The sequence below is a fragment of the Hemicordylus capensis genome, chromosome 4 (genome assembly GCF_027244095.1).
Source record: "Hemicordylus capensis ecotype Gifberg chromosome 4, rHemCap1.1.pri, whole genome shotgun sequence".
Taxonomy (NCBI): domain Eukaryota; kingdom Metazoa; phylum Chordata; class Lepidosauria; order Squamata; family Cordylidae; genus Hemicordylus; species Hemicordylus capensis.
The window spans coordinates 255,435,892-255,724,249 of NC_069660.1; the positions used below are offsets into that span (position 1 = coordinate 255,435,892).

At 43.2% G+C, this 288,358-nt stretch overlaps 2 protein-coding genes, 3 long non-coding RNA genes and 1 other non-coding gene across 16 annotated transcripts; 2 read left to right on the forward strand and 4 right to left on the reverse strand.

The window, feature by feature from the left end:
• Positions 1-15,961: 15,961 nt before the first annotated feature.
• On the reverse strand, positions 15,962-16,065 carry LOC128325530 (U6 spliceosomal RNA). Its single transcript, XR_008307512.1, has one exon. It is a non-coding gene; the product is annotated as a U6 spliceosomal RNA (small nuclear RNA).
• Positions 16,066-48,689: 32,624 nt separating this feature from the next.
• Positions 48,690-60,976, reverse strand: LOC128324794 (uncharacterized). The gene is made up of 2 exons (XR_008307097.1): positions 60,888-60,976; positions 48,690-49,809 (listed from the first exon to the last, which is right to left on the reverse strand). It is a non-coding gene; the product is annotated as an uncharacterized LOC128324794 (long non-coding RNA).
• Positions 60,977-61,021: 45 nt separating this feature from the next.
• Positions 61,022-65,031, forward strand: PPDPFL (pancreatic progenitor cell differentiation and proliferation factor like). 2 transcript variants are annotated; one of them, XM_053249807.1, is made up of 5 exons: positions 61,022-61,223; positions 62,023-62,128; positions 62,579-62,665; positions 62,904-63,003; positions 63,583-65,031. In XM_053249807.1, exons 2-5 carry the CDS (start codon positions 62,074-62,076, stop codon positions 63,593-63,595), a joined length of 255 nt encoding a protein of 84 aa, XP_053105782.1. In that variant the 5' UTR covers positions 61,022-61,223; positions 62,023-62,073; the 3' UTR covers positions 63,596-65,031. The 2 variants fall into 2 exon arrangements, with proteins under 2 accessions (XP_053105782.1, XP_053105783.1); XM_053249808.1 differs by having other exon boundaries at positions 62,063-62,128.
• An 18,624-nt stretch (positions 65,032-83,655) lies between these two features.
• LOC128325000 (uncharacterized) lies at positions 83,656-179,459 on the reverse strand. 10 transcript variants are annotated; one of them, XR_008307216.1, is made up of 6 exons: positions 179,283-179,459; positions 146,284-146,414; positions 135,846-136,011; positions 124,559-124,810; positions 88,251-88,426; positions 83,656-84,711 (listed from the first exon to the last, which is right to left on the reverse strand). XR_008307216.1 is itself a non-coding variant. In XM_053250303.1 (6 exons), the coding sequence occupies exon 6, from the start codon at positions 87,088-87,090 to the stop codon at positions 86,122-86,124; it is 969 nt and encodes a 322-aa protein (XP_053106278.1). In that variant the 5' UTR covers positions 87,091-87,124; positions 88,251-88,426; positions 124,559-124,810; positions 135,846-136,011; positions 146,284-146,414; positions 179,283-179,459; the 3' UTR covers positions 85,610-86,121. The 10 variants fall into 10 exon arrangements, 5 of the variants coding, with proteins under 5 accessions (XP_053106278.1, XP_053106280.1, XP_053106282.1 ...); XM_053250303.1 differs by lacking the exon at positions 83,656-84,711 and adding an exon at positions 85,610-87,124; XM_053250305.1 differs by lacking the exons at positions 83,656-84,711; positions 124,559-124,810 and adding an exon at positions 85,610-87,124.
• Positions 177,778-214,586, forward strand: LOC128325001 (uncharacterized). Its single transcript, XR_008307218.1, has 6 exons — positions 177,778-177,808; positions 210,802-210,864; positions 211,817-211,930; positions 212,269-212,427; positions 212,678-212,831; positions 214,048-214,586. It is a non-coding gene; the product is annotated as an uncharacterized LOC128325001 (long non-coding RNA).
• On the reverse strand, positions 194,678-227,122 carry LOC128325002 (uncharacterized). Its single transcript, XR_008307219.1, has 4 exons — positions 227,028-227,122; positions 223,552-223,651; positions 196,631-196,724; positions 194,678-195,630 (listed from the first exon to the last, which is right to left on the reverse strand). It is a non-coding gene; the product is annotated as an uncharacterized LOC128325002 (long non-coding RNA).
• Positions 227,123-288,358: the final 61,236 nt, after the last annotated feature.

The window sequence follows — 288,358 nt, forward strand, 5'->3', positions numbered from 1 at the left end:
GCTGTGGGGTGTAATGGATAGCATTTTGGACTAGTGATAGAATGACCGGTCTAAATCTCTGCTTGACCATGAAACTAAATATAGGTGTTTGTAAGTCGGCAAGTGCAAACATCCAGATGGTCTCAGTTTCAATCCTTGGTATCTCTAGGTAGGACTGAGAAATACCCCTGTCTGAAACCTGAAGAGTTGCTGCCAGTCAGAGTAGGCAATATTGAGCTAAATGGACCAATGGTCTGACTCAGCCGAAGGCAGCTTCTTATGGCAGCTTCAGTTGGTCATATTGGACTCTGTTAACCAGCAATCTGCTTCATAAAGGAATGGTTGGCCAGCAGTCCTAGCACACATGCTTCCTAGGGAATACATCCCACAGAGTTCAGTGGGATTTACTCCCAAGTACACTAAAGCAGGATTGCACTCTTAGGATGGAGTGTATCACTTGCTGCACAGCCAGAACATCGCAGCATGTGATATAACACTAACAGAATGTGTATGACTGAATTTCAGTTAGATGCGCATTATTTCCTGTGCATATGTTCACTCTGGTTGGAGAAGCAGCTCGGGTGAAATCATTTTTTGCCGCACACGATGTTTTCACAGATTAAAAAGATTAATGGTTCACTTGCCACTTGGATTGCATGTAGGCCTAAGTAAATAAGAAGGTCAGCACCACCCCTTGACTTGCTTTCTCTGGGCTTTAACGTGCTCTGTTCTGCTGGTAGCTGGCTACTCAAAGAGACTTTGCAGGTATTATATGACTTGGCAGAACCCCGTTGGGGGAAGCGGCATTTATAAAATGAGCAGACAGATTAATTTCAATTTCATTCAGGTAAAATAGATATCTTCCAAAGCCACGTGTCTGAAATGGATCTCCTGGCCAAATGCGTCTTTGGTGAATCTCTGCAGGCTCCAGCTTAATTTCAGCATAATTAAAATTAATTTATTCACCAAGAGTTCTCTTTGGGATTGCTACATGTAAATGCACGGTAACACTTCCCACTTTACAAAGCGGGTCACAGAGTTAATGAGAATCAATGGGTCTAAGACAGCAGAAATAGTTTGGAGTTCTGTCAATTGTAGCTCTTCATGAGGCTGTTCTCACAACCTGCCAAGACTGGGCTAGGGCAGCTCAGTCCGGGCTTGGCTGCCTGTGGGGACCTCCGGAAGCCAATCAGCTGCCAGTGGCACCTTGGCAGCAAACCCGCCTAGGGAGACCACCTCTTAAATGAGGTTAAAGGAGCAAGTGCCATTGACTGTGTCTCAACGCTGGCTGCTTTCAGCTGGCACTGAGCCACTGATAGGCACCCGCCTGTCACTGGGGCGATCCCTACAATGCACTGTGTCCTGGAGAAGTGCATTGTGGGATTTCTGGGGGCCAGGATGACACATCCTGGCCCCCCACGCCCAGCACCAACAGGATGATCATCTGCAGGGGAGGTAAGCTTTCCAAGACTTTCTCCTTGCCCATCCTCACACTTGATCATGGGAAAGGCCCCCATATAATGTACGATGGGACTTCTTTAAGCAGTGACAGTGCCATTCACCCATTTATTTTTATTTATTAATAATTGCATCCTACCTTTCAGTCCCAAAAATGGGCTCTCCAAGGAAGCAAACAACCGGATAATGCGCTAACAATAAAACAATACAAAACAATATTAAGAGGTGGCAACAAAGACAACACTAAATTCCATGGCTGACATCCAGACAAATGCTGCACTAGTGCAATGAACAAAGATGCACACATGCAAGAAAGTTATGTATTTGAGCAGATATTCAAAGCACCTCAGTCTCTTGCACTCTTGCACTGGTTTGCTTGCACTCAAAGATAGCAGATTGCTTTCCTCATTCTCTGCATTTTATATTTGTTGAGGTAGAAGTTACAGAGCGGGAAGTGTGTCACAGATTGTGCAAGTGTGCCCTGTTGCACTGGTATAATATTAGCCTGGAGTCATGGAATCTGAAATACCATTGCCTGGGACAATGACAGTATGGATTTTGTGGGGGCGGGGGAGCATGCTGAGTGAGTTGGAAGGTTGACAATAATTATCGTGAATAAGAAAAGCAGGATTTATATGAAAAATTATCATGAATAAGAAAAACAGGTGGACCTCATTATCTGTGAGGGTTCTGTTCTGTCCTACAACTGTGGATAACAAAACTGTGGATAATGAGTCATTGAGTGAAAATTGGAATTGGGAGTTAGGTTCCTAGAGAGCAGTCAGAAATAGAAGCAAAAAAGCAATGTACTACACTCTCTAGGTTTCCAGACATCCGGCAATGCCCCTCAAAACCCCCAATTTGGCCAATTTTCTGTGAAAAATCACTGATTTTTTTCCCTAACAGAAGAGCCACAAAATGGTTCCTTTAAGCAAAATGGTGGCTGGAAATGACCTCGGAGGTAATCATTTTCGGCTACCTAGGATACGTGTATCTGAACCCTTTGTTTTACTGCATATACCGAAGTCGGGTCTCCATTGCCTGTCCGCAGATATGCAAAACTGTGGGTGTCAGGACCGCGTGTAATGAGGTCCACTTGTATATGATTGATGGTTGTCCTCTCATGATATTAAACTATTACTATTTCTAGTTTAAAGAGTAGTTGTTTCTTATCTTGACGGGTACACACTGTATCCTCACAGCTGTGTTCCAATGCTTGTAATGGCTTGCACTATAATAGGTTAGAACTATTAGGAAGTCTAGTAATTGGACAGGATGGATCACTCCAAGAGTATAAAAAGCCCCTGGAGATTTATATGGCTTTTAGCAAAGCTATCTTGTGGGGCTGTCTTTGCTAGAAAGATAGTGACAGTAGGAGTGCAGTAGTCTGATGTGTGGTATGTCTCTTTAGTACTGCTATTTTGGGGAAGACCAGGGAAGACTAATTTAAAATTCCAGTACAAATCCAGTAAAAAGGTATGTGATATGCTAATATTTCCCCACAGTGGTGGCATATTTCTTCAGAAGCACATCCTCAGAGATGAGCCTATCTTGCGTTTGTATGATATTCATCTTTTGAAACCAGATGGGTGCTCTTAACCCCCCAAATGTGAGGTCTGAATAAATCTCTTTAGCATAGTTCTTGTAGTTTATAGTGAACTACATATTCTGCCTATTCCTTCTTCAACAGCGAGTTTAGCCCTCTGTAACATTACTCAATGGATGGAAAGTCCGGAGACATTATCTTATTTTGATGAATTAGTTCTTTAGAGTACATTGTCTATGTAGGGGAAACGTTATAAGTTGTGCAAAATGGGTCAGTTAAGGTAAAGGAAAGTCAAAAAGAGAAAAGGAAAGGAGACTAGGGGGATTAATCTTGAGCATATCTTGGCAGCTGAAAACTGGAACAAGCTGCTTAGGAAACAGACCTCTGTATATTCTGTTCCATGGCTTCTGTAGCTCTTCTCAGCCAACAGTCTGGAAATATAATCACTATGGCCTTAACCATATCCACACTATTGTTGTACCCTGGACAATCCCAATGAAGCCAGTGATGTAGTATTATACTTCGCCAAGAGCAAAGAGCAACTGGGTATTTAAAATCTATAATTTTTGATTTAGAATTATTAAAATCCAACAAGAAAAATAAAGGATTTAGATGAAACAAAACCTGTGCTTTTGTTTACCAGCATTACTCCTGAACATGTTAGATCTGTCCCTGCAATAGAAAGAAGGGTGGGGGCGGAAACTGAAACAGTACCCTGGGTCAGGCTGAAAATAATACTACAGCATCATGAACATCATCAGCATACAATTAACAGCATTATAATGCTGCCCAGAGATGTACATATCAGGCAGTAGAGAAATAAGATAGATAGATAGATAGATAGATAGATAGATAGATAGATAGATAGATAGATAGATAGATAGATAGATAGATAAAATAGTGAGAAGGTGAACCATTGCTTAGACAACGTGCTACGTGATCATAAAGCAGAGATCAACATATATCCTGCTGCCCTCCCCTGGAGAAGCAGGAGTTAGTCTTCCCCTGTCCCAGGACCAGTTGAAGCAGGGTTTCTTAACCTTGGTTCCCCAGATGTGGTTGGACTACAACTCCCATCATCTCCAGCAATGGCCTTATTATTTATTATTTATTATAATCTATATAATTAATTCTCCAAGACGGGCCGGTCTTGGATGAGTGGGGATGCGTGGAGATGCGTGGCAACCTCTCGTGAGAGTGGCGGCACCACTCGTGAGAGTTCCTGACTTTGGCCAGCGGGCGAAGCCGCACTGGCCTGAGGAGGTGGCCAGCTGGCGGGTGAAGCCGTGCCGGCCTGAGGAGGTGGCCGGCCAGTGAGCGGAGCCATGCTGGCCTGAGGAGATGGCCGGCCTGAGGAGGCAGCTGGCGGGAGGAGGTGGCGGTGATGGGCCCAGCTGGGCCACCAGGAAGCGGAGGCAGCAGCAGGAGGGACAGGCCGGCTTGAAAGCCGGCCAGAAACTGCAGGTAGGGAGGGGAGGAGAAGTCAGCTGGGTGGGCGTCAGAGACACCTGGAGGAAGAGTCAGGGAGAAGTGGCTGAAGTGGGGGGGAGAGTCAGGGAGAACTGGGGTGCAGACGCTCTGCGCCTGGTCAGCTAGTTGTTGTTGTTGTTGTTATTTCTTTTATTTTCATTGATTGTTGTTGCTATTACTTTATTATTTATTTACCTTAGCTTTCTATAATACATTCAAGGTGGGTCTAAACACAATCAATTAAAAGTACAATATATATCACAAATTCATTAGCATAATTACACATATAAACATGGAAGCAAAATACACACAAATATTGATGATGAGTGGGTGAATACTATATTTATGCCAGGGGACAAATAATGATGGTTGTCACTTCAGAACACAAAATTATAGGTTTTATGGATTACAGATTTATTTGTGAAGCAGTATCTGATTTATGATGTGGCTGTCACTCATGACCCACCTTGGACAGACAAGATGATAGTACTGAAACTGATGCTGCCACAACAGTAGCTCTTTTATATATATATATATATTCATACATAAATAGCTGACATAAGATCTCGACCTGCAGTGTGAAAAGCAGGTTGAAATGTGGAGATATCATTTAACTATAGAGATATCATTTTAATTTCAAAAATGTCCTTTTTCAAAAAATGGAATGAGAGTTTTCCCCCCCAGCAAAACTGTAATTATTTCATGTTCTAATAATTGAAAATACTTTTTCATCTAAGCTTGTATGATGACCAGAGCAGTAACTGTTAACGTTTACTAAATGCACCATATTTACATGTAAATGGAACTTTGTTTATGAGGTTGTCAGCATGTCTTAGGGAGCTATAAAGGTGTGAAAATTCCATTTCCTACTGTGTATATCTAGGCAATATTTAAATATGAAAACCAGAAGACTGTTTTATTCTTTTTACGTGAAGGCACAGAAAGAAAACTGAATAACAGAGAAATGTGTGTCTTTATGAGAGAGAAAAACAGAATAATTGTTTTGTTTGTTTTAATAATTGTTGAATAATTGAATAATTGTTTATTGGTATTCTATCCAGTAAACAATTATATTTTGTTGTTTAGAAGTTTGACCCAGTGGGGATCCTTTAGAGCAGTGGTTCTTAACGTGGGTCCCCAGATGTTGCCGAACTACAACTCCCAGCACCCCCAGCCACAATAAGCAACATCTGGTGTACTCCATGTTAAGAACCTCTGCTGTAGAGTGTGTGTGGGGGTGGGGGTGGGGGGTGGAGTTGGAAAGGGAGGGAAAGGAGAATGAGAAAATAGAATTGTTTTTGAACAAACTCCTAGTTAAATCTATACAAGATTACTTTGTGTTTGTGAGGGAAGTAGCTATAAAACATTTGGTGATGAGATTTTGAACCAGCTAAGTGTGTGAGCCTGCAAAGTCTGTGAATGTTCCTGCAACCTCATTTCCTTGCATTACTGAGCTAACATTCTGGAACTGCTTTCTACTGTCATTGCTGCTGATTGTTTCTCCAGCTTCCTGACCGGCACAACCCCCGAAGGTACTTTTCCCTTATCAGTTCTGGACTCTGTTGTTCTCTCTGAATTACCACTACAGCATGGCTCAGATCCCACAACCATCTTTTTTCTTGCCCACCCCAGGAAAACCTGCTCTTCCCTGGAAACAGAAGGTGCAGAAGAGGGCAACCAAGATGATCAGGAGCCTAGAGCACCTTCCTTACAAGGTAAGGCTACAGCATCTGGGGCTTTTTAGTTTAGAAAAAAGATTACTGAGAGGCAAAATGATAGAGGTCCTTAAAATTATGCATAGTGTGGAGAGACTAACAGTAGAACTTAACAGTAGAACCAGGGCTCATCCTGCCAAGACATTTAGTATTGACAAAAGGAAGTAATTTTTCACACAGTGCTTAATTAGTAGGATTGTGCAAATTCAGTTTCAAAAATTAGGATTTTATCAAAAATTGTCCAAAATTGGTAAAATCCAAATCAAATTTTTAAAATTGGATAGTAAAATTTGAAGTACGCTGATGACACCCAGATCTACGTCTCCATGTCAACTTCTTCAGGAGCTGGCATATCCTCCCTAAATACCTGCCAGGAAGCAGTAATGGACTGGATGAGAGAGAATAAACTGAAGCTGAATCTAGATAAAACGGAGGTACTTATTGTGTGGGGTCAGAACTCTAGAGATGATTTTGATCTACCTGTTCTAGATGGGGACACACTTCCCCAAAAGGAACAGGTTTGCAGTCTGGGAGTACTTCTGGATTCACACCTCTCCCTGGTTTCTCAGGTTGAGGTGATGGCCAGGGGTGCTTTCTATCAGCTCTGGCTGATATGCCAGCTGCACCCATTTCTCGAGATCAATGACCTCAAAACAGTTGTACATCTGTTGGTAACCTCCAGACTCGACTTCTGTAATGCGCTCTATGTGGGGCTGCCTTTGTACGTAGTCTGGAAACTTCAGTTGGTTCAGAATGTGGCAGCCAGGTTGGTCTCTGGGTCATCTCGGAGAACACATTACTCTTATTCTGATGGAGCTACACTGGCTGCCAATAGTTTTCTGGACAAAATACAAAGTGCTAGTTATAATTTATAAAGCCCTAAATGGCTTAGGCCCTGGGTATTTAATAGAGCGTCTTCTTCACTATGAGCCCCACCGCCCATTGAGGTCATCTGAGGAGGTCCGTCTCCAGTTACCGCCAACTCATTTGATGGCTACACAGAGATGGGCCTTCTCAGTCGCTGCCCCGAGATTGTGGAATGCGCTCCCTGCTGAGATACGATCCTCCCCATCTCTGGCAATTTTCAAAAAACACCTGAAAACCCATCTTTTCACCCAAGCTTTCTCAGCTTTTTAAATTTTTTAGGTTCTAATCTCTCGTTTATTTGTAAATTTTTAAATTGCTTTAAGTTTTTGTATGTGTTTTTAACTTGTTTTATGCTATTGTTAACCACCCAGAGACGAAAGTTTGGGGCAGTGTACAAATTTGATAGATAGACAGATAGATCGATAATGTGGACTTTATGTGTGCCAGATTTCATAATTGTATGCCCATCCACTAAGGAGATATTAAAGGGAGGAGGGCAAAAGAAGCATGCTGTTACTCCTTTTCATGAAGGCAAAGGGCAAATTCTATTTCTTCAATTATTTCCTCACTACCGTATTTTACGGACTATAAGACGCTACGGACTATAAGACGCACCTTAATTTTAATCCAGTTTTTCAGAGTTTTAACATATTAAACTGTTAAAACATATAAGACGCTCCTGAATTTTGGCAGATATTTTTCGAGGAAAAAAGTGAGTCTTATAGTCCATAAAATACGGTATACGAGATCCCTGATTTTACTTCAGCAAAGCAGAAGGCTATATTGCTTCACTGTCTGGATCCTGAAGGCCAAAGGATATATAATCATTTGCCCTTTCCTGCCAGCTTGGAAGGGGATGCTTACGAAGCTGCTCTTCAAGCCTTAGCTGAGCATTTGAACCTTACTTTGCATATGATTGCTGAATGTTATAAGTTCTATTTTAGAAGTTCCCCTGGAGAATCTATCAATCAGTATGTCATATTGTGTGTCTCAAGTATAACCTGTGAGTTTGCCAACTTCACTGATGAAATGATCAAAGATCAGATTGTTATGAAAACATACTTCTCCGAACTTCATGAAAAACTGCTATTGGACTGGAAACTTACCTTGTATAGAAATAGATAGGAGGGTTGAAAATGCCCTTCACTGTGTCAAATCGCTCGCTTTGGTACCCCAAAATTCCAACCTCCCCCAAACTCCAAACTCCTTGAAATCCAGGCTGTTTAGTTTAAATCCTTCCAAACCCAATTTTCATATGGCACCACCCCAGAAAGTGGCAGCACAAGAAAGGAGGAGCTACCAATGCTACAGATGTGGTGACTCTGCCCACAAAGCCAATTGTGTTCACTGTCCTGCATGGAAGGTCACTTGCAACAAGTGCAAGGAAAACTTTGCTAAGGTTTGCTGTCCACTCTGCTGCTGTCTGCTGTCCACACCATTACAGATTCATTGAGGCTATTCACATGCATGTGCAAAACCAGGCTAAGGGAGTCCAGCCTGGTTTTGCACATGCATGTGAACTACCAGGATCGGGCCATATCCCGGTGGCACCACGGCTGCAAACCCTCCTACAGAGCCACCCTTTAAAACAAGGTTAAGGGAGCAAGTGGTTCCTTAAACTCATTTTTAAAGTCTCATGTCAGCCGTGGCTGCAAGCAGCCATGGTGGGCAGACTTGGGGAGGGGAGGGGGATCCCCATTGAAGCAACATTATTGGAGCTCTGGGGGACAGGGCAATGCGGGGAGGCACATCCCGGCACCCCAACCCTCAGTGCTGCCGGCAGCAGATGGTGCTTGTGTGGGTGGGTGATCCGCCGATCCAGGAACAGTGGGATGCTTGTCTGCAGGGAGGTAAGCTCTTTAGGGCTTCCTCCCCCACAAACCCAGTAACCCTTTCTCACTGCTCACGAGAAAGGGCTCCCTATATGATGAAGAGGCAGATGAACCAATTCTTGCCAGTGTTTTAAGTGTGACAGAATCAGACCCTGCTTTTCCACATTGTCAAGTTAAACATAAAGGCCATGAAGTGCAGATGATGGCTGATTCTGGTTCTCTGTACACTATCATTTCCCATATGCTTTACAAGAAACTCCTTACTACACCAGATCTGCAACAGCAGCCTTCAGACATCCACCAATGGGGATATAGAGGTTTCCCTATTGCCATAAATGGATACTTCACTGCTGCCCTGGAATACAAAGGATCAAATGCAGAAGGGAACGTGCACGCACCACAGAAAGCGGTCTCAATATTGGGCTGGAAACACCAGAAAGATCTACGGATAGTGTTAGACCCCAATAGCATGGAACTCATATTATGGATAATCGAGTATCTGTATGCTGATATGATTGCTGATTTCTCAGACATTTTTGCTGATACTCCTGGCACTGCCATACAATTCAAACCTAAAATTCAGATGAAGGCAAATGCAATGCCTGTGAGGAATGTATGCATAGCTTTGCACCAACCACTTAAAGAGGGGCTCTTAAGACTACAGAATACTGACATCATAGAGCCTTTTGATTAATCAGAATGGGTCTCTCCCATCATTCTTGTGTGGAAATCAAATGGTACACTTTGAATGTGGATTGTCATCTACATTCATTTCCCAATATCAATGAAAAACTGCTTACTCTGAAAGATCCTGTGTTCACAACTTTGGATGCCTTCAGCCCATCATCAAATTCCCCTGCTCAAAAGTTCTCACAAATATGCAGACTTCATGATCAGGTAAGGGAGAAGGAACAAAAATACTAATTGTATGTGGATCAGAAATGGGGTGTGAAAGAGTGAACATTTCAGGTGGGGGACTTTGTTCGAGTACAGCTGCCTTATTATGAAAGGGATGTTCCCAATATTCTGGACCAAAACAAATAATTGAATTCTGAGGAGATTTTGTGATATTGGATGATGGAAAGAAATGGAACAAGACTTTCCAGCATGCATATATGAGAAAAGAGGGACGGGAGTCTGTCTCAGGAGAGGAACTGGAGAGGACTTTGATCTTGCCTCCAGTTTTGACCTCCTGGATGAGGCTGATGAAAGTGATAAACAATCCTCAGTACCAGAAAAAACATGACTAACAGGTCCTGTGCCAGAGACCCCAAGAATTAGGCGAACTGTGCTTGGCAGTAGACCACTTCTAGACTTTGTTACTGAATATTAAATTAATTCAATTCTGATTGTTATAAAGGGGAGGGATGTGTTGTATTCTATCCAGTAATGTTTATGTTTTGTTGTTTAGAAGTTTGTCCCAGTGGGAATCCTGTAAAGAGTGTGGGGGTGGAGTCAGAAAGGAAAAGGGAAGGGAAGGAGAAGGAGAAAATGGAGTTTTCCCCCCTGAATAAACTCTTAGTTTAAATCTACATCTACAAGATTACTTTGTGTTTGTGAGGGAAGCAGCAATAAAACAGGTTTATTATTAGCCACAATGCTTACTTTAAGAGACCTTGTTATTCCATTATGTTTGTTTTCCATATGTATCAACCATAGTTTCCCCTGTGTATATATTTAGAATCTGCTATACGTTCATTGAATCTGGTGATCAGATATCTTCCTGTTTCCCCTATGTAATTTTCACCACATTCTACCCAAGTGATATGTAGACAACCCCTTTCTGCTTACAATTGCCTTCCCCATTTTTTTTTAAATCTTTAAAAAAATTTGACTCACAAACCTCTTGATTGGCCGGGATGTGTGTGTTCAATCTGGGGTTGGACTGAATAGGGAGCGTTTCGGTTCAACCCTGAACTGTCAAAATGAACCTGTTCAATGTTGAACTTGTTCAATGTTGAACCTGTTTGCACATCCCTAACTACAGCTGGAGGTGAGCTGCTTTTTGAAGGTTGCTCAAATATTTAGCTGCAAATCTCTACTCTGAGTGCATTGAAATCAATAGGATTTATTTCCAAGTAAATGTAGTTGCAGGATGCCACCATCCACAAGAATATCAAAATGATTACTCTGAAAGCAATAGGGGAAAGGATATGTTGAAATGGCAATTGCTTTAAGATAAAGTCACATTTAGGGTTAAGGAAGAATTTTGCTCCAGGTTAGATTGGCTAGTTACTTTGGAGGGCTGGGCTTGGAGTGCTTTCCTGAGCGTATGTGGTTTGAAGCATTTGCTTAAATAATCTGGCTCCTTTTGCTTGATTGACTTCCATGATATACGGTTTATCTGCTCTTTGCTTTTTGACTCTCTATGCAATCTGGTTTGCTTATTGGCATCCCAGTTCTAAAGCTGATCTTTTTATATGGCAGAATGTTGTACTCAGATATACATTCCTGAGTAATCCTCACTGGCTTCCCATTAGTTTGATGATACAGTGATCCTGCATATCTGTGGCCTTGGTCACACTGCACAGACCACTTAGACCAGGGATTCTCAACGTGTGGGTCCCCAGATGTTCTTGGACTTCAACTCCCATAATCCCTACCCCCAGTGGCCTTTGATTGGGAATTATGGGAGTTGAAGTCCAATTACATCTGGGGACCCACACGTTGAGAATCCCTGACTTAGACTGTTTCCACAATCACATCTAGTCTGATGAAAGAGATAACCCAGATCACTGAGCCTTGTGAAACTGATTGTGAGAACTCAGAATTTATGGACAATCCTGGTTATCTATCTTGGTTACCACAGTGGCTTAACCAGGATTATCCAGGGTTCTCACAATCAGCTCCACAGGGCTCAGTGATCCTAGGATTGCCATGACTGTGTGAAAACAGCCTTAGAAAGCCAGATGTGGAAGCCTAGATGAGGTCATGAAAGCTCTATGGACCAGGATATTTTAAAGCTTTGCCCCATAAGAAAAGGGATACCCATCTTTTCACCCAAGCGTTCCCAGCTTTTAAAAACTGTCTGTTTTTATTTTTTATGGCTGATTTTAAATTGTTGCTTTTAAAAAACTTTTCATATGTGTTTTAATTGTTTTATGTTAATCACCTAGAGATGAAAGTTTGGGCAGTATAGAAGTTTAATAAATAAATAAATAAGCAGGAAATATCACTGTATGATGACATCTTTCTTTCTCTAGATAGAGGGATGCCCTATGATCCATTCAGAAATGTTAAATGTGCCCACCAACTTCTGTGGATGATGTGGACACAGCTTTGTATTTCACAAGCCATGAGGCAGGAAAGAAGTTGCGCTTTTATTTTTGCTGAGTTCATGGTGGTAAAACAGAGAATAGAATTAGTCATTGGGCACAAATCAGTGTCAATCTGCTCCTTTTTTCAGAAATAATTTTACAAACATGGCTTTTCAGCTGCATTGGGTCAAGCCACTTTGTTGTGATCATTGTGGGGCAAAACACTGGTCTCAAGCTCAATATAAACAAGAAGGAACAGAGAAAAAGAATTGATAGTGCAGACCTCTGCCAATTGCAGAGCCATGATTCACAGTACAATTGATATTCATAGAGCTGCCCATTTAAAGAGCACCCTTATGCTTTTAATCTTAACCAGTTTAATATGTATTAAGAAGAGTGCAATGAAAGCACATATGGAACTATTAGAACATAACATTTCTATGTGGCAAAGACAATAGAGTCTATAATAGGAAAATCACTTTATTATAGAATGTAATTATGTTAATGAAACACATTCATAATATAAATAGATAATTTATGTTTACATATTGTGATGAAATGCTTGCAAAATCTAATTTTTATCACTTTACTACTCTAACTGTGGATAGCATAGAATATATGAAGTGCTCTAGGTAAGTGAAGTGGCAAATGCCACCCAGGAAGCCAAAACAAAACACACACACAAACAGCCGCCTAGGAGACAGACAAATCAATATATTACTGTGAAAACGTGTGATGCATTTAGGATAATGCAATAATCCTGTTGAATGCATCAGAATTAATCTCTGCTAAATGATACCATGAGCTGTGAAATTACACTATGTAAATTTCTGAAATTGTGTTTATTTTGTAATACTCCACTGGCCACACAAGTTGATGCTGTTTGAAATACTGTGTTGATTAAGACCTCACAGGTATAAAGCAGCGCAGGCCAGCAGGCATGGCAAAAGAACATGTCCAGCCACGTGTGGAGTGGCATTTGACATTTATTTGCCAAATATCTGAAAAAGATAATATGAACATATGAAGCTGCCTTATATAATCAGAACACTGGCCCAGCATCTACTCGGACAGGTAGCGAAGGTCTCAGGCAAAGGTCTCTCCTATCACCTGCTACCTACCTGATCCTTTTAACTAGAGATGCTCAGGAGTGAACCTGGGATCTTCTCAGTGCTCCATCACTGAACCATGCCCCCCCACCAATGTTAGTACTGTACATGGGAATTCTGTGACTCAGCATTGCAAGCAATAACTGGAGATGCATTTTCTCTGTTTCCTCTATAATCTAAATCCCCAGCTACAGTTTATTATGGCTGGAAATGATGGGAGTTGTGGTTCAGCAACATCTGGAGTACCACAGGTTGGCATCCCTGATCTAAACTATGAATATGGTGTGCATGTTGCATTTAGCCAGTCAATTCCCTCTGAAGGAAAGATGGGTCCAGCAAGGGGCCAATATCAAGGACTCTGAGAAGTAAAATAAATGATTTGCAGACTGTAGACCTGACATTCTACTCTCTGCTCCAGCTCACATTAAAAAAAGACAAACAGAGAAGAGAGCAAAGATAGGGATTTTGAGACAGTTCTCACACCCCTCAAAAGAATGTTTCATTCCAAAAATGGTCATGGAGCAAATTCAGGATAGCTATAGACACCTTCCCCTCAATATGATCCTATATTTACTACTACTGCATTTATGCCCTGCTCTTTCTCCAAGGAGCCCAGACTGGGTTATCCCCACAACAACTCTGTGAGGCTGAGAGAGATGTGTCCATAGTCACCCTGTGAGTTTCATGGCTGAATCGGGATTTGAACTCTGGTCTCCCCGGTCCTAGTCCAACACTCTAACCACTACACTATATTTGCACTACTGTGATCCAATGCAGGTAGCAAAATATGTTCCTGCATGGTGATTGCCCTGTTTCAGTGGATAGTTGTATTCAAGTATGCTGCTTCTCTGCCCCCCCCCCGCCCGCCCATAATAAGACAGGTGTATTTCACTGTGGGAGAGGAGGGTTGCAGGTCTTTAAAATAAAATTAAAAAGTCATGTGATTCATCTAATAGTGGGCTTTGGTTGAGTTATCTGAAATTCATCACTGGATGGATTTTGTATTTGAATGGTAGAGCAAATGAGTGCTTGCTTGGCTCAGTCTATGAAGAATTTAAAAAACAACAAAACAACAATTTTAAAAACTTTATAAAATGGGGTGGGCATGTGAGCGGATGTTTTCAGCCATCACTAGTGATGTTACAGTTACTATCCAATAGATGCTTGAGACACCGATTCAGCCATCACATACTACCTGATGCACTAGTTGGTGGGATTCTTTCCAAATAACAAAATTCTGACTGTAGTCCAACCCAAATTGAGCATTTTAAAATTCCACTGACAGCAGTGGGAGAAACTTCAACCACCTGTGCTTAATTTGCGTATCAATGGGACCCAAAAATGCTTGATTATGTCTTGATTCTACCAATGCATGTGCAATGTAATAGAATGTGCTAGAAGAAACAATATGTGGAAAAAGTTTAAAAATTTTTTTCAAGGTGATGTAGCTAGACAGCATTAGATGCGAATCTGGCAGAGTTTGTATCAGTCTTGAGCATTTTTTCTATTTCCAACTGAAACATGGAAGCTTTATTACACTCTGTTCTAAACCATGGCATGTCTGTATGGTTGGTAGTGCATACTCCATGTATCTGCTCTGAAGAATGAAGTATAATCACAGTTTACAGTAGAAATGTCATAGTGTTCCTGTGGTATTTTCTTCCTGATTTGAAGGATGTGTATGACGTGCCTGGCGCTTACCATCTATTCACAGAATAAATGTCATTCTAAGTGAAAACAGAACAAAACAGGCACAAAAATGGGATTGGAAAATGAACCATGGTGAAGATAGATAGCGAAAGCAAAAATGGACTTTGACCCCAGCTGCAAAGAGTACGAGAACAAACAAACAGGATGTTAGGGATTTCTTCTCCTTCTCCTGGAAATGACATTGCAGGCCCCAGGGACTCTGACCCTTACTTTCGTCACTGCCATGTTGTACTGTGTACTAAAAATCAAGAGCAGGGGATTTACATGGGAGGAAATGTGCTTAACATCCAGACCGAGATGTTTTAAGGGCATTGGCAGAAGAGTATTATTGCCAGTGAAACATCAACCATTTGTTTAGTTGAAGTTAACCCAGAGATTCACAGCCACCATCTTTAGCAAGCATAGGAGTCAAAACATAACACTTATAAAAGATTCTCAGGTATGTTTATTAGAATTTTAAAAAGTTATTTGTTTTGACTCCAAATTCCTTTTGTATTTGGGGCGGGGGGGGATTACTGAAATGGCAATACAGGAAGCTACAACAACAACAACTACTACTACTAATAATAATAATAATCATATTTATATAATACTTTTCAATAAAAGTTTCCAAAGAGGTGTACATACAGAAATAATACATACTGTAGATAAGATAGCTCCCTGTCCCCAAAGGGCTCACAATCTAAAAAGAAACATAAGTTAGACACCAGCAACAGTCACTGGAGGTATTGTGCTGGGGGTGGATAGGGCCAATTACTCTCCCCCTGCTAAATAAAGAGAATCACCACAACAATGTGCTGCCTCTTTGCCCAGTTAGCAAGGGTTGCTTATACTTACCGTACACTTAACAGTATACCTTATACTTTAACACTAGTCAGACCACTGGTCCATCTTGTTCAATATTGTTTACTCTGATTTGTAATAGCTCTCCAGAGCCTGGAGGCACCTGGGATTGAACCTGGGCAGATACTTTATCGCTGAGCTACAATGTCACACACACACACACACCCGCCCGCCCGCCAATATGCCACACATGAAATTTCATGTCATCCTTGCACAGGGTCCATGCTAATCTTCTCTGTATTATTCCAATTTTAGTAGATGTGCTGCTGAAGCAAGCACGAATAGACAGAATGTGCTACTTCGCATATTACTACTGTTTTTGTTGTACAATGATGAACGTGTGTGTGTGTGTGTGTGTATGTGTGAAAAGAGTGTTATATTTTGCTGCTTGTGTTTATTATGCGAGATAGTTTATCGGTTAACAGATGTAAGTAAGTTAATGTACGTGAGAACATTCACATAACATTGAATCAATCATGCAGTTCCGGTATGACCAAGGCAGCAGCAGCAAGGCATAAATTGGTCTGCCCCAATTGGCTGCTACAGTGTATCAATTTCACTAGTGTAGGCCATTCCAATTATGTATATTTAAATATACATACCGGCTGACATATTGCGCAGCATCCTGCAGGTACTGTCAGCACTGCAGCAGTTGCTATGTGCTTGTAACAGCATCATTCACATGTCTATACAAAAGCACTGTTGTTTGAACAGCAGAATTTCACAAATGCAGTTACACAATGGCAGAGGCATTCTTACCCCTGGACCTCCGGGTCGAAGTCCAGCGCCTCCACAGCCCCTGGGAGCCCCCAAATCATCTTTAGTGTGTCCCGGGCACTGTGGTCGCCCGGCTAAGCATGATAATGCTTAATTTGGCAGGGGCGGGGGGTCCAAAGGCCTTTAGGTCCAGGCTCCAAAATTACCTAGGTGCATTTCTGCACAATGGTACAGCCACTGGAAATTATTATTTCTTGTTTACACAGTCAGACAGGTGTTATTGACTGGTTTGTTTTATCCAGACATCTAGTCCTTTCCAAGGACCTGGGATGGCTGAATTTTATTGTCAATGTTGTTGCTGTTGTTATAGATGTCGTCGCAGAATATAGGCTGTTGTTGTTGTTGTTATTATTATTTTATCATTTATCTATCAAATTTGTATACCGCCCCATACTTTCACCTCTGGGAGGTTTACAACAACATAAAACAAGCTAAAACACCGAAAATAAAAACCTTAGAACAATTTAAAACCACAGCCAGATTAAAAGGTTTGGGTGAAGAGATAAGTCTTTAACTACTTTTTAAAAAGTTGTCAGAGATGGGGAGGCTCTTATTTCAACAGGGAGCACATTTCAGAGTCTCGGGGCAGCAATAGAGAAGGCCTGTCCCTGTGTGGCCACCAGATGAGCCGGTGGCAACTGCAGACAAACCTCTCCTCTCCACTAATAACAGTGTTCTGTCAGCTGTTGTTTATACTGAAGTCAAGCAAGTGGAAAACAGCACATAGGCAACAGAAAATGTCTCTCTGCCTTAGCACTAAAGAGTGAGTGTAGCCTAGTGGCTAAGAAACTGAGCGGTGAGTCAAGAAATCCAAATTGCCCCCTCAGCCATTATCTTGCTAGGTGTCCTTAGGCAAGATGCTATAATTCAGCCTCACTCAGTATTGCCAAACTGGAAATAAAAATAGTGACCTACCTTTAAGGAGTACTGTGACAACATCTGTGAAATCCTTGACTGCTCAAAGAGGGACAAGAATTACTACTAAATACATGGAGCTAACTTGACATGCTAGTTGTCTTTTGTTCTTTTGTCAGAACTCTGACATCACTGTTGATGATCTGTCTTCCTGCAGAATTTTGTTTCAACATGGCAGGCATTTACCCTTACCCTTTGCTGGGATCTTTCACAGCATTTCAGAACCTCTGAATGACAGGCAATGGGAATGCTGGGAGCATGACGTCAGTATTCTAAGATAATCGACTAGCATTGTAAGAAAAAATGTACCATGTGGATAGTGCAAGTAACAAACAATGGGATGTCATTATAGCAGCAAAGTTTCAAGCCAAAGAGCAAGTGTGGTTTATGTTTTTGCTTGAATCTTTTAAACAATTTAAAAACTGTTATCCCACGGGAAATTCAGTAATTAGAAATCACTTCCTTCTGTTGCAAAGGGAGACTATATTCTTGCACTGGCAGAAAGAGAACATAATTTAATCCCAGATAACTGTTTAAAGAGGCAGCCTTTAAAATGGTGGCTCTCTTATATTTAGCAGAAGGATAGTGACCTTTCCAGTGGCTGTTGCTGGTAGTGGTTTTTAGTTTGTGAGTCCTGTGGTGTTTTTGGTCAATCCATTCCTTGATCCAGGCCAGCTCTTGAATGGTGCTTTAGTTACTTTATTCCAGTCTTGGAGTAGTGTTGTGGCTAAAAACAGTCAGCAGCAAGAGCACTGAAAGCAGACTGCACTTACCTCTTTGTGAATAAAATATATTTTTTAAAAACATCAATGTTCCTATTCTACTTCACTGCCTTGTCCTTGGATACCACAAACTCTTTCCTCTGGATTTCACAATAATCTATTGTGATAGATCTGTAAACTGCTTTGTGAAAGTTTTGTTGCAAAGTGGCATATAAAATATTGTTACTAATAGTGGCTGACACACTGCACAAGAATACGTAAACCTGATGGATTGATTAAGTGCTATCAAGTCGGTGTTGACTCCAGAGGCGTAGCAAGGTTGGAGTTGGCCCAGAGACAAGATTTTAAAATGCCTCCCGTTCTGGTAGCTCCAGGTCTTAACACTCACATCAGTTTCGGAGGATGAATACAACTGAAGGAAGCCTGGGCAGGTGCGTGGCTGGGGGAGTCAGTCATGTGACTTGCCTCTGGGGGGCCCCCCAAGGCAGTGGGCCAGGTCTTAACGCTCACATCAATTTCGGAGGACGAATACAACTGAAGGAAGTCTGGGCAGGTGCGCAGCTGGGGGAGTCAGTCATGTGACTTGGCAGCTGGGGGAGTCAGTCATGTGACTTGACAAGGGGAGACAACTATCTCTCCTTGCCCTATTATAGTTACGCCCCTGGTCGACTCTTAGCAACCACATAGATGGATTCTCTCCAGAATGATCTTTCTTCAACTTGGCCTTTAAGGTCTCTCAGTGGTGCATTCATTGCTGTTGTAATCAGGTCCATCCACCTTGCTGCTGGTCATCCTCTTTCCTTCAACTTTTCTTGCTTCTGGTCTTCTCTTTCCTTCAACTTTTCTCAGCATTATGGACTTCTCAAGGGACCTGGATCTTCGCATAATGTGTCCAAAGTATAATAGTTTGAGCCTGGTCATTTGTGCCTCAAGTGAAAATTCTGGATTGATTTGTTCTATGATCCATTTGTTTGTTTTCCTGGCTGTCCATGGTATTCTCAAAAGTCTTCGCTGGCACCAAAGGTCAAAAGCATCAATGCTTTTTGTATCTTGCTTCTTCAAAGTCAACCTTTCACATCCCTAGAGTGTCATGGGAAAAACCATTGTCCGAATGATTCTAATCTTTGTAGGTATAGACACGTCACGGCATCTAAATATCCTTTCCAAGGCCTTCATTGCTACCCTACCAAGTGCTAGTCTGTGGTGTATTTCTTGACTGCTGGATACATTACTGTTGACGGTGGATCCAAAAAGGCAGAAGCTATCCACCACTTCAGTGTCTTCATTGTCAATTCTGAGACTGGTTGCTGTACCCATTGTCATTAGTTTCGTTGACTTTACATTTAGTTGTAGTCCCATTTTTCCACTGTGCTCCTTGACTTTTATTACTAGAGCTTGCAGATCATGCACATTCTCAGCTATCAGAGTGGTGTCATCAGCATAGCGCAGGTTATTGATGTTTCTCCCTCCAACTTTCAAACCACGCTCATCTTCTTCCAATTTAGAATCATCCAACGCAGAATGATGCTCAGAATAATCCAATGCAGATTAGAACCTTGGTGAAAATGGAAATGCTGGATGTTCAAGCTGGTTTCAGAAAAGGCCAAGGAACAAGAGACATCATTCCTGATGCACGCTGGATAATTGAGAAAGCCAAAGAATACTAGAAAGAAGTCAATATGTGCTTTATTGACTACAGAAAAACCTTCGATTGTGTTGACCATGTCAAGTTGTGGAATAACCTTAGGAAAATGGGCATCCCAGCACACCTCATTGTTCTCATGAGAAATCTATACACATGACAGGAAGCCACAGTCCAGACTGAACATGGTGAAATAGACTGGTTTCCAGATTGGCAAAGGAGTCAGACAAGGCTGTATACTTTCTCCTTATTTATCCAGTTTATATGCGCTGAACATATAATGAGAGAAGCTAGATTGGAAGAACATGAGCATGGTTTTAAAGTTGGAGGGAGGAACATCAATAACCTGCACTACGCTGATGACACAACTCTGATAGCTGAGAATGTGGATGATCTGCAAGCTCTAGTAATGAAAGTCAAGGAGCACAATAAGACTAAACTAATGACAACAGGTACAGCAACCAGCCTCAGAATTGAAAATGGTGGAAGTGGTGGATAAGAGTCAACACCGACTTGACAGCATTTAACAATCAATCAAATCACTAAAGGTAAAGTTGTGCCAGCGAGTCAGTGTTGATTCCTGGTGACCACAGAGCCATGTGGTTTTCTTTGCTAGAATACAGGAGGGGTTTACCATTTCCATCTCCTGCACAGTATGAGATGATGCCTTTCAGCATCTTCCTATATTGCTGCTGCCCGTTAAAAGTTTTTCCCATAATCTGGGAAACATACCAGGGGGGATTCAAACCAGCAACCTCTTGCTCCCTAGGCAAGTTACTTCCCCGCTGTACCATTAGGTGGCTACACTACTACTACTACTACTACAACAAAATTTATGTACCACTTTTCAACAAAAGTTATCAAAGCAATTTACATGGAAAGATAATAAGGGTTCTCTCTTCCCAAAGGGCTCCCAGAGAAGCACAGGATAGACACCAGCAATAGCAATTGGAAGGATGCTGTGCTGGGGTTGGAGAGGAACAGTTCTTGCTCTTCTCCTGCTGAATATAAGAGAATCATCACTTTATAATGTGACTCTTTCCTCAGTCAGCAGGTAAATTCGCACTAGCCTAGGATGCAAGCTAGTGTGTATTTGCCTGATGGTCTATTAAGCAAGAATTATTCCCTGTCAAAACCTGCCATTGAGACTCTATGTGGTTGAGAGATCTTGAGACAACAGGGCCATTCGTAGGGAGGTGCAACCATGAGTTCTTACTTCTACCATCAGCTTCTTTCTCTTTTAGTAATATCTGGTGATGAGTGCATGCTCCAGGTAGTGTTGTATGACTCGAGGGTATAACTACAATTGTGTGGATGTGTTTAAAGAGCATGAGTTGCCTGCTCCCAGGGGCTACTGAGGGCCCAACTCTCTCCACCACCACTGCCCTACTAGCCCCCGCCCCCGCTCCCCTTCATTGTTATGTGGTGACTGGCACTAGCCCCTATGCACCACCCCTTGCTTTGCTGCTGCCTTGCCACTGTCTTGCTTCCACTTCCTCCTGCTGCTTCCACTGCTGCTTCCTCTTCCATTTCCTACCTCCTGCTACCACTCAACATCATTTCCCGGCCAGATATTGCATTAGTGAGCAGGTAGATGGACCATTTACCCATTTGTGAGTGGAAGAGGAAACAATCCATCTACACACTCAGTAGAACACTAGCTGGGGAATGATGGTGGGCACACATGCACCCTGTTTTAGGCATCAGGGTACATAGGTGCCTGCTAGGGATGTAGAAATTGATTTGGGTACAAATTGATTTTGTACCCGAATCTAGCTGATTCGGGTGATTTGGAGACAAAACAAATCACCCCTGTGGTCCATTGGCTAGATTTGGGTACAAACTGAATTCCGCCGGCTTCGATTCAAATCAATTCAAGATTTGGATCCCTCCTGTTAATTCCCCCAGATCCCAAGCTTTCATTTTTTAAAAAGCAAAGCTCTAGCCCTTGTAGAAGTGGAGTTATGGAACAAAATGTGTGGTCACTATTTTTCAAGTGTTTGGATTCTTTGGTGTATAATAACTTTCCCTCAATGAATCCCTATGAGGATTCATTACACACCTTCATTTCCTCTATTCATTATGATTGTCTTTTCGACAGTGCCAACTGTCAACTGCCATGTGCCAATGATACCCCACTCCCACCCGCAAGGCAGTGGGGTACTACTCAGTTTATGTTCTAGGATTCCCCCCCCCAAAATGTTTAGGCTCCTTGATGTCTAATAACCTTTCCTCATAATGAATCCCTATGAGGATTCATTACACACCAAAGCATCTAAACACTTCAAAAATTCCGAAAATCTAAACTGAGTACCCAGCAGCTTGTGGGGTAGTTGGAACATGGGATGTCACTAATTCCCCACCCCCACCTGCAAAGCAGTGGGGTGAAAATGAACAGAAGAAATTAAGGTGTGTGATGAAGACACCAAATAATCTAAACACTTCAAAAACACTTAAAAATAAACTGAGTACCCCAATGTGTGTGTGGGGGGCAAGGATGTAGTTGAAACATGGGAGCTGACAGTTGCACTGTCCAATGATAGTCAAAATGAACAGAAGAAATGAAGGCGTATAATGAATCCTCATAGGGATTCATTATGAGGAAAAGTTATTAGACACTAAAGTATCTAAACATTTCAATATTACTAAAAATTAAAATGAGTACCCTGCTGCCTTGTGGGGGGTGGGGGGGGTGTAGTTGTCACATGGCAATTGACAGTTGGCACTGTCAAAAAGACAGTCAAAATGAATAGAAGAAATAAAGGTGTGCACTGAATCCTCATAGGGATTGATTATGAGGAAAAGTTATTATACACCAAAGACAAACACTTGAAAAATAATGACTGAACATTTTGCTCCATAACTCCACTTCTACAAGGGCTAGAGCTTAGCTTTTTTTTTTTTTTTTTTTAAATGAAAGCTGGGGAGCCGTTTTAGGGTTAGGATATGGCAATTTTGAATCCCCATTGTTTCATATGTGTTCAAAATGTTCAAAATTAGTGAACACTAAAAAAAAATCATTACAAATCATCCAAGTGTCCCACTGCTTTGAAATTCGGTTGGTAGGTGGCACTCATGGGGACCTACCCACCACCCATATTTGGTGCCCATAGGACCTTGTTAAGTGGTCCAAATCCATCCAAATACAAATTGAATAAAAGGAAATACAAATTGAATCTGGGGTGATTTGGAGGGGGTAGATTTGGATGCAAAACAAATCAGGGGTGATTTGTTTTGGGGACAAATTGAATTTAAAAAAAATTGATTTGTGCACATCTCTAATGCCTGCCACCATTTCCAGGACAGCCCCGGCAGTGATGGTAAGCAAGTGAATGGGCCATTTCCCCTCTCACTCCCATGAGAGAGGAAACAGTCCATTCACCCACTTGTTGCCACCACAAGGGCTGGCCTGGAGATGTCAGCAGGCGGCAGCATGCAATGGAGGAGGCGTTTGGGGAGGAGGTAGCAGCTGCAGAAGGCAGCAGAGGTAAGGCAGGGGGTGGTACCAAGGAGCTACCACTGGCTGCCACATAACAATGGAAGAGAGCATGGGGCTTGGCCTCTGCAGGAGAGCGCCCCCCCCCACGGCTCTGAACATGAGTCATAGAGGGCCTCACTGGTGTGATCGCTGTTATTCTGCATTGCCATGGGAACATTTCAGACTGAATGTATGCAAGCATACAAAATGAAGCAAAATGGGTATGTTTGTTTCATTTCTCTCCTATCTTCCTCCTAATGCAGAGGACCCAAGGTGTGCCTTGTGGACAAATGATCTGCACAACTCATCTTCTGAACCACAGGGAGTGGATCAAGTGTAGTCCTGGTACCATACACTGCAGTCAATACACTGCTTGATTCCATGATCTGTGCCATCTATAATGGCAGGCCAACATTAAATCTTGCATGTGAGGCTCATGATAGGTTCATCTGATGGCTAAATGTCATGACCTTTCTAGTAGTTTTCTCATGGCTATCACACTCCTAGTTCTCATATGAATAGGAATGCAGTATCACTCTGATTAATGAATGTCACATTCAAAGAGCCAGAGGACTCACATTACGCATGGTGAACTGCCTGTCTAAGCAACTGGTGAACTTGCTGCTTCCAAGCCCCTTTAAACCCCACCTGTGCAGCTTGTTAAGGTGGGGAGGCTCCATGGCTCCTAAGGAGTGCATCCTCACACTGCCATTGTTACTCCCATTGTGCCCAATGGGCATAGCAGCAGGAGTGCAATCACACAGTAGCCACGGAGTCTCCCTGCCTTTGCAAGCTGCACTGCTGGAATTTAAAGGAGCTCAGAAGCAGCATCAAGCTCACCAGCCACTTAGTAGGCAGCTTACTGCTCAGTATGTGCTCCAGAGATGCCCAGTCCTAAAACATAACCATCATGCAATGTGAAAGAGGGAGGCGAGAACAAAATTGGTTAAAGAATCAGAAAGTAGAGGACTTACTGCTTTCTGCATTTCTTTCTCTCTCCTGACACTTCCCAGACCTCTTTATTCTGTCTGTTTGAAAAGAATGAATACTGTGCATAAACTTTTGTGGCTTTCACGGTGGCAAAGGCACAAAATGACTTCAAACTAGCAAGGTACATTAGCAACCATTAGAGGGTGAACTAGACAGAAGAACACAAAGGGAAGTTTAAGCTTTTTGCACAGCAAGGCAGCACTTTAAAAAGGCACTATAAAGAAGACTGCATAGCTCTATGCCACTATTTGCTTCCACTTTAACAGGGATGGAAAAGCACTCTGTGCCACATATCTTGCTGATGATGAATAAATGGTAAATTGTAGGAGTGGTAGGAATAATAGTCATAATAAAATGGCAGTATAATCAAAATATAAAGCATGAAAGAAGGGACGTAGGTCAGCATATGAACTGAACCGGTCAAATGATATTTTATAAAACTGCAAGCTCACAAACCTTGACAAGATACAACCTGCAGTGGGCTGGTTTGGACAATCCAGGCTCTGCCATGTGCAATTAGGAAGGAGATGCACCAAGACTGTACCTATCATGATGATCTCCAAAATGTCCTAATGCCCTCCTGGCACATCTCGTTGTTGCATGTGAAGGCTCTTCATCCAAATGGTTCCTCTACATATGCTCCAGATGCTTGTTTAATGTCTGTAATGTTGGGTGTGCCCTCGGCACATTCCCTTCCTATTGGCATCTACCAGGGACTATATCATCTGAACTGACCCAGTGTTGAAGAATGAAGAATGAAGTCTGAAAAATCAGACTTCATGCAGACTAGCATTATATGAAGATTAGAGGTCAGGTCCCAGAGTATTGAGGAAGAGAAAACATGTCTTGAAATGAAAGTGAGCATCCATGTGGTGTGGGAAGCATCTAATGAACAGCAGTCTAATGTTACTATAACATGTTAAAGGATCATTAATTAAGCATTTAGAGGATATTGATGTAGGAGATGGCATGGAATTTTCAAGATAAGATCTTGCCAGTTCAACACAGTTTCTTGTTTTAATACAGGAAACAATGCTGAAATATTGGGTGTTGGGTCAGCGAAGTGAAACTCTTGGTGGCACTAGTTCATATCTTCACTTACCCCAGCTCCACCATTTCTAGTTTTTCTGGAAATGCATAATAATGTTTTGTTTTAACTTATCCTTATTACGGGCAGGTTCATGCCTAACAGTGGTCCCTGAGGTTCATGCGAGCACCTTTGACCAAGAGCTCACACCCCCCCCCCGCAATCCCCAAGCAAGCCTCTATGTCTTTCCCAGGTTCTGGTATGCCAAGATTGGTTGTGATTAGGGATCTGCACCAACTGTGTGTGGTTCATGCACTGGTTCAAGGTTCGGTGGGTCGAATGTGGCGTGGGGGAGGGTGGTGAATGTCACCGTTACAAGTGAGGACAGCAGGTCCTTACCTGTGCCGTCACCACTCCATGCAGCTTCCTTCTGCGGTTTTACACCCCCTAACAGCCTGCACATGGCAGTGGCACAGCACCAGCATGCACATGGCCACTGCACATGTATGGAAGCCACCATGCATGGTCAGCATGGTGTTGCTGACCACGCAACACTACGAACTAGTGCACGAACTGAGGTTCATGTATATCCCTAGTTGTGATGGCCAAATTTATTAGTCCTGGCATATTCTGCCCTTCTTCTATAAGGGAACCAATTTACATCTGCAAATTTCAGGTTCAGATGTTGGATTACCTGACAGAAGTAGGTCAGGATATGCCAAGATTGAAGGGTTTGGATATCACTACCACCTTGGCATAGAAAGGAAATAGAAGCTCTCATGGCAATGGGAGAAGTGAGTGCCCCTGCCCTATTTGAAACTGTCCTATGAATTTATGCAGCATCTACTTTTTTTACTGCTTGTTTATTCTCAAAATAGATATTAGGAAGCAACACAACCTACAAAAGCAGTAGTCCTATTTTGCTGTTGACCCTTAGCCATGAGAATTCAGTACCTGAAGGTGCCAGAAAGTCATCCTGACTAGCAGGCACTGATAGAACATCTTCTCCATGAATTCATGTAGACTTATTCTCCATGAATTTGTCTAAAAACAATTTAAGATAGTGGCATCCACACATCCTGAAACTGTGAATTCCACAAATTGAGGCTATTCTCACAAGCAGCCTAACCCAGGCTAGGGTAGCTCAGCCTGAGTTAGGCTGCTCATGTGGAGCGCTGGGATCGAGGCCAATTCCAGTGCTTCTGCCCCACCAAACCCACCTTTTTATCCCAGCCTTTAGCCAGGATTAAGGGTGCACCTTTAATCCAGGTGTCAGGGTCGGGGGCCTAGAGTGCCGGACTCCTCGGGGAATCCCATGCACCATGCTCATCAGGCAGTGCATTAAATGATTCCTGGAGGCCGGGTCTTATTTTCCAGGCCTCCAGTGATCTGCAGTGCCAGGAGCAGCACGGATCATGTGGGCATGTGGTGGCACACTGAAGAAGAACACAGTGATGATTGTCTGGGGGAAGGTAGGGCCAACCCTGCTTTCCTCCCCGCCCACCCTAGCCATCAGGTATTTTTATCATGTGAAGAGCCTTAATGTGTTGTTTGAAGTACTTTCTTTTGTTTGTCCAGAATCTTCTGCCAGTCACTTTCATTGGATGACCTTGAGTTCTTCAGCAAGTCTTTTTATATGACATTGTGATGAGCAAAACTTGGCTTCCATCACTTTGAGAAGAAATGCTGAACATGAACCGGGTTCTTGTGTTGTCATGGTTGGGGTTTGGGATTATTTAGCAAAGTGCCAAAAGAAGCTTTCCACTCCAGTTACAGAGTAGAGTGCTGAGTTTAGTTGTTGCAGTTATTTAAAGAACATGCATGGAGATTGTTGTGCAATCTAAACTAAATAGATTTATTGGTGAAGTACATTTGAGATAGGAAAGACCTAGTCCTATCTATCAGCTACATAATGGATAGATGGACAGCTAGGAAAACAAACAAATGGATCCTAGAACAAATCAATCCAGAATTTCCATTTGAGGCACAAATGACCAGGCTCAAACTATTATACTTCAGGCACATTATGCCAAAACCCAACTCCCTTGAGAAGTCCATAATGCTGGGGAAAGTTGAAGGAAAGAGAAGAGGACAACCAGCAGCAAGATGGATGGACCCGATTATGACAGCAATGAATGCGCCACTGAGAGACCTTGAAGGCCAAGTTGAAGACAGATAATCCTGGAGAGAATCTTTCTATGTGGTCACTAAGAGTCAACATCAACTTGATGGCACAATCAGTCAAGGGAGAGGGAGATGTTTCCATCTGCCCTCTAAGAGGAAAGGAAGAGGACTGACTCACTACAGGAAGTACCTGAGGAGTCAAAGCAGGGGTCATAGAGCAAAGGAAAGCATGGACAGGTAAGGAGACCCTCACTATCTACCTCTGCTCCCAATACTGCTAGTGGTCATTAAGATAGGAACATAGGAAGCTGCCATATACTGAGTCAGACCATTGGTCTATCTAGCTTAGTATTGTCTTCAGAGACTGGCAGCGGCTTCTCCAAGGTTGCAGGCAGGAATCTCTCTCAGCCCTATCTTGGAGAAGCCAGAGAGGGAACTTGAAACTTTCTGCTCTTCCCAGAGCAGCTTCATCCCCTGAGGGGAATATCTTATAGCGCTCACACTTCTAGTCTCCCATTCATGTGCAACCAGGGTGGACCCTGCTTAGCTAAGGGGACAAGTCATGCTTGCTACCACAAGACCAGCTCTCCTCTGCTTTGGTTGGTGCAAAAGGTCGATGCACTGGAACTCCAACAGTCATGGTATGGGAATGGTGGTGACCTTAGTAGCCAGCAGCATGGCAGAGTGTTTCAACTTGGCCTCTCTCTCCCTGCCCTGGATTTTCAATAGCATATGTGGTAGAAAAGCTGCAGGGAAATACCTCCATATCACCAAGGGAATTCTGGATTTATCTGTTAAAAAGAATGAAAGTGCAGAGATGGCTGGGGGAAATGTGGGTCACTTTGAGGGTTGCTACCTCCCGCCAAAGGCTGTAGGACCAAACAATATAATGCTGTAGACCCATTATCGGATCTCTCAACTTCTTTAAGATTAAAAAGCAGCTGAATGGAGGTGGCATTGGATAGGACCACATTGCTTTCCTCCACATTGTTTCTCTGATTTAAACCCCCCATGAAACTACTATTGAGTGCAGAGCTGGGGAAAGATGAGTACAATAGGGATACCCCTCTCTCTCCCCCTTGCACCCCAGTGTAGTCAATAGAAGCTTCAGGGGGGTGGTGATGACGACGATGATGATGATGATAAACTAATAATTAACAACTTTATTTTTTCTCTGAACGGCTTGCAACACACATTAAAACATGAGATAAAAATACACAACATACCAAATCACAAAAGACCGGGGGAGAAAGGGTGGGGGAGAATTCTAGGCCAGTCACATATCTCTCAGCCTAATCTACCTCACAGGGTTGTTGTGAGGATAAAATAAGCACATACACTGCTCTGAGCTCCTCGGAGGAAGAGCGGGATATAAATGTAATAAATAAATAAATAAATAAATAAATAATAAAATACCAAATACAATACAAAACAATATTTTAAAAAGCATTCCTTCAGAATCAGTTAAAATCAGATCAAAATTTAAAATGGAAAAGGAAATGGTGGGAGGGAAAGGATTCATCTGGGGTCATCGTAAGATTTCAATGGGTCCTGGGACAAGAAATGAGGGTGGGCCCTACCTGCCCGGGCTTCCAGCCTTCTTCTGTTCCCTTCCCATGTCTTTGTTGCAGAAAAACTGTAAAGACATGGTGAAAAACACAATTTTCTCAGCATGCCCTTTCAAGTTCCTTCTATGCAAATAATATCACCCACACCCCATGCCCAAGAGCAAAGGGGGCTTCCCTCAGAAGCCCAGAGACCTTTGTACCACCTTGTGACCTGGTCAATTCACTCCAGCAGCTACTTGTAAACTAACTAACTAACTAACAAATCCATCAGGAGATCTACTCATGTATCTCTTGTGTCACATCTAGTTTGGCTCTATGAGAGTAGGGAGAATCAGAGATAAATTATAAATACATGGGGTTTCAGTGTCAAAAGAGAAGGAGAATATATTTTGAGTATACTTCTCGTAAGCATCATATAACCTAAATCTTAAAATATAACTGTACATACAGTACATGTAGGTGCATTAGGAAATAAATGATAGTTTTCGGTAGCTTTTGCTTGTATAGGGCATCTGTCACATTAAAAGCTAATCATTATGAAAGATGATGTAGCATCAGATCCATAGGGGTCTGATATTTTCAGAGCCAGAACCCCAACAGTTAGCATATTTTTAATTCAGAATGGCAAGATCCTGGGAGTGGGGGTGGGGAAAGACGTTGTTTTCAAACTATTCTGACATCGCTCAAAAGAAAATTGGTTTTCAGTTTACATTTTGCCATTAAAACAGACACTGGAGGGATAAAGTCAGTTCTTGGTGTGCTTCCAACAAACCCTTTCCCTTCTTCACATTTTTTTTTTTAAGTGTCTCTTTTGATGGAGCTCGGAATACTTTCAGCAAACGATCTCCTAGGCAATCAAATCTAGCATTTTGTTCACAAATCCTTTTAGACTCATTGCAATGAGAACTGGGTTCTGGTAGCACATTTTAATAATAAGAGTAATGCTGAGCTGGATTGAAGCTTTAACCACAAGATGAAGAGCACAGTAGATAGATGGGGAGGGAGGTTAAAGAATACTGCACAACAGAGGCACCAAGATAAGAGACTATAAGTATAAACCCTTTCTAATTGACAGGGTCAGTGTCAGGGCTCGGCAGAGTTAGGCAGCTGCTGAGGGGGCTGGGCTTTCCAAAGGCGACAGTGGTGATCCCTGAAACCACCTCTGTGCCCATAGCATTTGTATGGTGGCAGTGGAGTGACTTTCTCAGGGCCCACACAGGCAGGAGGAGCCTATGGAGGGCAATTTGTGAAGAACGGGACCATCCCTGCTAACTGATCCACAGCAGTTGTAGCAGGGGAGCTGTGCAGAGCGGGTCACAGCAAGGAATATAATACAGTCAGGACTGGCCTGAGAACTCATAGACAGATGGCTGGGTGGCAAGAGCCCCACCATGACCACCTGACAAGCCCCAAGACTTTAGTTTACATAAAAAAGATACTCTTGGTTCCAGGACTCAAGCTATTACAAACAGTTGAACATCTGCAGGTGGATATTTTTCATGGAGGAAATAGAAATAGAGAGTAGCCAATAGGGATGTGCAAATCAATTTGGGTACAATTTGGGTACCCAAATCTACCTGTTTGAGGTGATCTGTGGACAAAACAAATTGCCCCTGTGCTAGCTGGCCAGATTTGGGTCCAAAACAAATCACCCAGATTTTGGACCTGAAAAAATTGTAGATACAGACTTCCATTTTGTGGCAATCTCTCTTGCGGTCCCCATTTTGTGTCAGGAATTTTTTTTAAAAATCCCTCCCTCCCAGGCGATTGGTGACTTAAATTGTGCAACGATTGGCTGGCGATTCCCCCCTGGTTCCAGATTGGCTCATTTCCATTCAAATCTTGTGTTGCCAGGGGTGACTGACCCCGTGTTGGCTAGGGGAAGGATCAAAGAAGGGACAATAGTAGGAGGAGTTCAAAGGAGGGATTCTCAAATGCACTTAAGGAGGCAGCCAGCCACCATTCTGCCTTTCTGCCTCACGGGAGAAGAGAGAGAGGGAGAGCCAGAGGAGCTTTGCTTTGCCTTGCCTGCCAGCTGCCTGGAGTGGATTCTCTGCTTTTTGTTCCTGTTTTCCTGGTTGAGGAAAAGAGAAGAGAATTTTTTTTCACTCCGTTCCTGCTACGGAGAGAATAACTGCCTGTGCTTGCAGTCTGAGTGAATCAATTTGGGTACAAAATGATTTGTACCCAAATCTACCTGTTTCGGGAGATTTGTGGACATAACAAATCACCCCTGTGCAAGCTGGCCAGATTCAGACCCAAAACAAATCGGGGGTGATTCAATTCAGGTATGAATCAAATAGAAAAAACCAATTTGTGCGCATCTCTAGAAGCTAACTGTATGAAGCCAGTTGGAAAATATATACCATTCTTGATTGATTGATTGATTGATTGATTATGTACTGTCAAGTCGGTGTCAACTCTTTGCAACCCCATAGATAGATTCTCTCCAGGATTATTTGTCTTCAACTTGGCCTTGAAGGTCTCTCAGTGGTGCATTCATTGCTGTTGCGATCGAGTGCATCCACTTTGCTGCTGGTCATCCTCTTCTTCTCTTTCCTTCAACTTTTCCCAGCATTATGGACTTCCCAAGGGAGCTGGGTTTTCACATAATGTGTCTGAAGTATGATAGTTTGAGCATGGTCATTAGTGCCTTGAGTGAAAATTCTGGATTGACTTGTTCTGTCCCAAGACTTGATTGTTTGTTTTCCTGGTTGTCCATGTTATCCTCAAAAGTCATTTCTAGTCAATGTTCATTCTTAGGAGCTCCAAAACCCACCACCAGGATTTGGTCAGGGGCATTGTTTGAATATTTCATCTAGTGTGTAAAAATGCCTAGAGTTTGGCAAGCTTTTGAAGACATTGACTGAATATTTCCAAACATGAATGTATAAATGTGAGAGTTAGGGGGGAAATCAAAGGAGAACTAAGGCATTTACATTCTGCGTTCTGTTCAAGATTCCACAGACAATTCAGCATATGAGGAAGCACATAATCGTGATAACAGCGCTTACTGTTATTTTAGTAATACTTGCAGTAGCAATGTGAGGTAAACAAGTATTATTATAACTTTGGACTCACTGGCTCAAACTCATACTCTTCACTACTACACTATGATAGTTGTTGTAGAAGAGCTGTGACACAAGGGTGTACATGAACAAGGTGGGGCAAATGTCCCTGTGTGCTGAGGGAGGGAATGGCTCACTGGCACATAGTTGGCTCCGGATCCAACTGCCCTGGCTTCAAGTGACACGAGTTCTCCCCAGGAGGGGAGAAGAAGGAGTGTCTGATAGAGTCCCTCCCTCCCTCCTCTCCTCTCCTCCTGACTGGCTGTCCAGTGCTCAGGTTCAGCCCAGCCTTCTCTCTCATCACCTAGCCAGTCAGGAGAAGAGGAGGAGGGAGGGATGTTGCCCGATACTCCTTCCCCTACTTCCTTCTGAAGTTGTTACAGTCCTGAAAAGGTCTTCAATTAAAGGAGCTTGAGGGCTCTTTTTGAATCCTGTCCTTGTTAAAAAGAGCAGGATAAAACCATAATACTCCTTTTCTCTGTCCCCCCACCACCTAATTATTCCTAGCAGTTGGGTTCAGTTTACCTTTAAATCTTGGGACAGAATCTGCATGTGAAAATGTCAGTGTGCATGGGAAGTATGTTATTTCATTTCATTTCATTTCATTTCATTTCATATTTATTTATTTATTTATTTGATTTCTATACCGCCCTTCCAAAAATGGCTTGGGGCGGTTTACACGGAGAAATAACAAACAAATAAGATGGATCCCTGTCCCTGAAGGGCTCACAATCTAAAAAGAAACAGTAAATAGACACCAGCAACAGTAACTGGAAGTAGTGTGCTGGGAGTGGATAGGGCCAGTTACTCTCCCCCTGCTAAATAAAGAGCATCACCACATTAAAAGGTGCCTCTTTGCCAAGTTAGCAGGGGTTGCATAGGAGCAAGAGAAAGGTCAGTGTTGGACTAGGACCAGGGAGACCAGAGTTCAAATCCCCATTCAGTCACGAAACTCACTGAGTGGCTCTCAGCCTAACCTACCTCACAGGCTTGTTGTGAGGATAAACATAACCATGTACACCACTCTGGGCTCTTTGGAGAAAGAGTGGAATATAAATGTAATAAATAACAATAAAAATTTTGTTTTTCACCATGCCTTTACTGTTCTGCAGCAAAGACATTGGAGGAGGAGAGAAGAAGGTGGTGGGTCAGGAACACAGGAACACAAGAAGCTGCCCTATACTGAGTCAGACCATTGGTCTATCTAGCTCAGTATTGTCTTCACAGACTGGCAGAGGCTTCTCAAAGGTCGCAGGCAGGAATCTCTCTCAGCCCTATCTTGGAGATGCTGCTAGGGAGGAAACTTGGAACCTAGATGCTCTTCCCAGAGTGGCTCCACCCACCCACCCCGGGAATATCTTACAGTGCTCACACTTCTAGTCTCCTATTCATATGCAGCCAGGGCGGACCCTGCTTAGCTAGGGGGACAAGTCATGCTAGCTACCACAAGACCAGCTCTCCTCTCCTTCACTTCTCGTCTTCACTTCTTCACTTCCTGTCCCAGGGCCCGCCCCTTCCGTGACTATTAAGCTGTGCCCTGTGTGGTTCAAATCCTTGCACATTTTACACAACTAAAATTAGCCTAGTAAAAAGCTGTTATTGTGTACTGATCTCTCCCTTTGTACGGTCAGAGCTACAGTCTGTCTTGGAAAATGTTTAATGCACAGTGTGGTGCTTTTGGTTAACCCATTCTTTGATCCAGGCAGCTTTTTAATGGAGTTTTAGTTACTTGTATTCCAGTCCTGGCCTGGAGTAGAGGCGGGACTAACAAACAGCCAGCAGCAAGAGCACTGAAAAGCAGCCTGAACTTACATGATATATAATGCATTAAACTATTAATATTCCTGATTCCACTCCACTGCATATCACAATATTCTTGCATATCACAACTCTTTCCTTTGGATTCTACATACAAGAACATAAAATCTGGTATATGGATTATTGGACTATTCACTTTTGCATGCAAGTGTTTGGCACCGAAGACTGTCCAGATGTGATCCAGTTTTTTTAAAGCTAACTTTTATTAGGCACCTTGATCTTACATTGAGTCAAACAAGATTAGTTAGAATTTGTAAAATGTCAAACATTTTTCTATAGATAAAGCTGAGCCACAAGGTCGTTTTAATGCCAGATGGGTGTTTATCTTGACCTTTGTTCTCTGATGTTCTCTTGACCCTTGCCCGACTTGGCTCTTTTCATCTGCCAATAGTACTATCAGAGAGGATCTGGTACATATTATAAATGCTTCTCTGAGGAAGAGTAGGATGTCTCCTTGCCTTAAGGAGGCTATTATTAGACCTTACTTGAAGAAACCTGCACTGGATCCTTCAGAGTTAGCCAGTTATAGACCTGTCTCCAATCTTTCATCATTGGGCAAGGTGATTGAGAGGGTTGTGGCCTCTCAGTCTTGGAGGAAACAGATTATCTAGAACCATTTCAAACTGGCTTTTGGGCAGGCTATGGAACTGAGATTGGCTTGGTTGCCCTGATGGATGATTGCCCTGATGGTATTGATAGAGGGAGTGCGACTCTGTTGATCCTTTTTGATCTATCGGAGGCTTTCAATACCATTGAAGATGGTATCCTCCTGGGTCACCTGTGGGAGTTGGGATTGGGTGGCATTGTTATACAGTGGTTCAGTTCCTAATGCTCTGGTACATTCCAGATGGTGTTTCTTGGGGATTGTTGCTCTGCAAAGTGGGACTATGGAGTTCCACAAGGGTCCATAATGTTTCCAATGCTTTTTAACATCCATATGAAACCACTGGTGCAGGGTGTTATCAATGTGCTGATGTCACCCAAATCTATTTCTCTATATCAACTTCATCAGGTAATGGCATAATTTCCCTAAACTCTTGCCTGGAGATAGTAATGGGCTGGATGCGAGATAACAAACTGAAACTGATTCCAAATAAGCTGGAGGTACTGACTGAGGAGGGGACAACATGAGAGATGGTTTAGATCTGCTTGTTTGGGTGGGGTTACACTATCCCAGGAAGAACAAGTGTCTAGCTTGAGAGTGCTCCTGGATTTATTTATTTATTTATTTATTTATTTATTTATTTATTTATTTGATTTCTTTATTTATTCGATTAAAAAAAAACTCTCTCTGGTCTCTCAAGCTGAGGCAATGTCCAGAGGTGCTTTTTAAATCAGTTTTGGCTGATATGTCAGCTACAACCATTTCTGGAGGGAAATGACCTTAAAATAGTGGTATGTATGCAAGTAAGCTCCAGGCTTGACTACTGTAATGCATTCTACGTGGGGCTGCCTTTGTATGTAGTCCAGAAACTACAGTTAGTACAGAACATGGCAGCCAGACTAGTCTCTGGAGAACATATAACACTGATCTTATAACCTGGAGATCATATAACATAGGGGTGTGCACGGAACCGCCACACTGCGGTCCGGCACTGGGGTGGGGGGTCGCTTTAAGAGCGGCGGGAGGGTTTACTTACCCCTCCTGCCACTTTCCCGGTGTGGCGCCGTAAAGGACTCTTGGGAAGTTTGCAGAGGAGCAGCGGGGAAGGGGCAGCAGGGAGGTATCCTGCCGCCCCAATTACTCGGAACTTTACGGCGCCACATCGGGAAAGTGGCGGGAGGGGTAAGTAAACCCTCCCGCCGCTCTTAAAGCGACCCCCCACCCCCGAACTGAACCACCAGGGTCCGGACCGGTCCAGGCCCATCTCTAATATAACACTGATCTTATAAGAACTGCACTGCTGAAATATTTCAGAGCTAAATAAAAGTGCTGGTTATTACCTATGAAGCCCTTAATGGCTTGGGTACAGGGTTTTTATGAGAGTGCCTCCTTTGTCATGAACCCTCGTGCCTATTAAGATAACCTGGGGAGGACCGGTTACGGCTACCACTGGCTTGTTTGATGGCTACTCAGGACTGGGCCTTCTCTGTGGCTACCCCAGGGTTCTGAAATGCATTCCCTGTTACAATCCAAGTTTCTCCATCTTTGGCTGTTTTTTAAAAGACCCTTAAGACACACCTGTTTTCTCAGGCTTTTAATTAATTTTGATTGGTTTTTATATCATAATTGTTTTACTCATTGTATCCTGTTTTTATATTTGTTGTATTTTGACTTATGTACATCACCTAGGGGTGCACATGTCAGGCAGTATAGAAATATGATAGATAGAGAGATAGAGAGAGAGAGATATCAGTAGGATTAAACCTACAACTAGTTTTCTGGGTTGTTGTTTTTAATTTCAGCCCACAAGCTACCTTTGCCCCACAAAAAAGCAATTGGTTACGAGAGGCTGCAGTACACATGAATGGCACACTCTAAGGAGAAAAACACATCGCAACAGCCTATTTTGAGAGGCTGCTGAAAACTGTGTCAAAGGTCAGTGCTAGTTAGCAAACAGCTTGGTGGTGCATGGAGAACATTGAAATGGAAACCCTCAGTGCTGAGCTCAGCATTATCAGAAACTACTCAAAACATATTAATTTTTAAACACCCTAAAACGCTTTGCCCCAGTTGTACCGGCATAAAACAGCATCCTTAATGTGGATAATAGATAACGCAAGGAGCTGCTGACACAGATTTTATTTATTTCTTTATTGAAAGGCAGCTGCAGTACAGCAATTCATTTAAAGAAATGACCTTCTGAAGTGCAGGTATTAGGGGAAACGAGCAATTCCAGCCGGGAAATCTCAGCTTGCATAAACAACTAGGCTTGAGCACTGCAGGGCTTGACTTTCTAAAGGCTGCCCCATCAAATGAATACTAATTCTTCTTTGGAGACACTGGGCAGCATCTTGACTGGTTAATCATGATTGAGCACCACTGAGACCAGGTGAGAGCACAATTAGGAGGCCATCTTGAGTGGCTGACCATCAAGATTACATTTACAGACGGGCAGTGGCAGGCACGTGGCAAGGCTGGAGTAGGCACTGGGACAAAAAGTGAAGATGGGCCTCCTCAGGGCAGAACCTGATCATTAGCCAGCCAGTCAGGAGAAGAAGAGGAAGGGATAGGAGGGATGGTGCCTGACACTCCTCTCCCTCCCCTCCAGGAAAGAACTCATCTTGCTTGAAGCCATGAGGAGTCAATGCTGTGCCAATGAAACAAGGAAGCAGAAGGGGTGATGATGAGCTGTTGCTCAGCTGGTGGATCCCTCTCCCTCAGAAGCCCAGGGACATTTTCTCCTGTTCAGTTACAGCTATGCTCTTGGGCAGTTGCTCTCCTGGGTTTTAGATAGGGGCCTTTCCCCCCCCACCCAGAGATGTCAAGAATTGAACTTGGGACCTTCTGCATTCAAAGCATGTGCATTAGCATGGATCTATAGCACCTCTCTAACTATGTCCAATTTAATTTAATTTAATTTAATTTAATCATTCATTCATTCATTTATTTAACACATTTGTATACCGCCCAAAACGCAAGTCTCTGGGCAATTTACAACAAAACAGAAAAAACAGATAAAAAGATTAAAACATCACAACAATTAAAATTTAAAACATTAAAACTATTAAAAACACAGTTAAAACAATATCTAATTAAAAGCCTGGGTGAACAAATGCATCTTGACTGCCTTTTTAGAAGCTGAAAGAGATGGGGAGGCTCTTATTTCAGCAGGAAGTGTGTTCCAAAGCCTTGGGGCAGCAATGGAGAAGGCCCTTTCATCTTATTGGAACTAGGCATGACTAACTTAGTCTGGATGTTGCCCATAGTCCCTAAGGAGAATGGATTATTTGACCTGACACAGGAATGGACGTGGTTGTGCACACTTGGATGTTTGGACATTGGCACTAAGTGGAGGAAAGCACTATCTTTAGCCATCTGCATCCAGCATGATTTAAATGCTCTGGTGTTCAGAGTCAGGGCATGAATTAATCATGGTGGCTCTGTGAAACTACGTGTTCAGAGCCAGTATATCACTGAATACTATTTGCAGGGGAGCAACTATAGGAGAGAGAGGGTTGTTGCATTCATATCCTTCTTGTGAGCTTCCCAAAAGCACCTGATTGGCCACTGTGGGAAGCAGGATGCTGGAAAAGATGAAACTTTAGTCTGATCCAGCCAAACTCTTATGTTCTACATTAAGAATGAAGTGTCAGAATTGATCCCTGGTCTCCTAAGAGACTTTTTCATCTTGTGGGAAACATCCCTATAACAACTTCAAATATTTTAAGAGCTGGCTGTCAGTTGATTTCCTGAACTGCTGGGCCAGATCAAAACTTCTTTCACCCTAGGTTGTTCATTCTTCTAGAAAGATACCACCTTGTTTCAGCCTCTTTTCTCCACTCCCAGGATTTGGAATTCTAGTTTAGTTCAACAACATAACATTAAAATAAAGCGTGAGTGGATAAATATGAGTGCCATACCATCACTGGAAGTATTCTTATATTCATCTATCCAGTACTGGTATGCAATATATTATTAGAATGATTAAGTTTATTGTGCATATATTGCTTTTCAATGACAATGTTCTCAACGTGGTTTACACAAGAAAAATAAGGTAATTCACAGGGCTCACAATCTAAAAAGGAACACTAGGGAGACACCAGCAACTCCCACTAGGAGGGATGCTGTACTGGGGTTGAATAGGGCCAGTTGCTAGGTGTGTGCAGAATTGGTTCGAATCAAACCCAGTTCAATATGAACTGGCATGGTTTGACTGGTTTGAGCTAGAACTGGACTGGCCCCCCAAAAGGGGGCTGGTCTGGGTTTTAACCAAACCAGTTTGGCCTGGTTTGGCTATGCTTTTAAAGGAGAATTCGGTAAGGATTCCCCTCTACAATCAAAGGTGATCTGTAACTCTAAAGGGGTTTGAGGGGCAGGCGGGGGGAAGGCAAGAGGGCGCCTTACTGCTGTGGCCGTGGCAGTTCCTCAGCATCGGAGGTGGCTCAGTGGTGTCAGTGGCTCCATGGCAGTGGCAGAGACCCCTCTCGGACTCATGTAAGGATTCCCCTCTACAAGCAAAGGGGATATCTAACTCTAAATGTGTTTGAGGGGTGGACTGGGGGCTAGTTGAGAGGGCACCTTACTGGCAGTGCTATTGTGGCAGCGGGGGCTCTATGGTGCTGGTGGGGGCTCTGCAGAGGCAGCGGCAGCCCCTCTAGGCTCCACCAATGCTTCCCCCCACTGGTGGGTAGCCTGGTTCCGGTCTCCGCACATGTGTGGAGGCCCGTGTCAGCAGTGCGTGTTTCCCTCCTAGGATCGCCAGTCCATAAATCGTAAGTCAATGCCAAGTCCAATCAGGGTCATCACCAGAAGGGTCATGTCTAAGCGTTCCAGAGAAAGTCACACGTCGATATCCAGGCCAAGGTCAGGGGTCCAGGAGCAAACAGCACAAGGGGGTCTGGCAGCTGGAAATTGAATCTGCACGCCAGAGTGATCAGCTGAAACCAGCATGATGCAGAGGGAGTGGTCTAGTTTTATACCTCTTCAAGGTCCCATACCAGGTGAAGCCAATTAAGGCCCCCACCTGCCTTCGGGCTGCAAGTTCACTTCAGATGCCATCCTGTCAGACTTTGCAGCCAACCGGCTGCTTCTGCCTTGCCCAACACATTGCTCCTTTCTGCGTTCTCTTCGGTGTTCCATGTGGCTCACCAGTCTGCTGCTTGGTCCTGGCTCCTCCCCATCTGAAGAAAGCAACGACTACCTGGCAACCTCTTGCTGTTCTACAGCAGGTAAGTACTCCGTCCGAGGGGCTTCTTCCTCAGCATCCTGCAGGAGGGTCCACTCAGGGGGCTGTGAAACAGACAGTTCTTCCTCTGAGTCTTCTGAGTCAGACCACTGCTTGACCGCTGAAACCAGGCCACCTGCCAGCCCACAATGCTGGGGAGAGCACTGGCAAGGCCTGGAGGAGCTGCTGCTGCCACCAGGGAGCTGCCACCATTGCTGTGGAGCTGCCACCACCATGCCACTGCCAGTAAGGTACCCTCTTACCTGGCCTCCCGCCCACCCTAGAAGTCCTTTAGAGTTAGGGATCCTCTTTGCTTGTAATGGGGGATCCTTACTGGATTCCCCTTTACAAGCAACGGCACTCAAACCCGGCTGAACTAGGCCAAACCAGGGTGAACTGAACTCCCAGCCGGTTCTAATGAACCAATATTATATTATATTATATTATATTATATTATATTATATTATATTATATTATATTATATTATATTATATTAATATAATAATATTTCCTCTTTTCAACAAAAAAGTTTTCAAAGCTGTTTATGTAGAAAAAGAATTAGAAGAAGATGATTTCCTGTCCTCAAAGGGTTCACAGTCTAGAAACACAAAGGAGAAACATAACAGTCAGTGGAGGGATGGGATGCTGTGATGGAATTGAACAGGGATAGTTGTTATTCCCCTGCTAAATACAAGAGAGCCATCACTTTGAAAAGTACCTCTTCTTACCCAGTTAGATGTAACATATGCACTGTTAATATGAAGACAGACTTTAGCAGTGAGCTGCCAATTCAGCAGCCGGAGTTGATACAAATAGAACCTGTTTCCTAAAGTGGCTGACTTTGCAAGACTGGTATCATAAGGATCCATTAAGCTTCAGGTACCAGTCACTAAGGGGAACCTTGCAAAGCTGCACACTTTTGTGTAGAATATTCTGTCTCCTGATTTGATCTTCACAAAAAGCACTTCTGGCCTCCAGCCTTCCCCGGAGGGCATTGAGTAGAGGATATAATTTAGAGGATGCTGGATGAACAAACATAGCCGTGTCCTAAACGCCTGTTCCTAGCAGTAAAGGTGTAAATATAATCTCGTTGCTTCACTTTCCCCAGAGTTTTAGGGGGACTTTTTCTGAGTGTTGTTTAATTTGGCTCAAAGTACAGGGACAGGCTAGAGGTTTACACAAATCTCTCCAGTTTCCTTGCTCTGATCCTGTCTGGGCACTCAGTGCATGGAATGCTAGTTATCTATTAAACTTCCTTGTAATCTGTTAATCAGTCACTCATGCATCCATTAATGTCACTCTATTTGTACATAATTTTGGCATTTGGTAGGTGAAATAAGTCAGAAAAGGACTATTATGTGTTTTTAATTATAAGACTTATAATTTGTGGTGGTATAAGACCGGTACTTAGGGATGAACCCAGACCGTTCCGGAAGCCATTCTGAAGGCCTCCGGACCGGTCCGGACATGAGGGTGGTCCGGTGGTCCGGCGGTCCGGCACAGATAAGGGGGGCTCTTTAAGGGTGGGGGAGGGTGTACTTCCCCCCCCCACCGCATTTCCCCCGCCAGCACGTTCATTATGAAAAGCTTTTGGGGCGGCAGGATACCTTGTCACGTGCGCACGCGAGTTGCAGAGACATGATGTGCGTGCGCAATGTGCGCACGCGCAAAAGGCTTTTTGAAGCCTTTTGCCGATGACTGGGGGAAGGGGCGGCAAGGAGGTATCCTGCCACCCCAAAAGCTTTTTATAACGAATGCGCCGGCGGGGGAAATGCGGTGGGGGGGAAGTTCACCCTCCCCCGCCCTTAAAGAGCCTCCCACATCTGTGCCGGACCACAGGTCTGCAGTTCCTGCACATCCCTACCAGTACTTCTGGCAAGTACCTTCTGATAATATTTGTCGACAGTATACTCTATGTACACAGGTCTAAGTGAGGGATTCTACAGATAGATGCTTACACTGTGAAGCACAATCCAACAACCATTTGCCATAGATGGCAATGATGGAGGCTACTCCTTAGGAATTATAACCACAGACTTGTCAGTTCTCCTGATTTAGAGTGGGAGGCTACCAATTTTTCATTTTGCCTACTCTACCTAATGGCACAGCGGGGAAATGACTTGACTAGCAAGCAGGAGGTTGCCAGTTTGAATCCCCGCTGTTATGTTTCCCAGACTATGGGAAGCGCCTATATCAGGCAGTAGTGATATAGGAAGATGCAGAAAGGCATCATCTCATACTGCGTGGGAGGAGGCAATGGCAAACTCCTCCTGTATTCTACCAAAGACAACCACATGGCTCTGTGGTCGCCAGGAGTCGACAACAACTCGACGGCACACTTTACCTTTTACCTTACTTCATACTTTGGTTTTTGCATTCCTGGAACCATTGTCACTGTGCCTTTCTGCATTCCTCAGATCCTTTTGGATCTCAAATCTTGTCTCATCAGCACAGTGCCCTTTTCCTGCTGCTCAAACACCTGTTGGATCTCCAGTCTCAGCCCAACCTGCTTTGTAGAATGCTTCCATAGCATGTAGATTGCTGCATTTCATTGCAGTTTTGTATCTTCGTGCACCCAAATTAATCTTTTCATGCTTCTCATAAATGTGCATTTCCAATTTATAGTTGTGCATGTTTAATTAACAAATACTATGTTTGTGCAGTTATACTCATGCATCCTTACATATTCCAGTCTGTGTGATGTGGCATCCCGTAAACACAGGGAATCATGAGATTGGATAATTGAGTAGCTAGGTCATGAGCTGGTGAAATAGCTCAGTTTCTGCTAAAAGTAATTTAGCAAGGGCAAACTATGCTTTACAAAAAAACCACATGTAAGGAAGCTGAAATGACCAATTTTTAAATGAAAAGCAACTTTGGGAGGGCTTAGTTTTCAGTGTGGCAGTGAGGGGAAAAGTTTGGAACATGTCTGGAACCCTGCTGAGATAAAAGTAGCTGGGGCGTGATCTGGATTTGAAAATCGTACGGGAGAAGCACTCCATTTCTCCCCCACCGCATTGTTCTTTCACGCAAAATCCTGCTCCACAAAGCTGCTTTTCTTTTTAAAAAATTCCCACCAGGGTGACCAGGCGGTGGCAGCTTTTCTTTGGCAAAAAGAAGTACCACAGGTAACATCCCCAACCCCCTGGCCTGACGCATCAGGTTGATCGGATGCTATCCACATGATTTGATCAATTTGATGCAAGCTGCCTATGTGCTCTGGTGAACCAATGGACTCTGATGTCCCCCACATGTTACAGTAAGCCAGCTGTTAACTGGGAGACAGACATAGGAACCATCAGGGAGTAGTGATTAAGTTTTAAGTGGGGAAATGGGACACCGTGAAAGCATTACACCACCTCCCTGTTTTCCATGGCACAAAACCTGGCCAGTCTCCCGCCCTGGCTGCTTTTTTGACAGCAGAGGCCACTTCCGGTGTTATGTCCATCCATTAATAATGAGTTTAATTTTATTTATAATTTGGCCTTGAGTTTAAGTGACTCGTCGACACACTTTACCTTTTAAGTGCTTGAGCTGCTGTGAGGAAAATGGCCATCTGGGCAATCCCTTAGTGAATCATTCTTAGTTGATAAAACTGTTAACAGGAACATATGTAAGCTGATACTAAATATAGTCAACAAAATATAAATATAAACAGAGAGGGAGTGTGTGTGTGTGTGTGTGTGTGTTCTACACAAGACATAAATTTATTGCTTACTTTTCAACAATGCTCTAGGAAAGTTATGATTTCCAGCTATGATCTATTCCATCAAATTAAACTGTGGGGACTGCCTCCAGACATTCATTTGTCATTTCAAAAATCAAACAGAGAAAGCATTTCATAAAATGTAATCAGTCAAAGGAGACAGCATCACCAGGCATGGATGAATTTTTCAAGAGAATCCAGATAAGAGTCAGGAAATAAAAGCACCATATAGTATCAGATTGCACAGGGACAGGATATTATGGACTCTTAGCCTTGTTCACAAATATATAATAATAAATTACACGCTTTGTAGCAATCCCAGGCAAGCCACATTACTAAAGTGTCATTTTTTTTTCATTTTGTAGAAGATGATTAATTACTTAACTGTGATATATTGAAATATGCAATAATTCCTAATTAATGATAGATTGGAAATTATGTCTACAGGGCACATATGATTGTTGATAGCTTTATCACATATTCAGGAAGCAACCTATGAGCTATTTATGCTTAGTGAACTTGTGCCTAAATCAGCTTTTGTCTTGAGGTCCCATTAAGGCTATCCATATAGACTTTAATTTAAGCAACAGGTTTGAGGCTAAAACTAGTCACTGACCTTTCTGTCAGTAAATCTCACATTAGGGGATAATATTGCCTCTCCCCCACCCCAATTCCTCATACTAACTTGCTGTGCAGAGTACTGCAGATGTTGCTGTGGACATCTAAAACAATGTTGATGTCTCTTTGTGCCAATTTGTAAAACTGCACAATCATGCTTGCACAGTTTTACAGATTGGCACAAGAGAGCTCATGTGCAACAGCACCAGCATTGTTTTAGATGCCCACAGTAGTGTGGATGGTGCAGAACAGCCCACAGTATGCTGCACGACATGTCAGTCATTGTCTTCAGTGTTCCATGATCCTATTGTGAGGGATAGATCTTCTTAGAGCAAGCACAAGAAAGGATTGCAAGATACGTAGTATCCTCCAGACCAGAATAGGAGAGCAGCAAATAACACAAAACTAATGGCCTGATTCAAATGAGCTTCTAGATGAGCTTCTGCATACTGTGGGACAGTGAGATCATGGGGCTATGCACACGACCACACATGCATAGTTGGGCAGGCAGCTACCACTGCCAGTAACAACAGAAATTAATCTCCACACTGCTTCTGGCAGTACAGGTAAACAGAGGCCAGGACTCATTGTCCCAACTTCCAGGACGCACTGTGTGACATATGCTATGGATTCCCCCAAGAGAAGGGCACTCTAGGTGTCTATCTCTGTTTGTGGCTTGGCTGGAAGCAGCCTGGCTCGCACATGAGCAAGTAGTCTGGGTTTAGAGAGCATTCACTCCCGAAACCTTAGCTAGCAGCTGGGCTAAAAAGCCATGCTAGGCAGCACTGGCCCACCAGGATTGGGCCTGATCCTAGCAGTTCTCACACACAGCCTAACCCCAGGCTGGGCATCCCTAGCCTGGGTTAGGCTGCACATGAGAATAGCCTCCATGTCTGGTTACCAGGTGTGCATTACCTCCTTCTGGGACTGCTCAGCATCCGTGCATGTATGCAGTGTTTGCTTACCATCTATGCACCTAGAATCCAACGTGTGTATGCGTGAGCCACGTGGCAATTCATTTTCCTGTTGTTGGTTAAGGATTGTATAGCTTCTACCACATATAAATCCACCTGAACTAGGCCACTGCTGCTCCTACCAATAGGAGCCACTGAATCTCAATAGGAGCCTTGGGATATAATCTTCTAATGACTGCATCTGTTTGCAGCTCTTTCAGCTTTACTATAGAGCTAAGCGAATGCACAACAAATCCAGGGTGAGGTGGGACAACTAACAAGGTGTAGCCCAGCAAAACATTGCAATATGCAACAAGAGATGGAGGTGGAGGATAGATCACTGCAGCGCTCTCTTTTCTGTATTATTGAGGACTATCCTCTTATAAGATTTGGTGGTGGCACAAAAGATTTGAACAGTGCAGACAATAATGCTGTGGTGACTTAACTGGGTCACATTTGCTAAATAAATAAGCAGCACTCTGACTAGATCACCTCAGGGAGAATGGACTAGTAATACACACAGGGTTCTGTGCTCCATATGTCATGCAGCTTTAGAGGTCATTGTGTGAAGTACATACAGTTACAGAGAACTATGATAATCCATAGCTATAGCTAGAGCATCATAGAATGCAATGATTTTGATCCCAAATATGTGCCTTAGCTGCAGGCAGAGTACTGATTCTTCAATTACATGCATGCTTCCTTCAATACACTTGACACAATTTGCAGCCAGAAGCAAGTTTCTGTGCTAGATGGACAATCAGTCTGAGGAACTGGGGCAGCTTTTAGATTTTTTTCATCAGATTTTTTCTAATAATGATAATCAGGGAGAGTGTACGGAGATTAACAGAACATGGAAAAATATGTCCCTTATGTGAAAATTGACCATGAAATGCAAATGACATAACAATTGTTATATTCTAGAACACTCAAGTTGTCATTTACAGTTAATAAGGACATATACAATGTTTAATTAAGATGAGGTAGAAATAGAAGATTGAATCATTACTCTAATTTGAATTATAGTGCCACTTTTCAAGTCTGTAAAATCAGAAGCACTTCATACAAGAGAGCAAGATGTGTGTACTGTATACATTAAAACAGGATGTTTTATTTGAAATTGTACCAGCATGGCTCTTAAAACAGAGATGAGTATATACATTCCAAAATGAACATATTTCCTTTTTAGAACGTTGAACATCTTTTAACTGCTTTATATGACTTGCTGCTGTTATGCATTCATTCCATTCACAAAATCTACATGGAAGATGAGTTATCATTGTTGCATTACTCAGAGAACCATGATGAAGATAGTCACTGGCTCCCTATTCTCTGCAAGGACTGCATATTACTTTTGTTGCTTCACTTGACATATCTGTCAAATATTACTTACTAGCACTCTGCTGAGCTAATAAAATCTTGACTGTTGTTTTGATCACAATGCCCTTACATACCCTTTTCAGCTTTGTGTGATCATGGCTTAAAATGCTGTGAACCTCTCACTTTTGTATGTGACTGCAGCACTGTCAGTACCTAGCTGGTGTGCACTAAGTGGTCAAATGCAGATTTTTGATGTATAACCTACAACTCACTACAGAGAAGGCCTGTCATCATCTCCAGATATGGAGATTATAATCAAGGGTGCTTTTAAAGAATTTCATGACAGACAGACATACTACAGGTGCAGCATCTCTCATCCTAGTTTTCCAACAATCCTACCAGTAGTTGTGCAATTTAAAGATGGGATAGCAGTTGCACCCCGTCACCCAATGTTGTAGACCAACTGTGATTATTCTTCAGGAGTTCCTCAATCACTGGTTATTATATAAAAGCACACAACAAATCTTCTTCAAATTCTGCACTACCTTGTTGTTGTTGTTGTTGTTGCAATTTAACCTTGAGCATATCCAACGGTAGGTCTTTGAAACCTGCTATGAAAGTGAATGAAACCTACCCCTCTGGCAAAAACAAGCAAACAAGAACAAACCTGAAATGTCATCCCTGTCTATCAGTCACCATTCTTTTCCATTGACTACAAAACATAATTGAAATTTCACCTACAACTATATGAATGGATGGATGGACTGACCGACCGACAGATGGACAGACAATTGCATTCCAGGACTCAAGACCAGTTACATGGTCTTGAAACTATGACCATGCGGACGCCAATCAGGAACTCAGCCTGGTCACCATCAGTGATCTCTTCTCTGTGCAGGAAATTGCAGGGTGACTGGAGAAACCTATGAGCCACCTGACACCTAATCAGCCCAGCCAAAGCAGATTATGTGTGAACACCAAACTCCTATTAAGTTTCCTAGTATGATTCCTGTTTCTTTGATTTGAGCAACAAAAGGGCTCAACTCACTGCTGCTCCATGCAACAGTCTTGCCATCATCCAGTGCCTTGCCATGCTCACTCAGCCTTGCCCTTCTCATCCCATGAAACCCAACTGACTAATCAGGAGCCAGCTCCGACACTGCAGTACTTGTGCAAGAGAAGCTACATTGGAAGAATATATTTCTGCCCCATAACTACCTAAAAATAGATATCATGTCTAGACCAAGAGATGGCAACTATATGTAGGGAGTAGCCCCATCAGTGTTGAACTTCACTGGAATGAAAGGATGTGCATGAAACGCGATTCAGAGTCTGAATTGTGGCACATCCCTTTAAAATGGAGGGATTACACATGCCCTTTAACACAGAGGAGAGCAGGCCCATACCTGCTCCTCCATTGCATGCCACCACTTCCGTACTCACAGCCCTCCCCCTAGTTATCAGCATGCACCAAAGGTGCTCTCCCTCAGCTGCCCCATGTGACGCCAGCATGCACATGGCCTCCACACATGCACGATGGCCATGCACATGTTGGCATCATGCAGGGGGTAGCTAGGAGAGAGAACCATTGGCATGCACTCATAGCTTGGGGGAGTGCCGTGATTACGGAAGTGGTGGTGTGCAGTGGAGGAGAAGGTATGGGCCTGCTCTCCGTGTTAAAGAGCATGGGTAATCCTTCCGTTTTAAAGGGATGTACCACAATTCAGACTCTGAATAGTGTTTCATGCACATCCCTAGCAGAACTGTTTAGTGGTGTATAGTCAAAATACATGTTTGGAGCACCACAGCATTGACTGGTTCACACATGCATATTAATCACAATGACCAGCATCAAATGGTGATTTGCATGCCATATCACAGATCTAACAACACAAGCAATAATCTTATATCACCACAGATCACCTCAAATGGCACTTTTTTCGGTGGAGTCAGTATACACATTCTGCTTTGAATAATCAAATGTGTTGGGCAGTCAAGTGATCAAAAATCTAATCCTGAAAATGAAATGGTCCTTAATAATCTACCTTTTCCTTCCTGCAGTTCTAAACTGGACATGAACTTGAATGAGCTAATTAATTATTCTTACAAACAGCATATTGATAGGTCCTCAAAGACCTCTCTCTCTGGCTTGTAGTTTAAATCCACAGTTGTGAAGTGTGAATTCCACCTGGCAAGACAATGATTTATGATCTTTATTCTCTATTTTGACACATTCCTAATGCTTAAGGCTACTTGTTTGAAAACCTTTGAGACATGAAGAATATCAAACAATCCCAGATGATAACTGCAGGCTTTGCATATGCTGTCCTAGAAATGAACAAAGTAAAAGACAGTGTTCTGGGGGTGTTTAATCAATCTTGATGAGTATATAATTTGTGCATCAACAGAAGATGTATTTTAATTGACTCTAAAATGCACTGTGAATTCAAACCTGACAGGCAATGAAGCACCATAGTTTTAATAAAGCAATATCATACTGTAGTCACCTCTGTGCTCACATGAAATATCCACTCAAAGAAAAAAAGAACTATCAGATAACCTTTTAACATCATGATATATTTATAGGGATATGAACTTTCCCCTCCTTCTTTTATTTGTAGAGTTGCTCAAATACTAGTTTAGAACATGATAAAATTCTTTGCAGAGGTTTGGGGAACATAATTTGTCATTACAAATGACCTTTACCACTCAGTTTGATGTGATCATGTTGTAGGCTCATGATGTAGTCTCAAAGTTTTGTTTAAGCAGTGGTGTCACCAGGTCTCAGGCTCTGCTTGCTAAAACAAATACACAAAGGATTCTAGAAATGCCTCTCAAGAATGCCAGCTACACCCCTTTTTGCCGAAATGTATCAAGGAGTGAGAGAAGGAGGCAGTTCCCTCATTCTGTTCCGTAAGAACAAGATGCTAGTTCCATACTATAGTTCCATAGTGATGAGAGCTCAATCATGCCTACTAATGATGAATAGGCCCAATTTAAATTTCAGTGCATGGTCTGAGGGCACGTGATGCAGCCACCTTGCTGAAATTAAGCAGCTCTAGGTCCAATCTGTGCCTGGATAGGTGGCCACCTGGGAACCCGGAGTATGCTACCTTGAGTTCCATGATGGGAGAAAAGTAGAATAAGAAGTGCATTTTAAAAAAATTATTTTTTTGGTGAAAGATTAAAATGGAGGCTGCTCCACTGTCCCATGATGATAAGGATTAAATCACCATGTTCCAAGCTGAGGATAATTTTACAAGATCCCACTACAGGACAGAGCAGCGCAGGACAGCTCATCACAAATAGGCTTAATTTCCTCAAGATCTTCTGCAGAAGGACAGCATATGTTTAATCCACCTCTGAGTAGACTTGCTTGTAGCACCAGAGTGTCAGTCAGCTCAAAAGGCCCCAAAGGGGCAAATCCTCTTCTAAGTGAAGAAATATGACTTGACAGGTGTTTGCTATGCTGAGCCAAAAAAATAAGATAAAATTAGTGCAGATTTATGTTTAGCTTCCTAAAAATACTTCAATAGACAGTGCAACTGTAATTATAATCTAAGTGCAAAATGTGCTGCTTTAATGAGTTAACTTTTTATATCTCTTCCTTTACCCAACATATGGACTATTTCCTGGCATATAATAAAAATAAAGAAGCAAAACGTTAAGTAATTGATCCTGCTAATCTTAGCACTGGTCCTGCTTCCAGATACTTATCGCTGTCAGCGGTACTATTTTATCCTGAGGCGAGCTTCCAAGTTTCCCATTCTAGATGTTAGTACAACTTGCCATGTAAGACTCTGACAGGAGGTCAGTGCAAAATGTCACTAAAATGTAGTCAAATCAAGTCATAAAATGTACTAACCAAAGGCCTCATGTGGTGGAACTTTGGCTGCTTGTTTACATTCATGGACAAGTTTCTACTTGTACTTAATGCACTTGAGAGAAATGCAATATAGAGATGTTATTAAACCAGCTGCGCTGCTTAGGAGAAGGGACAGGACATGCCACTAAGGCTGTTGCAAGAGATAGTAATGTGATGTGATCTGATCTGACTCATGAAACTTTTCCTGCTCTACCTCCTCTTAGGTTACTTAAAAAAAATCTCCCTCTTTAATGTAATTGATGCAATTCAAAAAGCTTCAGTTGAACTTCCTCTCTTCATTTGACAGGCAACACCATATATGTGGCATATACCTTTTGAAAGAATTCTCCAGCTTCTAGAGTTATGTAAATAATTCTGTAGTGTCTCCATTTTATATTGTGTCACTTTTGTTTAATGGGTTGTATCATATAGGCATCTCTGGCATGATGTACCTAGCTATCTCCTTCACCTCTCTTGGATAGCATGGTCTAAACCAGGGGTGGGCAACCTTGGCTCTCCAACTACAATTCTCATCATTCCCAGCCACAATGATGAATAGTCAAGGATGATGAAAAAGGAAACGTTCAACTAGAGCTGGCAAGGCAAGGTTGCCTACTCCTGCCAGGTCTAAACAATTAGGGGCAAGTTTAACAGATAAAAACAGCTAGAACTATGCCTGTTTATTTTTAGAAGAATGTGGGGTGAGAAGGAGCAACTAGCCATCTCCTTAATTCGCTCTGTGTATGTGTGTGTGTGTTCCCTTCTCCTCCTCACCAAAAGTGTATTTTCTCTCACCCAAAATTTTGCTCCTCAAGCTTTCCCTTTTTCTACATCCCTAATAGATAGCAGTGTAGTTATACTGGCATTAACACAGGGCAGAACAATTGACGTTATCTGCATGTGTTGTTAAGCTACTTTGTGTGTGTGTGTGTGTGTGTGTGTGTGTGTGTGTGTGTGTGTTTGTGTGTGTGTGTGTGTGTGTGTGTACTGAATACCTGAATGCTGAATACCCAAATGGTCCTCAAGCTGTGGCAGGAAAGAATAAATCAGTGAGTGGATACACCATTGGGTAGAAGGAATTGCTGCCACAGGTTTTTTTTTGCCTACTTTCCTTAAGGATTGTAAGCTTATGAGATCACCTGGCATTAGGTGTGTGTCCCGGTATAAACTTTGCAATGCCTGGATTCCTATGAACCAAATTGGGTACAGTTGTAGGGACACCTCAACGGTGTAGTTTATAATGATGTCATCCACCCTGATGTCATCCACCCTGATTTACGTGGACATGTAAATGTTAGAGGCGCAAGTGGGCTAACTTGTGAATCACCTAACTGATTTGAACCAAATCTGCTACAGGGACACATAGGGATGCCTTAATGGCATAGTTTGTAATGATGTAATCATCCACCCTGATTCAAGATGGCGGACATTTAAATGTTTGAGACAGGGGTGTGCATTTTATATTTTTTTATTTCGTTTTCAGCCGAATCTGAAGCCCCCCCAGTTCGGTGAGGGTCCGAAATCAGCGCTCCTGAAACACTCCATTTTCGGTTTTGGAGCCGACTTGCTCCGAATCTGAAACCGAAATGCAAACTATCATTCTCCCCACCACTTCCCCCTTCTCTTCCGCCCCAATTTGTTCCCCTTGTTCTGGAGGCCCCCGCCATCCTCCTGCCACCGGCTGCGCTTTCTCTCCCTGCTAGGCTCCCTCCTTCCCCGCCATTGGCTGATGTGTGAACATTTGAGGAGCAACTGTGCTAACTTGTGAACCACCTAACCAATTTTAACCAAATTTGCTACATCTATAAGGGCACATAGGGACACCTCAACAGCATAGTTTGTGATGATGTCATCTGACCTAATTCAAGCTGACAGATGTGTGAACATTTAAGGCTGAAGTGGACTAGCTTGTGAGGATGGTAATTATCAATTAAGATTATAGCAATAGCACTTACATTTATATACCGCTTTATAGCCAGAGCTCTCTAAGCGGTTTACAATGATTTAGCATATTGCCCCCAACATTCTGGGTACTCATTTTACCGACCTCGGAAAGATGGAAGGCTGAGTCAACCTTGAGCCCCTGGTCAGGATCGAACTTGTAACCTTCTGGTTACAGGGCGGCAGTTTTACCACTGCGCCACCAGGGGCTCATAGTGAAAGGAATGTAGGCAGATTAGTTCTTACCAGAACAACTTATTTATTTCTCACATTTATATCACACTTTTCTTAAAAGGAGCATGACAGTGTACATGGTTTCTCCCCTCATGTTCTGTCCACAATAAGGTTAAGCTGAGAAATAATGACTGTCCTAAGGTGATCTTCAGGGTGGTGACCTTCAGTGGTGGCACCCCATCTATGGAATAGCCTCCCCAGTGAGGCTTACCTGGTGTCATCACTTTGTTCTTTAAGATGCCAGGTGAAGACCTTTCTGTTCACTCAGGCTTTTAAAAACTGATTATTTAAAAAAAGTTTTTAAAATGTTTTTTGGCATTTTCTATTTTTTATTATAATTTGTCTTATGTTTTTTATTGAATGTTTTTTACTGTTGTGTTATTGTGAACCTTCGAGGGACTTTTTGTTTAGGGAAATTTGTTATTAGCCGGTGGCTAATAAATAAAATTTACTAATTATTAATTATTTATAATTATTTTCTTGTTTACACAGTCAGACAGGTGTTATTGACTGGTTTGTTTTATCCAGACATCAAGTCCTTCCCAAGGACCTGGGATGCCAGAATTTTATTGTCAATTGTTATAGATATCGTCGCAGAATATAGGCTGTTCCCAGTAAAGCTGCTTTTTGTAATTGGCTGATGGTGATTTCTGTGGCCCCTATGGTGTTGAGGTGCTCTTCAAGGTCTTTTGGAACTGCACCCAGGGTGCCAATTACCACTGGGATTATTTGGGTCTTCTTCTGCCACAGCCTTTCAATTTCAATTTGTAGATCTTTGTATTTGGTGATTTTTTTCTATTTCTTTTTCTTCTATTCTGCTATCCCCTGGTATTGCTATGTTGATTATTTTGACTTGTTTTTCTTTCTTCTCAACTACAGTTATATCTGGTGTATTGTGTGGCAGATGTTTGTCTGTTTGTAGTAGGAAGTACCATAATATTTTTACATCTTCATTTTCTTCAACTTTTTCAATTTTATGGTCCCACCACTGTTTGGCTACAGGTAGCTTGTATTTTTTGCAGATGTTCCAGTGTACCATCCCTGCTACTTTGTCATGCCTTTGTTTGTAGTCAGTCTGTGCAATCTTTTTACAACAGCTGATTAGGTGGTCTACGGTTTCATCTGCTTCTTTACAAAGGTGGCACTTGCTGTTTGTTGTGGATTTTTCTACTTTTGCTCTTATTGCATTTGTTCTTAGTGCCTGTACTTGTGCAGCCAGTATTAAACCCTCTGTTTCTTTCTTCAAGTTGCCATTCTTAAGCCATTGCCAGGTCTTGGTGATGTCTGATTTTCCACTTATATTGTGCAAATATTGACCATGCAGGGGCTTATTTCTCCATTTTTCGGCTCGGTTCTTGAATTGTTCTTTCTTGTAGGCCTGCTTTGTTTCATTGGTGTTGAATAGTTTCGCATTATTGACCATTTGAAATGCATCTTCTTCACTGTCCTTGATATATTCTTCAAGGCCTCTTTTCTCCTACTCTAATGTTTGATGGACTTGCAGCATTCCTCTTCCACCTGAGCTGTGAGGGAGGTATAGCCTATCGACATCACTGCGGGGGTGCAGAGCATGATTGATGGCCATGATTTTCCTGGTCTTACGATCTAGCGTCTCTAGCTGTGCCTGGGTCCAGTCTATTATTCCTGCAGTGTATCTGATAACAGGTATAGCCCAGGTGTTTATGGCTTGTATGGTGTTCCCGCCATTGAGTTTGGACTTGAGGATTTTTCTAACTCTCCTGATGTATTCATTAGGGGTGTGCATGGTCTGTAGTTCCCCCCGGTCCGGCACGGGGGGGGGGACTGTAACTTTAAGCACGAGGGTCGTCAGCTCGTCTCTGACGCTGCCACGCGCACGCCGTGACGCATGCGCATGCGCGCCTCTAGCATTCGTCTCTTTTGGACTTTAAAGAACTACGATGGGGGCAGGGGCAGCAGGGAGGAACTCTGCCGCCCCAAGAAGATTCTTCAAAGGAACAGCGCCGGAGGGGGAAGAGCGGCGGCGGGGGTGGTGGTGTAACTACTACCACCCCCCGCTTAAAGTTACAGTCCTCCGCCCATCCGGACCGCCGGACTGCTGGACCTCCAGACCAGTCCGGCGGTCTTTTCTATTGTGCCGGACCAATACCGTGCACACTCCTAGTATTCACTTCCAATTTTTCTTTTAACTTCAGTGTGTGTGATGTTATCAGCCTGGAGAATGCCCAAGTATTTATAAGGTTCTTTCTCTTCCAGGTTCTTGATCTTGCTTCCATTGGGCAGTTCTATCCCTTCTGTTTTTGTTATTTTCCTTCTGTTCATTATTAATGCAGCACACTTGTCTAGTCCAAACTCCACTGCTATATCACTACTGAATATACGGATGGTGTTTAGCAGTGATTCAATTTCTGACTGGGACTTTCCATACAACTTCAGATCGTCCATGTACAGCAGATGGTTGATTATACTCGATGTTTTAGATGTTTGGTATCCGAGGCCTGTTTTGTTTAGTATTTGTGAAAGTGGGGTCATGGCGATTACAAACAACAGAGGGGATAGTGAGTCCCCTTGGAAAATGCCTCTTCTAATGCTAACCTGTCCAAGTGTCTTGCCATTGATTGTTAACTGTGTACTCCACATGCTCATTGCTTTTTTTTATAAATATCTGAATGTTTTTGCTGACACCAGTTGTTTCTAAACATTTTAGTATCCATGTGTGAGGCAATGAACGAAGGCTTTCTTGTAGTCAATCCATGCAACACTTAGATTGGTTTTTCTTCTCTTGCGATTTTCTAAAATCATTTTGTAATCAGCAGCTGTTCTTTTGTGCCTTGGTGTTTGGGCAATTTCCTTTCTGTTCAACTAGAAGCTGTTTGTTAGTTAATAAGTGTTGCATCACTTCATCTGCTATTATTCCAGTTAATAATTTGAACATGGTTGGCAGACAGGTTATCGGTCTATAATTACTTGGAACTGCACCTTTTGCTGGGTCTTTCATGATGAGATGAGTTTTCCCAGTTGTTAGCCATTGTTCAATATCACCTGCTTGCAAAATGTGATTGAACTGTTTTGATAGTTGTTTATGAAGGCTTGTTAGGTGTTTAAGCCAAAAGCCATGCAGTTCATCGTTGCCTGGAGCAGTCCAATTTTTAATTTTCTTTGCTCTTTCACTTATTAATTCTGGTGTTATTATAAGATCTTGCATTTGTTGGTTACATTTTTGACCTCTTTCATCCAGCCTGCTTTTTTATTATAATCTATTGGATTGTTCCATAATTTCCCCCAGAATTGCACTGTTTCTTCTTTATTTGGTGTTTCTACATTTCTTGCAGTTTCTCCTTCTATGCTTTGGTAGAAACGTCTCTGATTCGACTGGAATTGGAGATTCTGCCTGTGTTGTGTAGTTCTGGCTTCATATCTGCTAATCTTCTTTGACACTGCTGTTATTTGCTGCTTTATTATTTCCAGGACTTCTCTAATTTTCCTTGAATCTTGGTGGTATTTTTGGATCAGATACTGTTTGGTGTTTTCATTCTTCAGCTTCTTGTCTTTCATATCTTTCAATTTACTAGCATCTGATCTAAGCCTGGAGATTTTATTTTCTAATCTAATCTTCCATTTAGGTGATGTACTACTTTCTTTTTTTACAGGTCCATTGATCTTATATCCGAGCTCTTGTGTTGTTATTGTTGCTGCACTGTACATTAGTTGGTTTGTTTCTTGCAAATGATTGGTTGTTATTTCTGCAAGTGCAGCACTGACATCTTTTAATACCTGAGCAAGTTGTTTTTTGGCAACTGTTTTTAGAGCTGGAAGTTGAACCCTGGTGGTTGTTTGGTTCATGTGATCAGTTATCTTTTGCTTGTTGCTTTTCTGTTAAACGGCATTCGGGTTTTTGAGGTGAAGGCAAAGGGGAGTTTGCCTGGTTTTGATTTTGAAACAGTTCAGCAACAGTGGCATCCTCAATTTCCAACACCTCCTCCACCTTCGCCTGAGCAACTGCTTCAGTTGGTGGTAATTCTTCTTCCATGTCTTGAGCCTGTGTTGCTCTTTGCAGTTCTTCCAGCTCAACTCCTGTGAATACTTGATTTCTTATTATGAATCTTCTCTGGTCTGCTAGCCTTTGTTCTGTTATTTCTGTGTCTGGATGCTTCTCTTTCCAAATTTGGTACATTCTTTTTAAATAATCTCTTCTAGTTGGACTAGACTTGTAATAGCAGATCATTATTTCCTTGTTGGCATTTTTCGTATATTTTTTTCGGCTAAGCGACGTTTCTTCCAGTAGCTTTGCTGTCTCCAGCCCTGGTTGCTCAACTGAAGATCCTGAGTCCTGTTGCCCACTTGCCACCAGATGTCCAGGGACTATAGCATCTGGCACGGTCCTTGTTGACCCGGGCGACGACCTATCCGGTATAGATTTATTAAAGTTACGTCTCACCATATTGTTGATGGGAGAGGCACTCTTTGTCTGGCTCCTCTGGTAAGACCTGTCCAGTATGGTTGGACCTCTGGCATAGCTCTCACCTTCCTCAGAGCACGCAAGCCCCACAACCACACCAAGGTAGTGCCTCACTGGGGGTTTATTAATTATTATTATTATTATTATTATTATTATTAATATAGTTATTGGATCAGGTGGCTTCTTAACCACTACACCACACTGGCTCTTTACATGGCTTTTTATAACTAGGAAACTTGTGAACTGTATTCCTGAGCCCAGGAGATTTGCCTTTGATATCTCCAGTACATGCCTGTCAATCTATTAACAGATGCAGCATATTTTCTCAATATTTGTAACATTTGCTGCATGTGCTTTAATAGTCTCCATTTACCAAGGCCACTCCCAATTTTCTAGTATATTTGGCCCTGTTTTGTCTTTGTTCTGCTTTGGGGGAAATTCTGAAGATGCCAGTTTAAACATTTTTGTTCCACGCATGTGCTACAATTGCTGTTCTTGAAGTTTCAGGTTCAGTCCTGAGGGTCAAACTATATGTGACAGAGCAACTGTGCACATATCTGATCCATTCACATATGAAGTGGGATGGAAACCTACTCTTTACACAAAAAGGAGCACAGGTAGGAGGGAAGCAAAAATCCACCTCTCTCCTGTCTTACCTCATTGTGCACTGCTGCCTCAGCAGACCTTTTTGTGTTTTACCTCACTGAGCTCTGCTTCCTCAAGCAGAGCTGCTCCTTACTCAGCTCTGCTACTGGAAGCAAGCTGGGCAGGGAGGAAATTCGTTGAAGCTATTCTCACAACCAGGAAAAATCGAACTAAGGGAGCCTAGCCCAATTTCTCCTGGTCATCTGCTGCCATGGGAGCCGTGCGGCTCCCAGCAGCAAACCACGAAAAGTACCCCTCCTCTTAAATGAGGTTAGTGGAGCGAGTGCTCCGCTAACCCCATTTGGTTGATCGTGTGCTGCTTTGGTGAGGCTCCACACTGCAGCAACACATGGGAAGACCCCCGCCGGGAGGCTAATTCAAGCCTTCTGGCCCCGGGATTCTCTCCAGAATGCCCCACACGCTTGCATGGGGCATCCTGGAACTTCTGAGGGTTGGCTGGTCCCCGATCCCTGCTGCCCCTGCCGGCTCCATGACGGAACTGGCAGTCGTGTGGGCGGCCAATCATGTAGGCTAAGCCTGCTCTCCCTGCAGACCTCACTGACTTGCTTCACAGCAATCATGTGAAGTGCCTCAGAACTTAGAGAAACAGAAGCCCTATTAAGACATTATATTGCATGAGTAAATAGAGGTCTATACACTTGAATATGTTTTTATGCAAATGGCTGCACCTGTGTTCATTTCAAAAGTTAACCTGGGTACAGGTTCCTCATATACAGGGTACAGACAGGAAATGTACTACTGTACGTGTGTTCAACATAACATGTGATAATACCTATGTACACTCAGGGGTAAAGGTAAAGTGTGCCGTTGAGTCAGTGTTGACTCCTGACTCAAGACCACAGAGCCATGTGGTTGTCTTTGGTAGAATACAGGAGGGGTTTACCATTGCCATGTCCTGCGCAGTATGAGATTATGCCTTTCAGCATCTTCCTATACCGCTGCTGCCCGATATAGGTGTTTCCCATAGTCTGGGAAACATACCAGTGGGGATTCGAACTGGCAACTAGGTAATTTTGGGGCCTGGACCTAAAAGCCTTTGGAGCCTCCCCTGCTGCAAGATGAGCATAATTCCACCCCCTCCACACACACACACCATGATACATGCAATGACTTCCATCTGGAAGTCCAGGGGTAAGAGCACCACTGGGGCAGACATAAACAAAAATATATACATGACTGCCCTCATCACCAATCCTTATAGTTTGGCCCTGAATTCCTAGAAATGAAAGTCATACATGGGGAGTGAATAATCTATCTATCTCTATATATAATTCTCTAAGACGTACCCATGGCTAATCCCATGTGTGGCAGCTCTCGCGAGAGTTTATGAGTGAGGGGAGGGGGAGAGCAAAGTAACGGCAGTGGGGAACATAAGGCCAATGGACAGGCCAGTGAACAGGCAGGCAGGCAGGTGGGGAGAGAAAGTGAAAGAAGCAGCGGGGGGGGGGGGGAAGCGGCAGCAGTGGGGAGAAAGCAGTGGTAGCTGGGGGGGGGGAGAAAGCGGTGGGCATCTGGAAAAAGCAGGTGGCCAGGTGTCCGACCAGAGAGAAAAAACATTAGAGAGGGGAAGAGGAGGGGGGCTGAGAATGAGGGGCCAAGAACGAGGGAGAACTAGAGGCACAGATGCTCTGCACCCGGGCCAGCTAGTCTATATATATAATTCTCTAAAGCGTACCCATGGCTAACCCCATGTGTGGCAGTTCTTGAGAGAGTTCACAAGCAAAAGCACCATAGTGATTGGGCAGTGGGGATTCCATATGCAGATAAGGAGGATGAGCCTGTGGCAGCATGGTGATTGGGCAGTGGAGATTCCATATGCATATATGGAACAGGAGCCTGTGATGGTTAAGGTCCGTTTGGATGCAGCTATTACTGGTCGGAAGATGATCTTGAATGTAGAGGAGAGGAATCTCTCTCTCTCTCTCTCTCTCTCTCTCTCTATATATATATATATATATAGGATAGTGGGCAGAGGTCTGCAAAGAGAGGGGTTGTGTGGGATTAAAGAGCCTCTTCAAGAGAAGGAGGCTGCCATTGTGTGAATTAGATGAGGAAACAAGATGATCAAGATCTGTTAACTCAGGAAGTGGGGGGGAGAGGAGGGGAAGAAAGACAGGGGAAAAGCGAGTGGAGGAGAGATAAAAAGAAGAGAGGGGAAGAGAGAAAGAAGGAAGGGAGAAGGATGGCCTGGGCCTGTCTACAGTCTGAGGAGAACAAGTGGCCATGGCGGTGGCAGCAGCAGTGAGGAAGGGTCAACTGTCCGTGCTGCTCAGAACTAGGGGTGTGCACAGAACCGCCAATTGCGGTCCGGCACTGGGGTGGGGGGGTCCCCTTAAGAGCGGCGGGAGGGTTTACTTACCCCTCCCACCGCTTTCCCGATGTTGCGCCGTAAAGTTTAGAGTAATTGGGGCGGCAGGACACCTCCCTGCCGCCCCTTCCCCGACGTTGCTTCAAAAGACTCCAAGGAGTCCTTTGCGCGTGTACGCGCGCACGTCACAGAGACCGTGCGCGTGCGCGCACAGGACTCCTGGGAGTCTTTTGAAGCAACGTCAGGGAAGGGGGAGTATATTATCTGCACAATACAAACACACAGCCTGCTGTTTCACATGCTCCCCGCCCCCTTATTTTTAACATGGTATTGTATTTCACATGCTGTTTTCCCTCACAACAACACTCTGTAAGTTGGTGGTTGACTCAGGGTCATGTCCTGGGTGGACATTTGAACTCTGGTGTCCCGTGTTCTACCCATTACACCTTTACCCATGACACCCTTATGCTGGCATAATGTTAAGGATTTAATGAGATGTGCTATACACCAGGCTTCTTAAAAGCAACCTTTTACGCTACTTGCGCTCAGTCTCATTATGAGGAATTATTTCCTCGGGGTTTATTCACACTTCGCCCCACCCCCACAAAAAAAAATACACTCATATAAATCCATTGGACGCATTTGTGATGATTACAAATGCATATAAAGTGCTCCAGGCAGATGACGTTGTCAGAAATATAACACAGCCTGAGCTTTCACACTTTTGTGGGAGCGTAACGTGTGAAGTAGCTTTCAAGAGCAAACGGGAAACAAGCATTCCTAATTGCCTGTGTGAAAGAAGCTGGACGCGATCACTAAATCAGCTGCTGTTTAATCTTCTGGACGGGTCCTTGCCTGTGAGAGCGGTCTCTCTACAACCCCAGTAAAGAAGACTCTGAACTTGCGAAAGGAGTTTAGCGTACACCGTCCTTCGCAGATTCACGGAACGAGCGAGACGTTCCCAGACCAGAAGCACGATCTCCTCCCCCACTGGCCAGTTAGGCAACACGTGCGCAATGCCTGCTCCTTGTTTTTGTTATTGGGGCAGACAACAGAGGACTTTACCCTGCCCGGCCCGGCCCGGCCCGACCTCACCTCGGGTTGCGAGAGGACAGGATTCCAGCGAGAAAAGTGATTGAGCCGCGAGTTTGCGCTCGACGCCCCCGCCTCCCCCTTTGTCTGCCTGCTTGAGTTTCAGCTCTCTTGCCAAGGGCTCCTCTATATAAAGCCAGTCCTCGAGTCAGCCGTAGGAAACCAGACAGGCGGTGAAAGTGAGAACTTTCGCTGTCAGGTGAGCTAGCTACTTAGCAGAGTGCCGCGACTAGCAGTAGAGGTTTGCTTGAAGCCAAAATAGAAGCGCGGTCTTTGCTGCAGAGACAGAGGCCTGGAGTTGTTGGAAAGTGCTGTGTAGAAGGCAGCGGGGCAATCCAGGTAACTTGACTTCCTTTGTTTATTCCCTTCCCTTGAGATGTTGTGAATGTTCAAACTTCTTGCAGGGAAGAGCATGGACTTTTCTCCCCAGCTAATGGGATTGTTAAAATGTAATTGTACTCTGCCTTCCAATTTAAAAACAAAAATAAAAAATTGTTTCCAACATAGCTTGCAAAAAAATGTGCTTTTAAAAATGTGTTGGATAACCCATTACTTAAATTGTCCCTGTCTTCTGAGTTGAAAAGTCTAAAAACACTTGAGGTTTTGTGCTTTCATATGTTTGAAACAAAGTATTGAACATTGTATTCAAAATATTAAGATTTAATAGTTCTTAAATGAACGATTAGAGGAATCCTTAAGGAACACTGTCTTCCTAAATATTATGTGAAACACATTTGATGTGTTATAAATGCTGCTTGTATAAATGTTTCGTATAATGAGATATTGAGCTATTGCAGTGGCAGATCCTGTGAAGAGGGATTTTTCCTTGCTACACAGCCCATCTTCTGTGATCATGCTACTTTGACCTTAAACTGCTCACTTAAGTTGCGGACTTTGTAAGGTACAATGTGGTGGTTGTTGCAGTGAAATCTGAGAGCAATCCACACATGTGCTCTATAGAAGTGCCTCCCCCCACCTGCCTTCCATGGGAAGCACAAGCATACAGGATTTAAGGCCTATAATTCTATAAGGGAAGCCTGTAATACAGTTTTAAACCATACAGAAAACTATTTGTCAGTGTGACCTGTGATTAGCAAACTAACAGAGAATCCCCACCCCACCCCTTTCCCCCCTGCAGGTGCTTTTACAGATAATATACTCTTGTTACTGTTCTGCAGTAATCATCACAATGGCATCTGTACCCTCAGCTGGCTGCCTTCTGGCCAAGAACCAGTACTACCGAAGTAAGTTTTCTGTCTCAAAATTGTACATGTTTCTCTTATGCCTCCCACTGAAGGAGACTGACTGGACTTCAAAATACTTAAGTTTCTGTGAATAGCGATCAGTATGTAAAGGATACACACTATGAAAGTCTTGATATTCTTATTTGAATGTCTCCTGAGTGAGCAATGCTTGCACTTTGTCTCATGAAGAAATATTTAATCTTGACATAATTATTATTCTTCTTATCTGAATGTAAGGAATTCAGCTTATTTGAAGCTGCTTGTCCCTGACAGAAAATAGACTGAAGGTGCATCTTTGCTTACCATTTCTTATACTTAAGAGGGACTTATAGCATATTAAATATTGTTGGACTACTAAAAGCACTTTGAAGCCCAGACACTGTAATATTGAATGGAAAGTGCTTCCTCCTCTTTCCCAAATGTAATGCAAGACTTATTTCTCACACACAGCACGGCTGAATTCTGACTCCAGTGTTTCTTCAAGCAGTTCCTCTTGTTCTGAACCCATGGCCTCTGAACAGGAAAAGCACTTCAATGGTATTGTTGCTTCTTAAAATTATTAAGTACAATTCAGAAACGTTAAGCATGCTTAAATTCCATGGGAACTGGTAATAGTGCAGTTTTGAGCTGTGCATTTAATTCCCATCCACTTTCAATGGGACTAGAGTGTGCTTTGCTTTCTCTGGTATTGCTGCTTTGTTAAAATTCTCTCTCTTTTTTTGCGGCTTTGGAGTTTTATTATTCAGTTATTCACTGACACTGTATATATTTATAGGGTTACCTGAAGTATTTGAAAGATGTTGGTGGATAAAAAGCTTTTTCCACTGTGAGTCTGTGCCTCAGAATGTGGGCAGAAAAACTTTATCAGCCAGCAGGTAAGAATTGCTTTTCTTTTGAGGGACAAGATTAATTTGAATTCATTTTCATTTTGCTTTAGGGGAACCTTGTATTAAGCTGACTGCTTTTATATTAAAGAAGGATTGCAATGATTACTTGAAGCTAATTTGGTTGTATTCAAACATAATAACTTGGATATAATTTCTGTTGAAAGCACTAGGTAACTTTCAAAGGTGTGTGTGTGTGTGTGTGTGTATGATGGGGATATTAATAATGAAGAGGCAAATACAGCTGGTAACCAAAACAACTATTAGCATAACTGAAAATAATGTAGTAGGCCCTCTCTCATTAACTGAAAATTACCTTTCCCCAGTTGCATGCAAAATAGATCTTTTTGCTGCTGCTGTCATCGTGTGTGTGTGTGTGTGTGTGTGTGTGTGTAAAGTTTAACTATCAAACTGCAAAACAGAAATGGAATATAAGATGTCATAGATTAGATAAGATTTGAATCTTTAGACAGATCTAATTCGTAGTTCTAGGTTTTATACAACTTGCTAGTGTTTCTTTACATCAGCTGTTAGAAATTCTGTTAATACTTTTTTTTAACTTCTTGACAGTGCTAACAGCTGACTTGGACAGCAAGCTGAGGGTTCCTACAATGACACTACATATACATACTTACTACATGAAAGACCTGGGGTCTTCCAGGTGGCTGTGTGCAGTTGTGTGAAGAAAACAAACTGCTTGAAGCTTCAGATGAAAGGGAAACAGTACACATTTCCAAGGATTTATCCATCTTAAGACAATCAGCAACTCATCTTTCCATGTCTGTTGCAGAGTTCTTGATAGTGAACAGGTGTTCTACATTTCATTTCAAAATAACTCTTGCATATCATTGGGCAAAATGAGAATGAAAAGCCTCATTAACAAGGAGTGTTTGCTAATTATGCATATTATCCTTTGAAAATTCTGTAGACTGGGGCAAAACGATAAGGTTATTCTATCATATGTGCAATGTTTCCTTCTTTAATGGTACACTGAACGACCCTTCCTCATAGGCTTACGTTTTAGAATGCTAGTTACATCACCAACCTTGTACTTTTAGATGAAACTTGTTCAAATGCCAAATATGGATTTTACCTACTTGCCAATATTTAAAAGCAAAAACTTTGTTTATCGAGGACTCCCATTAAAGAGTGAAATGTTATCCTAATCCTAAATGTACTATATAGAAGTAGATTCCACTAATCTCATTGGGAATGGCTTCCACATAGGTATTATTAGCATTGCTACTTTGGTTAGTACCACACCTACATGACTTGCCATGTAGTCCAATCTCATCTGAAGCCCCAAGGTTGAGAACCCTTGTTTTATTAGTTTCTCAACTACTCAGTTGATGGAAGAACCTACAGTGGCTCGGTGTCCGATTGATACCAATTCTAAAGCATATGTAAACTTTGTCTTAACACATTGCAACCTGTGGCAATTACGTAGTCCATGTTCTGAATAGCTAACATCTTCACACTCAACTCTTCTTTTGGAATTCTTTCATAAATACTTTGAAAATGTTGAAGGTCGTGGGCCATAATATTTGTTATATCAGTGGACAGCCGTTGTGTTTAGTACCAGACAGAACATCACTGTAATGTAAGAATGTTTAATGAGATCTGGAAGTGAAATTGCTTAATTAAGTAGGGAAACTTGCAGGTAATTGACACTAACCTAGCATACATAAGGGTTGGTTTTCTACATAACTTTCTAGGGTATTGTGCATGCATGTACTATGCTTGCCTTCTCCTGTCCTTATGCTACTTACCATTCACATGTGATGATTTAGAAACTAAAATTCTAGTGGGAGTAAATGGAATACAGGTTGAATTTTAGAAAGGGATAAGGACAGGGATGTAGGGTGGGAGAAGACTTTCAGTTTGTGGACTCATCTTGTTACATTTAGATTCATCTTTGTACATGTAAAAAATCTTGTATAGTTTTATCAGAGAGATGTCTTAATGTACAGAATGCATTTTTTTACTAGTTTTTGTACTAAATAAATGACATTTTTCAAACTTTGTCTGCTTGTTCTGAACAGCAAAAAGCTGTTGCGTTGGAAACAGTGGATAGTGGGGTGGGAAAGCTGCTGCTGTTCTTAAACAGAAAAAGAACACCCAGCAAGGGAAATATTAAGCATCCCACCACTCCTCTACTAAAACCTGCTTGTTTTTTTTAATTATGAAAAAGTGTTGTACATCTTCCTTACACCAATTTGCATGTATGAAGTAATTTATACTCTTAGAATTTGGGGGTTCTTAATTGCCTTTTGCCCATTTCCTACAACAGATTAATAATGGGGTAGACCAGTTTAATGACAACTAAGGAGCGCTGGGCGTATTTGGTCACATTCTCTACATGACAAGTACAAACTACAATCAGAACTGTGTTCTGTCGACTCACTGCTCCAGCTGATAAGTTGTGGAAATATGGATTAAGGGGATTTTATAGGACTGCAAGAGTTCGCAAGCAGCTGCCTGGATAGTGATGGGGATGGGGGAGAAAATGGCGGTGGTAGCCAGCCAGCAGGCAAGGGAAATGGAACGGCTGGCCAAAGAAAATGATGGCGGGGCAGGCAGGAGGGAAGAAGATGGCAACATTGGGGGGTGGGGGCAGGTGGGGGAGAAGATGGCTGGAGATGCCAATCCTTGGCATCTCCAGGGGCAGATTAATCTTTTGGCCACCCATAGGCAGCCAAAGATTTGCTGCCCCAGGGACAAGAGTAAGGGGGCTGGGGGGGGCTGACTTTTTTGCCTTGAAAAATGCCGCTGTGTAGCGGCAGAGGCTCCACCCGCCTCCTATCATCACAGGAGATGAGGTCGGGCACTGGAGGACGGTGGCAAAAGAGGTCCTCTCTCAAGCCTGGCTTACTTGCAAATGACACAGAACAGGTGATTTCAGGCCTCTGCGTGCATGTGCTAAGGCTCAAAATCACCCACTCTGTGTCAACCTGGGACTGGGACAGCTGGGAGGCTGAAGAGAATCTTGGGAGTTCTGCTCAGAGCTTCTATGGCAGCTAGCCATCCCATGCTTCCTCCCAGCCTGCCCTGCGTCACTCCCAAAATTCTTTTCAGCCACCAGTGCTGGGTCGGAAATGAAAGAGTAGACTTGAGTGACTTTCACAGGCCTAGTACAAAGGCTATTGAATACTGCCAGTAAGAGATATACAGAAACTAGAATGTAAGGAAGAATGTTGATTGAATTGGATAAGTTAATAGCAGTGCAGACTGTCTGTCTAACAAGAAAGCTAACCAAACTCATGCTGGAATCTATATGTATAGTACAGAGCACAATGTCAATTTGTGAGGTGGTTGCAAAACCATTAGAAAAAAACGCAAAACCCCAATATAGTTTGATGAAACTGTTATGCAGGTCTTGGAGAAATAAGCTCTAAGGGTATCCTTTCAAGATTCAAAAGACTACCAGATGCCCTATAGCCAATGACTACAGCCTTAATGTTGTATAAAAAAAAGGAATTGTGCTATTCCTAACTGAATCGATTTAGGTAACTGTGTTGCTATGTTTTAAAAAACACACATAACAATTATACTAGCACAGTAGTGCTAATATAGTTATGATGAGTTGTTTCATCATTCTACCTTTAAAAGCCCTTAACATTCTAGTGGTCATAAAATGGAAACCATCTGTCCAATCTGCCTGGCAGTTTACAGACATCGTGAAAAGAGACACCACCCCTCCAAATTTGGTGCAGTTGTGGCGTACAATGGGTGACATATAGCAGCTTAAATGTCAACCCCTAAAAAGAGGGGGTTCACATGTTGGTACCCTTTTGCCATTAGAAAACATAATTTATATAATATCTAAAAATGTCTCTTTAAAAAAAAATCCAGCTATATGCATAATTCTTTGCTATTTGTGCACTATTTCCTGAGTCATTAGCCTCTGGGTAAAATCAATTAAGGGCACTTTTTGTCAATTATGCCCACTGCGGATTCTGAAGCCAGAGGTGATAGGGGCAAGTCCTGGCAAATTATAGAGACTGACTTCTTTGTTCTTAACATAGCTGCTTGATAAGGAGAGTGTTAAATACAAACTCTAGCTTAGGGCTGCTCAACTTCAGCCCTCCTGCAAGTGTTAGCCTACAACTCCCATAAGCCCTAGCTATTGGCCACTGTGGCTGGGGATTACAGGAGTTGTAGTCCAAAACAGCTGTGGGGAGGGGGCTAAATTGAGCAGGCCTGGGGTCTAGCTCTTCTATAGTTAAACAAACATTCCCTTTGGCCTCATTTTTCTTGATGGCTTTTCTTTTCTTCTTCTTTCTTTTCTTCCTCCACTGATGTAACAGCAAGGTGGCAAGGGACCTTTTGAAGGCATGCAAGGTGGGGTGAGGTGGCAAATGGACTTAGGAGAGAATGTGAGGTAGTGGTGAGGTAACAGAGGCCTTGCAAGGGCACACAAGGCTGTGACAGACTGCCTTTGAACATGAACCCTACGAACTACTATTATTTATATATCATTTTTCAGTGAAAAAGTTATCAAAGAAGAGGCTTACATAGAAAGAGAATAATAAGAACTTTCCTCATCCTAGATATATTACTGACTGTGAATATGGAGTCTATACTTAGCTAGCATTAGTGAGAGTAATTAAACTTCCCTTTCCCATAATGCTCAATCAGATTTTCTTTTTCACAAGGTCAGGACATTTAGTAATCCAAAAACTTTCAGTTGAAGATTAGAGTTAAGATGCTTTCAGTTTTCACTCATGCACTAACAAGCATGGAGATTGCCGGTTATGCCTATCTTAACTTTCATGCCATATAAATTGTAAAGACTGAACACAGTCTTGTATATTATGCTGCTTTGGAAATGAGGCCTTGGTCTTTCTGTTCAAGATTAGGCTGTGGAGGGATCCATCCAGGCAGAAATTCAGCAGATGTAGATTCTCCATTCATGAGCTAGAGATGCCCATGATGAGGGACCCATTAGGTTAACCCACCCGAAAAGATTATTGGATCCAATAGGATTCCAAGAAGCCTTGGAAGGTTTTTCAAATTGGCTCTGCTAGTGTTTCTGTCGATGCCCTGGTACAAATATGGAATAATGAACTCACTAGAGTGGTGGACCCAATTGCTCCTAAGCATCCTCTCTGACCTACTTTAAAGTCAGCCTTGTGATACTTGGAAGAACTATGGGAGCTGAAGCGGTGAAGTAGACTAGATAACTAGAGAGCAAGTGGACGAGGATCCAGTGCGAATCCAACAGTTTGCAACACAGAGTGCATTTGAAGATCTGTGTTCTGGCAGTGCAGGCGGCAAAAGAACGGTTCTTTTCTGCCTGCATTGCTTCTGCAAATCCACATCGAGCTGAGTTGTCTAGGGTTGTAAAGGGGCTAGTTCATGCCCCTTCTGCCTTGAATTTGAACTTGGAACCATCTGCCACTTGTTGTGGATGTCTTTAATGGCTTTTTTGCAGATAAAATCTCTTGTATCTCTGCTGAACTAGACTCCACAGTTATTGCAGAGTGTATTGTAGAGGTATCCAGCAACTCCTCATGTAGGATTGGATTGGATCACTTTCAGTTTTTTACTCCTAAGGATGTGGACAAATTGTTTCAGACTGTGTGTCCTACGACCTGAGCTCTTGACCCTTGCCCAACTTGGCTTATTTCATCTGGCAGTCACATTATTAGAGTCGGTCGGTAAATATCATAAATGCTTCTCTGAGGGAGGACAGAATGCCTCTTTGACTTAAGGAGGCTATTATTAGACCTTATTTGAAGCAACCTGCCTTGGATCCCTCAGAGTTGGCTAATTACAGACTTGTTTCTAATCTTCCTTGGTTGGGCAAGGTGATTAAGCAAGTGGTATCTTCTCAGCTCCAGGCAGTTCTGGATGGCACAGATCATCTAGGCCCATTCCAAATTGGCTTTCAGGTGGGCTATGGTGTTGAGACTGTCTTGGTTGGCCTGGTGGGTGATCTCCAATTGGCTATCGACAGAGAGAGTGTGACTCTGTGTTGTCAGAGAGAGTGTGTGACAGAGCGAGTGTGATCTTTATGGATGTCTTGGCAGCTTTTGATACCATCGACCATGGTATCCTGCTGGGTCACTTGAAGGAGGTGGGATTGTGTTGCACTGTTCTACAGTGGTTCTGTTCCTACCACTCTGGCAGATTCCAGATGGTATCAATTGTAGACTGTTATTCTACAAAGCGTGAGCAAAAGTGTGTGGTTCCACAAGGCCCCATATTGTCTCCAATGCTTTTTAACATCTACATGAAACTGCTGGGAGAGATCATTGGAAGGTTTGGTCTGGGATGTTATCAATATGCTGATGACATCCAGATCTATTTCTCCATACCAAGCTCATCAGGTAATGGCTTGATTTTTCTAAATGCCTGCATGGAGGCAAAAATGAGCTGGATGAGGGATAACAAGCTGAAGTTTAATCCAAATAAGACAGAGGTACTGTCTGTAGGGGGTTGGGACCCGAGAGATGGTTTAGATCTGCCTGTTCTGGATGGTGTTACATTCCCCCTAAAAGATCAGGTATATAGCCTGGGAATACTCCTGGATCCAAAACTCTCCCTGGTTTCTCAGGTTGAGGCAGTGGCCAGGAGTGCTTTTTCTGATACACCAGATATGTCCATATCTGGAGACAAATGACCTTAAAAGAGTGGTACATAGCTGGTACTCTCTAGGCTTCACTACCAAAATGCACGCTACATGGGGCTGCCTTTGTTCGGAAACTACAGTTGGTACAGAATGCGGCAGCCAGATTGGTCTCTGGGTTGAATCATATAATGCTGGTTTTGAAATAACTGCATTGGCTGCCAATATGTTTCTGAACAAAATCCAAAGTGCTGGTTATTACCTTTAAAGTCCTCAATGGCTGGGGTCCAGGGTACTTAAGAGAGTGCCTTCTCAGTCGTGAACCCTGTTGCCCATTAAGATCATCTGGAGAGGTCCGGTTATGGTTGCCACTGACACATTTGATGACAACTCAGGACTGGGCCTTCTCTGTGGCTGCCCTGAGGCTTTGGAATGTGCTCTGTGCTTAAATAAGAGCCTCTCCTTCTCTGTTTGCTTTTAGGAGGACCCTGAAGACGTACCTGTTTTCCCAGGCTTTTAATTGAAATTGAAATTTTAATATGTTTTTATTCATTGAGATTTGTATCTGTTTTATGAATTTTAATTGTATTATATTGTTTTTTATATTATGTTTTAACTGTACACTGCCTGGAAATTTCTATATAAGGTGGTATAGAAATTAGATAGATAGATAGATAGATAGATAGATAGATAGATAGATAGATAGATACCTGATACACCTTTACAAGGCAATAGGGATGGGCATGAACTGGTTCAATGGTCCTTCTCCAGACCATTGAACTGGTTTAGAGGTCCAGTGTTTGGATGGTTCTGTGTGTGGGGGTTACCTTTAAGGAGCAGGAAGGGTGACCTTACCCCACCACCTGCAGCATTTCCCCCACCGGCGCTCCTGCCAAAACCAGTGCTGCGGGGCTGCCTTGCAGCCCCATTTAGTGGAAGTGGCCAGTGCACATGCATGTGCGTGAGATGCCATTTCCAGTACATTGCTGAATGGGGCTTCAAGGAGCCCTGTGGCACCAGTTTTGGCACCAGTGCCAGTGGGTGAAATGCAATGGCAGGGGGAAGGGCACCCTCCCTGCTCCTTAAAGGTAACCTCCCCCACTGCTGAACTGGCTGAACGCCAGACCATGCACATCCCTACTAGGGAAATCTTTCCTCAAATGCCACCTGTATAACAAATGTCCATCCAGAAATTCTAGTGGTCCTCCATCCAGCTACAATCACTTCCTACAGGTATACCTGATGGATTTCTGTCTGATACATCCCTACAAGGAACAGTTCTTGCCCCCAAATTCTCTGTACTATAACAGGGCCTAGAACTGTTTCTGACAAATAGACCACCAGCCTTACTCATGAGAAAGCCTTACATGAGAGAGCCAGTATGGTGAAGTGGTTAGAGTGCTGGACTAGGACCAGGGAGACCCGAGTTCAAAGCCTTGTTCAGCCATGATACTAGCTGGGTGACTCTGGGCCAGTCACTTCTCTCTTAGCCTAACCTACTTCACAGGGTTGTTGTGAGGAGAAACTCAAGTATGTAGTACACCGCTCTGGGCTCAATGGAGGAAGAGCAGGATATAAATGTAAAATAATAATAATAATAATAATAATAATAATAATAATAATAATAATAAAACCCCCAGTGAGGCACTACCTTGATGTGGTTGTGGGGCTTGTGTGCTCTGATGAAGGTGAGAGCTATGCCAGAGGTCCAACCATACTGGACAGGTCTCACCAGAGGAGCCAGACGAAGAGTGCCTCTCCCATCAACAATATGGTGAGACGTAACTTTAATAAATCTATACCGGATAGGTCGTCGCCCGGGTCAACAAGGACCGCGCCAGATGCTATAGTCCCTGGACATCTGGTGGCAAGTGGGCTACAGGACTCAGGATCTTCAGTTGAGCAACCAGGGCTGGAGACAGCAAAGCTACTGGAAGAAACGTCGCTTAACCGAAAAAAATATACAAAAAAGGCCAACAAGGAAATAATGATCTGCTATTACAAGTCTAGTCCAACTAGAAGAGATTATTTAAAAAGAATGTACCAAATTTGGAAAGAGAAGCATCCAGATACAGAAATAACAGAACAAAGGCTAGCAGACCAGAGAAGATTCATAATCAGAAATAAAGTATTCACAGGGGTTGAGCTGGAAGAACTGCAATGAGCAACACAGGCTCAAGATATGGAAGAAGAATTACCACCAACTGAAGCAGTTGCTCAGGCGCAGATGGAGGTGTTGGAAACAGAGGATACCACCGTTGCTGAACTGTTTCAAAATCAAAACCAGGCAAACTCCCCTTTGCCTTCACCTCAAAAACCCGAATGCCGTTTAACAGAAAAGCAACAAGCAAAAGATAACTGATCACATGAACCAAACAACCACCAGGGTTCGAATTTCCGCTCTAAAAACAGTTGCCAAAAAACAACTTGCTCAGGCATTAAAAGATGTCAGTGCTGCACCTGCAGAAATAACAACCAATTGCAAGAAACAAACCAACTAATGTACAGTGCAGCAACAATAACAACACAAGAGCTCGGATATAAGATCAGTGGACCTGTAAAACAAGAAAGCAGTACATCACCTAAATGGAAGATTAGATTAGAAAATAAAATCTCCAGGCTTAGATCAGATGCTAGTAAATTGAAAGATATGAAAGACAAGAAGCTGAAGAATGAAAACACCAAACAGTATCTGATCCAAAAATACCACCAAGATTCAAGGAAAATTAGAGAAGTCCTGGAAATAATAAAGCAGCAAATAACAGCAGTGTCAAAGAAGATTAGCAGATATGAAGCCAGAACTACACAACACAGGCAGAATCTCCAATTCCAGTCGAATCAGAGACGTTTCTACCAAAGCATAGAAGGAGAAACTGCAAGAAATGTAGAAACACCAAATAAAGAAGAAACAGTGCAATTCTGGGGGAAATTATGGAACAATCCAATAGATTATAATAAAAAAGCAGGCTGGATGAAAGAGGTCAAAAAATGTAACCAACAAATGCAAGATCTAATAATAACACCAGAATTAATAAGTGAAAGAGCAAAGAAAATTAAAAATTGGACTGCTCCAGGCAACGATGAACTGCATGGCTTTTGGCTTAAACACCTAACAAGCCTCCATAAACAACTATCAAAACAGTTCAATCACATTATGAAAGGCGGTGATATTGAACAATGGCTAACAACTGGGAAAACTCATCTCATTATGAAAGACCCAGCAAAAAGTGCAGTTCCAAGTAATTATAGACCGATCACCTGCCTGCCAACCATGTTCAAATTATTAACTGGAATAATAGCAGATGAAGTGATGCAACACTTATTAACTAACAAAGAGCTTCCAGTTGAACAGAAAGGAAATTGCCCAAACACCAGAGGCACAAAAGACCAGCTGCTGATTGACAAAATGATTTTAGAAAATTGCAAGAGAAGAAAAACCAATCTAAGTGTTGCATGGATTGACTACAAGAAAGCCTTCGATTCGTTGCCTCACACATGGATACTAAAATGTTTAGAAACAACTGGTGTCAGCAAAAACATTCAGATATTTATATAAAAAAAGCAATGAGCATGTGGAGTACACAGTTAACAATCAATGGTGAGACACTTGGACAGGTTAGTATTAGAAGAGGTATTTTCCAAGGGGACTCACTATCCCCTCTGTTGTTTGTAATCACCATGACTCCACTTTCACCAATACTAAACAAAACAGGCCTCGGATACCAAACACCTAAAATATCAAGTAAAATAAACCATCTGCTGTACATGGATGATCTGAAGTTGTATGGAGAGTCCCAGTTAGAAATTGAATCACTGCTAAACACCATCCGTATATTCAGTAGGGATATAGCAATGGAGTTTGGACTAGACAAGTGTGCTGCATTAATAATGAAAAAAGGGGAAAAAATAAGAAAAACAGAAGGAATAGAACAGCCCAATGGAAGCAACATCAAGAACCTGGAAGAGAAAGAACCTTACAAATACTTGGACATTCTCCAGGTTGATAACATTGCACACGCTGAAGTTAAAAGAAAAATTGGAAGTGAATACATCAGGAGAGTTAGAAAAATCCTCAAGTCCAAACTCAATGGCGGGAACACCATACAAGCCATAAACACCTGGGCTATACCTGTTATCAGATACACTGCAGGAATAATAGACTGGACCCAGGCAGAGCTAGAGACGCTAGATCATAAGACCAGGAAAAGAATGACCATCAATCATGCTCCGCACCCCCGCAGTGATGTCGATAGGCTATACCTCCCTCACAGCTCAGGTGGAAGAGGAATGCTGCAAGTCCATCAAACAGTAGAGGAGGAGAAAAGAGGCCTTGAAGAATATATCAAGGACAGTGAAGAAGATGCACTTCAAGTGGTCAATAATGCGAAACTATTCAACAACAATGAAACAAAGCAGGCCTACAAGAAAGAACAAGTCAAGAGCAGAAAAATGGAAAAAGAAGCCCCTGCATGGTCAATATTTGCACAATATAAATGGAAAATCAGACATCACCAAGACCTGGCAATGGCTTAAGAATGGCAACTTGAAGAAAGAAACAGAGGGTTTAATACTGGCTGCACAAGAACAGGCACTAAGAACAAATGCAATAAGAGCAAAAGTAGAGAAGTCAACAACAAATAGCAAGTGCCGCCTTTGTAAAGAAGCAGTTGAAACCATGGACCACCTAATCAGCTGCTGTAAAAAGATCTCACAGACTGACTACAAACAAAGGCATGACAAGGTATCAGGGATGATACATTGGAACATCTGCAAAAAATACAAGCTACCTGTAGCCAAACATTGGTGGGACCATAAAATTGAAAAACTTATAGAAAATGAAGGTGCAAAAATATTATGGGACTTCCGACTACAAACAGACAAACATCTGCCACACAATACACCAGATATAACTGTAGTTGAGAAAAAAGAAAAAACAAGTTAAAATAATCGACATAGTAATACCAGGGGATAGGAGAATACAAGAAAAAGAAATGGAAAAAATCACAAAATACAAAGATCTACAAATTGAAACTGGAAGGCTGTGGCAGAAGAAGTCCAAAATAATCCCAGTGGTACCTGGCACCCTAGATGCAATTCCAAAACAACTTGGAGAGCACCTCAACACCATAGGGGCCACAGAAATCACCATCAGCCAATTACAAAAAGCAGCTTTACTGGGAACAGCCTATATTCTGCGACCATATCTATAACAACAGCAACAACATTGATAATAAAATTCAGCCATCCCAGGTCCTTGGGAAGGACTTGATGTCTGGATAAAACAAACCAGTCAATAACACCTGTCTGACTGTCAAAACAGTAATAATAACAAAAAATCCTTATTCATGAGTATGCCTCACCCTTACCCATGTGCTGACTTTCAAACCTATTTATGAGTAGACCTGAATATGCAAATAAGTCATTCTATTCTTGCATAAGGATTCAAAGTTTACTCATGAGTAAGGAAATGGCTCTACTTATGAGCAAGATTTTTGCATCCTGAGCTTTACTATGAATATTACTATGAATATTTATATACCGCACTTCAACACAATTCTCAAAGTGGTTTACATAGAAAAATAAATAATACGTAAATAAGGTGGTCCCCTTTCCCCAAAGGGCTCACAATTTAAAAAGAAACATAAGGTAGACACCAGCAACAGCCACCGCTGTGCTGGTGTTGGAAAGGGCCAACTTTAGCTTTCCTCATACTGGCCGTTACCTTGACTGACTTAATGCCCCTAGAGGCAGCCAGTGCTAGGCCTCATCCTGCTCCGTGGGCTTATTTTGTAATCCATCATCATCATCATCATCATCATCATCATCATCATCATCATCATCATCTTGGCTGACATACCACATGATGTTATGCATGCAGTGGACTCAGGGTAGAACTATAATTGTGTGGGTAGGTTCAAAGAACCTAAGCTGCCCTCCCATGGGGGCTGCCTGGCTCACCCCTCACCCCAGCGACCTTATTTCCCAGCCTGCTTCTTTGTTGACTAGGTATTTTCTGCATTCTCTCCATCGCTCTGAGAAAGGAGAGAACAACAACAACAACAACAACAACCCCAGCCAGCAACAAAGCCGGCTGGGAAATGAGCTCTGGAGGGTCAAGTTGACCATGCCCCTGGCCATGCCCCCTGCATGTGACATCACATGCAGGGGATGTGGCCAGAGTCTGGAAGGGCCAACTCGGCCCTCCAGAGTTTATTTTCTAGCTGGCTTTGTTGCTGGCTAGAATTTTTTTGTGTTCTCTCTCTGGCTTGGAGTGAGGTAGAGAATGAAGAAACTGCCAGCCAACAATGAAGCTGGTTGGGAAATGTGCTCTGGAGATCTGGCCCTTTTGGGTGCTGGCCACATGCCCTGCATGTGATGTACACACAAGGGGCATTGTTGGCACACACAAGGGGGCCACATGAGCCCACTCTCCCCAGCTATGCACCTGGGCGGAACGTAACGTTTGCACAGTTGTGCAAGAACACTGAGGCACAAACACTGAGGCACAAGCACAAAATTGTGCAAATGGAGTTACGTGATAGTGCAACTATAATATAAAATGGCTGCACTGTCACACAACTCCATTTGTGATTTTTTTCACTTGTGCAACAATACTTTTTCACAACTGCACAAGTATTACGTTCCATTGCATGCATAATGTTGCACAGTATGTCAGCCAACAACAGCTCTTTAGTCTCAAAAGCTGGAGCATAACTGGGTGATGTTTGTAAATACCAGCCCTTGGTATGTCTATTGACTGAAATGTATACCACTCAAGACTTCAGCAAAATATTCTTTACTGGATTCAGAGAAGGATCATGGTTTTTCATGCACATCTTGCATGGGCAGGTTTGGGCAGCTAATTTTACATCACCTATACGCTGTGTCAAGTGATCATATTCCAACTGCATGCCATCCATGAAGGAAAGTTCCTATTACATGGCCATGTCCTCAGTGACTTCTAAACTCTATTTGAGATTTGTTACTTTTCCAAAATAGAATTCTGTATTGTCATATGTCATAGCTCCCATAAAGGCAGCAATCGCTTCTATAAAAATAGCAGTCTGAACAACTCAATTCTAAATATATGACTTTGAAGCAAGTTCTATGAACACAGTTCAGTCAAAATTAAGCAGTTTTAATTTCACTGTTGTGTTCCGTGAGAGAGATTTGAGATCTGTGAGCCTGAAAAGTGTTTTGGACGGGTTGGATGGAATTAATGCCATATGAAATAGTTTAGGGACTGGCCATGAGTGGACATTTCCTAACTCACATTGCACATATTCTGAACCAATATCATTGACATCTATGAGATACTCTAGAGAAAACTGACTGAGGGCTTCAATCAAAGGTGGTTGCCCTAAAGATGCTGACCCAGTATAAATTCCACTCATAAACTGTGTTCAGTCAAGTGTATAGCTCCCTATGATTTTTTCCCCAGAATTTCCATAATCCTTACATACTAGCTTAACCCATGCAAAGTATCTGCACACTAGTACTTGATTGCTCCCCTCACCCCCTGCCACAGCCCCATTCGCCTCAGAGATCTCTCCACCCTCATCTGAGCCACACTCCTGCTCCTCCTCCTCCATCCGGTTGCTTCCATCCCCCTCACCCCTCTTGGTCACAGCTGCAGTGTTGCTGGCACCTATTGGCCAAGCTGCAGCCTCTTATCCACAGAGACTTCCTCACCCTCACCTGAGCCCCGCTCCTGCTCCTGCCCACAGGAGCAGGAGCAAGAGCAGGAGCAGGAGCAGCAGTTAACCAGGCCCTTCCTCCCTACCGCTGCCACCATGGCCGCTCATTACCCTCAGGCCGCTGACAAGCCCGGGCTCGTCTGTTGCCTGCCTGCCTCCCTCCGCCAATGGCCCAAACAGCAGCAGTGGGCCTTCCTTGCTGCCACCACCATGGCCACTCGTGCCCCTCAGGCTGCTGACAGGCTCAGGCCCATCCCTTGCTCTTCCTTCTTTCTCTATTACCCTCTCTTCTTTTTCTCTCTTTCTCTCTCCTCCACTCGCTTTCCTCCTCTTTGTGTCTTCCCTTCCCCCCCCTTTCCTGAGTTAACAGATCTTGTTCATCTTGCTTCCTCATCTAATTCACACAACGGCAGCCTCCTTCTCCTGAAGGGGCTCTTTCCTCCCTCACAACCCTTCTCTTCGCAGACCCCTGCCCACTATCCTTTTATATATATAGATTCTTCTCCTCTACAATCAAGAACATCTTCCGACCAGTAACAGTTGCATTCCAACTGACCTTAACCATCACAGGCTCCTCCTCTCTATATGCATATGGAATCGCCACTGCCCAATCACCATGGTGCTTCTGCTTTCACAGGCTCCTCCTGTCAAGGTCTGGCCAACTGCCAGGGAAGATCACAAGACAAAGCGGAGCTGCTGTAACTGGATACGGCTCGGGAGGTTCGTCTTGACCGGACTTGGCTGCACGCTGTCAACACAAAGGTTGACGAATGTTGCTTTTCAGCAGTGAGTAGAAGGCTGATGACGTGATTTATAGTGCAAGCCAAGAGCTCCCAGCTGGCAGGAATTCAAGGCTTATCAGCCCTCAGCAAGAGGCGTTTGCTCCTCCTAATAGTCTCCAATTGAGTTCTGCATCTCGTGAGCCTCCACTGTTGTGGAGTCAGTGGTGTTTGATTGCATAGCTCCTCTTCAGATTGGTCTTTCACGATTTCTGCTGTCTTAGGTTGTTGTGCCTGCTCTAAATCATTAGCTGGATCTACCACAGCTGTTTCATGAACACTGACAGCCGGGCTCTGCCCCTCAGACACTCCTGAATCGGCTGGAAAGTTGACAGCTTCCCCTTCCTCCTCGCTGTCGGAGATCGAGGGCGTGACACCTCCTCCCTATCTGCATATGGAATCCCCACTGCCCAATCAGGTGCTTTTGCTCACGAATTCTCGCGAAAGCTGCCACCCATGGGAATAGCCATGGGTATGCCTTAGAGAATTAAATATATAGATGTTGCCCAGATTCCCTCTTGATATTGCAGTAGCTTCATTTGCTTTGTTGTTCTAAGAGAGCATAATGAGAAACCTCTTTTCATTTTTTATTACACCTTTGTGGAACAAAGTCATTTTCCTTTTAATACTTGGAACAAGGGGACCTGGTTGCAGATATCTGCTCAACCATATTCAGGCACCATTAATTAGCTGCATTTTTTTTAAGCTGCCCCCCATCCCCTATCCTTTCTTCCCTTCCTCTCTAGGAGAAACACAGCTGAATAAGTACGTGGACACCTTTGTCAGGGAGCTATATGGAAATCAATTCCGCTTCTAACTTCTGTGTGGAACTTGCATTCAGCAACTGAGATTCAACAGCCAACACACCCATGGAATGAGTTGGGTAACTTTAGGACAGTAACTACCTTTCTAAGTTATTGGAAAGAAGCCAGCCGATCGCTGCCACTCTAGGCAGTGCAGCTCATTTGCCCCAGCCCCCTATGGAGGAGCACATGATGCGGGGAACCATCTCCCATTGGTCAAGCGTGCTTCTGGGGGCGGGGCCAGAGCAGGCATCTGGCCTGCTTGCTGAGGCCCGCACAGTCTGGCTCTCGAAAATGCACCCTCCCTCTCACCCTAGGATATAGACTGGGCTTGGCTAGTCGCCAATTTGGGGCCGGGCAGGAATTTTTTGGGCATACACCTGATTGGCAGTGGTGTGTGCCTTTTTTTGCCTGCCTCAGGCTATATCGGGGGTCATATGGGTTAGTTAGAGGTAGTTGTATGTGGTTCACGGGTCACTTTGGCATGGGTTGGCAGGTACAGTGCGGCAGAAAGCTGGGGAATAATCGGTGTGGCACCTGAGGTAAGTGTTTGGCTTCAACTAGGAGGCGCTGATCCCCTGAGGCTTGACAGACTGGGGATGCAGCTCAACTCCTACCCTGCTGTTGGCAGCATCCTTCCGTATGGCTGGACAGCATCAGAGGGGTGGCTCTGGCGGCAGGGACCTGACAGGTCAGCTGAGAAGGGCGTTCCTGCCTCATGGCAGTTGAGTCACCTCGAGCCAAGGTGTCAGCGCCCTAGGTTTTAGGGTTAGGCAGCCATGGCCAACCTGCGAGCGTCCACACTGTTGGGTGGTTGAGCACCAATCCCAGCTGAATTCCTAGCAACTCCACTGCAATTGGAATGTTAATAAAAGTGGCCAGTTTCACCAAAAGTATACGAGTCCATGTCTGCTTGGGTCTGGGTGCAAAAGAATGGGACAACCCAATGTATGAGAGAGGAAGGGCAAAAAGAAAGAGAGGAGAGGAGAGGAGAGGAAAGGAAAGGAAAGGACAACCAGCAGAAGCAGCTACATGCAGTCAACAGTTTATGCCAATCCTTTCTGAGCACTGATCAAACAATACTGTTGTATTGTTTTTATGCCTGTTTTTATATGTTTTTATACTTTTTAGCTTGATGTTTTTGTTGTCTTTTTATTGTATGTTTTAACTTTTGTAAACCACCTTGGGGTTGTCTTTTAACGAAAGGCGGTATATAAATGCAAAAATAAAATAAATAAAATAAACCCAGAAATATTTTGCTTTCAGTTTTATTTGTAATGATGTTGATATTGTCAGGCTACCTCCCTGTTTTGGGAAAGCATGAAATAAAGAATGCTCTACAATATGGATTTATAATGTACGACTTGCTGTGTAAGTAAATGACTGAGCCTGGACAAACCCCTTAACAGTTCATTCCTACAGATAAGTTTGAGCTGCAGTGATATGAACAGTGGCTTGTTCCAGCTCAGCTAAAGCAGCACCTCATTCTAGTATGAATGAGGCAGATTCTGCTGAGGATGGTATGTAGTATGACTTTGTGTAGCCCTTTGTGCCTTGAGAGCCAAACTAGATGGTTGAATGATGTTTCTCTGCCACTTTAATCTTTTTTTGTAAATAGCATTTGTGGGGAGGGGACTGATTCAGACTGGGATCACAGTGTATCCGGTGGGGTGGGCATTTAACTCTTTTGCATGCCATTTCCCAAAGAAACCCTCCTCCTTCCAAAGCTGCTATTTGACCATATAACAAAAAGCACAGATACTCGCTGCTGTGCCAGGGTCAAGGGCAATCAGACCATTAAGCTGAATCTTAGGTGCTCTGGCATCCAGAGTAGCAATTTGTAGCTTTTGAAATACTGGGTGGGGGGGAAGGTTCAATGATCTGAAAGAGATCAACTTTAGGTTGCTGTAAATTAAGCTATAGCCACTTAAGGGTGTCTTCACTATCCCAGGCAGCTTTATGGAGTGATGTTTTTATGAAAATCAATAGTTGTTATTCTGCATCTTCCATGTAGGACTTTTTGTTGTGTGTGCACCATGAGAAAACTACTTTTTAAAATATCCCCTAAGTAATATTCTTAGGTGCAAGCATTAAGCAGAAGTGTCTGAAAATTGAATATGCACAAACAAGAAATCAGAATATTATTACTAGTTTATATATCGTACATCCATTTTATTCTTCTGATTCTCCACTAAAAACAAAACCCAAACATCCATTACAAAACACTATAAACTTGCTGAGCATCTAGCTTAATGTAATTTCCAATTTTTCTTTTTCTGACCATAATAAAGTAATACCGGCAACATGGTTGATTTCATGCAGTAGATTTGGGAAGCTGAATGCCTATAAGAGCCTCACTTCAACCTTATTTTAAAAACAGAAGTGCAGAGCACAAGGACTGACATTGTTTAGAAAATATTTAAAGCCTTATTATTAGAAAATTGGTGATGGTAGTTATAGTACAACCCCAGGGAGACCTCACACTCCTCTGCAATAAAATTTTTCACAGGGCCAGTTGGAATATATACTGAAATTTACAGATCTATATAGAATAGGAGGCCTTAGCATAGAAATATGGATACTTCCAGATAATGATTTTTATGGCTAATGTCACCTATTTTAGCTCTTGTTGTTGGATGTTGTGTGGATTCCACATGCAACTATGCAAAAATCTCCCTGTTGATTGCTGAAGTCCAAAAAGTGAGCAGGATCTGTATGGGTGGTACAGCAACAGTGGAGAAAAGCCAGCCACCATCACATCAGCCCCCATACCAAGTATTAGAAGGGATGCTTGTTGGTATCTCTTTTGTGCGGTACCTTCTTTTCCTGTGCTTCCTGTTTGGCTCTGCTGTTGCTGTTGCTACTGACTGCATCCAGTCAGCTGAGCCTAGGCTAATATGTCATTCAAATAAAAGTGTAAAAACTCTGTACTATCCATACATATAGCTTGTTCTGTGTTATCTTGTTGCGCTTAAACTATCATAGGCCCATGAATCTGAACTGTGCAATGCCCTACGAGACACAGGTAAGCAGAACATGAGGTCTATGTCGTCGTCATCATCATCATCAACATCATCAACAACAAATATTTATATACCACTTTTCAACAAAAGTTTCCAAAGTGGTTTACACAGAGAAATAATAAATAAGATGGATCCCTGTCCCCAAAGGGCTCACAATTGAAAAATCATGCTCTATACTTCTCATGAAATAATATATAGCACCAAGATGTCTTGCTGATCCATTAATGTATGACCATAGTTTGGCACTGGGAATGGGATGGTCCTTGAACTGGGTCTCTCAGCCAGCCTCTAGCAAGTGGTTCCCAACCTGGATTTCTCTAGATGTTGTTGAACTACAACTCCCAGAATCCCCAGCTACAATTTATTGTGGCTGGGGATGCTGGGAGTTGTAGTTCAGCAACATCTGGAGGAACTCAGGTTGGAAACCACTGCTCTAGCACCTTGCTCTAGCAAGGTCTAGCACCAATTTATTGTGGCTGGGGATGCTGGGAGTTGTAGTTCAGCAACATCTGGAGGAACCCAGGTTGGAAACCACTGCTCTAGCACCTTGCTACCTCTGCCAAAGCTACCCTTGAAGAAACATAGTTCAGTCTGTCTACAAGGATGCTATTTAGATACTAGCTCTGCCACCTGATGCAATCAGCTAACCCCCAAGGACCAGTCTTTTTTCACCAGGTCCTATGAGGTGCCAGCCTCAAAGCTTGCTCCTCATTCTGAGCAACTTGTGACACTGGAAATTAATCTGCCTGGTTAAGTCTCTTCCCTCACTTTGTTGCCTTTGGAACTTGGCCTCCTGCCTGCCCTGGATTTCTCCACTCACTTTTGGCTCTTGATCTTCAGTTGCTGCTTTTGGAATCTCACCCCATGCCTGTCCTGGACTACATTACTGGCTTCTGGCATTTCCCATCTTTGGTTGCTGCCTATGGAATTTGATCCTTGTATTCTCTAGACCGCGTTACTCAACTTTGGCCCCATTGCACTAATGAGGCCCTCTGAACCTTGAAACCTGACTATGTGGGGCTGGAATCAGACAACTTTTCTGTTAACCGAATCATGTCAATTCCAAAGCAAAACAAAATAGCCTAAACTATGTTTTATCAGGGGAGCAGAGGCATGTACTTCAACCATCTTCTTTGTCTCCCTGGTATAAATTGCCATGCTTAAGTGTTGCTTTCAATAGCCAGAGGAAGGAGGAGTGATCCAGTTTGAGCACAAATTACTTATTGTCAATGAAATGCAGCTCTGACAGTTCAGGAGTTCTTTATGGCACAGAGCCCCCTATTCCCGATAAATTAGAAAACTGGGCAATATTACAGAAGCCAGTCCTTCAGCACGGAGCCAGCAATGCTCTGTTGGGTGGCCAAGGCAGCTATTCTCTAATTAGTAATCTACACATTTTAGGACTGATTTCAAGAATGGGGTCAAGAGCAGACTGATCAGCAAGTTACAAGGTTGTGTTTAAAACATGGTGTATTTGACTTGTTCATTGATAACTGTAGGTGTGTATCCTGCAAGTGCATGTTTGCAGAAAGGAAGAGGGGTTTCTGCACCCCTACCTGCTGATGTTCCTGCCTGAATGTGCAACATTAATTTCACTGGAGGCTCCAACAGTATTTTATTGGCTTTAAGGGCAGCTCTGGGTGGTGGTGGGAGGAGGAGGGGTGGGCAAGCATCCACCATATAGAAAAGTAGTTTGCCCCCACTTGCTCCCACCATGCCTGTTTCAGAAATCTAACAGCTTGCCCACCCATAAATGCACTTTGCCCCTTCTGTACCCCCCCACTAGGTTTTTCTAGTTACACCATTGCTTGACTTATGGGGGCCCAGGGCCCATATAGATAGACTCTGGGGTACATGTCATTTCCTTGAGATTCAGCTGTGAGGTGATTTCTGAGCAATCCATTTGTAGAGAGCATTTACTGCATGCTGTTTTAATATGCCACCTCCAACTCAGATATAGGTTGGCTTGTGATAGTATGCAGATGACAGATATATTTGGTATGTAGTGTCCATGGCATGTGGGCAAGTTGCTAGGAGCTGGGAATCTCCATGTCATAGCATTTAAAATAGCTGTCCTATGTGCTGGAGGGTCATTTGTGTCATCCTCATTATGACAACACTGAGAATTATTTATTTAGGTCACTTCACAAAAGCTATTCAAGCCGCTGTGCCCCCCCCCTTTTTCTTTTCTGGTCTGTACATTGAATGGAAAAACACACATTGATAATAATGTAGGTTTGACTTTAAAATGACTCTCTTCTACTTTCTGGCTCACAGACATACAGCACTGATGTTTGATGCATTCTGGACTGAAAGGTATTCTTTTTTTAAAGTCACTAGCAAAAACATTTTGGAGTGTTCTGCTGGTATTCCTGCACACATTAACTTCTGCTATTGAAATGTATTCCTGAATAAAAATCGCTCTCCCCTCCCTACCTTCTATGATTTTGTTAGTGCAATGCTCAAAACTGAGTTTTTGAGGGAAAAGGAGACAGGATAAACCCTTGCAACCCTTGTTATTATTTTATCCTTTTCTGTGCATTGTCAGAGACATATTGTAGATCCAATTTTAGTAATAAAGACGTTCTTAGGAAGTAGAATTCACTTTTGAATATGTTCAGTTGACATCTGCAAAGATTCCATTTTTTTTTCTTTTTCCATTTCTTAGCAAAGCCCAATTAAGTCTGGCTTCCTTTGTGGCATCATAAAGTGCATTTTCTGCCTAACCTGAGAAGCACAAAGGCTGCTGTACTCATGCTGTTGCTGGAATGATCTGCCAGAATGAAATTGGATATGTCTCATTGAATCATAAACAGCAACAGCTTTCTGAAAACAAAAGAGAGAATACTTGACATCTGAGGTGAAAGGGAAAGCATGGGGGTGAGGAGGAAATGCTGATTGCATTTTAAATTTATTACAAATGTTTGCTTTACTTTGCCAAATTCAGAGAATCCAAAAGAAAGCTACAATTTTAGGTCAAATCTTGGGTAAAATAAGCAGCAGACTTACCACTATTTTCAGTGGGCCAGATGTTTGGCTTATCAATGGTGGTACATTTAAGCTGCTATCACTAATGTATTTGCCATTCCTATAATTTGCTAAGATGTTCAGCCCTGCTGCCCCCAGAAATTGTTTGAAGAAGGCAATAGTGTTTATTGAAGGCCCCATTCCATGATGCTCTCTATTGAATGTAAATGAAGGTTACCTTACTTGAAGGTAAATGTTAGTTTGCTGTACAGAGGCACTCTTACCCCTTGGACTTCTAGGCTGAAGTCCAGGGCCTCCACATCCCCTGGAGCCTCCCCAATCCTCTTCAGTCTGTCATGGGTGGTGTGGTTGCCATGCTGCTGGCATGTGCTGTGCTGGGTGGCCGAGCATAACTGCGACCTGTTCTGAGTGTGGCCTCTGTTTTAGAGACAGAGGGGGGAGTGGGGAAAGAAATATGTGGGATGGAGATATGTTCAGTTGTGTGTTGAAATGTTTCTGCTAATGCATATTTGCAAAAATATACCAGTTTTATATTGTATTTATTTATTTATTATTAAATTTGTATACCGCCCCCCCCCCACCTCGTCCTGCTATGCTGCCTCATTGTGGCGGAGTGTGTGAGTGTGTTCCTGGGAGGGATGAGTGAAGTACACTGGGAGGTATACTCCCAGTAGGGTCACTCAATCAATTCAATCAATTTTTATTACAGTCATAGGCCATACAAAAGACATTAAAAAAGCATTAAAACAAAACTTTATACATAGTAAACAGAATAAAAGAGAATAAAACAGTAGGCTTCTATCAATTTGACCTTAAACAAGATCTTAATCTAATAGCAACATAGAATAATTTCACCACCACTTTAATGACCTCATTATTTTGGTCCTCAAGGCAGAAGTTCAAGTAAAAGGGGTCAGCTCTTCCTGGAAATTGCTTTAGCAAAGGGGATATAAGTTCTTTCCTGGTATCACAGTAAAGAGAGCAATATAACAACATATGTGAAACAGTTTCAGGGAGGCCTGCACCACAAGGGCATAAGCCAGAGTCTGGCAATCCCTTATCAAATCTTTTTTCCAAAAGGGCTGAGGGTAGCACATTCATACGGGCCCTAGTAAATGCTATCCTAAACTTTAAAAAGTGTAGGGAAGCTAGATAACTGGCACCTCTATTCCCTAAAGGGGGCATGATTCCCCCCCCAAAGGAGAACAGGTCCTATTTCCCCAAGAATCAAGATTCTGGTGCTCAATGTCATGCAGACGTTGTAAGAGTATATCTATCCTTTGCCTTCTCAATTCCCATAAGTAGAATTTCAGAAGGAAATAGACCCATTTGCAGTATTTTATTGTTGACATATGACAGCCAAGGGCTAGGGAAAGAGTTCCTCCATAAGAACCAAAAGTAGGAGGGCTCCAGATATTCCAAGCAAAGTTTGATCCATTTAATTAAGGTAAGCTCCCAGGCTTTAGAGGAAATAGTAAGGGATCTGGACTCTAAACATAGCACTGAATAAGGTACACATCTGGGTACCCCAAAAATAGCCCTAAGGAAAATTGATTGAACCCTTTCCATCTCAGATGTTACTTCCTGAATCCAGAGTAGAACCCCATAAAATAATTGAGCTACAATCTTTGCTTGAAAAACCTGGAGAGCCATAGGTATATACTGGCCACCTTTGGAATAGTAAAACCGCAAGAGAGCATTGAGGGTTTTATGTGCAATGGAGATAGAATACAATCTTTGCGATTTCCAGTTCAGATTATATTGAAAATGTATACCAAGATATTTAAATTTATAAACCTGCTCGATATTTTCCTTGTTTACTATCCACTTGTAAAGTTTCCTAGCTTTAGTAAAAACCAAGACCTTAGATTTCTCATAATTAATAGATAAGTTATTATCATTACAATAGTGGGCAAAAGCTCCCAGCAATCTAAGGAGACCAAGACGGGTCTGGGACAGAATCACCACGTAATCCGCATATAGCAACACTGGCACACGAATATCGGCCAGTTTTGGAGCATGTGAATCCACCGATCCCAAACACTGCACTAAATCATTAATAAAGAGATTGAACAAAGAAGGGGCCAGAACACAACCCTGCCTGACCCTATGAGTGACAGGAATTAAATCAGTTAATGCCTCATTAGGAGCATATCTGACTTGGATGGAAGAATTGACATGGAGCTGCATAATCAGGAACAACAATCTTTTGTCCATCGAGGATTTCCCAAGTTTGGACCACAGTAATTCCCTAGGAATAAGATTGAACGCAGCTTTTAAATCAATAAAAGCAGTAAAAAGTCTACCTTTGGGAGCACTAGAGTATTTACATGCTAGATGGTTCAAAATCATACAGTGGTCAAGAGTGGAATGACCTGCTCTAAAACCTGCCTGCTTGATCCCTAGGATCTGCTGTTCAGAAATCCATGCTTCAAGTTTGGATAACAAATAAAGGGTATATACTTTGCCCACCACTGAAAGCAGGCTAATGGGCCTATAGTTAGATGGGTCAAGATGGGAACCCTGTTTAAAGATTGGGACCACTATTGCTATTCTCCATTTTGCAGGGAAAATACCTGTACTATTTATTGAAGTAAACAGATTAGAAGAAGAGGAAGCATGAATATGGGAAAGTGTGTGTGTGTGTGTGTGTGTGTGTGTGTGTGTGTGTGTGTGTGTAGGGTAGGGATGTGCAAACAGGTTTTACTGTTCAGGTTTGAACTGAACCACTCCCATTCGGTCTAACCCCAGAACAAAGCTCAAGGGGTTTACAACTTTGGTTTTTTAAAAAATAAATAATTTTTTTTTAACTTATCCCCTCTGGGAGAGTTGTCCGAGGGGGGTGGGTGGGCAGGGCCTCCTTGTTCAGTTCGAACCGAACTGGTCCGGTTCGGATCCAGTTTGGACTTGAACAGAACCAGACTGGCCTTTTCCATGCACACCCACAGTGTAGGGGGAATTATGCTTAACTTGAAGTGGGGTGGGGTGGGGCCTCCAAGGGCCTTTAGGTCCCGGTTCCATAATTACCTAGGTGCATCTCTGCCAAAGGGACAACAGAAACCCTTGCTTCAAGTCAGACAGCTCAAGCTCAAGCTATGTGATGGTATTCCCGCCCCCCCCCCATTACTTAGCTAAACTGGCTGACATCTGGATGAACACTGCAGTGGTGGAACAGTGCTGATTTCCAGCCCAAGGCTGCATCATTGCATAAACAGGGGAAGGGTTTGGGGGTACTATCTCCCTCTGAAGCCCACTGTGTGCCACAAAAATATGTCCTTGAGGGTTGTGCTCAGCTCAGTACTAAGTGGACTTCAGAGGGAAGTAGAGGTAGTTGAAAATAACAAGAAAGATCAAGGTGAAAAACAGCTCAGCCTTACCCTGTTGCACTAGTGCCATGCTAGTCTGGGTGTCAGCCACTGAATGCAACTTGGTACTTCAGTGTGAACTCACTTCCATTAACATTGTGTACTTCCAGTTCAGATGCCAAGAAAGATGTGAAGCTCAGATTGATATTTTTGCTCATATTGGAACTCCTCATACATCTTCTATATTTCTATACATGTTAATAGTTGAAGAGAAAGAGAGAGAGAAATTACGTTATTAAAACTCACACCAGGAGGACTTGTCTTACCGTGAACAATCACAGGAAGAGAGACTTATTTTGAATTTCTGGTTGATCCACAGTATGAGTCTCTTCTTCTGTTAATTTGTTACTGGTGTTAATGAAATTGATAAATATAGAATAATTCCAGATGCATTACAGCATGACAGAAAAATAGGATCTTAGATGTTGGAGGCCCATTTTACCAAGGTTTCAAACAATTATATTTTCTTTTCACTAACTTCAAGGAAAGTAACACAGAAGTAAGATAGATCCTCAGGAAACATAGACTAGTGTCCACCCCAAAGGACTGATCAACTAGTTCCCTGCCTACAAAGAAGGCTTTTGACTTGAATTAAAAAGCAACTCCCCTTGTGCATTATGGCAACCCCCCCCCTTTTTTTGGAAACTGAGGGAAATTGCACACACAATTTGTGATGTCAGGGATAGAGCTTTTTAAAGAAGAAAAGTTTATGTAGCTCTTTGGATTCCAGCCAGGCTTTACATAGGAATATAGGAAGCTGCCTTATACTTTGTCAGACCATCAGTCCATCTAGCTCAGCATTGTCTTCCTGGAGTGGCCCCATCCTCTAAGGGGAATATCTTACAGTGCCTGCAACGGGGACAATTCATGTCAGTTCATAGCAAAGGGGACAATTCATTTTTGCTACATCAAGACCAATTTTATTCTATCTATCTATCTATCTATCTATCTATCTATCTATCTATCTATCTATCTATCTACCACCCTTCCAAAATGGCTCAGGGCCGTTCACAGCATGATAAAAACAATTAAAACAAATTAACAATTAAAATCAAACTAATTAAAAAACAATAAAACCAATAAAACAGCTAAAAGCCCTGAAAATCAGGCCAACAATTTAAAACAGTTTAACACAGTTAATCATTTAAAACCCTGGAAGGCCAGGCCAAATAGGTAGGCTTTAAGGGTTCTACTGAAGGACAGCAATGATCTCAAATTACGAATTTCTGCTGGGAGTGCATTGCACAGCCCAGGAGCAGCTACAGAGAAGGCCCACCTCTGCGTCGCCACCAGATGAACCAGTGGCAACTGGAGACGGACCTCCTCAGATGATCTTAACGTGCAGTGGGGATCATGTAAAAGAAGGTGCTCTCTTAGATAACTCCGACCTAAGCCATTCACGGCTTTAAAGGTAATAACCAGTGCTTTGTATTTTGCCTGGAAACATATTGGCAGCCAGTGTAGCTGTTTCAAAACAGGCATAATATGGTCTCTCCGAGTTGCCCTAGAGACCAACCTGGCTGCCGCATTCTGAAGTTTCCGGACTATGTACAAAGGCAGCCCCACGTAGAGCGCATTGCAATAGTCAAGCTGGGAGGTTACCAGCTGATGCACCACTATTTTGATGTCATCCTCTCCAAAGAATGGGCGCAGGTGTCGAATCAGCCGAAGCTGATTGAAAGCACTTCTAGCAATGGCCTCCAACTGAGATACCACAGTGAGGCCTGGGTCCAGGAATGCTCCCAGGCTGCGCACCTGCTCCTTTTGGGGGAGTGTAACCCTATCCAGCACAGGGAGATATAACTCATCCCTCAGATTCTGAGTCCCTACAATGAGCACCCCCGTCTTGCTTGGATTCAACTTCAATTTGTTCTCCCTCATCCAGCCCACTACTGCCTGTAGGCAGGCATTTAGAGAATGAGTGCCATTTCCTGAAGATGAAAATGAGAAGAAGATTTGGGTGTCATCAGCATGCTGATAACACCCAGCACCAAATCTCCTGATGACCTCACCCAGCGGTTTCATGTAGATATTAAAAAGCATTGGTGACAGAATGGAGCCCTGGGGAACTCCATATAACAGCTCCCATTTTGAGGAGCAACTGCACCAAGCTCCACCATCTGGAATCTACCCGAGAGATAGGAGCAGAATCACTGCAAAGCAGTGCCCCCTATCCCCAACTCCCCCAGGCAATCCAGAAGGATGCCATGGTCGATGGTATCGAAAGCCATCGAGAGATCCAGAAGAACCAGCAGAGTCACACTCCCTCTGTCGATTCCCCAGTAAAGGTCATCCATCAGGCCAACCAAGGCTGTCTCAACCCCATAGCCAGCCCTAAAGCCAGTTTTAAATGGATCTAGATATCAGTTTCCTTCAAGACTGCCTGGAGCTGGTCGGCTGCCACCCTCTCAATCACCTTGCCCAACCAAGGGAGATTGGAGATTGGCCTGTAATTGTCCATCACTAAGGGATCCAGAGAAGGCTTCTTTAGGAGTGGTCTAATCAATGCCTCCTTCAAACAAGGGGGCACCCTACCCTCCTTCAGTGATGCATTTATGATATTAACTAGGCCATCTCCAACAATCTCCCTGCTAGATAGAAGCAGCGAAGTCGGGCAAGGATCCAGAGAATAGGTGGTAGGCCTCACCGCCCCAAGCAGCTTGTCCACATCCTCAGGAGTCACAGATTGAAACTGATCCAATCTAATACTGCAAGAGGGATTGCTGGACACCTCCTCCATAGATCCTGCAAAAACAGTGGAGTCCAAGTTGGCCCAAATATGGGAGATCTAGTTTGCAAAAAACCCATTAAAGGCATCACAGTAGAATGACCCCGGGGACTCATTTGAAGTAGAAGGAGCAGAAATCAAACTCCTCACAACCTGGGATAGCTCCACTGAGCGCAAACCTACAGCCACAATGTGCACAGACCAAATACTCTTTTTTGCCGCACGCACCACGACCGCATAACTCTTCAAATGGGTCACATGCTGTATCCTCTCAGATTTGAACTGAGTTCTCCTCCACTTGCGCTCTAGTCGCCTACCCAACCGCTTCAGCCCCCGCAACTCCTCAGTATACCAAGGGGCCATTTTTGAAGCAGGTCGGAAGGGACGCTTAGGAGCAATCATGTCTACTGCCCTGATGAGTTCCCTGTTCCAGGTTCCCACCAGGGCATCGACAGAATCACCGGCTGCACCGTCAAAGTCCTCCAAGGCCTTTTGAAATCCCACCGGGTCCAGCAGCCTTTTTGGACGGACCATCCTAATAGGTCCACCACCCCTGCAGGGGTGGATTGCAGCTGTGAGACCAACCTTAACCAGGTAGTGGTCCGTCCATGACAATGGAGAAACGACAGGATCCCCCACCCATGCAATACCCCCTGATCCAACCAAAAGACCAAATTGAGTGTGTGGCCAGCAACATGAGTTGGTTCAGAAACTAACTGGGATAGGCCCATAGTTGTCATGGCCGCTATGAACTCCTGAGCCACACCAGACAAGCCAGTCCCAAAGTGGATATTGAAGCCCCTCAGCACTAAAGGTCTAGGAGTCTCCAACACCAACTCCGCGATAGCTCTGTCAGCTCAGTTAGGGAGTCGGTTGGGCAGTGGGGTGGACAGTACACCAACAGAATCCCCAATCTATCCCTAGTTCCCAGCCACAAAAATATGCACTCGATATAGGTCAGCTGTCTCACAGGGGCTCTGGTAAGGGAAGTAGTATTCTTTTGGACCACAGCCAGTCCACGCCCCCGCTCACATCCTCTAGCCTGCTCCATGACAGAATAACCTGGTGGGAGAAGCTAAGCCCACACAGGACCACTTGCCTCCCTCAACCAGGTCTCAGTTATACATGCCAGGTCATCATCCATGATCAAATGGTGGACAAATTCGATCTTATTCTGAACTGACCTGGCATTACAGAGGAGCAAGGCCAGACTCTGTGGGTCATTGCGGCTGCTCCCCAAGGCCTGAGAGTTGACAGAGCAGTTAGAAGTCGAAACAGTTACTAAATTACTAATTTCCCTTCCCCTGTAACAGCCAGCTGCTCTGCCAGCATTAATTCTTCTATTCCCCACCACAACAGTAATAGCTGCCCCAGGAACACTGGGCGCACTCCCAGCAGCCCCCCCTCAAGAGAGCCCAAACACATATCTGCAAAAGGCCTGGCCCAACCCAACCCCCCAGCCCTCAGTCCCACCCTTGAAGGCCCAGCCCCAAAGGCCGGCCACCTACAGGTGGCCTGATGGCTACGCCTTTGGTGAGCCTCCCTGCTTTTAAGCCAACAAGCCTTGAAAGGCACACCTCTCATGTGTAGCTCCCAGAACAAGAAGCAGGTGGTTCTCCTCAACAGTCTGGGGGCTGGCAACCAGCCAGCCCGAACTTGGCAGCAGACAAGCAGGCTGCTCCCCGTCTGGGCTGGAAGCTCCACAGGAGGCAAAGGGACCAGTTGGTAAGTCCCTGCAGGCAGATGGAATAGCCTTGCAGCTCCTTGTCCCTGCAGGCAGATGGAATAGCCTTGCAGCAACTTGTCACCTCCCAGTCCAATGGGAGGTGACAAGGGGACTGCACAGAAATCCCTCAGGGGTCCAGGCATTTAGTATAGTTATCTAAGGGGGTTGGCAAGTGGAAAGAGAGTCAACACTGCTCACTGTGTGATGAATGAACCAAAATTATGCCACCACTTCAGTTTGTGCATATACTTCCTATGGTCTTGCGGGAGTAAATCAAGGAGCTTTTAAAATCTACATAACACCATCTAAATGGCTACCTTTAGTCTAAAGGTTTAGTCTACCTTTAGTCTTTAATCTAAATGGGTACAGTGATCTTTCATATCAGTCAAGGTGCCCCATGCTATCTGTGCACCAAGTCAGAGAATTGCATGCTCATTGCTGGAGATTTTCAGCAGCTGTCCCACAATATTGCTTCTGCCCTTCTACCGACTTGCACAAGACCAAACCTGAGCATTGCTGGACGGTTTATGAGACTTTTTTATTTTAATGACTGGGTTGGAATTTGGAAATGGGAGTTAATTATAGTGGTGAAGGGCAGAGTTTGATATCATCAAATTGATCCCGCAAGGGTGATTGTCTTTCTGGATTCAATCCTGCACAGTGACTGAGGGTTTGTTCTTGATACAAAAAAGAGGTGAGAATAAAAGCTTCTTTCAACTCAGAAGAGACCAGTCTGATCCTTTGCTTTGGCTGCTTTTTTGCTTTTTGCAGTGTTCTGATAAAAACACTGATAAAAGCCCTTTTCAAGGTGTTAACCTGGCACCAAAGGTTAGCAAAGAAGGTGCCAGGCAGATCTCTCTGGGGAAGGTAAGTTAGTCTACAAACAGTTACCTCCACATTTTTATCTGATGCAGATGGCTGGAATACAGAAAGGCTAACAATAGATTCATGGACTTCTTTTCCTCACTGCAGTGTGATTTTTGGCATTTTTAAATAAATGTTTATAAGTGTGCCAAAAATAGTAGTGAGTCCTCCCTAATATATGGATATATAACAGATTGTCTACTCTCATACAAACCTTCCTGGGTATTGAGATCTTCATCAGAGATACTTCTCCAAGTGTCCCCATCATCAGAGGGAAGCTGGATGGGGTGCCTGGGTAGAAGGTCTTCTTGGTGGTACAGACTTACTTGTAGAATAACTTAGGTTCCCCTGAGAGATTAAGACTTCATTATTTGCCCAAGCCGTTTAGACTTTTTTACCCAACAGTTGCCTAGCTTCATCATTTTGTTCTTTAAGACGCCAGGTAAAGACCTTTTTGTTCACTCAGGCCGTTTAACTTTTAAAATTTTTGATCTGATTTTAATTGATTTTAACAATGTCTTTTAAATTGTTCTGCATTGTATTTTGTATCCCCCCTTTTTTTGGTTTGTTATGATTTAATGTGTTGTGTGTTTTTATCTCATGTTTTAATGTTGTATTAAAGAGAACAATTTGTTATTGGGTGGCTGACAAAGTTGTTGTTGTTTTCTGCCTGCTAATGTGTTGGTTTATTTTTATTTTTATTTTTCCTGTTATTTTTTAAATATGATGCTTTATGTATTTATTATTAGTCTTTATTAAATTTAAAAAATAAATTTCTAAAATGGGATAGAAGTTCTTAAGATAAGTGAATAAAATAAAATAATATGGTCCACCAGAGGTAAGTTTCCATCTGGCATGTTAGAAAGACATATGGCTTCAATAATTTTCTAGTTCTCATGTTATATGTGTCTTAAGAACACTTGGAGAAAGGTAAAATCGGAAAAACAATCAAGAGTCTTCTGGCTCTTAAAATGTCATGGAAAACTCCTAACACATCAGGAAAGACACAGTTGCATTGTTGTTGTTTTTACTAGTAGGTCTCTTATATAACTAACAGCTAATAACTAAAGCTGCCCTCTGTGAAGCCATCGGAGGAAGCTGGCATTGGCTATTTGTACCACTCTTCCTGGGGTGCAGAGAACTGCTGCAGGGAGAGTTCATCTGACCCAGCAACTGCACCAGTTGTGACAAACATAACTGCTCTAATAAATGACTTTTATGATGTATTGATAGCCACACAAAAGGAGGAAAGCAACGTATTCATCTCAGGACATGACAGAGATGCTCATAAAAATCCAAACGATCGACCACTCTGCACCATTAGGGATTTCGGATCGAGAAGTCAAAATACTGAGTATGTAGAGCTACGTCTAGGACAGCAAGTGCCATTCCTCTTGCAATGCTCTCACACAGCCTTGTCCAGGTAACAAGGCCATTGTGGATATTGGAAGGTGCATTGTATGAGAGACCTTTGAGTGGGGAAAGGGTGGAAAGAGGGAGATAGTCAATAGCAGCCACGTGTGCCCCAACCTAAGGACTGTGGAGTGGGACCCAAACTGTTGCAAGTGGATTTTCCTTGGCTTTTAAATGAAATCACTTAAAAAAAAATATGTACAGGGCTCAGGATCCTAGCGTTTTGCAAATTTTGGTTCTATATGCTTGCATTTAGTGTTGTAGTTGTTAGTGCTGCTTCCCACTCCCCATGTGTTTCTGACTCACCGCTTGTAAAATAAGTATCTTTGTTTCTGCGAGTCTAATATTCTTGGTTGTGATAGGTGCTATTATGTCCTTTGCCTTCCCTTACATGTTGTGTTTGCTTGCCGTCGTATTCTCCCTGCTGTCTATGTCTCTTTGGATCCTGGCTGGCATACAGAGCAAGGATGCAGCACTGCAGTGAGAAAGTGGCATTTTTTGATATCCTCCTTTCCCCAGGAAGTGTTCTGTGCTACCCAAAACTATGTCCCTGAGGGTTGCACAGCCCTTGGGGACATATTTTTGGGTGGCATAGAAGATTTCCCGAGGAAGTTGAGAGCATCAAAATTTGCTGCTTTCCTGCTTAACCAATACAGTTATGAAGTTCTCTTAGGCTGTTCTCTCACGGCACCAGTGCATCCTTGGTCTGTATGTCGGCCCCTATTCCCATTTTTAAAATTATGTGGCTCTATATGTTATATAGTGGGCATTTGCCATTGTCGTCTATGTAGTAGCTGCTGTGGAGTGTGTGGCAATTGTTCTATGATTCTGTGTTCTAGCCTCTAACTAGTACTGTATTTTGCATTAACACAGATGTTTTCAGTGTTTACTGTTGAACCAGTAAAAGGAGATATTGTGATTATGGCATAGGATGACAATTAATGTTGCTAGACCCAGATTTTCAACATGCTGTACTTCATCTGAGTCCACATCTGAGCTATGAAAGACCTTGCATAATGCAGTTGCATGGGTACACCATATATTTGTTTTTCAATGATTGTGTTATCTCTCTAGATTCAAGTAGCTAATAATCAATAATAAAACTTTTTCAATGAAACAGTTAAAAAAACAACCTAAAGAATAAAAAAACTAAAAATGGTCAACAATTTCTATTTAATGTAAATATGGGGTGTTTGGGCAGCTATGGCATAGAGACTATCTTGGTCAGCCTGATGGATGATGTCCTACTGGGAATTGACAGAGGGAGTATGACTCTGTTGGTCCTTTTGAATCTCTCAGTGGCTGTCAGTATCATCGACTATGGTATCCTTCGGGAGCATCTGAGGGGAAGTGGGAGGCACTGCTTTACAGTAGTTCAGCTCCTATCTCTCTGACAAATTCCAAATGGTGTTGCTTGGAGACTATTGCTCTTCAAAACAAGAACTCTAGTATGGAGTCCCACAAAGCTCCAATTACTGTCAATAATGCTTTTTAATATCTACATGAAACAGTTGAGATAAATCATCAGGGGAATTGGTGCAGAGTGCTCCATGTCAGCACCATCAGAAAAAGGCATAACCTCCCTAATTGCCTGCCTAGAGGTGGCCATGGGCTGGATGAGGGATAACAGACTGAGACTGAATCCAAATAAGATGGAGGTGCTTTGATCTGCCTGTCCTGGATGGGGTTACATTCCCCCAGATGGAACAGGTACACAATCTGGGAGTGCTTTTGGATCCAAACCTCTCTCTGGTGTCTCAGGTTGAAGCAGTGGTGAGGGGGGCTTTCTATCAGCTTCAGCTGACATGCCACCTGGATCCATTTCTTGTGATAAATGACATCAGAACAGTAGTGGATATGCTGGTAACCTCCAGACATGATTACTGCAATTCACTGTGTGTGGTACTGCCTTTGTATGTAGTCCAGAAACTGCATCTGGTGCATATTGTGGCAGCCAGGTTGGTCTCTGAGTTACCTTGAAGAGACCACATTACACCTATATTAAAAGAACTGCACTGGCTACCAATATGTTTCCAGGCAAAATAGAAAGTGCTGGTTATAACTTATAAAGCCCTATACAGCTAAGGCCCAAGGAACACCATTATGAGCCCAGCCGCTGCCTATTGAGATCATCTGAGGAGGTCTGTCTGCTCAGGGACAGGCCTTTTCCATTGCTGCTCCAAGGGTTTGGAATGGGCTCCCTGCTGAAATAAGAGCCTCCCCATCTCTAACAATTTTTAAGAGGGCTGTTAAGATGCATTTGTTCATCCAGGCTTTTAATTAGATTTATAGAATTTATCATTGTTTTTAAATTTTAAATTATTTAAATGGTTTAATGTTTTAATTTTGTTTTAATCTGTGTTGTTATTGTATACTGCTCAGAGACATGAGTGTTGGGCAGTATCTAAATATTTTAAATGAACAAGCAAGCAAGCCAATGTAATCTGAGGAGCTTGCAGCTACATATTATTCTCAGGTGCTCCCCATCCAGAAGATTTATTGGGCCAAATCTTCTTAGTTTTAGAAGTAGGATTTTGTCATGAGCTTTCAAACCAATTGGACTTATTGACAGATGCATTCACAGATCCCTTGTGAAGATACAATAGCTGAAGCCTGTGCCTGGGCCAAGAAGGAAACTAAGAATATGGCATCAATTGAAGGGCACGTAGGCACAATACTATTTTGGTTCATGCTCATCTGGATAGGTTGGGGCATTTTTAGCCTCTTTTCCTTAAGGAGAATGAGCTTATGAGATTACTCAGCATTCTGTGTTTGGGTCCATTTGTGTGTTCATGTGTGTCCCCACCCCCATCAAATTTGTAATGCCTGGAACAATATGAAAAAAATTAGGTATAGTTGTAGGAACACATAGGACACCTCAATGGCATAGTCTGTGATGATGTCATCCACCCTGATTCAAGATGGTGGATGCATAAATCTTTGAGGTGCAAGTGGGCTAACTTTTGGATTGTCTAACCAATTTGAACTAAATTTGGTATAGTTGTAGTGAGTGACAGATAGGGACACCTTGATGGTGTTGTTTGTGATGAAGTCATCCACCCCAATTCAATATGGTCTGAGGGCTATATGCCACCTCCAGCCTCAGAAGCAAGATTCTTTTAAATACCAGTTGCAGGGGAGTGACAGTAGGAGAGAGGACAGTAGGAAAGAATGACAGGAGAGAGGACTCTTACCTTTTTGAGGCAAGAGCCTTCAGCTCTTGCCTGTCGGCTTCCCAGAGGCATCTGGTGGGCCATTGTGTGAAACAGGATGCTGGACTAGATGGGTCTTGGGCCCAGAGGCGCACCTAGATAATTTTGGAGCATGGACCTAAAGGCCTTTGGAGGGTCCCCCCCCCCAATTTAAGCACCATCATGCTGCTCAGCCGGGTGACTACACTGTGACAGACTAAAGAGGATTGGGGTGGGGGGCAGGGGCTACAGAGGCCCTGGACTTCAGCTCTGAAGTTCTGGGGTAAGAGTGCCTCTGCATGGGCCTGATACAACAGGGCTTTTTAATGTTCTTATGTTCAAATTTGGAACAGCTGTAGGGATACATAGGGACACCTCAACACTGTAGTTTGTGATGATGTCATCCACCCCATTCAAAATGGCAGATGTGTGACCATTTTAGGTGTAACTGAGCTAACTTATGAACCACCTGATCTGAACCAAATTTGATACAGGTGTAGGGACACATAGGGATGGCTCAAGGGTGTTGTTTGTAATGATGTCATCCACCCTGATTCATGATGGCAGACACGTTAAGGGTTGAGGCACAAATTGGCTAACTTGTGGACTGCCTAACTGATTTGAACTAAATTTGGTACAGTTGTAGTGAGTGACACCTAGGGACACCTCAATGGCATGGTTTGTGATGATGTCATCCATCCCAGTTCAAGATGGTGGATGTGTGAATGTTTAAGACTGAAGTGGGCTAACTTGTGAAGATGGTAATTCTCAATGAAGATTATAGTGAAAGGGAAGTAGGCAGATTAGTTCTTACCAGAACAACTTGTTCAAAACATGATATCACCCAACATAATTAACATCTCACCAAATCTGCTCAGAATTTTAAAATAACATTTTGTTCCTTACTTGTTTTGAGTTCTTGCCGTAAGAAAAAATGGTGGTGAATTCTCTTCTCTAGAAGGCAATACTAAAAGGTGACAATATAAAAAAGCAGATACTCTCTCCTATTATATTACATCATAGAATGTCTTCCAAGGGTTTCTTGTGATGATCTATTGCCCTGCTTCCTTTATATCAATGAACATGAATGCTATCCTTTTGTCATGAAAATGACTGCACCAAATGCTCAAATTATTCACAATTGCTGTGCACTTTCCAAGACAATTATATTTACATTCCGTCAGAAATCTCAAGAATGCATACATTCTTAAATGCTACTGGAACCATCATCTTTACCATTGCAAACACCACTTTCTGGTATCAATTAATCAATCAATCTATCAGTCTATCAATCTATCAATCTATCTATCTATCTATCTATCTATTATCTTTATTCGGTCCATTGACCAGCAAGCACTTTTCTCTAAATCATGTGGACTGCAATAGCACTGAAATTGTCTTTACATCCATTGCCTATTTAATTAAATCGTGGATTGTGTGCATGGTTGTATCTCAGCAAAAACTGTGAGCAAATCACATTTAAAGGAGGGAATTTCAGTGTGAGATGGGGAGAGAAAGCAGCAGGACTTCGAAGAGCTGTGTCAGCCTGCTGCCTTCACCACCCACCTGTAGAAGTGGAGATGTCTCACCTGATTAGAGATTGGGAGATCTGAATCTCCGTATGTGATGGGGAGGCAACTTCTAGTGCCTTTACAGTAGGAACATTTCTGAGCTAAGACTAGTTTGTGTTGGAGAAGGTATGCAGCAGGAGTAGTAGAAACAGCTATTCACGGGTTATCTCTTTGCCTCTCCTATTGTACAGGAGGTGTTTAAGGTAGCTAGAACTCCTAGGGTCATTCCAGATAATTCTGGATTATTGATATAATAAAAATATTATTATAAATAGTGAAATAGATAAACTCTCATGGAAATTGAAGCCACTTTCCCTCCAGAACAGAAATATTAAAGAAAGGGTTAAGTCTGATTTTAATTCCTCCCCCCCACCCAAACTCTTTAATAAAAAGAGTAACTGCTGGAATTGTTTAGGGGAAAAGTCTGTATGGAGGCACTATATCTGCTACTGGTGACTTCTCTAAAGAAAAAAAAAGGGCTTGGAGTAAAAAGAATTGCTAACAGAGGTGCAGAAACTAGCATGTTTACATAATATGAGATAAATTATTAAAGAATTAGAAATTGTGGGGGGTGGGGGAAAGAGATATTAAGGAGAATTTTTGTGAAAAGGCCGCAACTTTCACTGGCTAAAAATATTCTGAGAAGAGAAATAGATTGGATAAATTGTTTATGTTAGTAAACAACCAAGATCTGTAATGCAAATATTATGCTTCAGGATGGAACAAAGATAATACAAATTATCCAGATGGCATCCAGATTAATAATGTGCCAGTGTTCTCTGCCATGCAATGAGGGTGAGGTGATTTTTGACCCTCCATCTGCAGCTGCCTATGGCATCTGAATATCCCTGAAGGATTCAGGACCCTCGGGGACATAATTCTGGGAAGCACAGCTAGCTACAGAGGGAAGGGAAGATAATTGAAAACTGCCCTTCCACCATTGCATGGCAGAAAACACTGGCAAATCAACAAAGCATTAGCCTGAATTCAGCCACAATCTTTATAACTTTTAAAGGAGTTTAATAAAGATTTGTACAGATCTGGAAAAAAAATATTGAGGGTTTAATAAGTCCATTTTTGAATAAATTTAAATGGCCCAATAATAACTCAAGAGTAGAACTATATTACATACCTGAATATGCACAAGCATATGAAATTTAAATAGAGAGAAATCACTAGTTCTAGATGGGATATGGTTTGAGTTTTATAAGATATTGTATTTATTTCATTCATTTATTAACATATCCCTATACTGCCCAAAACATGTGTCTCTGGGCAGTTTACTATCTATCTATCTATCTATCTATCTATCTATCTATCTATCTATCTATCTATCTATCTAATTGTTTCATTTATATAGCGCCTTTCATTAAAAACAATCCCAAGGTGGTTTACAAAAGTTAAAAAACACAATAAAAATGACAATAAAAATATTAAGCTATAAATATAAAACCAATCTAATTTAAAATCTATAAAATACAAACATAAAAACTATACATGAGTACAATTAAAATAATTTAAACATTAAAATCAATTAAACAAAGTCATGTAAACATTAAAATCATTAACATTAAAATCATTTACAACCCAACGTTAAAATATTAAAACTATAATTCTAATTAAAAGCCTGGGTGCCTTTTTAAAAGTTAAACTTTCTAAAAGTTCGGTGCCTTTTTAAAAGTTGCCAGAAATGGGGAGGCTCTTATTTCAACAGGAAGTGCATTCCAAAGTCCAGGGGCAGCAACGGAGAAGGCCCATTCCTAAGTAGCTGCCGGATGAGTTGGCGGCAACTGCAGGTGAACCTCTCTAGATTATCTTAATAGGCGGTGGGGCTCATGGTGAAGAAGATGTTCTCTTAAGTACCCAGGGCCTAAGCTGTTTAGGGCTTTATAGGTAATAACCAGCACCTTGTATAATATTTTGCCGGAAACATATGGGCAGCCAGTATAGCTCTTTCAACACAGGAGTAATACGGTATCTCCTAGATGACCCAGAGACCAACCTGGGTGCCGCATTCTGGACCAACTGCAGTTGGTCCAGAATGCCTTGGACTATGTACAAAGGCAGCCCCACATAGAGCACATTGCAGTAATCCAGCCCAGAGGTTACCAGCATATGTACCACCATTTTGAAGTCATTCATCTCAAGAAACGGATGCAGCTGGCATATCAGCCGAAGCTGATAAAAAGCACATCTGGCCACCACCTCCACCTGGGACACCATGGAGATGTTCAGATCCAGAAGCACCCCCAGACTGTGTACCTGTTCCTTCTAGGGGAGCATGACCCCATCCAGAACTGGCAGATCAAAATTGTCTCCAGGGTTCAGATCCCACACAGGTACCTCCATATCATCTGGATTCAGCCTCATTGTTATCCCTCATCCAGCCCATTTCTGCCACCAGGTAGGCATTTAGGCAGGTTATGCCTTCTCCTGATGATGTTGACATGTAGAGAAGATATGTAGAGAACTTCTGGTACTGATTCAATTATAGAGTAATGTACCAGAAAGCCAGATTTCTTTCTGCACTTGGGAACATGACAAGATAATTAGAATTCATAAAGAGAGTAAGGATATATTGAATAATATCAGCCTATATCACTACTAAATCAGGTCTTTAAGATACTAGCTGGCACTAGCAACTAGATTAAGCAGATTAAAAAAAAAGATCAAAATGCCTTAGGATTTTGCCTTAGATCAAAGAATATTTATTGCAGGGAGCAAATTGTCAGATAAATTTAGACAGACAGTAAAAATGAAAACAATAGCAATATAAATTAAAGTTGTGCCGTCAAGTTGATGTTGACTCCTGGTGACCACAGAGCCTTGTGGTTTTCTTTGGTAGAATACAGGAGAGGTTTACCATTGCCATCTCCCATACAGTATGAGATGATGCCTTTCTGCATCTTCCTATATTGCTGCTGCCCAATACAAGTGTTTCCCATAGTCTAGGAAACATACAAGCGGAGATTCAAACCAGCAACCTCTTGCTCCCTAGGCAAGTTACTTCCTCACTGCACCATTAGATGGCTTACATACCCACATTTTTACTTCAGCAGTGTAGAAAATGCTTTTGATTGAGTTGAGTTGAGTTGAGATGGGGAATGTAATGGAACGCTTCATTCCATTACAATGTATTGTAACATTACATATTTAGAGAATGAAATGGAACATTCATAGTTGGTGCTATGGGGAAGGAGCAATTTTCATTGATCTCCTCTTCATTGCATTTCAGTTTGGTATATAATAATATAAATTGGAGAACCATATAAGATGAAAAGTAAAATGCTTAGGGTTTTAATTAAAAAATGACTGAAACAAACTATATTATACAAGTGTGGCAGCACTTACATTACAATAATTATGAGCCAGCCATTAAAAATATCCCAAGAACACAAATTCAATCTGAAGATTAATATTTTTTGGCTTGGAAAGATTTCTGAAGTTAAAATGAATCTTATCTCTGAATTATTTTTGTTGTTTACTACTTCCCATTCTCAATTACCAGGGCTGTGCTACTGAGATGGCAGAAAATGATATTTATCTTGCTACTAGAAACTGTTTCCTAGGCTGACATCCAGACTAAGAAAGGGCTGGTGCATAGCTGATGCTATGTGGGAGGGGCAATTTTCACTGATCTCCTCTTCTCTCTGAGAGTCATGTAGCCTCTCCCTCACAGCATCAGTGCACTCTCACTGCACCAGTTCTTTGCTAGTCGGGATGCTGGCTAATGTTTTTTAATCCAAATAATATTTTAGGATCTTTTAGAAGTTGGATGCAAATAATATAGACGTGACAGATTAAAAAAAAAATTATTGTAGATGGGCTCATATGAAGCAATTACTCAAAAAATGTAGGATTGCATATATTCCTTTTTCAGTATTTGCAAATTAAACATCTTATAATGGGTATATTGCAACACAATTGCAGTCTAAGCATTATGAGTGATAGAAAAGATATTATTGGAAGACAATAAAAGAGGACTATATATTACAGGTCAATGATCAGATATGGAAATTTGTCCATGATGAGATAGGCCAGTATCAAAAAATAATGGCATAAACTATTTGTGCAAGACTTGATATTGGAAGAATAGAAATTGCAACTTCAAACAGCAGATACATTCTTACTTTGTCTAAACATAAAGGAGGCTCAGCATAACAGTAACTGATTGGTGTTATTTCATATCACAACAGTTAAAAAGAATACTATAGATTGAATATGTATGGTTATCGAAAATTCATTATCTGGATGCAGATTTTGAAATATTTGGTGGAATTGCCTTAAAGTCTAAAGATATATATCTCACAATCTCGGAGATTATTTTTGAAACAACCCATTACTTCTTATGAAGTAATTTTGAAATTTTTTTTATTGGGGATTCATATACTCATAAGATAGCAATGTAAAATGAAATTAATGTCTGATTAATTTTTGTCACCAAAATATGTATGCAAGATATTGGAAACTAAATGTGGTACCACTCCAGGAAAGAGAGAATGAGGCTTTTCTTATGAGCAGCTGAGACCAGACTAGGGCAGCTAAGCCCATGCTTAGCTGTCCATGAGAACCTGTGGGAGCCAACCTTAGGGCAACCTTAAGAGGGAGCCCGCCTCTTAAATGGGGTTAAGGGAGCGGACGCTTGACTTAACTGTGTGTTGACATTTTCTTTACTTTACTTGGCCAGTGCTGAAACACTGATGGGTGCCTGACCATTGCTGGGGGGATCCCCACAATTAACCACGTACTCACATGTGCATTGTGGGATATCTGGGCGGCCGGGATGATGTGTTCTGGCCCCGGTGACTCTGTGCTCCTTGGGGCAGCAGCAGACTGTCCTTGGCAATCGTTTAGGCGGCAGACTGCAGGCTTCCCTACCGCCTGCCCAGAGCCCCACCTGCCCAGTCATGAGAACAACCTCAATATCTTGCAAAGCTCTTAACAAATTGTGGAAATGGAGAAATTGGGAAATGAAAATTTAAAAAGGGAAATAAAAGATGTGGTCTGGAATTGGAAAGGACATATCTGAATGTACCTACTGAATACTTACTACAATTTATATACTCATCTAGTAAATACAGCTATATTCCACAACACGGCTGACATCCTGACTAAATTACTTGACCAAAGTCCTATTTAAATTAAGCAGTCCTTTACTATTACGCCTGAATAGTACTATTGAGCAAAAATGTGGATGTCAGCCCATGTTTCTAATATCTTGTTAAAACCTTTTTGTAATGGAAGCTTAAATGACAGGTGTATATTAATCAGAAAAATTAATTTTAAAAGACAGAATTTCATATAGGCCTCAGGTATATTATCAGAAAAGAAGTCTTGAAAATAAACTCTACTTGATCTAGGTTTTTACCATAAATGCCTGGCATATCTGATTATTCCCTCACAGACAATTTTGTAAAATGATGTGTAATAATCCATTGTAAAAAAATAAGTGCTGTGAAACAGAATCTAAGAGACAGGGTATATGATAGGATTGTACATGAGAGGTCTTGGGCCTTTCACCAATGAAAAAATGCCTTTGTTGCATATTTCAAGAGTTATCATGCACTGTTCAGTAATCGAACACCATTCCCTATTTAAAGCAAATTCCTGGTCTCTTGGGCTTTTTGATTGATTGATTGATTGATTATATTTGTACATCACCCCAAAATTCCATTTTGGGGCAGTTTACAGCAACATAAAATGAATTAAAACAGAAATTAAAACCTTAAAACAATTTAAAACCACAACTCTAATTGTGGATAAATGTATCTTTTAAGGCTTTTAAAAAGTCTTTAGAACTTGAAAAAAATTCTTCAAGGTTATTTCTTATGATTCCCCATTTGAAAACACAAAGCAGTATATATTGTTCCAGGCAACTGTGTTTCATTCTCCATTCAGAAGTGCAGCCCTAATGCCATTCTGAGTCATGGTTGTACGGTTGGCTTGCTTGTGCATCATCATGTGTACTGAGTTGCTGCTTTTGCATGTCTGTGCATCCATGACAACCTTTGCAGAATCGCTGTTTGTTTAGTACATTTATCTGCAACAGTGAGTATGCAGGTAATGAGTATGAGTCCCTATCAAAAGCAGTGCAAAAAAGAATGTACTGTATTATTTGTGTATACGTCTTCTGCCAGCAAACATAACAGCTGTGAGGTTCAATGTCATTTTACTTTGTTTTTTGCTATTCAAAACTTCCATGATTGGATTTCATTGTTATCTGTATGTTTTTTTAGAGCGAACATTTTTCTAGGAAATGAAAGAGTTACTGAAGAACTGCTTGCATACTTTTTCTGATTGCCATCCCGGAAGCTCACAGCATGAGGATGAAGAAATTGAATGCACCTTCATGCTGATAAATCATCAGTGATTCAAAGTCTGATGATTCATTTTTTAATCAGCTGGAACTAGGACTTTAAAAATTTAGCCAATATATGCAAGCATGGTGGTTTTCTAATGAGACACATCAAACAGCAACATTAGCAAGGGCTGTTATTTTTCTGGTTCATTTTCAGCTTGCTGAATTCCATTTAATATAGCACTTTCCCCCCTTCTCAGCATATTCCATACATGTTTTTCATCTAACCCTGCTGACAGTGGAGTTAGTTAAACTAGAAATGATCATGTAATGGTTATTGAAGTGAAAATCCACACAGAGGTAGTGAGTGCTTTACTTGAGGCTATTCTCACAACTGCTGGAAAGGAGCCCAGCCCACTTTCCTGCGGTTGTGAGAACCACCAGGCTTGTGGGCGAGCCCGGTGGCTAGCCCGCTTAATTCTCCCTCATTTTAAAATGAGGTTAGTGGAGTGAACACTCTGCTAACCCCTTTTTCTGGATTGTGAGTTGATGCGGCTCTGCGCCGCACCAACTCACGAGGAGGCCTCTGACCAGGAGGCAACAACAAATCTCCTAGACTCCAGGGTCTCCCTGGAATGCCCCATGCACTTGCATGGAACATCCTGGGACTTCCAGGAGCCATGCAGCCCCCAATCCCCTCCACCCCTACCGGTTCTGTGATGGAGCTGGCAATCATGTGGGCGGCTGATCCAGTGGAGCCACCCTTCTAAACGGGTTAGGAGTGCAAGCACACCTCATTTATCTGCTTGTGTGTCAGCCACGGCTGCTTTCTCTTTGTCTCATTGATTTCAATGGTGTTTAGACAAGACTGCCTTAGTCTGGATTCTGCCCAAAGTCATGGGTGAAAATTATTGTGTCAGTCTAGCTAAAATTAAATGTGCCTGCAAGCTTGAGGAAGGCACTGATGCTGCTTGATGCAATAGACAATCGAGGAAACAATCCTATTTTATTTCCCAAATTTTCTGCAATGTAGTGCTTTTGTGGTATGTGTGGTGGTTTTTTTTTTTTTTAAAATCTTCTTTCTCTTCCATAATTTCTCCACTTGTCAGTGAAAGCAAATTAATGAGAGCAGGAATGAAAGGGACGTTTAATTCAACTGTACAGAGATGATGGGGAACTGAAAACTTGAGAATAATGGGTTTGGAATCACTGGCAAGAAGAAGCTTTTTGATAAAACTTCAGAAGCTTAAATAAGTGCTTTTATGGTCAATAACTGCTATGTGCTTGAGAAAATATAGATAAGGGAGAAGACTGCAATATTGTGTGCGGGTTCATAGTTCGATGCAAGGCTGCTAGCCTCAGACCATGTAAGGTGCCCTGCCGGTGTGCTCGGCTTCAGTGCTTTTAACTGCACTTGTGCCTGCTGAAGTGGTTTTTGGATTGCTTTCTTGGAAACTAAGAGCAGCTTCAGACACTCACCAGCAAGGCTCCATCAATAATGAATCATTTTCTAATAGGCTGCACTAATATAGAGATGCTTTTGAGCCCCAGAATGGCCTTATTCTCTCAGCGTCCTTAAAATGAAAGTAATACATTTTCCAAGTGCTCTAGTGATTAGACTTGGCAATGGCATCATCATCATTAATTAGACAGAGTGAACAGCATAACTCTGAAAGCCCATGATGCAATGACAACGAATTCATTCTGGGTAAACTCTCATGATGTACAATTACAGCTGCTTAAAGACAGTAGCGTCAAATCTATCAGAATGACAGCCTGTTTCAGTACAGATCTGGAATGATTTGCCTCTTTCAGGAATAGGGTTGCACACCTTTCACTACCGAGATTGATGAATGGCTTCATCATAAATGTGTCAGTGGCCCAAATTAAATGTGATATAGTAGTGTAATTTATTCATAGATACACATGCATACACAAACAAAGGCTATATTAAAAATAGCTCCTGGTTATGATTTCTGTTTTCGTCTGCAGTTGTAAACACAACGTCCTCCTGACTAACAAAGCGCTGGTGCGATGGGAGAAGCACTGGTGGAGACAGCTGTGCTTCTGAAGAGTCCCAGACTAATGCTGCACTGGTGCTAGTGTGTGTGTGGGTGGGAATTTTGATGACTCCCCCTTCCGCAGCAAGCCCTCTGTGCAGCCCTCAGGGATATATTTTCAGGTGGCACAGAGGGCTTCCTGGGGAAGGGGGAGTCATCGAATTTCTCCCCATCATGAAGCCAGCAGTGGAGCTGAACTTTTCCGAAAACATTTCCGAAGCACCAGTATTTGTCCCATTGCCACAGTGCTTCATTAATCAGGATGTCAGCTACTGGCTCAAATCCAAAATCCCCTATGCCATTTGATATGCCATCTTTGGAAGGGCAGTATAGAAATCGAATAAATAAATAACAATAAATAAATAAAATATGTATGTGAAGCTTATTTGCATGGGGATGATCTCCTTCTGTTTATTCATTTACTGCATTTATATTTATATCCCACTCTTCCTCGGAGGATATGTTTATCCTCACAACAAGCCTGTGACGGGGGTTAGTCTATGAGATAAGTGATGGCTCCAAATTACCCACTGAGCTTACTGGCAGAATGGAGACTTAAACTCAGGTCTGCCCAGTCCTAGTCCTACACTCTAACCACTACAGCAAATCTGTGCACATTGTATACCACTGAAGTTAATAGGATATTTTTTAGGCATGGAAGTGCTTCCCCCCAGCCCCGCCACCACCAAGAACTCCTGTGTCCCCTTAGAAATAGCTGGATGAGGATGACTGACTTGGGAGTAAGTTCCATTCAAATTAAGCACAACACTTCTTAGAAGATATTGTGCCAAAAAGGAATAATTTTATCTTTGTCAGCTCTCATACATTATTATAGAGCAGGCCTACTCAACTTAGCCTCCCCCACCAGCTGTTTTTGGACTATTGCTCCCATAATCCCCAGGCACAGTAGCCAATAGACAGAGGATATGGGAATTCTAGGCCAACATCTGCAGGAAGTCTGAAGTTGAGCAGCCCTGTTCTAGAGTATCAATGTGGTACGATGAGTGGAGTATTTGACTTGAATCTGCAAGATCTAGGTTCATGTCCATCTTCAGTCACAGGGCTGAACATAATCTAGTGCATGAACTGACTGGGTTCAGTGCATTAATTCCTTTGGAATTACTGTCATTCAATGCCAACAATTCCCCAATCCACAGAATAAGTATAGAATGTCCTTCCTCACAAGACAACTCAACATAAAAATTGAATGTAATTTTGCACCATTGAGAAGTACCAGTCAAATTGTGAATAGTTTGGTTATAGTCCCAATGAGAATTTTCAGAATGATACAAATGACACAAGGACCCTCTGGTTTTGATATTTGCCATATCAATCTAAAGATGAACATGGCTAATTTTGAAAAGAAAAATAATAATAAACACACACCCCCCAAACACTTAGGAAGAGCTCAGTTATAACAGCAAAGACATGGCCAGGGGTCGTTTGTGGAACAGATCATGAATTGTTCATGTGCAAGTTCCAAGTCAAGCTGAAGCGGAACTTAAACAGAGAATTTCAGAAAACTTTTAGAAGAGACAAGGAGCAGTACTACAATGACATCTGTAAGGACCTTGAGGGTGGAAATAGAGATGGAAAAACAAGGTGTTTTCCAAAAGCTTTCTGAACTCAGAGGGAGGTTCCAACCTTGAATTGGTATGCTAAAGGATGCCAAAGGACAGATAGTAACTGATTCAGAGAAGATCAAACAGAGATGGAAGGAGTATACTGAAAATCTGTACAGCAGCAACGTCAACATCCAAGATACTCTAGAAGATATTTGCTATCTGCAAGAACCTCTAGTACAGGAAGATGAAGTTATATCAGCACTCCGGTTATTACCAAGTTGGAAGGCTACAGGAATGGATGGAAAAGCTACAGAAACATGGGAGGCAATGGAAGAAGAATCAGTCAAGGCTCTAACCAAAGTATGCCAGCAAATTTGGAGAACAGCACAGTGTCCAGCAGATTGGAAGAAGTCAGTCTACATACTCATACCAAAGAAAAGAAACTTAACTTAACAGATTGTGCAAACAATGACACAATATCCTTAATTTCACATGCTAACAAAATAATGCTCAGCATCATCCAATGTAAATTAGAGCCCTATGTGGAAAGGGAAATGCCAGATGTTCAAGCTGGTTTCAGAAAAGGCCGATGGAGAAGAGACATCATTGCTGATGCATACTGGGTAATTGAGAAAGCCAAAGAATACCAAAAAGAAGTCAATATGTGCTTTATTGACTACAGAAAAGCCTTCAATTGTGTCGACCATGTCAAGTTGTGGAATATCCTTAGAAAATGGGCACCCCAGAACACCTCATTGTTCTCATGAGAAACCTATACACAGGACAGGAAGCCACAGTCCAGATGGAACATGATGAAACAGACTGGTTCCAATCCAGATCGGCAAAGGAGTAAGACAAGGCTGTATACTTTCTCCTTCTTTATTCAATTTATATGCTGAACATATACTGAGAGAAGCTGGATTGGAAGAAGATGAGCATAGTTTTAAAGTTGGAGGAAGAAACATCAATAACCTGCGCTACGCTGATGACACCACTCTGATAGTTGAGAATGTGGATGATCTGCAAGCTCTAGTAATGAATGTCAAGGAGCACAGTAAAAATTGGACTATGACTAAATGTCAAGAAGACTAAACCGCCCTGAGACCTTGGGTTAGGGCGGTATAAAAATGTGCTAAACAAACAAACAAACAAATAAACAAACTAATGACAATGGGTACAGCAACCAGCCTCAGAATTGACAATGAAGACACTGAAGTGGTGGATAGCTTCTGCCTTTTAGGATTGACTGTCAGCAGTAAAGGATCCAGCAGTCATGAAATACGCATCAGACTAGCACGTGGTAGGGTAGCAATGAAGGCCTTGGAAAGGATACTTAGATGCTGTGACATGTCTACACTTACAAAGATTAGAATTGTTCGGACAATGGTTTTTCCTGTGACACTCTATGGATGTGAAAGCTGGACTTTGAAGAAGCAAAACAGAAAAAGCATTGATGCTTTTGAACTTTGGTGCTGGAGAAGACTTTTGAGGATACCCTTGACAGCCAGGAAAGCAAACAAATGGATCCTAAAACAAATCAATCCAGAATTTTCACTCAAGGCACAAATGACCAGGCTCAAACTATCATACTTCGGACACATTATGCGAAGATCCGGCTCCCTTGAGAAGTCCATAATGCTGGGGAAAGTTGAAGGCAAGAGAAAAAGAGGACAACCAGCAGCAAGGTGGATGGACTCGATTACGACAACAATGAATGCACCACTTTAAAGGCCAAGTTGGACAGATCAACCTGGAGAGACTATGTGGTCGCTAAGAGTCAACACCGACTTGACTGCACTTAATCAATCAATCAAACACTGGATCTTAATTTGGCAAGTGAATTGAAGGAACCACTTTGAGCATTACAGGTAAATGGATTTTCAAGGAAAATAGCTGGAATTCATTTGACAAGGCTGAGTAAAACATTTCTATTTCCCCCGTGACAGTTAATTACATGATTATCTCTCCCAACGGCACTGTAGCGCACAAGCAATTTTCATGGAAAAGCAAAATTGTATTAAAGGATAAGGAAGGCTATAAATATAGCCTATAATACGTAATCTATTGCCATATAGCTGCAGAATCTTGAGCAGGTGCCTTTGCTGGCTTGTCCCCAATTGCTGATGACTTGAGACAGTTTTATTGCTACTGTTTCCATTTAACATCTGTGTAGCTCCAACAGTGTGCAAGGCAGGTCACAGAAGCAAGAAGTGACACAGCTCCTGACAGCAGGACTTTCAGCATACAGAGAGAGTTTAGGGATTTTCAATGTGTGTTTGTGGAAAGTCAGGTTAGAAGTCAGGTTAGAAGTCAGGTTAGACACAACCATTAAAATCAGAGTAGGAAGGAGTTTCCCTGATTTGTATGATTGTCAGAACCTATGCAAATCCTTCCAGTCCAGCTTGCTCAAAGCAGTGTAACTCAGTGTTTATACCTCCCTTTTGAGGGTGGAAGACAGGACAGCCCTCCAACTTTGAATCTCTGGTGGTGACCATCTACCCAGTCGAACGGTCTCCTGTCCACCGTCCCCTGCACAGCAGCCATAGAGATCTGTGGCCAGAGTAATTGTTAGCAAGGGATGCGCTCCCCTGCAAAGCACACTCAATGATCCTGGGTATGGGGACCCAAGAGGAGATTCTGCTCATGTGCTGCTAAAAGGGTACGAGCTCTGCGGCCCACCAACAGACCCCCAAATGGTCATGTGAACAGCTCTTAGATATTTGAGTTAGGATAATCATTGTTAGGTGAGGCTTGAAGGAGGAGGGGGGAAGTGGTTTCATGATCAGAGAGCAGGAAATAAGGAGTTCTGTGCACGAGGAGCAGCCAGACATTAGGGATGTGCCTGAACCGGTTCGGAGGCCATGCTGGAGGCCTCCAAACCAGTCCGGTTCCGAGTCGGTCCAGCGGTTTGGCATGGAGGGGGGTTGTAGCTTTAAGGGCGGGGGGTGGTACTTCCCCCCCCGCCACCGCTCTTCCCCCTCCGGCGCTGTGTTTTTAGATAAAGATTCTGGGGCGGCAGTGTTCCTCCCTGCCGCCCCTGCCCCCGTCGTTAGCTTGCCATTGCAGCGTGACGTCTGCGGAGCATGCGCGCGGCGGCGGGGGAGTGCGCACATGCGGCAGAACGGGCGCATGCGTGTTACCAACTTCGGCAATGGTAAGCTAACGACGGGGGCAGAGGCAGCAGGGAGGACCGCTGCTGCCCCAGAATCTTTATCTAAAAACACAGCACCGGAGGGGGAAGAGCGGCGGGGGGGGGGTAAGTACCACCCCCGCCCTTAAAGCTACAACCCCCCCCCCGTGCCCGACTGGACTGGTTCGGAGGCTTGCACATCCCTACCATGAAGGCCATGGAGACTGGAGAGTGAATCAAAGACTCAGTTCATATCCTGTATGACTACAGGATAATGGCAACCATATTAAAACTAGGAATATGCAGAATGTTTCAAGCTTGAAATGTTTCTACTCGAAACAGGCCATTTCGAGTGTTTCAAGCTTGAAACAGAACACCCTTCAAATGAAGGACCTGTTTTGAGCTTGGGACGGAATGCCCCTGTTCCGAGTTGGAACATTTTGAGTGTTCCAAGTGCCATTTTGCAGGTCTGTGTTCCCCTTGCTGACTGGTTTTGGCACTGGCTTCTGATTGTCTTGCGATCTCCTTGCTTCTTGGTTGGCTTGTTATCATACAAATCACGTTATCATACAAATCAAGTTATCATGCAAAGCAAGCTCGAGACGTTCTGAGCTCATTCCATCAGAACCCTCTCACCCAGAACGGAACACAAATCCCATTCCATGCGCATCCCTAATTAAAATAGCTCCCACATGGTCCAACTTCATGTTGTCTCAATAGCATATGGAAGCTCAGATCAGCTGGAATTGGCTTAATCATGCTGCAATTCCTTATGCCATCATCAGCATTACTGCTATGGGAAGTAATGAAATGATTAGGGAAATCCCACATATCCTTCCAAGATTCTATGCATTACTGCTGCAGGGAAGTAATTTTGTAGCAGTGAATAGGCTACCCACAGTAATTTATGTATTGGGGGACCAAAGGTGGCATACAGAGGCACTCTTACCCCCAGACCTTGGCGCCTTGAGGTGTGGATGGGGGTGGGTGGTGGAGCTTCAAATCTCTTCAGGTCCGGGCACCAAAATTACCTAGGTGTGCCCCTGGTGGTATAAAAAAGATAGGAACATAGGAAGTTGCCTTAACAGAGTCAGATAATTAATCCATCTAGCTCACTATTGTCTATACTGACTCCCAGTGGTTCTCCAAGGTTCTAGGCAGGAATCTCTCCAGGGCTGGTGCTAGGGGTTCTGGTACCCCCCTGCAACCTATAAATCAGTGACCCCCCTTAATTTTTTAAAACTGTGAGCAGAATGAGTTTTGCTCTGGGCAGCAGTATCAAGGCAGTGTGCGCACATGTGCATTATTATGTGCCACTATAGATAATAAAACATGTGTGTGCACATGAACACATACACACACAAGAGATATGAAAGGGTGAAATGTATTTTAGAATTCTATTATATTTATAAAATTGGATGTTTACTTTCTTTCACTTCACATTTAAGTATAATAAAAACAAGGCAGAAACAAAGCTGAAAGATTTAAACCTAAAAAAGGAGCATATACATTGCAAAGAATGATTTCTTTTTGGAAAATGGTTTGATTCCTACTTGGGAGTTTATTCAGTGAGACACATAACTTTACAATATTATTCCATTTGTATGATAGGTGGTGCTCCTTCCAGACAGTATTTACTTAAAGTAAGTAAATATTTGTTGGGACTTAAAAAGGAGCTTATTTATAAGTTCCTATATTTAATATTTTTGATTGTTGATCCTTATTTTGATGAAGTAAACATTGTCTGGTAGGAGCACCACCTATCATACAAAGGGAATAATGCTGTAAAGTTTTGCCTGTGGGCTTGAACAACTTCCCTACAAGCAAGGTTAATGTGTTTGGGGCTCTTGGGTTTACAAAAAAAAGAAAGAAAAGGCAACCAAGGGAGGAAATTACAGAGGTTTACAAAATGTGCATTATATAGAGACTGTGAATAGAGAGATGCTTTTCTCCCTCTCTCATAATACTGAAAAATGAAGGAGGGTCAGGATAGCCAAAAGAAAGCACTTCTTCACACAATCTGTAGTTAATTTGTGGAATTTGCTACTATAGGATGTGGTGATGACCAATTGTTTAGATGGCTTTAAAAGAGGATAGACAAATTTTCTGAGAAGTATCGCTGGCTATTAGTCATGATGGCTGTGTGGAACCTCCATGCTCAGAGGCAGTATACCCAAATGCCCATTGTGTGTGTGTGATAAATTGTAGATAAAATGAATAACATTTGTAGATGGATCCTACAAATTTCAAACTGTTCTTTTACTTCCCTTTTGCAAGCACATTGATTTTAAAAAATCTATTACCTATATTTAAATGCTCTAACAGTGCAATCTATACAAAATGACTTTGCCCAATCACCTCACCTACTAGTTGAATATATTGGACAGAAACCCAGTTGCAAGGGAGCAAGAGGTTGCTAGTTAGAATCCCTGCTGGTATGTTTCCCAGACTATGGGAAATACCTATATCGGGCAGCAGCGATAAAGGAAGATGCTGAGAGGCATCATCTCATACTGCATGGGAGATGGCAATGGTAAACCCCTCATGTATTCTACCAAAGACAACCACAGGGCTCTGTGGTCGCCAGGAGTTGACAACTTGACACAGCACAACTTTACTTCACCTGTCTTTGACAGTAAAACACTTTGTGAAGCATACAAGTGTATTGCTTTCCTTCTGCCATAATAGTAGGAATACCATGAAGAAAAATGGGCACGATTCAGCAAAACCCATACTCGTCGTGCACAGAAATTCTTTGTGTTTACCATTTTTGTTTGTTAATAAACAAGAAGACCACACACAGCTTGATCCTGTTGAGTCCCCTCCCCCTTCCCCCTAACCCTTCTTCAATCTGTCCCATCCTCACCCCTGAAGGTTTACTGCAACTTAATGCAACACCAACCCCTGCAGTTTTCAATATGACAAATGACGCCTCCTCCAGCTCCATTGCAGTGGTAGCTGTAGTGAGCCCGGTTGGTACACCGCTCTGGGCTCCTTAGAGGAAGAGTGGGATATAAATGTAAAAACAAACAGTAAGTAAGTAAGTAAGTAAGTAAGTAAGTAAAGGCATGGATTCAGCAGCCTTGGGTCCAATCAGTACCTAGATAAGCCCGAGGGGCCCTCCTGGGAACCTCATGTATGGCATCCTGAGTTTCATAATGGAAAAAAGGTGGTGATAGCAACATAATGGGGCTATTCACATGCACAGACAAAACTGGGCTAAGAAAGCCCACCCCAGTTTTGCTGGTGCCGTTGAACCACTGGGAGCCATGTGGCTCCTGGGGGCAGCATGGCAGCAAGCCCACTTAGGGATCCAGCCACTTTGTCTGAGGGTGCCCAGAAACCAGGCTAATAGTGTGTCATTGAGGAAGATAACTGGTCTTGTGGTAGCAAGCATGACTTGTCCCCTTAGCTAAGCAGGTTTCTCCTCACAATAACCTTGTGAAGTAGGTTAGGCTGAGAGAGAAGTGACTGGCCCAGAGTCACCCAGCTAGTATCATGGCTGAATGGGGATTTGAACTCGGATCTCCCCGGTCTTAGTCCAGCACTCTAACCACTACACCACGCTGGCTGAGTGTAGTCCTGACCCTGTAATCTAGCATGTGATAGTGACTTAAAAATTGCCCCTTTGCTGGCTCTAACTATAGGGATAGTTGGTCATTTGTAGCTTCTGACCTGCTTCTAAGTACTAGCACAATCTTGCAGCTATTCAAGAGTCCATGTGTGTATGCATAGGGGGCCTAGAAGCACTTAGCACATCATATGTTAGAGGCGAAAATGAACAGTACGCCACATCGTTAGAGCTGTTGCTCACTTCTGAAGTGTCCACCATGTAAGTGGTTATGTGATTATTCCCATAATCAAGATGACAGAGGGGTTAATGAATAAGAACTGAGAGGCTGAAGTGAATGCAAGGAGTGATGTGGTCATGGTGACAGGAACAATATCTTTAGTAGGGACCTGTGAGTTTCTATTAGTGCTAGAGAAAGACTTGAATAGCGGCTGATTTTTATATGATCAAGGTCATTGCAGCTTTGGCACAGTGTCCTCTGGCACTACCTGTGCTCTTTTACGTAGCACACAAATTAACTAATGAGTCTGGAAAGAGTTTTCTGAAATGCTGCCTGAAGACTGTAACATGCTGCAGATGGGGCACTTCCATGCTTTCCATTTCCCTCCTTTTTGTTGCAAAAAAGGACTGCCAATAAGTTTTCGGGTGAAATACAAAGTGCTGGTTATTACCTATAAAGCCCTAAATGGCTTGGGTCTGAGGTATTTAAGAGAGCACCTTCTTCTTCACCAACTCTACCGCCAGTTAAGATCATTTGGGGAGGTCCGGTTGTGGTTGCCACCAGCTCGGTTGGTGGCGACTCGAGACTGGGCTTTTTCTATAGTCGCCCTGAGACTCTGGAGTGCACTTCCTAATGAAATTAGAGTTTCCCCTTCTTCGAATGTTTTTAAGGACCTAAAACTTAAATATTACTCCTGTATTGAAGGAGTTACACTGGCTGCCGATATGTTTCCGGGCAAAATACAAGGATGTTATCCATTGAGATAATCAGGAGAGGTCCATCTGCATTTGCCACAGGCTCGTCTGGTGGCTACTCAGGGATGGGCCTTCTCCGTTGCTGCCCCGAGGCTTTGGAATGCGCTCCCAGGTGAAATAAGAGCCTCCCCATCTCTGACCATTTTAAAAAAGTCTTTAAAACACATCTGTTCACCCAGGCTTTTAACTGATACTGTTTATTGTTTTAATGTGGTTTTAGAATATTCTTTTTTAAAAAAATTAAATTATTGTGTTTTAAATTTCTTATTTTTGTTTTTAACTAATGTTTTAATGTTGTTTTTATCTTGTTGTAAACCACCCAGAGATGTAAGTTTTGGGCGGTATAAAAATATGTTAAATAAATAAATAAATAAATAAATAAATAATAAAATAAATAAAAAACATACCTGTTTAGTTTAGTTTTAAAGTTTTGGTTTTAGAGTTTTTATTGTATTTTAAATTGTTTTAATTATGTTAATATTTTTATGGTTTTATATTGTGAACTACCCAGTGACTTTTTTTGTATGGGGCAGTATATAAATGTACTAAACAAATAAACAAACCTCAACCTAAGGAAGAGTTCGGTGCAGCTCAGAAGCTAGCTCACTGCTTTGTGAGTTTTAGTTGTCCTAGTGCAGGTATTATGGTTATGTTTTCTCTTCGAATTTAGTGGGGATAGTAATTCTTCATGGTGCTAGCACAATTTCTATCATGACTCATTCATATTTGTACTTTGCTCTTTGTAAGTACCTAGATGGCCTCTTATCACTCCACTGCTCAATATAAGCCATTGAAATGTGCAGTATGCATTTGACTAAAGGATAATTGATGCTTACTAATCGTAGCAATTTGTAACTCATTAGGAGGAGTAAAGATTAAAATATCTCTTCACTGGTGGACCCCCTACTCACAGAAAGCAAAATATCTGTTCTACTCTTCCAGTCCTCCTGGAGCACAGAAGCAGAATTCAAGGAATTATTTTGCTCTCAGTGGAGGAGATGGCAGAAATGAAGATATTTGAATATACTTTCAGTGAAAGACCAGTTGCCAGTGTGACCCACAGTGAACACTCTGTGCTCAACAAAAAATAAAAATAAAAATAAAAATGCAAGATTTCTCAGGTCATCATTTACTTTCCAGGACAAGTTCAGCTCTCTCTTAGTCTTTGGATGTTCTGAACATAGTATCTGAGATCCTTGGCATACTCTGCTCAACATGAATAGCTTCAATTTTTAAAAACAAATTTAAAAGATGTTCTAAGCATAATTCATCACCTTGACTATACAAATAGGGGCCATTCACATGACTAGGCAGGCGGGGTGGAGGCTGCACAAATCTTGCCTCTCCCCGATGAGCAATGAAACATTGCTGGGAGCACAAACTGCACATCCAGAGGATCTGCTGCTGTGTCAAGCAGTGAGGAGCGCCAGAAGCCGGGACATCCTGGCCGCTGGGCATCCCACAATGCACCACATGCTGAGTGCGGTGCACTGGGGGATTACCACAGGGGACAGGTGCTCCACAGGCTAAACACAGCCCGAAGAGACACACCATACTGGAGCCTGGGTTAAGGATGCACTGGTGCTGTGAACCCAGACTAAAAGCGGGGCTAAAAATCCAGGCTATGCAGTGCTGTCCCACCGGGATCGGGCCCAATGCTGGTGGTTCTCACACCCAGCCTAACCCAGGCTGGGCTTCCCTAGCCTGGGTTAATCTGCTCATGAGAACAGCCTCATAGTAGGCTGAACCCAGTTTGAACCCAGAACTGTGGTAGTGTCACTCAGCACTGTCATAGGTGAACCATCTATGACATTCCATCTATGAACCATCTATGACATAGTAGGCTGAACCCAGTGTTTGAACCCAGAACTGTGGTAGTGTCACTCAGCACTGTCATAGGTGAACCATCTATGACATTCCATCTGCAGCCAACTCACAGATGTACACTAGCGCTGTATAGACAGTGTCCATGTCTTCCCCCTTTTACTTCCCTTTCTTTGTCATTGTGAATGTTTTATTTGTATCCCCTGTGAGCAACAATTGTCTTCCTATATCTGGGGATTTGCTTTGCTTCTTTTGATTTCATGCTATATAGTCAAGCACCTTGTATATAAAACTGTATACTTCATTTGACTTATTTGACTCCATTCTACACTGTACATTTCTCAGTATTGATTTCCCCCCCACCCCTTTGGCTTTGCACAGGAAGTTTTTCCAATGAAGTTCAATGTCAACTAAATGTCAATGTTTTTTCTGATCCAGCTTTTCACTTTCTTTCCCAGATATTTAAACTTTTTACTCTGCTTCTTCATAAAAAGCATTAAAAACTAAATTTAACTGCAAGCATATACTTGCCAGACAACTTAATAGCTACTTGTAGATTATCTGTAAAATCTCATCTACCCATTAATGTGTCTTAACTGGGCCTTAAAAGCATAATATATCCAACGATGATTACTTGTAAAATGAGAAGGAATTTTGGACTTACAATAGCAATGATTATTTTAGGCCTACAGAAGAAATCATGCACAAGTGGCTGATATATTCCAACAACAACTCAAGATAAAGGAGAATCCACACTAGGGAGGTCACATTGTATTCTTTGTGCCACCTGCTGGCAATCAGTGGCAATCAGTGAAACAACCATGAAACCACTATCCTTTTTCAAGTTAGAATAAAAGAAGTATCGTATGAAAAAAGTTTGTTGTTCCACCGAATGCCAGCTTGCCAGCAGGTGGCGATAAGAACATAATGCAATCTTGTCCTTCCTCATGTGGCTTCCCTGTTTCATTTTATGTAGTAATTTAAGCTGATGTTGAAATATATATAGTATTTACCTGAATCTAAAGCTGGGTTTTTTCCAAGTTTTTTTTTTTTTTTTTAATATTAGAAATCAGGAGGTTGTCTTAAATTCAGAGCTCTGTTCCTTTCAAGTGAATGCAGGTATAACCTGTATTTAACCTCTATTTTTTAAGAGGGTCAACTTAAATTGAGTGTCATCTCCGATTCAGGTACATACAGTATTAGTGTCTGGAAGAGCCCAAAGATAGTCTTGGGGCATTTAGTCAGTCACAGTGCAAAGCAATTTAGATTTTCTGCACTAATTGCTTGGAATTATCAGTCCAAGTCCGACACTTATTCTAAGTTCAGTTTAATTTTAAAGCAATCCTGCCTTCCCACTGGATCCAGAAAGACCTTCCTTTTCAAATCTTTCATAACTGGTGAAATGCTGGTTAACTGTAGCAGTTTGACTAGGGTTGCCCTGAAATTCTGACTCCTCACAATGAGCTCCCTGATCCTGATTAACCTAGTGATTGTGAGAATGCAGCCTATACTTACTTATTTTTAATTTGTTGAATATTGGATTTTTTAAAAAAAATTCATTCTACTTATTTTTAATTGTATTATATTAATTCCTTTAAAAAATAAACCTGACTCAACTTGATCTTAAATAACTTAAGCAACTTGGAAGCAATTCTCACGATCAGTAGAAAGTGGGATAAGAGTGCCTAGCCCGCTTCCCACTGATCGTGAGACTCACTGGGCTCACAGCCAAGCCCAGGTTAGTCAAAGCGGGTAACCTGCTTAATTGCCCCTGCCTTAAGCCCAGGTTAGCAGAGCGAGCGCTCCGTTAAGCAGGGCTTTCCAATCCTGAGTTCCCACGGCGCGGCTCTGCACCACAGCAACTCACGAGTAGACCCCCGACCAGGAGGCTGAAAAGCATCCTCCCAGCTTGGGGGTCTCTCCAGCATGCCCTGTGCACTCGCACAGGGCATGCTGGAGCTTCTGGGGGCCATGCGGCTCCCGGTCCTCCCAGCCCCGGCCAGCTCCGTAACGGAGCCAGCGTGGCAGTGGCCGGTTCGGCTGCCCGGAGCAGACTGGCTGCTCGTCTGCGGGGAGAGCGGGCTTAGCCTGCTCTCCCCGCAAACCCCATCCAGGCTCTTCTCACTGATCGTGAGAAGAGCCTCTTGATCTTTTTCATTTTGGAAATGAGGCTGGTACGCAGTGGTAGAGCATCCATCTTGCATACAGAATGCCCAAAGTTCAATTCCCAGCAGTAGGGTTGGGAAAGACTCCTGCCTGAAACCTTGGAAAGCTGCTGCCAATTAGTGTCAGGGCAGCCCAGAGAATGTATGGGGTTGGGGGCAGGTGTGATGTTGGGGATTGCTCTAAAAGGACTTATGCATGTGTGTCCAAAGTTGGAGGACCATGAGCTGAGGTGGGGGGTCTTGCTAGGTGGCAGCCCTGGTCATTGTCAGGGCTGCTCAACTTCAGTTCTCCTGAAGATATTGGCCTGTATCTCCCATAATCCCTGGCTATTGGCCACTGCAGCTGGGGATCATGAGAGTTGCAGTCCAAAAACAGCTGGGGGGGGGGGCCTAAGTTGAGCAGGCCTACAGTACTCAGTTAAATGGACCAATGGTCTCTGACTTGGTATAAGTCTGCTTCCTATGCTCCACCAGTAATTTGAATGAACCCTTTTACACTCTTACCAAAGACAAAAAGACCTTCACTCAAATTGGCCCTTACCAGATAATTCCTAGATTTTTTTAGCTCATGTGGCATATTTGATCTTTCAAGTCTTTCTTTTTAAAAAAATCATTTTGATAATCTGGTAGTATATTTCCATATATTTTCCTTTCACTGCAGTGCATTTTCCACTTTTGCCATTTGTTCATTGCATCCTTGATTTACTTTAGCCTTCCTGATCTTTAAACTAATCACAAATTTGGACAAAAAGAGTAATAAAGAAAGTTTAATCTATTAATTGGTTTTGTATTTTGAGAACTGCTTACTGTAATTGTCTCACGGTCTGATGAATGCATAGTGCATTAAAATTTCCCCCTGAATGGTGCAGCTGAGTTTTTTTTCCTTGTGAGATCAATACATAATTTCTGAAGAAGAGCTATGTTAATTGTTGTTTTGCCTAGTTAGAAAAAAAGCAAGCAAGAAAGCTTATGCACAAGTCAGTACACATCTGACACTACCATTCAGGTTTAATGTTCTGTTACGAGTGTCTTTCTTCCATTTTGGAATTTAGCCTTCACCCTGAGCAAGACTGTTGAAGACACAATGTCTGGTGCCTGAAGGAAAGCAACCCTCCATTTGAACCAAAATAGCATAATCATGCAACCTGAACTGGTGCAAATAGCCTGGAGAGGCAAAGCACCCAACTTGTATCCTTGAATTTGTAATAAGACTGAATTTCCATCTGGAGTGAAAAGCATCTTATGGTAAAAGGCAAGTCCTAAGAAAATGAGTAAGCACACCCTAAAATGCAATCAAGGCAAACTCTTAGACAGTTAATTAGATTCAGCATACTAGCACCATTTTGTCTTTGCAATCTCTCTGAATAGTAACTTTCCCCCACACACATTTCCTCTTAATCCAGTAATTAAGATTCCTCATTATTTCTTCTGTTCTTGAACCTTAGTGTTTTTGCAACTCCTGTGAGGAGACCACTGAAGGAAAATCCTATAATTATATTTAGGTGGTAATTTCAGTATTTCATACCTAATAAAAGCTAGAATTGCCACCAAGGCAGAAAGGGCACCTTAGCAGTGGTATCCCCTAGAGGCCTCCTTCTAAAGAGATCATGAGGGGGCAACCTTGCTGAGAAATTCCTGAATTGGGAAGAATATCATGATGCAGAAGATCTTTACAGAGGCTAACATCAAGACTAACTTTGTGTTCACAGATTTATTTATTTTTGTCTTCTGGGGGAAGGGCATTTTCCCCCTCTGTACCTGTCTGTGCCTCTAATAAAAGTCTGACCTTGAAGGTCCCACAACCTGCAGCCAAAGAATTGGGCTGGTTAGCCTGAACAATAGCTCTTTGTTAACCTTAATGGGCAATGAAGACCATGAAGCATACCTGTCAACATGTTTCTCTTTTCGCATGAGAAAATAGGGACATGGTGGCAGGCACTGATGAAGCTGTGAGAGGAGAAATGCTGAATAATGGAAACCACAAATGGGTACTGGAAGCCATAACGGGCAGAATTTCCTTTTGATTCAACTCCTAAAGAAACAGCAGTCAGGAACAAGGATTGGATACCTAGGTTGGATACCTAGCAAGGCTAGGCTCCCTTGCTCACCCTGAAAGGTCCATTTCCTTCCTGCAGTGCATAAGTTCCTAATGTAGTTTTGCCTCAGTTCTGATTTTTCTTTCACTCCACTTTTCTTCAGCCCCATATCTCCACCATCCATTCACACTCCTGGTTTTTTAGCCCACATTCTTCTGTGTCTCACTTTCTCTAGCCACTGGGCTATTGGCTAGCCTTCCTAGCTCACCTGTCTTCCATCCATAGCATGCAGCCCTTCTTGGTTTTATGCACCATGAGTATTCTTGAGAACCCACTCTCTGGTCAGATTTTTTTTGCCACAGATCTCTCTGTCTTTTTCTTCAAGTCCCCTTTTCCCATTATACTTTCCTCAGATTCCTGTGTATCAGTCTTCACCCTTCTTTCAGCCATCTTGCTTCTAGGCTTCCTCCTCCACTTGCCTTATGCCTACCCAGAGGCGTATCTAGGGAAAACAGCATCTAGGGCAAGCACTGAAATTGCGTCTCTGTCCAAACATTGACTTATATTATATTATTTTTTTAATTTTTTAATTTTTAATTTTTTAACCTGTAGCCCCTTTGGGGGGCTTCCTAATGGCAGCGTGTCTGTGTGTGTCTCTGCAAAGGTTTCCCCTCACCCCGCTGGCCTCTTAAATCACCGCTGTGTAATGAAGTTCTGTGATGTCCATCATAAGTGTATGTCTGCCCAGATCGTCCTCCTCTCCCACTCCCATCCTTTACTGCAGAGTTTCCCAGTATTGCATCCCTACAACTCCCACCATCCCCAGCTACAGTGCCTTTTAAATGCGGACTGACTACCTGTGTTTGCTTTGTGTAGAATTGTTGTGTTCACACCTCCTTTTATTGATATGACTGACTGCCACCTGTTCCTGCTATCCTTGCTAAGACTAGCGCCAAACATTTCTGCTAACAAAATGAATCGGGATGAATGTATACTACATTAAACATACTAAGTTGTTATCAGAAGATCTTAAGTTTTAAAAATCCCAGAAAGTTATTCTGAAATGCAGGGTGCCTTCTAAATCGTTTGTGTTTTGATTTGGGTTTAGATGTGTAACCCACACATAGCAAAAGTGTGGGGCAGATAATAAAAGGCAAAACATGATGAAATTAATCTCCTTGTAATACCACTGACATTCTTTACCTTTTCCAGTTTCAAACTCGCTCCCACAGGCCAGTTCAAAGAAGTAGGTCTTTCTTGTGTGTTTCAAAAAGGTGTCCAAGCGAAGATGTTTAGCCTAGCAGTTGTCATGGACAAGATTTCCTTCTGAATGCCACAGTTCCCATCCATGAAATGTAGCCACATCTCTGCCTTCTCAGCTTATTTCAGTTGCCCCATATCCCACTGTCCAGCACTCTGCCACAAAGTCAGACTTTCTTCCAGCAAATTTCCTATCTGTAACATAGGAATAACAAATGGGGATGCTGGCCTGCTTATAAGATTACTGAGCATGTGTGGCACTGAAAACAAAATGGCCACCACACATGCTCAAATGGCCCCTGCGAGGCCTTAAACCTTATTGTCCTGACCATTGGGCCAAATCTACAGTGGTGTTTAAAAGCTTTAAAAATGCAAAAACGATTACAGGTTGACTATCCCTTATCTGGACATCCAAAATCCAGAATGCTCCAAAATCTGGACACCACGCTGTAACAAAAACCAAAACCAAAACGCCTCAACTCACTCGCTCGCAGATTCCCAATTTTGCTATTTTAAACTTGCAGTCAAAACTTACTTATTAATATGCTTATTTCAGAAGGCTGCACACATCTCATTGCCCACTCGGGACATTTCTCCCCTGGTTCTGTCGTCCTAAGACCACTCCCTGCTTTCTTCCTTTGCATCGCCCCCCCTGCAGCTCTGTATCGCCCCCCCTGCAGCTCTGTAGTCCCCATGCACCCCACCTACATTGGCAACCACCAAGTTCTCTTCTTCGTGGCGGGGGGGGGGGGCTGCATTTCCCAAGAGCAGGAAAAGACACAAAGGCTCATTTCTCAGGGGAGGGGCTGGAAGGGAAGGAACCCGCGCCAAATGTTTCTTCCCATTTGCCTCTCTAGGAACCTGGACTCCCTCAGGTTAACCCTTAAACTGGCCTTCCCCTGGCAGGAGGCAGCAAAGGAGGCTCCTCCATCCCTGACTTGCAAGAGAGAGCAAATATTCCCAAATCCAAAAAAATCTGAAATCCGAAACACTTCTGGTCCCAAGGAGTCCGGATAAGGGATACTCAATCTGTATAAAATTTTATCAATGTTGTCAGATGGATGGAAATAAAAAATGGCTGAGATGTCCTCCAAAGATTGCTCCATGGAGAGAGTACAACCATTTGTTCCTTGTCACCCTAACCCTTTGTTCTGTGCAGAAATGACTGCAATTTTATCCTAATCATAAAGAAGGGGGTGATAACACAGAGAAACATGGTTGCACTTATATTGTAAGTGCCATAATGCTATCACCTATTTTCCATATCTAGTGGGGTAGACATTGCGAAAAGTCACTAGGAGCATCCATCCCCTCCCCTGTGATGGTACTGATGCCCAAAATTTGTGAGCCCAGCTCACGGACTAATTGGAGGTCTTCAGCGAATGCTTCAGCCAGCAAATATGACATGCTGCAAAACAGAATTACTGCCTCATGTTAGCTCAGAAGTAAATCCCATTGAGTTCAGTAGGTTTACTCCTGTGTAAGTGTGCATGGGACTGCTTGTGTCCTCTCTCTTTGCACTTTTTTCAGGAAAGAAGCTGTCTGGCATCTGTCCTAGCAGCAACCACCTGGAGAGCACCTGCTGCCAGAACAAAGAATAAGCAGCTCCTTTGTGAAGACAGATTATTGCAAGGAACAGGTGAAGACTTGGTGAAGGATCAGGCTGCAGCTGCAGGGCTACTACTCCTTTTCCATCCTGGGGAGAGACTGTGAGGAAGGTGGGCACGTAGGAGCAAGCCCGTTGAACTCAATGGGATTTACTTCCAAATCAGCATAGGATTGAGCTTGAATGGTCTGCAAGAGAGGCAGGGTGCTCATTTTCTGAAGCATTTGCTTCAGGCCTCTAATCTATATTGTATTATTCTCATGGCAGCAAAGCCTCTGACACCGACTAAGTTGGTGTGAATCCAGAACATTCACAAACAACTGCTCAGGGAGAGCAAAACTATCAGTTATGGGTCATGTGCTGCATCTCTCTGGATCCCTCCTTCCAAGCTGGCCCAGGGGCTGTTTATGGGAAGCAACACCACCAGCAATACAATACAATACAATACAATACAATACAATACAATACAATACAATACAATACAATACAATACAAGATTGTTATGTATGAAGAAACAGTCTTCTGCCTTAGTCATATTTTAATGTCTGCAAACAGAAACCTAGTTTAGCTCTCAGTAATTCACATTTCCCTACAAACTTCATCTTCGTAGCATACTTTTCCTCCAGTGTATAGAGTAAAATTTCCAAGATAATGGAATTTTGTCTGGTTTAATGGTGGTGTGCAATAGATGCAAGCTTTAAGCACCATTCAGATCAGCGTATGTAAAGCTACTGCTGCTTTCACTAATAGAGAGATTTATATCTCTCTCCCCATGAGCCACTTTGGAAAGGTAGCCAAAAGCATTTTGCTTTTGCCTGGACATACGTCAAGACATAAATATTGTAATTCGTATTATAATTTGGAATGATGGATCAGTATAAGCACTTAAGTACACGTTAAACAGCAGCTTGTTTTTATTCACTTTACATCTGCAGTTGGGAAACAGGCTATCAGACTTAGCAGGAGACTTTCTGTTTATTTCAGAAAAAGTTCTCTGCTGGCTATTCAATTAATAATAATAATACAGCTGTATGTTACTATTTGAAATGCAGCGCACATCACTTCTGCTAAATCTCTGACATAGCTCTCTGTTGTCAGACAACAACGACCCATGAGCTGCAAAACTGCTTTTAGGAAAGATGCATCAGTGAGCTTTTCGTGAAGGCATCTATTGAGCCGAAGTCAGAGACCCGCAGTCCATTTAAAGGGGTAGCAGGATATCTAAATAAGTCATTATGTGTGTGGAGGGGTAATGCCTGATTTGTAACTTCTCAGGGAGTGCTGGGGCATTAAAAGGACTGTTTTCAATAGGATGGCTTAAATCCCAAATCTGCATGCAGCATACACTCTCTAAGTCAATAATACTTTAATACCTAATTAAGATTTCAGTTCTGGCTATTTCCATTATGCTGTCTACTCAAGTTTAGCAGGCTAGCTGTGCATGATTGACTTCCCAGTCCTAAACATTTCCACCAGTACATGCGCAGCTCTGCACAACATGAGGTGGTAGAATTCTGGGCTGTACCATTTCAGAATAGAGGTAGAGAGTTGGGTTTTTTTAAAAAAAAAATCTCCATCCACCTAACAAATCTCCTTCCACATGGTACACTAGAAAGCAATGATTGATTGACTGATTGATTAAGTGATTAAGTGCCGTCAAGTCAGTATCGACTCTTAGCGACCACATAGATAGATTCTCTCCAGGAAGATCTGTCTTCAACTTGGTTTTTAAGGTCTCTCAGTGGTGCATTCATTGCTGTCATAATCGAGTCCATCCACCTTGCTGCTGGTCGTCCTCTTCTTCTCTTGCTCTCAACTTTTCCCAGCGTAATGGACTTCTCAAGGGAGCTGGGTCTTTGCATAATGTGTCTGAAGTATGATAGTTTGAGCCTGGTCATTTGTGCCTTGAGCGAAAATTCTGGATTGATTTGTTCTATGAACCATTGGTTTGTTTTCCTGGCTACCCATGGTATCCTCAAAAGTCTTCTCCAGCACCAAAGTTCAAAAGCGTCAATGCTTTTTCTATCTTGCTTCTTCAAAGTCCAGCTTTCACATCCATAGAGTGTCACAGGGAAAACCATTGTCTGAATGATTCTAATCTTTGTAGGTGTAGACATGTCACGGCATCTAAATATCCTTTCCAAGGCCTTAATTGCAGCCCTCCCAAATGCTAGTCTGTGGCATATTTCTTGACTGCTGGTTCCTTTACTCTTGACTGTCAGTCCTAAAAGGCAGAAGCTATCCACCACTTCAATGTCTTCATTGTCAATTCTGAACTAGAAAGCATAGCCCATCTATATAGGTTATAAGAAAGCATAGCCCATTTATATATTTTCATGAGCCTTCAGGGTGCCACCATGTTTTTATTATGACAAACTAACATGGCTACTACATTGGAAATCCTGATCTGCAGACTGCACACCAAGTAGTATGCTTGATTTGTTGTTGTTTTTTAAACCCACCAAAACACAGCAGCTGCCCATCAGCACATGTATGGCTTGAGATTTAAAAGCCATTTGAGAAGTGGGAATAGTGGTGAGCAGCTACAACATAGTGGAAAAACTTCCCAAAGTTCTCCAGAGCAAGCTCAAGCCGTTGAGTGTGTTATTTATTTATTTATCATATTTTTATACCGCCTTATATATAACTCTCTAGGCAGTGTGTTGACAGAAGTTCCTTGGAGTGTAGTTTTATAAAAATTTCCCCACCAATTAAAGTTTTAGTAGTTTTCACAGCTTTCTATTAGTCACCTAAACTTATCAAATCATCATCATGAGAGGAGGCTGCCCATGCTGAAGGCATTCCGGAAATATAAATTTCTATGGGAAATTTGTAATGTGAGTGGAAGAGGAAGAGAGAATGAAGGAAAAAAAAAGGGGGGGGGCTTGGGGTTTAAAAAAGGTTTTTGAAGTAAATGCAAGGCAGTACTGCTAGGTAAAAACTTCCAAGCCCATTTTTCAGCTTAAATGAACTTGCTCTGATGGAGGAAAATTATGCTAAACAAAGTTAAGAATGAAATCATGGTAATTAAAACTGCTGTGGCCAATATTTATAAGACCCTGGCATTTTGGCATAGCTCCACAGTATTATTAATCCTGCCATAATTAGTATGCAGAAATGGCTGGAGGTACATGAAAATGAAAGAGTAACTTCCTTATAATAACTTGTTGCACATACTTAATTATCAGGATTATTTGCATGCCTTTAGTGACTCAGTCTCTGCAAATTTGATGGAAACAGGTGTTGAGCTGGCTCTGTGCTCACAGAGTGGTTCATTAGCCATTCCCAATACAAGCCTTACTAATAGGTATATTTACAACATAGGAAAGATTCCTTTTTTGCTGTTATGAAGCTCTAATTATGTATACCACATATGGGATAGCACTCAACTTTGTGGCAATTATTTCCACTTTAATGTTGAATTCAGGGCCACTAACAGCAGGTATAAAAGGGTCAAGCTTTTATCTGCACTTTATACCCGGTAGGTTTTTGTTTTTTTAAAAAAACTTTCAGTTTTTAAATGTGATTTCAACTGAGTCTTGCTTTTAGGTGCAGAAGAGGGCAACCAAGATGATCAGGGGCCTAGAGCTCTTTTCTTATGAGGCAAGGCTACAACACCTGGGGCTTTTTAGTAGGCTTGTGCCCGAAACGTTTCAGCGCTGGGGTGGGATTTGGTGCTTCGGCACCGGCAGGGGTGGTACTTTAAGGGCGGGGGAGGGTGTACTCACCCCCTGCCGCGTTTTCCCTGCTGGCGCTCTCCAAATTTCAAGCCCCTCAGGGCAGCAGCGTTCCTCCTTGCCGCCCCGTTCCCCCCGTCAGCCGGAAGTTGCGAGCGCGTGTGTGCCCATTGTGCGCGCACGCACAGCAGACAGGCGGGTGCGCGCGCACGACGGGCGCACACGCACTCACAACTTCCGGCCACTTCTGGCTGACGGGGGGAATGGGGCGGCAGGGAGGAACGCTGCCGCTCTGAGGGGCTTGAAATTTGGAGAGCGCCGGCGGGGGAAACGCGGCGGGGGAGTGAGTACACTCTCCCCCGCCCTTAAAGTACCACCCCCACCGGTGCCGAAGACTATTCGGGCACATCCCTACTTTTTAGTTTAGAAAAAAGACAGCTGCAGGGAGACATGATAGAGGTCTATAAAATCATGTATGGTGTGGAGAAAGTAGATAGGGAGAAATTCTTCTCCCTCTCACATAACACTAGAACCAGGGGTCATCCCATGAAACTGATTGCCAGGAAATCTAGGACCAACAAACAGAAGTAATTTTTCACACAATGCATAATCCACTTGTGGAATTCTCTGCCACAAGATGTGGTGACAGCCAACAACCTGGATGGCTTTAAGAGAGGTTTGGATAACTTCACGGAGGAGAGGTCTATCAACGGCTACTAGTCGGAGGGCTATAGGCCACCTCCAGCCTGAAAGGCAGGATGCCTCTGCGTACCAGCTACAGGAGAGTAACAGCAGGAGAAAGGGCATGCCCTCAACTCCTGCCTGTGGCTTCCAGCAGCATCTGTTGGGCCACTGTGCGGAACAGGATGCTGGACTAGATGGGTCTTGGGCCTGATCTAGCAGGGCTGTTCTTATGTTATTATTAATTTTAGGTTTATATTGTTTTATCTGTTTCATGAATTTTGTGAGCTGCCCTGAGCAGTATTGCACTGAAGGGGCAGGGTATAAATATTTTAAACAAATAATAACAAAAATTCAAGAAGGGCTAGAGGAGAGGGAAGAATATGCCCAAAAGGAGAGCTGAGAGCAGCAGAATGGGAAAAGTGTGGAGAGAAGTGGAAAAAAGGGGAGGGGGAAGTGCAGAAAGAACTGAAAGGATAGGCTGGGTAAGTAGTGGCACTAAAGGAACAGGTAAAAGCCTAAACATATCTAAAGTGGATTACTTTTAACAGCCAAATAAACCAGTCTCCGCTGCTATGCATGATGACATGCACTCTCTCTCGCAAGCACTCTCTCTCTCCCCCCTACCACCAGTTTCTATCCTGGGACATGACAATGGTGCTAACAATAGTGGGGAAGAAATAGCCCATTTTGACCTGTTGAGAACACTATATTGAGACCCTGTTGCTAAGCAATGGGGTGTCAGCTAAATGGACTTGTCAGGGACCCCTGCTGCAAGCTGTGCTTCTGCCTCTTTCCATATTGTGTGAAGCCACCAATGTTGGGTTCCTGAGCTGTACTTCCCTCTGGGAACCCTAATGTCAGGTTCAAAGAGGAAAATGCAACTTGGGAGGACAGCTGGTCTTGTGGTAGCAAGCATAAGTTGTCCCCTTTGTTAAGCCCTGGTTTACATTTGAATGGGAGACTACATGAGAGCACAGTAAGATACTCCCCTTAGGGGATGGGGACACTCTGGAAAAAGCATATGGATGCTTGGATGCGGAAGGTTCTGAGTTCCCTCCCTGGCTTCCCTCCCTGAGTTCCCTCAGCCCAAGACAGGGCTGAGAGAGATTCCTGCCTGCAACCTTGGAGAAGCCACTGGCAGTCTGGGTAGACAATACTGAGCTAGATGGAGCAATGGACTGACTCAGTATATGGCAGCTTTCTATGTTCCTACTGGCGGCTTTGCGTGACATGGAAATAAACGGAAGTACCAGATTGCACCAGGAGTGTGCATTCATGGGAGTCACAGGTTTCCACCAGCCAGAGCTGCCACCATGACATCTGCACTCCTCCAGTGTGTCCTTCCCATGCTGTTTTCATAACATTGCGAACTTTCTCCATATGAGCTGTTCCTGGAATAGCACAGGAAGGATGACACTCAGTGCCTTCTGTATTGTCAAGAAGCCCTGTGAATATTTATTTATTTATCATATTTTAATACAGCCTGATATGTACATGTCTAGGTGGTGTACAAAATTTAAAATATTTAAAAGTCAAAAGGGATTAAAATACATGACAATAAAAACAGCATAAAACAGTTATTAAAACAAATTGTTAAAATTATTAAAAATTAATTCTAATTAAAAGCTTGTGAAAAGAGGAGAGTCTTGAGGGACATCCTGAAAACAAATGGAGAAGGAGATGTTCTTATTTCAGCAGGGAGCGTATTCCAAATCCCCAGGGCAGCCACAGAGAAAGTCTGGTCCTGGGTTGCCACCAAACAGCCTGGTGGCAACCGTAACCAGACCTCTCTAGAAGATAGTAACAGGTGGCAGGATTCATGACAAAGGAGGCACTCTCTTAAATAGCCTGGACACATGCCATTAAGGGCTTTATAGGCAATAGCCAGCACTTTGTATTTCACCTGAAAACATATAGGCAGCCAGTGCAGTTCTTTTAACACTGGTGTTATGTGGTCCCTTCGTGTTGTCCCAGAGACCAATCTGGCTGCTGCATTCCATACCAATTGTAGTTTCCAGACTATGTACAAAGGCAGCCCCACATAGAGCACATTACAGCAGTCAAGCCTGGAGGTTACCAGCATATGTATCACTGTTTTAGGGTCATTTACCTTTAGAAATGGACGTAGCTGATGTATCAGCCAAAGCTGATAAAAAGTGCTCCTGGCCACTGCCTCAACCTGAGAAATCAGGGAGAGCTTTGGGTCCAGGAGTACTCCCAAGCTACGCACCTGATCTTTCAGGGGGAGTGTAACTGCACCCAGAACAGGCAGATTTAAACCATCTCCCGGGTCCCAACCCCTCACAGCCAGTACCTCCATCTTATTTGGATTCAGATGCATTCTACTTGGGGCTGCCTTTGTACGTTGTTCAGAAACTGCAGTTAGTTCAAAATGCGGCAGCCAGATTGGTCTCTGGGGTAACCTGGAGAGACCATATTATGCCTGTTTTGAAACAGTTGCACTGGCTGCGGATACATTTCCAGGCAAAAGACAAGTGCTGGTTATTACCTTTAAAGCCCTGAATGGCTTAGCTCCAGGTTACCTTAGAGAGTGCCTTCTTCTGCATGATCCCCACCACATGTTAAGGTCATCTGAGGAGGTCCGTCTCCAGTTACCACCAGTATGTCTGGTGGCAACTCAGAGGAGGGCCTTCTCTGTAGCTGCTCCTAGGCTGTGGAATGCACTCCTTGCAGAAATCCTTCCAGGGTTTTAAAATTGTTGTAAATGTTTTTAATCTGCTGTAACCTGGTTTTCCATGGGTTTTAAAGAGTGTTGAATGTTTTAATTGTTAACATGCAAGCCATATTGACATGATTGTGCAGATGAGAACATTGAGCATATTTGTGTGTATGTTACCAAATGGCAGGAGAAGAGCAGTACAACTCAACACATAAAATGTTTATTTGTTTGTTTATTTTATTTTATTTTATTTTATTTTATTTTATTTTATTTATTACATTTGTACACCACCCCAAACTTTTGTCTCTGGGTGGTTTACAATAGTATAAAACAAGTTAAAATATATACAAAAACTTAAAACAATTTAACAATTTAAAAATCAGCCACAAATTAAAACCTTAAAAATTTGAAGAACAGAAAAAGCGTGGGTGAAGAGGTGGGTTTTCAAATGCTTTCTAAAAATTGTCAGAGATGGGGAGGATCGTATCTCAGTAGGAAGCACATTCTGCAGTCTTGGGGCAGCAACCAAGAAAGCCTGTTCCCGTGTGGCCACCATCCAGGGGCGTAACAAGGCTGGAGTGGGCCCAGAGACAAAATTTTAAAATGGGCCATTCGCTGATACACACACACACTTCACAATATATAGTCATGTGACTTGCCTCTGGGGGCCCCCTCGAGGCGTGGGAGCCCCCAGGCAGCCGCCTCCCCTTGACTAATAGTAGTTACACGCCTGCCACAAGCTGAGCTGGCGGCAAATAGAGATGGACTTCTCTGGACAACCTCAATGGGCAGTGGGGATCATAATGAAGAAGACGTTCTCTTAGATACCTAGGGCCTAAGCCATTTAGGGCTTTATAAGTTATGACTAGCACTTTGTATTTTGCCCAGAAACCTATTGGCAGCCAGTGTAACACTATCAAAAAAGGAGTGATGTGGTCTCTCTGAGATGACCCAGTGACCAACCTGGCCGCCACGTTCTGTACCAACTGAAGCCTCCGGACTACGTACAAAGGCAGCCCCACATAGAGCGCATTGCAGAAGTCAAATCTGGAGGTTACCAACATATGTACCACTGTTTTGAGGTGGTTCATCTCAAGAAACGGACGCAGCTGGTGTATCAGCCGAAGCTGATAGAAAGCACCCCTGGCCACTGCCTCAACCTGAGAAACCAGGGAGAGGTGTGGATCCAGAAGTACTCCCAGACTGTGAACCTTTTGGGGAAGTATGACCCCATCTAGAAGAGGGAGATCAAAATCGTCTCTAGAGTTCTGACCCCACACAATAAGTACCTCCGTCTTATCTGGATTCTGTTTCAGTTTATTCTCCCTCATCCAGCTCATTACTGCTTCCTGGCAAGCATTTAGGGAAGTCATGCCATCTCCTGAAGAAGTTGACATGGAGAAGTAGATTTGGGTGTCATCAGCATACTGATAACACCCTGCTCCAAATCCCTGATGATCTCTCCCAACGGTTTCATGTAGATGTTAAAAAGGATTGGAAAAAGTACGGAGCCTTGAGGGACACCATAATTAAGCTCAGATTTTGAAGAGCAACAGTCTCCAATTGACACCATCTGGAATCTGTCCGAGAGGTAGGAGAGGAACCATTGTAAAACAGTGCCCCCCACCCCCAACCCCCTCAGATGTTCCAGATGGATACTATGGTCAATAGTATCGAAAGCCGCCTAGAGATCCAAAAGAACCAACAGCGTCACACTCCCTCTGTCAATTCCCAATTGGAGATCATCCATCAGGCCAACCAAGGCAGTCTCCACCCCATAGCCTGCCCGAAAACCAGTTTGAAATGGGTCTAGATAATCAGTTTCCTCCAAGACCACCTGGAGCTGAGAGGCCACCACCTTCTGAATCACCTTGCCCAGCCATGGGAGGTTGGAAACAGGCCTATAGTTGCTCAACTCTGAGGGATCTAATGCAGGCTTCTTAAGAAGAGGTCTAATAATTGCCTCCTTAAGACAAGGAGGCATCCTGCCCTCCCTCAGAGAAGCATTTATGATTTCTACCAGGCCTCCTACAACAGCTAGATCTCACTGGATCTCCTGGAACAAACATAATTCTTCAGTTGCAGTACACGCAGCTCAAAATACTGGGCTCCCATAACCTGTTGGGAATTCTCTATGGTAAGATAAACCCTTTATCTAGCCAGTTCATAGTTTCAAATCAATATAAATGGTATTTATTAGAGAACTCCATTCTAGATAGGAAAGTGAGGAGTTAGGATCTCTAATCTATCTAGCTTGCTGGATGCAGATGGATTCTGCATCTCTACACACATGGTGCAGGGAGAGGAGCTTGCATGTGGCAAGGTAGAAGGAACAGGAAGAGAAAAGAGGAAGGAAGTGGCTGGAAGGAAGGAAGTCCCCTGAGAGTAGCAATCTACATCCCAAAGGGATAGTGTCAGAGCAGTAGAGAAGGGATGACCAATGACTTGACCCTCTAGCCCTCTGACTCACTATTCTGTCCTCCACTGTCTTTGAGACAAGAGACAGCGCATAGTCCTTCACTTCCAACAAGATCAAACAAGCCATGTTGTACAAGGGTCAAGAGAACAAGTGATAGGCCTCACCATTCCGAGCAGCTTGTCCACATCCTCAGGAGTCACAAACTGAAACCGATCCAGTCGAACCACATATAAGAGGAGTTGCCGGACACCTCCAGTTCAGACATCGAATTAATTGTGGAGTCTCCATCTAAGTCGGTCCGAATCCGAGAGATTTTATCTGCGAAAAACTCTTTAAACACATCACAGCGGGTAACAAATGGCTCCAAATTCTGATTCATGGACGGGGGGCACATACTAGCCCCCTCACAACCCTGAACAACTCCTCTGGACGTGAACTTGCAGACGCAATACAATAAAATCTTTGTGTAAAAATAGAGGAATTTTAATTTTTTTTACATTTTATTTCCCGCTCTTCCAAGGAGCCCAGAGCAGTGTACTACATACTTAAGTTTCTCCTCATAACTACCCAGTGAAGTAGGTTAGGCTGAGAGAGAAGTGACTGGCCCAGAGTCACCCAGCAAGTCTCATGGCTGAATGGGGATTTGAACTTGGTGTCCCCGGTCCTAGTCCAGCACTCTAAACACTACACCAGGCTTGCTCCATGCTGCCTTTGTGCAATGCTTTATCCATGCATGTTACATGTGAACAGAGAGGGGGGAAGATGCAAATAGACTGAAGGGAAGCTGTAGCAAATTTATTTTACAATTTCTTCTCGTTAAACCAGAATTCATGACCACTGGAATGCAGGGCAGAGGAAGTCCGGGGAGAAAGAAAGCAACAGTGGGGGAAAATCCCATCCCAAGTTTTGCTTCATATTCAGGACCTAATAGCCATATACATAGTTGGGAATATTGGCTCACACACTGTGCAAGGGGATGCAGGTGGCTTGAGCCCCACCCACACCCCTATCTGTGTATAAACAACTGCGATGGGTGTGGACTGCAGGTTAGCAGTGCTTGGTAGTCAGGCTTCCATTCATGGAGTTGCATGATGCACCACCCATTGGAAGGAATAGGTGTCATGTTATGAAACTTCATGCATGGAGCCCTTACCACTGTGCGCTGCTGCCCTGTGGCCCACCCCCGACCACTGCAGCTATTTACACATACACAGGAGTGTGGGTGGTATTTAAGCCACCCACATCCCCTTACACACACAGTATGTCAGCCATCTCCCCCCCCCCTTTACACAGAAAGGAAAAGAAATATTAAAATATACTCTTAGGGATTTATTTTAACCTAAGATAATGACCACACTATGGTTTACACAGCCATTTATCCTGAGATGAAATTGAAACAGGTCAAGAGGCTCCTGTTAATTCTAATTCAGTTGCTGTGATAAAAAAAGCATCTCCAATCATATCCATAAATCAGAGTGTGAGGTGAGTTAAAGAATTGTTCAGGTACAAGAAATAATTTTGTAAGCAGCACATAGAAATAAATTGGGAGCTATACAACTTGGAAACATTTTTCACAAAGTTTGAAACCTCTTCCTAGGCTTTTCTGCCTGATAAATCATGGGGGCAGAGGTGAAAACAATAAACACTATTAGGGGTGGTACGCATCAACAACTATAAATAACTCCCTCCAGGGGAGTATGGAAGAGCGATAGAAAACTGAAGATGACAAAAGAGCATTCTGGAAAAGTTGTCTCCTGAATAGCTGCCTGAACTCTCGCTGGCGGGAGGGCTCTGCTACGCATACAGGCACACACGAAGCTCTGTGCAAAGAGAGGCTGCCCTGTTCTCTGCAGTGTCAGGAAATAATCTGCTTGCTCAGTGGAGGTCGGGGCACAATGCAGTTTCCAAAACTGGAGAGAAAGGGCAAGTCCCTCTTCACATAGAGCTCTGTGTGCTCACTGGAGTCCCACAGGGCTTTGTATCCTGACCCAGATATCAAAAAGATAAACCTGCTGAGGACTTAAACATGCAGGTCCTGTCTACACTTTAAAATCTTTGCTTTCCTGCCTCTGTCTGTAGCAGAGATTCAGAACCTGTGAGCAGATGTTTGGCTAGAGTCGGAGGCTTTTGTATTGCTCTTCTGTAGTTGGAGAACAAATAATGGAAGTTTCTGATCACAGCAATGACGTATTTGGCACATGAAAAAAGTCAAAAAAAGCAAATTAAAATGAAGGCTCTGATTTGGAAGTAATGTGAGAAGGGAGAATGTCACAGGGACTGAAATTTAGCATAAGACTTCAGTCAGGGGCGTAGCAAGGTTGGAGTGGGCCCAGAGACAAGATTTTAAAATGGGGCCCCCCCACTCAAAGTCCAGGGCCTCCGCACACCCCAGGCCCCCAAGGATTTAAGTCTGATATTCCAAAATAAGTATGCTGCCTGGAAATATATTTCACTGAATACACACACGCACACGTCACAATATATAGTGATATACATTGAGTACTATACATTTGTTTTACTTTTAATGCCTAGAACACACTAGAAAGATGAATGATTAAAATGGGCCCCTCGCTGCAGATTAGCCAAGGAGACTTTCAACCATGCAGGGTGAGCCTATGTTTCTTTTCTCAGAATTCTGAACAAATTCAGTCAAGTTTGATTCCAGGAGGTTTTTCACAGGAGGCTTTTAAAGCCCTTTAACACACATCTCCTCTGGAATGGAGGTGCTGCATTCACATGTTGGCCAGATTGACCCTGAAGTCCCTGCCAGTTATTGGGGAGCAGTTCACACACAAGAAAAATAAAATAAAATAAAAGCAGAAGACATGCTTCACAGTTCTCACTCAGACCTTCTGGGTTGCAAAACAACTTGAACATAAGTGCATTTATAAATGAACGAATAAAATAAATATAATACTGTTTCTTCTAGAAGTTTTTGTAATTTTCTGCCATGCAACAAGCCACTTATAGGACTTTTTAGATAGTTTTTTTTAAGCCAGCAAATTTTCCAAGCTGTTTAAAAATAAATATTCAGAGACTTCTCAGTCCCTCCCCCCCGATATCAAAGCCCTATGGCAAGCAGATGCCTATATATCCGGGGCGGGGGAAGGTAACCACAAAAAGGAGTTCACACTCTACCTGGCAGCAGGGAGTCTTCTGCTGCAGAGAACAGTGGAGGCCACTCTGGCTGCCTCCTCCTTCCTGGCTGGCTTGGGCCCTACTCGAGTTCAGGCTCCACAGAGGCCTACACGAGGCCTCCGTGGAAGCCCCGCCCACCCGCCGATCAGCTGAGAGGCGGGAGAAAAGGAGCTCTTTGCAGCTTGTCTGCTGCCTGGATTGCCGGCCAGGAGAACAAGCTGGAGAGACGGCGAACAGGGCAAGTGGCTGAGGGGCCTTGGGGCTGGGCAGGGGGCAATGGGGAGTCACGTGAGGTGCCTCTGGGGGGCCCCTCCAGGCAGTGGTGCCCCCAGACAACTGTCTCCCCTTGCCCGATCGTTTGTTACGCGCCTGACTTCAGTTAAAAACATCCTAAAACGTTTCAAAAAGTTGGTTCTCTCCTTATGCCCCACTTTTGTCACCGGGGTTATTTGCACATGGCTTCATGCTACGGGGTAAATGTTGAGCGAAGACACTTCCAAGTACACTCCTGGCATTGAGGGAAGCGGACCCTCCCCTCTGCTCTCAGGTTTGCTTTTGATGCAAGTTCACATGTTTTCCTCCATGTTTTCCTGGGGAGAGGGAAGTAGTACTGAAGAGCTAAATCTGCATTTGTAAAGAGAGTATCCTGCTTATCATGCTAATAATTCTACCTCAGTGCCTCTCCCTATTTACTCCTGGCATTTTCAGAAAAATTAGCTTAAAACCAGCATTTTAAAAACCCAGAAATACCTTGAGATAAGCTAGAATTTGCAAAACAAAGCTTGACTTGTGTGTAGAGTGGGTCCAAGGATCTTGAAGGGACTTCGGGGTAGGTTTGGCTGGTGTGTGAATGCACACTCTCCCTCTTGAAGGAGATTCAGAGTAGAAGCCCTGTGTGTAAGCCTCTAGCAAGATTCGTAAAGCAAGCCATGGCTTCCACTGCAGGAACTGCCGGAATTGGTACGTTTTCCAAATAATGAACCCACTTTACCTAATGATGATTTTTGAGGCAAATCTGGAGTTTGTTGCTTGGGTGCAACTGCTGCAGACTGCCCAGGAGGTCTCTGGATAAGAAGGCTATGTGAGAAACCTTGGGGAACACTTCGGTTTTGCAACAGAAGCCAATATGAGTGTTTGGGCCTGAACTGATCCTGACCCAGGTGGATTAGAAACTACTAGATGCAGTCCACAAATAAAGTGTGCTGTCACTACCACCACTATGAAGCAAAGTTTTTATGCACTAGATGATTTGTTGGGCGTTTGGAGCTGGTACAGTGTCCAATGCTGCTATGACCTAGAATTGCCACCACATTTTATCTGAAGTGAAATTCTGAGGCATTTGGGAGGGCCCTGCTTGGGAGAAGATGCAAGGAATTTTGAGGGAAGCAAAGAGAGCTTCAGTGAGATGGGCAATATGACTCAGGGAGGACTCCACACATCTTTAGGTGCAAAGAAAGCAGAGCAGAGCTGGACCATGAGAGGCAGTTCCCTGGTTCTTTCTTCTGATGTATATTTTTAACAATGAAAAGCAGCTGCAAGAGGCTAAAACTGAAAGCGGCCATATCCTCTTTCCCCCTGAACACATCTTCATTTACAGGAAAAACAATGGCCTTGACAAAAGGCAATCTGTCTGATGTTTCCATACCCTATTAATTTAGTTATTTGATTTGATTTCTATACCACCCTTCCAAAAATGGTTCAAATGTGAACCACCTGGCTCACATGTGGCAGATCTGGCCCCCTTTCAGCCAGCAGCCAGGACTATCAATCCAAGAAAGGGAGCTGGTAGGGAGACTTGGATGCCTTTGCACCAGGTGCCAAGGTTTCCTCAGAATGAGAGATCATGTCTACTCACTGCATGATGGAGGACCTAAGTAGACCTGGCTTCCATCACTCCAGCAGCCAAGTCTGCTGGGCAGGCAAGGGGAGGGCACCTCCCCACCCCAAACAATGGGTGGAACTGCCTGTTCAGTGCCCCAGAGGCCATACCTACCACCACCCCTGGCCTACTCAAGTTGATCAGTAGACCTGTCCTCTGTCACACCAGCAGCCAGATCTGTCTCCCCCACTGTAACTGTCTCATTTTGACAACTGGCAGTTTGGTAACCCTGGCATTTGGTAAACCTAGCCTCCACTTCTTTTTAATTCTTTTTAAGGCAGGGGGAAGGGTATCCTCATTTTTCAAGCTGAGAATATGGTAGTCCTACTGGAAGAACTCCTAAGATGGTACAAGCATATGCTTGCATTAAGTTCTACAGGGTGCTTTCCAGATTACATGCTACAACAGTAGTAAAATGCTTTGGCTTGGCAGGATCGTAGTGAAAACGATCCCCAGAAACTCAAACTCTTATAATGGGAAAACACAGCTACTTTTTCTGCGACACACATGCAAAGTTGTAGCAGTATAAAGGTAAAGTGTGCCATTGAGTCGGTGTCAACTCCTGGTGACTGCAGAGCCCTGTGGTTGTCTTTGACAGAATACAGGAGGGGTTTACCATTGCCATCTCCCATGCAGTATGATGCCTTTCCACATTTTCCTATATCACTGCTGCCCAATATAGGTGTTCCCCATAGTCTGGGAAACATGCCAGGAGGGATTTGAACCGGCAACCTCTGGCTTGCTAGTCAAGTCATTTCCCCGCTGCGCCATTAGGGGGCTCTCTGTTATAGTAGCACTATAACTCAAAGATAAAACCGGAAAGAAGGCATCAGAAATATTAACAGCCCCTTGCTGTTAGCGCAGGGACTGCTGTGTCACTCACAACACAGGAAATACCAAAGCAGACGTAGGAGACCTGTAGTGACACTGTGGAAGGTTTTAATCTGGAAAGTGCCCAGACCTGTCTGTGGCTTCAAGATGCAGTGAAAGGATTGTGACAGACGGGTTACTTTTACACTGACATTATCATATAAAGAAACCTGCAGTTTGTTCAGCATAGGGTAGGGGCAGGGACAATTAACACCAGTCTAAAGGGGCAATGGAGGATTGACCTGAACCATGCGCACATAAGCCTATGTCTTGCACAGCAAAGACAGCAAGCATAGAATTAATCAAATTGTGAAAATCGGTGTTGTAACTTAACAAATGCCTGCAGTCAACATTAAGATTTATGCTGTAAAATAAAGAGTGTTTGGGAGCGATGAAACAAATTAAAATCAGTTCTGTTGCTGATGGCAGATGCTCTCTGGAAGCAAAGCAACAAATAGTCTTAATTGAGGTTCAGATCGCAAATACACAAACTATCTTCTGCTGAGGAATGCAAGAGACAGCTGGAGTGCCGGCAGTAACATTTGCTCAGTAAAACTGAATTATGACAGCTTTACAAACGTGCTCCTGTGCTGTAATTTTTAATTTCTGGCCACACTTAATAACCATCATGGTAGATATACTAATAAATTATTGAAAAATGCAATAACCCTAGTTCCAAATTCTCTTGAGGCTGGTTCACACAATCAGGAAAATGTCTGGTAAATCCTGGATTAGCATGGTACATGTGCTCCCAATTTCCAGTTGTGAGAACCCAGAAGTTTTCAGTGATTATTTTTTAATAATAATAATAATAATAATAATAATAATAATAATAATATTTATACCCTGCCCCTCCAGTACACTACAACTCAGAGCAGCTCTTGATGTTGGGTTAGCCATACAGCAACTCCACATTTAACTGGAATTGTTAATTTTAGATCTGATCTTGTTACCAGAACTGCCCCGAGGTGCTGGCTCGACACCTGAACTATGCTTTTGGCATAAAGTGGAGAAATTAGATTTGGTTGGGGAGCAGTTCAGCTCCAGTATCAATTTAAGCAAGTTTGGTGTATTTGCAAAGAACAAGGAGATGTAGGTGCAGTTTAAAGCTGTAAAATAAGGATAAAATTGTGGATGCAGAAGGCAAAAAGAGAGTTTGTTTAGGCAGTTCAATAATTTAGCTACAGTTCTAAATGAGAATCTTGGTAAAAGCTTGCAGTAATTTGGCTAGAGTTCCAAATCTGAGCCTGTTTAGAGGCTTTCAGAGCAAGGTGCCTGGAGAGCAGGGAAGGGAAAGTGGGGAGAGAGGTGAGGAGGCTTAGAGATAGATGGCTGGAGCAGTTCGTTTTATCTATCTTTCCTGAGTGCGTTAGGTTGTGTGATGGTCGGGCAGTCATGCCTCCTCTCTAGTAAAGCACAGGGTAGAAGTGGGGGGAAAGAGCAAGGGAGCGGCAGTCACAGCTCACAGCATGTGAGAGTCCATAGGATAAGAACAGCCCTGCTGGATCAGGCCAAGGCCCATCTAGTCCAGCATCCTGTTTCACACAGTGGCCCACCAGATGCTGCTGGGGAGCTCACAGGCAAGAGGTGAGGGCATGCTGTCTCTCCTGCTGTTGCTTCCTTGCAACTGGTATTGAGAGGCATTGTGCCTCTGAGGCTGGAGGTGGCCCACAGCCACTAGACAAGTAGCCATTGATAGACCTGTCCTCCATGAATTTGTCTAAGCCCCTTTTAAAGCCATCCAAGCTGGTAGCCATCACCACATCCTATGGCATGGAATTCCATAGATGAATTATGTGCTGTGTGAAAAAGTACTTCTTTTTTTGGTCCTACATTTCCCAGTCTTCAGTTTCATGGGATGACCCCTGGTTGTAGTATTGTGAGAGAGGGAGAAAAAATTATCTCTGTCCACTCTCTCCACCCCATGCATAATTTTATACATTTCAATTATGTCTCCCCTTAGTTGCCTCTTTTCCAAAGTAAAGAGCCCCAGATCCTGTAGCCTAGCCTTTTAAGGAAGGAGCTCCAGGCCAGGGGCGTAGCTAGCGGGGAAGTGGCTCTTGTTTGCCCCTCTCCCTGGTAGCCCCATGGAGTGAGGGAGATAATGGAGAAAGGAGGGAGGAGTGGAGCTGGGATGCCCTCTGGAACTGGGGCCCCTGTGTTCTTTGAACCCATTCATTCAATTATAGCTACACCCCTGCTCTAGGCCCCTTATCATCTTGGTTGTCCTCTTCTGCACCTTTCCCCATTCTACAATGCCATTCTTAAGATGTGGTGACCAAAACTGTACACAGCACTATGATGTAACTGCACCATAGATTTGTATAATGGCATTATAATATTAGCATTTTTATTTTTAGTCCCCTTCCTAATGATCCCTAGCAAGGAACTGGCCATTTTCACAGCTTCTGTGCTCTGAGTCAACACTTTCAATGAGCTGTCCACCACGACCCCAAGATCTCTCCTGGTCAGTCACTGACAGCTCAGACCCCATCAGCGAAGTTGATGGGTTGATGTGAAGTTGTTGGGTTTTTTGCCCAACTTGGATTGCAGGATCCAAACAGAATCTGAGGCCATGGTGACCTGGCTGGGGTATTTATATCTAAAAACATGTCTTGGGGCAACTATAGACTCAATCAAGTATCGATCCTACCCCAGAGGGCAAGGAGTTGCTTTGCAAGACAACAGAGTCCATTGCTTCATGGACCTAGTCACTTTAGATGGGTCCTTCTGAACAAAGGATGAGAGCAAGCTATGCAAATGTGACTGTGTGATGTGAATGAGCTATGGTTGTTTACAATCTCAAGGAGCTGTGATGTCTCCAGGTGTGTACCGACACGTATTTTATTTATGTATGATAATCTCTCCCTTTTCCTTGCTAGTCAATCAGTCAATTTTAATGGGGTGGGAATTAGCCATTTTGGTGCTCTTTGCTAAGAGGCATTCCAAATGCTTATCTCTAAGTAGGAGGATCTCCTCCCAAACAATTCACTCTGACAGTCTACGTGCTGACGTTCCTCTGACAGGGGAAGGGCGAACATGTCCTTTTTCAGTTTGTCATCTCTTTAACCTGAAGGCATGCTGCCAAGCTTGGTCTGTGGCTTAGTGACCAATTTTTCCAAAGAGTAAGGTAAAGAATTCAAGGGAACTATGGTCTCAAAGTCCTATGCTGGTAATGCATCAAGAGGGGTGTTCCTTGTGCTACCCCAAAACATGGATTTCCAGCAACAATCTACAGCTTCCAATTCTGATTAAATTTCAAGTCAGTGTGTTGCCACCCCCACATTGCTGAAAATGTCCAGGTTCTCACAACTGGAAATCAGAACTGTGTAAAGATAAAGTGTGCCGTCGAGTCGGTGACTCCTGGTGACCACAGAGCCCTGTTGTTATAATTTGGTAGAATACAGGAGGGGTTTACCATTGCCATCTCCCATGCAGTATGAGATGATGCCTTTCAGCATCTTCCTATATTGCTGCTGCCCAATACAGGTGTTTCCCATAGCCTGGGAAACAACTGTGTACACCACACTAATCAGGGATTTAATGCTCAATGCACATTCTCCTGATCATGTGAACCAGCCATTAAAATAAGGTAAACCAAACTGTTCCATGTGTTTTCTCCCTAAACCTGCTCAAATAACTTCAAATTCTTGCTACTGTGAAATGAAATAGGGAGCAAATTTACATAGGAACATAGGAAACTACCATATAAAGAGTCAGACCATTGGTCCATCTAGCTCAGTATTGTCGACCCAGACTGGCAGCAGCTTCTCCAAGGTTATATAGGTAGGAGTCTCTCCCAGCCCTATCTGGAGATGCTGGGGAGGGAACTTAGAATCTACTGCATGCAAGCACGCACACAGATGCTCTTCTCAGTGTGGACCCTATCTCACAGTGCTCACACGTAGTCTCCCATAGAAATGCAAACCAGGGCAGACCCTGCTTAGCAAAGATGACAATTCATGTTTGCTACCACAAGACCAACTCTTGAGGAACTGAGGAATGATAAGGGATGTTACCCCCTGATTCTATTAGTGTTTTAAGGGTTAGCTCTGCTCTGCAGTCTGCTTAGCCTGCCTTCCATTATGTCTTGAGAAATTTTAAAAATCAAGTTTGCAATGAGTGCATGCAGTTTTCGCTTCACAACTTTTTTTCTTTACAAGTTACCATGTGCACGAAAGCATATGTGCACTGACTAAATCACAGCACAAACTCATGTCTGTTGCACTGCGATTTCATTATCAGCACCATCATGCTAACAATCAAGAGAACTTCAGGTACTGAGGCCAAATAATGCACATGCGTGTTCATGCTCAATAACATGCAATAAGTGGGGGTGGGGGGAAGATGCGAACTGAAAACTGTGCATGCATAATGGTTGGAAAAAGCCTGGAAATTAAAATGAAGGAAGAGCATCACTAACACATGAGTGGTACTCTGTAATCAAGAGTGGGTAATTTGGAACCATGAAATGTGGGGAGAAATTCAGTTGGGGGCATTTTGTATGCATCCCTAGCAGTTTTATTTTATACAGTGCTCAAGGAATGCGTTATAATATCTGCTTCCCTGCGAGGCACAGATGGTCCTGAGCTCCCCATGGAGACCAATGATTAAATTGTAGAGTTTGTCCTCTTGAATCTAGTGCACGATTGTAAAATGATTTGGGTGTTTAGGGTTATCCTACTACATTTGTTATTATAACAACATTTTATTACCTCATGTTTATATAGCAAAGTTGTCTCCACCAGCTCTGTCTCTTTTATGATAGTATCCATCTTTGCAACTCTCATACGGGGAAGGAGGAAGTATCTTATCTGGGCTCGTCATGATAGATTTCAGAAGGCAGCTGCCACCCATAGATAGTGGTAAAAAATAAAGCAGTAATTTAATAGTCTCATGGAGAAACAAAAAGATATAGAGAAGATTAAAGTATAAATTGATACAAGACTGCTTGCTTTGTACTATCATTAATGTCATGTTCTTATCTAATACTAACATTCTGATGATTTAAGTCAAGTTTCTAGGAGATCTTAATCACCATTCTGTATGCCAAGGTGCTAGTTTTGCCCCTAGATTATGCTGGCACAGTTGTGCCAATATAGTTACGATGAGGAGTCTTAACATTTTGCCATTATGAGCTCTGAACATTCTGTTGCATATAGAGTCAAACATATCCACCCTAACCCTCTGAAATCAGACACACATCAACTAGGGGACAAGAGACACCACTCCTCCAAATAAGGTGCAAATCCATTGCAAAATGGCTAAGACTTACGTTTTTAATTCCTAAAAAGAGATTTCAAAGTGTTGGCAACATTTTTCCACCACATTTATATATATATCTGAATGACTAGAATCAGCTGGTTTCTACAAATGAACATTCATTTTCATTATGAATAAATGTAGTTTAGAGCATTAGGGTTAGGCATTGGGTTCTTACCCTCTTCTATATATTTCCAGAAGGGCTCCCATCTGGCATAGAACAGTGCACTTAAGTTTTGATCAGTACCACATATAATACATTTTTTAAAATGCTTGATGATTTTTTAGCATTCTCCAAAAATGCAGGTCCATACAGGACTGGTGCCTTTTGCTGGTTTGAAAAACATCAATCTGGTGATTTTTTGAGTAATTACTGTTTGAAATCCCCATGACAACAGGGAAAAGAACTAACGGGAAGTTAGCTAAGAGCTTTAGTTAAGTATTTTAGGTACAAAATACAAAAGTATTGAAAATACAGTACATATTTTAAATGTTTGTATTTTAGATACTGCCCATCTCTGTGAACAGCCGTTTTATTTATTTACTGTTTCTTTATGTAAACCACTTTGGGAACTTTTGTTGAAAAGGAGTATATAGATATTTTTGTTGTTGTTGTTGTTGACTCCAGACTCTGGTCTTATTACAAACTAGTTCCTCTGGTCTTTCAAGTCCATAAAGCTGCAGAGGCCAACATAAATACAAGCTGCACAAATGTAACAGAAACGTTTCCCAAGAGTGAAATGAGAATTTAGCTAGAGCAGTACAAGTCATTTTTTGCTGCTGCAATTGAAGCTTATCTATTGAAGCTTATGTGTGAGCATGAGCATGACATGTGCGCGCATGCGCCCAGTGTGCGCATGTGTGCCAGGTACTTCCTGCTACTTCCGGGCAAAGGGGACTGGGCAGTAGGAGGTATGCTGCCTCCCCAAAGGAGCGTTTGATAATAGAGTGCTGGCAGGCGTGGGGGGGGGGGAAAGCGGAGGGAGGGGTAAGTGCACTCTTCCCTGCCCTTAAAGTGTGATCCCTGCCTTTGAACTTCCCCCGCCTGGTTCTGTGCACATGCCTACCACAGAGGCATCTGGTGGGCCACTGTGTGAAACAGGATGCTGGACAAGATAGGCCTTGGGCCTGATCCAGCAGGGCTGTTCTTATGTTATGTTCTTACGTGTGTTGTGGTTCAGGTTCAGGTTATTTCCTCAGATTTATTCCAAGCACAGCATCATTCTGTGTGTGGTATTTGTTTCCTATAATGTCATATTTTAGGTTTAATTTCCAGTTGAATAATAATTGATTGCTCACATCTGTAATGAGCAAATTAGAACGCAGGCCAATGATTATGAACCATGAGTTCTGTGGGTGAAGTCTGGCTTGGATGTTACAAACTGGAATTTTCCCCTCAAAAAACTCATCCAAGGAGCGCAAATCTTGAGTAAATGCAAATTTCTCAGCAATATTTGAGATTCATGGCCACAAAGCCCCAAACTCTTATTTGCAAACCTTCACATTGCATGATTCATGTCCATGGTTGTGAATTGTAATTTCCCTTTTTACATTCTCAACAGTATTATTTACTAGGAGAAACTCTCCTGTGTTTTAGGTTTATGCTTTGTATCTCAAGCCTTTACACAAATGACAAATAAGATTCTGATCTCAGATTTATTTTTCTGGACATGTTCATACTTTTAACACCAATACAATATTGTTATTAAGGCACAAAAATTGAAATGCACTAATTATCAGGACATTTGTTGTTCAGAGGTAATTCTTTGCTTTTTATTAAAACAAGCATCTTTCTACATACAAATATATCGGTACGCTTGTAAAACAACTGTCTTTTGTTTTGCTTTTCAAACTCTGTGCATCTTTGTACAGTATAATGATGTTCAATCATACACTATCGTAAAGGTCCAAATTAGCAGGTTGTCATGGGACACAAACTATGATAATGGATATAGTATAACTGATGTAATTTTTATTGCAATTTGTTTTTTTTTTTTCTGTCAGGACACACTCACATCATCATCCACAGATATAAATAAATAAAATAAGACTTTTGTTGAAGATAAAGCATAGGCCCAGTATCGCAAGGTGGCATCCTCAGGCAAATGTCCAAGGTACAGTGCCCCAGGGGACGCCATCACTGCCCTGCTAGAGAGGTGTGGGCCCTGCTAGCAATTGGCAGCTAGAGGCCAGCAATGAGTTGGGTCCCCTTTCTCAGCATTAGTGATAGGTGATAGTGACACAGTGAACATTACAGCCTCTGGAATTGTAGTGGCAGCAGGATAAACGATGATGTTGTAACTAGTGGATATCCATGGATATCTACTCCCCCCACCCCCACATAATGCTCTTATTCCTGTGACTTCTCTTCTAGGAATACCAGATCGTTGAAGTATTTGGAACATAGCCAATTTCTCTCTCATTGAAAGACCATAGCAGACAGGTTCAGTGGTCACAGAGGCAAGTTAGGTGGCACAAATTGTCAGTTCCTGGAAAGCATGTGGTCCCAGAACAAGCAGGAAATTCCCTGCCTTCCATGTTGTGCAAACCCGCCAATGTTGGGTTGGTAAGAAGTGTAGGGATGTGCAATTTAATTCGACCTCAAATTGATTTGATTTGAATTGGGGAAAATTAGTTGATTTGACATCAAATCGAATTGCCTGCAAAATAGAGGGCATGATTTTGGGTTGAAGAGAATCACCCCCAATTCGACCCAAATAGATTCAGGTGATTCGAGGGCCATTTTGAGGCCTGTTTTGCTGGAAAAAATGGGCCTCAAAATGGAGCCATTTTTCCAAGGAGAGCTAGTCTATCAATTGGGATCAGTGGGTAGACCAGCCATCCGCTCTGCACTTGGCACGTCTGCTTGCCTCCAAGGACTGGTCTACTAGGTAGACAAGTTCTCCAAGGCAGGCAGACATGCAAAGTTCAGAGCAGAAGGCTGGTCTGCCCACCGATCCCAATTGATAGACCAGCTTTCCCTAGAAAAATGGCTCCATTTTGAGGCTGATTTTTTCCAGCAAAACCGGCCTCAAAATGGCCCTCAAATCACCTGAATCTATTTGGGTCGAACTGGGGGTGATTCAAGGGTGATTTGTGAAGAGAGCAGGTGAAGCCAGAATTTTCAATGGATCAGTTAGATGATTCTGCAATTTGATTTGAGCTTGAATCAGTCGGTCAGTTATTTCAGTCATTGACCAGAAGCATCATCACACACAACAGAACGTAATTTACATAAAATATAACAAAATTTAGCCACTGAATTGGTAAACTTGTGGTTAGAATTGGACAATAAAAGATTTAGTTGGAATTCATCTGAATGACCAGAGAATATCTCAAGATACAGCAAGATAAGATTTGAATGATCATCCTTGCAGCGGTCGCAATATAAAATGACGTGTTCAGTAGTTTCAATAACACCTGATCCACAAGGGCAAAGGCGAGATGCATAAAGGACCCCCCTGGATCTCCCATAAAGTACCGCTGTGGGGAGCACATTTAAACATGCTAAAGATAGAGCCCGCCTGAACTTAGGAAAAGTGATTTCACTTAAGTACGCAGCAGGTTTCATACTGAAAAGCTGATCACCTAGATGAATACCTTTTGGAATTTTAACAAGTTCAAAGCTTGAATCAAATAGCAGATTTGTAAGCACACCTCTAGAGTAGTGCTTCCTTCTGCCACCTGACATCCTCCCCTCTTCTGCTGAGTGCATCACTTTCCCAGCAACCATTGGCCCTCACATGAGAGGGGCCATGCTTGCAGGAGGAGCTTGAGCATAAACCCCAGGTTGCTGCATTCAAATGAGACAATGGAGTCAGCAGAACTCTGGTTCCAGCAAGCTACCTAACTTCAAAACAAGAGTTCAATCCTCGGTTTGAAGGTGGCAAAGGAACCACAGTTGTGGGGTTTTCCTGCATTCGGACGTTGAGGAATGCCGAGTGTAATTGAGGGTTACTTGTTGGAAATGGAGTTCCAGTGCATCGACCTTTTGCACCAACTATCCTAATGACTACTAGGAACATTGGGAGCAGAGGTAGCTAGTGAGGGTCTCCTTACCTCTCCCTGCTTTCCTCTGCTCTATGATCCCTGCTTTGACTCATCAGGTACTTCCTGTAGTGAGTCAGTCCTCTTCCTTTCCTCCTAGAGAGAAGATAGGAACCTCTCTCTCTCTCTCTATTCCAGGGACATAGCAAGTTTAGAGTGGGCCCAGAGACAAGATTTTAAAATGCCCCCCCCCCCGAAGCTCAGCTCATGAAGTAAAGAAATCTTAAATGAACATAATCCTAAGTTATGTTTTTAAAGGTTTTGTAAATTGTGGGTGATGCAAGTCATTTAATGGTACTAGAGAAAGACATGCTGTTCTGGTAGCTCCAGGTCTTAACACTCACATCAATTTTGGAGGATGAATACAACTGGAGGAAGCCCAGGCGGGTGTGTGGCTGGAAGAGTCAGTCATGTGACTTGCCTTTGAGGGGCCCCCCCAAGGCAGTGGGCCCCCAGACAACTGTCTCCCCTTGCCCTATGATAGTTACACCCCTGCTTTATTCATCATGTAGCTGAAAGATAGGATAGGTCTATCCTATTCCATATGTATTTCACTAATAAACCTATTTAGTTTAGACTCTGCAATGATCTCCATGCATGTTCCTTAAATAGCTGCAACAACTAAACTCTGCATTCTGTAACTGGAGTGGTAGCTTCCTTGGTGCTTTGCTAAATAAGCACAAAACCCCAACATTACTGTGTCATCTGAACTGGGCCATAGTTTCTTAGTGCTACTTAGGCATTGCCCAGAATCCATATAAAGAGGAGAACACTGGTGCCTACCCATATAACCTCATAATCTGCAGGGGGCTGGTTATGGGGCCATGGGAAGGAGGGCAAATGTTTGCCCAAGCCTCAACTGATGTCTCTCTTTATTCATCTTTCTATCTGTCTAATCGTAGAGAAGACCTGGGAAGATGAAAGGCACAAATTCAACAGTGAAGGAGTTCTCTCATCTTTCTTCCCTATTTTTTCATTCACAGTTTCCACAGCAAATTTGGATGAGAGCCTGAAGGTACACGAGCTCATCTTTCTAAGACTATTTCTATTTATAAACCGAAGTACTTGTCCAAGATCTGCCCCCAAATGTTGACTCTTGCCTTCTTCATCTGAGAGAGAAGTTCTCTCCAAGGGCAAAATACTTGCTCTCTCTTTGCTCTGACATAAATATACAGAAAATAATTGAGCACAGTGACTGCACAGCTCCCAGGTGTGCAGGGAGCTGGTACTTGCCATCAGGAAAAGACTTAAAAATAGCCTTCACATTCCTTTGAGTCACTAAGCAGGATTTCTACTCAAATAAACTTGTTTTATTCAGTTAAACTGAGTTTGAAGTCGAGGTTCAAGAATAAAGATAATCACTACTTGGAGCCCACGTGTAGGACTGTGGCTACTACCAAACTGGTATTTTATAAAACTTTATGCTCTCTCTAAGAGTTCTGCAGGGGGTAGAAAAGAAAAAAAATGTTCAACTCCCTCCCTCCCATTATTGTCGAATTTACTCATGATAAACCTATAGATGTCATTGCTGGTGTAGTTGAGACTGGAGCTTTGGTATTTTTCAGCAGTGACAAGCTGAAATAAGTGACACCACAGAGTACACTTTTAGCTTTGAATGTATGTTCTACTGCCGACAGTGAGTCTAAGAGGGGTTTTTAAATCTGGACAGATTGTAAATGTGTGCCAACTGAAAATGATTTATGACTGTGGCTGTGAGAGAAGTTACCTTCATAAAAGTGCAAATTGGACCTGAGGTGTAGATTGTGCACTAGATCCTTCTAAAAATAATCACAGTATGCCATATATTGTAGCAAAGGCTGTAGTATTTTCAATGTCATCTGATAATACAGTAACCAGGCTCCAAAGAACTGTAAAACTAGTTCTGCGAGCCTAAGAGGCTTTTAGAAGTGTGTTCCCCAGAGAGCAGCCCTACCTGACCCGCCCCCCCCCCCCCGCCACCCCGAGCTACCACTTTGAATTCAGATTCACCGTGACTAGTACAGCTGGTCCGAGGCTCCTCTGCCAGCAGGGGGAGAGGCTGTGAGGCAAGAACTGCCAGGGTAGAAGCCCTAGTGATAGCCAGGGAAGTATTAGTAGTTAGGATGGAGCATCTGTACCAGGAGAGGAGAGCTGGTCTTGTGGTAGCAAGCATGACTTGTCCTCTTAGCTAAGCAGGGTCCACCCTGGTTGCATATGAATGGGAGGCTAGAAGTGTGAGCACTATAAGATATTCCCCTCAGGGGATGGAGCCGCTCTGGGAAGAGCTTAAGGTTTCACGTTCCCTCCCTGGCTTCTCCAAGATAGGGCTGAGAGAGATTCCTGCCTGCAACCTTGGAGAAGCCGCTGCCAGTCTGTGAAGACAATACTGAGCTAGATAGACCAATGGTCTGACTCAGTACATGGCAGCTTCCTATGTTCCTATGTTGAAGGGATGAGGCCCAGGGATGGGGCTGTAGCTCAGTGGTAGAGCATCTGTTTTGCATGCAGAAACTCCCAGGACCAATCCCTGGCATCTCCTGGGAGTCATTTGCACATGGCTTCATGCTACAGGGTAAATGTTGAGTGAAGCCACTTCAAAGTACACTCATGGCATTGAGGGAAGCAGCCCCTCGCCTCTGCTCTTGGGTTTGCTTTTGATGCAAGTTCAGATGCTTTCCTTCGTGTTTTCCGTCTAGCCCATGGTTGGGGGGCAGGCAGGGAGAGAGTACTGTAGAGCTACATCTGCATTTGTAAAGGAAGTATCCTGCTTATCATGCTAATGATTCTACCTCAGTGCCTCTCCCTATTTACTCCGGCATTTTCAGAAAAAGTAGCTTAAAACCAGCATTTTAAAAACCCAGAAATACCTTGAGATAAGCTAGAATTTGCAAAACAAAGCTTGACTTGTGTGTAGAGTGGGTCCAAGGATCTTGAAGGGACTTCGGGGTAGGTTTGGCTGGTGTGTGAATGCACACTCTCTCTCCTGAAAGAGATTCAGAGTAGAAGCCCTGTGTGTAAGCCTCTAGCAAGATTCGTAAAGCAAGCCATGGCTTCCACTGCAGGAACTGCCGGAATTGGTACGTTTTCCAAATAATGAACCCACTTTACCTAATGATGATTTTTGAGGCAAATCTGGAGTTTGTTGCTTGGGTGCAACTGCTGCAGACTGCCCAGAAGGTCTCCGGATAAGAAGGCTATGTGAGAAACCTTGGGGAACACTTCGGTTTTGCAACAGAAGCCAATGTGAGTGTTTGGGCCTGAACTGATCCTGACCCAGGTGGATTAGAAACTACTAGATGCAGTCCACAAATAAAGTGTGCTGTCACTACCACCACTATGAAGCAAAGTTTTTATGCACTAGATGATTTGTTGGGAGTTTGGAGCTGGTACAGTGTCCAATGCTGCTATGACCTAGAATTGCCACCGCATTTTATCTGAAGTGAAATTCTGAGGCATTTGGGAGGGCCCTGCTTGGGAGAAGATGCAAGGAATTTTGAGGGAAGCAAAGAGAGCTTCAGTGAGATGGGCAATATGACTCGGGGAGGACTCCACACATCTTTAGGTGCAAAGAAAGCAGAGCAGAGCTGGACCATGAGAGGCAGTTCCCTGGTTCTTTCTTCTGATGTATATTTTTAACAATGAAAAGCAGCTGCAAGAGGCTAAAACTGAAAGCAGCCATATCCTCTTTCCCCCTGAACACATGTTCATTTACAAGAAAAACAATGTCCTTGAGGAAAGGAAATCTGTGTGACATTTCCCCACTCTATTGATTGATTGATTTGATTTGATTTGATTTGATTTCTATACTGCCTTTTCAAAAATGGCTAAGATGTGAACTACCTGGGTCACATGTGGCAGATGTGGTCCCCTTCCAGCCAGCAGCCAGGCCTACTAGCACCTGGAGTCCAGGGCTTACCAGTGGGTATGTTTGGGGTAAGTTTGACTGGTGTGTGAATGCACATACTCTCTCCCGAAGGAGTTTCAGGGTAGAAGCCCTGTGTGTAAAGCCTCCAGGTAGAGCTGGGAGAGACTCTTGCCTGAAACCTTGGAGAGCTGCTGCCAGGCAGTATAGGAAATACTGAGCTATATGGACACTGGTGCTGGTCTGATTCAGTAAAAGGCAGGTTTCTATGTTTGCCCTGAGCAGAGGTTGGGGGATTGGCCTCCATAAAGAACAATGGGCAAAGGTGGCCCAGAAGAAGTGGAGCTGGCTCTCAAGGCAGAGGTCTGTCAATGGACAGTGACATTTTGCAACACATTCCAGACAGTGAGCTTCTGTGAAGGGAAGGGAGGACTCATGAGGGATTCTGTGAAGGAAAGGAAAGGAAAGGAAAGGAAAGGAAAGGAAAGGGGAAGATTAGTGAGCTACAGGCTCCTACCTTTGCACGTGAGGCTGGGACCATCAAGTGACAACTGGCAAGCTACACAACCCATTACTAAATAAAAGCAGAGAGCAACAAGTTATTTTCTCTCGTCAGTCATGAACCCAAATGATGTTCAGCTTCCTTTGTGGGAGTCGGAGGACATGCACACATAGATCTGTGAGTAAGTGGGCATGTATAATTGCAATCTGATGAATGGGGAAAGCATTGGTAGCAAGGGAATGCCATGCATTTCACTCCTGGAACAAATTGTTGGATAGGGCAAGTAGCTTTTACTAATCATGTCATGCATTTTCATCCTATATACATCTGGACCTAATTTCTGTTTCTGCTTCCTTCTAGTATTCATGCATCTAAGTTGAGAAGCTGACTGTCTGAACAGTAAAATATTTCAAAAGTGTCCATGAGTTCAATCGATTGATACTGTGCTGTGGCTGGAAACACGAAAGACTCTCTAATCTCTTTCTGAAAACAAATTTATGAATTGGATCAAGCTCCTGTTTGTTTAGGGGCCTGAATATATATGACTGCCATTTAGGTATAGCAGAGTGAGAAATATCACACATGCCCAGCTAGGTCAGTCATATTGCATTATGCCTGCCTTAACCATTGTAGCCAGAATGTCACAATTCATCATGTCACTACAGTAATTATGTTATTATATACAATGGCTCAGAGCTTGTATGATTTGATTTAGCTGCTCACTGTGGACTTTGCACCCTCCTCCTCCTCTAGCTTTAAACTGAATTAGGGTTTTTCTTCAGACAAAATAATCTAGATATGAATTTACCTTTTCTTCTGAAGGTTATATGCATAGCTTTAAAATTATATGGTGAGGAATGAAACTTTTCTGAAGCATGTAACTGTGTTGGAAAAGGGGCAGTTCATGTGGCTCTGGGGGAAAACTTGAATAATTCTATCTTAGTCCCTTACAGTTCTGGTGTGGATGATACTCCATTTGCCCAGCCCATTGTTGGGATTCTCTCTGGTAGGAGAAACCCTTTTTCATTATAGCAGAGTGCACAGAGGCAAAAGACATCAGAATTTAGTTAGGCATGCGTGTATGCTGAGAGTAAAGTAACTTGGAGCCAGTTCATAGTTTCAAATCAATATAAGTGGTATTTATTAGAGAACTCCATTCTAGACAGGAAAGTGAGGAGATGGGATCTCTAATCTATCTATCTAGCTGGATGCAGATGGAGTCTGCATCTCTGCACACATGGTGCAGGGGAGAGGAGCTTGCATGTTGTAAGGTAGGAGGAAGGGAAGAGAAGAGGAAGAAATGAAGTGACAAGGCAGGCAGGCAGGAAGTGTCCCTGAGAGTAGCAATCTACATTCCAAAGGGATAGTGTCAGAGCAGTAGAGAAGGGATGACCGGTGTCTTGACCCTCTAGCCCTCTGACTCACTATTCTGTCCTCGTATGTCATTGAGACAAGAGACAGCGCATAGTCCTTCACTTCCAACACCCATTGCATGTGATGAGGATGTGCAGGTGCCATGAGTATGAACATCCTTCCCTCTCCAAGCACAGAGGGTGCATCTCCCTAATAGAATGGGGGGGTTTCCATCAGAATCACTCCTCTACACATGCTAGAAATACAAGTTTATACTACTACTTCTAGCACATTTCGAGGGTGTTGCAGACACCACTCCCCATGCAATTAGGGAGTGGTGCCTCTGTACACCAGGAGATAGGGAGGATGTATGTGCTCATGGAACACACACTTCCTCATGGTGTGTGTGGGGGGGACTGGGCGCATGAAGTATCATCTGAACCTCAATCTCCCAATGCTGGCACTCAGCAGAGAAGTCAAACTAGTCTCCCAATTGAGTATAAACTTCACAGAGGGAAGTAGTGAGTCCAGTTGCTCAAAATGAACAGCTACATTCATAAACAATGTGGTGAACTACCTCTTTAAAGGGGCAATTCCAAAAGGCCTCAAGATGAGACAGGCTATGTGAATGAACTAGCAGAAGCTGTTTCACTTCTGTAGCAGAGGTCTTTGAGAGTAGTTGCACCTGTATTATTTCCCCAGGGAACAACTGTAGGCCCATATGGACCTAGAACCAGAGATGGCCCACAGATATGTTGTACTTGCTATTTCACCAGTCTTCCTGGGTCTTCCTGTTAGCATCTTGTAAGCAATACATCGCTGAGTTATTAGAAGAGGTATGGTATGTATTGTTATTCTCTCATCTATCATATAAAGCTGTTTGGGCCTCACCGATTCACACTCACTCACTCACTGACTGACATAAAACTCCCAGGCCAAACCACAAAAGACAGAAACATGCAATTTTTGCAGGTAGGTTCCAGTCTTTGCCCAGACTACCAACAAACAAACAAACAAACAAACAAACAAACAAACAAACACAAAACCCATAACCCTGGAACAATTAATTACTTTCCTGGAAAAATTATCCTATTGGGAAGCATGAGGAATTAGACCGTATAGAGATTGCAAAAGACTAGAGTCACAGAGCTAAGATATTAATATGCGTGCAAACTGCAAGCCCCCACTGAGTCGCTCACTGAGGCTTTTCACAAGATTAGTGTGAAGAGCCTCTAGGGGGTTTGCGGGGAGAGCGGGCTTAGCCTGCTCTCCCTGCAGACGAGCAGACAGCCTGCTCAGGGCAGCCGCAGCAGCCGCACACACACAATTGCTGGCTCTGTCACGGAGCCGGCTGGGGCTGGGGAGTTTGGGGGCCGCGCGCCCCGTGGAAGCTCCAGCTGGAGAGACCTCCAAGCTGGGAGGCTGCTTTTCAGTTCAGGTCTCCCTGTGAGTTGCTGGCGGCGCAGAGCCACGTTGCGGCAACTCACAATCCATTAACTTGGGTTAGCAGAGTGCTCGCTCTGCTAACCTGGGCTAAGGGGCAGGCTACCTAAGCGGGCTAGCCGCTTGTAAGCCACCGGGCTCACCTGCGAGCCTGGTGGTTAACACAAGCAGCAAAAATCGGGCTAGGCTCTCCTAGCCCGATTTTTGCTGCTCGTGGGAATAGCCTCATTGACTGACTGCCATACCAAACCATGAAAAAGGGAAACATGCTGTTTTTTGCAGGTAGGTTCCAGACCTCAGCCACACTACCACAAAAATCCAAAACACCAGAAAAATCCATTTATGTTCCCAAAAAACCCTCCCATTTAAAAGCATGGGGAATGATACTTCATAGAGTAAGGAAAAGCATGGAGTCACAGAGAGATGGTAATATCCTTGAAAACTGCAAGCAGTTTTACTAGCTTCAATATAAAACCTCAACTGCTGTACCACTCTCTTTGGGAAACCAGACTTTTAGCTTTCTTAGCTGAAGTTCTAAACATAGTTACACATTCATTTTAATACTCTCTTATGTGAGTTCAGTCTAAAGATTAACTTAATTAAGGCTAAAGATGTAATGGTTTCAATTTAGAAATCAAGACAACTGAGTTTGCTCATGAAGTCAAGGGTGTTTCTTGCGTTAAACCATCACAATGTTATATCAGCACCGGTACATAATTAATATGGGCAGAACTACATGGGCTTGGGAAGATCTGTACATTTTGGGAAGAAGTGCAACTGAAAGGAGAGATTTTGAGTGGATAAATGGCTGGATAAGGGACTCCCCCTCTCTCCCTCCCTGCTGGTCCTCTGCTAAATCTGAAGCCACCTACTGTTATTTTACATGATCAAATAAAGTCCCAGTGGAAAGCATAATTATTTACATATTACACCTTATAATGATACAGACCTGGAGAGCCATCTCTAGGAATAGCATATTGCCTTAAGCGGACTCTAAAAGTCTCCTATACTAAACTGCTATAAAGGATATCTGGGAGGAAGTGGCTGATGGGGGAGCATTGCAACATCACAACCAGGAATGTTTGCAGTTTTTTGTTTTTTGTTTTGTATTCATGCTTGCCAGATAAAGATGAAGCTCATTCTGTATCAGGTGCCTGCCTGCCCAGTCTAAATGACAGAAGTGATAGGAGGGATTGGGTTTGCCAGATATTTAAATCTGCTTGTCCATCTTTTGCAGGGCTGCTCAACTTTGGCCCTCCAGCTGTTTTTGGACTACAGCTCCCAGTGTCCCCAGCCACTGTGGCCAATAGTCAGGGATGATGGGAATCGTAGGCCAGCATCTGCAGGAGGGCCGAAGTTGAGCAGCCCCGAATTCTAGAGACATGGAAGCTATTCCCACGATCCCTGGAAAGTGGGCCAAGGGAGCTTAGCCCGCTTTCCAGGGATCATGGGAGCCACCGGGCTCGCAGGCGAACCCAGTGCTCCCAAGGCGTCTAGCCCGCCTAATTCCCCCTCCCCTTAAATGAGATTAAAGGAGAGAGTGCTCTGTTAACCTCATTTTTTTTGCCCGTGTGTTGCCGCGGCGTATGGCAAAACACGAACAGAACCCTGATCAGGAGGCTGCAGTCAGCCGCTCGGGGGTCTCTCCAGGATGCCCCACTTGCTCGCACGGGGCATCCTTGGACTTCTGGGGGCCACATGGCCCCCGATCCCCGCAGCCCCCACCAGCTCCATGATAGAGCAGGCAGTTGTGTGGGCGGCCACTCCGGCTGCCCAGGGCTGCACTTTGATCATCTGTGGGGAGAGTGGGCTAAGCCTGCTCTCTCTGCAGACTCGACAAAAGCTCTTCTCACAGACTATGAGAAGAGCTTCTTGGTATAGCCTTTTTAAGTTTTAGAAGAGGAAGATAGTATCATGCTAACATGTGATAAATAGGAGCTGGAAAGAAGAGATAAATGTTTGGTCAAGGGAACTTTGGTCTGCAGTATTTACAGGTTTATTTCACAGAGCACTTCAGTGAAACTTAGCTTAAGAGTAACACCTGGACCTCACACTTCAAGCTGGCTGCAAAATATTCAAGTTCTTTGTCATGTGATGCAATTCTCAACTTTCTTCAGTGATATGCTCATATGGAGAACCTAATGTGTGATTTTGGGTCAGCAGCAGCTTCCCAGTGGATATTTCCATAATTACAGCAGCACATGTTTCCATTGCAACAATGTCAAGAGGCTGGATCTGGGACCCCTCCAGTTAGAGGGCAAGGTGGACTTCTCAGGGGATAGGAAATTGGAAGATCCTACAACCCAGACCCTAGGTGACCCAAACCCAGGATAATCAGAAAGGAACCTGGGCCAGCACCAAGACTAAAGGACACAGCTATGTCTTCATCCTCTGACTTGAAGCAGTTCCTTGAGAACCTAGAAGCCCTAGGACAGATCCCCAGCACCTCCAGAAGCAATATTTAGAAAATTAAACAACAGAGCTTTCCCCAGGAAAGGGAATCAATTCACTCCATCTGGGCATCAGCCATTGGCAGTCTTCTCCAAGCAGCCACTGGAGCATCATCCTTCTTATCTTAATAAACGCAGCTATCATGAGTTCCTGCTCAGAGCTAGCGGAAGTCCTGGCCCTTTTCTTCAAAGATCTTTCCAAGGTGTGTGTCCCTCCTAGATCCCTGTCTTGGCAGAGACTCCAGCTCAGCCTAGAACAAAAGACACTGTCATGGGAATAACATCTGGATAGAGGCAACTACCTTGTGGATGACATATTAAATTCCTGCATGTGAATGTGTCCTTGGAGATTGTCGGGGTGTACTGGGGTAATGTTTTGAAGGTGTCTTGGTAGCTTGGTCCTAGTCTTCGCCCTCTAGAAATCTCTCTAACAATCACCAAGGTAGCTTGGAGCAGGCACGGCTCATGAACGCGCCTCCGGGGTGAGTGTGCGGCGGGCGGCTTCTTTAAGGTAAACGGAGCCGGTGCTCCAGGCTGCCCAGCAGCCCCCGTGGTGGGGAATCGCCTCGGCCACTCACCTGGCTCCTGCGGAGGTGAGCCCCCGCCAGCGGCCAGGTGAGTGGCGGAGGCGATTCCCTGCCATGGGGGCTGCTGGGAGAAGCCGCTCCCCCCCCCCGAGGAGAGTTCACGAGCCGCGCCTGGCTTGGAGCTAGTCTTCACTCTCTAACAATCCCAGTAGTGTGATCCAGAAAACCGGTTTACGTGCACTTCAGCCAGTTTCATGGTCTTGTACTCAATGAGCCCTTTTGCATGATCGTTGTGAGAAGGGCTTGAGTGCAGGCAGCGGGGAAGGCTGCTCAAACTTACCTTCCCCGCAGACGATCCGCAGAGTCAGTCCTTGCTGGGTGCACTCCTTGCATGCCCAGATGATCCTCTGCTGACCCAGGCAGCATGGAGGGCTGGGTGCCAGGATGCATTGTCCCAGCTGCTGGAAATCCCACCATGCACCATGTGAATACGTGGTGCATTGTGGGTATCCCAGCAGCAAGGGGTGGGTGCCCATTACTGCTACAGTGCCGGCTAAAAGCAGCTAGCATTGCACACAATTGAAAAAAATGGGACTAAGGGAATGTTTGCTGACTTAACCTCATTTAGGAGGCTGGATCCGCAAGCGGGTTTGCTGCCAAAGCACTGCCAGGATTGGCTGCCTTAACCCACTCTTGGCTGCACGTGAGACCAGCCTCAAAGGATTTTTGCCACTTTCGGAGATTTGCAGACTACCCAACCAAAGAGAAGATTCTCCACAGCAATATTCTCACAAAGCCTCCATGCCTTATTAATTTCTCTTTGAACATAAAGGTTTTCCTAAGGGTTACACCAATACATCAAAGATGCCCAACTCAGGTTTGGTAATCCTGGCATTTTTGAGTCAGTTTCCCAAATTACTCAATTAATTCATAAATCTATATGCAAAACTTTTAACCTCCTTAAATAGCTGAACTTTAAATGTGTGCAAATGTTTTCTCTTTTTTTAATTCAGCTGGTCATGCTAATTGTTAATAAAGAATTAGAATGTTCAGGCTTTATCCACCCAATTACAAAAAGCAGATAAGTTTTTAATTATTTTTTTGATGATTGGCTACAGGGGACAGATGTAATAAAACTTACTGTCATTTTCTTCACATATTTTAAACTTCCATTTTGAACATGATTCTTTGGGGGGTAGAAAGAAATATTCATTAAATGGGTGATAACCTATTGGTTGGGTGATAACCAAAATATATCTTTTATGTTATTTTCCCGATGTGTGCTTAGGGAAACTTTGGTGTTTCATTTTAGAGACTAAGCACCAAACCTCAGGACAACTTGGTTCAAGAACAACATATAGATGTTACACTTAGTTGAAATATTCACTATCTTCCCTGGCACAGGCATACAACATAATATTTTGATACCTTAGAAGTGAAGAATGAGATAGCAACAGATCTTGAAAAGTGTTTTTTGTTTTTTGTTTTAAGTCAGCTGTCATATTTTGCTACGCCTGACTGAAGAGACAGATAGAGTTCTAGGTATAAGGTCATCATCATTTCTGGCTACTCATTAATGTGACACAAGCACACTCTATATCATTTTGTTACCTCTAAAATGGAGACTGACATTGTCTTGAGAAGTGGTACTTAAAAAATAATAAAGCTCTAACATTTTGTCTTGTCTACAGGAGAGGCAGATACTGTTCCAGGTATGAGGTACTTAGATTCATTTGAAGATTTTACAGCAATTTCTGGTTAGAAATAGAGAAAGAGGCACAAAGTATGCCATATCATTTCCCTGCCCCGACGCAGCAAATGGCAAAAGGTACAGATAATAGAACTTGAAAAGTTTTTACCTGCGTATAGTGTTTTATGTTTGTATTTCATATATTTTAAATCAGATTTTTTTCATATTTTTAGCTTAATATTTTTAATTGTCATTTTTATTGTATGTTTTTTAACTTTTGTAAACCGCCTTGGGATTGTTTTTAATGAAGGCGGTATATAAATTTAACAATAAATAAATAAATAACACTAGAAGTAGGGGTCATCCCATGAAATTGATTGCCGGGAAATTTAGGACCAGCAAACAGAGGTACTTTTTCACACAACACATAATCAGCTTGTGGAATTCTTTGCCACAAGGTGTGGTGACAGCCAACAACCTGGATGGCCTTAAGAGGCATTTGGATAACTTCATGGAGGAGAGGCCTATCAATGGCTACTAGTCGGAGGGCTATAGGCCACCTCCAGCCTGAAAGGCAGGATGCCTCTCAGTACCAGTTGCAGGGGAGTAACAGTAAGAGAGAGGGCATGCCCTCAACTCCTGCCTGTGGCTTCCAGTGGCATCTGGTGGGCCACTGTGTGAAACAGGATGCTGGGCTAGATGGGCCTTGGGCCTGATCCAGCAGGGCTGGTCTTATGCTCTCATTAGAGCAGCCACTGTGCTCGGCATGACCTCTCCTTTCTCCCTGCTTCCTTCCGGAATTGGTGGTGGGCTAGAGGGAGCTATTCAACCCAATAGTGGTTGCCCAGATGATTGCCAGGTAAACGTTGTCAGGTTAAAATCTTGGGCTTGGGCTTGGCATGGGGGCAGCGCCGGGATCGGGCTCAATCCTGGCGCTTCACATATGCAACCTAGTTCAGGCTGGGCTACCCTAGCCGGGCTAGGCTGAGCATGTGAATAGTTACTATTTCTCTGAAGAAGTCTAAAGGAAGGGAGGCACTGAGTCAATTAAGCCAAAGTGGGAATGTTTTATAATATTTGTTTTGTCTTGAAAATGCCTATATAGTTTTCATGGGTCTGTTTTATTTTGAGAAAAATGCAAATTTTAATTGTCCCAAGTCTTACATTCATGAGGGCCCGTCCCTCTACCAGATTGATTAGCGACTACATTAGATTTTCTCAAGAAAATTGTTTTCTCAAGAAGCTTTCATTTAGCTTCCCTAAAGCTACACCCTTTACAGCTGCTAATTTGCATGGTAATAAGTTGTGGAGAAGAAACGACAGCAAGACCACGCTATATAGTTTTTTTGTTCTTTGCACTGAGGCACAATTGCAGAAGACTAATTGAATAAACTCATTATGTTGGCTGTTAGTTAGAGCTTCTTTGTAGGAATTCAGTACATTTCTCATACTGGGACTGCCAATGACATTCCTAGGAGAAAATAAGTCTCAAAACAAAGCTACTCACAATTCTAGGCATTTAGATTGCGAACTGCCCAGGGACTTCTGTATGGGGTGGTATAGAAATGTACTAACTAACTAACTAACTAACTAACTAAATAAATAAATAAAATAGTTCGCAGACAGCCAGGAAGGTCGGAGATCCGGTCAGCAGTCTGACACAGGAAGATACAAACCAATGAGATGGATAGTCCATTCAAGCTTTCAAAAGACAAGGGCAGTTTAAAAATTGGATACAGGCAGACCCAGATCCAGGGTGGGGAAAACAAAGAGTCAAACATGAGGCTTTTCAGGCCCTAAGACAGATCACTGGGCGCTAGCTACTTCCTCAAATGATATCCCAGCTCTAACTGAACCCAAACATAAATGAAACCAAAACATAACTTCAGTTTTTAAATTTAAAAAACATATGAAAAGTGCAAGTATTTAAATCTTTCAGTGTGCAGACACACTTTGAAAAGTGAAATCTGAAAAACATTGACCAAAAGCAGGGAAGGTAAGCTGTTCCTTAAAAGAAGTATCTAGCCATCAAAATAATAATAATAATAATAATAATAATAATAATAATAATAATTATTATTATTATTATTATTATTATTATTATTATTATTTCTTGTTTACACAGTTAGACAGGTGCTATTGACTGGTTTGTTTTATCCAGACATCGAGTCCTTTCCAAGGACCTGGGATGGCTGAATTTTATCATCAATACTGTTGGTTATTATAGATGTCAACGTAAAATATAGGCTGTTCACAGTAAATTTGCTTTTTGTAATTGGCTGATGGTGATTTCTGTGGCCCCGATGGTGTTGAGGTGCTCTTCAAGGTCTTTTGGAACTGCAGCCAGGGCGCCAATTACCACTGGGATTATTTTGGTCTTTTTCTGCCACGGCCTTTCAATTTCAATTTGTAGATCTTTGTATTTGGTGATTTTTTCTATTTCTTTTTCTTCTATTCTGCTATCCCCTGGTATTGCTATGTCGATTATTTTGACTTGTTTTTCTTTCTTCTCAACTACAGTTATATCTGGTGTATTGTGTGGCAGATGTTTGTCTGTTTGTAGTTGGAAGTCCCATAATATTTTTACATCTTCATTTTCTTCCACTTTTTCAATTTTATGGTCCCACCAATTCTTGGCTACAGGTAGCTTGTATTTTTTGCAGATGTTCCAGTGTATCATCCCTGCTACTTTGTCATGCCTTTGTTTGTAGTCAGTCTGTGCAATCTTTTTACAACAGATGATTAGGTGGTCCACGGTTTCATCTGCTTCTTTACAAAGGTGGCACTTGCTGTTTGTGGTTGATTTTTCGACTTTTGCTCTTATTACATTTGTTCTTAGTGCCTGTTCTTGTGCAGCCAGTATTAAACCCTCTGTTTCTTTCTTCAAGTAACCATTCTTAAGCCATACCAGGTCTTGGTGATGTCTGATTTTCCACTTATATTATGCAAATATTGACCATGCAGTGGCTTATTTCTCCATTTTTCTGCTCGGTTCTTGACTTGTTCTTTCTTGTAGGCCTGCTTTGCTTCATTGGTGTTGAATAGTTTCGCATTATTGACCATTTGAAGTGCATCTTCTTCACTGTCCTTGATATATTCTTCAAGGCCTCTTTTCTCCTCCTCTACTGTTTGATGGACTTGCAGCATTCCTCTTCCACCTGAGCTGCGTGGGAGGTATAGCCTGTCTACATCACTGCGGGGGTGCAGAGCATGATTGATGGCCATGATTTTCCTGGTCTTACGATCTAGCGTCTCTAGCTCTGCTTGGGTCCAGTCTATTATTCCTGCAGTGTATCTTCTTCTTCTTCTTCTTCTTCTTCTTCTTCTTCTTCTTCTTCTTCTTCTTCTTCTTCTTCTTCTTCTTCTTCTTCTTCTTCTTCATCATCTTTTATTCAATTTCTATACCACCCTTCCAAAAATGGTTCAGAGCCATTAATAATGTAATTATTAATTACAGAGCTAATAATGTAAGGCTGCTACAAGGCAAGTGTCAGAAGCTGGCATTATTAGGCAGGTGTCAAGGCCCCCAGGCTCCCAGAAGGGCACACTGCTGATCCCTATGAATGCCTGTGTCCCATAGGCTTCATGTGGTGATAACAGCGGAGTGATTCTCTTGGGGTCCGCTGAGGTAGCTGGGCAGTTTGCTCAAGGCCCCCTGAATCCTGGAGTCAGCCCTGATTATGAAAGTTACTGCAGCAAAATTGCCTTTGTATTTTCTTTTTGCATTCTCCAGAGATCATAAGACACCACAACCTGAGCAGGCACTGCCGCACCCCTTATTCCTGCCCTGCTCTCTCTTTTCATTGGAGCAGAAGTTTTATTTATTTATTTTCCACATGCATATGCCACCAACATTCAAATCTCTAGGTGGTTTGACATGCTTAAAAAATAGCCCAAGGTTAAAACAATTCAAATATATAAACACAGTATAAAAATCAGTAGAACATTCACAACAACAACAACTATTTAGATACTGCTTTTCAACAAAAGTTTCCCAAGTGATTTACACAGAGAAATAATAAAATAAAATAAAGTAAGTAAATAAAAATATAATAATGTAACTAAAATCTTGACTTTCAAAGTGCATACTAAGGATATTTTTTAAAAGCAGTCAAAGATGGCAAAGCTCTTATTCTGACAAGGAGCATTTTCCGTAACCCTGGGACAACTATAGAGAAAGCCTGGCTGAGTGAATCACCACCAGACGAGCTGGTGGCAATTGCAAGTGGACTTCTCTAGACTATCTCAACAAGTTAGCCTTTATAAGGCTCAATTCCCTTCCAGGTTCCAATAATGCTGATCAGGAGAATAACTATAATGGGGCAAGGGGAGACAGTTGTCTGGGGGCCCACTGCCTTGGGGGTGGCCCTCAAAGGCAAGTCACATGACTGACTCCCCCAGCTGCACACCCGCCTGGGCTTCCTTCAGTTGTATTCATCCTCCGAACTGATGTGAGTGTTAAGACCTGGAGCTACCAGAACGGCATGTCTTTCTCTAGTATCATTAAATGACTTGCATCGTCCACAATTTACAAAACCTTTTAAAAAATAAAAATAATTTAGGATGTATTCAGCCTAATTTAAGTTTTCTTTACTTCATGAGCTGAGCTTCGTTGGGGGGGGGCACATTTTAAAATCATGTCTCTGGGCCCACTCCAACCTTGCTACGCCCCTGATGCTGAGCCACTCCACTCAGCCATCTAACCACGTGGGGAATATGGGGAAGCCTTAATACTTGATAAAGAATCCCTCCTTTACCACACATAAACATGTGGAACAAATTTACACCATGTTCGTAGTGATACAAATCCTACCATTTATTAAGCTGGTCGGCTGTAGAAGCTCAAAATGATTTAAACCTTAGAGAGGACTGAGCCTCATAAAAGCTGACCACTGCTCAGTTTAAAAGAGAGATCACTGATGGGATAAATCGTATGGCAGTGCTTGCTCAGGATGTGATGTTTTATCTTCAGTGAAGAATGCAAAAGAATACAAAGGCAATTTTGCTGCTGTGATTTCTCAAAATGCAGCTATCTTGTAGGTATTCAGCCCTAGGCCAGCTTGACTGATTAACATGAACCAGTTTTTAAAGCCTTTTGACTTACAAGACATCTCTCACTACACCTGAAATATGTAGACTGAAGCTGGATGTGCTTGACTGCTTTTTTCCTTCTATGAAATGGATTTGTTGATCAGGTCCCGGTGACCCATGTCTGAGCCAGGCAGGTCAAGTCTAAGAGCATGATCGTTTTAAGAAAACACAAGGGCCTCTGCTGCTTAATGAGTCTGTCATAATAAAGAGAAGAAGGTCCACTGTATCAAAGTTATCTAGGCAACAACCTTTGCCACTCATCTTGAATGACAATGCAATTCTGTGCAGATGCAGAGCGCAATTTTCTGCCAGGTAGGCATAGGGCTTGTAGTTGGAAAACTGGTTATGTATGGCTGTAGTAGGTCTACTTCCAAGTAGGGAATCCTATTGGTTGAGGGGCCAGATTGAGGTACATGGAAAATCTGAACCAAGCTAGAAGGCGAGAGCTAGGAGTTTTGTACTTAATGCTGCATCCCAAGGGGCTCAAATCCCAGAAGACGCAGGCAGGCATTGAAAAACTCAGCTGTGGGTGGATTTCCTGAGTGTAACCATGTGTTGGTTGCAGGGCCAAAGAGGCTGTTATGCAGTCAACCGGCTTGAATCCACTTGCTTGTTCTCACCTGTTGGTGTGATAACGTATGACTCAAAAGAATGTGAGATCCTCCTGCAAGTTCTGGGGGTGCTACCATGGGTTGTGCAGAGAATGCAGACCAGGAAGCCCAGTTGTGCATTTGTGCTTCTTGGCCTGCCCATAGTTGGGCCTGGATTGCACTCAGTGACTACAAACCATATACTCAGTGTTGCAGCAAATTCATGGACTTCAATACTATTTTGATTAGTAGCATTTCATATTGATAATACCTTGCTGGTAGTGCTGTCTGGTTCCTGAGTAGGGATGTGCAAAGTGATTTGGGTACAATGATTTGTGCAAAGTGATTTGGAGACAAAACAAATCACCCCTGTGGTCAATTGGCTAGATTCGGGTCCAAATTGAATCGTGCTTGATTTGATTCAAATCGGTTCAAGATTCTGATCCCTCCTATTAATTTCCCCAGATTTTCAGTTTGTTTTTTTGTGGGTTTTTTTAAAGCTAAGCTCTAGCCCTTGTAGAAGTGGAGTTATGAAGCAAAATGTGTGGTCACTATTTTTCAAGTGTTTGTATTCTTTGGTGTATAATAATTTTCCCTCAATGAATCCCTGCGAGAATTCATTACACATCTTCATTTCTTCTACTCATTTTGACTGTCTTTTGGACAGTGGAACATAGGGACATAGGAAGCTGCCATATACTGAGTCAGACCATTGGTCTATGTAGCTCAGTATTGTCTTCACAGACTGGCAGCGGCTTCTCCAAGGTTGCAGGCAGGAATCACTCTCATCCCTACCTTGGAGATGCCAGGGAGGGAACTTGGATCCTTCTGATGCTCTTCCCAGAGCAGCTCCATCCCCTGAGGGGAATATCTTACAGTGCTCACACTTCTAGTCTCCCATTCATTTATAACCAGGGTGGACCCTGCTTAGCTAAGAGGACAAGTCATGCTTGCTACCACAAGAACTGCTCTCATTCCATGACAGTGCCAACTGTCAACTGCCATGTGCCAACTACACCCCCCTCTACCCGCAAGGCAGTTTATGTTCTAGGATTTTTTTTCAAGTGTTTAGGCTCTTTGGTGTCTAATAATCTTTCCTCATAATGAATCCCTATGAGGATTCATTACACACCAAAGAGCCTAAACACCTCAAAAATTCCTAAAATATAAACTGAGTACCCAGCAGCTTGTGAGTTGTGGGGTAGTTGGAACATGGGATGCCACTAATTCTCCACCCCCACCTGCAAAGCAGTGGGGTCAAAATGAACAGAATAAATTAAGATGTGTAATGAAGACACAAAAGAATCTAAACACTTCAAAAATACCTAAAATATAAATTGAATACCCCAGTGTGTGTGTGTGTGGGGGGGGGGGGTAGTTGACACATGGCAGTTGACAGTTGGCACTGTCCAGTGACAGTCAAAATGAACAGAAGAAATGAAGGTGTGTTAAGAATCCTCATAGGGATTCATTATGAGGAAACGTTATTAGCCACCAAAGAATCTAAAAATTTCAATATTCCTAAAAATTAAAATGAGTACCCCACTGCCTTGCAGGTGAGGGGTGGGGGTGTAGTTGGTACATGGCAGTTGAAAGCTGGCACTGTCAAAAAGACAGTCAAAATGAATAGAAGAAATGAAGGTGCGCAATGAATCCTCATAGGGATTCATTATGAGGAAAAGGTATTATAAACCAAAGAATCTGAACACTTGAAAAATAATGACTGCACATTTTGCTCTATAACTCCACTACTACAAGGGCTAGAACATGAAAGCTGAAAGATGGAGATCCATCTGAATGGAGATCCAATGAAAGCTGGAGATCCATGTTAGGGTTATGATATTGCAAGGTCAAATCCCCATTATTTCCTATGGCGGAAATGTTCAAAATCAGTAAAAACTAAAATAATTCATTAAATATCAACCAAGTACCTCACCACCTTGAAATTTGGGTGGTAGGTGGCATCCATGGGGACCTACTACCACTCAAACCTGGTGCCCCTAGGGCCTTTTTAAGTAGTCAGTATCCATCCAAACTGAATCAAAGCAAATACAAATTGAATTGCGGTGATGGGGGGGTAGATTTGGACACAAATCGAATTTAAAAAATCAGTTTGTGCACATCCCTATTCCTGAGTGGATGCGTGGGGCAGGGTTCAGCAGTTACAGTTCTTCCTGGAACCCTGGAGTCTTTTGTGATGCCTCACTATCGGAGCTGTCATTACTCAACCCCATCAGGTGTGACAGTTGGTTTGGATTCATTACAGCATCCACACTGGTGGATTCTCAATTATTACAAGGTGGAAGAAAGAAGCCTTCAAGGTGAGGGAGGGTAAAGAGGATGATACATGGTGGGGATATAGAAAATATAGACAATACAATTCCTACATGAACGATGGTGTTCCAGAAAAGAAAAGAAAAGAAAAGAAAAGAAAAGATTGCCCGGAGAGTCAGCTCCAAACTTCTAGAACAAGATATATGTTTTAAGTGTGTTGCTTAGCTACATCTTCCCTTCAGACTCTTGTGAGTATAGTAAAGATGAAATACACTTGTTAAAAATAGAACACCAAGGGAGGGAAAAACCTATTTTCAGACAGAAGGTTATCAGTAAAGGGAACAGGCGGGAGAAGCAGCTAAAATAAGTCATAACGGATAGACAAGAAGTTGAGAATATTTCATCATAGTGTTTCTGTTCTAAAAGTAAACTTAATTGGTTAATTTAGAATGCTGGTATTTTGCAATGTGCTACTAACCTTTGCATATTGTGGTGGAGAAAAGAAAAGAAGTCAAGCACTAAGCATTTCCACAGAGTAACAGGTCTTCTGCTTTCTTCAAATATACAGTATTAAACAGGTGAAGGTAAGGGAAAGTTCCACCTCAGAGTACTTTCCTGATTTTTCAGCAATGCCTATTTTGCTTCTCTGTGCCAGATAATTCTATACTGTAGCTGATTTTTCCTCCTCACCTGAGATATTTACTTTCATGATAGTGCTGTAAATAAGGGAGAAGGAAAAGAAGGACCCAGGGACTTGGAGGGGGGCAAGGGGACTATTGCCCGACCCAACACATGGAGAGGGGGAGCATCCAAGCTATGGTTCAGTATTTTAAATGATCAGATCAATCCTTTTCATCAAAGGCAGTAAAACTAATCAGTTAAAATATAACCCCAGGACCAAGAGTTATTAAACTATTTCAGGCTATTGCATTAACACTGGATGCAGTGTGCATACTGTGCAACATTACAGACATGGTGGAATGTAATGCTTGTGCAGCTGCACAAGAGAACTGCTGTGCAAGTGCAAAAGTCACACAAATTGAGTTGTGCAAGAGTGCAGCCATTGTACATAATGGCCACTCTCAATTTGCACAATGTGTGCATGTGCAACAGCGTTCTTGCACAACCACATTGAATAACGGTTGTATTCTATTCAGTAATCTTTTGCAGTATGTTTGTTTGGACATTTGTCCAAGGGGGATCCTGTACATAGTGTGGGGGAGGAGTGAAGAGGAAAAGAGAGGGAAAGGAGAAGGATAAAATGGAGTTGTTGCTGAATAAGTTGGATCTTTAGTTAGATCTACTTAAGAGAAATCTACTTCTATGGTTAATATATTGTTTGGTGTACTTTGTAATAAACATCATGCTGTTTTTATTATTTTTTGTGTGGTTTTAATGTACTGTATGCAGTCATCCTGATATTAAAAACAGCAGAGCATCTTCAGTTCCCCTCCAAAGAATGCTGTTCTTCCCAAGACCCTGAATGGCTGAAAAAACTGGGAAGAAAATATTATGACGACCATCAGAATGAACTTACTGATACTTATGAAGCAACTGAGATTCCATTGGGGGTGTGTGTGTCTAATTTTCTGTGTGGGGGGGATGATTTTAAGGGGGAAAGTATTTTTGGATTTTTTGGTTTGCCAAACAGAAATCCAAGGGAAGTTTTCCCATCACCTCAGATTTTGTAGTCTTAGGTCTACTCTTTTCTCCAGACAGTGGTCTGGGTCCTGGTATATTTTGCTTCACAAACTGGCCTCCCCACAAGAGATAAGGGCCCATCTGGTAGAAAGAACTTCCCAATTTGGAGCATAAGCACCCATGCATATGCATTGCATAAAAATATGTACATGTACATATTTTGAAGCTGTGGGCAACCATTCTACCATATCTTCATTAAAATGTAGTAGGTCCATCAAGGGCTAGATAAAATTGCTTTGGGGTGGGAACTAGGAATATGCAAGAATTGATTTTTTGTGATTCGATTTGAGTTTGAATCTGCTGCCCTAGAATCTGGGTCAATTCAGTTCAAATCTGATTTGATTTGAATGGATTAGGCTGAATTTTTAATGGGTAGGGGGCACTACAGAAGGTTGGGTGGCAGGGCCCCATGGGTGCCAACTGCCACCCAACCTCCAAAGGAATTGGGCAAAGGGCTGAATGTTTTAGGAATTTTTATTTGTTGTGGATTCTCGGTTTTGAAATGACTTCTTCATAAGGAATCCACACTGTGTGTAGATTCTCGGTTGTGCAATAACTTCTGCCCCATCATCTTACTATATGGTGGCAGAATGGTGTGCCTGGGGCAGGATATGTATGCTCATGACCCTTACAGTGGGGCACAAATGGGTCAAAGTGCATTTATGGGTGGGTGAGTTGTGTCCCACATATTAGATTTCTGAAATAGAAATTGGGGTGGTGGTGTAGCAAACCACTTTTCTGAGGGAGGGCTTGCCCCCTGCCCCCATCCCAGAAATCACCCTTGGCCCCTTCCATATTACATGATTCAGTGGGCTCAATGGATAGGATCTGGACAGGCCCACTGTGCTTCCATTATAAAGTCCTGCCTATGCTAATGATCTTAAAGTTTCAGAACTGGTCCAACTTAAAAGGCTATATCCACAAACTTCTATAACTGTCAGCTTTAAATCTTGGCCTACACCAGTGTTTCAGTCGACAATTAATTCCATTTAATGTTTGGGGAAAGTCATTTTTAGGAAGGCTTAGCTGGAGTTATTTGTTTATGTATTTAATCTATTTTCCTTTCAGAATTCATATCACATAATTAAAAAAGCTTTCTCAGGTACGTGAGACCATTAAGAATTTGTTATTAGACTTGGAAATAGGTTAACATCTTCTGGAGGAGAAAGGCTTCATTTGTCAAGTCATGGTACCTGATGCAGTAGGAAGCGTCTGGTTTTTGGTACGTCATTATTGCAGACATGATCAATCATTAAAATAGCAAAGTTTCAAAGGAAGCCTCTATAAATAACACTTTCATATATTAACAGTTACCTCTCAGTATATACAAAATTGTAGGATAATTCCTAATTTATTCCCATTTCCTCAGGTAGCTTTAGGGCTCTGCACCAAAACAAGAAGACACCAACAGCCATTGCTTCCATGTTGCATAAACTATAAAACTGCAGTGTATAAAGAAGGGCAGATGGCTTAAGTTGAAAGTACTTATTACCCCAAATGTCTCATTCTCCCCCTTTTTTTGTTTTAATATTTCATAGATTACTATTACAATTATTATTTATATACTGTTTTTCAACAAAAATGTTTTCAAAGTATAATAATAATAATAATAATAATAATAATAAGAAGAAGAAGAAGAAGAAGAAGTGAGATGTCGTTCCTTGATTCCAAAGGACTTCCACCATCTTTTTTATGTTTTGTTTTGTTTTAGAGTAGACACCAGCAACAGCCACTGAACGATGTTGGGTTGAGGCTGAATAGGGCCAGTTGCTTGCCTACTGCTTAATATAAAGAGAATCGCCACTTGAAAGATGTTGCTTTGCCCAGTTAGCAGGGGTCAGTTGACTGAATCTTCTGATGTCTTAATGTTGTTCATTTCCTCATGACACATCATTGGCTGCTGCTGGCAGGAGCAAGGAAATATACAACCTTGTGACATCACAACACAAGGTAAGCTTAACTAGATATTACAGAAGATAAGGAGAATGAGACACATGACTGAATAGGAGCCATGTAACGTGCTTTGGTCTTGCTTAATTCTAGACCTCAACTGGGGCTAGAGCATTTCAAATGGTTATAGTGATTCCCTAAAGCATCCTGAACTTAAACATGATGTCCCTGATGCAGAAAGTCAGATAAAAAAAGTTCCATACATTCTGTGGAGCTTCCAACAGCCACTTTAAATGTTACAGCCAATGTAGGCTGCAAAAAAGTGTGTGCTCTGTAGCAGATACAACATTTATAAGCCTCTTATTGTGTACATTGAATCACTGCAGGCAGCTAATACCTGTAGTTGTCAAGGATGTGAGACATCGGTATGGAGATAATGCACACGTTTGGGCTGATGCACATGGTTAGGGACATTTAAATATTTTACCCATCACCCAGAGTACCATCAGGGGAAAATATTTTCCAGTAACCTCCAGGTGGATGCAGCACTATTTGAACAGGCCTCTTCTCAACAGCACCCTTCATACTATCTGACAAACTGGAGAACTTCCAGTGTGTCACATGCAAAACTTTCTTGCCTGAAAAGAAGTGGGAAAAGCTGGTGTTGGCATGATGGGTATGCGATTGGGTTATCAGGTTCCATGTCTATTCATAGCCATTCTGGCTTGAGCAAAATGGTCTGTGCTCTATAGATCTGAAGATCTGAATATGTGGGCAGCAGTGGATAATTACACAGTTTGCTGCCAGGAATTGCCAGTCGTCATTGCAGTAGGGCAAACAATGGGGGAGGGGAATTCCCATCTTTATTAGGAAAAGGAGAGAGAGGAGAGAGAGAAGGCAGGGCTTATCTCAGGCAGCACTGCGCAAGCATGTGGTTGCTGATTGGCTAGGCACTTCCCCTGCCAATGACATCAGTGAGAATGGCTAACCAGCCAGCAACCATACAGCTGCATGGTGCTAGGTGCCTCCTACCTCCACTCACTGGTTTCTGATAAGGATGGGAATACTCTCCTTCTTTGATTGCCCCATGGTGATCGCCAGTGGTTCCTACTAGCAAACTTCACCAGCTGGGATTTTTGGTCCTGCCACAACCCCTTCACAGATAATATGTTATCAGCATTTTCTGGGACTTTAATGTTCATAGAGAAAAATGTAATCCAAAAACTCAGGAATTTTCTGTCATATGGAATTTCTCAATGTTTTATATTGATTCTAAACTCTCACCCAGTTTATCTTCTCACCTTGTCTCGCAACACATTGCTACTCATTATTTTCACTTGAAATAAAGCCAGTCCAGGGCAGATGCTTGGCATTGACTCTGCACTCTGCTGTCCATGGAAATCACAAATTCTATTAAACTGAGCAGGCCACAAGTGAGATTAGATATCATCTATTCACTTGGCTTCCTCTCTTATTTATAACTCTGCAGAGAATGAGCTACTGTACTTGCTTGCTGACAGTAGGACTCTTATTTAAACTGAGGACCCTGAAATGGCATGAAAGCTTACTCATCACGTCTTTTTTAACTGCAGATACTATTGATAGGATCTTTTCTTGTACACTTTTATTTCCTTCCCATGCCACAAGCATTTCTGATTTTCAGTGTTGCTTGTTTTGCCCGTCGTTTTCTATTTCAAAATGTAACAATTCCTTGGTTCCGATTCAACAGTAAGATCTTCCATGCAGTCACTTTATTGTCCTGAGACTGTTTGATAAATCTCCAAATAGTCTTCATGGCCTTCTTCAAAAATGAGAAATCTTCCTTTTTCATTTCTAACCCTGGTGGTTTCAGTGGGCCACTCATCTTCAGATGTATGCATTTAAAAATCTACTTGGACACCTCCATCAATTAACATTTTAAATATCACCCAGCTATGATTTTTCAATTGCACAATTCCCCCAAATTCCTTCATGTGTCTTATGCCAATAAATCATTCAATACAACTATTAGGTTTTGATATATGAGGCTGAAAGTGCAACGCAGGAAAAAAAAATGTTTTGAAGTTCCAGGATTCTTGATTTTTTAAAGACACAGATTTTGCTACCTTAGATTAATCACTGAATATTTAGTGTTCCAGGGCTGAATCAAAGGGGAAGGTATTTCTTGCAAACAGATTGGTAGCATCAAAAGATAGAAGATACCCCTCCTTTAGCAATTTTTCAGGTTTTCCTTTGTGGTGAAAGCATTTGTATGTGTAGGAAGCCTTACTCTAAAATAGGATTACCAATTTTCCATGACTGGCCAAGAACTGGCATCAATCTCTAGCTGACTATTGAAAGCAATAGTGGAGATTTTATTGGCTTGGTATGGTGAAAAATACTGGGAAAAATATTAGGAAATAAAATCTCCAGGCATACCATCAGTCGGAGTTGGTAAATCCTACTCTGAAATGGCTCCAGTTGTCTTCAGAGATGTTGACATCTCACCAAATCTTATTTGCTATGTAGTATTTCAATGTCATTCTGTTCGTGATGCGATGATCCCCAATTGGCTGGGGTCACCCACATGACTATTCCCAGGATGAAGAAACCCCAGTAATTAGAAGGGGGGAAATGGTACATAAGGAGCTGCAGCAAATATGGGAAACAATTGCAGTATGCAGGAATGAAGAAAGGGTGAGCATTCTCTTAATGTGAGGGAAATTGGGACATATTCCTGTCCTTCTCCAAAGGCACTACTTTGATTAAAAAACCTGAAATGGGAGAACCTTCAGTGTTCCCCCATCTAGGATTTTGTACTATTCTTTGCAATGACGATGAGTCTAAATCAGGCCTGCTCAACTTTGCCCCCCTACTAGCTGTTTTTGGACTACAACTCCCATAATCCCCAGACACAGTGGCCAATATACAGGAATTATAGGAGTTGTAGTCCAACATCTGCAGGAGGGCCAGAGTTGAGCAGCCCTGGTCTAAATCTTTTTAAAGAATTATCATAGTTTTCTATTTCTGACAATGTAAATTTCTCAAAATGTTATCATCTCTAATAATAGCTTGTTGGAGAAGTTTGTCCTATCTAAGTATTAAACAGGCTTGGCCTTATCTTCCAAGATGTTAGAGGATTCTGTGAAAGCTTCATGTAGTATTTTATTATTTATTTATTTATTTATTTATTAGATTTATATACTGCCCTTCCATATGGCTCAGGGCAGTTCACAACATGATAAAAACAATTAAAAACAAAATAACAATTAAAATCAAACTATTAAAACACAATAAAACCAATAAAACAGCTAAAAGCCCTGAAAATCAGGGCAACAATTTAAAACAGTTTAAAACAATTAATCATTTAAAACTCTGGAAGGCCAGGCCAAATAAGTACGTTTTAAGGGCTCTCTTGAAGGACAGCAATGATCTCAGATTACGAATTTCTGCCAGGAGTGCATTCCATAGCCCAGGAGCAGCTACAGAGAAGGCCCGCCTCTGCGTTGTCACTAGACAAACTGGTGGCAACTGAAGACGGACCTCCTCAGATGACCTTAACGTGCGGTGGGGATCATGTAAAAGAAGGCGCTCTCTTAGGTAACTCGGACCTAAGCCGTTCAGGGCTTTCAACAGTAATGAATGAAATAAAAGGTCACACGATATTGGAAATGAAAAATAAGGCAATAAGGGCTTTCTCTGTGGCTGCCCCGGGGCTTTGGAATATGCTGCCTGTTGAAATAAGAGAATCTCCTTCTCTATTTGTTTGCAGGAAGACCCTCAAAAGACCTGTTCTCACAGGCTTTTAACTGGAATTAATTTTAATAATTTGTTTTAACAACTTGTTTTATTGGATTGTTTTTATTATGTTTTGTGGATTTTTAAACTGTTAATATTGTTTTAAATTTTGTACACCGCCTAGAGATGTATGTATCAGGTGGAATGAAAACATGATAGATAGATAGATAGATAGATAGATAGATAGATAGATAGATAGATATTCACACTGATCCAGCAGCCAGACTCTGAGCACATAGGGTAGTTGTTCTGCTTATGTGAAGCCATGCTGGATTCTAAAACCTACTGCATATGGGAAAAAAGTTTTTGAACTTTTTTGGGATGCTAGTGTAAACCAATGTATTTTAAACCAATGTGGATGGATTCCCATTTCCCTCTGCTGTCAGACGAAAATCACGATTCATACTGGATCCAGATAAAAATGTACACTCCTATCAAATTACTACTTATTGTACTCATTGCATGCAACACATTTTTTTTGTGCCTATCTCTGTACTAAAATGAAATTTGGGGACAAAGTATCGAAGAGCCTTAAGTTACAGATTGGATTTTGAAGCAACGATGGCTTTGTTCTTCCAAGACACTCAGTTTGGTGTCCCAGGGCTCTGGGGATGAGAATAAAAGGAACACTGTGGGCTTCTCTCACAAGCATTCCTCTTTGTGGTGGGATAATTTGGATTTAGCTCTCAAGTGTAAAAAGGTTTAGGGGTGAAGAGGGATGTTTAGAAGGTGTGATTGCGGGCCCATTCATTTGTACTACCCACAACAAAGAAGCTTGATCCTATAAATGTAGGACAATTCCTATGTAATTATAAGACACCTGGGACTAAGGCTTTAAAGAATACCATTCAGTCTATAATAAAATCCACAGGAGGTAACAATCCTTGTTCAAAACTAATTTAAGACAGTGGTGAATGTATACTCCTTTTGGTGGTTCTATGAGTGCTTTGGAATTAGCTACTGAATTTCACTCACCCAAGTTCTCAAGCATGACATTCACATGCAGTTAATACAACCCACTCCACCCTGCAGTAAAAGAAAAAAATCAAAGCAGTCTGGCAAAACTCCAGTTACTTCCTTGTAGCTTTCAGCTCCCCGAATATCAGTGGCATTAGCCAGCAATTATCCTATGTGACAAGACTACAAATCCTGCTTTCCACTTCAGACCAGCCTGATTACACTCCCCCCCCACCCCGCCACCATGCTGTTCCTGGAGCTGGTCTCCTGGGCGAAGCAGAATGGCATACAGATGTGGCACTAGAAATCTTAGCCTTACCTGTTACTGCTGGTTTAGATGAATCCCCTGCTGCTGTAATACAATGACTCAAGGCTTAACTGTGTGTTGCATGCAAACATGTGAAACAGAAGCCCCCTTGGTCCTGCTTGATCCTCCTCCTGGCTGTTGTCACTAGTTAATCTTTCTTAATCAGCTGCTGCTCTTTCGCCCAGCTCTTATGCCCTCAGAGACAGAGCAATGACAAGAGCTGGGGAAAAGAACAGCAGCTGTCTCCCACTCATTCACCTTCTCTCTCTCTCTCTCTTTGGGTAGAGGACTGGGTTGGTCATTCTCTATGCCACTTGAGTTAAGCTGCCATTGGCCAATGACAACTTCCTTTCTAGGGAAAGGACATGTTTTTATGCTTGTTTATATGTTTTTAGCTTGATGTTTTTATTGCTTGATGTTTTTACTGCTTTTATTGTATGTTTTAATTTTTGTAAACCGCCTTGGGGTTTTCTTTTAACGAAAGGCGGTATAGAAATGTAAATAAATAAATAAATAAATAAATAAATAAATAAATAAATAAATAAATAGGGCAAATAACAATCAGGGGAATTAAATGGCAAGTTTAAAGGGTTAAATTCTATTTCCAACATTCCCTTGCCCAAATAAGGGACACAAGCTGGTGGGGGGTATGCAGGGGTAATAAACTGTCACTGGCTGCCACACTCTCAGGAGCCATCAGGGCCTTGTCATCCACCGCTATCCATCACTTCCCACTTGGCCTCCGCCATGGGCCCTCCTTGCTGCTGTCTCCTCCTCCCTCTTCCTCCTCCTCCTCCTCCCACTCTGCCTCTTTCCTCTTCCACCTGGCTCCGCCTCCTTCCTCCTGCTCCACAGCCAGCACCTCCTTCTCCTCTTGCCACTACTGCCAAAACAGGTGAGTAGGGTGTGTGTGTGTGCACGCAATGTTTCCTTTCTTGCTCTCTTGAGAGAGGAAACATCACATCCCACTGCTTGCCTGTTGCAGCGGTGGGAGGAGGAGGAGGAGGATGAAGGAGGCAGGTGGTGACAGTGAGAGGAGGAGAAGGAAGCAGGAGGTTGTGACAAGGCAGGGGGCAGCATGGAGGGCCTAGCACTGGGGGTGCTAGCAATGGGGAGTGATGGGGGCACATGAAAAATATGGGATAAATGACATCCCATATGGGACAGATGATTTTTGAATGAAATCTGGGGCATCCCGGCAAATACAGTACTGTTGGGAACCCTCCCCTTCCTGATTAGCACCCACCCGTACTATTTAGGAACAAAAACCAATCTGTACCATGGGCAAAATACATACTTAACATACCATGGAGTTTCACCCTCAGAGATAGAAAGATGTGAGCCTTCCTTAATGGCATTCTGTTTCAAGATCTACAAGTCTCAAAAGCCCTATTCAGTCATTTTTATTTTATTTATTTTTGCATTTATATACCGCCTTTCGTTAAAAAGATAACCCCAAGGCGGTTTACAAAAGTTAAAAACATACAATAAAAAGACAATAAAAACATCATGTTAAAAATATAAAAACATATAAAAACAGGCATTAAAAACAATACAACAAATACAACAAATAAAAACACAAAGAAGCTGCAGTAGAAAACGATCATGTAAAAGCCTGAGTAAAAAGCCAAGTCTTTAAAAGCTTTCTAAAAGCCGTGATGGAGTCAGAGGAACGAATGGCCACTGGGAGAGCATTCCAGAGTCTGGGGGCAGCAACAGAGAAGGCCCTGTCCCGAGTGCACGACAGCCGGGCCTCCCTCATTGTCGGCACCCGGAGCAGGGCCCCCTCAGATGTCCTTGTCAAGCGGGCAGCAACCCTTGGGAGCAGGCGGTCCCTCAGATACCCCGGGCCCAAACCGTTTAGGGCTTTAAAGGACAAAACCAGCACCTTGAATTGGACCCGGAAACGAACCGGCAGCCAGTGCAGCTCTCTCAAAATGGGGGTGATATGTTCCCAACGGGCAGCTCCGGATAAAACCCTCGCTGCCGCGTTTTGCACTAGCTGCAGTTTCCGGATATTCTTCAAGGGCAGCCCCACGTAGAGCGCGTTACAGTAATCCAGCCGCGACGTGACTAAGGCGTGGGTAACCGTGGCCAGATCTGCCTTTTCGAGAAAGGGACGCAGCTGGCGCACCAGCCGAAGCCGTGCAAAGGCACCCCTGGCCACCGCCTCCACCTGAGCTTCCAAAAGCAGAGCCGGGTCCAGTAGTACCCCCAAGCTGCGTACTTGCTCCTTCAAGGGGAGTGCAACCCCATCCAGAACCGGTAAAATCTCCTCATCCCGATTGGCTCTCCTACTGACCAACAGTACCTCCGTCTTATCCGGATTCAATTTCAGTTTGTTAGCCCACATCCAACCCATCACGGCCTCCAGCCCCCGATTCAGGACATCCACCGCCTCCCTAGGATCAGATGACAAGGAGAGATAGAGCTGAGTGTCATCCGCATATTGCTGACAACTCAGTCCAAATCTCCGGATAACCTCTCCCAGCGGCTTCATGTAGATGTTAAACAGCATGGGGGACAAGACCGATCCCTGCGGGACCCCACAGGCCAACGGCCACGGGGCCGAGCAGTAGTCCCCCAGCACCACCTTCTGAACCCTCCCCTCAAGAAAGGACTGAAACCACTGCAACGCAGTGCCTCCGATCCCCATACTCGAGAGGCGGCCCAGAAGGATACCATGGTCGATGGTATCGAACGCCGCCGAGAGGTCCAGCAGAACCAACAGGGACGCACTCCCCCTGTCTAGTTCTCGGCGTAGGTCATCGACTAGGGCAACCAAGGCAGTCTCAGTCCCATACCCGGGGCGGAAGCCAGATTGAAAAGGGTCCAGATAATCCGTATCATCCAAGACCCTCTGCAGCTGGGACGCCACCACACGCTCTATCACCTTGCCCAAAAAGGGGAGGTTAGACACAGGTCTATAGTTGTCCAGGTTGGAGGGATCAAGGGAGGGCTTTTTTAATAGAGGTCTTACCACCGCCTCCTTAAGGCACGATGGCATCCTGCCCTCCCTTAATGAAGCATTAACGATCACCTCCAGCCATCTGCCTGTCCCCTCCCTGGCAGCTTTTATTAGCCATGAAGGGCAAGGGTCAAGAGCGCACGAAGTCGCCCGCACACTGCCCAGGATCTTGTCCACATCCTCAGGCCGCACCAACCGAAAAGAATCCAACACAACGGGACCAGATGGTACCAAAGGCACGTCTGCCGGAACTGCCAAAACTCTGGAGTCCAGGTCAGCACGGATGCGAGCGACTTTATCTGCAAAGCGACAGGCAAACCGATCACAAAGAGCTGTAGATGGCTCCTCCCCCATTGTCCGGGGGGATGTGTGGAGCAAGGTTTTCACCACACGAAACAGCTCTGTTTGTCTGCACTGAGCAGACGCAATGGAGGCGGAGAAAAAGCATTTCTTCGCCGCCCCCACCGCCACGGCATAGTCCCTAAAATGGGCTCTAGCCCGTGTTCGGTCGGATTCGTGAGGACTCTTCCTCCAGCGTCGCTCCAGCCGTCGCCCGAGTTGCTTCATCGCCCTAAGCTCCGAGGAAAACCAAGGAGCCGAACGGGCTCCACCAAGCCGGAGAGGGCGCTTGGGGGCAACCGTGTCAACAGCCCGGGCCATCTCTCCATTCCAGAGATCAACCAAGGCCTCGACAGGGTCACCAGCTCTGGACACTGGAAACTCCCCGAGGGCCGACTGGAATCCAAGCGGATCCATAAGCCTCCGGGGGCGGACCATCCTAATCGGCCCACCACCCCTGCAGAGGGTAGTCGGAGCAGTCAAACTAAACCCCACCAGGTGATGATCTGTCCATGACAAGGGAGTGGTCTCAAACTCCCCCACCTCCAGATCATTTATTTCCCGGTTGGCAAAAACCAGATCCAGAGTGTGTCCTCCCACGTGGGTAGGGCCCGATACCAATTGAGACAGGCCCATGGTTGCCATGGAGGCCATGAAATCCTGAGCCGCACCCACTAGGGGGGCCTCAGCGTGGACATTGAAATCCCCCAAAACAATGAGCCCAACATTGAGGTTGTTCACATGACCGTGGCAGCAGCGGGGTAGATGGGGGGAGGGGGAGGGGTAGCATTGGATCTACCTCCCCCCAGATGACTGACTGAGTAACCAAGCTGTCAGCTTGCGCAGCCACATGATGGTCACCACCACAAGCCACCCAACATCCTTGAGGCTGGGAAAATGAGTCCTGGCCTCCAGGTATCCCACAACACACCATGCAATGGGCATGGTGTGTTGGGGAATCCCCTCGGAGTTATTTATTTATTTGTTTGTTTGTTTATTACATTTTATATCCCATTCTTCCTCCAAGAAGCCCAAAGCGGTGTACTACATACTTATGTTTCTCCTCACAACAACCCTGTGAAGTAGGCTAGGCTGAGAGAGAAGTGACTGGCCCAGAGTCACCCAGCAAGTATCTGGCTGAATGGGGATTTGAACTCGGGTCTCCCCGGTCCTAGTCCAGCTCTACGCACCTGACTCTGTGTGCGCTTAGGCTGTGTGCAGTCCGAGCACACACACGACCCCAGCCCTGGGGTTGAGGGCATGCTCGTGCCCTCTAACCCCAGTTAAGGGCCAGGATTGAAAGTTGGGCTTGTGTCAGAGGCAGCACTGGGATCAAACCTGATGCCGGTGCTGTCCACGAGCAGCCCAGCCCAGGTTGGGCTGCCCTAGCTTGGGTTGGGCTGCTCGTGTGCACTACCTCATTATATTGTACCTGTGTTCATATGTCTGTACACTTGTACATATTTTTCTGTGAATGACTGTACCTGTGTTCCTTTTAAAAATGAACCTGAGTACAGGTCTCTCAAGTGGATGGTACGAATAGGAAGAGTACTGCTGCCCTGTTACCAGAACTTCCCCCAGAGCACTGGCAAGATGCTCTGATGGTGCTTTTGACTTCGTGGGAAATTAGCTTGGCTAGAGGGAGCAGTTTGGTTCCAGTATCAAATCTGAGCAAGTTTGATTGCTTGGAAAGATGAGGAGATGTAGTTGCTCTTCCAAAGTTTTATTAAGGGTAAAATGGGATACAGAAGGCAAATGTTTAGTTAGGCAAGACAATAAATCTTAACTGATATTCTAGGCAATGACATAACTGGCAAAAATTTAGCTGAAGTCCTAATTAGAGATCGATTGGCTTGGCTAAGGTACTGAAGACGAGAGCCTGGCTTAAGGTTCGCCTTGGAAAGTATTTGAAAGTGGGGAGACTAAAAAGAGAGACAGGGCGAGGAGTCATAGAAGGGCAAGAAGTTAGTTTACCTATACTTCCCAGTTAAGTTGGTGAGTTCATTGCAAGTTGGCAGAGGTCTTCTTACAGGGAGCAGGCAGAAAGGCAGGGAAGAGCAGCAAGGAGCAAAGGACTACAACTTGCTAGTATAAGAGTCTTAGGATAGTAATCCAAACAGATTCTGAAGCCATATGATTTGGGCTAGAGGTAGATATACCTCAAAACGTCCCCTGGGGCACTTACCAAGCCATTTTACACACCCTGAAGGTGGAAGATTCCATGCACAACAAAGAAGTTCTTTGCTGCATGGCATCAGACACTGTAAGAGTGGCCTCATTCATTCATTCAATTTCTATACCACCCTTCCAAAAATGGCTCATGGTGGTTTACACAGAGAAATAACAAACAAATAAGATGGATCCCTGTCCCCAAAGGGCTCACAATCTAAAAAGAAACATTAGACACCAGAAACAGTCACTGGAGTACTGTGCTGGGGGTGAATAGGGCCAATTACTCTCCCCCCTGCTAAATAAAGAGAATCACCACGTTAAAAGGTGCCTCTTTGCCAAATTAGCAGGGATCACTTGCCCAACAAAGGCAAAATTAAAGTTATGTAGATGTGTCATCACACACACCCCCTCCAAGTCCTGCTATGCTGCCTCATTGTGGTGGTAGCGGAGTGTTCCTAGGAGGGAAGAGTAAAGTACGCCGGGAGGTATACTCCCAGTAGGGTCATCCAAAGTGCGAAGGTCATCCCAGCTGCCCAGCTAAAGCAAGCAGGCACCTATATTGGGCAGCAGCGATATAAGCAGGTGCTGGAGGTGGACGATCACTTCAGTGACAACAACAAAGGCATCATTTCATACTGCATGGGAGAAGGCAATGGTAAACCACTCCTGTATTTTACCAAGACTAGCACTTGGTAGGGTTGCCATGAAGGCCTTGGAAAGGATTTTTAGATGCTGTGACGCGTCTACACCTACAAAGATTAGAATAGCTTGGGCAATGGTTTTCCTGTGACACTCTATGGATGCCAAAGCTGGACTTCAAAGAAGCAAGATAGAAAACGTATTGGCGCTTTTGAACTTTGGTGCTGGAGAAGACTTTTGAGGATACCATGGACAGCCAGGAAAACAAACAAATGGATCAGAGAACAAATCAATCCAGTTTTTTCACTCAAGGCACAAATGACCAGGCTCAAACTATCATACTTTGGACACGTTATGCAAAGACCCAGCTCCCTTGAGGAGTCCATAATGCTGGGGAAAGTTGAAGGAAAGAGAAGAAGAGGACGACCAGCAGCAAGGTGGATGGACACAATTACAACAGTAATGAATGCACCACTGAGAGACCTTAAAGGCCAAGTTGAAGATAAATCATCCTGGAGAGAATCTATCTATGTGGTCGCTAAGAGTCGACACCAATTAACCAATCTTAATCAATCAGTCAATCAATCAATCAATCAATCAATCAGATGTGTCATATGTGTTGAATAGAGCTTCTGGACTGACTGTCTCAAGAACAGGATGCCTTCCAAGTATACAAGATTACACATCTCCAGTTTGGATGCACTCATTTCCCTGAGACCTTGCCAGCTAAGTTGTTAATTCAGAATGGGTTGGTGAATGCACCGCTTATCTGTATGATTCTCGAGGAGTGCTTCACATCTATCTTTGTGAAAGGGAGGATTCCGTCCTTTTGAAATGGAGTCTGCTCGCTGGCTACTGCCTCCTCATGTGAAAGAGAGGGTTGGGGGCATCCCATTCAGTCTTCGCTATTCTGACCTTGGGGCACATTGGCCATGCTTTGAGCCACGAGCTGTGGGTCTTGCCAAACCCAGGCAGGTGAAGAGTTCACCATAGGGACTACGATCATCTTGGATCTTGGGCTGTATAGCCTTCCAAAGTAATATAGATAGAGGGATGCTTTCTGGGCTGTCCCAAAGTCAGGCTGTCTGGCAACTGCACCTGCATTGTGTGAATAACTGTATCTTCATACTAATTTGTTGAATACTTGTACAATCTGTGTACATACACCATACCCACAGATTGTACAAGTGTTGAACATAATGTGTGAATAATACTTGAGTTCCTTAGCTCCTGCTGTCATTTCTTATGCAAATGTAGGAGGAGACCCACAGAGCACATGGCAGCAGAAGGGAAGGACAAGTGACATAATAATCGGGGACACTGAGCTCCTTGGGAAAGTGGGAGCTAATGCTGGAGAAAGGATTTACAACTCCCCAAGCATAGGGAATCCATGAGTGAGGACTAGCCTAGAGTCTCCAGGAATCAGCATCAATCTCTGAATTACTATTGAAAGCAAGCCTGGAAATATTAAGGGCTTGAGACTGTGAAAAATTCTGGAAAAAATAGGGGGTGGGGAGTCTCCAGGAATAGATGCAGTCGTAGCTGGCAATTCTAGCAAAGGCCTCTGGCCTCCAGTGCATTGAAGAACTGACTCGAGATCACAGGGACTAGTGCCTAAAGGACATTTGTCATTTGTATATCATAATTAATATATGCGCACGTCATACTATCAGTCCTGGCTACAAAAACAATGTCAGCAGGCAGGAACATAAAGAACGTATACAAAGGGGACTAAAACGCACCTGCTAACAGAGCAAATAGACACCTATTAAAGTGGTGATTCTTTTATATTTAGCAGCGGGGGAAAGCCACTAGCCTTATCCAGCCCCAGCACAGCATTCCTCCCAAGGCTGTTACTGGTATCTGCCTTACGTTTCTTTTAAGATTGTGAGCCCTTTGGGGACAGGGGACCATCTTATTCATGTATTATTTCGTTTTCTATGTAAATCACTTTGAGAACATTGGCTGAAGAGCGGTATATAAATATCCATAGTAGTAAAATAAGCTAACACACAGTTTTTTCAGAACAGACAAGGTTTTTCATGAGAGGCGAAAGAAGAACATGAGGCCTGTGTTACAAGTTTGTACCAGGTTTGTACCTAGAGCTCAATACTTTGGATTCATAAGAACATTAGAACAGCCCTGCTAGATCAGGCCCAAGGGCCATCTAGTCCAGCATCCTGTTTTACACAGTGGTCCATCAGATGCCACTGGAAGCAGCATCTACAATGTCCTTTTTTAGATGTGGTGACCAGAATTGTATGCAGTACTACAGGTGTGGCCACACCATAGTTTTCTATAAGGGCATTATAATATTAGCAGTTTTATTTTCAATCCCCACCCTAATGATCCCTAGCATGGAATTGGCCTTTTTCACAGCGGACACACATTGAGTGTACACTTTCAATGCGCTGTCCACCACGACCCCAAGATCCCTCTCCTGGTCAGTCACCGACAGCTCAGATCCCATCAGCATATACTTGAATTTGGGTTTTTTTGTCCCACTTTACACCTGCCAACAGTGAATCGCATTTCCCATTTTGTTGCCCACTCACCCAGTTTGGAGAGATCCTTTTGGAATTCCTTACAATCTGTTTTGGATTTCACTTCCTGAAAGAGTTTGGTATCATCTGCAAATCTGGCCACCTCTCTGCTTACCCCAACTTCTAGATCATTTATGAATAAATTAAAAAGCATTGGTCCCAGTACAGATCTCTGGGGGATCCCATTTCTTACTTCTCTCCATTGCGAAACCTCTCCATTTATACTTACCCTCTGTTTCCTGTCCTTCAACCAGTTAGCAAACTACACATGTACTCGTCCCCTTATCCCATGACTACTATGTTTCCTCAGGAGTCTTTTATGAGGAACATTGTCAAAAGCTTTTTGGAAGTCCAGGCATACTATGTCAACTGGATCACCTTGGTCCACACACTTGTTGACACTCTCAAAGAACTCCAAAAGGTTTGTGAGGCAAGATTTACCTTTGCAGAAGCCATGCTGGTTCTCTCCCTGCAGGGCCTGTTCTTCTATGTACTTTACAATTTTATCCTATTTATTTATTTATTTAATTTATATCCCGCTCTTCCTCTGAGGAGCTCAGAGCAGTGTATGTGGTTATGTTTATCCTCACAACAACCCTGTGAGGTAGGTTAGGCTGAGAGATACATGACTGGCTCTGAGTCACCCAGTGAGTTTCATGGTTGAATGGGGATTTGAACCTGGGTCCTGCTGGTCCTAGTCCAACACTCTAACCACTATGCTATGCTGGCTCTCATTGAGAATGTTTTCAATCAATTTGCCTGGAACAGACGTTAAGCTAACCGGCCTGTAATTTCCTGGGATTGCCCCTGGATTCACAACATAATTAAACAGCAGTGGTATGAATTATGCCAATTAATTGAATTAACTTCAGTCATGCTATATTGCCTTAAATCCATTTTACCATGTTAAAGGAATGGGCTAAAAATAATAGTCCATTATAAACTCAAACACATATTAATGTACAGCAGACTTTAAAAAAAAACTTCTTTATAATATATTGCAGACAGAAAAGTTTTAATCTCCTAGGAAGTCTGGGATGGAGTCTAAGTGATCAAAGGGAAGTAGTCCAAGATTTTAATGTCTCTTAAGAATAGCAGAAAAAAGATGAATTCATTGAGCTGTTAGTTTAGTCAAAAAGGAAACCTTTTATTACTAAGGTGAGTTAGCTGCAGCATGAAGCAGGTTATAATATGGTCGTGTTAGGTGTCATGAGAAACCTGAGGCAAACTCACCTTAAGTTGGCCCCTTGTACACCTGAATAGTCAGTGCCATGGTTCCGGGACTCAACCATGGCTCCAATTCCCATCATCAGCCTCCTGATGAACCCTCAGTTTTGAGTCAGGTTCATTTTAACTGGTTTTAACTGATTTTAAGGACGGACACACACACACACACACACACACACACACACACACACACACACACCTTAAGGAGCGCCTTCTTCTGTATGATCGCCAATCGCCATTACACATTGAGGTCATCTGCCAGCTAAAGGAGCATGATGCTGCCACCTATATGGAAAATTAAGATTCTCACCTGCCAACAGGGTGGATTAAGACAGAGGCAGAGGAGGCATCAGCCTTCCATCCTCAGCCTTCCATCCTTCCGAGGATGGACTCAGCCTTCCATCCTTCCAAGGTTGGTAAAATGAGTACCCAGAATGTTGGGGGGCAATATGCTAAATCATTGTAAACCGCTTAGAGAGCTTCCAGCTATAGAGCGGTATATAAATGTAAGTGCTATTGCTATTGCTATTGCTATCTGCGTATGTCAGCAAAATTTGAGGAGCGGCCAATTTTGCCACTCCTCAAATTTTGCCGTGCCTCCCTGGGGGCAGCGGTAGCTCCGGGTAGGAGGAGGCATGAGGGAAATCCCTGCTTTTGCTTCTAAATATCACCTCTGCAGGTGGCAGAATGGGGTGTGGTTTAGGTGACTGGCTGCAGGGAGGGGGGTGAGGAGGGAAGATTGCCCCCTTTTAAAAACCTTTTAAAGTGCCAGGAGCGGCAGTAGTCTGTCTCCAGCCCTGCTGGCAGCCCCTCCAGTAACATCCCACGTACGGGGGCACATCTCAGGCTCTGAATCCGAGCAAGCTCTCCCTGTCTCTTCAGGCAGCATTTGCTGCCTGACAGCATTTATTGGAGAGAAAGGGAAATGAAAGCTGTCAGGCAGCTAGCGCTGCCTGAAATGAGAGGGGGAGAGCTTGCTTGGGCTCTCTGGAGCCTGGGCCATGCCCCCTTTGCATGTGGCAAAGGTGTGGATTCCCCCCCCCCCCCTCATTTCAGGCAGCATTTGCTGCCTGTCAGCGTTTATTTCCCTTTATCTCCCTTCAGCGGGGGAGAGAAAGGGAAATAAACACGGTGAGGCAGCAAAGACTGCCTGAAAAGACAGGGGGAGAGCTCGCTTGGCTTTGGAGCCTGAGTCATGCCCCCGTGTGTGGGATGTTACTGAAGGGGCCACTGGTGGGGGGCCGGAGACAGGCCACCACCACTCCTGGTGCTTTAAAAGGTTTAAAAAAATGGGGCACTTCCATCTTTGCCCCCCCTCCCTGCAGCTATCCACCGACACTGCATCCCATCCCGCCGCTGGCATTGGCTTTATTTAGAGGCAAAGGGGGGGATTTCCCTTCATGCCCCCCTCCCCACAGTGGCAAAAGCTTGTTTCCCTATGGGCGGCAAAGAGGCTAATGCACCCCTGCCTGCCAACATAGTAAGCTGTTACTGCAGTCTCTCTGGAGGAGCAGGACTTGTGTCTGGTTTGGCCTGTACAGTCCAGTTTACATGTAACCTTGAGCAATTGTTTGGTGCCTCAGCGGCTTCTCACACATCTCTCTAGTAATGTATATTTTCTGTCCATTTGGTTGTAGGGAGGAAGCTACATGGATCCGTAAATTGTTTATGGTACATAGTTCCATAAGAGGTGACCCTTAGAATTTTACAGGGAAGCAGCCCCATAAAAATGACCAAATTTTGGAATACTACTCACTCTCCATATCTGTACTGTAAGGATCAGTTGTGGCACCAGAAAACAATTGAGGGGGGGGGGGCACAGAAAGGGCAAAGTACAATTCTGGGTGGGTGAGCTCTGTTCCACACATCAGATTTCTGAAACAGAAATGCGGGGCAGGTGGAGGGAAACTACTTGTGTGAGGGCTCTTGCCCCTCTCAACCCCACTCTGGAGGTGTCTTTGGTAGGGATTATAATGTACCCTATTCCAAAAGTGTATGCTATCTGCCTTACTGAGTTGAAAGACAAAGAGCTTTTTAATATATTTCTGTGTCATCACTGAACCCACAGTGGGAATAGGACCATCATCCAGACAGTTTTCAGTGGTCCAACCATTTGGGAGAAACCAACAGAGAAATAGTTTTGCATGACTGGAGATCAACTTAGGTTGAAAGGTGCAAGTTAAATTAAAAGCCCGTTCTGCTGGTTACACTCTGTTTTCTCCCGTTTCTTTGAAGTTTGATCATTTTTCTTCTGCTTTTATATTCAAATAACTATTTTGAAACCTAGTCCCAAAAGTAATTTGTGTTTAGCCTAGTATAGATTATCTTTTGTCAGCATTTTTTATATCAAAGCATCACCAGTGCATTGAGCTTTAACTTCTAGAACTTCTTTTATTCTTCCAGCATTTTGCCAAATCCCTCTTTGCTGCAGCAAAGTTTTATTAACTTTAATAGCTCAAGTTCAGCCTCTTCGTGTATGCTGCATTCTCTCTAAAGATCAAATTTGCTAATGAACATTTCCCTGCATGTTCTGTTCAAGAGTTGTTCAGTAGCTTAGCAGAACTGTTCAATTTTTAGCATATGACAAACTGTATATGGGTAAAGTTCAGGGTTGGAGACACTATTGTACAAACAGGTTCAAAGAACCTGGGCCGCCGCATTTCAGGGGGTGCACCTTGCGAACCAGCCACACCCCCTGAAACTGATGTCAGAGGTGGGGGCATAGTTTAGCTCACAAACAGGGCCACTGGCCCCATTTGTGAGAAAAGATGGACAGTGCTGCATTTGCTCCTTAAAGGTAAGCACCCCCACCTCTATACCAATCTGAATGCCGGACCTCCGAACTGGTTTGGTGGTCCATAAAAGGACTGCTGAACCAGTTTGTGCACATCCCTACAAATTAGGTGCCCACTCCTTGTCATAGCCTTTTGGCTCAACATTAGGCTGGGGAGGACTGTGTCCAGGCAGAAATGCAAGAGTGAAGCTTCCCCAATCACTTGCTAGGGGTGAACCTAAGGAATTTGTCTGATGCATCTGTGTAAGGTATACTGGCCGACATACTACACAGCAAGCTGTGCATCCAAGAGGGATGTGGGCTTACTGCTTCTGGGCCAGTCAAGAGCCCTGCATGGGGCATCCAAAGGCTGCTCTGTGCCTCTGAAGCTGTGTATCACTTCAGCTGCAACCAGTCTCCAACATTCCCAGTGAGGGTTGGTGGCAGCTGTGAGATGCGCAGCTTTGGAGGCACAGAACAACCGTCACCTTAGGAAGGTGCATGGATGAGCTTTTGGCTGGCACAGAGGCAGCATGCTCACAGCCCACTCAGATGTGCAGCTTCGTGCAGTATGTCAGCCAGCGTTTCTCCAAAAATCCACCTATTCTAGCATGAGCTGGCAGAAGTTCAACAGGTGCTGCAGTCTCACTTTTCTCTTTCTTCCATCCAGACTGATGACAATGTAAGGACCATATTCTGACTTGCTCTTTTAAATGTGTGAGGGAGGGGCAAGCATTGGCACCCACCTAGTGCCTGACGTGCCATCATGTAATTGTGTGAAAGTGTTTTATCCAAGTTTGTTTGTTTGTTTGTTTTTACATTTATATTCCACTCTTCCTCTAAGGAGCCCAGAGTGGGGTACATAGTTATGTTTCTCCTCACAACAACCCTGAGAGTTGCCCCTCAATGCATGATTTTAATACTATTTAAGTGTAGTATTAAAACTGTATGTTCCGAGGTGGTTGAAATGAGCTGGGTGGGAGGAGATGCTTGCACCCACATCTCTTCCCCATGTGCTTAAGGGGACTGGTCACAGTGTAATTTGAACTGGCCCTTTGTGTAGAATGAACATCCATGATGGCAGAAAGAAGCATATCGAAGCTTCTGACAGACATTCCACTATATGCTCATTTTGAGGGTGGAATCTGCTACTGTGATAGAGTCATCCATGAGCATTCCTTCTCCACTGAACAAATTCCTGAAAAAGGCTTCACATTTGGGTCATGGCAGGGCAATCTCTTTTGGCTAAGGTTGTAATACTACTGTGTATTACTCTAACGTCACGACACAGGGGGCAGGAGACCTGCTGTCTGAGATTTTGTACTAGCTTACAAAGTCATAGCCATGGAAGCACAATTTGTCTAGGTCCATGCTCTGATCCATTACCTGCATAGACTGGGGGCAATAGCAAAAGCTGGGGCTTAGTATTACAGCACTGTTTCAGAAAGATTTGGTGACATGTGCCTCTGAGCATATGGTGAATGCTGCTACCTCAGTGGGCAACAGTTACAATCAACACAATTAGTAAAAGGAAACCTTTTATGATTTGGTAAAGGTAAAGGTAAAGTGTGCCATCGAGTCGGTGTGGACTCCTGATGACCACAGAGCCCTGTGGTTTTCTTTGGTAGAATACAGGAGGGGTTTACCATTGCCATCTCCTGCACAGTATGAGATGATGCCTTTTAGCATCTTCCTATATCACTGCTTCCTGATATAGATGTTTCCCATCGTCCGGGAAACATACCAGCAGGGATTTGAACCGGCAAACTCTGGCTTGCTAGTCAAGTCATTCTCCACTGCTCCATTAGTAGGGCAGTACAATATTCCAGAATGGATGTCAGGTCTCATGCCCTCATGGTATGAACATCATGGGCCATTGAATTTCCTCACTTTTTTGAATTCACATGGAGCAACCATACCCATAGCTATCCCTATGAACTAAAGGGTTTCCCCTGCCTTTAATTAAATTGTTTATTTAGTGGGCTGTAGTGCCTGAAAATGTACTTTGCAACTCAAAGATTTATTCCAGTGAAAGACTGACCTTCTCTACAAAGCTCAATGAGCCCCAGGAAAGCAATCATGCTGCAACTCTTGAAATCTAAACACTGAAGCATCTATTTTTTAAAATAACAAACCATATTACTGCAGCAGGAACCTGCAAGGAGCATTATGAGCTCTGTGCAGAGTAAGTGAATCTGTGCCGGTGAGAAAATTGTTTGAACGTTGCAGGGCAGAAGTAGGCAACCTTGGTATTCCAGCTACTATTGAACCTCAACTCCCATCATCCCCAGCCACCATTTATTATGCCTGGGGATTATGGGAGGTGCAATTCAGCAACAGCTGAAGTGCCAAGGTTGCTTACCCATTGTAGGGTGTAAAATGCAACAGGATCTTCTTCAGTGTTGCTAGTAATCCCATTCCCTCAATTCATGCCTACATGTTATATAAGCAGAAGCACTTTAGACTGACTGTAGATCACATGTGAACTCACATACAAGTTTACAGCTGTGCCAACTTACTCCTGCTTACATCAGAAATTTGTTTCTGTATTTTTTTTCCTGGCTAGAAAGAGAACTGTACGGCAATAAGACAGATGGGGTAATAAACCACAATTATTGACGTTGTTGTTGTTGTCTGTGTACAATGATATTTATTCTGGTAGTAATATGAATAATTTACTATCCATTGAATTTCCTACAACTGAAAGCCCAGCACGGTCTTTCAAACAAATGCTTTATTCAGCTGCAATATCCACTCTTACTGCCTCTGCAACATATGACCAAATTTAACTTCTTGTTTGTTACTAGAAATAACTGGCAAAAGTAGTTTTATGTCAATATATGCTATTCTTCTCTACTTTTCTTACTTTAGTTTATAGGGGATGCTTTGTCTTGTAAGCCATGTAACATAATGGTGTTGATAAAGGATCTTAGACACATTAAGGAGGGTCTGGGACTGTACAGCTGCAAATGAATGCACCTCTGGGTAATTTGCAGTAAATTGACAGGGGTTTCTGATTCCCAATAGCCACTAAAATTGCAGATTTTTTTTTTAAACTCTTGTGCTAAGTGTTTATCACTCAGCCCCAATAGTTCTCATCTGTAAAATGTGAGTATTAATTTGATCAGGTCTTTGTGCTGCTCTGCTGGCCAGTTTTAGAGATTTATATCAGAATCCCGCCTCATCAGATGAAACTGTTATTGTTGTAGAAGTATACTTGTATATACAGGCTAGCCTAATATATGGCTCATAGGATGCAGAAGGAATTTGGCTCCATCCACTTAGCTGTCATCCCCTTAGCTGTTTCTGGTTCCACCCACCCCTCCTCCCCAGCTATTTTGTATCTGGCTCCAGTTGGTGGATCTTGAGTTCTAGGACAAAATAAAGCAGATCCCATAAGCTATATGTTTGCCTACCTAGAGGACAGAAGAACATGTTACACTAATGGCGCTTTATAAATAATAAATAATAGAACCAAGAGATGGAATCCAAATTTGAATGAAAACACAATGCTCAAAAGCATTCTTAGTTATGGAACTCCTTTCCCTTGAGAGATTTGTGAAAGCCCAAACAGTCTTCGAGAAGCTATGCAAGAGCTTTTCATTATCTGCAATTAATCTAGCAGAGGATTATGTTAATGTTCTTGATTTTTCATGATTTGGTTTTTACATCAGTTTTGGAAACGTGTTGAAATTCTTGCTGTGAAAGAATAAAGAACAGAGTGCATTAAAAATTTAAATAACTGAACTGTTTAGTTAAAAATTGTTTAGGAAAAATAATGGCATTGAAACTAAAGAAAATGAGGCTTTTCTCACAAGCAGCCTAACCCTGCTTGGGCTGCCCCAAGCAGGATTAAGCTGGTCATGAGAAGCGGCAGAATCCTCACAGATTCCTCTGCCCCTCTCCTGTCGAACCCCCTTAATAAACCTGGCTACCGGGAATCCAGTCTGTGAAGACAATACTGAGCTAGATAGACCAATGGTCTGACTCAGTATATGTCAGTTTCCTATGTTCCTATGTTCCTAATCATGTGATTCCTTGGGCTGCATGCAGCCCAAAGAATCACAGAGATGGGTGCACAGAGTGCCTGTCGGAGGGGGAAAATCCACAATCAAAAGTGTGTGCACCACGTTGCATTGAGGGATGTCTGGAGGCTGGAACAACAAATTCCATCTCCAGATCCCTCTGCCCTGCCCAGATCCCTTCACGGAGCTGCACAGAGCAGGGCTGTCTGTGTGGACACACAGGAGGTGCATCAAAGCCGACCTACTTGGTCATCTGAAGGGAAGGAAAGTGGAAAACGGCCTTCCCCTAGCACCCTCCCTGCCTGCCCAGGGTGATCGTGAAAATTGCCCCAGTGCCTTACATACTGCTCAGTGTCCTGTGGATATTTTGGGCACTGTGGGAACTGTTGTATGCTCCTACCACAGCATGCACACAATTGTGCATGCGCACAGTTGTGCAAGAGTACAAGATCACTCTTATGCATGTGTTGGAAGTTGTATGAATACAGGGATAATGGCTGAACCATAGTTCATCTGTGTTTGTGCAATTCCCAACATTTTACGAGAGCACTCTTGCACAACTGTGGGCACATTATGTTAGGTTAGGTAGGCTTCCTAAAAGGCAAATCTATAGCAATGTTAGGGAACCCCTTGTATTATTCAAATCCCAATAAACTAAAATTAACTATGCTTACTGTTATTCCGATATTGCTCTTGAAAATATTCATCTTGACTTATTTTCTTTTCAGATGCCTTTTGGAAATTTCTAGGCCAAGGTGCCCCTGGGATCTAAAGAACAACAACCAAAGTGATAATAAAAGTGTCAGAAGCACAAATGAAAAATTGCTGGCAGGCAGAACAATCCATGTCCCTAGGAATGGGAGATAAACGAGCAACCAAAAATAATAAATAATCTACAAGAGACTCTGGCCGACATGATACACAGCTCCCAGTGGCAGTGTGGTTCACATCAGGGGTGCTGTGGACTTGTAAGGCAGCTCCGATGCTGTTGAGAACAAGCACTTGCACAAACAGCACTACCACAAATATTCTCATTGTAGCAAATGCAAATAACAGTGGTAGTGCTGTTTGTACAACTGAACATTCTTGAGAGTGTCAGGGCTGCCTTATGAGATCGCAACAGCTACCACTGGAATGCTGAACATCATGTCGGCCACTAGCTGCATTGAGATATTATGTTATAAATGCATACTAGTGTCTGTACATATGTTCATGCTTTTGTGTGAATGACCGTACAATCATTCATTGAAAAATTGAACCTGGTTTCAGGCCCCTCAAATGCAGGGTACAGATAGGAGGCATACTACTGTATGTAGTATAGGAAGCATACTACTGTATGTAGTACACTGAATGTAACATATGAATCACACATACACATACACATACTCAAACTGTATGTGCATTGAATATAACGTGAACGGCACTAATGAAATACAGAGAGATGGAAGTCAGCAAGGTAGCAATTCTGCTTTAAATCTAAAAGGTTTCCGAAAAGCAAGCATTTTATTTAAAATTGGATGCTGTTGGGAGGAAATAATTAGTGTACTAGTAAACACAAATATGTTTATTGACAGGAACTGGTGAATTAAACTGTGATTTGAAATGTGTCACCTAACACAGTGTACATTTGTAGTGTTTGTTGTTTAAATAACTGCTTTTAACCATTATAGACAATATAGTCTGTGGAAATAGAGTCAGGGATCAACAACTGGTTCCCAGCCCCTTGAGTCACATCTGGTATCCTGATTGAGGTTATGCATCCCTCAGTTGCCAAGCCCAGAGGAAAAAGAGGGTGTGGCTGAGTCCTGTTTGTGGCAATGGGACTTAACAGCTGAGCAGTTCACCCCTCCCTTTTCAACACACATCTCTAGCAAAACTAGTTGCTGACTGAGGAGGTTGAGCTATCAACTTCCAAACAGGAAATCAGATGTGAAAAGAATGCTTTCGGCTTTCGATCCAGGTGACCACAGAGTATCTAAACAACTTAAGTCAAGCTGACACCAACGGCAAACCTACCATGCTTCTTTGATTGACAGAAGGACCTGGCTCTCCTGTGGCTATTTAAAAATAATGAACTGGCACGTGGCAGGATTTCTGATTGAATGGCTTTGTTTCAGATATGTTATGTAGCAGTGCAAGCTAGTGGGACTCAGGTTGTCTAGGTACTGTTTGGAAACATCTCTTAACTGTAGAACAAATGAGGCCTAAATATAACTCGGTCCCTCCTGAGCAAGCAGTTTGTACTGGTAGATGTCTGCTCTGCAACTGAGGGATCCAGAGAAGGGAGACAGCTTGTCTCCCAGTCTCTTCTGAACCAGCCACCACTTAGTGGGGATTCAAAGCCAGTCATATTACAGTCCCACATGGGAGTATGCCAGCACAAAAGTGTGTAGAGGAGGACTACATTTGAAAGTGTGCCAACAGCAACTTCTCCCTGTACTGCCAAGGTAGCATGTCAGGAAGGAAGACGGCTAGGTGGCATCTCTGTGTCTAGGCACTGGAGCCTCTGCAGGTGCTTCAGTGCTACCACATGAAGGTGAAAGATCTTCAGACTGCAAGGCTGAGCACCATTACTGCATGCTAAACTTTAATAGTCAATCATTAAAATTAGTTTCAGCCTAAATGTTAGTTAGAAAATGAATGTAATGCATTAAGTTAATATGGCCACAGGAGCAGAAGCACTCAGCATAAAGAATGAGGAAAATTGGTATAGTACCATTTAAAAATGTACTTGATTAACTAATTAATTTTGTAGACTGCTTTGAAAATGAAGAGTGCTGTGTAATTGCTTAGTATTATTATAATTTGGTTTGCTAACTCATCGACAACTAAGTTTATTATACAGCATTTAAAAAGGCTTGAATTACAGTATGTGGTGATGATGTCCGATATCAAGCATTACAGAGCAGTATTTCCCCCGTCATTTTACTCCCCAAAGCCACGTACAAGCATGGACACTGTATGATTGTCTTTGGCAGTCCTGATTATTGTTTTAATAATGCCATTCCATTATCATCGTAAATCACGTCACTATGCAATCATTAAGATTAAAGAAGTGCACATTAATATAACGTGAATGTTATTTTCCCCCGATACTAAATTGTATCAGTAGAGGTATGGAGAAAATGTGTGGATTGAGAGTAGCCACATTCACATATTGCATTCAGTGTGTATACATCTGTAGTCCACATGTTTTAGAGGTCCAGGCCCCATGTTGTCCTCGTGCACACCTGTACATGGATACAATATAACATATGAATACCCCCACTCCTTTCTGCCACTCTTCCAGCTGAAGGGTTGTCAAGATAGTTTTTCACATATGGAAGTTTTTAATATTTAGATGGAACTGAGCTAAAATGGGGGCTAAACTTCAGGAATATTGCTGCACCAACCTATGGTGATTTTTCAAGTCGGCAGAAACTGAAAAGAGGATGGAAGTGTTTGCAGGGGTGGGAGAAATAACTGTCCTTATTACCAAGGGAAACTATCAAGTACTCACTCTCTCGGGCCACACTGCACTGAATGTGAAACCTCTGTAGTGCAGCTGTCTTTGGTTAGTGCCAACTGTCAACTGTGATGTGCCAAATACACCCCCTCCCACCTGCTCAGTTTATGTTCCAGGAATTTTTTCAAGAGTCTAGACTCTTTGGTATCTAATCACCTTTCCTCATAATGAATCCCTATGAGGATAATGAATCCCTATGAGGATTCATTACACACTAAAGAGTCTAAACACCTCAACATTCCTAAAATATAAATTGAGTGGCTTGTGGGTTGCAGGATAGTTGGCACATGGGATGTCACTAATTCCCCACCCGCAAAGCAGTGGGGTCAAAATGAACAGAATAAATGAAGGTGTGTAATGAAGACACCAAAGAATCTAATCACTTTAAAAATTCCTAAAAAATAAATTGAGTACACTCCAATGTGTGTGTGTGGGTGTGTGTGTGTGTGTGTGTAGTTGATACATGGCAGTTAACACTTGGCACTGTCCAATGACAGTCAAAATGAACAGATGAAGTTGTATAATGAATCCTCATAGGGATTCATTATGAGGAAAAGTTATTAGGCACCAAAGAATCTAAACACTTCAATATTCCTAAAAAATAAACTGATTACCCCATTGCCTTGCAGATGGGGATGTATGTAGTTGGCACATCGCAGTTGACAGTTGGCACTATTCAATGGCAGTCAAAATGAACAGGTGAAAAGAAGGTGTACAATGAATCCTCATAGGGAATCATTATGAGGAAAAGTTATTAGAAACCAAAGAATTCAAACACTTGAAAAATAATGACTGTACATTTTGCTCCATAACCACTTCTACAAGGGCTAAAGCATAGCTTTTTTTTTTTTTTTTAATTAAAGCTGGGAATCCATGTTAGGGTTATGATGGGGCAAAAATATACAAAATCAGTAAAAACGTTTAAAAAACCATTTAAAATCAACCAAGTGCCCCACTGCCTTGAAGTTTGGGTGGTAGATGGCACCCATAGGGACCTACCAACCACCCAAATATGGTGCCCCTAGAACCTTTATAAATGGTCCGAATCAATCCAAATCCAAATCTGAATCAAATCAAATCCAAATTGAATCTGGGGTGATTCAGGGGGACAGATTTGGGCACAAAACAAATCAGGGGTGATTTGAATAGGGCACAAATCAAATTTTAAAAAATCAATTCATGCACATCCCTACTTTTATCCCTGAGAATTCAAATAAGATTTGGTACAACCCTAGTTAAACATTCTTCAGAGATGAAGATAATGTGTTATCAACAGAATCTGAACATGCATGTGTGTGCACACACACACACACACACACACACACACCTATACCCCAGAGGTTGAAATCTTTTTTACAAACTGGAAAGGAATTCAAAACTCTTTTTTAAAAATTGGAAACCTTAAGTTTGCATTACAAAATTCACCTTGTAGAATTTTGAGACAAATTGTTCTCAACATGTAAATGTTAATTTATACTGCATCTAGCCATCTACATAGGGACAAAGGTGACAGGGGAGGCAGCAGCACTGGGGCAGCTGCTGCCTTGCCACAGCCTGGGGGCTGTCATCCACCTCCCCCACATGCTTTCACCTGCAGTGGATGCTCTGCTGCCTGCAATCCAGGCAGTCTTAGCCACTGTCACTGCCCAACCAAGCCGCCTTTGCTGCAGCCGAACCAATTCACTGGTGCAATCCTTATAATGTTACCTTGCCTATAATAATAATTATTATTATTTGATTTCTATCAAATTTGATTTCTGTCCTTCAAAAAATGGCTCAGGGTGGTTTACAAAGAGAAATAACACATATTTTATATTTTAATGTTTTATATTTGCTGAAAGTGTGTTTTAGTTTTTCATGTAAATGTATTGTACTATTTGGTCAAAGACCGTAAATAAATAAATTCATTCATTCATTCATTCAACAAATAAGATGGTGACATCATCAGGCCATACTAGTGCAGTGGCAGTGAAGGCTGTCAGGATTGTGGGAGGTGGCAAAGAAGAAGGATCTGGCATCCTTAAAACCTGCACCAGGACTGCTCCCAACCTTGCTATGCCTCTATCCTCTACAGATTGTTCTCAAGGCTTCTAATGGGGTTGTGTATATGGAGTGGAGGGTGACAGCATGGCAGGTTGACACATAATAATAAAAGCCCCCAGATCACATTGCAATAAAAATTCTTGTATGGACTCATTATGGCAATACAGTCTAGATTCGTAAATGATGGCCTTAGGCTATTCTGCAATTATTGATTTCAAAATATGAAAAACTATTCTTTAATATAATGGAAATGGGCACAAAAAAAGAGAAAGGTTTGGATTTATTCCTTTTCCCTTGTTTCTGAAAGGGTTGCCTCCAGAGGCGTATCTAGGGACAATAGCGCCTAGGGCAAGCACTGAAATTGCGCCCCCTGTCCAAACATCTGACACCCATCTTTCAGATAACTTTACCATAATATCAGCTGAAAAATACAAGTCAAGCTTGTTAATCTTTTAATATTTCAAAAACTATATGGCAGTGGACGTAGCCAGACCAAAAAATGCTGGAAAACTACAAATTTCAGTATGCTGAAGCTCATGAAATACCCAAATACTGTGTGGAGGTATACTTGGAAAACTAAACAGAAGTGCCTATCTAATTCTCTACTATGCATTGTAGCATCACTATTACATAAGTTTTAAAAATAAATGGAGAATTTGACTTTTCCCAGATACTCTGAAAATAATTAAAGGATATGCAGAGTAAACTGTGTCACTGCTTGGAATATATTCTAGTATTTCAGACAGTTAAAATGAGAGAAAGAGAGCAAGAAACTCCCAGTGGGCCTTAAAACTAAGGATTTCACACTGATTCAAAGACAAACTCACCATTAATAGCCATATTATTAAGACATCATATTTAACTCACTTATCACAAGAAGCAAAGTAAGAGCAAATGAATACAATCCTAGCTCATAAACTTCAGCTCAGTATTCACAAGCCCTGATTCTCTGTACATAGTGCCAATCTGAATATGTGTACAGTGACTTATATTATATTAATTTTTTAAAAGAACAATTCACCTGTAGCCCCTTTGAGGGGCTTCCTAAAGGCCATGAGGGGGTCTGAAAGGTTCCCCTCCCCCCTCTGGCCTCTAGGGCCTCGCAGGGACCATTCGAGCATGTGCAGTGGCCATTTTTAAAAATATTTTTTTAAAAAATGGCTGAAAACAAAATGGCCTCCACACATGCTCAAATGGCCTCTGTGAGGCCTGGCATGGCCTAGGGACTCACAGAGGCCATTTGAGCATGCACGGTGGCCATTTTGTTTTTGGTGGCCATTTTTTAAAAAAAAAAATTTAAAAAATGGTGCTCCCCCTTCAAGTAGTGCCCGGGGCACATGCCCTGCCTGCACCACCCTAGATACGCCCCTGGTTGCCTCTGCTTGCCTCTCCTTCTTATTCCAAAAACAAATTAGGATTTCTATGGTCCGACTCAGGATAAGGCAGCTTCCAATGAAAAAACTCTATAGTCAGCCATAAATAAGTGAGGGGATACATACAGCTCCATGTTATCCACCAATGCCATTTAGTCCTTGTAATAATTAAAGCAGGGAGGGAATACAAAATCCCTCCTCTAGCTGTGAGGAGTCCCGGGTAGGCTGCCACCATCTACTTTTTCATAAGAGCAGATTCACCCTTCCAAGGGAATATTTGTGATGACTCCCATGGGGGCCGTGGAGGAGGATTCTTTAGATGAAGACCCAGAGCAGGGGGAGCAGGCTGAATCTCCAGCCAGCTCAACAGAGCCAGAGCTGACAGGCTTGCAGGCCCCTCTGCCTCCTTCCCTCCCTCCTCCTGATGAAGCCTCCGAGGCTGCTGAAGGCAAGGTGCCTGCCCCAGACCAGAGTACAGGCTCAGAGGGAGGAACACCGTAGGTCAGAGAGGCTGGTCAGAAGGAACAGGTGTCCCAGCTCTGGCCCGGCCATATCTCCTTGATAAGACCCAGGTGCAGTGAGGGGTGGGGCTCTCAGCCTATTTAGAACAGCCTAGAAGCCGGGTCTGTGCTGGTAACAATGTCCATAGTGACCAGCCCTACCATGAGCAACCTTGACTCTATTTCGTGTGTACCCCTGATCCTGTGGACTTCCCGGTTTAGACCTCTGGCAATGTTTGTGACTCTCCGGTCATCCGTCCTCTGGCTATGTCTGACTTCCTGTCTCTCCTTTCTGGCTCTCCTTTCCCCTCCGAAAAGAGTGGTTTTTGCAGCTGCTGGGCGGTCGACCAAAGCAGGTCATTACAATATTCTGGGAGAGTAAAGTGGCAAAACCTTCCCTACAAGAAAGGCTTGAGCATACTTAAGCTTTCAGAAGCATGGGACTAGGGCAGCACCCAATAAGGAGTGACACTTTTTAATAAGGATTTATTAATGATAAGGAAAACTATAGAGGCATCAACAATCTCTTTTTCCATTCAAGTAAAACCCTTCCCCAATAACTACAGGAACCACACAGTCAGATCCAAGCACTTAAATGAAAATAAATTGCATGGTGCATCTAGCTAAACTGGTCCCTATCCTTCCTACTTGCTTCCAGGTAAGGAATTTCCAGTTGATTCACAGCCCAAGGCTGTTAGTCTCCCCTTTCTTTACAGTAGTTGCTGATCAGACTTCACTCCAAGGCCTCCAGGGAAGATCTGAACTCTAACACACCCCTTCCCTATTTCTCTATAGGCTGTTGTCCAGTAAACCCCACACCTCCCTCTGGATTGGGCACATGCATTTGATTCTCCAGGGCTTTCTTCCTTATTTGGAGAGGCCCACCTTCCAAGTAGTTACTCTAATTGAGGCCTAGTCCTCCCTCAAGCCTGACTATCACTGAACATGCCCTTATTACTCTTAAATATTTACCAATTGTCTAACAAAGCTGTGAGTTAGCAAGGTGCTGAACAAGGCCTGCAGAGGAGCAACTGTTGTGGTCCAACTCCAACAGCTGGTTCTAGATAGCTTAAACTGGATTAGTCAGGCCGTGACTGTGGGCATTTCCAGTGCAAAGCCCACCAGGGACAGTTCAAGCTGCTTCAATAAAGGTCTGAGTTTAGCTGAGCAGTTGTCCTAAATAGCAAACCAGGCCTACCAGGTGTCCAAGTCCGGCGCAATCAGGTGAATCCTGGATGGCACAGGCCATGGCCTGGGGGCATGTGATAAAGCCACTATTCCGAAATTAAGCTAAGTCTGATCAGCACCTGGATGGGAGACCACCTAAGAACACCATGTATGTCGCCTTGAGTACCATGATAGGAGAAAGGTGGCATATAAGTGTGAAAAATAAATCTTCTTCCTCTGGGTGGCCTGAAGGATCAGGTTTCTCACACTGGATCTCAGATTACTTTGGAGCCTATATGGTGATCTCTGAGGCAAAATCTTGCTGATCCATCTACACTGAAGTGTCCTCTGCATCAGAATAATTGTCTGAGATATCTGGACTCTTGACTGGGACTTGATTTTAAAAAAAATTAGCTGTCATGTTAAGGGCTTTGAAGAGATAGAAAATGTCACTCTAATTTTGCTATTTTTAATTTCACAAAAAGGGATAGTCAAAAGTGCTGCTGAAGTTGGTTAGAATTGATCTGCTGCTGTGAAAATAAAACAATATCTATTCAAGAGACTAACAAAAAATGCACTTGAGATCATTTTCAGTCATCTGAGAGACATGGGACAAACAGAGCTTCCATTTTATAGATTTTGCGGAGGAAGGATCACTTCACTAACTCTTACCAGGTGAAATGCTGGAGACTGAGCAGGTTGATGCCATTTTTAGCTATGCTTATTCCCTCTCACATGGATGTCGATGAAGAAAAGGTTTGAGTGTGGGGCCTAAAGAGTACAGCCAGACTGCTCGAAACTTCTCTTTAAGTTCATATTCTGAATTCTCAAGACAGGAAGGAGTGATTAAAAATGTATAGTATATATTATACCTCTAAATAGTTCCTTTAGGAAATCTCTGCTCAATAGTGAAAAATTATAATGACTGTTATTGCATTCATAGCCCTACCTTGCTCATTCTTTCATTATGTGCAGTCTGCAGTGCTCATTGCATTCTTTTAAAAAGTTTTTTTTATCCACATTGATTAGACAATTTCTCAGTTATTTAAGATTTGATGTAGTGTTGTAAAGAGGAGTCTTTATCCTATCTGTAGCACATTTGAATTTGAAATCATTAGTTCATTTTCTGTTACAGAGATATAGTTTCCCTGCTCTCTTTCTCTCATTCACACTAGTACTATTTCAGCCTTAAATAAAGATGGACAGCAGATGGATGACAAAAAGTGGAGATGAAGGGAGCAAGAATATGGTAAAGTTTAGGAGGAACTGTAGACTTTTGTGATAACATGAGAGGACACTTGCAAAATATAGTAAGGTTGTTCTAATGACCAGAGATCCCTGGGTAGGAGAGGGTTAACCCATGAATCGCTGATCGTCTGGGTATCACGAGTCCTCCCAGCCCAGCAGCTCTGAGCCTGGGTAGCCCAGATGTGCCAACCAGGCTAAAAGTGAGGAAGGAGGGAAACCAAAGCTGCCCTACCTCTTCTTCTGGTCATCTGTGCTGCCACTGGTGCTTTTAAACTGCTCCTGGGTGGCTGGCAGCCATGTTTACCATAAAGTTTTGAGGCTTGTGAGGCCATGGAGAAGAGCACTGTTCCTGTACTGAGGGCTGCCTGTCTGCTGCTCATGTGGTGCATTGTGGGATACTGGAGGACCCAGCTTGGTTTCCCCCCCCTTCCTGATCTCATCTATAGATAGAGGCGTGCTTACCCCTGGGCTTCAGGGCCAAAGTCCTTGGCCCCCACATCCCCTGCCCCCCCAATCCTCTTGTCCTGGGTGATGTTATGGGTGGTGTGGTTGCCTGGTGGAGCATGATGATGCTTACTTTGCAGGGGCCATGAACAGGCTTTGGAAGAAGGGGGGTAGGATCCTCCCTTCCCTCCATCCCCACCCCCCCCTTTGGTTGTGTGAACAAGCCCAGTGTAAGTTGCCTAAGTGGTGGCATTCATTGTCAGTCTCTTAACTCAGGGGTTTCCAACTTTTTCCCCTGTCATAAAGCTTTTGCTCAAGTACCTCATAGTGTGTTTGTATAAATGCTACAGTTATGAGACAGGGTACTCTAGTCACTGGCTGGCTTATATCCAGACTAAGTTACTCATGAGTACACCCATTGAAATTAATAGAACAAGTAAATGTGTCCCATTAATTTCAATAAGACTGCTTATGTGTCACTTAATCTGGATGATTAAATTATTCAAGTGACTGGAGTACCCTGTCTTATAATGATAACATTTTAATTTGTGAGTGTGTATACACATCTATACATAAAAACACAAATTTAAGTGTTACAGTTAGAGGGGAAAGGCTACTACAGTCACTTGCTCATATCCACACTAAGTTATTCATAAGTAGTCTTATTGAAATTAATGGGACACATTTACTTATCCCATTAATTTCAATTAAAGTACTCAGTGCTAATTTTCTGAAACCTGTCAGTCAGACTGAAGGGAGGTTCAGCACATTGCCATCCAATTAGGAACAGAGGAGGAGGGTCTTCACTCTCCTTCATCCCTCCCCTTTTTGCACCATGAGTTATTTCTTCTCTCTCTCTCTCTCTCTCTCTCTCTCTCTCTCTCTCTCTCTCTCTCTCTCTCTCTCTCTCTGTCATTCAGCCATCACTGTGCTTTGATTTCTGCCTTCTCTGCATGGCTAATATGGGAACATCATCAGCCTCATAATTGACCTCATAACTGATGGGGAATTGTGAGGTTGACAGGGATGCTCTGGGCATGCCTGTCATTGGCTCACACACTGTACAGCAAGCCGCCTGTCTAAGTAACAGGCGTGCTTGCTGCTTCTGTAGTACTTTAAACCCTGCTGGCATGTTTTACAAAGGTGGGGGAAGCACTGTGTCTACTATGGAGTGTGCCATTGCACTCCCACTAATATTCCCATTATTCCCAAAGGGAGAGCAGTGTGAGGATACACTGCTTAGCAGTGTTGGATATAGAGTTCCAGCGCAACGACCTTTTCCACCAACTATCCTAATGACCACTAGGAGCATTGGGAGTAGAGATAGTGAGTAAGGGTTTCCCTAGCTGTTCTACCTGTTTCTACTCTATGACCCCTGATTGGACTCTTCAGGTATTTCCTGTGAGAGTCAAAATCCCTTCCATTCCTCTTAGAGAGCAGATGGAAACATCTCTCTCTCCCCCCTACCTATTCATTATGTAGTTCTATAGATTATGATTAGGTCTTTCCTATCCAAAGTATACTTCATCAATAAATACTTAGTATTTAGTTCTACAAGAATCTCCATGGGTCTTCTCTAAATAGCTGCAACAACTAAACTCTGCTATTTAACTGAGGGTAAAAATTACAACCCCCACCAAGTAGCCATGGAGCCTCTCTACCTTTGCAAGCTTCACTGGTGGGGTTTAAAGGGTCTTTGAAGGAGCAAACTCACCTGTTGCTTAGACAAGCAGCTCACTGCTCTGTATGTGAGCCACTGAGCTTTTGGCATTTATCATTATACCAATGATACCAGTTGTTATTTAGAGATGCCTGAAAGTTCTTCAATTCACCCCTCACTCCTACAACTAGAGCCCTGATGACGCATGCTGAAATAAGCTCATGAAGTGAGAGGGCAAAAGCATGCTGTTGACTCCAACCTCCATGTCCACATCGAAACCTGAATTTTCAGGTTTTCAGAAACAGAAGTTAAATAAGTACAAGATGCAAAAACTGTTCACACGCTTTGTGCAGACATTGAGTTAGCCTCCGCAGGGAAATGGAATCAGGATGGTGGCTGCTGTCTCTGCTCCCAAACTCCATGTTTTAATCCAAAGAACTAATTCCTTTAAGACAGGGCTGCTCAATTTTGGGCCTTCAGCTGTTTTTGGACTACAACTCCCATAATCCCTAGCCACAGTGGCCAATAGTCAGGGATTATGGGAGTTGTAGGCCAACATCTGCAGGAGAGCCAAAGTTGAGCAGCCCTGCTTTAAGATCTTATATAGTGTGTGGAGAAGGAGCAAGATGGCATGTGCCCGACCTCCATGCATTCATCTTAAAATCTGGCAAGAGTCCTGTTATGTATAATTGTGAATGTATAGGAGTCTCTCCACACCATCAGGCTCCCTGGATGTAAAGAGTCTTCCCGCCTTTGCAAGCCATGCTTGTAAAGGGCTCAAAAGTAGTGAGCATGCCTATCTCTCAGACAAGCAGCTTCCTGAGAGCCAGGGTATGTGAGCCAGGGTTGCTATATTGCCTTTTGTTTCTACAGTCATTGTTATTGGAGATGAAACTCCAGCAGCATCGACTCTTAGCACTTTCTATCCAAGTGACTTCTAGGGGTATTAGTAATAGTGTTAGTGAGGAAGGTAAAGGTAAAGTTGTGCCGTCGAGTTGGTATTGACTCCTGGCGACCACAGAGCCATGTGGTTTTCTTTGGTAGAATACAGGAGGGGTCTACCATTGACATCTCCTGTGCAGTATAAGATGATGCCTTTTAGTATCTTCCTATACACTGCTGCCCGATATACGTGTTTCCCATAGTCTGGGAAACATACCAGCGGAGATTTGAACCAGCAACCTCTTGCTCCCTAGGCAAGTTACTTCCCTGCTGTGCCATTACGTGGCTTTTATTGAGGAAGAGTCTTCCTATTCATTTCCATCTTGTCTCTCTCTGTCTGAACTGGCTTTCTATGATTTCTAGACCTATCATAGAAAGCTGTTCTATGGTTCCTCAGGGCCTATCACTCTGCCTTTCTTGCTCCCAGACTTACTCTTGCTCTGTGCTCTGGCTAAGAACTCCATTAAACATGGGGCTTCTCTCTCTCTCTCTCTCTCTCTCTCTCTCTCTTTCTCCCTTCCTACTCTATACTACGAAGACACAGGCTTTCTATATAAGAATGTAACTTCCCCAATAAAGCTTGCTTGTGTTTCGATCTTAAACAACTGTTTCAAGCTACTCTTTAATGGCCTCTACTTTTACTGTTCACACTGACTCTGTTATAACTGGGGTTAGTCAAACTCTTCCCTTCCGACAATGGTTATATTGTTATCCCTGCTTCTCCGTGAGCACAAGGTTGCTCTTTGCGCAGAAGGCTATGTTACGATGTACACTGTCACTCTGCTTGGTGTTGCAGAACCATAGGATTGGCCTGCCTATACATTGCTTATGAAAAGTATTGTAATGTCTACTTCACAAAAATGAAGCCTTCTTTCCCTAGGACATGTCTGTAACAAGATAGTGACATATTCCTTGTGCTGTTGTGCTCCTAATGTTTTTAGGAGAAATTCTCTTTTACTACAACTCTAACATAGCACTGACACTCGTACGGGGTGGGGTTGAATTTCTGTGACGTTCCCTTCCCTGGAAGCCCCCTGACTCACCCAAAAATGTGTTCCTGAGGGTCATACAGTCCTCAGGGACATATTTTTAGGTGACACAGAGGACTTCCAGAGAACAGGAGGACAGTACTGCATTAGTCAGGAACTCATCTACAGCACTGGTGCATCTCACAGAGCATCAGCACTTCATTAGTTAGGATGCCAGCCATTCCCTGGTTTAATCATGAAAGAAAAAAAATGCTTTGAAGATTTATATCTTATTCAAGTCTTTGATCAGTTTGGCTTTAAAAATCAATTACCTCTGGGGGAAAAAATGTCTGCTTCTTGCCTCTCCTAAATAATAACCACTTTATTGTGCTTAACAAGGAAATGTGGTTAACAGTTCTCTTAATCAACTACAAGACTGGTCGCTGTCTCTGGCCAGTTCTCCCTATGTATTTGTCACCTATGTGATCTAATTGAATGTTCCTTAAGCATTCATTCATGAAGAAATGTGTACATTCCAGCAGATCACCTATCTAGCTAATAGTAATTTCTGTGATCACATGACTGGATGACACAGAAATACAAAAGTATTTTGTTAACCAGTTCTTCGAGTTCCTAGTTTCCACATTATTTCCTTCCACAGTAACACTTTGAAAGCTAATAAGCATGTCATGATTGGGAGCACTGAAATTGTACAAAACTGCCAGAAACCTCTGGTTAGTAAGCACAAGTAATGGCTTATCTAAATGCCTTGAAAGACAGAATGGGAGAAATGCTTGAAACATTCCACCCCATACATTTTCACTGTCAGTGCAAGTGAGGCAGAAAGGAATAACTTGCTTTGAGTACTATTGCTGTATTCGTAAACTGAAATATCCATTAAGTCTCTTCAGTGAGGTTGTCTGACAAAATGTTTTATTGACAATGATCTTGTTAGAGTACTTTAACTACCAACTTTGTTTTCTGCTTTTTTCAAGTGGAAGCAGGTGAATTGGAATGTACTAAAGCAAATGAAGACAGAATTACCAGCAAATGACCAGGTATTTAAGAACATAAGAACATAAGAACAGCCCTGCTGGATCAGGCCCAAGGCCCATCTAGTCCAGCATCCTGTTTCGCACAGTGGCCCACCAGATGCCGCTGGAAGCCACAGACAAGAGCTGAGGGTGTGCCTTCTCTCCTGCCATTACTCCCCTGCAACTGGTACTCAGAGGCATCCTGCCTTTGAGGCTAGAGGTGGCCCACAGCCCTCCGACTAGTAGCCATTGATAGACCTCTCCTCCATGAAGTCATCCAAACCACTCTTAAAGCCATCCAGATTGTTGGCTGTCACCACATCCTGTGGCAGAGAGTTCCACAAGTGGATCATGCGTTGTGTGAAAAAGTACTTCCGTTTGTTGGTCCTAGACCTCCTGGCAATCAATTTCATGGAGTGACCCCTGGTTCTAGTGTTGTGTGAGAGGGAAAAGAATTCATCTCTCTCTACTTTCTCCACACCATGCATGATTTTATAGACCTCTATCATGTCTCCCCGCAGTCGTCTTTTTTCTAAATTAAAAAGCCCCAGGTGTTGTAGTCTTGCCTCATAAGAAAGGTGCTCTAGGCCCCTGATCATCTTGGTTGCCCTCTTCTGTACCTTCTCCAGTTCAACAATGTCCTTCTTAAGATGTGGTGACCAGAATTGTACGCAGTACTCCAAGTGTGGTCGCACCATAGTTTTGTATAAGGGCATTATAATGTTAGCCGTTTTATTTTCAATACCCTTTCTAATGATCCCTAGCATGGAATTTGCCCTTTTCACAGCTGCTGCACATTGATTCAAACTTTCAACGAGCTGTCCACCACAACCCCAAGATCCCTCTCCTGATCCATCACCGACAGCTCAGATCCCATTAGCATATACTTGAAGTTGAGGTTTTTCATCCCAATGTGCATCACTTTACACTTGCTAACATTGAACCGCATTTGCCATTTTGTTGCCCACTCCCCCAGTTTGTAGAGATCATTTTGGAGCTGCTCACAATCCGTTTTGGATTTCACTACCCAGAAGAGTTTGGTATCATCTGCAAATTTGGCCACATCGCTGCTTACCCCTGCTTTGACCAGGTATGATCCAAACAGACCATATTCCTCACTAATAGTACAAAAATAAATAGTGTAATATCTTCCTCAGTTTTTTGTGAGGGGCATGCATGTTTTCAGTCTGATTGTATAACAATAACCTTTGATACTGGTTGACATTAAATATTTATGGAGAGAGCTCTTTGAAGAGCAGATTGTATGAAGACTAGGTGCCATTATTCAAACAAAGTAGGTGTTAAGACAAATAACTGAAGATTAAATGAGGCTGAGAAGATATGTCCAGCAGCTGGTAAAATCATTTTTCTGAAATCTTTAAAGTATATGCAACTTTCTATGTCAAATAAACCCTCTTCATGTCCTAGAAAGCAAAGCCATTGATGACAGACGGCGAACAATGATTCTAGGCATTGTTGCTTTTCAATCGATACTGTCCTACTGGTGGAACTTGAGACACTTTCTTAACTGAATGGCATCTGCTTCTACAATGAGAACAATGGGCTGAATATACAATTGCTCATCTGGTAGGCTTCATATACAGTAATGGAGATGTGTTCCAGATCTGTTGTTTCCCCCATTATAGAGCTGCTGTTTACACAGACCAGCAATCCTATTTTGGGGTTTGTTTGTTGCCTCAACAATCATTTCAGAGACCTGAAATATCATATTATTTGCACCATGGCCCTTCGCTCATCCACGCAGGGGGTGGGAAACATCCACGCAGGGGGTGTGAAAAAGCCTTGTCAAGTTTTGTTTTGTTTTTCTTTTGAACAGTGAGAACTACAGAAACAATCCCAAAGATGCAGAACCTTGTTGTATGACCAGCTTAGACTTTGAGCAGAAAGTTTCTAAAAAATGAGCATTGGCAGTCATGCCTCAAGAAGAAATAAGTTGCAAATGTAAACAAGAAGGTGTACAATTTTCCTTGGTAAGTAGTAATTAAGAACCATTGCTGGGTACTCCTCCTCCAAATATATTAGGGATGTGCGAAACAATTCGGGTACAAAACAACTTGTACCCAAATCTGGCTGATTTGGGTGATTTGTAGACAAAAGAAATCACCCCTGTCCTCAATTGCCCAGATTCAGATACAAAACAAATCACTCCTGATTCAGATCCGAAAAATTTGGAGATTCAGACCTCCATTTTGTGGCCAAAGTGGGTTGGGTGGTGGTGCCCAATGGGTGGAAGCTACCACCCAAATTTCAAAGAAATTGGGTAAAGTGGTGATTTTAAAGAATCTTTTTCCCATAGGGAATAATGGGGATCTCAGCAACCTTATAGTTCCATATGGGGGGGCACCATGGTCACCCAGAGTGGTTTGTGCTGGGTAGTAGTGCCCAATGGGTGCAAGGAAGCTACCACCCAGATTTCAAAAAAATTGGGCAAAGGGGTGATTTTAAAATTATTTTTGAAGTTCACGCATCATTAAGTTTTTCCCCATAGGGAATAATGGGGATTTCAGCAGCATTACTTATAACTCCCCGGGGAGGGCACCATGATGGACCAGAGTGGGTTGTGGTTGGTAGTAGTGCCCCCAATGGGTGCAAGGAAGCTACCACCCAGATTTCAAAGAAATTGTGCAAAGGGGTGATTTTAAAATTATTTCTGAGCATGGAGCCGGAGCAGCCACCTTGCCCGATGCACACCTGCACAGCTGTTTCACCATTATCACTCCTTGTTCCTAAAGGAAATATTACAAGTAATCCTGTTAGGAGTCCATATTCAATGGATGTCAGATACCCACATCCTCCACTAAGATTTTGAACCCAGTTTTCATTATTGGCTTGGAGACTGTTTACAATAACCTTTGCAGAATTTACAATTCTCCTCAACCCATCATAATGTCTATTCAATAGACATTGTCATTGGGGAATGTCAGAAGCAGTCCCCCACAAAATGTTTTGTGTAGGATGAGAAACACAGACCCCCATATAAAGAGAATGGGCATGCCATGAATTCCAGAGAGGGATAGCTGGGTGGACCCTTAGAGGCCTACAAATTATAAATTAGGCAGGAATTTTATAAAGGATTGGAATAATTTCTGAATTAGAGGATGGAGAAATTTATAATAAAATGTGGCAGACATATGCAAAATATGGCAGAAAGATGGGAAAACTTTGTTTTGTTAAACCTTTTCCTAGGATCATGCGACACCCACTTTCTCTGCAGTCCAGCCAGGTTACTTGTGCTTGGTGAAGGAAAACCAACTGGTGATGCAGTGAAACCGTAGCTTGCCTTCTCTCTTAAAGCAAGTCGGAATATCTCCTCCTCATATACACTATTATTCATACTTTGGATAAAATATTGTTGGAAGGTAATGTGCCATCAAAAGTCATTTATTCACTTCTACATTTCCCCCTTAGTACACTAACACACGTCTGTCTGAAGTCAATCCAGCAGTGTAGCCAATGAGGGGAGTAACAATGCAGATAGCTGCAGGCCTGTGAAAATCTGACACTTGCTTTACAAGACCTGGATTAGTGACTGTATCTTCCATGAAAATCTGCATGCCATAGCATATTTTTAAAAGAGGAATAGTTGATCCATTGCTTAATAATTGTGAAAGAAGGTTGCTGCTGCTGCTGCTGCTGTAGTAAATAGCATCAAGTACTTAATCCTAGCAATGACATTTTTGTCTTTTGCTTAAATATGTATTTGCAACAGATGTTGTTCTTGCCACTAATCCAGTAGTTGGTGCATAAAGGAACTACTGAAAAACACCTCAGTTTGTTTGTTTGTTTGTTCTATTTCTATACCGCCCTTCCAAAAATGGCTCAGGGCGGTTTACACAGAAAAATAAGAAATAAGATGGATCCCTGTCCCCAAAGGGCTCACAATCTAACATCAGATAGACACTAGCAACAGTCACTGGAGATACTGTGCTTGGGATGGATAGGGCCAGTAACTCTTCCCCTGCTAAATAAAGAGAATCACCACGTTAGAAGGTGCCTCTTTGCCAAGTTAGCAGGGGTTATGACAGTGAAGGGAATGTGTAATCCTTCCCCTGAGCCATTTCTCCCCTGAAATCCCCCAACAGCAAGTTGACTATACCTGCCCCCACCCACCATAGAGTCCAGCCCCAGGCTTGCAAGACCAATAGGGATGCAGAATGCTAGGGGTTCAAGGAAAGAGTAGTTAATAGGGCAAGAGGCAAGCACTTCTTCTTCCCCATGCCTTCTCCAGTGCAAAGTGCCCCCTTTTGAGAGTGATTTGCATTGCAATGGAGAAGAGCAACCTAGGATTTATGCAGCTGTAGTGTAATGGACAAATGTGACCTTCAGTTGTTGGAGTTTCTCAGTTACAAAGACTATTTGTTTCTCCCTACTTGTCTGGTGAATAGTGTCTTTTATGCCATTCTTTCAATCCAACATCATAACCTCCCTTTTTCTTTGGACAAAGCGAGTTCCATCTTTAAACACTTTCTAATATAGGTTTTGCTTCTTGTCTCTTCTTTGTCTGCACAGCTATCATTATTTGCTGCATCACTAGTTGTTCTGAAAATACTTTGCCACTCTTTTCTTCTGCTGTTTTCCTGTCAAGTATCGTTCTCAGCTGAAGGCTATATTTTCTTTACAGATTCTAAGCAGCACTCTTCACTACTGACCACTAGCTGCAGTTCATGCTGCTGACCTTTTTCTTGTTACTATGATTATTGATCTTGCACAGAAAAAGCTCCTATTCTTGTTCAAGTGTTTGTAATGACCTACTTCTTGCATGTAGAAACACTTTCCCTTATTCTAGTTATTAGATTTTGATGGGTCAGCATAAATGTCCACAGCAAGCGATACTCCAGCAGTCTTGTATCTTAGCTTGTAGATTTCTCTCTCTCCACAATGGAACCTTGATTCTCTCTTCAAATTAAGAATTTAAAATGCATCCATTCCAATTACAAGACCACAAACAGGGTGTAGCTAGAGGAGAAGGGCCTAAGTTCACCCCTCTCCCTGGCGGTCCCTTGAAGTGAAAGTGATAATTAATAGGGAGGGGTGGAGCTGGGGGACCCTCAGGAGCTGGGGTGCCCAGGTTCTTTGAACCCATCTGCTCAATTATATCTACAGCCCTGACCACAAGACAGTCTGATACCATTTGATCAGGATACACTCCTGATACCTTGATCAGGAGTGTATTTTGTTTGCATGCCCATTGCTCTCTCCCATTTTCCACATATTCCTATTTTATGTGAACCTTTGATATCCTTGAGATCCAGAGCTTAGATTCTAATTGTACAATGTAAAATTGTCATTTCATAATTTCATAAATTTGGTTTGAATGCATTGCTTTGCATGTGTTGCTTCTCATTTTCAGGGCCAATATTAAACACAGTTGTGTGCCATGTGTATGTGTGTGGTGTGGGGTGGATGGATGTGTTGAGAGAGTGGAGAGAATCTTCTGTGATACATTTCCCCCCCCCCCCCAATCATATGGCAAAGGAAAGTGCTGTTGGAAAGATAAGAGTATGTGAGCTTTGCCATGGCCATCAGCGGAACATAATGTTCCTTCCACCTTCTGGGTAAGGTAGTTTCCCCTTCACCCTTCATACAAAGTAATTTTTAATGGAAGTCAGCTGAGCTTCACTTCGCCCTTGCTGCTGTCAGGGCTGCCTCAGCCGCTGCTGCTATCGCTGCTACTACTACCAAAGTTGGGCAACTGTAGTTTTCTAAAAAGGATTTTTTTTTTCTAAAAAGGATTTTTTGAAAAAACATATCATAACAACAAAAAGGGGAAAAAATACTTTCAAATGTTGCTGCAGTGTCCCATGATTTATTTAGTATACCATCAACTGCTCTTGAGGCTCTCCCTTCATTCCACAAGGCCTGCTACTGAATGATGTTAACTGTTCTCTCTGAGCATGTGCTGAGTGTAAAATGCCAACCCGCCTCATATAAATCTAATGTCCACAGTTCCTGAACATGTGAAGAGTCACTGACTTATTAATGAACTTGGCTATAAAATCAAATTGATTCTATCAGCCACATGTGGAGTGATTCACTTGCCTTTTAATAGAAAGCAAGCGACAATCCAAGAAGTATCAGTTGTTCAGTGGTGGCTGGCCTCTATTCTTTTTTTTTTAAATTTCTTTCTGAATGAGAATCATGTTGGGACAAAAATGTCATTTCTGGAAAGCCAGCTAATGTGTTGAAGAAAAAGATCCTCATGAGAATTTCGGAGAATACATGAAAGTTCAATAGAAATGCTTCAGAGATTCACCACCGCACCCCCAAATATTCTCTTACAATCAATTCCAGAGATATTCTCCCCCAGTCTAAATGGCAGTAAACCAATTAAAGTCTAATGTGACAGGGTATGATAATACAACATAATTTAAGAGGCTGTGCCTTAGCAGGGGGTGTTCAAGGTGAAAAGTTGGCATTTGACCTCTGGGCTTGTCAAGAATGCACATACACAATTGGCAATGAGGGATCAGACTCGAGACACTAAGTTATGCCTTGCGCGATTGCTCATGCTTCTCTCTGGAACTGCATGATTATGTTCAAGGGCAATGCATAGCTTTGTATTTACTGAGGCTTTTTTGTATTGCTGTGCATTGGAGCCTCTTGATGCACCCTCCCAATACTGTTCTGGATATCAACCACTGACTTTATGTCTTCCATCCTATAGCTTTTGACTCTGTCATTTCAATTTTTTCTATCTCAGTACAAACACCTATACACACACAACCTGCCAACTGAAGATGACACCTGCATATGATGAAGTGAACTAATCCACAGAAGTTTATGCTGAAATAAATGTGTTAGGGTGCTACAACACTGTTGTTTCTTCTGCTTCCTGTACATATTTCCAAACTGGGCCAAGATCCTTCTGAAAATCAGTGGATCTTGGGTCCACTTCGGACATGCTTCTGGTCTCTTAGATTTCAGTATGCATAGAAACTTGCCCCATCCCTATATTTATTGATTTGATTTGATTTGATTTGTATACTGTCCTTCCAAAATGGCTCAGGGCAGTTTACAGCATGATAAAAACAATTAAAACAAGTTAACAATTAAAATCAAATTATTAAAACACAATAAAAGCAATTAAACAGCTAAAAACCCTGGAAACCAGGGCAACAATTTAAAACAATTAGTCAATCATTTAAAACCCTGGAAGGCCAGGCCAAACAGGCTCTCCTGAAGGACAGTAATGATCTCAAATTACGAATTTCTGCCAGGAGTGCATTCCACAGCCCAGGAGCAGCTAAAGAGAAGGCCCACCTCTGTGTCGCCACCAGATAAACCGGTGGCAACTGGAGAAGGATCTCCTCAGAAGACCTTTACGTGCAGTGAGGATCATGTAGAAGAAGGAGCTCTCTTAGATAACTCGGACCTAAGCCATTCAGGGCTTTAAAGGTAATAACCAGCACTTTGTATTTTGCCTGATAACATCGGCAGCCAGTGTAACTGTTTCAAAACAGGCATAAGATGGTCTCTCCAGGTTGGCCCAGAGACCAATCTGGCTGCCGCATTCTGAACTAACTGAAGTTTCCGGACTATGTACTAAGGCAGCCCCACGTAGAGAGCATTGCAGTAGTTAAGCCGGGAGGTTACCAGCTGATGCACCACTATTTTGAGGTCATCCCCTTCATGGAATGGGCACAGCTGTCAAATCAGCTGAAGCTGATAAAAAGCACTCCTGGCCATGGCCTCCACCTGAGATAACAGGGTGAGGCCTGGGTCCAGGAGTACCCCCAAGCTGCACACCTGCTCCTTCTGGAGGAGTGTAACCCTATCCAGCACAGGGAGATATAACTCACGCCTCAGATTCTGAACCCCTACAATGAGCACCTCCATCTTGCTTGGATTCAGCTTCAACTTGTTATCTCTCATCCAGCCCATTACTGCCTGTAGGCAGGCATTTAGAGAATGAGTGTCAAGATAAGGGACCACACAGGGCAAGAAGCCACAGACAACAACTGTTGTTGTCTGTGGATTTAGAGAATGAGTGCCATTTCCTGAAGATGAAAAGGAAAAGTAGATTTGGGTGTCATCAGTTTACGGATAACATCCAGCACCAAACCTCCTGATGACCTCACCCAGCGGCTTCATGTAGATATTAAAAAGCATTGGTGACAGAATGGAGCCCTGGGGGACTCCATATAACAGCTCCCATTTTGAGGAGCAACTGCACCAAGCTCCACCATCTGGAATCTACCCAAGAGATAGGAGCAGAATCACTGCAAAGCAGTGCCCGCTATCTCCAAATCCCCCAGGCGAGCCAGGGGATACCATGGTCGATGGTATTGAACTCCACTGAGAGATGCAGAAGAACCAGCAGAGTTACACTCCCTCTGTCGATTCCCCGGTAAAGGTCATCCATCAGGCCGACCAAGGCTTTCTTAACCCCATACCCAGCTCTAAAGCCAGTTTGAAATGGGTCTAGATAATCAGTTTCCTCCAAGACTGCCTGGAGCTGGTCGGTTACCACCCTCTTAATCACCTTGCCCAACCAAGGGAGATTAGAGATTGGCCTGTAACTGTCCATTGCTAAGGGATCCAGGGAAGGCTTCTTTAGGAGTGGTCTAAACAATGCCTCCTTCAAACAAGGGGGCACCCTACCCTCCCTCAGCGATGCATTTATGATATTAACTAGACCATCTCCAATAATCTCCCTGCTAGCAAGAAGCAGCCAAGCTGGGCAAGGATCCAGAGAACAGGTGGTAGGCCACACCGCCCCAAGCAGCTTGTCCACATCCTCAGGAGTCACAGATTGAAACTGATTCAATTTAATACTGCAAGAGGGATTGCTGGACACCTCCTCCATAGATCCTGCAAAAATAGTGGAGTCTAAGTTGACCCGGAGATCTTGTTCACAAAAAATCCATCGAAGGCATCACAGCAGAACAACCCTGGGGACTGATTTGAGGTAGGAGTAAAAATCAAACTGTTCACAACCCAAGATAGCTCTGCTGAGCACAAACCTGCAGCCACAATGTGCACAGACCAAAAACTCTTTTTTGCTGCACACACCGCCACTGCATAAGTCTTCAAATGGATCACATGCTGTATCCTGTCAGATTCGAACCGAGATCTCCTCCACTTGCACTCTAGTCACCTACCCAACCACTTCAGCCCTCGCAGCTCTTCAGTATACCAAGGGGCCATTTTTGAAGCAGGTTGGAAGGAACGCTTAGGAGCAATCATGTCTACTGCCCTGATGAGTTCCCTGTTCCAGGTTCCCACCAGGGCATCGACAGAATCACCGGCTGCACCAACGTCAAAAACCTCCAAGGACTTTTGAAATCCCACCTGGTCCAGCAGCTTTTTTGGAAGGACCATCCTAATAGGTCCACCACCCCTGCAGGGGTGGATTGGGTGGATTGAGGCTGTGAGACCAACCTTAACCAGGTAGTGGTCCGTCCATGACAATGGGGAAACGACAGGATCCCCCACCCACGGAACACCCCCCTGATCTGAACTAAAGACCAAATCGAGTGTGTGGCCAGCAACATGAGGTGGTTCAGAAACTAATTGGGATAGGCCCATAGTTGTCCTGGCTGCTATGAACTCCTGAGCTGCACCAGACAAGCCAGTCCCAAAGTGGATATTGAAGTCCCACAGCACTAAAAGTCTAGGAGACTCCAACACCAACTCTGTGACCAGCTCTGTCAGCTCAATTAGAGAGTTGGTTGGGCAGCTGGGTGGACAGTACACCAACAGAATCCCCAATCTATCCCTAGTTCCCAGACACAAAAATATGCACTCAAGATAAGTCAGCTGTCTCACTGGGGCCCTGGTAAGGGAAATGGTATTCTTATGGACCCCACCGCCCACATCCTCTAGCTTGCTCCACGACAGAGTAACCTGGTGGGAGAAGCTGAGCCCACACAGGACCACTCGCCTCCCCCAACCAGGTCTCAGTTATACATGCCAGGTCAGCTCCCTCATCCACGATAAAATTGTGTACAATTTTGATATTTTTCTGAACTGACCTGGCATTACAGGGGAGCAAGGCCAGACTGTGGGTCGTTGGAGCTGCTCCCTGAGGCCTGAATGTTGACAGAGCAGTTGGAAGTGGAAACAGTTACTAAATTACTAATTTCCCTTTCCCTGTAATGGCCAGCTGCTCTGCCAGTGCCAATACTTCTATTGCCCACCACAACAGTAATAGCTGCCCCAGAACTGCTGGGCACACCCCCAGCACCATTCCGCTCAAGAGAGCCCAAACACGTCTCTGCAAAAGACCTGGCACAACCCAACCCCCCAGTCCTTAGTCCCACCCTCGAAGGCCCAGCCCCAAAGGCTGGCCCCCTTTGGCAGCTGCCTACAGGTGGCCCGATGGCTACGCCTTTGGTGAGCCCCCCTGCTTTTATGCCAACCATTCCCGAAAGCCACACCTCTCACAAGTAGCTTCCAGAACAAGCCGCAGGTGGTTCTCTTCAACAGTCTGGGGGCTGGCAACCAGCCAGCTAGAACTTGGCAGCAGACAAGCAGGCTGCTCCCTGTCTGGGCTGGAAACTCCACAGGAGGCAGAGGGACCAGTTGGTAAGTCCCTGCAAGGCAGATGGAATAGCCTTACAGCTCATTGTCACCTCCCAGTGGCATTTTGATGTTCATTTTGAATTTCTTGCACATTTCTAAACAATTAATAGAGGTTGGCAGTTTTAATGTCTGCTGAATAGCTTTTGGTCTTGGATCCTCTGCAACAAAGACATTTACCTACTTGAAAAGATCTATATAATTATTTACAAAGGCAGCAAGTTAAAACAAGCTGCCTCATACAAGTTATTAAAATATTCTCATTAGCTAGAAGATCTGTGTAGAAATGGAAGGCAAGAAGAGAAGGGGAAATTATAGGAAAGAAGATGCCAATCTAAATGTATTGAATTGTGAAACATTTTAATTTGCATGCAAATTAAATATTGAATTAAAAAGCCCCAAGAAAATTAAAGTGTGAACTGTTGGGGAAATAAAAGAAGAGACTGCATCAAGAAAATGGAGATTCATCTTTATTTGTTTCTTTTCAATTCTTTTCAAACATCCAATATATATTTGGATGTTTTTATTTTATTTTCTATTAAGTGTATTTTTTAGATGGGAGATTTGATTTCATCACATTCAAGACTAGATAGTAATTTTAAGTGACTTAATACATTCTCCTCAATAGAAAAAACAAAAAAATTTAAAGCAGCCGAATATATAGGATCCCCATCATTTAATCTAAAGAGTCACAGTATAAACGTTTATCATTTGAAACAATCCAGAGAAAGGTACATATTCCTAAATTCCTCTATAACTAGTTGGACTTCAGCCAGCTTCAGATGTTACAAGCGTGGCATGGTTGCTGCCAAAATAAAAATAAAAATCTATCTGCATTGTGTGGGCTCCCCAGTGTTTGCAAATAGCAGTCACATAGAGCTAGAAGATTATCCCACCTTTGCAAAAAGCTCTGGTTGTAGTAGATTGTTAAAGGTTGGTTGGGGTTGAGGTTGGTTGCATTCTCAGTAGCGGTGGGAGAGAGATGGCAGGGGCAAGTTTTATTTGCCTCCAGATCCTGCAGCAGTGTGGAAACACTCAATCTAGGCTTACCAAATATCATGGTTACCAGGAACTCAAAAATCTTGCCTTCAGGTAAGTGGTTTCAGCATTCACCTAAAACAGAATGGTTTCTGTCTCTTCCGGTAAAATGTGATCTCTGTTTGGGTTAAACTTTTTCAAGGCAGCAGCATAATTTAAAACCAATATTCCATGATGCTTTAAAAAATTACATGGGTGAACCAAAATTTAAAACTTTACTGTGTGAATTACAACCATTTTAGAATTAGAACTTAAACAAGACATGTATAGTGTTTGCTCCAGTGAGGACAATTGGGGAGTAGAAATAGGTTACCACAAATGCAGAACCTTTCTTATATAGGGTGGTTCTACATGTAGGGGAAGGGGAATTGTCATTTATGGACCCCAGATGGGAGCCCAAACACCACAAAAAAGGCATATGTGAGAGTATAGTTTATCAAGACAAGGAAGAAGTTGTAAGGCAAGAAAGTTCTTCGAGCTACTGACAGTGACTGACATCCAAACTAACACAGCACTGGTGCTATGGGAGAAGTATTGGTATGAATGCTTCTGAAGAGTTCCAGACTAACTCTGCACCAGTGCTTGCACTGGGGAGCAATTTCAAAGATCTCCCCTTCCTCTAGAAAAACTCTGTGCCTCCTAAAAATATGTACCTAGAAGCTGTGCAACCTTCAGGGACATATTTTTGGGTGACACATTGTGCTGCCGGGGAAAAGGCTGAAATTTGCCCTCCCCACATGAGCAGTAGAGTTTAATTCGTTTAATTCTTTGGACGCACACGTGCTTCTCCCATGCAGAAGTTCTTGATTAGCCATGTTCAGTCAGTAACAGGAAATCTGTGAATATATCCCCAATACTGGCGTATTTTGCTATTAAAATATATGCAGATTCATTTTTTTCCTCTTGTTTACTACGGAAAATGAATCAAATATAATCTCATAAAATGTTGTTTCTATATGAAAACAGTGAACTATCCTTACTGCCTTTTCTGAGCAGAAGGAGCCTTTTCTCTTCCCATGGCCTGTAACTGAATGTATAGATACATTCTCTTCCCTGCTGCAGCTGGTCTACTCTTGATACTTCTAGCTTCTTGAATCATTCTCCTGAAGGACAGCTCAGCTGGACACTTACTGTCTGCAAAGAATCTGCAGTATTCTTCTAATTTCCTTCTCTCTGGCCTTACAACAGTGTTCTTGAAATGACGGACTCATCCATCTTGGGCTGTTTAGGCCTGTAAGAAAAAGAGCATCAGCAACATTTCAAAAAGCCTCAAAGGTGTTTCCTTTATATCTTCCAGGCTCCAATAAAGCGTTGCTGACAGAAGAACATAAAAACACTGAAGTGAACATTACTCTGTCTCATTTATTAAAATAATTCATGTCGTTCTTGTTCATTAAAAACACAATTTCCTGCCTTTGTGGCCAATAATCATAATAATGGCAGTGCACCTTGGGAATTATATTAATGTTACCCTGCAATATATTTAATAATATAGCAAGTCTTGACTGAAATGCTGTTTTCTTTCACAAACTTAAGAAACCCTAAGGAAGAAAAGTGATTTTGTCAAAAGACTGGGAGACATCTGAAACATGAAAGACCTTGATGATTACCCTTTTCTATTTCAACTTACTCACAAGGGTAGTTATTTATTGGAATACTGCAGGCTTATCTCTTCTCTTTAAATTTGAAATTCTAGTTTCTTCAAGGCTGCATGTATTCCACAATTTCATTTTAAAAACTACTTCATTTCTAGCCCTTATAACTGAAAAGATTGGCTTGAAAGTGTATGGGCAATACTGGATAACATCTAGAGGTGTCGTGAGCAATCAATAAAAGGAGCTTGAATCATTGAACTCCCCTGATTGCTTGCTTGCAAGTAGGATCAGGGTGAACACAGACTTGATTGCGAAGTGAGCAAGCATAAGCAATGAGGACTGTGTTTCCCCTGCTCTTGGGGTCCCCTCTGCTGCCACCACCTCCCCTTCCCCCATCCCAAGGCATCCAGAAACTTATATCGGGTGATGGGAAAGCAGTGGTGGTGGAAGAAGCAATTATGGCCCTGGCAAATTGATTTTTTCCACACCAAAGATGCACAGCGATTCAAAGTCCCTGTTGTCCCGGTGAGAAAAGTACACTATGCATGCCTTTCCTAGCAAGAGGGAGGATCCCACGGATCTTCTTCTTGCTGGGAAAGGAGGACAATGCATCAAAACACCCAACCTGATGATCACAGCAGTCACTGACATAGAATATGTTGTTGACATCAACTTGGCTCAGAATTTTAATTTAAGAGCCTGGGCTGACATCCAGACTAAATTACTCTATAGTACTACTCAGGAGTTACTCTAAGGGATTACTTAATTCCAATACGACTTCCATCAAGTAATTCAGCCAGGATGTCAGCACTGGTGTACATAGCTCTGCTTATTCTTTCTGCTCAGTTTCCCCTCCCCCACCCCATAATTTGCCTTTATTTCTAGTGCTTATAGCCACAGGACATATCAGCTTGGTAAATGATTGTGTGTGACCTTTAATATCCTTGCATGTTTTATGACTAGTCATCCCAGTTCTTACGATTACAACCTTTACGATATTTTTTAAAAATGATTTATAGATTTTGTAGAAATGATTTGCAAGTACGTACTCTTGCGTTGCCAAGGTTTTTTTCATGCAGTAGTACTGGAACAGCATTCCTAATCATGAGGAGGCTCTCTCCCAAAGTGCAGCATTTGTCTCTTCACACAATATCAACATGGTATTCATGGTTTGTGTGTGTTTGTGTGTGTATTGGGCGGAGTATGTTGTATGCTGTGTAGGGGAGGGGCTTCAGTTGACATTGTAGCTGTGGTATCCATTTGGATGCTTTGCTTAGGGTTAGGCAGAGAGGTGCTAGCTATCTCTCTCCTTTCCAGTCAAAATTTTCTTAACCATTATGACAACTAATGCATGCATGCTGGTGCTGGCTATTAAGAAAGCCTTGGTGGGCTATGGCAAGTGCATTTGCGCTAGGTACAATAAGATGGTTGTGTGTGAGAGTGAAGAGTTCTTTTCCCTCTCCTATTGATGTGGGGCATGGCTAGAAGTTCTTTATCAGCAGTAAAGACACTGGCTTTCTTTGCCTTTTAACCCACAAAAATCCTCCTAAACCATCTGCAAAATATGTCTGAGGTTACCAAAAGGTACAACTGAATATTAGCCTAGCCAGGGAGGCTGTTAGACCCTTAGATGATGAGGGCATGAAAGGTATTATTAAGAAGGACAAGGAGATTGCAGAGAAAGTGAATGAGTTCTTTGCATCTCTCTTCATGACAGAGGATACTGACCATATACCCGCTCTGGAACTGAGCTTCTCAGGCTTGGAGGCTGAAGAACTGGGCCAATTTGAACTGATGAGGGGATGTTCTAAATTATCTTGAAAATCTAAACATTAACAAATCAATAGGGATAGGTGGCATCCACTAAAGAGTTCTGAAGGAACTCACATGTGAAATTGCTGATCTCCTAGCAAAAATATGTAACTTGTCTCTACAATCAGGCTCTGTACCAGAGGACTGGAAAGCAGCCAATGTAACTACAGGTTGCTTACCTGAAACTTTGGTTCTTCTAGTGGTCATCTGTCCTTTTACACCAATGGGCTATGTGCCTGCACAGAGACTTCATCGGAATCTAACAAGCTGAATTCACCTGATTTAGGCAGGAACCCCACCCCCAGCCGCTCTGTGTGGCTGCGCCACTACACATCTCCTCAGTCCCAGAGTCCGCCTTCAGTAGACCCAGCGGGGAGGATGGAAAGGTGTGTAAAAGGACAGATGACCACTAGAAGAACCAAAGTTACAGTCAAGCAACTTGTAGTTCTTTGACGTGGTCTCTGTCTTTTACACCAATGGGCGCATAACAAGCTAGCACCCAAGGTGGAGGGAAACAAACAGAAACAAGGATGCACTGCAAGAAGTATTTATTTCAAAGAAATGAAGTACATTAACTGAAAATAGACTGCAGGACATTCCTGCCAAACTTAGCATCATTCCGTGCCCTGGCATCAATAGCATAATTAATACCATAATTAACCCCTGCTAACTTGGCAAAGGGCACCTTTTAACATGGTGATTCTTTTTATTTAGCAGGGGGAGAGTAGCTGGCCCTATCCACCCCCAGCACAGTACCTCCAGTGACTGTGGCTGGTGTGTATCTCATGTTTCTTTTTAGATTGTGAGCCCTTTGGGGACAGGGATCCATCTTATTTATTTGTTTTTTCTCTGTGTAAACTGCCCTGAGCCAGTTTTGGAAGGGCAGTATAGAAATCGAAATAATAATAACAACAACAACAACAACAACAACAACAACAAATAAAGGAATGGGGTGAACCCCAAGTAGCCGCTTGACAAACAGTATCCAAAAGGACTGCATGATCAAAGGCAACAGAGGCTGCCATGGACCTAACTGAGTGCGCCTTAATGGTCACAGGTAATTGTTTATTTGCCAAGCTGTAGCAAAGTTCAATAGTAGAAATAATCCACCTAGACAGGGACTATGAAGAAACTTGCAAGCCTTTGCGAGGCCCATCATACAGAACAAACAGAGAAGGAGTTTTTCTTCACTCTGCCAACCTTTGAACAAAGAAGGACAATGCCCTCTGAACATCCAAACGATGCAACCTGCGTTCTGCATCAGACGAAGGGTTCTGAAAAAAATACAGGCAAGGTGATTGGCAGGGAACGATGAAAGGCAGAAACTACCTTTGGAAGGAATTAAACACCTGGTCAGAGCACGACCTTATCTTTATGAAACTGAAGGTATGGCAAATCAACCCTCAGGGTCCGCAGTTCACTCACCCTCCTAGCGGAGGTGATCGCCACTAAGAAGGCAACCTTCCACGTCAGAAGACGAGGATCAATCGAAGCCAAAGGCTCAAAGGTGGGTGTAGCAAACTAGCCAGTACCACAGAGAAATCCCAAGCCGGTGACATGACAGGGTCATCCGGTAAAACATGTGACAAACCCTTCAGAAAACTCTTTACTAGTGGGTCCTTGAACCAGGAAACCCGAATGGTGGGCAAATGCGCCACAATGGCCGCCAAATGTACTCTGAGAGATGAGCGCTTCAAACCAGACTCTTTTAAATACAAAAGATAGGTACAAACATTCTGAATAGATAGGTTAAGAACATCAAACCCGTTTTGAGTAGCAAATGTACGGAAACGAGTCCATTTATGTCAATACGACTTTCTCGCCGAGGGCTTTCTAGCCGCAAGCAAAATGTCTCCGAGTCTCACTGGGAAGGTGATAGGATTTTCCAGTCAGTCAGGTGTAGAGACCAGATTTCTGGATGGAGCACCAGAACCCTTTCCTGTAACAACAGGTGAGGTAGTGTGGGAAGGTACACATACGTTGCTGCCAACTGCCTCAGAGGCACAAACCAAGGCCTCCTGGGCCACCAAGGGGCTATCAGGATGGCCCTGGAGTGGTCCTCCCTCAGTTTGTGAAGAACCTTTGGTATGAGTGGGGACAGCGGAAAAAATTAAAGGAAGGGGCCCTTCCTGGACAGGACGAAAGCATCGCCAAGAGAATACTTCCCTTCCCCTCCCCTTGAACAATAGAGGGCACACTAAGCATTGTCTTGTGAGCATCCACACATTGCGAACACATCCTGGAGTACACTCCAACCCAACATCCACTCGTGGGAAACCATTTTTAGTCTGCTCAGTGTGTCCGCCTGGACATTGAGGTTCCACGTCTGTTGTAATCACTCAGCATGGAGGAGACACCCGGAAGAGAGAGCCGAAGTCTAGATGATGGGGCTCAACCCACCAAGCTGCGGCTTCCCGCACCATTTGAGGAGGCATGAGCTCCAGCTGAGCAGAGTCTAAAAGGAGGTCCAACATATCCTGGAACCACCCCTGAATGACGTGCATGTGGAAGCACGTACGTGGTGGCAGCCATATGGCCTAACAGGCGCTGCACTGAGTGCATGGTCTGCGGCCCTCCGGCCAGGAAAGTGGAAGCCAACTGCACAAGTGTCTCTATACATCTTGCCCCCGAAGAAGACGTCTGCTTCAGTGTGCACTTATTTGGGAGGGCAGAAGGGAGCTGGAAGGAGCTCTCCCTTGCCGTTCGCCAACTTCCAGTGACTATTGCTGGTGTCTATCTTATATTTCTTTTAGATTGTGAGCCCTTTGGGGATAGGGAGCCATCTTATTTATTTATTGTTTCTCTGTATAAACTGCCCTGAGCCATTTTTGGAAGGGTGGTATAGAAATTGAATAAATAATAATTTGTCCAGGCAGTGGAAGAAGCTGCTTCAAGATAAAATGGTGGGGAAAATTCATCCCACACCACAACCCTCCCTTTCAGTCCCCGCTTTAAGCCGCTCCATGGCAGCAGGATTTTAATGAAAACGGGGAACTTGCCTCTCATCCCCAGGCACTTCCCAGCCCTGCAGGCAGCTGCTGCTGTGTGGTTGCTGATCATTGGCTGCTGCGGAAGGTGTTTAGGAGCTTCATTCTTGCCACCAGCAACCCCGACCCTCCTTGCTGCGGCAGTGAGGGCAGAAAATCCTTCGCTGCCTATGGGTGGGAAAGGGTTACTCCACCCCAGGGAAAACACCACACACAAAGATATCACACACATATTTCTAGCACTTGTCTCCCATGTTATGACAAGAGAGATTAGGGCATTCACACATCCATAAGTAAACATTTTCAGAACTGGGCAAATTTTACCATGTGTAGCATGCTTGACTCCAAAACCAAGATGAATGAGAAGAGTATGCTAGGAGGTCTATGCCACTCTGGAAAAGGTCAGGAAGATGTTGAGTACTCTGTGGGTAGCATCAGGTGAGTGGCCAATTAGAGCAGTTTGGACAGCATATCATGCCCTGCAAAAACATTGTATGATTGCCTAACTGAGTTGTCAGAGTTTTCCATTAGTTTCCAGTGCCAAGACCTTGCTATATCAGAGGCTTGCAGCTCAGTAATCTGACAGACAGGCATCTCAGAAGCACAAAAAACAGAGACTAGAACATATGCTCAAGAAGTCAGTTGCACTGCAGAGCAAAATTTGCTTCAGGGGGTTAAGTTTTACTTAGCAAAAATGTCATAACAACTAGGCAGGCTAGTGCCATCCTTTCAAATAACTAGGCAGGCTGGGCCTACCTTGAATTCCACCCCTGAGAATTTGAAAAACAAAGTTCTTAAAGCTTTCTCAGTGTAAATTGCATTGTTGAACAGAACGTCTTCCTCTCACAAATCGCTAAAGCATAGTTAGTCTAACATATTAATGCGGTTACATTCTCAGTCTCTAAGCAATTCATCAAAATTTGACTATTGGGATTTGAAATATGGATGATGGCTTTTTGAAGATGCAAGCACAGCATAATTCTGTGATTGATAGTCAGAATTTCCTACCAAATTTTAGAAGTGAAAATTATACTCTCATTTAAATCTCAGTGAGCCAATCAAATCCTGGCATAACCCCCATTGATATTAATGGATTTATTTTAGGATTAATTTGGCTCCATACCCATTTTGCTATTTATAATCAGCTACAGAAAAAGGATGCAAGAAAGATTTGTATGATGTATGCTCATGAACACTCAAAACAGACAATAAACCCTACACACACACACACACACACACACACACACACAACCCCTCCAGAAACTGATGGATTTATCAATTCACTTTGTGGCATCTGTTGTGTAAATGGTAGTTGGCATTAATGAACAGAAGGCACATTTCCCAATCTATCTTCTTGAGGGTTCTCCCCATTCATTCCTTCTAAAATAAGCTTTTAAAAACTTAAACGTTTCTGTGTCACATACTGTGATTTCAAGCTGGGCTTTACATCCTCTCTTCTTTTGTCTTCTTCTTTTTCTTTTGAAGAAGAAAATGTGGGGGAAATAAAGCACAGGTTTTTGTTTACAATGGCTGCTATTAGTCAATCAAGTTACTCATGAAAAGTGCTTAGTTCCTGCCATTTATTCTCATCCAAAAAGAAAGCATTATCTTTGGAAGGTAATTATATTCTCTAGACACATATAATATTAGAAACAAAAGCTGTGGTTTATAATGCAACTCAACTTTCTTTTGTAGCCAGTCTTTCTATTGAGCTATATAATGAGCCTGAGGTTTTGTAACATAAGGTTTCCCACTCATGACAAGTCCAATTAAAGAATGTTGAATGCCAGTCTCATTTCTGCTTTTCAAATTTTTATTCCCATTTTCCATTTTAACTGTCTCTAAGGTTGCAGTCTTAGGGTGCCAACCACCCCCATACCAACAAGCCTGTGGGGTACTGGGTTTTGTTGTTTCTGAGGTGTTCATTGTAGATTCTCTGGTAGCATATGAGATTTTCAGTGAAAAACAAGAATCCACTCTCATATGCTACCAGAGAATCTGCACTCAGAACACCACAGAAACAGCAGAACCCAGCACCCCATGGGTTAGCAACCCTTCCCCTGGCCAATGTGGGGTCAGTAAAGAGTGGGAAGAAGCAAAAGAGCCAATGGGGAACAAGGAGGGAATTGTCAGCAGGTCAGCCCATGATTTAGGTCACTGATCAGAAGGCTGGAAGGGTGTGCAATTCAAAGAGATGTCAAACACAAAATGGAGACTGACTCAGAGATCACCACAAAATGTGTTGGAAAGTTAAAGGACTTTGCGCTGTCTCTTGCCTCAGACAGTGGAGGACAGACTAGTAAGTCAGAGGGCTAGAGGGTCAAGACATTGGTCATCACTTCTCCACTGCTCTGATGCTATCCCTTTGATGTGTAGATTGCTAATCTCAGGGACTTCCTCCTTCCTCTCTCGTGCTACCTGGCTGCCTACTTTGCAACATGGCAAGGTTCTCTCCCTGCACCATTTGTGCAGAGAGGATGCAGAATCCAACTGCATCCACTTAGATAGATAGATTAGAGATCCTAAATCCTCACTTTCCTATCTAGAATGGAGTTCCTTAATAAATGCCTTTTATATTGATTTGAAACTATGAATTGGCTCCAAGTTACTTTACTCTCAGCACACATGCATGCCTAACTAAACTACCGCTGTGTCGTGCCTCTGTGCACTCTGCTATATTGAGAAAGGAATTCTCTCACCACAGAGAATTTCCAACAGAAACAGCAGAACCCAGCACCCCATGGGTTAGCAACCCTTCCCCTGGCCAATGTGGGGTCAGTAAAGAGTGGGAAGAAGCAAAAGAGCCAATGGGGAACAAGGAGGGAATTGTCAGCAGGTCAGCCCATGATTTAGGTCACTGATCAGAAGGCTGGAAGGTTGGGAAATTCAAAGAGATGTCAAATACAAAATGGAGACTGACTCAGAGATCACCACAAAATGGAGGTCCGAAACAACAAAACGTTTTGTAGCCAAAACAGGGATGTTTTGTTTTGTATACAAAACTTTTGGATCTGGAAAATGGGTGTTTTGTTTTGTCTACAAAACACCCGAAACAGGCTGTTTGGGGTATAAAATGTTTTGTATCCGAAACGTTTTGCACATCCCTACTTAAAATCTGGGTAAACCCAGAATTTTTGAGGGCATGGCAACTCTAATCAAGAATAGATGGATAAAGATGAAGTGGCCAGTATCCAGACTAATGAAGAGCTTGCACAATGAACAAAGCTGTGTTAGTGCAAGAAGCCTGCATAAGTCAGTGGAAAGATCAAAATTGTGCTTATGTGCTCTTTTGCAAAACTTTCCTGCAAAATAAAGGAGGTGTGCCACAGGTTGTTCTTCTTCTTGCACAAGTGCAAACATGTTGCACTAGCACCACACTACTCTGGAAACACTACTATGTTTACAAACACTACTATGTTTGCATAATAGCACAACATTACTCTGGAATGCAAACTCCAGATTTAGTGCCGCTCGATAGTGCAACAGCCTTGTACTAGTAGCACAATACATTTGCACAAGTGCTTTGTTAGTGTAGATATCAGCCACCATTACTAAAGCTGATATATATCCATCAGCTCTGATTGAAAGAGCTCATTGTCTTAGTGGTCAATGGTTTGCGTATACCAAACAATCAATCATACAGATTACATATGTACAGTAGTGCTTTGTACTCTTGCTCTCCCAGCACAGTTTAAAAAGTGGCTGGCCATGTTATGAAGGTAGGTGCTCTTGAAAATGAAACGTTTTATGAGCAGCTTTATTTTTTCAATATCTATGGGACACTGAATATTATTTTTATCCCATCTTTCTTCTGAAAAACTCAAAGAGTTCCCAGGCATTCTCCCATCAAAGCACCAATCAGATGTAGATTCCCTTCCCTTCTGCAAAGTCACTGCTAGGGATGTCAGTAAAGTTCTCTGAGCTCTGACTCAATGAAAAATTATCTCGAGTCTCCATTGAGCTCAGATAGCTCTAGATCTTTCCCCACTAAGCTTCCCCACTGGCTTCCTTGTCAGTCTTCTTCACATTTACTGGTTTCAGAGGCAGAGGATGCACCAGGATAATTAATAATGGCATCAAGTGGGGAGAAGGGAGTCTCCCTCCTGCTGATCTGGAGAAAAGTGGTGGCAATGCCATGTGGAGCCTGAGTCATTTTTTCTTTTTCCCTCCAACGTCGCTCTGATGTGCTGCTGTGTAGCATACCAGAACAAAGTCACAGTGGTCCTTGGAATATGGAGTCTTCACATGGGTTATGCACAGTATTTGAAATACATATTAGAAGTATTTGCATTCAACTGAATCCATCAGGCAGATCTTATCATGTGATTCATTTTCTTGCACTTTTCAGAGGGATTAATTTCAGATAGTGATGGCTAAACTTCCTCAATTCAGTTTGGAAAGGGTCCACTTCAAACAAGCTAATTTGGGCTTGATTTGGATTAGGTTTGAAAAAGATTATTTTATACTCAATACTATTTTCATTTCCAAGTCTTGTAATTTTTCTGATTTGACAAGGGAACATGATAAGATCTGGGAACATGATAAGATCCAGGAACATAAGATTGGTGGTCTCCTCAATCCTGTTCCCCCATAAGACAATCGCTTTCTTTCCCCCAAGCCCCCCACACCTCATTCTCCCCCCCCCCCAACAATTTTTTTTCCTGGTTCTGGTGGCAGTGACAACAAGAAGGGCTGCTGCTATAGCTCTGATTATACCCTAGAATACTGCAGGTATAGCAGCTTGAGTACCAGGACTGCTGAGCATTGCAGTGTCTCAGGGCTTCTAAATCCACAGTAAGGGCACAGGAGCACTGATAAACTATTATTCCCAGTAAACCTGGCAGATGAAAAACTTCTGAACATGCTCCTGTATTCCAGTATCCACTAGAACGATAGTTTCCTATAGTTCTGGATCCTTACTGGGGATGCAAAAAATGGGAAATCATAATACCCAGTGATCTTAGCATACAATGCTGGTGCAGAGTTTAATGTATCTGCAACCCTGATTGCTGCCACTAGTATGTGTAAGTGGGAAAAGGAAAACACACCATGAAGCTCTTCTCATGATCCATGAGAAGAGCTTCTGTTGGGTCTGCAGGGAAAGCAGGCTGAGCCTGTTCTCTCTGCAGACGATCAAAGGGCAGCCCTGGGGTAGCCAGATCAGCCGCCCACATGACTGCCGGCTCTGTCACGCAGCTGGCGGGGGCTGCAGAGATCGGGGACTGCACAGCCCTCGGAAGTCCCAGGATGGCCCGCGTGAGTGCGTGGGGCATCCTGGATAGACTCCTGAGCTCGGGAGGCTGACTGCAGCCTCCTGGTCAGGGGTCTACTCGTGTGTTGCCGTGTGCCATGGTGACACACGAGCAAAGACATCACTCCGTTAACCTCATTTAACGGCGCTCGCTCCGTAAACTTCATTTAAGGGGAGGGTGTTCTAGGCGGGCTAGCCACCTTGGGGGCACCAGGCTCACCTCCAAGCCCGGTGGCTCCCACGATTGATGGAAAGTGGGCTAAGCTCCCTTAGCCTGCCTTCCGTCGGTCATGGGAATAGCCTCCATGAGTCTAAACTTCAGAGAGGTTTGGGATTCACATGCAATTACCGTAATACCTCACCAACTGTGGGTTTACCAACCGCAGTTTTAAGTATCCACAAATGGGAAATTGTGGCCAGTCTTGCCAACTGTGATCCCAGCATCTGTGGTTGATGAGGTTTTGAGGTTGTGGGGTTTTTTTAAAGGGTTCTAAGTGATGGGTTGTTTTTTTTTGAGAGCTTCAATCTGCTCATTCCTCTTGGTGACCCTTGCCATTTTAAAGTGCATTTGAATAATTTTAGGGGGTTCAAAAATTTCTAGCGTTTCAATCTGCTCATTCCTCTTGGTGACTCCGGGCGATATTAAGGGATTTTTGAAGATTTTTTAAAAAGCATTTCTCCTTTATTTTTAGGTGTTTTCATATCCCAGTTCCCTTAACCCCCTATTTTCTATTCATTTCATGACCTTGCCAACTGCAAATTTACCAACTGTGGGGTTTCGTCAGAATTGAACCTTTGTAGTTGGTGAAAGATGACTGTACTCCAGACATTCTGAATTAAGAATTTCATAGTCTGAACTTTCCAATTCCAAATGTCAGGTGCATTAAATTCAGCACACACACCTTTATCTATATTATCCATATAGTTCTGTCTTGCTTTTGAAATCAAATTGGCCACATAGTTTAGCTGAAGTGAGAGCTGGATTATCTGTTTTCATAGAAGAAAATCACATGGTCTGTGATACAATTAAAATTTGAAAAAGAAATCTACAGTATACTCATGAGAAAGGCTTGTTAAATCAAACAGGGTGACTGAACTATACCTATGTACAGCTCAAACTGTGAATGTGCCTAGATTATAATATATGAGAGGAGTGAGGAAAGAGAGTTCCTCATTTGTTTACACAGATCTTTTTTAAAAAACACACAAATTGAATATCTATAGCTAAGCTATGAACTTTGACAATTAATTAAAAACAATCCACAAAGGAAATAATAAACCACCCAGCAGCACAATGACATTTAACCCCAATTAAATGAACATGCCAGTAAATCAAAGAAGCAAAACAGAAAGTGATCATTCTAAATTCACTATGCTGTGTTTGGCACTCTCTACTGAAGGACAAAGACTGTGATCCTGCATGTTGGGCTACCTGCATGTAAATTCTGTTGAAGTCAATGGAATGTGCCCATGTTGCTTTTCACAGGTCCATATCCTGAGAGTCAATTTTGATATGCTGTCAGCCATTTTGAGTTGGTTTTTTTTAAAGAAACAAAAACTAGTCGTGATCAATTCATTTCAGCAGGACAATGTGGGAGCTACAAGCTCACAGTGTCCCTTGCTTGAAAACAAGCATTACAATTAAGTTTGTGGTTCCTATATTTCACTACTGATAAATGTGAGCAGTCTTTAAACCCAAGCCAGCTGATAGCATATTGTAAGAAATTATTCTAAGCACCCACCAGAGACCCATATAACCATTCTCTTCTGTGCTTATCCATGTTTTCTGTCTATGGCTGCATCTGAGGCATGTTCATGCATAAAAATAGGATGCTCTGATAATTCTTTAGATAATGGCTGACCTGCAGGGACATATTTTTGCCAGGAACAGTAAGCCTCAGAGTGATTGATGAAAATTGTCCCTCCCCTTAAACCAGTGCAGCATTCATAGCACAAGCATTGTGTTAGAGCACCAGTGCCGCGTTAATCTGGATATCAGCCACCACTTCCTGCTCTGTGTAGAACAGATGCTTCTCCACACTGGTATACCTTGGCTTAGACATTAGTTCTGTTAAGCATGCTCCTTCAAAAAGGTGTGGTCATTTACAATCAGCTTATGTCTTACCATTTCCTTTTTAAAAAATGAAAAGTTACTTCTGATTAAACAATTTCAAAATGTGATTTGCATATCTCTCTTTTTTTTAGAGCAAGCATATCAAAAATTTTTTAATAATGCATAAAATAGGTGCTATATCTCTTGACCCTGCAGGAAATAATCCGTTCACATTTAAGACCAGAAGAAAACACTGAACAGAGCCTTCCATTCCCTGCCCCTTCCACACTATGAGGCGAGTCTCACGATCAGTGAGACTCACCGAAATGAGGTCTGCGGGGAGAGTGGGCTTAGCCCGCTCTCCCTGCAGATGATTGCCCACAGAGCCCTGGGCAGCCAGATCGGCCACCCACACGACTGCCGGCTCCATCACTGCTTGCAGCCAGGGTCTCCTCATGTGTTGCCGCAGCGTGGAGTCATGCCGCAGCAATACATGATCAAGAAAACATGATCAAGGGGAGGGGTATTAAAGCAGAATACCTGCTTTGGGGAAACCGGGCTCGCCAGCGAGCCCGGTAGTTCCCACGATCCTTGGAAAGTGGGCTAAGCTCCCTTAGCCTGCTTTCCAGAGATCGTGAGAATACCCTCCATGTCTTTTAAATGCAAATGAAATGCACCTTGCATATGCCATATGTTAAACTATATGAAAATTCTTAAACATTTCTGTCTCACAGTATCTGATTTTGTTACCTGCTTGTTATATGTATACATATCTAATTGTATGGGTGTTCCCACATACAATCTCTCCACCCCAATTCCCCACATACAATCTCTCCACCACAATTCCCCACAATCTCTCCACCATAGCCTACATCAAGTATCCATGGTTGATCTGAGGAGGAGTATATTAGGATGTACTCCATTCTTGCCTGCAGAGATCAGAAGCTCCTGCGGCAGCTCTACATGCTTTCTTTCGGATGAGAGAACACAGGAGGCCTATGGTGTCTTTGCTTTATTGACAAATGGAAGCCCAGCTGAGCGGGAAAGGGAGAGTCCATCTATCTCCCACCCAGTGCTGCCTGGAGTGAGAGACCAGGTGGGTGCTGGGGTTCCTTCTGCTGTTGCCTGCCTGCCTTTGCTTCCCCTGTGGGGCTGCAGCCTTAGGTTAACATCTGTGGGAGGTGTGGGCAGGATTGGGACCAGCCCCTGAGTGACTCAGCTGTTCCTTGGGTCACATGCTCAGTTTTGGGCTTTATAGGAATGTTCCTTGTGACTCAGAGTGTTGGAAGCCCAGCAGAGAGGGAAAGGGAGAGTCCATCTATCTCCCACCCAGTGCTGCCTGGAGTGAGAGACCAGGTGGGTACTGGGGTTCCTTCTGCTGTTGCCTGCCTGCCTGGGAGTACTTCTGGATTCACACCTCTCCCTGGTTTCTCAGGTTGAGGCGGTGGCCAGGGGTGCTTTCTATCAACTCCGGCTGATACGCCAGCTGCACCTGTTTCTCGAGATCAATGACCTCAAAACTGTGGTACATCTGTTGGTAACTTCCAGACTGGACTTTTGTAATGTGCTCTTCATGGGGCTGCCTCTGTACGTAGTCTGGAAACTTTAGTTGGTTCAGAACACGGCAGCCAGGTGGTCTCTGGGTCATCTCATAGAGACCATGTTACTCCTTTACTGATGGAGTTACACTGGCTGCCAATAGGTTCCCGGACAAAATACAAAGTGCTAGTTACACTGGCTTAGGCCCTGGGTATCTAAGAGAGTGTCTTCTTCATTATGAGCCCCACCACCCATTGAGGTCATCTGGGAAGGTCCGTCTCCAGTTACTGCCAACTCATTTGGTGGCTACACAGAGATGGGCCTTCTCGGTCGCTGCCCCAAGACTGTGGAATGCACTCCTTGCTGAGATATGTTCCTCCCCATCTCTGGCAATTGTCAAAAAACACCCGAAAACCCATCTTTTCACTCAAGCTTTCTCAGCTTCCTAAATTTTTGGGGTTTTAATATTTGGTTTATTTTAAAATTCAAAACCTGATTTTGGGGTTTTTAATCACTGTAATTGTTTAATTGTTGTTTTAAAATGTTTTTAAATTGTTATATTGTTTTTTAATTTGTTTTAGCTCTTTACTGTTTTAGTGGTTTGTTTTAATTGTAAACCGCCCTGAGCCATTTTGGAAGGGCAGTATGTAAATCAAATTCATCATCATCATCATCATCATCATCATCAACAATATGGTGAGACATAACTTTAATAAATCTATACCGGATCGGTCATTGCCCGGGTCAACAAGGACCGCGCCAGGTGCTGGAGTCCCTGGACATCTGGTGGCAAGTGGGCAACAGGACTCAGGATCTTCAGTTGAGCAACCAGGGCTGGAGACTGCAGGGTTACTGAAAGAAATGTTGCTTAACTGGAAAAAATATATGAAAAATGCCAACAAGGAAATAATGATCTGCTATTACAAGTCTAGTCCAACTAGAAGAGGTTATTTAAAAAGTATGTCCCACATTTGGAAAGAGAAGCATCCAGATACAGAAATAACAGAACAAAGGCTAGCAGACCAGAGAAGATTCATAATAAGAAATAAAGTATTTACAGAAGTTGAGCTGGAAGAATTACAAAGAGCAACACAGGCTCTAGATATGGAAGAAGAATTACCACCAGCTGAAGAAGTTGCTCAGGCGCAGGTGGTGGAGGTGTTGGAAATAGAGGATGCCACTGTTGCTGAACTGTTTCAAAATCAAAACCAGGCAACCTCCCCTTTGTCTTCACCTCAAAAACCCGAATGCCATTTAACAGAAAAGCAACAAGAACTAAAGCAAAAAATAACTGAACACATGAACCAAACAACCACCAGGGTTCGACTTCCAGCTCTAAAAACAGTTTCCAAAAACAACTTGCTCAGGCATTAAAAGATATCAATGCTGCACTTGCAGAAATAACAACCAAGAATTTGCAAGAAACAAACCAACTAATGTACAGTGCAGCAACAATAACAACACAAGAGCTTGGATATAAGATCAGTGGACCTGTAAAAAAAGAAAGTAGTACATCACCTAAATGGAAGATTAGATTAGAAAATAGAATCGCCAGGCTTAGACCGGGTGCTAGTAAATTGAAAGATATGAAAGACAAGAAGCTGAACAATGAAAACACCAAACAGTATCTGATCCAAAAATACCATCTAGATTCAAGGAAAATTAGAGAAGTCCTGGAAATAATAAAGCGGCAAATAACAGCAGTGTCAAATAAGATTAGCAGATATGAAGCCAGAATCACACAACACAGGCAGAATCTGCAATTCCAGTCGAATCAGAGACGTTTCTACCAAAGCATAGAAAGAGAAACTGCAAGAAACCTAGAAACACCAAATAAAGAAGAAACAGTGCAATTTTGGGGAAATTATGGGACAATCCAATAGATTATTATAACACCAGAATTAATAAGTAAAAGAGCAAATAAAATTAAAAATTGGACTGCACCAGGCGTCGATGAACTGCATGGCTTTTGGCTTAAAAACCTAACAAACCTTCATAAGTAACTATCAAAACAGTTCAATCACATTTTGCAAAGAGGTGATATTGAACAATGCCTAACAACGGGGAAAACTCATCTCATAATGAAAGACCCAGCAAAAGGTTCAGTTCCAAGTAATTATAGACTGAAAACCTACCTGCCAACCATGTTCAAATTATTAACTGGAATAATAGCAGATTAAGTAATGCAACACTTATTAACTAATAAGCAGCTTCCAGCTGAACAGAAAAGAAATTGTCCGAACACCAGAGGCACAAAAGAACAGCTGCTGATTGACAAAATGATATTAGAAAATTGCAAGAGAAGAATAACAAATCTAAGTGTTGCATGGATTGACTATATGAAAGCCTTTGACTCATTGCCTCACACATGGATACTAAAATGTTTAGAAACATTTTGCTGGTGTCAGCAAAAACATTCAGATATTTATTTAAAAAGCAATGAGCATGTGGAGTAAACAGTTAACAATCAATGGCGAGACACTTGGACAGGTTAGAAGAGGTATTTTCCAAGGGGACTCACTATCCCCGCTGTTGTTTGTAATCGCCATGACTCCACTTTCACAAATACGAAACAAAACAGGCCTCGGATACCAAACATCTAAAGCATCAAGTAAAATAAACCATCTGCTGTACATGGACGATCTGAAGTTGTATGGAAAGTCCCAGTAGGAAATCGAATCACTGCTAAACACTGTCCATATATTCAGTAACGATATAGCAATGGAGTTTGGACTAGACAAGTGTGCTGTATTAATAATGGCCAGAGGAAAAATAAGAAAAACAGAAGGAATAGAACTGCCCAATGGAAGCAACATCAAGAACCTGGAAGAGAAAGAACATTACAAATACTTGGGCATTCTCCAGGCTGATAACATTGCACACACTGAAGTTAAAAGAAAAATTGGAAGTGAATACATCAGGAGAGTTGGAAAAATCCTCAAGTCCAAACTCAATGGCAGGAACACCATACAAGCCATAAACTCCTGGGCTATACCTGTTTTCAGATACACTGCAGGAATAACAGACTGGACCCAGGCAGAGCTAGAGACGCTAGATCATAAGACCAGGAAAATCATGACCATCAATCATGCTCTGCACCCCCACAGTGATGTTGATAGGCTATACCTCCCTTGCAGCTCAGGTGGAAGAGGAATGCTGCAAGTCCATCAAACAGTAGAGTAGGAGAAAAGAGGCCTTGAAGAATATATGAAGGACAGTGAAGAAGATGCACTTCAAATGGTCAATAATGAGAAACTATTCATCAACACCAATGAAACAAAGCAGGCTTACAAGAAAGAACAAGTCAAGAACTGAGCAGAAGAATGGAGAAATAAGCCCCTGCATAGTCAATATTTGCACAATATAAGTGGAAAATCAGACATCACTAAGACCTGGCAATGGCTTAAGAATGGCAACTTGAAGAAAGAAACAGAGGGTTTAATACTGGCTGCACAAGAAGAAGCACTAAAAACAAATGCAATAAGAGCAAAAATAGAAAAATCCACAACAAACAGCAAGTGCCGCCTTTGTAAAGAAGCAGATGAATCAGTGGACCACCTAATCAGCTGTTGTAAAAAGATCGCACAGACTGACTACAAACAAAGGCATGACAAGGTAGCAGGGATGGTACACTGGAACATCTGCAAAAAATACAAGCTACCTGTAGCCAAACATTGGTGGGACCATAAAATTGAAAAAGTTGTAGAAAATGAAGATCCAAAAATATTATGGGACTTCTGAATACAAACAGACAAACATCTGCCACACAATACACCAGATAGCACTGTAGTCGAGAAGAAAGAAAAACAAGTTAAAATAATCGACATAGCAATACCGGGGATAGCAGAATAGAAGAAAAAGAAATAGAAAAAATCACCAAATACAATGATCTACAAACTGAAATTGAAAGGCTGTGGCAGAAAAAGACCAAAATAATCCCAGTGGTAATTGGCATCCTAGGTGCAATTCCAAAACAACTTGAAGAGCACCTCAACACCATAGGGGCCACAGAAATCACCATCAGCCAAGTACAAAATGCAACTTTACTGGGAACAGCCTATACTGTATTCTGCGACGATATCTATAACAACAGCAACAACACTGACAATAAAATTCAGCCATCCCAGGTCCTTGGGAAGGACTCGATGTCTGTATAAAACAAACGAGTCAATAACACCTGTCTGACTGTGTAGAGAACAACGACAATAATAATAATAAATATAGAAGTAGATCACAGCGAGAGCAAACAGGCACGTCTCCAGCAGGCAGTAGATCCCCAAAGAGCAACTTATCCAGCACCACACCAACCCCAAGACTGCACCCCTAGTTCCAGTTTTCTCTCATTTCAATACTGCCAGCTGCTGTTTCTCTCACGCTCTGGCACACACTCTGTGGAGTACGAATCCAAAACCCCATGCCTATAGGTGAATTGCCAATTCAGGAAACATCCACAGCCATTAAAATAACATTAAGCTCTTTTTGTCAGATACCTGATTCCTGTCAGGTGTCACTTTAGGCAAAACCATAGACACATTTACAGTAATCAGGCACCAATTACCCCCTTCTAGATATGGCTCAACTACCATACAGAGATAGCTTAAATGACTCAGGTCTTCAAGTTTCCTGAGGAAATGAAAACTATTGTACACAGGGTAATGTTGTTACCTCAACAAGCATAAGGAACATATAAGAGGCTACATTTCATGGTTAGTTAGTCACATAATGCAAAGGTGCCCTTCACTGAAGAATACTTCACTAGTATTCATTTCCTTCTAGTAAAAAAATGGCTGTCTCCAATCAGACCATCAATATCAGAAAAAGACAATGAGGCTCTTCTCATGATTAGTGAGAAGAGCCTGGATGGGGTTTGCAGGGAGAATGGGCTAAGCCCGCTCTCCCCACAGATGAGAAGTCAGTCTGCTCCGGGCGGTGAAGGCCGCCCACACGACTGCCAGCTCTGTTATGGAGCTGGCAGGGGCTGGGAGGATCGGGGGCTGGACCGCCCCTAGAAGCTCCAGCATGCCCTGCGCGAGTGTGCAGGGCATGCTGGAGAGACCTCTGAGCCGGGAGGCTGCCTTTAAGCCCACCGATCAGGGGTCTACTCATGAGTTGCCACGGCGCAGAGCAGTAGCAAAACACAATTTTTAAAAATGGGTTTGCGGAGTGCTCGCTTTGCAAACCTGGTTTTAGGGCAGGGGTAGTTTAGCTGGTTAACCTAAACTTGGCCCTCTTGGAGGCCACCAGGCTTGCCTGCGAGCCCGGTGGTTCTCACAGTCAGGCAAAATAGGGCTAGGCTCCCCTAGCCTGATTTCGCCTGATCGTGGGAATAGCCTCAATGTTTACTTGAAGTTAACAAATCCTTCAGATTCCCAGCATCTTCCTCTGGCTCACAAACAGGTTTAATTTAGACAGCACCTCCCCACTCACTCCCTACACTTTGACAGTTTCCGAGCAGGAATGGATTTCTCTTATATGGTTTAGGGCTGGGATACAAGGCATTTTAATTTTAATCTTGTCATCAGAACTGCATCACTTTGGGCCAGTTCACATGTACATTTTAACCACAGTTCAAGCCACCAGAGGTTGTAACTGTAGTATGCCCGAATGCGAAAAACTGTGGTTAAGGGTCTAAAGTTAACTCTAGTTTGCCCTGCCAAACTCCAGTTGGAACGCAAGGTTATCTCTAAACTTCACTGCCAACAACCATGGTTTTGCCACCAAAGAGGTACACTCGATTGCAGACTCAGCCATAACCGCATTTAAGCGCCCATTTCCAAACACCAGGCATAGTGGCAGTGGCGCAGACCCGCCCGAGGAAGTGGCTGCTCCATGCTTTTGGCACTTCTCGCTGGCAGCCATTTGGAGAATCAGCCATGCCCCTCCTGTCAGCTGTGCAGCTAGAGAGTAGCCAGGCAACAGGGATGCTGACATGCCCCATCCCGGACTGGCCAGCCTGTCAAGCCATACAGCTGCTTGGGGGCAACAGTCATGGATGTCCACAAGCACCAACACAAGTGGCAGCACAAGCAGGGCACCCCATACAGCGCCAGGAGGGGGAAGCCAAAAGGCAGAGCCAAGCAGGGAAGCTGGAAGAGCCAAGTTTTATTTTTCACTGAAAAGGGGTGGGGAAGGGGGGCACAGCCCCTTCCCCAGGTGGAAATATTTTTCCCCATAGTCTTCCTCATGAGAAGAACCATCTGTGGGGGATGAATGCAAATTGGATGAGCTGGTGATTGTATGAGCTGGTACTCTCATTACATTCTTCAACATTACCCCATTACCCCATGAGAGTGGCAGAGTAAGGGGAGCGAGGGAGGATGCTCTATGTAGGAAAGTTGTGGGGACAGGCACTTGGGCAAGTGCTGTCCGGGTCTCGGCAACTGCCGACAAGCCACTGTCGAACCCTCCACCCTGCCAGCCCGCCTGCGAATGTGGAGATGTGCACACCACCTGCACCCTCATGTGCAATCTAGCTGTCCCGGAGAAGCTGGAACCCGGGGCTCTCTACTCTCGGTAATCACCGTGCCTGGAGATGACTGATGACTGATCTACTTACTTACTTACTTATTTAATCACATTTATATACTGCCCAAACTTTCATCTCTGGGCGGTTAACATAAAACAATTAAAAGACATATAAAAAGTTAAAACAATTCAACAATTTAAAATCAATCACAATGTTATGCCGCAATGCTGGTCCTGACCCAGGAATTTCGAATAGGTGGAAGGGTCTGCTCTGCAGCCCATTGCCCGCACCATCTCTGCAAATGGTTTGTGTGGGGTTGCTATGGGCAGGGTTTGAAAGGTTGCCCCCAAGCAGCTAAGTTCTGGGTTTTTTTCTCAGAAAGGTTGGGGAAAGGGGCCTCAGCTCCATCCCCTTTGGGGGGTTCATGCCCCCAGAGCCTTGCTAATGATCAGGCTCAGGAAAGGCAGCCCCCCCCGAGAAGGGATTCAAAAGCATTCTATTCTTTTCACAGAAAGTTTGGGGGAGGGGGCTCGCAGCACCTTCCCCTTTGGGGTGTTTGTGCCCCCAGAGGCTTGCTCATGATCAGGCCTGGTCACTGAGGACAGTCAAGTAAATAAGTACGTAAATAAATAAATAAATAAATAAATAATAAACAGCACTCCCATGCTGCATACCTGTTCCTTCTGGGGGAGTGTAACCTTATCCAGCACAGGAAGATCTAATTCATCTCTCAGATTCCGATCTCCCATACAATTGTGGATGTTTGGGAGGCATTGTCCAACAGCTGCAGACCCGTGAAATATGGTAGGGCACTTTATTTCCATTATTTCAGTGTAGCCGCTGCCAATCTGTATAGACAATACTGAGCTAGAAGGACCTATGGTCTGACTCAGTAAATGGCAGCTTCCTATGTTCCTGCATTCATTTTGACCTGTGATGACCTGTGCTGAGGTCTAAAATGGTGGCATGTGTTCTTATCCTGGGGTATATTTTGCCAGACCAGCAGATCAGATCCACTCAAGCCTGCTGCCAATAATACTGCTTTCTGGCCATTCTCCAAATTGTTCATACTCATGAGTATGATCATAGCAATCGCAATAGCACTTACATTTATATACCGCTCTATAGCCAGAGCTCTCTAAGCGGTTTACAATGATTTAGCATATTGCCCCCAACATTCTGGGTACTCATTTTACTGACCTCGGAAGGATGGAAGGCTGAGTCAACCTTGAGCCCCTGGTCAGGATCGAACTTGTAACCTTCTGGTTACAGGGCGGCAGTTTTACCACTGCGCCACCAGGGGCTCAAGGTTGACTCAGCCTTCCATCCTTCCGAGGATCATGATCTCATAGGAAGTTGCCTTATACCAAGTCAGACCACTGGTCAGTATTGTCTACACAGACTGGCAGTAGCTTCTCCGAGTCTCTCTTGGCCCTATCTTGGAGATGTGAGGGAGGGAACATGGAACCCTCTGCATGCAGGCAGGCAGGTGCTCTTCCCAGAGTGGCCCCATCCCCTGAGGGAAATATCTTACAGTACTAATACATGTAGTCATGATCTCAAGTGGTGAAATATTGATCTCTCTTTCTGCTTTGTAGCTACTCATCAAGGCCTTCATGGAGTGCACATGCAATAATTATATTTATTATTTATTTAACCATGCTATAGCCTGCTTTTAATTTTAAAAAACCTCAAAGTGGTTCAAAAACAATAAATTTTAAATAAACAATTATAATGAAAAATTACAACAGCTTTTTAGAAGAATCCCTCACTTTTTAAAATTAGACGTTCCTCTCTCAAAGCTGCAGCAGTTCCAGCTTGTCTGTTTCTAAGTCAGTCACTGCCTGTGTGGGCAGCACTTTCTCTTCATATTAGCTTTCTAACTCCTTCAGTTATCCTTCACCTTTTCACACTCTTCACTTCTAGCAGGCCCTGGGAGAGACCATGCCTCCCGAATCTCAGCTACTATTTATAAAACTCTACCATCTAATTCTGTCAGCTATTCACCCACTCCATAGATCTTCATGGACTTCAGCAACTGTGCTTTGACTCCTTGTATCTGTTGACCAAATGAAGCTTTCACCTCCTCATGAGCAGCCTCCAGATTATCCTTCAAGACTGCTATAAGGTCCTCAAACTCCTTCAGGTTAGTGTTAATGTTTTCTTTCTGTCTTACTTGAAAATCCTCCATTTGCCATTTTGATTTCTTCCACAAGTGCCATTGAATTTTCAACATCCTTTTCTCACAGCTTCTCTCCAAGGAAGCAATACCCTGCTCTGACACCTGCATATAAGTTTTCACCACTTCCCTAAGTGATGAGTTAGGGTTGCCAACAATGCGTTGGCTGAAATTGGGACAGGGACTCAATGGGGCCGGGAGGGGGCATGGTCACCTACGGGTGGGGCTTTTTGGGGAAAAAAAACTTTTAAAGCCACAGCAGGATGGGTGGCAAGTGCTCTCCCAGCACCTCCCAAACTGGCTGCTCCGGCTGGGGCAGGGCTGGCTTTAATATTTTGCATGTGTGCACACAAAAGCCTAAAATCGGCCCATCTGCCTCATTCAGAGGAAGGCAGGGCCAAGGAAGGGAGTCATTTGCTACCCGATCTCCGACTCCCTCCTCCTGCAGTGAGTCATAGTCAGTCAGTGGCGGGGCACGGTCAAAAAGTGGGAGAAATTGCATCCCGGACGGGACAAGCATTTCCCCACTGAAAGTAGGGATGTCCTGCATAATGTGGGACAGTTGGCAACCCTAAGTTCAGTAACATTTCTCCTGTGTTTGGTTTCCTTTGGATGAAAGAGAGCACTAGAGACTTTCAGTATGTCTCTGTAACTTTTGCTTTATTTAGAAGTAAAAAGAGTAGAGCATAGTGGAAGCAAATAGACAGCTTCAGAAGGCAGCAGATTTCCATCATTAGGGTGTATTCACAGTTTTTGCTAGAAGCTCTCAACACACACGTTCTCTCTCAGCCTCTCCCCATTCAAAACTGCAGAACTTTTTCTCCCTTCCACATACCTTGCAGAGCCATGGTCTATGGCCCACCTTTGCGGGTGAATGGCTAATGTAGGGAACACCCATACTCATACCCATTTTAAAAAATTATTAAAGCTGCAATCCTAAAGACATGTACTGGGGGTAAGCCATTGAGCTTGATGGGACTCATTTCTGAAGAAACATTCTTGGAATTCTGCTGCATGGCTCTTTTATTACATTCCTGACACTAGGCTAAACCACAGTGATTCAGACATGATTGTAAATAAATCATGCAGTTCAGTGGTATACCTAATTAACCCAGACTGTCATATACCTGTAGTTCATGGCCACCTTGTCTTCAAGTACAAAAGAACAAAAGTGAGTGAGTCGTTTTAGCCGCCAGAAGAGGATGTAAGTGTGAGTTCCTTGTTTTAAAATTGTAATACACAAATAGCTGCCTGCTGAAGGAAGGGGAAGATCTAAAACTGTTACCATTCCTGTTGCCAACAAAAGTGTGCATCCATCTCAGTTTCTAAGTGCTCTGATTTATCACTTGGTGCTTACAAATGGAGGCAGCTCTAGCTGTAGGGTAGCAAGTAAAAAACAGCAGAAGAAACTTTTCAATAAGAATGGAAAACTATGTCTTGATACAAGTGTCAGCAGATATTAGGTGCAACTGTGAACAGCATAGTAATTGCTATCCTGCTGACTGGGGGTTGATTCTCCAGAGCTGCAAATCTTAAACAATTAGTAACTGCAAACAAACAAACAAAAACCTAGTGCTATTAAAACGGCACAATTTTTGCAGGCATATTGCACAAATACGGAACATTATACATTCCAGACAGGAGCAACCAGGCATTTCCACAGCAAAGCTAGAGGCCCCCTTTAATCCAGACTAGAAATCCTCTGTCCTGATGTCATTATTATTATTTCACTTTTCAACAAACAAGTTCTCAAAGCCATTTACATAGCAAAAGGAATAAAAAACAGTGCCCTGTACAAAGGGGATCACAATCTAGAAAGAAACACAGGAGGGATGATGTTGGACTGTAGAGTCAAAAGGGTTAACTCCTAGTCTAGAACAAGTATAAAGAGCAAATAATGTTATCAGTACAGGGAGGAACTTGCTTGTGTCCAGATTAGGTATGGAAATAAACTGAAAAGGGACAATTGCTAAAGAGCGGAGTGCCACCACTTTAAAAGCTGCCTCATCTTTGCCTAGTTAGCAATGTTGAACCTGAGAAGATGGTTCTCCTCTCTTCTTGGCCTTTCCCCCTCCCCTAGTGGGCATGCCTTGGTGTAGGATTAAAGAGATTGAAAGACATATTAAGTTGTTTGGATATACTAAAAAGGATTGGATGAAACTATTCATACGCACAGCAGAAACCAGGCTAAGGGAGCACAGCCTGGTTTCTGGCATGTTTGTGAACCAATGGGAGCCACGCAGCTCCCGGTGGCAGCAGGCCCTTTATGTAGCCCACCGCTTAACTGAGGTTTTGGGTGCGAGCTGCTTGCAGTCATGATGAACACACTCGGTGGGGGGAGGGATCATAGAAATGCATTGCGCACTCACGCGGTGCATTACTGGGGCTCCAGGGGATGGGGTGCCACAAAGCAGCACTTCCCTTCACCCAACCCCAAGCGAGCCATGACCAGGCGCATGAGGGCCAGAGCGAAGCCGCCACTTGTCTGAGTGGGCAATCCGCCCGCCCAGGGAGAAGGTGCCGATCGTCTGCAGGGAGGTAAGCACTTCTGGGCTTCCTCTTCGCAAAATAAGATAGCTCTTCCCACTTGATCATGAGAAGAGCTTCAATGTGTATCTAAGTATTGAGGCACAGAGTTGAACCATGGACAGAGTTACTGGATGGTCCTTGGACAAGTCATATCACTCAGGGTTTTGTTACTCTACCTGCAACACTGACCTACTGATATGATTCTTATACACATGAAGCATATGTATGTACTTGGCCTCAGCTGGCCTTCAGTCTAACATCCCTTGCCACCAGTATAAGATTTTTAGCTTATTTGACTCTTTCTACTCCCATTCATTGAACCCTCTGTGGTCATTCACACAATCAAAAACTAGGGATGTGCACAAATGATCTTTGGCACTGGCGGGGGTAGTACTTTAAGGTTGGGGGAGGGTGTACTCACCCCCCGCCACATTTCCCCCACTGGCGCTCTGTAAACTTTAAGCCTCACGGGGTGGCAGCATTCCTCCCTGCCGCCCCATTCCCCCTGTCGGCCGGAAGTGGCCGGAAGTTGCGAGCACGCGTGCCCCTGTCGTGCGTGTGTGCGCCCGTCTGCTGCGCACGTGCGCATGATGGCCATACATGCGCTCGCAACTTCCGGCCACTTCCGGTTGTCGGGGGAAACAGGGCAGCAGGGAGGAATGCTGCCGCCCTGTGGGGCTTAAAGTTTACAGAGTGCCAGCAGGGGAAATGTGGCAGGGGTGTGTGAGTACACCCTCCCCCACCCTTAAAGTACCACCCCCGCCGTGCCGAAACACTAAATACCGCCCCAATGCCAAAACATTTCGGAGGCCTTTACAATGGCCTCCAAAATGTTTTGGGCACATGCCTATCAAAAACTGTGTTCTACCCAGGTTGGGACAAACAGTGTAAAATTCAATAAGGCAAGATTACAATTCAAAAATATAAAACAACAATCTTACTAGCCTTCTCATCCAAGGCCTAGCATGTTCCAGTAGGCCCAGCTCCCTCACTGCCACTTCCCCCAGAAGCTTCAGCCCAATCCTACTTTGCTTGTGTCCCAGCCTTTCCACTCACACAGGACTCTGCTCATCAATACTCCCCCCCCCCCCGCCGCCTCCAACTCTCCCTTTTATCCAATTCCAGAGATATACTTAAACCAATCAGGGAGATTCTTCCCTCAGACAGCCAGACCTTCTATCTCGGCCTAGAGACAACCAATCAGAATACTTAGTCACCTTCCTTCCAAAACTCTGCAGCACACAACTTGCCACCTCAGACTGGGCTCTCTGAGGTTGCAACCTTTTAACCCCTGTAGAGCTTAGAGGGAACACAGAATTAAAGCAAACAATCCACAACTCATAAAGGGAAGGAGTCTTTAATTATTCACCCATTAATATTATACAAATGAAATAACACTACAGCAAAGCAGTCACAACACACAAAATGACAGAGAACACAAAAGTCAAGGAAATAACTCAAGTATTCAGGAAAATGCCTTATATACACCTGTCACTAGTGGCATTAAACTATTTTATAGAATGCCTTCACTCTGTGGCTATTACCACCCGCCACCCCACCCCCACAAAAAGCATAATACAATTAAACCAGACAGGAGATAGCAATGATTTTAACGAACGGTGAAAAAAGAAACAACAGCAACCTTAAGGCAAATGTGAAAGCTTTCATGTCAAAAATTCATAAGAGAAAAGCTTCCATAAAGCAATTGAGAAACTAACAAGATGAATGAAAGGAAAGTAGCTGCAAAATGAGGGCATTTAGGCTCCACACAAATCACCCAAATTCCAATAATTGAAGTAGGAGCAGATCAACATTGTTTGGATGGCTGTCAAAGTGATATACATCATCATACTTCTGTGTTGTGCTGAACAAGTGACAGGAATGTTTACATCCATTATTTTACAGTTTATAATCGAAGACATAAATGGCATGCTGCATTAGGTGAAAGTGAGTACATTGATTCCAGAGATTTGGACAATTACAAGATTGCATAAAACATTAGGAACATAGTATTGAAGCTTTTGTTATTAGACTAGCATTGAAACAAGTGATATGCCAGCTCAGAGCTACAGAATTGCTTTTTCATGCAAACCAACTAAATTCTATATGGCAAGGAAACAGCCCAAGGAGAGAGGCAATTTGCTAATAGAAGCCTCTGTTTTATCTTGCATTACATAATACATGTTGAGAATTAAGATCTCATGGACCTGCAGCTGATGAATAATCTTTGCATGTATCTGCTGCAAACAACTGGAATGATAAAACATACTGAATAATTCTGTCACATAATGCAGGCTTTTTTTGCACACTTTGATCATGTGTTCCTGTTTTTTTTACCCAGTTACAAGAATTCTCTTGTTATTTTCCGGAGATATGCACCCAACTGCTTTGAAATGGGAACACAGTTCATTGGTAATGCCAAGCAATGTTTTCACTAAAGTGTTCTAAATTTGAAATATTCGTTCAGGATTCCAACTTTAGGAAATGTTTCAGAGCTTGGTGCTGATATGTACAATGGAGCTTGAGTTAAGAGTGTGAATTAATTCACAGCAAGAAGCGCATGAAAGGCTATAGCTGGAAAAAGGTATAAGGAGAAATAAAGAGATCTAAGGCTGAAACTGGACTTGGGGTCTGGATTAGGTTAATATTTAGATGGTATTCCGGGTGTATTCATGGTGAGAATATAAGTGAAACACCCTCCTTTCCCTTCTGTCAAATAAACCTGTGGGATAGATCTTGATAAACTCCTGATTTTGTAGGATAAATCTGGATAAACTCCTGACCAAATTCTGGAAGCAGAGGTTTACCATATCATTATATATCTGCATAAGGAAATAATGTCAGAAGTCAGAAAAGGAAAAATGTTCTTTCCTGTTTCAAAGTATAATTCTTATCAGAGGTCACACAAATATACAGGATTCACCAGCTAAGGGCCTGATATGGTGAAAAATGGACAACTTGTTATTGCATTTTGTTAAAAAAAAAGTTTCAATTTTAGCAAAGCTTTGGTAGCATTGCTGTGTGAGCATGTCACATATTGTAAATCAATTTTCAGAACCTCTTCCCACATGGGTGCTTAAGGTCATGAAGGTGTTTGTGTGTAGATAACACTAAATTAGTTCCAACAGCCTTTCCGAAGACTGAGATGAGGCATTTTCATGCATGTATATATAACAAACTTCTTGCTGTGGATGTACTGGAGTATTTATTCCATTGGTGTTTAGAGGACATTTTCTGGGGTGGAGCGGGCAAAAGCTGTAACCCTATACCCACTTACCTGGGAGTAAGCCCCACTGAATTCAATGGGGCTGGCTTAGTCCGGATCTTGCACCCCTTGCCTCCCCTCTGGTTCACCATGATCTTTTCTCATGTACATCATAGGTTTTGGAGGCCATCCCCTGCAGCAGCAATTGAAAACTTACACTTCTATGGACTGTAGGAGACTCCAGTAATTGTAGCATGCAGTGTTAGTTTTCAGATGCAATTTCAGTTTTTAAAAGTTCAATTGAAATTTAATTTTGTGTTGAAATTCTATTTCATAATGACATTTCTCCACAGTAACTTTAATTCATTTCATAATGTTGCAGTAACTGTCGTAGAAAACTGTTTATTAAGTCACTGCTTCTGTTACTGCAGCAAAATGAACACACCATTATTGAAGTTTGAGACTACAAATGAAAAATCACTTGAATCTGCCTTGAGTGAGTTCCAGGGCTTACACCTCTTGAGAGCAGCACACAATATCTACAGAGGGGAGAAGTGTAGATTTTACCAGAGGGATAAAAAAAAAAAAAAAGATAACACAAAGGCAAACTACAATATACCACTGATGTGTAGTTTTAATTCCCTAACTCCCACCCTTAAGCTGTAGAGACGTTATCTGAAGAGAATAGGAAGCCTGAGGAAGAAGAAACAGTAAAGTTGTTGGGAGGTATTTTCAGACAAAAGACGATGTGCAAACAGGCTGCTGAAGGGATTTTCCAAAAATAGTCTTCTCTTTACCACAAAGAGAAGACAAAAGCAAAAAACAAAAAAGCCCTGTGCAAATACTACTGCAACAAGAATAGGAATGTGTAATCAGAGCAAAATATACACTTATTTAGCCACTATCTCTATGACAGGGTTTCCCAAATTTTTGAGGAAGCATAGTCTCCCGCTCCCCAAATTAAACAGGAGACTCAATTGGATCCCAAAACAATGGGCAGGCATTCTCCTGGTATCTGCATACTTGTCACCATTTCACAGAGGAACACAGGGGCTCTCTTATACTTGTAACTTTACTCTCATCCCTCCCTTCCAAACTATTACACTCTTCTACTTCAGGATTCGCATATGGAACCTGTCCTGCTGTCTGAAGCAGGTGTGCTATGAAAATGCATCTAACATTAAACTCTTGAGAATGTTTAATATAGTGTTTAATCTTACAATTGATATGGCTGTCCCTATTATCATAGGATGACTGCAGTTCAAACAGCAACATTTACTATCTGGATGGATGGTTATTCAGAGGCAGAAGTCTAGCAGTGAAAGGCATGTGGTGTTTAGACAACCAAGAAATAATTAAATCCTATTCACACATGATGCTCAATGCGTATACAATCTGTATGTAGTTTTTACACATTGGGTCGGTTTGGATGATACTGTCTGCAGCCCATGCAATTAGGAAGGGGATGAGCTGAGAGTACGCCTATCAGGACACCTTTTGTAGTAATCCTGACACCTTCCTTGTGAATCCCTTTATCACCTGAAGAGGCTGGCCATCTGAATAGTGACCCTATACACACACTCCAAACAATTGTTTTCAAAAGTATCTGGAGCACATTAGAAGGGCCATTCGGATGAACAGCACCCCAACACAATAAAGGCATGTGCCAGGAGCGTGTCGGGATATCTGCAGAGGACTTCTCAGTGGCTGAACTCATGGTGCATTCCCTACCTAATCATGTGCGAAAGGCTGCATCTTCCAAACCAAAATGTTCAGTGTATGTACAGTAGTATACTTCCTATCTGTACAATGTATTTGAGGGGGGCCTGTACCAAGTTCACTTTTAAAATGAACACAGGTGCAACCATTCACACAAAAACATGTGCATCAGACATCATACATGTCATGTCTGAATAGCGCTTCAGTATAGGACTCTCTTCATTGCCATATGATTTAACTTCTCCAACTGCTGTATATTGTGGGCTCAAATATGCTTCAGCTGCCAAAACAAAAGAATCAAAAGTTCTGCATATCACAGGCAGAGGCGCTCTTACCTCTGGACTTTGGGGCCAAAATCCAGGACCTCCACTGCTCCCAGAGCCCCCAAATCCTTTTTAGTCTGTCTTGGGTGGTGTGGTCACCTGGCGGAGCATGATGATGCTTAATTTGCAGGGGTGGGGGAGCTTCCAAAACCCTTTAGGTCCAGGCTACAAAATTACCTCGGTGTACCACTGATCACAGGCCATACCACATGTTGCTTTAAAAAAACTAACGTTTTTGTATAATAAATTCAGTTAGTGGTACACTGGTACAAAGCAAGTTTGTTTTAGAATTTAATCAGGTCAAAATTAAGCCCAAAATTGTCTCAATTGGCCCTTGTGAGTCATGTGATTATGGCGATGTTTCAAGGTTTGGCTTCTTCTTTCTCTTCCAATCGAGCACAAGCACCAAACTAAGTCCTGACCAATTAAGGAAGTGTAATTTCATAAGTGTAAGAAGCAGACATTCAATGTCCTTCATTCCACCTTTCATCAAAAGGTCTCAAGGCCCTTAAAGCAAAGCCAATGGATGAATATAGGTCTTTGGAGACTCTGTGAGGTAAATATTTCTATCTAATTTTCTACTTCCAGTGTAAACATTTTCCCAACCAACATGTTAAGAAGAGTGTCACAAACTTCCTTGGTTCTTGCTCAGACAAAACATCTGAGGGATTTTGAGGGACCTTTGAAAACTTGTAAAAAGACTCATGAAATTCCTGTGGGGGCTTTTACTAAGCTTTTTGAAATGTATCATATTTTGTTCTGCCTAGACCGAAGTGGCTGGCTGATCACATTATATGTGTGAGCTCTTGGTGGACTGCAGTTTTTTGCTAACAGTGAGAGAGGCACAAGCATGCCCGTATTGTTTTGATACTCCTATGATTTTGATACTCCTTTGATACTCAGTGGAAACTGAGATTATAGGTAGGTTGTGAACTGGAGATTCCTGCTCATGCAAAACATCCAAGACATTTCAAAGAAAGTCAAAAGAAGCCCCTTTCAGAGCTTCTTGGTGCATTCAATGAATGTGTGAGAGCAGAGGCGTAGCAAGCTTCAGGGGCAGGGGGACAAAGTCCCCATTCTTTCTCCATCTTGTGCACAAAGCATGCACGTGCCCCAAATGTGCTCCAAGCCACACACCCTGCCACATCAGATGCAAGGGGGACAAGGCCACTGCCGAGAATGGGACTGTGGCAACCCCAGCAGAGTTGCATTTCCCCTGTCAGCGGTTGGTGGAATTGCTGAAAGGGAGTCCCTTTCTCCTCCCTTTCAGCGATTCCACCAACCACTGACAAGGGAAATGAAACTCTGCTGGGGCTGAGACAGCCCTGTTCTTGGCACTGGCACTGCCCCCCTTGTGTCTGACATCAGATGCAGGGAAGAGGCCAATGCCCAGGTGGGGGCAGAGTCTATCCCTCTGTAACCAGAATTTCATTGAAAACCTGGCTGGAGGGGAGAGGGGCGTGCCTCACACACCTTTGCTCACTGGCTGGGTGTAGGAGGGGGCGCCATGGCCAAGGGTGAGGGGGAGCCTTGCCCCCCCCAACTATTAGGGTCTGGGAACAATTGTCCCCCCTTGCTCAATAGTCATTACAACCCTGTGTGAGAGGGGAATTGGCACTACAGTGGCAAGCTCCGTCCCTCATCTATCTATCTATCTATCTATTTGATTTCTATAATGCCCTTCCAAAAATGGCTCAGGGTGGTTTACACAGAGAAATAATACAGAAATAAGATGGACACTTGTCCCCAAAGGGCTCACAATCTAAAAAGAAACATCAGATATACACCAGCAACAGTCACTGGAGGTACTGTGCTGGGGGTGGATAGTAGGGATGTGCGAACTGGTTCGGATCCAAACAGGTTCGGATCCGAACCAGTTCTGGTTCGGCGGTTCAGATCTGAACCAAACTACCCCCGGTTCGGTTCGGATTCTAACTGGGGGTGGTTCGGTTTGGACCGGTTTGGATATGTTTGGACACCCAAAAATTGGTAGGATGGTAGCTGGCACCCAGGGGTACGTGTCACCCAAACCCCAAAGCAATCGGACACTCATACGATTTTTTATGAATTTCTGAAAATTATTTTTATTTTTTTCTCATAGGATATAATGGGACTCGAACCAGGCCATTATTCCTTATTTTGGAGCACCCATGGGTGCCAACAACCATGCAAACCCTGAAGCAATCAGACACCCCTATGGTTTTTTATGAATATTTGAAATATCTTTAATTATTTTTCTCATAGAGTATAATGGGACCCGAACCAGTCCATATTCCCTATTGTGGAGCACCTAGGGGCACAAAAGCAGGGTGGGTGGTAGACAGACAGGGGTGCCTACACCCAAAAAATCCCAAGGCAATTGGACACTCCTCTGATTATTGGTTAATTGTTAAAGTATTTTTGAATAACTCATAGAGAATAATTAGGATTGCAGCAAATGTATAGCTTCACGTCGGGGGGAAAGGGGTGTCATAGAGTGGAGTGTGGTGGCTGGTAGTTCCTAGGGTGGGCAAGGAAGCTATCAGAATTATTCGAAAGGAATTAGGCAAATGGGTGATTTTTAAGTGATTTTTGAAGTTTACGCGTCTTTAAGGTTTTTCTCCATAAAGAAGCATGGAGGTGTCAGCAAATGTATAGCTTCACATCGGGAGCAAAGGGGTGGCCTAGAGCAGTGTGGGGTTAGTGGTAGTGCCAGGTAGGGGCAAGGAAGCTACCTGAATTTTTTCAAAGGATTTTGGCAGAGGGCTGATTTTGGATAGGGCCAAAATAGGTGGATAGGGCCAGTTACTCTCCCCCTGCTAAATAAAAGAGAATCACCATGTTAAAAGGTGCCTCTTTGCCAAGTTAGCAGGGGTTATATGTGCACATACATTCATTGTAAGCTAAAGCAAAGTGTGCTGTCAACCGGCAACCTTCTGCATGTTAGTCAAGCATTTCCCCACTTCACCACTTAAGGTGTAAGAACCCAAAAAAGAGCCCAAGTAATGCAACATTACACACAAGTGCATAGGTCAGGGCTGGAGCCTGCTACTACAATGCCACTCACCCACCACCCACCCCCAGTATGCTTTTATTGAACACATGAGCTAGAATTTTGCTAAGATTTCTGTAATTTCTCAGTGGTAGGTGTCAACACATTTCTGTTGCTTACACTTGCATTGCATGCTGTTTGTGCTCCATTTTCATTAACCTCTGCAGATTCAATGCTATGTAGCACACAGTGGGCACTGCTCTTGTTTCCTCACTTTCCTCTGTGCTATTGCGACTTTCCCCCAAAGTCAGGCACATGTACGTGTGAGTCTTCCCTAATAACTTCGGGGGTTATTCCTTTTTCCTTTTTCCTAGCTTCTTCGGAGATCCTTAGAACTTGATGGAAAGGGATTTGAGAGTGGTAAAAATGCAAACCGGCATTAGTAAAATCTCACCAGTGAGGTGAGCATGGGAATTTGACTCGTATCTATCTATCTATCTATCTATCTATCTATCTATCTATCTATCTATCGTAGCTGGGGATGATGGGTGTTGTAGTTCAGCAACATCTAGTGTATCACAGGTTGGAAACTCCTGCTTTACGCCATGATCGATCTTGCCCCCTTGGAGCTTATCAGATCCTTCAGCCTGTAGTGGTACGAATTGTCCTTCAGCTGAAAGACAAATGCCATTATCAACCAAGCCTCTGTTACCAAGTGCCCTAGCTCCACAGAAAACATGTTAAAATAATATTCAGCTCCACAGAATACATGTTAAAACAAAAATGTTAAAACAATATTCCAATAAATTGGGCATTTTTATTTGTGTAAATACAGTATTTGCTATCTCATGGAAATGCAATGTTAAGTGGACCATCTTTCCTAACCTATGCTTTGTTTATGGGGCAGGGTCTTACTTTGAGTAAGACTGAGGAAGAAAAGGCTGAGATAAATGCAAACTTTTATGATGGCTTCCCTGAGGGCCCTATTAAGACAAAAAGAGTGGGGCGGGGGCAGTGTGTTCATCATTGGTTTTTAATTGGTTTGCATTAAATATGAGTAAGAATCTGTCCATCAAAATGTTGATATAAACCAAAGATTGTTATGCTTGCAGCTTGTAGGATGGTGTCTCATCACAACTAGGCCTGTTAAGCCATGTTCTTTCATCATTACTATTTTGGGATGTTATCTGTGAGTACCAGGGGATGATTGCTCTCTGGAACTGTGTGAAGCAGAATAAAAATGAGTTTCGAGTTCTAAAGTTTCATTTTCTTGGTAAAAAGACTAGATTTTGTGCATTTCCAGCAAGTAATGCAGGTAAATAGAGACAGGTTGCTATATTTTCAAAATAGCTACTTTTGTTAGTGACTTAGGAAAAAAATATTAGCCTCAAATTGCCTCATAGTGCATTAATTGTCTTTAAACTAACATACTCAATCTTTTTCATATCTGACCTACTTCTCCCCCACCTCCCAAAAAACCCCCAACCACACCACATAACCCAAGGGAGAAAAATACCAAGTTAGCTAAGTAAAATTTTAAAATCAGCATTTTAAAGAACTGTTCACATATTCCTTATTAAGCATTTCTCTGAGGAAGATTTGCATATGAGTGTTCCTGCTTTGTGTGGTTCCAATATAGGATTTAGGGCCTGCTCAAAGCCTCTGTGAAAATAATGGAAGATTTTCCATTGAGTTTGAATGGAATTAAATAAGACTTTTGGATTGGTTTGGATCCTAAGTTGCTCTCACATGAGTAGAAGGCACTTCCCTGTGTGTGAAAAGGCAGAGGCATTTTTTGCTGCTTTTTCCTTTTCTACTGCCATATGTCAGAATGCTCCCCCAGTCCTCAGGAGCTGATTTTGGGGGGTATAGAGTTCAGATTTCACACCAGTTAAGGTCACACACTGCTCTTTTTCTGCATGGAGGAGAAATTCCTATTAATTTGCATTGAAACAGGCTAAAATCTTTTTTAAATTATTTTTTAAAAATCATGAACTCCACTGGCTTGGGGCTTCCGAGTTGTGGCCATACCTGCCTTGCCCGCAAACCCACTTTGGTGCCCAGGCACCAACACTCCCCCCAGGTGGGCAGTTGAGGCATCCTCAAATCCCCATTATTCCCTATGGGGAAAATGCAAAAAATGTAAAAATCTTCAGAAATTCATTTAAAATCATAGGAGTGTCTGATTGATTTGGGGTTTGGTGGGTGGTAGGTACTCATGGGTGCCTACTACCCACCCTGGTTTTGTGTCCCTAGGTGCTCTGAATAGGGAATAATAGGCCAGTTCAAGTCCCCATTATACCCTATGTAGAATATTTTAGAACCAGTTCAAGTTGCCATGTGGTTCCTGTGGTAGTTGGAACCCATAGATGCCATCCACCCACTCCTGTTTTGTGCCCCTAGCAGGCCATAATCCAACAGGCAGTCACTCAACTAAAAAGACACCAAGCTGCAAACCAAAAAACAAGCACAGATACAGACCTGCCAGGCCAGCACAACTGCAAAACCAAGGAAACCTAACTAAACATCAACTACTACTGCTACTGCCACAGACAAACACCTAGTAAGACACACACTATGGCACAAGGCAGCAAAATCAACCCGGCATGCAAACTGCAAAGAAAGAGGGTGAGGCAAAAACAAACCACATTGAATAAGAAATTAAAACAATGCACCTTGAGATTTTCTCTGCTCCTCTTTCTTCTTGCATACGGTGTGCCTACAAGGAATACCTGCCTCAGACTGGCATGTCCACACATCTTTGCTAGAGGCCACAAAAACATGTGTTGGCACCAGACTACTGACTCATAATTGGCGGTGCATGCATTGGGGTCTGTGTGTGAGCATGCTAGAACTAAACTGAAGAGGCAAAAGAAAAGGGGGGCTATATACACATTGCACAAATACAAGCAAATATGCACACATACATCTATACAGCTATAGTATATATACATATTGTACAAATACATTATTTACAAGTGTATACTGTTACCAGCTGAGCTCATCCTGCCTGCTCCCAGAAGCCTCCCTGGTTGCAGCCACATCTCCAGACTTGGAGATTGTACTTTTGCTATGCTTAGGAGCTGCACCGCAATGTGAGCTCCCAGTTTCTGTTGCACATCGGGACAAGTCACTTCGTTGGCAGTGGACTGGTCACCTCTAGATTTGGGCTGCAAATAACACAAATTGCAAAGGGGATTAGTTTCATTCACACACCCTCTCTCTATGTGGGGGCCCGGCTAAGCAGACTCCAGAACTAGCTAATGTGAGTTATCTGGCATCCAAGGTCGTTCTGGACTTAGGGTGAACTCTAAAACTCCCCTTATCCTCTCACAAGAGAAATAACACCTGATGCTAACAAAGCAATTAGAGCAGGAAGGGAGGGCAGATCAGACAAGTGCAACAGCAGACTCCATTACAATAGGGATGAGTTAGTGACATAACTTTGAAGAGGTGCCCAGCGAAACATTTTATAGAACTATTGGGAAGCCCTTCCCAGCACACAATACTGTTGGACACAGTTGCACACTCCAATTGTCCTCACAATCAGCCTTGAATTGAACTCTACTCAGGAAGGATGATCAGACACAATGCATTCCGAAAAACCCTTCTAGACTCCCCTGTTCAGCAGAGCATGACAACATCAAAGTGCTTCCAAGGCACATTTTGGGATATAAGTATCCCTAACCCTATGACTCAGTGTGATTCCACCTGGGACTCCCGCTGCAAAAGATCTCAGTGTTCCCTTGTGCCTCTCACTTGGGGCCCCATCAGACTGCAACAAGAATTCCAGCAGACTACCTTGGTGTTCCCCTCCTCAATGGGGCTACCCTGAGCTGAAATCACGACCTGCCTGGCCAATTCGCTGCCCTCACGCCGAGGCTCAGCTTTTTGTGCCTGGTTTCAGATCGATCCCTCTGCCAATCTATCTAGCTGGCCTCACGCTGGAACTTTCCTCATGAGCAACCCCCCAAACTCCTTCAACTCTCCTGCCTTCCACTTCACCTCCCCAGATGGACACTAGTCTTCAGCTGCCCGAGTCAGAGCTTCATGAGGACAGGTGATATAGACTTTTGCCCAGTTCCTTCAAGGCTTAGTCTATCCCTTTCTCTTATTTCTAAAACCTTGCCCCTATGTCTTAAAGTACCTCTCTCTAGCCCGCCTAGGAATTTACACATAATTTGGAACTTTAAGCTAAATGTGCCTTACAATAGTCTGTTTCTAAACATATTTGTATTGCTTTTACACTAGGGCCACCTAGTAATTTAGTCTTATTATTTTGCTTTCAATAAACTCCTTTTTGATTTCATTAAAACCTCTCTCTCAAGCCGATTTCCTTGAGTTCATACGCTTGCACAAATTAAGGCTGATTGAAACTATCTTGCCTTTAGAGCTAAATTCCCCACATTCGCCCAAACTGGGGGTGTTGACCAATCATCCCCAAGGCAGTTCCATCAACAATACACACATCTATCTATACAGCTGTAGTATTTGCAAACCAACTACCTACATAAACAAAAGCTTCCAAAACACTATCTACACAAAAGAAAGAAACCTCTAGTTTCCATCACACACACCCATAACAAAAACCTCCATGCACGCACACATACACAGACACACACACACACCTGCACACACATCTGTACAATATTTCTACACATTTACAGCAACTAGTTCTACATATTCAAATATTCACAGTTCTACACATTTGCAGATTTACATTTTTAAAAATCAACATTTTTACAAATCCACATTTTTACAGTCCCCAAGCCGCTGCCTCCCCACTCAAGATGTCACCTACTGTATGTACACATTCAGAAATCTACATATTTGCAAAATGACATATTTACAAATCTACACATTAACAAACCTAAACATTTACAAATACACAAAGTGCCACACTGGTGTATATGCACACATATACTACAGTTTGTGTGTATGTCCAGGGGCCCCTGAGTGCTGCTGGCCAGGTGGAACCAGGGGGGTATTCAGCATCATGGGTTACACCAGTGGGTGAGTGTGTCCAGTTGACATCTTACAGCACTAGCAGGTACACTGTGACATGGCACAGCTGAAGAACGAAGTGGGGAGGGGAGGGATAAGCAGAAGCTGTTGCCGGGCAGGTGACTGACACTGTGGGTCAACCATGGGCCAATCACTCATCCAGCTAAACATCCAGCTCAGGGTAGCCCAGCAGGGGAAGGCTGACCTTGAAGAACACCAACTGTTTGACCAAGCCAGGATCCAACTGCGACTGAGTGGGTGTTACCACTTCGCCAGCACATGAAAACACCCGCTCACTCTGGATGCTGGTTGGCAGGCAGGAGAGAAGGCATGCAGCAGCCACTGCCAGGTCTGGCCAGACTTGTTAGTGGTTTGCCCAGAATTCCATGCAGTCCATCTCTGGGTCTCCTTCTACAGGCTCCTCCAGATACTGTGCAACCCATTGGGCAGCACTGGTGGGCCTGGTAGGCCAAGGCTCACACAAACTGGGCAAGGCAACAAGGCATATCCACTTAAACCACTGGGCTGATTTATTGGGAGGAACTGCCTGCTGTGATGGTACTGCTGCCTGGGATGCCACGCTGCTAGACTCGGAATAAGAAGGGGTGAGAGATGAAGGGCCACCCACACTACTGCTGCTGGGTGTGGTTCATGAACACTCAGGGAGTGCACCATCACCATACTCCTGGTCTCTGGACTTCCAAAAAGCTTTCAACAAAGTTCCTCATCAAATACTCCTGAGGAAATTTAGTAGTCATAAGATAAGGGGACAAGTACATGTGTGGATTGCTAACTGGTTTAAGAACAGGTAACAGAGGGCAGGTATAAATGGAGAGTTTTTACAATGGAGGGAAGTAAGAAGTGGGGTCCCCCAGGGATCTGTACTGGGACAAGTGCTTTTTAATTAATTCATAAATGATCTAGAAGTACGGGTAGGGAGCAAAGTGGCCAAATTTGCAGATGATACCAAACTCGGGTAGTGAAATCCAAAACAGAGTGGCGGGACAGGGATGTGCATGTAGGAGGTAACCCCTCCGGCCTACGGACTGGCTCGAACGCTGGCACTTCAAACTGGTTCAGCACTCCAGAAAAGGAACACCGAACCAGTTCCGTGCACATCCCTACTGATTATTACCTGTAAAGCCCTAAACAGCTTAGGTCCTGGGTATTTAAGAGAACGTCTTCTTCACCATGACCCTCATCTCCTGTTGATTTCATCCAGAGAGGTTCATCTGCAGCTGCCACCGTCTTGACTGGTTGGCACACAGGGATAGGCCTTCTCTGTTGCTGCCCTAAGACACTAGAATGTGCTCCCTGATGAAATAAGAGCCTCCCCATCTCTGACAACTTTTAAAAAGTACCCCAAAACCTATCTCTTCATTCAAGCTTTTTAATTTGACTGTGATTTTAAATTGTTTTAAGATTTTCATTTCCTGTCTTTTAACTTGTTTTATGTTGTAAACTGTCCAGACACTAAATTTTGTGGTGGTATACAAATTTGATAGGTAGATAAATAAATTATAATCCTTGCAAAAACCTTGTCAGATTGGTCAGTATTATTATCTCTGTATTGCAAAGAGTGGTGGCTGAAGCTGAGTGGTTCATCTGATGCCATATTTAGTGAGTTCATAGGCAGAAACATGTAGACATCTTTTGGAATAACTATAGTATTTGTTCCCTCGACATTTGAGTTTTCCTTATTGAATCTTCAACTCCATTAATTTCCATTGGCTTTTGTGAGTGTGAAATTCCAGCACTCTACCTTCTCTCTTTTTCATTGTTGCCAAAAGAAAAGATCATCATGTTAATTTCTAATAAAGCACAGTCATTGCAATGAAAGCTTTATCAGTCATTTTTATGAGAGGAATATGCCTTCCAACTACATGTCTCCCACGAAGAGAGATCTAAGAATTACCATAATCTGGACTGGAGGCTTTTCTCAGTGGTTCTTCAAGGTATGGTCTCCATCTCCCCCAGGTGGAGGGAATGTTCAGAATAAATCTTTACCAGACAAAATAATGGGTATGAGTCATAATGACAATATCATGACAAAACTGAATGTGGGAATCAGTCCTTTCTTAGCACCTAAAAAGAAAAAAACGGGGGAAAAACACCAGACATCTCCTTTTTTTTCCTTCTCTGAAGTTTTTGGGTGACTTGGAGTTGCATAAGCTGTGGGGAATTTGATTATTTCCCCTAAGATTCTTGGCAGCACAGCTGTTTTTCATTCTTGCCATGTATCTGTCACTTTGCTGGGTACTTTTAGACCCTCTCAGTTGATAGAACGCTGATTGTGAGATGAACATTTAATCTCATTTCTGTGCTATTAGGATGTTGCTTTAATGTGACCCACTGTCTAGGTCATCGCCTTTCAGCTAATGTACTTTCATGCTGTAGGACAGAACAAAGAGTGTCTAGTCCTATTATTCCTCTTTCGTCCTCATGATAATCATCTGTATATGGCTGGGCTCCCATTTATTGTAGTCTGGAGAGAGTTTCAGTACCTTATTTTCGAGGCAGAATGGCTTATTATTTTGTTGTTCCAATCCAATACTTGACAGAACAGAGGAAGCCAGATTCTGCTCTTTGGCTAGCCCTGTCTGACATGATTGAGGAACTCAAATGAGGGCATGAAAGAATGGAGTACTGGTCATGCTCTTTAACAATCTGAGTCAATGCTGGACTTCCTGGCCTAGTAAACACATTATGCAGTAAGCAAGGGCCCACATTTCTCCACTAAAACAAATCCAAACGTTACAACCAGAAAAACAAAATGTTACTGTTAGAATAACTTCTGCTGTTATAAAAATGAGCAAGAACTTATTTCCATTGTATGCTTAATTTTGGTTCCTCATGCCTGTAGGATTTAAGTGTTTTTGGCATTGGAAACAGACAATTATACGGATTCTGAACACTGCAGCTGTGCTGTGTGAAGGGCCAGAACCAGAGAGTAGACATTTGCTGGGATCCCAACTGGCAATGGACTAACTGGATCAGCGATATTAACATTGTCTCTTTGGTTGGAACACTCAGGAAAGTCAGAGGCAGCATGAGAGAATTCAAGGTTAGGAGGGCCTTGCCGAGGACCCATAAAATGCTTGAGTCTATATTGACTCTGTATATATTGGTAGAAGAACTGGAATCTGTGGTTACTGAAGTCATACTACCATTGACTAATGAACATTCCATCCAGACACTTCTAGTTATGTTTTGTGGAAAATGCCTACATTATTTTGGCAGCAATAAAGGCTAGAACAGAGATCCCCAACCTGTGGCACTCCAGATGTTGCTGAACTACAACTCCCACCATCCCCAGCCACAGTTTATTGTGACTGGGGATGATGAGAGTTGTAGTTCATCAACATCTGGAGTGCCACAGGTTGGGGACCCCTGGGCTAGAAGAAGTCTTCTTTTTTAGATCTTAGATTGCCAAGATTCTGCTAGATGGAATATTATACTTATTTCTTAGAACGCTGAACAGATTCGGAACCCCCATGTTCGAACCGGTTCGAACATGGGGGTAAGGTGGCTTTAAGGATGGGGGAGGGTGCACTTATACACACACCCCGCACTTCCCCCTCTGGCGCTCTGTGTATAAATAGTCTGGAAGGGTGGCAGCGTACCTCTTTGCTGCCCCGTTGTTTCAGTGCTTGCATTTGTACAATGGTACGTAGAAACTTGATAGAGATAATTTTTTATCTCTCACACATAACACTAGAACCAGGGGTCATCCCATGAAAGTGACTGCCAAGAAATTTAGACCGGACATAAGGAAGTTATTTTTCACACAATGTATAATCAACCTATGGAATTCCCTGCTACAATATGTGGTGACAGCCAACAGCCTGGATGACTTTAAGAGGGGTTTAGATGAATTCATGGATGGCAGGTATATCAATGGCTACTAGTCTGAGGGCTATAGGCTACCTCCAGCCTCAGAAGCAAGATGCCTCTAAAAACCAGTTGCAGGGGAATAGCAGTAAGAGAGAGGGCATGCCCTTAGCTCTTGCCTGTGGGATTCCCAGAAGCGTCTGGTGGGCCACTGTGTGAAATAGAATGCTGGACTAGATGGGTCTTCTTGGGCCTTATACAGCAGGGCTTGTTTATGTTCTTATGTTCTAAAGCAGCTCACTCTGTGCCTGTATGACAAGTTGCTTATCCTGAGGAGCTAGGCCAAAGTCAGCAGATATGTAGGACTAGGTGAAACATTATTATTATTATTATTATTATTTCTTGTTTACACAGTCAGACAGGTGTTATAGACTGGTTTGTTTTATCCAGACATCGAGTCCTTCCCAAGGACCTGGGATGGCTGAATTTTATTGTCAGTGTTGTTGCTGTTGTTATAGATATCATTGCAGAATATAGGCTGTTCCCAGTAAAGCTGCTTTTTGTAATTGGCTGATGGTGATTTCTGTGGCCCCTATGGTGTTGAAGTGCTCTTCAAGATCTTTTGGAACTGGACCCAGGGCGCCAATTACCACTGGGATTATTTTGGTCTTTTTCTGCCACAGCCTTTCAATTTCAGTTTGTAGATCATTGTATTTGGTGATTTTTTCTATTTCTTTTTCTTCTATTCTGCTATCCCCTGGTATTGCTATGTCGATTATTTTCACTTGTTTTTCTTTCTTCTCGACTACAGTTATATCTGGTGTATTGTGTGGCAGATGTTTGTCTGCTTGTAGTCAGAAGTCCCATAATATTTTTACATCTTCATTTTCTTCAACTTTTTCAATTTTATGGTCCCACCAATGTTTGGCTACAGGTAGCTTGTATTTTTTGCAGATGTTCCAGTGTATCATCCCTGCTACCTTGTCATGCCTTTGTTTGTAGTCAGTCTGTGCAATCTTTTTACAACAGCTGATTAGGTGGTCCACGGTTTCATCTGCTTCTTTACAAAGGCGGCACTTGCTGTTTGTTGTTGACTTTTCTACTTTTGCTATTATTGCATTTGTTATTAGTGCCTGTTCTTGTGCAGCCAGTATTAAACCCTCTGTTTCTTTCTTCAAGTTGCCATTCTTAAGCCATTGCCAGGTCTAGTTAATGTCTGATTTTCCACTTATATTGTGCAAATATTGACCATGCAGTGGCTTCTTTTTCCATTTTTCTGCTCGTTTCTTAACTTGTTCTTTCTTGTAGGCCTGCTTTGTTTCATTGGTGTTGAATGGTTTCTCATTCTTGACCATTTGAAGTGCATCTTCTTCACTTTCCTTCATATATTCTTCAAGGCCTCTTTTCTCCTCCTCTACTGTTTGATGGACTTGCAGCATTCCTCTTCCATCTGAGCTGCAAGGGAGGTATAGCCTATCGACATCAATGCGTGGGTGCAGAGCATGATTGATGGTCATGATTTTCCTGGTCTTATGATCTAGCGTCTCTAGCTCTGCCTGAGTCCAGTCTATTATTCCTGCAGTGTATCTGATAACAGGTATAGCCCAGGTGTTTATGGTGTGTGTGGTGTTCCTTCCATTGAGCTTGGACTTGAGGATTTTTCTAACTCTCCTGATGTATTCACTTCCAATTTTTCTTTTAACTTCAGCGTGTGCAATGTTATCAGTGTGGAGAATGCCCAAGTATTTGTAATGTTCTTTCTCTTCCAGGTTCTTGATGTTGCTTCCATTGGGCAGTTCTATTCCTTCTGGTTTTGTTATTTTCCCTCTGTACATTATTAATGCAGCACACTTTTCTAGTCCCAACTCCACTGCTATATCGCTACTGAATATACGGACAGTGTTTAGCAGTGATTCGATTTCTGACTAGGACTTTCCATACAACTTCAGATCGTCCATGTGGAGCAGATGGTTGATTTTACTTGATGTTTTAGATGTTTGATATCTGAGGCCTGTTTTGTTTAGTATTTGTGAAAGTGGAGTCATGGCAATTACAAACAACAGAGGGGATAGTGAGTCCCCTTGGAAAATGCCTCTTCTAATGCTAACCTGTCCAAGTGTCTCGCCATTGATTGTTAACTGTGTACTCCACATGCTCATTGCTTTTAAAATAAATATCTGAATGTTTTTGCTGACACCAGCAAAATTTTTCTAAACATTTTAGTATCCATGTGTGAGGCAATGAATCGAAGGCTTTCTTGTAGTCAATCCATGCAACACTTAGATTGGTTTTTCTTCTCTTACAATTTTCTAAAATCATTTTGTCAATCAGCAGCTGTTCTTTTGTGCCTCTGGTGTTCGGACAATTTCCTTTCTGTTCAGCTGGAAGCTGCTTATTAGTTAATAAGTGTTGCATTACTTAATCTGCTATTATTCCAGTTAATAATTTGAACATGGCTGGCAGGCAGGTGATCGCTCTATAATTACTTGGAACTGAACCTTTTGCTGGGTCTTTCATTATGAGATGGGTTTTCCCCGTTGTTAGGCATTGTTCAATATCACCTCCTTGCAAAGTGTGATTGAACTGTTTTGATAGTTGTTTATGAAGGTTTGTTAGATGTTTAAGCCAAAAGCCATGCAGTTCATCGTCACCAGGTGCAGTCCAATTTTAAATTCTCTTTGCTCTTTCACTTATTAATTCTGGTGTTATTATTAGATCTTGCATTTGTTGGTTACATTTTTTGACCTCTTTCACCCAGCCTGCTTTTTTATTATAATCTATTGGATTGTCCCATAATTTCCCCCAGAATTGCACTGTTTCTTCTTTATTTGGTGTTTCTAGGTTTCTTGCAGTTTCTCCTTCTATGCTTTGGTAGAAACGTCTCTGATTTGACTGGAATTGGAGATTCTGCCTGTGTTGTGTAATTCTGGCTTCGTATCTGCTAAACATCTTTGACACTGCTGTTATTTGCTGCTTTATTATTTCTATGAGTTCTCTAATTTTCCTTGAATCTAGGTGGTATTTTTCGATCAGATACTGTTTGGAGTTTTCATTCTTCAGCTTCTTGTCTTTCATATCTTTCAATTTACTAGCATCTGATCTAAGCCTAGAGATTTTATTTTCTAATCTAATCTTCCATTTAGGTGATGTACTGCTTTCTTTTTTTTACAGGTCCACTGATCTTATATCCGTTGTTGACCCGGGCGACGACCGATCCAGTATAGATTTATTAAAATTACATCTCACCATATTGTTGATGGGAGAGGCACTCTTTGTCTGGCTCTTCTGGTGAGACCTGCCAGTATGTTTGGACCTCTGGCATAGCTCTCACCTTCCTCAGAGCATGCAAGCCCCACAACCACACCAAGGTAGTGCCTCACTGTTTGTTGTTGTTGTTATGGTTATTATTAATTTGATTTCTATACCACCCTTCCAAAAATGACTCAGGGTGGTTTACACAGAGAAATAACAAACAAGATGGACCCCTGTCCCCAAAGGGCTCACTTTCTAAAAAGAAACTTAAGATAGACGCCAGCAGCAATCACTGGAGGTACTGTGCTGGGGGTGGATAGGGCCAGTTACTCTCCCCCTGCTAAATAAAGAGAATCACCACAGTAAAAGGTGCCTCTTTGCCCAGTTAGCATGGGATTTTTGAACTTTTATGTCATATGATCCCTGTTTAGTTTGTAGCTGCAGCGCCAGCCTTTGGCTATCTGCACTGGTAGCACTAAATCATGGAAGAGAATAGACCAGTAGCTGGCAAACTGCCACAGTGACACAATGAGGGGATTCTCATGATTGGGCAAAAGCGGGCTAAGGGAGCCTAGGCCACTTTTGCCTGATCATCTGCTGCCATAGGTGTTGGAAGTTAAAGGGTGTTTGTGCTGTCTCTTGTCTCAGACAGTGGAGGACAGACTAGTAAGTCAGAGTGCTAGAGAGTCAAGACATTGGTCATCCCTTCTCCACTGCTCTGATACTATCCCTTTGAAATGTAGATTGCTAATCTCAGGGATTAACTTCCTTCCTCTCTCTCTTCCCTACCTGCCCTTCTACCTTGCAACATGGCAAGCCTCTCTCCCTGCTCCATGTGTGCAGAGAAGATGCAGAATCCATCTGCATCCAGCTAAATAGATAGATTAGAGATCCTAACTCCTCACTTTCCTATCTAGAATGGAGTTCCTTAATAAATGCCTTATATTTAAAACTATAAATTGGCTCCAAGTTACTTTACTCTCAGCATACACGCATGCCTAACTAAATCCGCTGTGTTGTGCCTCTGTGCACTCTGCTATAATGAGAAAGGGATTCTCTCACCACAGAGAATTTCCAACAATGGGAGCCGCGCAGCTCCCGGCAGCAAACCCTCCTATTTCCCCCTCCCCTTAGACGAGGTTAGTGGAGCGAGTGCTCTGCTAACCCTGTCTTTTTGATCATGTATTGCCGCAGTGTGGCTCCGTGCTACGGTAGCACATGAGGAGACCCCTGATGGGAGGCTGAAACAAGCCTCCCGGCTTTGGGGGTCTCTCCAGGATCCCCACGCACTCGCGCAGGGCATCCTGAAACTTCTCATGCAGGGCTTCCTGGAACTTCCAGAGACCCTGCCAGCTCCATGACTGCTTTCATGCTAGTCTGTGGGGAGAGCGGGCTAAGCTAAGCTCTCCCCACAAACCCCTTCCCAGCGAGTCTCACTGAGTGTGAAACTCGCCTCAAAGAGTAAGATATCCAGCTTCCATTGCTTAGAGTCGCTTGTTTACATTGTCTCTGCATCCAGGTTCTGCCTCACCCATACGTTGATTTGGAGGGGAAGAGGGGCTCAGTCTTCCTTTGACCCCAAGGTGACTACTGGAGGAGGGATTTGCAACTCAGACAAGGAGCCCAAAGGAGTGTTTAACTCAAAGCTCAATTATTTCTTCTCTCCATGGTCACTTTTGGAGGGGAATGGGGATCTCAACTTCCATTTGCCACCCAAGGTGACCATTGGAGAAAAGGTAGGAGCAGGATCATCTTACTGCTCTTTGTGTTGACTGCTTTTTAACTAATGCAATTCACCCCCTCCCCCAATCCCTGTCAAGATCAGCATGTGTGCACTTCCCCCTGCTGTTGAAGATATTCTTGGGGGTTTAGAGCAGGAGTGGGTGAACTTGGCCCTCTAGCTGTTGTTGAATTACAACTCCCATCAGCTGGGAGTTATGGGAGTTGTAGTTCAACAATACCTGAAGGGCCAGGTTTGGCCAACACTGGTTTAGAGCAATGGTTCTCAACCTGTGGTCCTCCAGATGTTGCTGAACTCCAACTCCCATCATCCCCAGCCATAATTTACTGTGGCTGGGGATGATGGAAGTTGGAGTTCAGCAACATCTGGAGGACCACAGGTTGAGAACCACTGGTTTAGAGGGTCATTCCCAATGTTTTATTTTAAGTACAGAGATTCTCTACCATCTGTAGAGAGCCTCTCTCTCCTCCAAGGTGGGCTCCCAGAATTTTTTCACACAGAAAGATCATAGATTGATAGACAGAGAGGTAAATATTAGAATGAAATATACCATTAAAACACAAAACAAAACAAAATTCAATAAGATACAAAATACAATACGCAAACATTTAAAAAACTATTTAAAATTTTTAAAAGGCTTGAATGCAAGGGTGTAGTTATAATTCAGTGGATAGGTTCAAGGAATCTGGGCCCCCGAGCTCCTGATGACCCCTCTCAGCTTCACCCCTCCCTATTTTCTCCATTATCTTCCTCACTCTGAGGGTCCCCAGGGTCCCACGACCTGTGTTCACCCCTTTCCTCTAGCTATGCCCCTGCATGAGTGAACAGAAAAGTCTTCACCTGGCATCTAAAAGAATACAGTTATGATGCCAGGCAAGCCTCATTGGGGAAGCTATTCCATAAATAGGGTGCCACTACCAAAGAAGATAGAGAAATAAACAGGTGGATAAGCTAAGGTAAGCTAAAAGCTAAGCAAAACAGGTGAATAAGCTGATTTAAAAAAAAAAAAATTCAGAGACCTATATTGCGATCTGCTTGGTTAGTAATAGTTGGTTTGAGTTTGTTTGAGTTTACTTTGAGGCCATAATCTTTGTATTGAAGGAAGTTGTTTAGACTAGTAGGAGAAGACCAAAGATTGTAAAAGCACACAGAAGAACACACAAATCATTTTTATGCTCTATTGTTCTATAAGCATCTTTGTGTAGGCTGTGTATGAAGGTACATCAATCAATGCCACCATGTGCGCTGCTTGAGAGTTCAGAAGGCATCATTTTATGAATTTACAAACACTTTGCTTTTCTGTGTGATGATACTATCTCTCACCCCCACACTGTAATTCACTGGGAGGCATTTCTCCCTTGAAAATTCAGGACTACATTTTGTAATTAAATATTATAATCTCTAGGACAACAATACACATTTTGAATTAATTAATTGATAATTATCTGGAGAAAACATACAGGAGAATCTTTTCATACATTTTCCTACTGCAAACAGAAGTGTGAGCCTCAGGGCTCTTTGGCATGCACTTTAGGAGTTCAGGTGTGCTCAGTCTGATCCTCTGATTCATGTACAACAGAGAACTAGGCTCTGCTGCATTCCTCATTATCCCTGCAGTTAGTACTGGTGATTGTAACATCCATATGAGTTATGTGATTCTCATGATCCGACTCATGGTAACAATGGGAAGATCCATGTAGAAAAACACATTGGCCAACATCCAGACTAGCATTGTGTGTGTGCAGCAGTGCTGAGTTCAAGACTATTGGTGTGGTGTCATACAAGCAGGAAAAGGGGCAATTTTCACGTATCTCCCCTTCCCTTGGAAACCAACTGTTCATCATCAAACTATGCTAATATGACAATGCCCTTATAAAAAATCTATGGTGCGGCCATATTTGGAATAGTACGTGGTCACCGTATATTAAGAAGGACACTGTAGAACTGGAAAAGATGCAGAAGAGGACAACCAAGACGAACAGGAGCACCTTTCTTATTTATTTATTTATTTATTTAAAATATTTCTAAACCGCCCAAAACTTGCATCTCTGGGCGGTTTACAATTAAAATCATTTAAAACATCACAGCAATTATCAATTAAAAACATTTAAAACATTTAAAACCCAGAATTTTAAAACTATAAATCTAATTAAAAGCCTGAGTGAATAAATGTGTCTTCAGTGCCTTTTAAAAAGTTGCCAGAGATGGGGAGGCTTTTATTTCAACAGGGAGTGCATTCCAAAGTCCAGGGGTAGCAACAGAGAAGGCCTGTTCCCGAGCAGCTGCCAAGCAAGATTGCGGCAACTGTGTTGTGGTCCAGGCCTGATTTATATACTAAATATGCTCATTAGCTAGCATACAAAATTAGGCCTGTCTCATAGTGTCACCAAGTGACCAAGTTCTTTTATATAGTGACCATGTAGGATCTGGGCGCAAGGAAGAAAGGAGATCAAACCAATCCTAAATGATTCAATGGGCTTTCTTGAGTATAAAAGAATAACAACATCAATCTAACTGAGCAGAAAGCAGAACATTCTATCAGTATTGCTAACAGTATTTCAACCCTAGCCAGCAACAACATTCACCCAGTGTTCCTAACTAACATATGTGTGTGTATTAAATCTTCCTAGAGCCTAATACAATTCAGATATAGACGGAAAAGGGGGGGGGGTAAGGAAGGCTGAGGACTGGCATGGTTTGGGGAGATCAGGAATTAGGAGAGGGACGAGGGGAAAGGAGAAGAAGGGGGAAGGATGAAGGGATCCAAGGCTTGTGGAGGCAGCATATTACCCGGATCAGAGGCTTGAGAACGGTGGAGCTTTCGGCTGAAGGAGAGAAGCTTTTGGCTGGAGACAGGAGCTTTTAGATCAAGCATGCAGTTTGCTCAGAGCACTGCTGAGAGTCAGAGCACCATGGCTGGGGAAGTCTTGACTTCTCACTTTGCAGCAGAAGTCACAAACAGTCCCTTCTCCCATGGAAAGAGTTCCTGCCTCTAGCCCCGCGGCTTGGGCAGCAAACCCTTGGATTGCTCATGAGCAGATCTTGCTTGTAGGCACAAGACTGCTTGTAGGCAAGAGACTGCCTGTAGGCACAAGACTGCTAGTTCTCTGTCCAGTAAGCTTCATTCTTTATAGTTGTATTTTCCTTTGATCTCTCATAGAGTCTATTTGAAATCTCCTCATCTTTTCCTGGGTCCCCAAAAAGGTGACAACTTGCTGTTACCTCCTGGATATCATCTTTTAATTATACAGCCAGTCCAGAGAGATCTTAATCTCATCATCTGTTAGCTGCTATCTTGAGGAGGGGACATTGCCCAAAGCCAATTTGCATCTCTGAGTTGCAAATGGGCCCCTTCTCTTGTTCCAGATTTGCTAGCCTGGTCCCAAAAGGTGTTAAAAGTCAGGAGTTAGTGAGAGAATTAGTTCTATTTGTGTGAGACAGCAATTACATTATTTCTTGTGTACCTCTATCTAGTGTGTAATTATAACAAGAGAGTATTTAAAGTAACATAAAAAGGGGTACATGTGTGAGACGAGTTAATCAATACATTTGACTAAGGCAGAAGCATCCTGTCAGTGAGGTAAGGGGATTACTGGACAGCAGGTTAATTTCAGCAGTGTGAGACTGGTAATTAAGCCTGACCCATTGTGTCTCTTGTGAGTTCCACAAACACTGATAAACAATGCTAGATTACCCCTGCCTCTACAATTCATTTATCAGGCACTACCCAGGCAGATCTGGGTGTCAATTCACCCTCAAATCCAGGCATTTAATTGAACTCTTAATATAAAATGAAATCAGACACAGGCCTGAATTCCATATACTTCTGGGTTGGTACCTCTGGGTTGAATGTTGGGGTCAAAAGGGTGGGGGGTCCCCAACAACTGCAGACGAACCTCTCCAGATGATCTTAACAGGTGTTTGGGCTCATGGTGAAGAAGACTTTCTCTTAAATACCCAGGGCCTAATCTGTTTAGGGCTTTATAGGTAATAACCAGCAACTTGTATTTTGCCCACAAACATATAGGCAGTGTAGTTCTTTCAACACAGGAGTAATATGGTCTCTGCTAGATGACCCAGAGACCAACCTGGCTGCCACATTCTGGACCAACTGCAGTTTTCAGACTACATACAAAGGCAGCCCCACATAGAGTGCATTGCAGTAATCTAGCCTAGAGGTTACTAGGATATATACCACCATTTTGAAGTCCTTCATCTCAAGAAATGGACGCAGCTGGCATATCATCTGTGGCTTTTTAGTTTGGAAAAGAGGTGTTTATGGGGAGACATGATAGAGGTTTATAAAATTATGCATGGAGTAGATAGAGCAGACAAAGGGGAAAAAATGCTCCCTCTCTCACAACATTAGAACCAGTGCTCATCCTATGAAACTGAAAGCCAGGAAATTTAGGACCAACAAAAGGTACTTTTTCACATAGCAGTACTTTTTCACACAGCACATAATCTATGGAATTCTCTGCCACGGGATGTGGTGATGTCCCCTAGCTTGGATGGGGGCTTAAACAAATTAATGGAGGGAAGTGTAGGAGAAGAATGGCAGTTCAGCTCCCATTAGCAGAGCAATGCCAGTTGGGGAGAATTCAGCTAAGCAAGAGGTCTGGAGACAATTTTGAAGAATAACAAGGATTTATTTAAAGAAAAAGTTACAAACAAATGTGAAAAAGCCTGCAGCTTAATTTCAGCTGTAGCTCATGGCTGAAGAGAGAGAGACCAAAACACACAGCCATCTCTGGAGACCCAAAATGGAGAGACTAAACTCAGGAAGAACAAAGAGGGGAGGAGTCTACCACTTTTATCCATGATCCTACCCCCCTCCCCCACCCCACAGTGGTCAATACAGACATTGCCGATGAGAGCTGATGCTTGGATCCTAGCTCCAACACTCCTTCTCAGCAGCTTGTGCTGCTGCCTATAAGTCCCAACTTCTCTCTCAAAGTTTTGAAATGATCCCTGGGCAATGGTTTAGTTAGCACATGTACTACCATTTATTCACTTGGACAATACATCAGTTTTACAAGTCCCTTTTAGTGTGCATCTTGTACATAATGATATTTGGTTTCAATGTGCTTTGTTCTAGATTAAATTTTCACCATTTGTGAGATCTGGATGCAGCTTTGATTATCATAGGAACATAGGCAGCTGCCATATACTGAGTCAGACCATTGGTCTATCTAGCTCAATATATTCTACACAGCCTGGCAGCGGCTTTTCCAAGGTTGCAGGCAGGAACCAATCTCGGCCCTATCTTGGAGAAGCCTGGGAGGGAACTTGGAACCTAGATGCTTTTCCCAGAGTGGCTCTATCCCCTGAAGGGAATATCTTACAGTGCTCACACTTCTAGTCTCCCATTCATATGCAACCAGGTTGGACCCTGCTTAGCTAAGGGGACAAGTCATGCTTGCGCTTTCCTTTTCTAAACCAGCTGTCCTCTCCTAAAACATCTCAGTGGGTTTTGGTTCATCTATGTTGAAATCCAACATTAAGCTTGTGCTGCCACGCCACGCTATGCCGCTGCCACCTCTTGACATGCTCGAGTGGCAGATACATATTCTGCCTCAGTAGATGAGAGAGCAACTATTAGTTGCTTGCAGCTATGCCACCTGACTGCTCCACCACCATAAAAGAATGCATAACCACTGGTTGACTTCCGGTCTGTTTGATCCTCAGTCCAGTCTATATCCATATAACCTACTATTTAGGGTCCACTGCTACCTAGTGTTGCAGTGGGAAAGTAACCTACCTAGAGAGTATTAGGCTGTTGGTTCAAATCGCCGCTGGTGTGTTTCCCAAACTCCTATATCGGGCAGCAGTGATATAGGAAGGTGTTGAAAGGCATCATCCCTTACTGCGTGGGAGATGGCAATGGTAAACCCCTCCTGTATTCTACCAAAAGAAAACCACAGGGCTCTGTGGGCACCAGGAGTCGATACCAACTCAATGGCACAACTTTACTTTATTACCAGGCAACAATAATTTTAGATTGTCCCTTTTAGGTCCTAGTCTCTTGTTACCTGCCTAGTTTCTTTACTGCAGTCCAGTCATATTTGCTGGGTGTGCTTACTTTCCTACTCAAGATTCCCACAGATGCAGCTATATCTGGTCTCGTTATCATAGCTACATATAAAAGTCTTCCAGTCCCTTGTCTTGCACTCACTGTTGTCTGGCAGAAGTTCACTCTCCTCCTTCTGTTTTAGGTAACTTATTTCCATAAGTGTACTCATTTCTTTGTTCTCTGTAAGCCCCAAATACTCTAGCAAATCATTTATTGTATGTTTTTGGCAAATAGCTTCCATCCTCTTCTCTCTCTATGTGTATCCCAAGATAGTGTGAAACAGGCCCAAGTTCTTTTAATTCTATCTCACTATTCAGATGCTTTATTATTTCAAAGCTGTCCTCTCTATTTTCATAACAATTTATCAGATCATCAACAAAAGTAAGTATATAGGTCCATCTATTTTCTGTGAGCCTTGAGTACTGGCAAGGGTCAGCCTTTTCTTGGGAAATCCCTCATTGACTAGCAGCTGGCTTAATTTGACATTCCAGGTTCTTGCAACCTGCTTTTGTCCATAAATACTTTTCTGCTCATTCCTGTGTCTGCAGGACACTGGGTGTGCAGAACACTGCCAAGTCCATGACTCTTGAGAAGCATTTCCATCTTGAAAGACCAGAGCTTGTACACAGGAACTTGCAATTTTTCAGTCATCTGGAATCCTCATGCTATCTCTGTTTTCAAAGCCTTTCTCTTTGCTTAGTTTTCTATTTAGCTCTCTAGGCTTTTCTCTTTTATTTAGTAACCTCTGGGCCCAGAATCCTTTGTAGGCCCAGAATGCGCCCAGAAGAATGTTCAACTCCCATTAGCAGAGCAAAGCCAGTTGGGGGAGAATTCAGCCAAACAAGAAGTCTGGAGACAGTTCTTTAAGTCTGAAGAACAACAAGAATTTATTTTTTTAAAAGGTTACAAACAAATGTGAAAATGCCTGCAGCTTAATTTCAGCTGTAGCTCATGGCTGAAGAGAGAGACCCAAACAAACAACCATCTCTAGAGATGCTGGAAATTCTCTCTAGTAAGCGAAACCCTTTTTCATTGTAGCAGAGTGCACAGAGGCACAACACAGCGGAATTTAGTTAGGCATGTGTGTATGCTGAGAGTAAAGTAACTTGGAGCCAGTTCATAGTTTCAAATCAATATAAATGGTATTTATTAGAGAACTCCATTCTAGATAGGAAAGTGAGGAGTTAGGATCTCTAATCTATCTATCTAGCTGGATGCAGATGGATTCTGCATCTCTGCACACATGGTTCAGGGGAGAGGAGCTTGCATGTTGCAAGGTAGAAGGAAGGGAAGAGAAGGGAGAGAGGAAGGAAGTGGCTGGAAGGAAGGAAGTGTCCCTGACAGTAGCAATCTACATTCCAAAGGGATAGTGTCAGAGCAGTAGAGATGGGATGACCAATGTCTTGACCCTCTAGCCCTCTGACTCACTAGTCTGTTCTCTTGTGTCACTGAGACAAGAGACAAAAGACAGCGCATAGTCCTTCACTTCCAACAGGAGAGACAAAATGGAGACCAAAACTGGAAGAACAAAGAGGGGAGGAGTCGATCACTTTTATCTGTGTCCCTAAAACCCTCCAAGTGGTCACTATGAGATATTGCAGCTGATGCTTCCGGGGTCCTAGCTCCTACAGGCAGGTCTATCAATGGCTTCTAGTCTGATGGCTATAGGCCACTTCTAGCCTCAGAGGCAAGGTGCCTCTAAATACCAATTGCAGGGAAACAACAGCAGGAGAGAGGGCATGCCCTCGGTTCTTGCCTGTGAGCTGTGTGAAACAGGATGCTGGACTAGATAGGCCTTGGATCTCATCCAGCAGGGCTGTTCTTATGTACATTTGTACACTGCCTTTCTTTTTTAACAAAAACCCACAGTAGCTAACAAAAGAGGCAAAAACAATACAGCCATTATCCAGAGGAGAGCTGGTCTTGTGGTAGCAAGCATGACTTGTCCCCTTAGCTAAGCAGGGTCTGCCCTGGTTGCACATGAATGGGAGACTTCATGTATGAACACTGTAAGATATTCCCCTCAGGGGATGGAGCCACTCTGGGAAGAGTATCTAGGTTCCAAATTCCTTCCCTGGCATCTCCAAAATAGGGCTGAGAGAGATTCCTGCCTGCAACCTTGGAGAAGCGGCAGCCAGTCTGTGTAGATGATACTGAGCTAGATGGACCTATGATCTGACTCAGTATATTGCAGCTTCCTATGTCCATATATGTCCAATAACAAATCAATGACACAGTAACCATCTCCAGAGAGCCAGCATGGTGTAGTGGTTAGAGTGCTGGACTAGGACCAGGGAGACCCAAGTTCAAATCCCCATTCAGCCATGAAACTAGCTGGGTGACTCTGGGCCAGTCACTTCTCTCTCAGCCTAACCTACTTCACAGGGTTGTTGTGAAAGAGAAACTCAAGTATGTAGTACACTGCTCTGGGCTCCTTGGAGGAATAGCGTGATATAAATGTAATAATAATAATAATTTTCAAGCAGTTGACAACACAACTCTTCCAGGTAAAACCCAGCATCAATCCACATGTGTTCAGCATTGGTGTACTTTGAGCCATTCATCCTCATTCATCCTAATCTGCAGTGATGTGGGAGTCAACTCCCCATGGTGTAATCCCACACCACTCTGGGTACATGGTGGGGCCACATGAGTGCATCTACTTATGCAGTCCCTTCTCACACAAACATTATGGTGTAGGATTTCACCCTGAGGAAGTGGCTCAAATGCAGAAGGAAATTGCTGTACAACTTGGGAGAAGACACAGAGCCAAATTAGATTGTTCACATAGGGATCTGCAAATTCTTGAATGATGAGCTGCTAAAGGATGTGCCTGCATATGTGCATCTTTTCCACCCTCTGAGAATGTGAGCCTTTGTGCTGTTATTCACTCAACTTCCCATGGATTCACCAAAATATTTGGTCACTACCTGACACAATGTATAAACATTACTGCTACAGTCAGAGCAGCTGACACACTAAATACCTATGCCAAAAGAATGTAATGTTCCTACAGGAATGTGGCATGAATCCTGAATTTTAAGATAATGCTTTGCAGAAAACAAATGCTCTCATGCATTAGCAAAACAGCTTTTATAATTCCCCTTACTTTGGAGAAATTGAAAGATTCTAAAGCTATTTGAGCATTAAACATTGCTCAGAAACCTGAGGATTACAGGCATTCCTTATATGCTGTTGCCTTTCCAGAAGGAAGGCTGGTGCATAAATCATGCCTATGATAAATTTACACTCCATTCAGCTTGCATTTTCCCCCTTCAAGCACTACTTATTTGGACTGTTGGTTTATTAGCTTTGTCCCTGCTCTGCCTTATCCAAGAGTCTCAGGAGGGGTTAGAATGCCATCCCTAAAATGGCAGCATGAGATAGGTTAGACTCTGAGATTATTAATCACTGACATCCATATCAGTGTTGTACTAGCTCTATCTATCTATCTATCTATCTATCTATCTATCTATCTATCTATCTATCTATATCTATGTGAGAAATAGTGCACTTAAGAAGTTTTCAGAGCTGCGTGCAGCTGATGATGAGCAACCATGAGACACACATATGGTTGCATAATGCATTGCACAACCTGTTGTGCAAATGTCATGCAGTGTGTCAACATCTTAGTACAAAAATAGTTTCAAACAAACCTTCCTTTCTTTGTGCAACTTCATTGTGTTATGTCCTTGCACCAGTGCAACACTAGTCTGGATATAGGTGATAATGATGATGATAGTAATCATGATGATTACCTGACATGTTGCATAAGCCAACACTGGTGTTTTTAACCCCCTGGGGCTGCTGCGCAAGTGAATGCCAGCCCTGGCAATGTTGCAGCCCTCTCTTCCCACTTGCAGTGGTCAAAGACAGACTGCACAAGCAATCCCTCTACTTTTTCCACATATGCTAGGAACCCTATTTTATCCCTCTGCCTAGACACACATCCCTATCCTGTGCCGGAGCGGATAGGATGAGACATCTCAAAAGAAGGGGAAATTACTTAGGATTGTCGGGTTTTGGTAGTATTGCTCTATTTTTTGTACAAGTTAGTAGGGGAAGGGGGCCCCAACCCCTCCTCCTGGGTGCAAGCATGCTTGGTCTTGACCAAACCTCATGAGAAGAACCATCCAGGATTAAATCATGTAAGAGATTTCTCAGTAGTCTCTCCTGCTTCTCAGTGGACTAGTCTCTCATGAGAATGCCTAGCCATAGGGATTAGGCTGGAGAGCTTTTATTGCCAGTCCAGGTTGACAGTTCCACCAAAGCCCCTTGGCATCATCCTTCCCAGTCCTGGCAACTGGAGAGGGGAGCTGGTGTTTTGGTAGCAAGCATGACTTGTCCCCTTAGCATAGCAGAGTCCACTCTGGTTGCATATGAATGGGAGACTAGAAGTGTGAGCACTGTAAGATATTCCCCTCAGGGGATGGAGCCGCTCTGGGAAGAGCAGAAGGTTTCAAGTTCCCTCCCTGGCTTCTCCAAGATAGGGCTGAGAGAGATTCCTGCCTGCAAACTTCGAGAAGCCACTGCCAGTCTGTGTAGACAATACTGAGCTAGATTGACAAGGAGCCTGGTGGAGAAGAGAACATAAGTACATATCCTTCCCTCGTTTCCCTCATATTCTTGGGAAAGGCTGTTTATAGTTAAATAGTTTTACAGTTTTACAGTTAAATAGTTGACCATTACAGCTGAGACCTATCCTAATAAACTATCTAATAAATGGACAATAAGCTCCCTAAATACTGTAAACAGCCAACAAAAACAGTATGAAGACAGAAAGTCAGCAGGGGAAGGGGCACTTCCCAGTGTATTGCACAGAGTGCCACATGTATGACTATTTGCCCCATGGGCAGAAGTCATGGGTGTGTGCTCGGTGCAAGGAGCTCCTGGCTCTCAGGGAACAAATCTGTTCCCTTGAGACCAAGGTGGCGGATCTGGAGAAGCTCAGAGAGGCATGTGGACAAGACCTTCAGGGATGTGATAGAGGCATCCCACTCCAGGGCTGGTAGCTCCTCTGCTGTCAGGGAGAATAAAAGTCTTGGGCAAGGAGGACATCGGTCTGAAGAAGAGGGAAATGCTCCTTTAGAAGGGACCCCTTCCGTGGATGATGAGTCCATATCCTCTCGCACAGGGGATACTCCTATGGGGGGTGGAGGCCTCCTTGTAGTTGGTGATTCAATCATTAGAGGGATAGAGAGATGGGTTTGTGACCGGCGTGTTGACCACACGGTGACTTGCCTGCCTGGTGCGAAGGTTGTGGACATTACGCAGCATCTAGACAGGCTCCTAGGCAGTGCTGGGAAGGAGACAGCTGTCGTGGTGCATGTCGGCACCAACGATGTGGGGAAATGCAGTCGGGAGGTCCTGGAAGCCAAATTTAGGCTGATAGGTAGCATTTTGAAGTCCAGGAACCCCAAGGTAGCATTCTCAGAAATGCTACCTGTTCCTCACGCAAGTACAGTGAGACAGGCAGAGCTGAGGGGTTTCAATGCGTGGATGAGACGTTGGTGCCGGGAGGAGGGGTTTAGATTTGTTAGGCACTGGGACACATTTTGGGGCAAGCAAGGCCTGTACAAAAGGGATGGGCTGCACTTGAACCAAGATGGAACCAGACTGCTGGCACTTAAAATCAAAAAGGTTGCAGAGCAGCTTTTAAAATGACACCTGGGGAACAGCCGATGGGAGCTGGGCAGTATCCCATTTGGCAAAAGCTATCCTTTAAAGTGTGAGGCTGCAAAGAATTCAGATAAAACAGAAGAGGACACAGCAGAACCACATAAAGAGCAGACGGGAGCCTGTGCCAGCAGGTCAGAGAGTCAAAAGAACAGCATACATCTCCCAATCTAAAAAGAAACATGAGATAGACACCAGCAACAGTCACTGGAGGTACTGTGCTGGGGGCGTATAGGGCATTACTCTCCCCCTGCTAAATAAAAGAGAATTACTGCGTTAAAAGGTGCCTCTTTGCCAGGTTAGCAGAGGTTAACACATGTCCCTTGCTCCACAGTTCGAACACAAAATCAACTTGGACATAAAGCGCATTCGTAAGGGGAAAATATTTTAAAACACAATACATGACCCTTGCTTCACAGTTCTCATGCAGACCTTTTGGATCACAAACCAACTTGAGCATAGTGGATTTGTGTGTGTGTGTTTTAAAGAGTTTGTTTATTCAGATATAACAGTTCCACTTTCACTAGGTGTGAAGTACTCTATGGATAGAGATAACCTTTTCTGGCAACTTTACTGCAGTAGGGAAAAATCATTAAAAATCTCAGGATTGATCAATTCCCTTGATTTTAAAAATAGTGATCCCTGCCATCTTGGACTACATGTGTGCCCAAGTTCAGACTCTAAACCCATAAAGTCTGGAAATGTAAAAGGTTGGGCAAAGGGGGCAGTATGTTGCTCTTTTTTTATGAAGTCAAAGGGAGATTCCTTCATATGGATGACCTGGGGTAGTGGTAGCTTGAGATCCGGACTTGATTGATTGATTGATTGATTGATTGATTGATTGATTGTGATTTTCAGCCATGAAACAAGCCACTTATAGGACTTGGACCTTTTTGACAATTTTTTTTAAAATTGAAAAAAAAAATCATTTAAAACCAACACATTGACTTATTCACTTCATAAGAACAGCCCTGCTGCATCAGGCCCAAGACACATCTAGTCAAATATCCTGTTCCACACAGTGGCCCACCAGATGCCACTGGGAGCCTATAGGCAGGAGTTGAGGGCATGCCCTCCCTCCTGCTGTTACTCCTCTACAACTGGTATTCAGAGGCATCCTGCCTTTGAGGCCTGAGGTGGCCTATGGCCCTCCAACTAGTAGCTGTTGATAGACCTCTCCTCCATGAAGTTATCCAAACCCCTCTTAAAGCCATCCAGGTTGTTGGATGTTACTACATCTTGTGGCAGAGAATTCCACATGTTGATTATGCATTGTGTGAAAAAGTACTTCCATTTGTTGGTTCTAAATTTCGTGGCAATCAATTTCATGGGATGACCCCTGGTTCTAGTGTTATGTGAAAGGGAGAAGAATTTTTCTCTATCCACTTTCTCCACACCATGCATATTTTATGGACTTCTATCATGTCTCCCCGCAGTCATCTTTTTTCTAAACTAAATAGCCCCAGGTATTGTAGCCTTGCTTCACAAGGAAAGTGCTCTAGGCCCCTTATAATCTTGGTTGCCCTCTTCTGCACCTTTCCAGTTCTACAATGTCTTTCTTTAGATATAGTGACCAGAATATAGTGACCAGTACGCCAAGTGTGGACGCACCATAGTTCTGTGTAAGGGCATTATAATATTAGCCTTTCTCACAGCTGCTGCACATTGAGTCGATACATTCAGCAAGCTGTCCACCACAACCCCAAGATCCCTCTCCTGGTCAGTCACCGACAGCTCAGTTCTTATCAACATATACTTGAAGATGGGGTTTTTGGTCCTAATCTGCATCACTTTACACTTGTCAACATTGAACCGTATTTGCCATTTTGTCGCCCACTCCCCCAGTTTGGAGAGATCCTTTTGGAGCTCCTCACAATCTGTTTTGGATTTTGCTACCCAAAAGAGTTTGGTATCATTTGCAAATCTGGCCACCTCACTACTTACCCTACTTCTAGATCATTTATGAATAAATTAAAAAGCACCAGTCCCAGTACAGATCCCTGGGGGACCCCATTTCTTACTTCCTTCCATTATGAAAACTCTCAGTTTATACCTACCCTCTGTTTCCTGTTCTTCAACTAGTTAGCAATCCACACATGAATTTGTCCTCGTATCCCAAGACTGCTAAGTTTCCACTTCAAAATAAATACACAGAGTTCTGCTAACCTGTCCTACATATGAGCTGAATTTCAGAATTCTGGGCCAAGCCATTCCAGAAATATCAAAGGGGGCAAGAACAGGTGATATTTATCCCTTTTTGTGAAGGCAGTGGACAAATTTCTCCACACAGGTTTGGAATGATGGTCTAAGGGGATGATTCAGTTCCAGACATTTTTGTCATGTTCTGCCATGAAACAAGCCACTTATAGGACTTTTGGGGGGAAGATTTCTTTAAAAATATTCAAAAATCATTAACAATCAATGGATTGACTGGTCTGCTTCACAATCAATACAGAGTCCTGATCACCTTCCAACATCTGTGTGAATTTTCAGAACTCTAGGAAATATAAAAGGGACCCTCTTTTCCCTTGGGGAATAATCATAGGCCTCCAGAGAGTGGGCACATGGACCTGGGGCCCTAGTTCTGTGCCTAATGGTGCCCCTGGTTATTATTATTATTATTATTTAAAGGAAGCAAGATTCTAGGTATTTTTCTTTAATAAACCAGAGAATTATGAATACAAAGAAAATTACCAAGAGCTACATCTACTTTTCATATCAATGACCTAACTTTACAAGGACTGAAATTCTATGAGGCTTGTCACACAAGTAGTGTGGAGAGCCATAAGGGGTTAGTGGGGATACAGTCGCCGAGCCCTCCCTGGGTGGCCAGACAGCCGCCCACACAATTACCAGCTCCATCATGGAGATGCTTCAGGCAGCAGGGATCAGGGGCCTCCTGGTCCCGGAAAGTCCCAGAATGTTCTGCGTAAGTGTGAGGGGCATTCTGGGCAGCCACCCAATACCAGGTGCCTTGTTGTAGCCTCCCCACTGGGGGTCTCCTCATGAGTCATTGCAGTGCGGAGGCACACCGCAGTAGCACACAATTGAAAAAATGGGGTTAGCGGAGTGCTCGCTCTGCTAACCTCGTTTAATGGGGGAGGGGCGGCATTTAGAAGGGTTGACTACCGGTTAGGGTTTAGCCCGGTTTCTACTGCACGTGAGAATAGCCTTCATTTCTCTCAGTAGACTTACTTCAGTGGCAGTGACTAGTTTATGGAGTCTGAGGCCTAGAGATCTTGAGGGTAAGAGATTTTGCTCCATTATTTTGAAATCACTGAATACAGTGAGTGCATATTTTCCCAAACAGACGCACCTGCAATGGTTTTGATACCAAACATTTCAAAACTACAATTCTCTGAATTCAAAGTCTGACCTTTTTTGTTGCTTCTGTATTTACTGAAAAATCATACTGCCATTAAGATTACAAAACATTGACTTGCATTTGTGTTGTTGTCATCACTTTGGTTTAAAGCAAGTTTTTTTTAAAAAAAAAGAAACAAAAGAACTTCACCTTTTCAACACGTGGAATAGATTTCTTGACACATGACTATCCTTGTCAGTAATTCTTTCTGTCACAGTTTGATGTGTCAGTGACAAAATCCAAAAAGGTTTCTGACAGCTTTTCTCATACCCAAAGGCTTTGTTATGTCAGCAACAAACTTTTTTCACTAAACACTTTAGTTCTCTTTGCTTTCTTGTATGCCGGAACATACAATGGAATAGTTGTGTCTATTAGGGGGGTGCACAAAACTGGTTCAGGTGTTCTAAGGTAAAAATTGGGTTCGAAGGGACCAGGGGTGTTGCTGTGGTGTGTGTGTGTCTCTCTGCCATTTTCCCCTCCCCCTGCCAGCCTCCCCCCGCTCTTCCAAGGGCTGTTTCAGCCCATTTTTGGGCCGTTCTGGCCCTTCCTCCAGTGGCAGTGGCCATTTTGGAGCCAGCCATGTAAATGTCGAGGGTGAATGCACAGCAGCCTCAAAAATGGCCACCGCCACTGGAGGAAGGGGCGGAAAGGCCTGAAAATGGGCCAAAATGCCCTTGGAAGAGTGGGGGAAGGGGAAATGACGGAGACAACCCCGCACCACACACACGGCAGCACCTCTGGAACTGGTGGTGAGGGGATTTTTTTTTAAAAAAAAACACCTTATGTCAGGGTTTTCTACCCTCTTCTGTGAGACAGGGTTGTTTACTAGGGATGTGCAGACTGGTCTGGGAGTCCAAGGGTTTAGTTTGGGGGTTCGGGATCAAACCAAACCCTTGTCTCAGTTCTGTCCGGACCAGAACCGAAGCCCCAGACATGTCTGTGAATTTTTTAAAAATTTTCTTTTCAATTTTAATTTACCTTCAGCTGCTTCGGGGGGCTTCCTGTAGGCCTCAGGGTGGGTGGTCCGCCAAGGTTTCCCCTCCCCCTGCTGGCCTTTCACATCACTACCACGACCCAAATTTAATCAGCTTACTGGCTCATTCATGCCTCCGTAAATCAGTGCGGAGACCATTTTGGAGGCTGCCGCACATGCGCAAATGGCCTCTGCAAGACTTGGAATGGCCCAGGACCTTGCAGAGACCATTTGCGCATGTGCAGTAGCCATTTTTTCCTGGTGGCTATTTAATATTTTTTTAAAAATGGCTGCCATGCATGTTCAAATGGTCTCTGCGAGGCCCTGGGCCATGCCAGGCCTCACAGAGGCCATTTGTGTATCTGCGGCGGCCTCCAAAATGGCCACCACACCAATTTACGGAGGCCTGAATGGACCAGTAAACTGATTAAATTCGGGCAACGGCAGTGATGTGAGAGGCTAGTGGGGGGAGGGGAAACCTTGGCGGGACCCCCCCCCACATGGCTTACAGGAAGCGCCCTGAAGGGGTTGAAGGTAAATATATATATATATATATATATATATACACACACACACACACACACACACACACACACACACACACACACATAAAATTCACAAACCCCCTGGACCTAACCGGACTGAGAGGGGGTGGGTTCAGAGGGGTGCCAGACTGAACCGAGTCCATTCCAGACTCGAACCGTACAGGGCCAGCTGGTTTTATGCACACCCCTATTGTTTATCCAGTCAAACGACAGTGTGCCCAGAGAAGCAGAGGGCTCCAATCGCCAGGACAATCCCAGTAATTAATTTTCAAAGTAGGTGAAGGAGTGGAGTGACTTTACTTCCCTCCTCCCAACTCTGAAGCGATTCCTGTGCCTATAATTTAGTGAGAGAGGGTGGGAAGGTTAATTAGAAAATTCCTCCTCCCTAAACACGGACACCTTAGAACCCCCAAACTGGCCTGAAGATGGTCTGGGGTGGGCGGGCTCAAGGTCGAGCCGAACCGTGCCCTGTCTGGCTCAAGGGCAAACTGCCTTGACCTTGAGCTGATTCTCACATCCCTAGTGACTATGTATATGCTAGGGGAAAATTGCTTATTTCTAGAGCTGAGCCAAGAACCCTTGTTCAAAATGTTTGGGCTCCACAAGGTGATGGGAAATGCTTTGCCGGGCAAAATAATTCCCTATCCTCCACTCCTACTCCCCTTTTATACATCTGCCTGTTTGCGTGGTTGTAGTGGAAGTGATGATCATGCTCTCTGCTATTTTTCTTCACTAGAAGTTCGATGGCCTACCCAGAAGATTCCAGACCAAGGGCCAGAAACATTGCTTCCTACTTTTACACTACTCTTGTTTGGTTACATGACAGTGCCACTCACATTCTGAATTCCTA

Excerpts from the sequence above, each read along its gene's own strand:
- LOC128325000 (XM_053250305.1), bottom strand. The coding sequence starts at position 87,090 with ATGGACAAAAGATTGTTGTTCCTGATTATGCAGCTCCATGTCAATTCT.
- PPDPFL (XM_053249807.1), top strand. The coding sequence starts at position 62,074 with ATGGCATCTGTACCCTCAGCTGGCTGCCTTCTGGCCAAGAACCAGTAC. Across the intron at positions 62,129-62,578 it reads CAAGAACCAGTACTACCGAA|CACGGCTGAATTCTGACTCC; the intron begins GTAAGTTTTCTG and ends TCTCACACACAG. Across the intron at positions 62,666-62,903 it reads ACAGGAAAAGCACTTCAATG|GGTTACCTGAAGTATTTGAA; the intron begins GTATTGTTGCTT and ends ATATATTTATAG.